The sequence below is a fragment of the Gopherus flavomarginatus genome, chromosome 3 (genome assembly GCF_025201925.1).
Source record: "Gopherus flavomarginatus isolate rGopFla2 chromosome 3, rGopFla2.mat.asm, whole genome shotgun sequence".
In the NCBI taxonomy this organism is placed as follows: domain Eukaryota; kingdom Metazoa; phylum Chordata; order Testudines; family Testudinidae; genus Gopherus; species Gopherus flavomarginatus.
Window position 1 is genome coordinate 150,919,068 of NC_066619.1, and position 288,358 is coordinate 151,207,425.

The window sequence follows — 288,358 nt, forward strand, 5'->3', positions numbered from 1 at the left end:
GAAGTCCTCTTGTTCTAAACCACAGTGTACCACCTCCTCCATTTTGAGTTTTACTCCTCCATGTTTGACCTCAGGTTGCCCTTGTTGGGAGGGGCTGCTCCTACTCCTGCAGTTGCTGGGCAGATTTAACCTTTGGACAGGAAACTTGACTGTTGCTAGGCAGACTTAGCCTTGAATGGAAACTGTGTGAGCGACAGATCATGTTATAATGTGTATCAGTTTTGGTTCCAGTATAAATAGTTAGGTAAGCTATTTGTTTGCTGGCTTGATTTGAGTCCTGTGTGGCTCTAGGCGTCTTATTTGAGCTCAAATAAAGTTTGGTTACTTCTCCACCCTGATGTGTTTAAGTGGTTGCAAAGCACACCGGGCAACGGACCGAACCGTTACCACCCTCGGGCACTCTGTGCCGGCAACAACCTCACCCACCTTGTCTCTCTCGCTGTGTATAGGAGAGGTGCTACTTATCAGTAACTACTTCAGGGGTTCTGGGCCTGCCATTAAAATCCTGTTGGTTTCCCTCCCTAGGCAAGGTGAGCCTACCCCCTGGGAATAGGGAGGCACATGGGGTTAGGCGGGGCCCCAGAACTGAAAGGTCATATAATTATATCTGGGCTATTATGATTTCCTGTGACATCATCATCATCCTTACCTTCTCTGCCTACAATGCCATTGCTCTGCTGCTAGTGTAACTCATGCTTTATCCTACAGCCATCTATTCCCCACCTCCCGCAAAGAAAGGGTGAGAAGCAGTCGGGAAGGGGACAGACTTCTGTGCATACCCTCTGTGTCTTTGCATAAATGAAGAGAGCAGCGCAGGGTAACTCAGTTACAGGGAACCAGAAACATCCAGAAGGGTATGGTAGGCACTGGGCATGCTCAGTACTTGTTTCGGAAGATGTACAGAAAATCACCACTATGGGCAAGCTGTTTTGCATGCCTTACATAGGCAGAGCCTGAGAGCTGAGCCAATCAGAGCTTGGCAGAGGTTATACATTTGGGAGTTGGTGGACTCCACAGGGGAACAGGGGTGCAGGCCTCAGAGGAATCAGCTGCCGGGTGGGGCTTTCAGTGCCTATACCATTTTGGCAGAGGTGAAAGTAAGCCGGTCCAGTCCAGTATGGCATACCGGCAAGAGCCAGTACGCTGTGCTAGACCACACCGCTTCCACGGCGGGGATTGAAAGGGCTCTGCCTGCGGGCAGCCCAGAGCCCTTTGAATCCCGGCTGCGGCTGAGATTTAAAGGGCTCAGAGCTCCCAGCGGCTGTGGGCAGCCCAGAGACCTTAGAACCCGGCTACAGCTCTGGTGGCCGGGCTGGAGCCAGGATTTAAAGGGCTTGGGGCTCCCCTCAGTGGCAGGAGCTCTGGGCCCTTTAAATCCCTGCCCCAGCCCGCAGAGCTCCAGGTTCCCCTCCGGCTGCCGGAGCCCCAGGCCCTTTAATTTGCCCCTGAGCCCGGGGTGGGATCCCAGCCACCTCTTCAGCTGGGAGCCCCTTGTTGATTTTAAGGCCCTGGGGCTCCCAGCCACAGCTGGTGCCCCAGGGCCTTTAAATCTTGAGAAGCCACGCCTCTTCCAAATGAGGCCATGCCCCCTCAGGACTCTGGCAGTACCTATAAGTCCTGTAAGTTACTTTCACCCCTGCATTTTGGATACAGTATGTCTAAGTCCAGCAGTCACCAGTTAAGGAATCCTCCACTACAATCATCTGTGTTCCTGAGTGGTGAATCTTACAGAGCTAGAGAGGCAGCCCGCTGACCAGTTCTATGGAATGGAGGGGAAGAAATGAAAGCTGTTATCAGGACCGCTACAGGGAGAGTGAGGCCTCTGTGGAGAGGAAGAGGGTAGCGGGTTACTTGCAGCGTGGTAGGAAAAGGAGAGAAAGAGACAGGAAGATTCAGGATATATCTAAATAATGTTTCAACTTTTCCTGGAAAGAACACACACACAGTCTTCCAGAGCCCATGCCGCGTTATCTCCCCTCCCCTGCCTCACCTCCATGTAACCCTTCCTCTGCCCCCACTTTGCTTCTATGCAGAACCACCCGCTTGCCTCGATGTCTCCGTTCAGCTCTGCCTGCTCCCACCATCTCCTCTCCTTGTGGCCTTGCAGCCTCATAGCCCCACTCACTTCCACCACTTGGCCTTGCCTCCACATGGCTCTGCCTGCTCCCACCACCTCACCTTGCTACCTTGTGGCCTCACCTCTATAAGACCTCTTCTCCATCGAGCCTTGCCCGCTCCCACCACCTCACCTCCTTGGGACCTTAATCCTCATGGCTCCATCCACTTCTGCCACTTCACCTGACCTTGCCTCTACAGAGTCCCAACCGCTCCTGCCACCTCACCTTGCCTCTTTATGACCTCACTTCCTCCTGGCCCTATCCATACCCACCACCTCACCTTGCCTCCATGTAACCTTGTCTCCATCTGGCCCCACCCACTATTGCTAGCTCACCTCACCGCCACACAATCTCTCCTCCATGTGACTGCTCCCACTCCTGCTACCTTGCTTCCATGTTCTGCAAACTATGAAGTACTCTGACTGGAGAGGGAGCCACTCTATGACTGAAGAAATGGAACAGGAGCCGTACCCGGTGCACTCCAACCCCTCACTCACACTGGGGAAAGAGCAGGTACTTTGACAACATAGAATTCTTCTCCACATGACCCTGCCCATTTGTTATGTTTGTTTTGTGCAATGCTTTGCTCCCTGTGGAGTACCTCTGTGTCTAAATGGGTTAAAATAGGTTTATGAATCTCTGCTTTTCTGCACCTTCTGGGTTTTTTCTCTCATACGGAAATGACAGTTACTTACCTATAACTGGAGTTCTTTGAGGTGGACTCTGCATCTTCACACTCATGGGATTTGCGTTGACTGGAGCAGCAGGACAGTAGAACCTTCTGGTAACTGTGCCCATTTGGGCACCCACCTGACCTCTCTTTCTCCCTTGCCCTAGCACTCGAGCGTACTCTGAGGGCACGAGTAAAAAGGGGGCATGGTGCCCATTGCCTCCTCAGTTCCTTGCAGTACTAAACCATAATACCAACATACTGAAACTCAGACTCCACAAGAGCATAGAAGGCAGGTGGGAAGTATGGATATGCAGAGTCCATCTCAAAGAACTCCAATTACAAGTAACCATCATTTCTTCTTTGAGTGTCCTCAGCATATTCCCACTCTTGGGTTAGTCTGGCAAGCAGTACAATGCAATGGATGGATGTGGAGTGCTAACTAAATAGCACTGCTCTGCCAGAATGACCATCAGACTTAGATGCTAGATCCAGGGCATGTTTTGTGAGAGTGTGAACTGAGCTCCACGTAGCAGCTTTGCTGTTTCAATAAGAGGAATATGTTTAGCAAGCACCATAGATGCAGCCACCACCCTCGTTAGAATAAGCTCTAAGCAAGCTGGCGGGGGCGTGGAGGGGAGGGAGGAGAGAAACTCCTCTATAACATTCGTCAGTGCACTAACACATCTAGACAGGGACTGAGATGAAATGGGTTTACCCTGGGTGTTAGCCACCTCGGAAATAAATAACTTAGAAGACCTAAGCCTTTAGTTCTAGCCAGGTTATAGGCTAGTGCTCTCCTTGGATTTAAGAAATGTAACCTGGCCTCCTCTTTCCATGACAGAGGCTTTGGAAAGAATACTGACAACTTAATAGCACGATTTACATGAAACTCTGAAACTACATTAGGAAGAAATTTAGTGTGTGTTCCAAGAACTACCTTAGCTTTATGAAAAGTGGTGTGTGTCTGCCATCAGTGTATGTGTCTCACAATGCAGAAGTAATTGCTGCTATAAAAGCCATCTTCACAGAGAGATGATACCAATAACATCTCACAAGAGGTTCAAATGGGTGAGAAATGAGTTGAGTAAAAACTAAATTCAAATTCCATAACAGGACAGGGTCCTGTACTGAGGGACACAGGTTGAATAGGTCTTTTAAAATGTTTTTCACCAATGTATGTGAAAAAATAGATTTTCTACTATCTTCAGTAATGATTTGCTGCTATGTGTACCTTAACAGGCAGCAGAGACAACCCCATTAATTTAAGTGTAACAAATATCCTAAAATAAGTTGTACAGGAGTTGAAATTGGGTCAATACCTTTATCAGTCACCCCTAAAACAAATCTTTTCCACTTGCACTCAACTTCTCCTAGTGGGTAGCTTTCTGGCATTCATTGAAACTCATTGCCTCCTCAACCAAGTATGATCTTTCTAACTGGCAAAGGTCTGTGGCCAGAGCTACCAGCTGCAATATTTGGAGAGGTGGGTGAAAGATCTCCCCCCCACACCTGCTGGGACAGTAAATCTGTCAGTAACTGGGGCATCTTGTAATGGCCATTGGAAAAATGGAGTAACTCAGTGTACCATGTTGCCTTGGCTGTGCTGGAGCAATGAGACTCACCTTGGCTGAATCCTGTCCTGTAAGACATACCAGCACTTACCCTACAATGACATTTTGTACATTTGTCCCTTTGAAATTTATCATCCCCAGCCTCTACCCTGAAAATCTCATTGGGGAGCCCACACATGGGCAATCCTCCATGGGAGCTAAAAGAGAAGGTTGGGAAAGGAACAACACCACGGTTTTATTATAGATGACATTATTAAATACGATAGCGCCTGTGCTAAGAGAGATTAAACATGAGTAAAGTTAAGGAAAACCAATTACAAAGGAACAAAAAAGAAGTGATGTTGCTGATTGTGCTGTTAACAGAGAGGTATCACGTATGCTGGCAGCAGCATACATTTTACTGGCCGCCTAGGGAGGTATAGCAAAGCTTATGTAAAACTATAATTGAACCAAAGGCAAAAAGGAAACATAAGGCCTGTGACTACATGGACCACACGTGCACTAATTACAACTCTTCTCACACAGCACAGTCATACTGAAGGCTGAACATCTACTACGTGGGTTGAATCAGTTGTTTTCTGCAAGAGCTAGTAGTGCGCATTAGTCATTTGCAAAGCTATCCAATTTCAGTGATGATCTCTTCTAGCCCTTTAAATAAACCAGATTTTGTCTAGTGCTGTGGGAATCCACACTCCCTAGTGCAGCACACTGGCTTCCCAAGGATAGTCCAATATAGAAATGAAATAATTTCTTCTTTGATGAGGTGGCAGGTAACACTGACACCTCTGGAAACGCCTTACCTTAATTTCAACGCTTTCAAATGATGGCAGACAGGAACTTCCTTATATGTGGCCTTTTGATCGGATTTGCATATCTTGTCCTTTGCATCCTCAGCATAGCCCCTCCAAAGCCATCAAATCGAGCCTTTAGATACAGGACTCAGAGTCTGTGTACAGCTCCATCCCAGCTGCCCTAGACTATCCTAACTGTGTCAGCTGGGGGGCAAAATAATGGTATGGAGGGTGTGAGGGAGTGTCAAGAGAGTTTACTAAGGACATTGGAAGCAGAGTTAAGCCAGTGCTGCGCATTTCAAACTTTGAAGAGGAATGTGTATCGGGAGTAGCTGGGAGAAAGGGAGAACCTGGGATATGGTATAGCCAGAGCCTGGATAATGGGAAAAACATCTTAACTTCCCCTGAGAGAGTCTCCGCAGAGCAGCCTCCGGCACAAAGCCACTCGTACTTCATAGCACTCAGAATTGGAGCCGCGAGGGTCACACAAACATGGACATCTCTTCTGGATAGGAACGGGCTTCCATCAGGGCCGGCTCCAGGCACCAGCCGAGCAACTCGTGCTTGGGGCAGCAGATTCTAAGGGGCAGCTTCCCTCCAATCCCTTTTTTTTTTTTTTTTTGCTTCGCCACTTCAGCCGCCCAGCCCGTTGTCTTCTTTTTTTTTTTTTTGGTTTGCCGCTCCGGCTGCGCTGTAGGGGAGGGCCCTGCTGGAAGCGGGCTGTGCACTCTGTCTGCAAGAGTCACGGTGGGAGGGGCCATGTGGTGAGTGGCCCCCTGAAGGAAGCCCTGGCCACCTCCTCTTCTCTCGCTCCCCCCCTGCTCCCTCTCCCCCTGCTAGCTGGGGTGCGCACTCCGCTGCCCAGGGCAACATCTGCAGCGCAGGGAGTCCCCCTGCACCCTGGCTCCAGCCGCCCCGCAGGTTTGTTTTTTTTTGCTTGGGGCAGCAAAAAGCCAGAGCCGGCCCTGGCTTCCATGATCTAGGTAAGGCCCCCACGCAGCTCCAGGGTTCACAGCACTCTCTCACACTGCCTTTAGCCTGGGGGGAGGCTAGCAGGCTGGGAGACTTGCTCCAGCCGGATCACAGAATAGCAATTCCTTGTCAAGAGAACTGTAAATGGCTCCTTACATCAGATGAAGGATGCAACTAGCTCTTTCTGAAACAAGTGCCATGCTCCTGTGGTGAGGCTCAAAGCTGGTCTCTCCCCAGCAGAAGTTGGTCCAATAAAAGATATTACCTCAGCCATCTTGTCTCACAAAATTAGCATGGCACACATTACATGGATTAAATGATGGCTAACTGAGAGTTCTAAAATGTAAATGAAGAATCATAATTGGAGAATCGTCAATGGAAAATCATATATATTTCTAGTAGGGTCTCCCAGGGATGTGTTCTTGCCCCTATGCTATTTAACATTTTTAATCAATGATCTGGAAGAAAAAAAATAATCACCAATTACATTTACAGATGACACATACATTGGGGGAAGTGATAAATAATGAAGAGGGCAGGTCACTGATACAGAGGGATCTGGTTTGCTTGGTCAGCAGGATGCAAGCAAGCAATAAGCATCTTAATACAGCTAAATGTAAACATATACAAAGAATGTGAGGGTAATTAATAATCGAAACAATTCACCAAGGGGGGTTGGATTCTCCGTCACTGGCAATATTTAAATTGAGCGGACTTTTTTTAAGATATGTTCTAATTCAAAAAACTATTTCCAGGAAGTTCTCCAGCCTGTGTTATATAGACAAGATGACTGCAGACAAATCATGAATTGCAAAGGGGACTTTTAAATTTCTCAATATTAGTAATCTCAGGTTAAAAAAAAATAAATGGAAGGATGAATCTTTACCCAAGAGTGTCCCTTTAAGACTAGGCACAAAATTCCCCAAACACACAGCTGGGCAAAAAGGACACTAGAAAGTTAAGGGATCCATAATACAGCCAGGCAGACTTGTATTCCCCACTTCTCTCTGCTTGAAGGGAGATTCAAGGGCTTTAACAGAATAGCTAGAATATTCCATCTATTTAGTTTTCAAATAGGAGGTCTGAGCTGCTGCAAATACATGTCCTCAGAGTGGTTTTTTTACATTAAAATAAAATGTGGCAGTTTTATTGTAACTTACAAGATTACAGCCAAGGTTGCTGGGGTTTAAAGGGGGATCAAGAAATACCTGGAGAGCAATTTGAACTTAAGAAAAGTTTTACTCTGAGTTTTCCTTTGTGTTGTTCCCTGCAGTTTGTTAGTGATTGGAACTAGCCAGTCTGGATGAATGCAGTGTCTCTATGTTGCCCCAGGTCAATAGGAAGCCTGCCTCATTGAATAAGAGAAATGTTAAATTTTCATGGTTAGGAAGTTTCTAGCCGACTGGTCGCAAAGAAAAAAGCTTCAAGTTTGAACAGATGTGTCATCTTAGAGAGACTGCAGCCAGATCTGCTCCAGTGCCTCTTAGCTCTTTGTTTTGCCAAGCAACAGCAGCAGAATTTAACAACATCTTAGTCACTTTCACTGCTGATAGAGCAGGAGGTCTTGGGGAGCTGTCAGTGTCATGCTGCTGAGAACTGCTGGGCATAAGAAGGTATGGAGATAGGGGTGTTTATTAGTAATAACCCTAAGTAAATATGATTCATGGTGAAGTGGCCTGAGTAAGTAGAAGCTGGAGAAAGGTAACGCAGTGGAGATCTGTTCTCCTCCCTCTCCCGAAGCACAAGGAGATTGGTGGAGACATAGAATAGCGCAGACCCACCCCTTTCACAGCAGCTTGGAGACTTTGGAGAAGTGAGAAGGAATAAAACTTCCTCCTCCTTCCAGCATCTAAAAGGCGATGGAGCTTCAGCTATGTCAGGCATCTATTAACCAGAGGCTGATATGAAAGCTGGAGCGCCCACACAAGCTAAAGGGGCAGTGACCATGAATCACTACATTCAGCATCAGCAAACACGGGACCATCCTAACCAGTAATATAGGGACTTGGAGCTTCAAAAAGGGCTAATTTCCCAAACCTATGAAAAATTGCAATAAAAATTGATTAGAAGAAAAAAATTTAGACAGAAAAAATGTGAATAATTGGGCATTTTTTAAAAAAAGAATTTATTAGATGGTCAAAAAGCCACAATTCCACAATCAAGAAGGTGGTTAACATTGGGTAAACGGCCAGCTAGATTCAGTGGTGAAGTGAAGGCAGAAATTAAGTAATACGTAACAAATGTAAAAGAGGAGAAATAGATAATAATTGATATAAATTAGAAGTTATGATGTGTAGAAAGGCATCAGGGAAAAAGCCATGGCTGGCAGGGCTAAGGACAAGACTTTTTAAAATATATTAGGAAAAAAAAGAAGTCCTAGCAATGGTATAGGCCAATTACTTGATAGAGATGATACAATCATTAATATTGATGCAGAAAAGGTGGAAGCATTCACTAAATACTTCTGTTGTTCTGTATTTGGAAAGAAGCAGGATGATGTACGTGTGTGATGATGATAAAATACTTTCCAGTCCATCAGTAATTAAGGAGAATGTTACCCATCATCTTCTAGGGATAAGCACTTTTAAATCAGCAGGATTGGATAACTTACACCCAAGTGTCCTAAAAGAGTTGGCTGAGGAGATCTCTGGACCACTAACATTGATTTTTAATAATTATTGGAACATTGGGGAAATTCCAGAAGACTGGAAGAGTGCTAATGTTATGCAAATATTCAAAAAAGACAACTGGGATGACCTGGGTTATTATAGGCCAGTTAACCAGACATCAGTCCTGGGCAAAATAATGGAAAAGCTGATACACGATTCAACTGATAAAAGAATTAAAAGATAGGAATATAATCAATGCCAGTTGGTTAACACTGTTTGACAACACTCATTTTCCATAAAACTAACCTGTTTTCTTTCTTTGATGAGATTACAAGTTTGGTTGATAAAGATTATATAGCTGCAATATCCTTCGATTTTTAAGTGTTTGAATTAGTACCACACAACATTTTGATTAAAAAATTAGCACCATACAATATCAATGGGGAACGTGTTAAAGGGTACAAGAACTGGCTAACAGAGATCTCAGAAAGTACTTGTCACTGGGGAAATCATCCTTGGGGATGCTTTTAGTGGGGTTCCACACGGATTGGTATGAGGCCTGATACTATTCAATATTGCTATAAATGATCTGAAAGTGACTATAAAATCATTGCTGATAAAATAGGTGGATGACTCCAATAGATGGTAAATAAAGGTGAGAGCATGGCAGTTGTGCAAAGCAATCCAGATCACTTGGTGAACTGGGCACACTCAAAGAAAAGGCATTTTTATATAGCCAAATGCAGGGTCATACAGCTAGCTAAGAACAAAGAATTCAGACCATACCGACAGAAAGTGGGAGGTCTATCCGGGAAAGCATTTGTGGGTCATGGTGGCCAAGCAACTCAACACCAGCTCCCAATGTGATGCTGTGGCGAAAAGGGCAAATGCAATCTGTCAGTGTATAAACAGGGGAGTAGAAGAGTAAGGAGGTTATTTTACCTTCGGGTATGGTACTGGTGAGCGACACTGGAGTACTGTATACAGTCCTGGTGGCCACATTTTTAAAAAGGATATTGAAAAACTGGAGAGGGTACAGAGCAGAACCATAAAAATAGTTTGAGTACAGAGACAGACTTATCAAAAAGAACAGTGAGCGGTGACTCGATTATACTGTGAGTGACTTCAAGGGGAGAAAATACCAGGTATTTAAAGACATAACGAAAACCAGTGGCTGCAAGCTGAAGCCAGACACATTCAAATGAGAAATAAGGCACACATTTTTAATGGTGAGGATGATAAACCATTAGAACAAACTCCCAAAGGAAGTGGTGGATTCTCTCTCTTGGTGGATTCTCTCTCTCTCTCAGATCCAGACTGAAAGCCTTTCTGAAAGATATGCTTTAACCAAACACAAGTTATTGGTCTCAATACAGTGGTAATTAGCTGAAATGTAATTGCCTGTGATACGCAGGAGGACCAGACTAGATGACCTAATGGCTCCTTCTGGTCTTAAAGTCTTAATGTTAAAAATCCGGTATGAGCAACTGACAGTAGCAGTGGGATGGGCTTCTCTCCAGGACACTGCCCAGAGTTTCACTTATAGGGACCCCATCTGTAAATGATGTGCACTTGTAATCATACTATTCAGCCACTAAATGTCTGTGTGAATGCTATACAGAGCTCTTGACACGGTGTGGTCCCTGATAAACAAAGATGACAAAGCTGGAATACAAGTTATGTGGAAACCTGTTTGTGTCTGTAGTTATACCCATTTAACTCCACAAAGGATATGGTTAACAGTTGTGTATGACATTGAAAGCAATGTTAAAATTCAGGACAAGAGCTTTCTTGGAGACCAGTCCAAGACTGTGGATTGAACTCTTCCAGGAACTTAGGACCCATCACGAACCTCCCCATCTTCTACTCCAAATGCCAGGCATGTTTCTTTTACCTGCCTTCTCTGACATTTAAAAAAAAAAAACAAAACAAAACAAACACTCCCTGCACATGCTTTTCCCCCTAGGGAGAAACATGTGATAGATATTAGACATGTCGCTTAACGCATGACTGGAAGGCTCTCTGATATCGCAGCGATGAGCACAGGATAAGAGCCTACACAGAATAGATCTCTCTAAGGTCTCATAGGGCTTGTCTACATCAGAAAGTTGCAGCGCTGGTGAGGGAGTTACAGCGCTGCAACTTTGAAGGTGTACACATCTGCAGGGCATCACCAGCGCTGCAACTCCCTGTTTGCAGCGCTGGCCGTACTCCCGTTTTGTCTCGGGTGTAGAGGATCCAGCGCTGGTAATCCAATGTAGACACCTACCAGCGCTTTTCTTGACCTCCGTGGAAGGAGGAAGCCTCTGGTAATCAAGCTGGTCTCCTTTCCCGGTTTGCTCTCTCGTTCCCGGAACCCCGAGCAAGCAGGTCTCCTTCCCTGCGGTTTGCTGGGTGGCTCCGGGAACGCGAGAGCAAACCGGGAAAGGAGACCAGCTTCGCCGCGGTTTGCTGGGTGGCTCCGGGAACGCGAGAGCAAACCGGGAAAGGAGACCAGCTTCGCCGCGGTTTGCTCTCGCGCTCCCCGAACAAGCAGGTCTCCTTCCCTGCGGTTTGCTGCGTGGTTCCGGGAACGCGAGAGCAAACCGCGGCGAAGCTGGTCTCCTTTCCCGGTTTGCTCTCGCGTTCCCGGAACCCCGAGCAAGCAGGTCTCCTTCCCTGAGGTTTGCTGGGTGGTTCCGGGAACGCGAGAGCAAACCGGGGAAGGAGACCAGCTTCGCCGCGGTTTGCTCTCGCGTTCCGCGAACCACCCTGCAAACCGCAGGGAAGGAGACCTGCTTGCTCGGGGGTTCGGCGAACGCGAGAGCAAACCGGGGAAGGAGACCAGCTTCGCCGCGGTTTGCTCTCGCGTTCCCGGAACCACCCAGCAAACCGCAGGGAAGGAGACCTGCTTGTTCGGGGAGCGCGAGAGCAAACCGCGGCGAAGCTGGTCTCCTTTCCCGGGTTTGCTTTCGCGTTCCCCGAACCACCTAGCAAACCGCAGGGAAGGAGACCTGCTTGTTCGGGGGTTCGGGGAACGAGAGAGCAAACCGGGAAAGGAGACCAGCTTCGCCGCGGTTTGCTCTCGCGTTCCCCGAACCTCCCTTGAAGCCGCCCAACAGCGCTGCAGTGTGGCCACATCTAACACCACTTGCAGCGCTGGTTGCTGTAAGTGTGGCCACTCTGCAGCGCTGGCCCTATACAGCTGTACTAATACAGCTGTAACAACCAGCGCTGCAAAATTTTAGATGTAGACATGGCCATACTGTGCTCATCACTGCAATATCGCACACAACTGTTATCCATAGAATGCAGGATAAGTCAAACGTGCTGGTAACTGATGAACTACAGTCAGTTTGTAACAAGTCACAACTGCAGCAGCATCTTCCATGCCTACCTCTGTCCATTACGTGTCTGCTAAATTTTACAACCCTTGTTCATGAGCAAACACACATGTATAGACAAAGATCATAACTAAAAACACCAGCACATGGCCTGGTTCTCAAGAGATGCTGACACTGAAGCCCACAGGGGCTACAGTTGCTCAGGCCCTTGGAAGATCAGCCCCCAGGACTTAGCACTTGCCCGCTGTGGATGTCAGAGTGCTTTACAAAACTGAGTAGTCATTTCCTGTTTCTATTTCGTGGATGGAAAAAGTGAGGCAAAGAGAGGTTAGTTTGTCCAAGGTCAGGGAGCAAGTCCCCGGCAGAGCCTAGAAACTAAGATATGATGAGGAGCAAGCGCAGATGACTTCAAGAAGATAACCTGGTTAGGCTAAGGTGAGAGGAGAATTGCTGGAAAGGGTCCATTCACATTAAAATGGAGAGAGAAACTAAATGTTAGGAAGGAAAGGAACAAATTGAACATACACACACACTCAAAGGAGAAGGGCTTGCAAAACATTGGAATGCCAAAGCCACAAACATAGCAGATTAAACAGGAGGAGATGGAGTAATTGTTCCCCAGAAGAGAGAGGTGCAGTGCACTGTTTTATTTTCACCATATATACCCATTACACTTTCTGCTGAAGTGGAGGCATCATACATTGACTACTGTGAGACTGGTAACGTCCTGAGCGGCCAGAATCTTGGTTTGATTTTAAGTCTGCCGGGACATTGGTTCAATCTGGTAGAGAGCTGAAATCTGCCGTCCTCACACAGGCAGAACTTCTGCTGAAGTTCAAGGAAATGATAGGAATCGTCAAACCTTCCTAAATGGGCTAGCCATGGACAAAGCACTACATCAGTCCTGCGCAAGCAGCAACAATGCAGCCTCCTGAGAAACCACTACTCAGGATGGGGAAAAGGAAGGGATGTGGACCCTGGGCACGCAGGATACACACAGGCAGAGGAGGGTACAATAATTCAGGGGATCACAGGCTATTTAAAGAGAAAAGGAGGGGAGAATCATGGAGAGGATTCACACACATGGTTAAATGAATGAAGAAATCAAAAAGAGGAGAAGGAAAGCAGAATAAATCATAGTACATTTGATATGGCTCTTTCAGAGTTGTGGTCTTGTTAGAGGTTAGTTGACCAGCCTTGTGACCAGCCATGGTCCTTGCATCATTCTGTGGTGGTCATCTGCCCTCAACAAACCAAGGAATGATGTGTGTGGCCGAGGACATTCAGACATGGTTAGTCCCCATCCAAAGTATCCTGCCAGCCTGTGTGTGCTCCAAAGTGGATCAAACTGGTTCCTGGTCAGTAAACCAGGCTCCTGGCCTAGGACAGACAGGGTCTGAAAACAAAGTATTTGCATAAGGGAAAATTAAACAAGGTCAATATTAGATAAAATTTTGTAACATTTGGCCATGTGTGTTAGCATCAGGAATGGGTACGCACCACCACCAACCTCTCGGTCCCCAAAATGTTTACCTTTAAAAGAAAGCCACATTCTCCAGGGGATGCCAGGGTTCACTAAATCATTTGGACCCTAACAATTACCCCAGGCTGCACTGCTTTCAATGGTGGATTTTTCCTCAGTGATTGATTGTAAAACTCCTCTGTGTGGGGGTTACTATAGAAAAAACAATTGTACTCTATTTGCATTTTAGAGAGGATTTTGCAAAATCTTTCCCTGGCAGTGTCCATGGTTTTTTGTTGATGTTGTTCTCGGTGAGCTCATTACCATAAATATTTTAACCCCTAAGGCAAAAAAACCCCCTAAGATTTGAATTTGTTTAACCTGAAGAACTTTCTTAGTAACTACATCAGCTCTTAACTCATTAACATATTGTGCAACATCACTTACCATGTAGATAAGTTCAAAGTGTAGATGAGTTCAAAGATGAAAGCTACTGAAAAAACAGTAGAAGAGGAAAACTAGCAAAATATATATCAAAAATGCAAAACATGTTAAGTCTGAAAGTCTGGTATTCTTCCGTCTTCTTTGGCAGAGTGTGTCCTTGGCCTTTTCATGGAAAGAAACCAAGTTAGATGATTGAAAGACACATCCCAAGGAATCTCCCCTGAAACACACCCATATCAAATTAGATTCTAAAGTAAAACCAAACAGACTGTTAAGACTACACAAGTAAGCAAATTTATTTTAAGACAGAACAAATATTGTGGCAAACAATATATAAATTCAATTGATAACAGGGGTAAATATCAGACTTTGTTTTCAAATAGATATAAAATATATTCAGATTTTTTCTCCGAAAAAGCAGCTTTTTCCCCCCCTTTACTTTAAACAGGCCAAATAACTCATCAGAATATTGGCTCCTCCGCTGGCAGGGAGTTTTGAAAGCCCTATGGGTAATCTGGAGATTTCCCTGCAGCTCCTACTAATTTTACAGTAGCGTAAAATGCACGTGACCAACAAAGCACTGCAGAAAAAATGCTATGGAAATGCTTTGTTTTCTTAGTGTACGTTTGGTCCATTTTGTATGTTCTATCAAAGGCAAATCTAGATCGAGGTCGCCTACTTACCATTTTCTTTCCTGGCTTCTTGCCCTAGAAGCTCAGAAGGAAAAATCTATTATCACTGCAGACACTGCCTTTATTTTGACAGAAAAGGAGGCACACAATGGGGACTTTCTAGTGGTCAAAACTGGAACAAACCTAGCTACATGGGTGCTCAGATAGGCACCAATGAGCACTAATTTCACAAGCTAGACAGATGCATCTAATTCTTATTTGTAGAAAATGCGTTCACAAAAAACAAGGACTATTCAGCTCTAAAAAATAAATTCTCTTGTGATCTGCAGTTCAGTTATGATGGAGCTGCCTCTGGTACAGAACTTGCATACTAACAATCCATGAAACGGAGGAACTAATTTTCAAGAGCTGAGGAAATTCATTTGACTCTATATACTATGCTCAAGCAATGGTCTCCAGTGTGAATATCTAGAGCCAGCAGAAATCTACCTAGCCTTTCTGTTACTGCACTTTTCCATTATACTATGGACAGTGTTAGGGGTCAAAGCTGGGACTAACTTAGCTACACAGGTGCTCACATACTACAAGGGATGAGCACTGATTTCTAATATGTCTTGGTAAATCCTCCATGTTGCCCGTATTCAACCTTCACAATGCAAGGTCCCTGTACTGGGAATACCATGCTTGAAAGCTGAAGAGTGGAGCAAGCTGTCAGCACTGCTGCTGCCCGTGGCCAGAGGAGCCCCTGTTGCGTGATGCAGAGTACTTTCTTCCTTTCAGGGCTGAGTGGGCAGCCTCTGTAGAATTCTCATCCTCTACTGGCACAAGGAATGAAACATCTAGAAATGGCAGAGAGAGATGCATTACGGTCTGGTCACCTGGCTATCTTGTAGCTGTTGTAAGGACCTACCTGGCATGGATATTTTCATATAAATGAATCTGGACTGAAAATCAGCAGAGGGTCAAAGAGTTTTAAACACCTGAGGAGTAATCTAGATTCTTGGTCTTGCTATAACTATGTAGGAGCATGGCAAAACTATCTCCAAGTGGAAACACAAGAGTGTGTTTTATAGAAACAGAGCTGCTTTCTGGAAAAACAATCCTGAACCCAAAGAAAGCACACATAGAAAACAGTAGATTGTCAATGGTACTTTGAAACAAATTCAAGTTTATCATTGTGTGTGTTTATTTCATACAAACAGATGAGAGAGACTTTAAACTTCAAGCTTTGTTCAGCATGTGTGCAGTTAGCATCCACAAAAGCACCATTTGATATGGAAGAATTAGCACCACGTAATTTTAGGACCTAACTGGCAACATGCATCATTAAAAAACTTGGAACATGGACATTTGTGTGGTACATGGTACAGTCTATTATAAACAATACAAGGCAATTTATGATTTTTCATACAGTACAATACAGTCACTGATCAATGAACCCTTTTAGTACAGTACATGACAAGTAACACCTCGCACCCTGTTAACACTAGAATAGGCTGTAGATTTAAACATGTTGTGAGAGTTGCTTAGTTTACCTTCTTCCTACCTTCAAAATTCAGGGTCCGATATTTACATGGTCTCAGAAAGCGTGCCCAGATTTGTTGGTCTCTGTCTCAATATGGGCAAATACCAAACGTGTATTTTGTAAATGTCAGGATACACAAATTAAATGTTAGAACCACAAAATAACCCAATAAAACAGCCACCCCACTTAGCTTTAGCCTTCCTGAAATCTAGGTCTTGCAGTAGTCCGCTGACATGGAAGGCGAGGGAGTGCCCCCAATGTGCATTCGAGTGGATCCGTGGATACACTGCTAAGAGTGCTATGGAGTGAGGCAGCTTGGGATGGTGGGAATCCTGCCTCAGTCTGAACGTGAGGTCATGATGTGGGTTTCAACATTCTGATGTTACCCAGTGTAGGATGAATATGACTGCCCTACTCTGCAGCTGGGAGCCAGTCTTAAGGCCAGATCTCCAGGGCCAAGGGCTGTACTGGGAAGTAATGAGCCCCCTATTCTTGAGGTTCAAACACATGAATTACCCTGCTTCCATCACTGCCCTCTACATCACCTACTAACCTGCAGGAATCTTGGACAACTGGGACTTAAAGAGTCAGGGCCTCTACAATCACTGTCTCCTCGCTGGCCAATAGGTCTCACTCAGCCATGCTCTTACATTGCTCCTCCTCCGCTTCACCTGTCCTCCTCCCCACCTCTTCTCATTCCCTCCCCCACTCCCCAGCTGTGCTCTCTCCTCTACTGCTCCCACTGGCACTACTGTTTACTCTTGTCCCCTTTTCCCTCTCACTCCCATAGCATGCCTCCACTCCCTCCTTTGCTGCCATCTCCTGGTGATATCTGCCCTGCCTCTGCCCCTGCCCCCCCCTTACCTGGAGGTGCTCTTACCCCAAACATGGCTTTGGTTGCCACCTTGACACCCCCAACCCCAGCTTACAAATTCATCTCTTGATTGACAAACCGTCACCCTCCATCCAGCCCCATATCTCAGCCCATCTATGACCGTTCTGCAACGTCTAGTCGTCCTTTCAGGCCCAGCGTGCCTCAAGCTGGGTCCTTGATCTTTCCCTCCAGTCCCTTCCCATTTCCCTGCATCACCCTAGAGATCACCACCTACCTACTCATGCAGGCCCATAACCAGGGGTCTGACCCAGCCTTCTCTCCAGACTTGCACCTGCAGAGTGCAAGCTACATCCTACTGCATCTTCCTACAGAGCATGTCAGAGATCAGACCCTCAACCTCGGGCCGTGACTCCCTCTGCCTCGCACCCTTCAGATACATCAAGAATGCTGCTGCCCCAACTCATCACTCAGACCACATCAACTCCCTCCACCTGACATCTGCTTCCTTACTCTCCTCGGTGCAGTGATGTTGACAGAGCCTGGCCAGCCAGGGTGAGCTGTGTCTGCCTCTCTCACATCTGTACCTCCCTATTCCTGACACTCTCATGTTGATTTTGTCAACAATAAAACACTAAAACAAAGTATGTAACTGACACAGCTGTGCCAATTCTTCACCAGATTCATTCCCTTGTGTGGTCTATCTACTCTGGACAGCCCCCAGCGCAAAACATGGGCCTTTGGGCACTGCCAGCTTATAATGGTCACTACTGCTGCTACTAACAATAAAGGGAGGGGGAGAAAGAGACAGAAAAGCTGGTTTAAATGGATTAGTGACCACTGCAGGATTAATGAAAAGTGAATTGGATATGGGTCACTTTAGTTTCTATTTTATTGTAGCATTTGTATAGAGGATTCTGATAACCATGAGAATTGGGATAAAGTCTTACTCAGGAAATGTAATCATTGCTTAAGTGGACATGCCCATCTGATCAGGTACACTTGGGGATAAAAGAGGTTAAAGGCAAATTCACATTACTCCTCTAAAGCTAGCTGTTTGACTACTGAGACAGTGGAATGTACCCCCGTTCCCACACACCAACTTAGCTGGCACTGAAATGTCTTTCTAGAAACGGATCATGTAAAGAGATCCTGAACTTTTAGTTACATTTAGGCCAATTCTGGAATCCTGCAAGATACTGTACAACACACACATAGAAAGGGTTAACAGGTTCTCTTCTTGATGCACAACATATCATCATACATGGGGATACACATCAAGAAAAGTAAACTCCTGAAGCCAGTCCCACACCAACACCACTTCATACCTCTGACATAGTGAGAACAGGGTCCAATGGGAAAAGTGCTAAATTACAGTACATTTGCATTGTTATATGTCAACTATTGAACAGCAAAACAGATTGGTTGAAAACAGAATCAGTATCGTACAGTAAGTTCACATTTAATTCTTCACCATTTCTACACTTAACACATGCATTTTATTTCTATTATTTTTATTCCAGTAGGACCAAGATCCTTCAGAACAATGATCTAACATTAAACAAAAATATTAAGAAAAATATTAAGCATCACATATGTTTCAGAAAAATCTGTTAATTAGCATTACAATGTACTCAGATTTACATTTAAGATTTTTCATGCCATGACTTTAACACCCCTTTTGGTTAATAATATTCTACTGAAAAAAGAGTACTGTTGGGGAATATATATCTATAGTTTTAAATGACTACCTGCTATATACAGGTTTCTGATAAACTTGACTCATTTCAGTGTCATCCTATTAAAGTATATAGCTGTGAAATTACTTCAATATATATTTTAAAAGAATGCTAAATACTTATAGTGACCTTGCATGTTGTTAAAAAAGGAAGTCAGTGATAAATTACATTAAAACACTGCTTGTGTGCCATTACAATTTATTCTTTAACTATCTAAAAACAAAATACTTAAGAACTTTATCCCTTTTGAAATAATCTTCTGGTGAAAAAAGGTGCTTTGCTATAAATGACACTTGGGCTTGTCATGTGTGCCATGTAGTAAAGAACTTGGTTTACGTTCAATGTCTTGAAGGAGGAGACGTCAAGTAAAGGGAGGCAGCAATCCTATTTTGGAGATATGGGGTGCATGGAGCAGCTTATCCTGAGCTGACTGAGTAAAGGGCATACTACAGCCTGTTTAGCTCACTGAGAACTTTCAATTTTCAAAAGCACCTAAGTGACTTAGCAATAGGATGTAGGCTTTGAGTCATGGAAGTGCTTTTTGAAAATGTTACTCTCTAACTAGCTATGGTTCTTACTGCTAAGACATGCCAACACTTTCAACTGTTACGGATTTAAACCTGGACTTGCAGAGTGAATTAGGCTATGAAAAAAACCTGTTCTTTATTTTAGCACCACAACTAAAAATATAGAACATAAAGCCTAATCCTGTTTGGCCACTAATATTGAATGGTTTTTGATCACTTCAATACTTAGTCAAGATACCAAAACAATATACAGTTCTATTCCAACAGAAAGCTCTAATCAGAGCCGAGAGGAAGAAATCATAAAAATCTATGGTTTATTAGGAAGAATATCTTAATTGCTGCAGCAAAATAAATGTAATTGATATATCTACTTTTTCATTTTAATACATCGTATTCAGACGAGCAGATTTTATCATGCTTATACTCTTCCAAGTTTATTTCTGCTGTGTCAACTAATTAATAGTGATATATGAAACCCAATTTACATGTCAAACTTTAGAATGAACATGCAATTTACTACAGTAAGCATGGGGCCTTATCTAGCATATTTCACATGAGAAGAACTCTCACTAGGAGTATTGCCAAAATAAGAATTGATTGGACCCATAACTAGTAAACTGGGAAAAATATATGTCCTGTAGTGATATTTAGATACCCACAGCATAAATGCCTTCACAACCAGGTAATTTCTTCTTCACTAGACGAGAATCTGAAGGCTTTTAAAAGAAGCTAAACATCATCAAGGACTGGACAGGGTACAGCATGTGCTGTTAAATATGTACATCCTACATCTGAAGGGTCTCACTTTGTTTTCAGAATCATATAGAATTAGCATTATGTTTAGTATATAGAGACGAAATATCAAATTCAACGAAGTGTCTTTCCAATCAGTCTCTTCCAGGATAGTCTCAAAATCTTCATATTTGGATACCATACAAATTTAACAAGAACAATTGTGTACATCTAAGTGGCTTCCTGCCGCAATGTACTTCACATTCCTAATGCCACTCCTAAAATTCAACAAACCCAACAGTCATTCTGCCCAGTATGCCACCCACCTAGTATTCTGTAGTTCCTTCTTTTGAAAAAGATCTTATTTTGTTTAAGCCCACAATAAGTGTAAGTTGAATTTCCAATAGAGGCACACAAACGGCTTTTATTGCAATGGCTTAAGCACAGTCTGCACTGACAATGATGTCTAGTGAACCTTAGGAATAGTTTTTAATTTGCTTTCCTATCTATCCTTGGTGGACACAAAGGTAAAAAACTCTGGTACCAAAAGCAAGAGTATGTAGCCATATATTTAATTATATTTCTTATTTCACAGCCAGTGGTCTGTGCAACACAAAATATAAAATACAGGGTCTTGCGCTGTTCTTCTCCCCCATAAGGTTTCTCCTGTATCTTTGGTGTTTTTAAAAGGTATGCACTCAATTACCTCAAAAAATTTAGGACAACCACATTTGCCTGGACATCAATGATTCAGTTTGTAACATTACACAGAAGTTGCATTACATACGTTTGGACTGTTTTGTTTCATTAATTCATAGAATTTCTAACATACAATTTACTGAAGTAAAGCGCCAGACAGTGGTCCTGTTCACTTAAAATTTTTTTTGATTGCCACCACATATTTAAAAAACATACAGCCTGTGATAGGCTACTCAAAGTAGGAAAAACAAATAGCTTGAAACTCAGTGCTAATAGTACTTATAAAAGTGCAGTGCTCCATATAGTCAGAAGCAAAATGACGATTAATACTTAAAGTGCTAGCTTTAAAGTTGGTTTGGTTCAGCATCCAAAACCTGGTTAGAACATGTATGGTAGTTAGGGACTAAATAAAAAAAAAAAAGGAGTAGAGAACGCTGAAATTGCGCATGCCACACCAAAAGTGCTCCAAATTACATCATCATTAGAGACGCACAAAGCCACTGTTCAGCTAATGAACATATACAAGCAAGCATCTGACATCTTCTAGTTTACAATAAAGAACACTTCATAAACTTCATTAGCACAAACCAATTCAGAAAGAAATTATCACAACTTACAAAAACAGTCTTCCAAAACACTTACAAATCTTCGCTACCACGATACTCAAAGTCAAGTGAAAGCTTTCCTGGAAAGCCTGCCAAATGTCAGCAGCAAGCTTCACAAATGCTTTGACATGCAGTTCGCAGAGGAGTCACATTAGAGACTGTCTCCTTTTTCACATTATCTTACAGTTAGCCTATGTATTTTCAGCTTTCTGAACAGGCATTAAACTTACTTTGTCTCTTGCCCACTGTAGCAGTGAAGAGACAATTAATGAAATAACAAGTTTATGAATGCAATCTTAATGAAATTCTTAGCATTAGCTCTTCATTTCTACAAAGGAAAGCATATCCCATATGTTTTTTGATAAGCAGATATTTTCTTTAAGCTTCTAGCACTTCATACTATATAGCTGTGAGAAAATGAGGACTTAACATGAAGACAGTGTGAAAAACACCAACATCTAAAACAACTGACACCCCCTTGTAATCGCATGGATGATCTCTAGGAGTACTGCATTTTACACATATTTTGGAGGTGGGTTGAAAAAAATACAGCATCCAACCAGGAAATCACTTTATCAGATAGTCTGCAAATAAATGGTGTGTGAACATCACTGTGCACCAAAGTGTATTTCATTTCAGTTCTTAATGCTTTCGTTTTTGTTCCCTGTAATCACTTCTGTCAAAGTAAAAGGTCTAAAACCATCTGAGGCAAGAATCTAAACATTAATAGTCAAGACTGGAGAGAAACAAGTGTATGATACCAGTTAACGGCTAGAATACCAGCCATTTAAATACATAAAAGAACCGCCACTCTTGTGTGGTCTGAGAAAATAATCTGGAGGAGGAGAGGGGGGTATGAAAACACACAGTAGACTGGTATCATCACATCTTACTTAGGGTGACCACATGTCCCAATTTTATATGGAGAGTCCCGATATTTGCGCTTTTTTTTTTAAATTAAAATATGGCTCCTATTACCTCCAAACCCATCCCAATTTTTCACACTTACTATCTGGTCACCCTATTCTTACTAGTACAGATAAATATAAATGTCTTTTTTCTTACAGTTTGGCAACGCTCACGTAACTTGTCATGCCAATTAAGACTCAATGAATTGAACTGTAACATAACCCACTTATTCCTGTACATGGGTTTCAAACAATAGTATTGGCCTGCTGTATTTTAAAATAGAAAAAAATACAAATTGAAACTACATGTAGATATAAGAGTTTATTTAATAGACACGGGGCTTAGAAAACTCTCTCCTCTAAGCCAAATGTAATTCAGTGCCTCGCCTCTGACTTCAAACTGTCAGTAGCTCCCGAGGTCCTTGGAGGCTTTGCCAGGCTATGCAGCCACAAGCTACTGACCAGGGATCAGCCTAACACTCTTCTGTGGCAATGGCCTCAGAATGCTGGAACTACAGCTGCCTGTGACCTTCCCTTCTCAGGGGAAAGTCTGTGACACTACCATACCTGACTGTCCCATAGACAGAGCGTTTGGGCTCTGGGGAATTCTTTGGCTTGAGAAAGAGATACAACATGCATGTGAAGGGTAAACATGCAGGGAGCCAGAGAAGAAAAAGTCTTAAAGATGTGTCCATGGCTGACTGCTCCCTTCTGGAGCCCAATCAGAAAGCAGGCCAAGGACTCTGCCAAAAGCCAAAACACAATTAGGGAGAAGCAAGAGCCCTCCATACAGCGTGCTGAGCCCACCACCTTCCTTCACACTCAGAAGAGGAACCCTTGCTGGCCCCAATGACCATCCCAGGGCCAACAAGAACTTTTTATTTAATTAAAGCTATTTGCAGAGAGGCTCCCCCATGCGCCTTCGTTCTTGGAGTCAGGCAGCTGGCACAGCCCCAGTGTTTTGTAACTCTATGAGCTGCAAAACCCCAGCAGGCAGAAGAAATGGCTGGATTAACAAAAGCTGCTGCACTGAGCTTGTTTACTTAAACTCTGCCGGAGAAGCTCTGCTCTGGAATGTATGGGTTTCCTTTTTGCCCACTGGTACTTATGGCCTCCTTGACTTGATATTGTTTGTATTACATTACACTTAGGAACCCCAATGGAGGTGCCCCACCGGAGAGGCGGCATGCTGAGAGGGAATGGAAGGCAGTGCCTGTCCCAGACAGCATACAGCATTATGGACAATACAGTCCAAAAAGCTACAGATATTTTCTTTCTGGAACTGGCTCATAAAATTCTTAAACAAAAAAACACACCAAAGTCAGAGTTCCTTTCTTCTCATAGCTCTAAGGTAGTGGTTTACACATGGGGGTCTTCAGACTCTCTCTAAGATTCCCAAAGGGGTTCACACTTCCATTCAAAAATTTTTTAGGAGTCTGCAAAGGAAAAAAGGTTGAAAACCACTGCTCTAAGGAAAAGCTCCCTCCCTCTTTCAGGGTTGCTTTACCAAATACAGTCTGCTCAGCAGACACAATACATAGGGTTATTTTCAGGAGCTCAATGTGCATGAAAAAGATGTTTCTCCTTACAGTTTAGGTTTTCAAAGAAGCCTAAGGGAGGTGGGCCCTGAACTCCTAGTGAATTTCAGTTGGTGTGAACGCAAATCACCACTGACTTATGTAAAGTATTCTGTGCAGCAAGCATCACTCATAACTGTAACAAATGTTTAAACGATGCATCAAACCACTGCAATCCAGGCTTACATGTTCCACACTGAAATCTTTCTACAAAGTTCTTTATAAAAACATATTTGCAGCTGTGCCATAAAATCAGCTTCAGTGATTTGCATTTTCTTCTACCATTCTCCCTTCTTAAAAAGAAAATGTCTTTTTTGCCATGGTTAAAAATGCTAAACGTCTTACAAAGACATTACTCTGTGGTGGCACATCTGTGCCGTAGCTTGTAGTTTTCTGCAACTAATTACAGGCCTGACAATGAAACTGTGGAGTGTGACAAAGTTCCTTCTCTACCTTGGTGGGTCCTGCGCTTATTGGCGGATTTGCTCACCTCAGTGATCTTCCCCTCTGGAGGAACCCACAGTCTGGGTCAACTCCTCCTGTGTCTGATCAGGAGTTGCGAGGTTTGGGGGGAACCCGGGCCCACCCTCTACTCTGAGTTCCAGCCCAGGGCCCTGTGGGTCGCAGCTGTCTATAGTGCCTCCTGTAACAGCTGCATGACAGCTACGATTCCCTGGGCTACTTCCCCATGGCCTCCTCCAAACACCTTCTTTATCCTCACCACAGGACCTTCCTCCTGGTGTCTGATAATGCTTGATTGTCTGATAATTCCTCAATTCTCCAATAACACACCCTCTCAGTCTCAACTCCTTGTGTCTCTTGCTCCCAGCTCCTCACACACGCTTCTTCTCCTTTGGCTCCTCCCTGCCTGACTGGAGTGAGCTCCTTTTTAAACCCAGGTGCCCTGATTAGCCTGCCTTGATTGGCTGCAGGCAATCTCCACTGCCTTCTAGAAAGATCTTAATTGGCCCCAGGTGCCTTGATTAACCTGGAGCAACTGCCATGTGGTTACCGCAGTACTAGGGATTTGTTTAGCCTGGGGCTAACATACCTGTTCCTCAGTACGTTACTGTAGCCATCTGGCCTTGCCCCATCGCAGGAGCTAGAGAAGGTCACTCATCCACAGCAGTCAGGATCACTTGGTAAGCCAGATGCAATCAAATGATGTGTTTTAATGCAACCAAACATGGTTGTCACATACTCAGGAACAAAGGCAGCAAGTCACACTTACAGGATGGGGGACTGTATTCTGGAAAGAACTTAAAAGTTACAGAGGGCAACCAACTGAACATGAGATCCCAACAGGACTAAGAGGGCTCATGCAACTCTTGGATGTATAGACAAGATAATACCTAACTGGAGTTGGGAAGTGTTATTACCTATGTATACAGCATTAGTAAGCCCATAACTGGGCTACTGCGTCCAGTCCGGGCATCCAGACTTCAAAAGAAGATGAATAAATCAGAGAGGATTCTAATCAAAGATACAAAAATACTGTGACCTGGAAAATCTGCACTGCAGTGAGAGACTAAAGGGATTTAATCTATTTAGGTTACCAAAGAGAAAGTTAAGAGGAAACAATCTGTAGGTTAAGGCTTCCTAATATCAAACAGCCTTTTTTCTGTGTAAATACTTGGACTATGATTGAGGTATAACAAGATCCACCATCTGGAAGCTGAAGTTAGGAAAAATGCAAATTGGAAACAAAATGCAACTTCACAGTAAGGATAAACTATTGGACAGTGGAGGACTTGGATCCTCATCTTTTGTACTCCTAGAATTTATTTTTTAAAAACCATCACAGCTGTACTGAGCTTAGTCTAAAAGAGAAAAATAAAGCATCTCTTTTATATCTGTAAACTGCCTTTGCTCTTCAGTTGGAATTGGCCTTGTAGTAGGAAAATAGTTCCTTTCCTCACTGCATTTGACCCACAAAGTATAGCAGTTCTTCAATTATAATCCAGGGGTCTGATTTTTCAAAAATTTTGCCATCCTCTTGCCTTCACTGAGTTGTGTGCATGCTCAATGCCTTTCAAAATCAAAGATAAATATTTAGTGTCTAATAAAACCACATGCCATTCAGGGAATACATTCACTCTTAACTGTACCATACATTTACACACACACACCCCAAATATGTGAAGATGTCCATGCGACAGATTAATCTTTCTTTATGGCTGTGCAATTTATCACCTCAGACTGCCTCTCCTACTTTACTCATTAATCATTTCTCTGAGGAACCATTCTAACATATCAACCCCTTGGGCAGCCTCAGACAGCAACCACTTAAAATAAAAGTCAGCCTGCCATAGAAATATTTCCTTCTCTCCCCCCACCCCCCCAATACTTGTGCCTGCTCAAGACTCAGGGGAATGATAAATTTTCTACACTTAAAATGCTACTTTAAATGGTGTTGAAGCCTTCGAGAGCTGGAAGCAAGTGCTACCCTCCCGCCCAACCAATTGGGAAGCTGGAATCTCCTATTTCCGGGGTGAAAAACCTCCCATTTCAAGAACTGCAGGGCTGGGAGATGGTAGACTTTAAACCCATGACATTTTAAGGTGTAGATGAGCTATTTAGTGTAGTCTGTAGAAGTTTTATGGTTCCATCTGAGCCCTACACTTTTAGACATGAGGAAATTATGCCACCCAGCATTTGGAGGTTGAACAATATAAAACCAACCCTGATTTAATTTTTTAATATTAATTAAAACATTTCCAAAATAGTTGTATGCATTGTGGCATATGAAATACATGGTGATGTAGTATAAAGGTTCTAACTGGCACTCATTTAAGTTGATCTGCATAATTGATTTGTTGCTTTACCACTAAGGTCATCCCCAGTCCAGGATGTTTCAGTGGTGAGGAAAGTGATTCCTACATAAAGCATATTGTAGAGTGTACAGAGATTTGAGATCCTTATGCATGAAGGACATAATAAAAATGTAAGATATAAGATTATGAGTGATTATGGGGTCATTTTAATTACATGCAATTTACTGCAATGAAAAAATGTTTCTTGCAGTGTAAGGGTGTCATGTGAAGAGGTAATTATCCATCCTTTCTAGTCCTAGCAGGTTTCTGTTTGAAGAAGTTTATTTACAAAATGTACATCTCTGTGCCTTGATGCAGTCATTACAGCCATTGAACTTGGGCCCAATCCTGCAAACCTTCACCATGGATTTCATTAGCAATTCTACAGGCAGAGGGCCTGCGGGATTGAGCCCTTAATCCATCTTCTGAATGGCAATGCCTTGTGATCCTGAATGGACTATACTCTAGGGTATACTTTTTCTCTGAACTTTTGAACGGCTTCAACTTCAAGTATGGTAAATCAAATGTTTGATTCAACTGATGCTAGTGGTCAAATGCAACATTTAGTATTGCTACAATGTATCATTTTGACATTCAGAAGTTCAGTTGAGAATAAAAAAATAAAAATGTGCATAAGAAAATCATGTTTAGATATTCTTAATAAGCAAGTGCCAGCTATGCATAAAAATAAGTAAAATTCTTAAGTTGGCTTGTAATTTTTTCACTTTTATTTGCAGCAAAGTTTAAATACTACATGACAAATGTAGCATTTTGTAGCTATACAAATATAACTGTCATGAAGGCCAAAAAAATGCCCATTTTTATACATGGTTCAGAAAATCAGTAATGGATGAAAAATGAATCTTTTCAGTAGTTCTGCAGAAAATAGCAGAAGGCACTCAAAGCACTGAAAACAATGTCTTTCCATTCAGCCCTGGACTGTCTGTGAAGCAGTGGAAGAGGCAAAAACAGCACACAAGCTTCTGCCATGATGATATCCAATATTCATCTTCATATCTTGCACACCCAGGAATGTTGGTGCAGTTATTAATAACTCATCTACAAAGTTGATGGAACGGTCCTATTTCAGTTAATGCCTCCTTGACTTTGTAAACACACAAGTCTTGGTCAAAGACCAAGGACCAACCTAGTGTCCTGGAGTACAGCTGTCCCAGTGAAGGACAGATTCAATCACTGGAATCCACGTATCATTATTGCTATGTGGCTCTGTGGACACTACCAAACATCAGCTCACTACTGCTGTATGGTCTGAGGCAATGGTGACTCCAAGTCACAGCAATCATCTAAGCACACTTGAAGTGCATTTTCTCCCAAGTTCAGAGCCTTTGTTCTCACTATTTCTGATACAGGAAGTATTTTATGCCTGCTAAGTGCCTCTCACCTCAGTCAGAGCAGTTTCAGGCTGAAAAATATATTCACAGGTCTTTTCTATAGATAGACATTTGTTGCTAGATATTTAGATTTGCCTCCAATGTTAGGAGACACATTCCTGAGGTGCTTGATGGCAGCTAAATGATATCAGTGCTTTGTACTTACAGTGACTTCCACCTGATGATATGAAAGCATTTTATGATTATTAATTAAGCTACAATGATGTGGGGGAATACATAAAGGTTATACAGAGATCATTTTACCTACTGCCAAAATGCTGCAACTTCTAGGATGGAGTGCAGCAGCTGCTTAACAGCACATGACAGCGCTACACAGAAGTATAGTGCAGATGCAATTTTATGTAATTGAAATTGCAGGGGGAATTAATTAGGCAAAATATAAATCACTTGAAATTCAGAAAGGAAACAGGGGCTAATCTCTGACAATGGTAAGTCATCAGGAGGCAGAACCTTCAGAAGCACAGCCCTCCGACACAATGTTGACATGAATGGCTCTCACCAATGATTATAACATTGGTTGAGGACTGACTCAGAGATAAGTGACAACTATTTAATCACAACCACTTCTTGTACCTTGTAGATAGTTCTCAGAGGTCTCCCACCAAATGATTAATGTTGGCCAAAATATTCTTCATGTGTGAAATCTGAAAGGAAGCGTGGTGCTGTGGGTAAGGCAGTTCTGCTTCCTTTGTCACCATGGGCAAGTAATCTCCATGTACCTCAGTTCCCATCTGTAAAATGGGGCTGATCCTTCCTTTTCCCCATACCCTTTGTCTGTCTTGTCCATTTAGGCTGTAAACTCTTCAGGGCAGGGACTCTCTCACAATGTGTGTGTACAGTACCTACCACAATGGGACCCTGATGTCACTTGAGACCTCTAGGTGGTACTATAATATAAATAGCCGCACAAAATGGTCTGGCTATGGGACATTTTGCCTGGCAAATCAAAGTCTTCTTAGTGGTGCATTAAGTCCTGTCACTCTTATATTGACCAACTGGCATTATGAACCAAAATATTTAACTGCTCTAATTTGATGAAGAAGTTTTAAAAATTCATACCACATCTACTCATAAGGTGTTACATACAATGCTGGTAAGATGCTCCAGACTGCCATGTCTTGCACAATATGCTAGTCCTCCTTCGTGAAAGTCTAGGAGACCATCTGCATGAAATCAGTGATAACACAGTGGCAAGAAGTTTAATGTATAAAAACAAGGGAGTAGCAAGCAGGAATAGGGACATGATTTTGACCTTGTATATGGCATTGGTGAGACCGATGCTGGAGTACTGCATTGGAGTTCTAGTGGCCACATGTTAAAATGTTGAAAAAGTGGAGAAGGTGCAGAAAGGAGCCACAAAAATGATTTGAAGGATGAAAACAAGGACAGGGAACTCCATTTGTTAAAGCTTATCAGAAGGAAGTCTGAGGGGAGACTTGATCAAGAACCAATGGGTGAAAGATAGACATATTCAAAGCAGAAATAAGGCACAAGTTTTCTTTACCACTAACCATTAGAACAAGCTACCAAGGAAAGTGATGGACTCCATGTCTTTATGTTTTCAGATCAAAGCTGGATGCCTTTTTGAAGATCTGCTTTAGTGAAATAAGTTATTGGGATCAATACAGGGTAACTTGGTGAAATTCTCTGGCCTGCGATATACATATCAGACTAGATGATCTAATGCTCTTTTCTGGCCTTAAAAAGCTATGAAACTATGGTACAAGTATACTACTACTGAGCCTGTATATTGTGGTGCACATTGTCAAAGCGCTATACAAACATTACTAAAAATGTGATTTGTTGAACACAGAATCTTGTCTGGAAATTTCACTGTGTGCTAGCATAATCCCTGTGCTAGCAGCAAAAGGCTGAGTGTGCAGAATTTGCAAAGTAACAGTCTCACATTAACCAGGTCTTAAAATATAGGATTATCTCCATGATGAACTAGGTTAAGTAAGGTTTGCCAAGGAATCAAACAAAGAGTCAACAATAAGGAAATCTATCACAGATTATTATTAGGGTTGGAAGGGACCTCAGGAGATCATCTCGTCCAACCCCCTGCTCAAAGCAGGACCAATCCCCAAATTGCCCCCTCAAGGATTGAACTCATAACAAGCCCCGTCCTTGGAATTTACTGAAGACTACAAACATATGACACACTGGATGAGATAGTCATATAGGATATGTAACCATATTCTATTGTGGAGGATATTATGATGTTTATATGCAAGACTTACACCTTAAACTGTCATTTTCAGATTAGAAACCAACCTCTGCAATAGCTTCCGCCAGGCTCATCATTGAAGCCTTAGTATATCATGTTCACTAGGGCCCCATTTCCTCCCATTTCTTTATTTACACAGACTTTACAGACACATTGGGGGTTCCCTTGAGCTCAGAGCCCCAGTACAACTGTCCTCCTTTCTTTCCCTTGTCAGCAGAGCCAGGTCTAGGCACCAGCAAACCAAGCACGTGCTTGGGGTGGCACAATTTCAGGCGCAAAATTCTTGTGTGCCCAGAGGAGGGTTTTTTTTTTTGTTTGTTTGTTTGTTTCAAAAGTTGCGCTCCTGGAGGTGTGTTTGTTGTTTTTTTTTTGCTTGGGGCAGCAAAAAACCTAGAGCCGGCCCTGCTTGTCGGCCATGGCTTCACCTCAGATGTTTGCTGAGTGATTGATACATAATGTCAACAGAGGTAATGGTGAAGTAAAGCCTATCAAGAAGCCATGAAGAACGCAAGACTGTGGAGATGCTGAGACAAAAATGCAGAAGAACGGCTGTCTCCTTTCCATAATCTCTGAGGATACGCAGAGCTGGCATCTTTTATAGAGCCATGCATTCTGCATTCTGGCAACTCATATAGAATGGCAGAAGCAAAATGTTGTTATTTGACAAACCCTGTTCCTACCAGAGTGGCTTTTCCTGGAACTCCACTGAACAGAACCTATTAAATTCTAAGGATATCTGTTCAGATCATCCCTGTCAACAATCTCCAGAGAATTTAAGGACTTGGGAGAAAATATGCAGTTGCCACCAATACATCTTAAACATAACAGTTTCTGTTGACTGCAGAATGAATTTCACTTAAGCCATAGTAACTGTAGTCATCATTATGGATTATTACTGACGTAATCAAGAATCCTTGATTTTCCTCTCATACACTGTAGTTAGAACTTGCAAATAAGCAGGTGGATTTTCAGCTGTCAGCTAGATAGCTTTCCCCACTCAATGGGGGGGCTAGGCTGCAAAATCTAAACATTAAAAAAAAGTGTAGCCCCTTGGTTGAGAAGAACTCCTTGACATGAAATGATGCAGCACCACGTTTCTGAGTTATGGAAGCTAATGGGTGCAGTGCTTGTGCCGCTGCCCACTGCTGTCTCAACCAGTAGCGGTATGAAAACAACAAGACATTGAAGAGTTTCACAGGAATCATCTATGGGAAAGCAACAAAATCAGCCACTAAAGGTACTCGGGGAATGACAGGAAACACTCAGAAGGCTGGGGGAGAGGAGGAGTGGAGAATCTCTCCTTGCAGCAGCTGGGGGCCAGGATAAGGGTAGAGGAGTGAAGCCATCAACTGCAGCATCCAAAATGGTTGGGGAGGGACAGAAGCCCAGCAAGGATGAACTGCCTTTGTCAAAAGGCTCGAGGAGGTTAGAGAGAGAGAGAGACTCTTCTCTTGTCCAATATATAAAGGAGAGTGGGATAGGAGCTTCAAGTTTATCAGACACCTCTGAGCTGAAGGTGGATATGAAAGAAACAGCCCAAAAGAAGAGCACGGGGTAGCATGCTAGGAATCTTAGCACTCTCCCTGTTCCCAGCAGTTAGAAGCAAAGGTTAGGCTTCCTAGTTGGAATACCACCCTTGGACCTCATTGCTTTCCCTCCCTAAAATCTTTATTGCCTCCTTACTCCTCCTTGAGAAATACTCCAAAGAAACCAAAATAAAGGAATAAAAGCTGTAATTGGAAACACATTTTACGTGAGCTCTGAACAGAAAGTGGGATGCCATCTCTTCAACCTTTGGAAGCCTTGATACCACAAACTGGCTTTAAAAGAATGTCACCTGAATATTTAAAATGTAAGGAATCAATTGAATTTATGATAAGTGACTTAAAAGCTACTGGGAATTTTTATTAAGAATGAAGGCCATAAATTAATGTCAGTTCTAGACTATATTTACACTCCACTAGCAATTTCTCTACAAGTTCTGAATCAAGTGAACACTAAATGTATAAACTCATCAGGTAACCTATCCAAAAGGCTGCACTACAGTACTGAAACCACTGAGACAAACACAACAGAAAGACGTCCCAACAGCCACTGCCAGTCACAAATCAACAACTTGAGACGCACACTTCTAAGGGAGAAACAAAGGTGTACTTCTGAAGAAGAAACATTCCAAAAGTCAGCTCTTTTGACTGGAAGACAACAGGTCACAATGTTGCCACGTTGTGGGTGAGAAGTGACTCTGCAAACAAACAATTTTTCCAAGCAAGACTCTAGAATAGCTGACTTTGGAGGTACATGTCTCAGAACACTGACTTAGGCGTAGCAAAGACACCAAATCGAGCAAGTGAAACCCCAGCCAGGACTTGGGAGAATTCATTAGGCATACCAAGAGGACCAATGGTTTGTTCACCCATAAATAACTTTTTTTAGCCCTAACAAAAATGCACGCTGGGCCTACCTGAGAAAGGAAAGATTGGTACTGTGACAAAGGACTGATTTTCAAAGAACAGTAACTTCTCTTCAAAGTGTTTATTTCTAAGTCAGGTTTATGCATTACAGAAAAGTCTAACTGGAACAATGAACCACTCAAATGAAATATGAGTTTCATATTATACACACACACAAAACTCATTAGTAGCTATAGAAATGAGCTACTACCATCAGCATGGTGATTGGAACAAAGAAGATAAGTGCATTGGAACAAAGAAGATAAGTGCGTTAGAAAAAAAAAAACTATTTTTCCTTTTCTTTCTTGTTTCTCCTTTATCTCCTGCAAAGGAATTGTTTTTATTTTGTTAAGTGTTTCTAAAATTTCATGTTTCCTTTTTCATGTTGGAATAGGTCAGGAATTTTCATTTAGCTAGTCAAGACATTTTTAATACAATTACGGTCACTGTACTAACAACATGATTCAAAACAAGAGAAAACTGTTTAAAAAGAAACTTGTTGCACCAAGTTAACATTTTTATGGGCACAGTATTTAAAGAGAACAATTTAGTTAAATGTCTTGGTTTGTTACAGGGACAATTACTCAGTAATTTTACTTTACTGCAATGAATTTCCTTTAAAAACAAAGGCACCCTTTTGGGGGGGTTAAGGCCTCTTTTTAAAATATTTAGTTATATTATTGTAGCTTTTTTTGATGGACTGAAAACAAATTATTTTAAACAGGTCTATTTTGTTAACAAGTATTCATTGAAACAAGGTTCCTTTGTGTGCCTTAATTTTTAGTAGGTGAATCCCACTTTGTCTGAATAAATTCAAAAATGGAAAATCTGTGACCTTTCGTACAAAATGAATAAACTGACGTGTCTGATCTGCAAACAGGTGAACAGTTCACTGGAACTTGGAGAGAAGCCCATTTTTAACAAGTAATGCATTAGGAGATTAGAAGATAAAAGGAGAACAGCTCATTGAACATGATTGGCAAGCAAAGGAATCCAAGAGCTGCACAATCAGATGTCAGACTGCTGAAGCTAATAGCAGAGACTGACTGCTGAAGCTAATAGGGGTGTGCTAACCTTTTCAATGTAATTGAGACGGTCTTCTATGTAATGTCTGAACTGGTGAAAGTTTCAGAAACACATTCTGCTCCTCAGGCACAATGGAGCTGTCAGGGTGAAGCTCATCTGTGTAGGAGACAGAGCTTTCTTGGGGCCATTCCAAGACTTTGGAATAAAATTCCCCAGCAGGTACCACAAACCTCACCACCTCCACTACTAGTGTAAGGTGCACTTCTTCATCCTACCTTCTCTGATATAAATATCCAGGTTACTATGTGTACATTGAAAATACAAAACATTATACTGCACATACAGCCGGGGACAGGACGAGAGAAAGAACAATCCTCATATGACAGATGCAGTCGCATGCTTAAATGCACATCTGAAAGGCACTCAAATATTATGGTGATGATGGCAATATCAAATAGAAGGAAATTTTATCTAATTTTATCTGCATTACGTTATCACATTACCTTGCTTTTTACACACACTGGATGAAAATTTGACTGAGGAGAATCCAATCAACTTTTCAACCCAGTTAGATTTTCTGGGAGGTTGAATTACAACCCCACCAAAAAATCAAAAACAAAACAAAAATCACCCCCACAGTTCAAATAAAAAAAATTCCTCATCTCATTGGATGAGCACTTGATTGTAAGGAGCCTTAGATGCAAGTTATTTGCGATTAAATTGTATGAAGCTCTGCACAGAAAAGACTATCTCCAAAGAGGTCATTAAAGGCAGTGTTTCCCCAAAAGTAGTTACAAAGGTGTGCTTGGCATAACTACCCCCAGGCTACCATCCTGTCAACTACTGGCTAACCTGGGTTACACATGAAACATGCTGCAAAATGAAACACACACACTTTTTGAACAAGCAGTATAACACAGTATATCACTTGAGACCCAGCAAGAGTTGCCTAAAGCAGTTTTTTGGAAGAAGCGGAGACTCAACTGTAAAGTTGGAAAGCTAATGGGTGATATCCTGGCCACAACGAAGCTTATGTCAAAACTCCACAACTTCTGTGGAAGCCAGGATTTCACCCAATGAGTTCAATGTAAATTGCTTCCAATTGTCAATCAGATCAGCCAGTAGTATGGTCACTTTTTGAAAATCCTGAATTAGTTACAATAATATTCTTAAAGAAAAGTCATTGTTTGCTGGTCTATCAGAAAAGAACATTTTTTTTCCCCTATCAAAAACCTTGGTTTAATGTCAGATGCCTTTTTAAGGCTCCTGACACTCAAGATATCACATTCCTAACTGAAAGCAGCTCAAAGACAGATGAGTATGCTCGAGGGAACAACAACCATAAAAAAAATGCACAGGTCAATCTACAGCAAGCAGAGAAAATTGTTAGATGCGAGTTATTTGATGAAATTGTATAAAGCTCTGCACAGAAGAGTATCTCCAAAGAGGTCATTAAAGGTAGTGTTTCCCCAAAAGTAGTTAAAAAGAGTTGGTCTGCTTAGCATAACCACTCCCATGCCACCATGTTTTCCAATCAACTACTGGCTATATTCTGTGGTACATGTGAACCAAGCTGCAAAATGAAACTATAGAAAGATAGATCATGAACATGCAGTGTGCACACCTAATACACCTACATAAAAATTGAACCTAAAATTGTGAGTATTTAGGGTCCAAGACCCTAACATTTCCCCTTTGTTTTAAAGCAAGGCTTTTATTAAGTTGGGATTTCTATGGGTTTATTTGTATGCTGTTTCTATAGTGTAAGATCCAACCAGCAGAACGTGGAAATTCTGCAAGGTCAGTAGAGCTGTTGAATTAGCCAATGTTGTCTGCTTGGGAATTTTTTTCTCTTAAGACCAGCAGCTGTGAAACTAGAGTAGTTGCAAGCGGGGGGCCTCAGAAGTGAATGCTTCAGTTTTAACTTTTATACTAGCTTTGCATTTTTTTTAACTATTTTTGAAAAAATTTAAATATATTTTTGCAAGATGGTACTAAAAAACGATCTTGGTGGATCTCATGACCAAGAACAGCTGATGTGAATGGACTCTGTCTGTCCGTATCTTAGAATGGGTTTGGCTCCTACACCCATTGAAATCAATGGCAAAGCTCCCCATGATCTTAATGGTGCAGATTCAAGGGCAGAGTTTGCGGCTCTGCCGAGTAACTGATTGGCCATACATTGGCAGCTCTACTGACCTTGCAGAATTTCCAAGCCAACAGTTAACTGAAATGGGGAGATTCTTCACTTCAAAAAACTGATCTAACCAAAAACCAATGGATGATGCCAGTAACATGAGAGGGGAAGTACCCATTACAAGTTGCCAATGAATTCCTGAAGAGTAGGTATGTGGGGAGAAGCTAACCAGGACACCATCTTAAAAAATGATGGAAAAAAGTGCAACTGGGTTGCTTCTAGATTACGGGCAATGTGATGCCACCACTCCTGACAAGAAAGGCTGTGATTTCTTCATCCCCGGGCCTGGCCACCAAAGGGAGTACTCCAACATCTTGGGACTTCTAAGATTTAACACCTACAAGCAAGCAGTTTCTAGCCAGCAAGCATGTCTGTCAACATTAACCAGCTATGACAAGAAAACAACAGGCTAATCTTTTCAACAGCAGTATTAGCTTCTTCCAAACCTGCATGAAAACTCCAGAGTTGCAACCACCATCTTGCCCAAGTATGAAACTTCTTTGCCCTTCAGATTACTAAATAGTTTACTCCTCAGTTTAAATAATCTAGAAGGTTTTGGCATACATGAGGAGGTCTATACTAAAAAAAAAAATCCTCACACAAATCTTTACATTCTCCCTAGAAATTGCACTGACACAAACATTTACCCTTTACATGCTGGAGAAATTCTGTGATGTCTTGAACATACAGTTTATCCAACCACATTATTTCTGCAGTCAGATCATTGCCAGGTCCGTCATTAGTGGGATTTGGAAAGGCTGATTTACAAGAAGAAATTTTTTTTCACCAAACAAAATACTCCTGATTAAACACAAGACTTTCACTATCTGCGGAGGAGAGCATACAGATAATATGGCAATGTAACCTGAACTCACAAATGCTGGCACAATCTGAATGAGCTTCGAACAGTTAAAAATGGGGTAAATTGAAAATTTTTTGACACCCATAAGACAGCACGGTAAAGTCAATACTTCATCTCTGAAAATCATAGGGAGGAGCAACAGTTAGGAAGACTCCAGCCTTTTTTGTGCATTATAATAAAGGGAGCTAGACCCATATAATTAGTTTGCCTAACACCTTCCATTATAAGAGATTCTCATAACCTTTTCTGAGAGGTTCTCGTACCTCCATTGTTTGCAGCAGGTCTTTAAAATTCAGCCAGGGAATACCCTTAGGCTAGTGAAGTGCCTTTTCTTTGTCCTATTAAGTTATGTTAAAAAGCACTATTTGCTGGCTGTGGTTTGTATCCCTCAGAAAAAAATTGGCAGTTAAAAGAACATTAAAATTGAACAGTCAAGTGCTCAAAATGTAGGAAATACCAGAATTAAGGTTGCCTGTGCAACCTAAATTCAGCCCTCTTGTGCATATTCAGGTGAATGCAGTCTTTAATTCATAATATCAGACTATTTTTCCCCCCCAAAGAAGCTCTTCCTCATTCAGTGCACAGCATGTTTGGGAATGAGGCAGCTACTGTTTTTATAGTCATCATTCCACGTATGACACCACACCTATTTTATTGCACACACTCTAATCCTGCAATGAATCTTGGAGTTTTCCCTGTCACTCATCGCAGTAGTATCTGAGTGCTTTGCAAACATTAATGAATATATCTTCACAACACCTCTGTGAAGTAGTAAGAGATTTTTCCCCTCATTTTACAAATGGGTAACTGAGGCACAGACAGAATAAAGCCAAAATTGTCAGGTGTTCATTACTTTTAAGTATCCAACTTGAGACACTTATGTTTCAGAAGATGAAACAATGTTATAGCACAGAATACAGGTCCCATTGACCTCAGTTGTAACTGTGCTCAGCACTTCCACAAATCAGGCCCCAGGTGTTTCTCAGTGGGCACCCTGAGAATGGTGAACACAGTTAATGAACACCTGTGAAAAGTTTAGCGTAAGTGACTCACAGAGAATTGCACAGGAACTCTCTGGCAGAGGCAGGGATAGACACCAATTCTAGTCCAGCATTCAGCTGGACTACCCTTTTTCTTCTTGAAATCCTCTGCCTCACCCACTACACATCTTCCAATTTCTGCAACAAATGAGCCAGGGGTCCAACAGACAACATTCTCCTTCACTGCAAAACCCTGATTCATTCCCTGTCCACCGTCCATCTTGTGCACTGAATGAAGCAAGGTCCTACTGAAACAAATGACCATGTAGACGCATAGACTCTAGGACTGGAAGGGACCTCGAGAGGTCATCGAGTCCAGTCCCCTGCCCTCATGGCAGGACCAAATACTGTCTAGACCATCCCTAATAGACATTTATCTAACCTACTCTTAAATATCTCCAGAGATGGAGATTCCACAACTTCCCTAGGCAATCTATTCCAGTGTTTAACTACCCTGACAGTTAGGAACTTTTTCCTAATGTCCAATCTAAATCTCCCTTGCTGCAGTTTAAGCCCATTGCTTCTTGTTCTATCATTGGAGGCTAAGGTGAACAAGTTTTCTCCCTCCTCCAGATGACACCCTTTTAGATACCTGAAAACTGCTATCATGTCCCCTCTCAGTCTTCTCTTTTCCAAACTAAACAAACCCAATTCCTTCAGCCTTCCTTCATAGGTCATGTTCTCAAGACCTTTAATCATTCTCGTTGCTCTTCTCTGGACCCTCTCCAATTTCTCCACATCTTTCTTGAAATGCGGTGCCCAGAACTGGACACAATACTCCAGGTGAGGCCTAACCAGTGCAGAGTAAAGTGGAAGAATGACTTCTCGTGTCTTGTTTACAACACACCTGTTAATGCATCCCAGAATCACGTTTGCTTTTTTTGCAACAATATCACACTGTTGACTCATATTAAGCTTGTGGTCTACTATGACCCCTAGATCTCTTTCAGCCATACTCCTTCCTAGACAGTCTCTTCCCATTCTGTATGTGTGAAACTGATTGTTCCTTCCTAAGTGGAGCACTTTGCATTTATCTTTATTGAACTTCATCCTGTTTACCTCAGACCATTTCTCCAATTTGTCCAGATCATTTTGAATTTTGACCCTGTCCTCCAAAGCAGTTGCAATCCCTCCCAGTTTGGTATCGTCCGCAAACTTAATAAGTGTACTTTCTATGCCAACATCTAAATCATTGATGAAGATATTGAACAGAACCGGTCCCAAAACAGACCCCTGCGGAACCCCACTTGTTATACCTTTCCAGCAGGATTGGGAGCCATTAATAACTACTCTCTGAGTATGGTTATCCAGCCAGTTACGCACCCACCTTATAGTAGCCCCATCTAAATTGTACTTTCCTAGCTTATCTATAAGAATATCATGTGAGACTGTATCAAATGCTTTACTAAAGTCTAGGTATATCACATCCACCGCTTCTCCCTTATCCACAAGCCTCGTTATCCTATCAAAGAAAGCTATCAGATTAGTTTGACACGATTTGTTCTTTACAAATCCATGCTGGCTATTCCCTATCACCTTACCATCTTCCAGGTGTTTGCAGATGATTTCTTTGATTACCTGCTCCATTATCTTCCCTGGCACAGAAGTTAAACTAACTGGTCTGTAGTTTCCTGGGTTGTTTTTATTTCCCTTTTTATAGATGGGCACTATATTTGCCCCCTTCCAGTCTTCTGGAATCTCCCTCGTCTCCCAAGATTTCCCAAAGATAATAGCTAGAGGCTCAGATACCTCTTCTATTAACTCCTTGAGTATTCTAGGATGCATTTCATCAGGCCCTGGTGACTTGCAGGCATCTAACATTTCTAAGTGATTTTTTACTTGCTCTTTCCTTATTTTCTCTTCTAAACCTACCCTCTTCCCATAAGCATTCACTATACTAGACATTCCTTCAGACTTCTCAGTGAAGACCGAAACAAAGAAGTCATTAAGCATCTCTGCCATTTCCAAGTCTCCCGTTACTGTTTCCCCCTCCTCATTGAGCAGTGGGCCCACCCTGTCCTTAGTCTTCCTCTTGCTTCTAATGTAATTAAAGACTATCAAAATGTACACACACAAGGCTGCCAACTAGCATGTGCAACCTTAATTCTGCCATTTCTTAACTTTTGAGTACTTGACTTTGCAATCCTAACATTCTCGTACTGTAAATCTTTTAAAAAATGGAATTGCCTATATTTAAAAAAAAACAAACCCAAAATTCCATCTTTTGGAACCTTATGACTCCCCAACTTGGGTCAGCAACAGGGCTGGGACTTTTAAATCCATCACACAGACCTCCACCACTTGGGCTAATGGAGTAACTGGTAGCAGTAGTAGGCTGTTATCCTCTATGCGGACTACAGCGTTTGAGGGGAATGAGACACACACTTCGCAATGGGTTACATAACTGTTTAGTGATAGAAGAATGCTGGGTTCAAATTCCAACTTCGAGAAAGAGTGTGGTCTATTGGTAACTAATCCTTCTGCTCCTATCCCTCCCATTCTCCTGCAGGCCGCTTCTGTTCCTGTCCCCCTCTGCTCCTCTTCAACAGAATGTGTTAAGAATGTAATTTGACAAGTATTTGTATGGATTTAAGGTTGACCCCAAACACTGAGTGCATATATTGCTGGATATTTTAATCAATCAGTTAATAGAAATCATGTTGTGTCACCATTCTGAGTGTAAATACTTTTTTTGCATTAACAATTAAATGTTTTCATAGTAAAGAAAAGCTTGCTATTTGCAATATGTACCGAACATACCTGATTTAATAAAAAAAAAAATCTACTTGCTAGAATTTTTAGCATACTATTGAATATCGACATATTGTTAACATCCTGCCCTCTCAATCTCTCTCACACACTCTTCCTCCCCTCCACCTCCCAGTATGTTTGTGTATTTTTATAAATATTATATAGGTGTGTGTGTGGAAAGCTTCAAGGTCAGAAGTCTTAGAGTAACTGATATGCACTTCTCTTCCTCTCTTGGCTGAATCTATCCATTTTAAAGTTCTCTTGTTTGTGATCCATATGGTGCATAGATTGAAATTCACATACTTATGCCATGAAACATCCCTCTGCCCACTGGGTGAATTTCACCCAGTGATTAAGAAGCCAGTTTAATTGGTAGTATTCAAATTAACAACCCAAATCCACGAGCTGCATGATTTTCTGAGTTTAATATTAAATACAGGTAATGTAGGAGAGGTTTGATACATTTTTAAATCAGATGTATTTGCAAAAGTTTAAAGGGGCATCTTTCTAGGTTGGTTTCACCTCCCAGTTTCCATCAAAAAGAAGCCTGTCAAACAGGAAAAAGAAATAAAAATGTGTATCATAGAACGGACAAGAAAGGGCTGAAAAGATAAGAAATAAACTTACTGTAAAAAAGTCTTGATTCCAACAAATAAAAAAAACATGACAGGCTTTGGTCATATACTTAAAATTATTAAACAGTGCTTGGTATAACTATTTAATTGTATTAACCCACCGAAATGCTGTGTTTACATCAAACTGTTCTCAATGCTTCAAACTGATGTTTTGACATTCCTAGAAAATCAGCTATTATTGAAGCTGAGACTTTTTTTTTTTAAGCATTTTTTAAAACGCTGATTTAATTTAGAACCTCTTATGAGCTCAGCCAGGCACATTCTCTTACATGGAGAAACTATGATACCATAAACATGATGCATAGCACAAAATAAGAAAATGCTTTCAATGTTACTTGACTCCATGGCTAAATGTTTGCCCCAGCTGAGTACTGATGACCTTTCTTATGCCCATTAGACAGACAGTATTTGAACTGCAAATTGTTGCTTCTGGGTAAAATCCTGGCCTCATTGATATCAGTGACAAAAACTCCTGTTGACTTCACTAGGGCCAGGATGTCTTCTTTGTTATTCATTCAGCTGGCTATTTTATTCTACTCCAGAAGCTCCACCATTTCAATAAGTGGAACTCTATCAAAAACATACCCTTTCAGCTACATTATATTTAACAGTTTTTCTAGTTTACCAAAAATATCACTTGTTATGTGTTCAAGTTACCGCATCAGATGGAACTTCAGGATAACAAACACTGGAACTCCAGCAGGGTTGTAAACCCTCCAGGATTGTCCTGGAGTCTTCTTATGTCATGTGATGAAACCTCCAGGAATACGTCCAGCTAAGATTGGCAACCCTAAACTCCAGTGATAAAAGTTTGCTAGGTCTTGGTATTTTTAAAATACTACTCTCCTGTATATGTATAAGTACAGGTGGTACAGAGACCTCAGGTGTGGTAAGGTTTTCATGAAAAGCACTTGGTTATAGTGAGAGCCGTTAATCCCATAACATTTAATAGGCTGTCACCAACATTTAGAGCTTCCACAGATTTGTATTTATTTATTTGTTTAAAAACAGCTGGGCTAAAAGCCTGTTTTTAATATTTCAAAATACCTGATCCCAGGAATGTCCTGTCTCCTAACATGCATGCTTTTATTCTGTGACCCTACAAATTCTGCCATAAACAAAGTCAGAAACTAAGATTTAATAGTGCTAATAGACTCCTAACATAATAATGAACTGCAAGCAGTTGCCATGTAAAGAGAAATCTTTACAAGAATTGTAGTCAGATGTAGGTTTTGGTTCTCTAAACAAACAAAAAAATCTGATGAATAAATCTTATGCTACTGTCCGATAATTATACTTGCTTACTTTTCGTTTTTTGTAGCAGTACACTAAAATGTTAATGACTCCAGATGAAGGCAAAAGGACAATAAGAGTACCTTAGACAGTATCAATAATGTAAAATATCTATATCCATTACTGATTGAGAATACACAGTACAACTATAACTGCAGATTAAGGTCTCCAAACTCAAATACAACTTTTGATACAGTAGTACCCAACTGCTCATAAAGATGGTATTCACAAATTGGCCCAATCCTGTTCCCACTGAAGTCACTAGAAAAATTCCCATCTGCCTCAATAGGATCAGGATATGAGACAAAACTTAAAGGCAAAAGAGCTACTATCAAAAATAATTATTTTATGGGCCCTATTCTGTAATCCTTAGTCATGTGACTACTAGCATTGGGATGTCAGCTTCAGCAAAAGTTGCAGGACTAGGACTTCATTTGTATTTAAAATTGTGACTATGCCTGTCCATGTATTTGACATGTACACTATTACAAATACATGCACACATATACTTGATCCATAAATACTTTGCTCTAATTCTAGGATTTCTGTTGATAGCATGTGTATATAAGAAAATACTTCAACTTGTTTGTGGCTGGCATTTTATATGTAGTGTACTTTTTCATTTCTCACCTAACTAAAGAAAACTGTTCCAGATCTGAATTATTAAAAAAGCATATAGGAAAGACAAGGTGATTTTTAAAAGCCATGACACAGAAGGATTAAGATATTTTCACCTTAGAGGAAATAGCATAGAAAATAAAATGCAAGATGTATAGTTTTTTTAGGACTTATTTTGTAGATTTCATATATATTGTATTTACAAGAAACATATGTACTGTTGCAATGGGACTATAGCCTGCTTACTAACTCATTTTCCACACTGTGAAGACACTGTACAGTGAAAAACAAACAACAAAATAAATGCATTTCCATTGCACAAAATTACTACACTTTTGGTTAAAAGGGTTGTTAGTCAAGCAAGTAACAGTTCTCCTAATTCTCCTCCCCACAGAATTTAAGTAATTTTAATAAGCCACTGAAGAAAAAGGATGCAGCCATTTGACTAAAATACATTTAGCAGAAAAAGAACATTAAAATTGTTTTTGGTAATTTTGTTTGAGCCTTTACACAAATAAACCTGTTTTAAACTCTTCTAGCAGCATATTTGGGATTTTACATTTATCCTAACTAAAGATTTGGGGATTTAAAGACAGATTTGAAACACTATGGCAGCTAACAGTAAACCAGCAAACAGAGCTGCCAGTAAAGCCTAAGACTATTTATTTCACGAGACACCTTGAAATAAGGTTTTATTTTTTTCTCATATTTTTCCTTCAGCTCTACTGAGAGTCATATACCATCCCCTTCTCCACCAAACTTCAAATAAATAATACATCAAAACATTTAAATGCAGTAATCTTAAAAGGGATGCAATAAATAATATATGTAACGGCTCTCAGTGAAATAACACATTTAACCAAACTGTGTTCCAGGCAGAAACTGATTTGTAAGTCCCATTTTTAAACTGTGAACTTCAGATAAATATATTATTTCACTTTGAGCTACTGTGGATTTACAATATACACGTACTGGATTTATACATATTAAATACACATATGAAGCACTTATGATAAAGAGCAGATTGCTAATATATTGAAGCACAGTTTCTTTCTGGATAAAGTACACACATCGTTGATATTTATATTAAACGTGTATTTCAAGTTTTGTTACATTAAAATAGATTCCCCACTCTCAGGTGCAGGAGTAAATGTTGCTGCTTCTGAAAGTCCCTAATCAAGAATTTCTTTTAAGTTTGCTATGTTCTCTGTATTTCATGAAATTTGACAGTCTACTTGGTCACAGGTGGTGAGATGTCCTACACAGTGCCATGGTGGTGAACTTTACCATTCTAGTGCGGGTAATGTTCCAACTCTTCCATAGCACCATTACAACCAACAACATACTATATCTGTACTTTAACAAGAAAGGAAGTTTACACGCTATGGCTGGATTCAATACAAACTGGCTAGTTTCAATACCACAGAAGCGCACCCAATCCCCCCCACTACTCCACATCAACATTTCTGGGATTATGAGGGCTTCTGTGACAGCGAAGTGTCACAGAAAGCTAAGTGAGATGGAATTACTGAACTCAGCTCTATAAAGATTATGAGTACAAAACATAGCTATACATTCATTACAAAATATCTGGAGCCTGATCTTCAACCCACAACTTCAAATAAAGTTAATTGGAGTTGAGGGTGCTATGCTACCTCGGGGCGGGGGAGGGGGAGGGAATCAGACTTGTGGTTTTGAAAGGACTTTTAATAGTGCCTGCCTTCTCTACCATACCATTGTAACTGGATCAAGTGATTACAACAGAGCTCTGACAGACGTGCATGCAGGAGGCCACCTCTTACAGATTTAGGCTATATATTACTGAAACACATCCTACCAAACTAATAGCAGAAATGTGCTTCTATTATTTACAAAATAAAGTGCATTATTATTTAATTATAGAACTGACAGACTTTCTGCCTGGACCACACAGCTTTAAAACAGAGGTGAGGGCTTTAATGTAAAATTCTCTCATGAGAACCTATTAATTCAAGAGATTCAGACTGATGCTTTTCACCCTGTCCTCTTAGAATTGTTTTTGGCCATGCTCTTTAGTGCAAACAAGCTTGTGTTTTTCTCAAGTTTAAGGGTCAGGCAGTTTTAGGGCTTAAAGAATGACAATCTATTTAGAATGCACTGGGAATTCAATATTCCTTTGTGTTATAATGGCCCTTCTGCACATAAGCAGCATAATACTGCTGCTCTCTAAAGCTGGGAACACACTGCCAAAAATAATGAGGAACCCGTTTCCAAATGTAACCAATGTAGGTTTGCATTTCTATATTTTGAGTTTGTTAATGTTATGCTTGGATCATAGTATTTGCAATCAGTGCGTTACATTTCTATGGAAAACCAGTAGTCAGTGCTTTAACTGGTGATAGCCGGCTCAAGTGTCGTCCCGGATACTCAGGTGCGTATCACCCTGTGAGAGTAAGTGCATTAGCTGGTTTTACAAAATACAGGCAACACTTACTTGTGTATCAGAGCTGAGAATTGAGCTTGTACAGCAGCCAGATACTGACTTCCTGGGGTAATAGTTACAATACATCAATGCATTTCTGAAGGCCAATTAATAAATACAGGAAACCTAATTATGAAGCAGTGATGTAAACTGATACCGGTCTACATCTTCACTGGAGCACTTTCAATAGCTAAGACATAGGCTAGCTCTAATTCTCCAAAATGGCAACTTGATAACAATAACAATGCCACTTTGCACCTGTTTGTTTTTTAAACCTGTAAAGGAAATGTATTTTTTTAAAATTACTAAATTACTTGCACAATTAAAATATTTTTCTCCATTAAGAGCAAAAGAACACACGGAATGCAAGATTATCTGCATTGCACATATTACGGAGGAACAATTCCAGTGAATGAGCTTTTTATATCAAGTGATGCAAACATTATTTTAGACTGGAAGATGCTGAGTGTAGAGGGGAAAACCCACGTGGAGATGGAGTGCAAAGGGAGAAGGGAGCAGAAAAAGTTCTTACATTCATAGTTCCAGATTGCTGGAAGTTTTGACAAGTTCATCACTACTTTAGACACTGTCATGGGCAGCGGCAATCAGTGAGATGGTAATTTAGGCATTGATGAATCATTCACTAATATTCTGCTATCAAGCCAACAACAGTATAAATCGTTATTTTAGTATGATTTGTGACTTCTTAAAACATCTTTTTTTTTTTTAGTACTTCACTATCCAATAGGAACCATTAGTCCTAGGACTAAGGTTATAACCATCAATTGCTTGGTCGTGGCCCAAATGGCCCATCAGCAATTCAAGTGACCAAATAAGAAAATTTTGCTTTGGATTAGAAAATATCTGAAACAGCAATCTATACATTGGTGATTAGTTTATGGTATTTTTTTTTTACCACTAGGCCAACTGGTTGTTAGCTCTAAGGAAATCACCTAAAACAGTGAAATTAACTTCTTTACATCTATTCTTTTCTGTCACAGGCATAACAGGTTCCTAATAGTTCTTTGGCGACTTTGGTGCAAGCTTTTTTGTAGTTTGATCATTTTTAGCATCCAAACTAAAGGCCAGATTATTCACTTAAACTCCACATACAGTCCTTCCTGATATTACTAATGGTATATCAGATCAAAACATGATAAGGTGTTTGAATTTAGTGTGGCCTTCAAGTGTGCAGGCAGATTAAAATTAAGACTGGAGACAATTTTGGGGGGCAGATAAGTGTGTTAGCAGATTAAAATTTACTGTTCGGATTAAAAGATAGCTGGCCCTATGCACACTTAGCTACTTCATTAAAAAACATGATTTGGGTGGTGATAAATTTCTGTAGATATACAGTAGCAGTTTAAAAAATATACATAAAAAGGTAGGCAAAATGGAGTCTCTAAGCAAGGGATTTATAGCCCAATCCAACTCCCATTGATTTCAGTGAGAGATGAATTGGCCCCTAAATGCTGAAAAATTTCTTCATAAAAATAAATCTGTTTTTGCTTTGAGATCCAAAAGCATTTAGATTATTCTATGTCCCCTTTCTATCTCAACCCTCCTGAACAGATAATGCTACACATTTCCCCTCCAGGCAGAGTATTTGGATTTCAAGGCAGCAATCTGGGGGAAGATGCAGCTCCATAGTCTTCAAGGGGACTTCACGCAGGCCTAACAGTCTGCCCACGTGATTCAAATTGCAGGATCATGGCCACAGCTTTAACATGGTGGGGAAGGAGTGATGGAGGTGGGGGCATAGATATAATCTTGGAATACTGAAACCTATAAAAAGAATAAATTTGTAATGGAAATGCTGACACAGCTTTAGCCATAGCATTGTAAATGTGCTACCAATAAGTATGAAATTAGAGAAGCATTTTTATACCAATTAAGTCATGCACCAAACTCTCCCAAAGATTTTTCCTCAAAGCAGAAGGACAAAATCAGAAGCTATCCTCATACTTTTAATATCATACCCGTGTTACTCATAAAATTGGGAGAAAACCCTGGACACCCACTTGTAACAATCATTCAGCCACCAAAATGCCCACTTCCCAGCTCCTTGTTAGAGCCCCCCAAACCACCAATAATATAAAAATAGTTTTTGAAATTTTGAGAGTACATTAAAAAAATCCTCAACCTTACATGATGTAATATGTAGATGAAGAATGGATTATTTTCATTAATTTGGGATAACCCATCACAATTCAAACACAGATTTACTTTTCTGTGGCACTCAAATTTTTTGGTTACCACAGAACTATTAAGCTAAGAAATTAATATTCCACTCTTTGACAATCCTTTATAAAGGCTTGACCTGCTATCGAGAGTTTATCCATAAAGAACATTGCTTAAAATTCAGCAACTAGTGAACACTGATTTATAATTTCTACCTTTCCTCGTATAAGTAGATAAAATGCATACAAAGTCAATTTCTGTGGTAAATGACCTGTAGTTAAGCGTTTCAGATTTTAACTCAGCATGGACAATATTTAGTTCTGGAAAACCCATCATAAACAGAAACCAATACTTTTCAGCATAAGGTACGTCTGGCTTTTTTGTATCATGTTCTCGTGCAACACAAGCCTTACCTAGACTATTTAAAGGTCAGAATGTCAGATTTTTGTGCTGATATGCATACTTTCATAGCCTTCAACACTTGAAACAGCTGATTCATTTAGATTTGGGAGGCTGATATTCCAATAGGAATTAGAGAGATGTGTTGGGTGTCATTTAACATAACCAGACTTCAGAAGTATTATATACTGGAGTTATTACTAACAACAGGAAAAGGACTTGCAAAAAAATGAGGGGCAACTTCTTCAGACTACTAAATATTCAAACTACCTTCAGTCAATTTATGGTTTTCTGTTTTGCCTGACAACCAGTTCAAATGCACTCTATTCCAGACCCTCTTGCTCTTCACCACTGTCACCTGTGACATCCATTCTTTTCTCTTTATGGCTGTTGTAAATTCTCCTCATTTCTTCTTCATACTTGATAAAGTTTTCCCCAAACCTTGTCCACGCTTTATACGGGACAGTGATGGTGTTACGGTAAGGTGGTCTCACCTCACTTACCTTCAAAAAAATGCCATACCTGTTAGATCCCACATCAAAGTAGAACCGCTTGTTATCCACCCTGAAGGAAGTCCCCTCTGGAAGCTCAAGGGGTTCATCACCCCCACCTCGTCGTTCTTCTATATCTCCCTCCCCATATTCTTCAATTAGCTGGACCAAAGCATCCCTGAATTCAATCATCCCTTGGGCTGGAAGGACAATAGTCTGTTCCTGTCCCAAATTGTGGCCAAAATAACCTATCATGCCCGGTCCTCTAATCATGGTTTGTCTAATCCTTAAGAAACGCCCACGTTGATTCTCCTTCAGGTCGAGATAATACTTCCTGTTGTCTCTTTCTATATATTCAGTTTTCAGGACACTGTGAGGATGCTCTTCTGATTCAACAGATGCTGGAGGCGAAAGCAGATGATGCTGTTGCCGCCTTCTCAAATCTTGCTCTTTACCATTACTGTGTTCATGTCTATGACTATGGCTGCCTTTGAGGCCCAAATGGGCATAGTGCTCTATGAAATCTCCCAGATAATCCTTCAGCTCAGCAGCCACAGACAAGGAGAGAGTCAGTTTGCTTTTCCTGATATTTTCCTGCCTGCCTCTTCCTATCCAGACCTCCGCTATCTTCAGGAAGCGGCCTCTGGAACTCTGCTTCACATCCAGATAAAATCGCTTTTTTTGGATGTCCACCCTTTTGGAGGCTAGCTCCTGGATCTCCATGCAGCCCCCCTGAGAGGAGGCAGGATAGTGATACTGCTGTTGAGACTGGGAGTAAATGCTCCTGTGGAGGCTGGAGCCCCCCCCACTCCTTTCTCCTCCTCCTCTCCCCCTCTCCATCTTTACCCGTCAGCTGGAAATAACAAATATATAAACAGACACAGACCTTAATATCAATGTCAGGAACCTGCGCTACTTCTCAACAAATCTCTGCTCAGTGTTACTTTCCCCACAAAGATGCTTGCACCCCAGTCTCCTACTATGACACTCAGCAACATGGGAAGAGATCCCAATCTCCGTGACTGCTTCTATCCTTCCACGTTGCGTGTAACCTTCAAACTTCCTCCAATAACCATCCCGTCACAGCCCCCATCACTACTACCCTCCCACCAACAGCCACCTCACAACCCCCCTTCCCTGATAATCATCTCTATAGCCCCATTCTGTCACACTCTCCCCAATAACTGTCTACCCATAGTGCCACTAATCTCCACCATTATAGCCTCCAGGACTGAGGGATTCCCCAGGAGACTGGGTGTCACCAGCATAGCACCATTCTACTGCCAAACAGTCCTGTGTAATTCCCCCCAGCCCTACCACTCTACTACCCTCTAGTTTGTCCCTAGATGCAGCCTCCAGTAAACCCCCATCAAGCCCCCCTTTCTCTCAGTGATGGGGGCCCCAACCACCCAACAGCCATGGTACGGCAGACCAGCCCCCCAGTGACCCCTTTCCCCCAGGCTGCAGCACCCCATTGAACCCCCACTCCCTGTGACTCCTTCCCCAAAGCCATAGTGCTCCACTGAACCCCCACTCTCCATGACCCTCTCCCCCACCCCGTAGCCCCCCACTGAACCCCCACTCTCCATGACCCTCTCCCCCACCCCGTAGCCCCCCACTCTCCATGACCCTCTCCCCCACCCCGTAGCCCCCCACTGAACCCCCACTGCCCGTGACCCTCTCCCCCACCCCATAGCCCCCCACTGAACCCCCACTGCTCATGACCCTCTCCCCCACCCCGCAGCCCCCCACTGAACCTCCATTCCCCGTGACCTCCTCCCTCAATCCGCAGCCCCCCACTGAACCCCCACTCCTCATGACCCCCTCCCTCAATCCGCAGCCCCCCACTGAACCCCCACTCCTCGTGACCCCCTCCCCCATCCCGCAGCCCCCCAATGAACCTCCATTCCCCGTGACCTCCTCCCCCACCCCGCAGCCCCCCACTGAACACCCACTGGCCGTGACCCCCTCCCCCACTGAGCCCGCACTGGCCGTGCCCCCAGCCCCCGTTGCTAGGCGAAGGGGACACTTACTCCATTGCTGCAATTGCCCTTCACCAACCGCCGCCTCCGGCCGCCGCTCCCGGCCGCCGCGCACAGTCCCGCCTGGAACCGGGAAGGAGCATCCCCCGCAGGCCCCGCGGCCGACTCCACTCCGCCGAAAAACACGGCGGCAGAACACAGCGCCACAGGCTTGGGGGATGGAGCTGGCGCCGCTCTCCCAGGTACCGAGCCGACCCTTAAACTACAACCCCCAGCATGCACCGCGATAGGGCCTCACCGGACATGCGCGTACCCTCGGGTAACCTTCCAGCCCCGGCGGAGGGAGGTGACGTCTTACGGGCGACGGGCTGATGACGTTGCGTTGACGCCGCCGGCGCGCGGAGGGTCTGAGCGAGTCGGGGGAGCGTAGGACGCGGTGCAGCAGGTCAGGGGACCCCCAAGGCGGAGAATGCCGGGCGCCGGCCTCCCCTCTCCCCGCGGGCGGGCGGTCCCCGGGGTCCTAGCGCGGGGCGGCCTGCACCCGGCCGCTGCCCGAGCCCGTCCGGGGCCTCGCGGCTGCTGCAGCTGGGTCCGTCCGCGGGAGCTGCCGCCTCGTGCCCGTGCTGGTCCCCGGCTGCGCGGCGGCCGCGGGCGAGTCTCCCGGCCGGGAAGACAGACTCGCGCCGGGCGAGCGCGCGTGCAGCAAACAGCCGGGCGGCCGCGCTGGCTCTGAAGCCGAGGGCGAGGGGGTGTCGGGTGGGCTTTGGAGCCGGAACACCCACGTGGCTGTTTTTAGTGGGCCTAGCGGGGGGCCTGCTAGTCACAGTCCGTCTCCCTGCGCTGGGCCACTCGCCCTAGCCGCAGCGTAGCCCTCCCCGGAGAGGCGTTGGGCAGCAGCTTCTGGTTCACTGCTCTGGCTGCCCTTACCCCGGCCTCTTCCCCCGCAGGTCTGCGCTGAGCTCTTCAGCCCTCACTTCTGCACAGGTTGTCTTCCCACTGCTTCTCACTCAAGAACACGCCGAGGACTTCTGGCCACGGGAATCCCGGTTGGGGGGTCCTTTTCTAGTATTGCCTAGTGAACCTCAGGAGCTTTGTTGGGACAAGGCCGGGCATCCCTATTTGGGAGCAGGGATGCTGAGCGGTAAGAGGGTCATGTCCTGCTAGTAGGCATACGTGTGTGCAGGACACGTGTGCACACACAAATAAAGCTAAATGAAGTGAAATAAATTTTTTGGTTAGAGAATTCCAGCTTCCAGACTCAACTTATGCGGCACATCTGAGTTGGAGCGACTTCTACCAATGGAGGGTCTCAATATACAATACGTGACTCGCAGGGCTTTGGAGTGGAGCCCGGAGCTGGAGCACAGAGCAACTCTGGAGCGGTGGAGCTGCAGGTTTTTGCCTGGAGTGGAGCTGGAGCACAGCTCCAAAGCCCTTGTGACTGGGAAAGGGACTGTTACATACTCTTCGATTTCCTTAGAGTGATGTGCACTTGCTTTGCACTAGCGACTATTTTTGATGGGGCTGTATCTAGAATATGTCACTCTTTCTCCACCCTTGATGTGAATAACAAGCAAATTATGGCAGGTGGATTTAAAAAAATCATGCTTTCTGCCCATCAGTGCGTGTTCAGAGGTGTTATGGTATTTGGGTCTGGAGGTGAGGGACAGAATCAGCCTTTCTGTTGAGACTCAAGGTAGAGGTATGAGGGGGGAACATTGTGTATGAAAGGGGGTTCTGAAGTGTAGCCCTATTAGTCCCAGGATATTAGAGAGAAGATGGGTGAAGTTAGGTAATATCTCTTACTGGACTAACTTGTTTCTGTGCTATTTCCTGGCTGACCATTTTGATAAGTTTTGGTCCATTTTTATAGCAGTTATAGTGAAGGGAGAAAAATCATTTTTTTAGGTGACTTCTGAGAACATTGATTCAAAGTGAAACGCATTAAAAACCATTCCTGGCAGAAGTTCATTACAGTATATATGTCAACACAGGTGCTAATATAATAGCTGTGAATACTGTATAGCTAGAAATTAAATGCCACAAGCATTGGTAGTCTACAGATGCTTGTCTATAGTCAGTCTTTGCACAAATTTAACTAAAGTGGTGGTGGTGGTGGTGGGGTACTTAAACCAGTGCAGTCCCCTAGAGTGTAGTGTTTCAGAAACATATTGTACTGATGTAAACTCTGTGGAGAGTCTCCTGATGGATTGATTCTTCCTCTTCATTTGTGTTGGGGAACCCTTTTTGTGCTGCATTATGCTCATGCCCATAACTCTTATGCATATGCATGAAGGTTCTGAATCCTTTTTCTTTATTGGGATTTCTGCACCCCATAAAATGTGGGGTACCTTGCTTTTCATAAGCTAGCCTCTTAATTCCCATTATTTTTATGAGCATTTATGACAACAAGTCCCCACGGCAACATGCGGTTGCTGCAGTATTTTCCATGATGTTACAATCAGGGGCCATGCAGTATAGATGGGTACATTATGGCACATTTTCCTGAATATCACCCATTGGCACATTGTTTACAGTAATCTTGTAACTTCACCGGTACAGGAGTATGTCAACCGTTCTTTAGGTCTAAAGCCTAATACAGGGGTTCTCAAACGGGGGGTCGCAAGATTATTAGCTGAGGGGTTGCGAGCTGTCAGCCTCAACACTGAAGCCTGCTTCATCTCCAGCATTTATAATAGTGTTAAATATATAAAAAAATGCTGTGTGAAAGGAGTCACCGCTACAAAAGTTTGAGAACCATTGGCCTAATATGACTAAGCCACAGTTTTACAGGCCTCAGCCTTACTTTGTTTATATACCTAATATATAGTCATCGCTCATAAATAATTGTCAGCATTATATCCCTATAATACTATTGTATTTATTCCTATACTTGTATCTACCTCTGTTTGTCACACTTGATTACATACGAATTAACCACAACAGAAATAATTATATGAAATAATTGGCCACAGAGAACTGCGAAGAAATAAATGTTAGCGAAATGCCATCCTTTTTTCTCTCAAGGATGGTTTTGTTATGAACAAACTTCTGCATCTACATTAAAAAGGTAGGGTCACATTTCCGGAGAAATTATAACAAGCCTTAATGAGATCAGACAGAAGATATTTTGAGTCATGCTTTATTTCTTTATATTGTTTGAGAAGATTTTTTTTTTTTGATTGGAAGCAGCACAACTTACTAGCAATAATATAACAATAGCATTGGCTGAAAGAGGCAAATTTTCTACACATCATAGGCTTAAGCTGAATTGTAGGCTATATTAATTGCTTTTCATATTGATAATTACTGCTTGTTGCTTTCATCATGATCACAGAAGAGATTTGGACAAAAGAAGTACCAGAGTTGCCTGTTAAAATAAAGAAAATGGTAATTACTAATACTGGTAGTTGGACCAAAAGTTGAATGATTCTGATTAAGTGGGCCTCTGCCTAAATCTTTTACTTACCCAACTTTATACTTATTTCCAACTAGAATAATTTTTGATTGCTGGCATTAAATCAATTGGCAGTTTAGGATGCTAGAGGCAGCTGTGTTTTACTTTTTTTTTTTTAACGCAGTGGAATACTGCAAAGATCAGTTTCTCTTTCTGCATCAAAATAGTGAGCATTGTAAAATGAAGCAGTAATAGTGTTTTAACTAAAAAGACAAATTTGTTATTTGTAAAAGCACCTTGATGCAATAAGATTAATGTAAAAGGTCTCTTCTCCCAGGGATTTATGTACATATCTAGTACTTTTAGTGCTTGAGGACGAGGCTACAGTTTTGTCACGGATGTCATAGTGGTCATGGAAACTGAGTTTGAATAAAGTCTATGAGATGCCCCCAAACCAAGTGGCAGTGTGACCTAGTTCACTCAGGTTTGGCATGTATGCCCCTTCATTTCTGGCTAACTTTCTGTGCATCAACATTATGTGCTAGGGTGTAACACCAATCAAACTTGCCCGTCTGTCCCTGGGACAGGAGCCACTGCTACAGAGTGAGCTTGGAGTGGGCTCACTTTCCAATCCCCTCTTCTTCTTTCCATGATCTGTCATTGTTTATCTAAACTTCTGCTGTGAAATGTTTAAAGATTGGCATGACCATCATAGCCCTACTTGTGTGAACTAGACTTAGGGGAGAATAAGACCCTTGGTGTGATGAACTGCAGTGCACTAGGGTATTATCACACATTCATACTATTCTACCTCTTTATTAGTGGTCTAGATCTAGAAGAGGAACCAAAAGGTCATTAATGAAATTTGCAGAAGATATAAAACTGGATGGTGGGCTGGCGGGACTGACTTATGAAGGAGGCTCTTTGTTGCTTTAAAACCTCATGTCATGGACCGGGGACTTATTGTGCTAGGTGCTGTACAAACACACCAAAAGATGGTCCCTGCTGCAAAGTTCAGGACGAGGCAACAGGGGAATGCAGACAAACAGACTAGGGAGCATAAAGAAACAAGGATTGGTTAGCATGCTAGGCAGTGGGCTCACCACACTTGCTGCCCAGTGGTTGTCAAGAGTTTTGTAGGTATTGCAACAAAGGGGAGAATTAAGAAGAGATGTGAAAGAGGACAATGAGATGGCTTTGAGGGTATTTATGGGGCGCTCATCCCATGTGTACAGCATAGTGAGAGAGAGCCTGGAGGTGCTTGTTTAACATGTAACAAGCGGGTGATGAAGACAGCCTTCATTGGCAGGACAGAGGCAGGAGCTGAGATCTTGATAGCATGTGAGAGAGGATAGGCAGTGTGGGATAAACTCTGAAAGGCCTTGGAAGTGAAAACATTGTATTAGATGAAATGGAGAACAGGGAGCCAGTGGAGGGATGCAGAGAGAAGGGAACATAGCTCCTACAAACTTTTTCAGGTAAACACCAAGGTAGGAGATGAATTATGTAGGGTGGTGTGAATGTCATAACTGGAAAAGGAATGTGTTGGCTGACTCTTCAGAAAAATGTGGACACAGATCTAATAGGCTGCAGAATGATTTCTCAGTAGAAGTGTTGGAATTGGCATTTATTGAATCTGTATATTTTTTAATAAAGCATGGCAGACAAACAGGAAGCTTCCCATTTCTCCCCCCACTCCTTTTTTTAAATGCTGGTTGCAATACACAGTGATCCCTTCCAACCACAGCACGCTTGAGAAAGCGTGGTTATGTAACCCAGATTTCACCAAATGGGGGGCGGATTACTTGTTGAATTGTTATTGGCTTAAAGGTTAGCATCCAAAACTTCCTTCCATTTCCCCAGGTGATGCGATATCACTCTTCTGAGGGTAACAGAGACAGAAAGAGAGCAAATGCTGTAAGCGTCTGGGTACAGAGCTGGCCCTTACGCTGCAATTCTCTGTACTGCAATGATGCCAGCAGAGTTAATCTGGAGTGGCTCGGACAGTGTCCTACTGTGGTGGACAAAATAAGACAGCCGTTCCCAGAAACCTTCTGCAAAGTATTGTGAAGAACCTCCATGAAAGCTTCCTAGAGATCTCCATGGAGGATTCCAAGGCCATCCCTGTGCACGTAAATAGTTTTATCTGAGAGCACCCTCTGCGTAGCTGAAGTGGCCACTGATACCTACTACACCTACTTTTTTTGTTCAGATTAAACATAAAAAACAACAGCGTGTAATCCTACAGTTTGATTGGAAATGTGTACTCACCAGAGCTGCCTTCATGGCATCACAGTCCACCAGCAATTGGTCTTGTAAAGGGGTGGGTTCCAGGACAAAAAACAGTTCTTGGCTGTCAAGGAGAATGGATCCTCCTCTTGCCTGCCTCGCATACTCCTCGTCATCAACAATATCCTTCTTGTTGCTTGAGGCCACCTGGAGCTCCTGGGAAGTAGCCATAGAGAGTTTTGGGATAGTGGTGGCATTACCATAATCGCATGCAACTCCTCATAAAAGCAGCATGTCTGTGGAACATCTATTCGTCTCCCTTGTCTTACGGTACGCTTGCCCAAGCACCTTTATCTTCACGCAGCACTGCTGCATGTCCCTCATGCAGCCCTTTTACTCCCATGATTTTGGCATAGATGTCAGTGTTTCCTCTGCTGGATTGGAGCTCTGCCTGCACAGACTCTTCTCCCCACACACCAATAAGATCCATCACCTCCTCTGTACTCCATGCTGGAGCGCGTTTGTGGCCTTGAGTCTCTCTGATCAGCTGTGCTGACGAGCTCTCCACGCTGATCAAACAGGAAATGAAAATTCAAAAGTTTCCAGGGCTTGAACAGGGGAGCGGCTGTTTCCTGTGTACCTGGCTGATGTGCAGTGGAGTTGAAAGTGCTCTCCAGAGCAGTTACGACAGAGCACTGTGTGACACTTCCTGGAGGCCAATTCATTCAAATTACACAACGCAGTGTTTACGCTATCCCCATGTCGAATCAAGCCCTACGCCTCTCGCTGAGATGGAGTACAGAAGTCGACTTTACAGGCCACTTAGGTCGGCGGAAGGGACTTGATAGTGTAGACAGACAGATTATTAAATCGATCTAATGTGGCTTATGTTGACCTAACTGTAGTGTAGACCAGGCCTAGGTGTGAGAAGATGAGACCTAATTCTACAATCTTGAAGAACCTGGTAACCAGAAACAACAAATTCAATTCACTAACCACAGATAATACTTCCATTGTTTGTTTAAGTAGTTTTAAATGCAAAGCATGTTTTGATAAACATTTACTTATGTATCCAGCACATTAAAGTAATTTTATTTAACTAATTAAAAAAAGTAAGACTTTTTGTGTTTTTAATTGAATTTCCATCCAAATAGAGCGTGACAAAAAATAATGAATAAAAAAATTGTTTACTAAATAAGAAATGCATAATTCACCATTTTCTAAAAATTAAGGATCTGAATAAATATAAATTGTTATATAATTGCTTAAATAAATATATATAGATTTAGTGCATCCTCCTGATTAGCAAAAAGAATGCCCAAATTTAGCTGTAAAGGCCAATTTAATTGCAAACCAACATGTTTACCAACCAATGAGAATCAGCCTTTCTTTAGAAAAATAAAAACTACAAAAGCAAACTAAGATTAAAATAAATTATTTAACTCAGTTTTCTGCTTGCTGATTAAATCATGATTACATTGCTTTGATTTAAATCAATCCACCCTGCCACACAGAGAACATCTAATTGAATTAAAGTCTGTATAAAACCATTTCAGTGTAGTGAGGGTACCAGGACTAGCAAGGATTGAGGACCACTTGACAGGAACCACAGTGGCTTCTGTGGCATATCTTGGGTACATCCCAGTAGGGAAAAATCTGTAGTGCTGCAACTTGAAGGCCAGTATGTACTTTTCACCAGGCACGACTCCATGTGCTTAGCATGGCACTCCAGTGCTCAATTTGGGAGAGCAGTGCTGCAGTTTGTATTTTTGCTAAGAGCTCCTCAATACTGCTCACTAATCTCCCACAAGTGGGACTGTACAGAGGCTCAAAGAAAGAGAGGTTATCCACTAATCACCTGTTCTTTCACACTCAATGACCACCTTTCCCTTCACCTCAGAGTCCTGTGTAACATCAGGACACTGGTTTGGGAGAAAGGACAGGAAGTTAAGGAGATGAAGTCTCTTATAGCCTTAGTTGTTGAACGTTTGATGCCATGAGATGGCACTTGCACATGTGTGCTCTCCCCTCCTCCCCCCCACCCTGGTGGGTGCGGCCTTCCAGAAGGTGCTGTGTGCTTGCCACCGGTGGACAACTCCCGTAACTGTCGATGCAGACAGGAGACTAAAACATTAGGCACCAATAAGTAACTTCTCTTTATCTCCTGTCACTTCCTCATTTACCTAGTCTATGTTATCTTCTCTCTCTTTGCCCAGGCTCTCCCTCCTTCCTGTTGTTAATCTTCTTTCATCTTAATACTGGCCTACCAGTCCTCTGCCACTCACAGTCATGTTGCCCTCTCTGGTGGCTGAGTGGAGGGGAAGCTGCTGAGGATCTTGTGGGCTGAGCTGTGTGCATTTGTTGTGTTGCCCCTGATCTTTGCTACAGAACTCAAGAGAAAGCTGTTAGTATCTGTTAGTAAATATTATCCCTATTCTTTTTTTCTGTTTGATTAATTTATATATTAACTATTCTTTAGAATCTTTATCTTCAACAGAGAGTGTGTCTGAATTCTAAGGCACAGAACCCTGGCTCTTGACCGATAGAGAACCCTGTGCAGGAATGTTCTCTATTATACCGTATTTTAAAAACAATGAGGAATCCTTGAGGCACCTTAAAAACTAACACACTTATTTGGGCATAAGCTTTCGCGGGATAGGTGTGTATTGTAGTTTTAAGAACAAATAGAGCCAGAAGGGTACCCAGAAGTCACCTACTACAGGACAGGCCCAACAAAGAAAGTAACGGAACTCCACTAGCCATTATCTACAGCCCCCAACTAACACCTCTACAGTGCCTCATCAGGGGTCTACAACCTATCCTGAAGGACTATCCCTCACTCTTTCAGATCTTGGGGGACAGGCCACTCCTTGCTTACAGACAGCCCCCCAACCTGAAGCAAATACTCACCAGCAACCACATGCCAGATAAACTAACTCAGGAACCAATCCCTGTAACAAACCATGTTGCCAACTCTGCCCGCATATCTATTCAAGGGACACCATCATAGGACCCAACCACATCAGTCATACCATCAAGGGCCCGTTCACCTGCACATCTACCAATGTGATATATGCCATCACGTGCCAGCAATGGCCTTCTGCCATGTATATTGGCCAAACTGGACAGTCTGCACAAAAGAATAAATGGACACAAATCTGACATCAAGAATTGTAACATTCAAAAACCAGTAGGAGAACACTTGAATCTCTCTGGACACTCAATAACAGACTTAAAAGTCACCATTCTTCAACAACAAAAAAAAAAATCAGAAACGGACTTCAACGAGAAACTGCAGAACTGGGATTAATTTGCAAACTTGACACCATCAAATTAGGCCTGAATAAAGACTGAGTGGCTGGGTCACTACAAAAAATAATTTCCCTTCTGTTGATACTCACACCTTCTTGTCAACTGTTTAGAATTGGTCACATTCACGCTAACTGAATTGGCCTCTTCAGCACTGACCCCCAACTTGGTAAGGCAACTTCCATCTTTTCATGTGCTGTATATACCTGCTTACTTGTATTTTCCAGTTCATGCATCTGATGAAGTGGGTTATATCCCACAAAAGCTTATGCCCAAATAACCACTGATATAGGGCATATACATAATGGTTACAGAAGCATATATAGACTTGGGAAACTAATAAGGGATGATTGTTACAGTAGATGTTTTCTGTTGGGGAGTCAATAGGGAAGATTGATTATGGGGTAAGAAGGACCCATTGAGAGAGATTATCTTGACGAATTGTTAGTCTTCTCAGCTGTGAATAATCAGGCCTTCACACATAAACCAGGTAAACTGAGAATGCATAGAAATGACATCAGAACATATGTTCCTGGGGAATATTCTTGCAAAAAAGGTTTCTTTGTCTACAACCCTATATAATGATATTGGTAAAGGAACTTCACTGGAGGAATGAGGGCTGTGCTTCCCTCCAGATACACTGAGACAGAGCCATCTCTTGGTAGGGTAGTAATGTATCTGTTTCTGTATTCTGTGTAGTGCTGGACTAACCTCTGATTCATAATCTTATATTAAATAATTCCAATTTAGCCCATAGTTTGAAAATCTTGAGTCATTAACTCAGACATGCAACAGAGCAATGAGTTGAACTGGAACTGCTGGAGACAGCACAATGGGCAGTGTAATCGTACCGAGAGCTGGTAAGACCAGCATTGTGTGTTGCTGCTCCATTGGTTCCTCTCCAACACAACTTGGTGGGGTGGGAACATTCAGGACTAATCCCCATAGCAGAGGCAACCTGCTCTCATCAGAACAACGTTCCTACTCTCTGCTGCAGAGGGAGTTTCAAACCATGAATTGTGTGAACAGCATGTAACTCTTTCTGAGTAAGAAGGCTAGCTAAAGAACAGAACTGTTCATCGCTAGATTAAGTGTTAAACAAAATCCCTAGGATTTCTTGGTATATTAGCACCACAGCTGTTAATGGCTGAATTACTTTAGTGGAAAAATACACAAGTCATTTAATCCTAAATTAGTTGGTGCTGTCATAATTTGTAAAAGACTTTACTGAACTTTCTCTCTGGAGGATATTCTGAGATTTTCTTCTTTCATGTGTTTTTTATACATTCGTGTGTACATGTAGCAGATGATGAAACTCTGATGAAGAACTCTTGCATTTACCTAGTTACGTACATTTCCTTCCCTGTGGACAGATTACTTGAGCCTAAAGTGATCAGCTAAAATGAGGACCCTGGGGGACTCAGAATGATAAAACAGCAATAATAGCTCTCATTCCTATACCGACTGTACACTTACTGCCTTTTTTCCCCCCTTAAATTTTACAGAACAAAAATAACAGAAATGCAGGAGAATTAATCATATAGAATTGAAAATGATTTCGCCACATCATAAACTTCCTCAGTGGATGTCTGCACAGAGTAAAGACGATGTGGGTGACAAAAAGGTAGGATCTGATGTGAAAATCCAGTTGTGCTACCTTACATAGATGGTTTGGACTAACGTTAAATTTTGTTGCATTTTCAGCTTGTACCGTTGTTCCAGTATTCATTGTTAATGTATTTATAGCTTGTCTGTAGATTAATTGTATATATGTGGTACATTTTTGATTGATGATCCATTTTGCCGTACAGAATTTTTCATTTGACAGAACAACAATCTTAATATAAATTTCACCATGTAATAAGTTAGTACCTGTTAATAAATAGTAATACTTTTAGTTCTTTCTTTCTGTATATTTGATTCATTTATACATATTAACTATTCTTTAGAATCTGTATCCACAACAAAGGGTATATCTGAATTCTAAGGTCCAGACACTGGTCCTTGACTAGTAAGTTACCCTATTTCGGAATGTATTCATTATGCTGTATTTAATAACTTCAAGGCACTTTCATGTCTCTCAAACTCCAGATATTCTTGGAAACCAGCTCCTTAACATATATAATGTTGACATAAGCATATATAGACTTGGGAAACTAATAAGAGATTATTGTCATAGCATATGTTTTCTGTTGGGGGAATCAATATGGAAGACTGATTGTGGGGTAAGAAAGACCCATTGAGAGATATTAACTTGAATAATTGTTAGTTCTCTCAGCGGTAAATAATCATGTCTTAACACGAGAGAATATATAGAAATGACATCACAACATATGTTTCTGGAGAATATTCTTGGAAACTGGGTTTCCTTTTTGGAACTCCTATATAATGATAGTGATATGAAAACTTGGCGGGCGGGGGGGAGGGATTGAAAACTGCACGTCCCTTCCAGATGCAGGTAAGATACATATACAGCTCTTAGTCTGACAACAAAGGGTAGTAATGTATTTACTTCTGTATTCTGTATAGTGCTGCATTTATCTCTGATTAACTTGTTATTTCAACAATATCGAGTCGTTAACACAAACATGCAACAAATAGAATCCGCTCTGTCTGTCTATCAGTGACTAAACAACAACATGGTATGAGGATTAAATTAATAGCAGTCAAGACATGAGTGTTACTGTGTATAAAACACTGGGTAGTACATTACTGTAGCTGATCATCTGAGTTTGCTATACTTCAGTGCTATGGAGTAACAGCAATTGCTCCACAGTTAAAGTTGCAGCTGAGCCTTCTTTATAATCATGATTATGACCTCCTTTTAAAAACCAGAAAAACTGCTGCTATTATAGCAAATTTTATTTGTCAATTGTTGGAGGCTCCAGCATGGCACTGGGGAGCACAGGCCATTGGCTGCACAGAGGTGGGAGATCATGCTACAGCACCCACCGGGACATGGACTCAACCGTGAGGCTGTACCCAACCCTGACACAGCCAAGGACTGGACGTGTCCCAGAAACATCCCAGGGCTCTGCCCCTCTGTGCCAGGTGCACCAGGCGGGGACAGGCAGGCTCAGCAAGGCCAAGTGTGGAGGGGCTTAGTTTGGGGGGATCCAGGTGCGGATTGAGAGGGTTCTGTGTGGGGCAGTCTGGATGCGGGTGGCTCAGTGGGGGATCTGGATGCACAGGAGATTGTTGGGGCGATCTGGGTGCAACGCTAATGGGACTCTGCAGGGAGGGTCCAGGTGAAGGTGGTTGAAACTCAGCGAGGGGGAGGTCAGGTGTGTAGGGGGGATAGAGCTTGGTAGGGGGTATGGGTGTGGGGGCCTCAGGAGAGGCCCAGATCCTGGGGCAGTGGGGCTCAGTGGGGTGGGGATCCAGGTGCGGCTGGTTGAGGCTCAGTGGGCTGGGGATCTGGGTGTGGGTGGCTTGGTGGGGTGGTCCAGGTGCTGTGGGAGTGGGGCTCATCATGGCGATTCTGAGTGTGCGGGGCAAGACTCAGCAGGAGAGCCTAGGTATGAGGAGGTCTGGATAACGGGGCATGGGTGGATGGAGGAGCAGCTCCCTGTACAGCGATCGCTCCCCCTGCAGCTGAGTAGAGATGGGTGCGGGGAGTGGAGGGGGAAAGAGTTTGCAGAGCTTCTTGCAGCTGGGGGAGAAATCTGAGGGTGGGTCTGACCTGGTCTCAGATGCTGTGCACGGAAAAGGAACCAGCCAGGAATAGCAGCTGAGTTGGCGCAGGGTAGGAACCACCAGCCGGGTCTTCCCCGGTCCCTCTTCCTGCCTCACAGTGATTTACCTCTCTGCCGGCTGCCCTGGGCCCACAAAACATACCGCGGGTGGGGTAGGGGGTTTGCATGACCGCTCTTGTGGCTTCCTTTTGCTTCCCGTCAGAAAGTAATTTTTCTGCAGGGAAGCAAAGAAATCTGTAGGGGACATAAATTCTGCACATGCGCAGTGGTGCAGAATTCCCCCAGGAGTAGTACATGGAGCTGCTTACAGAGAAGACTACATGCATCAATAGTTTCTGGTGCACAGGAACCCTTATATTCCAGGAGATGTGCACAAAAAACAAACAAAAACCCATACTTCTCTGTTATGAGCAGAAGTTGCACGTTACAAGACAGCAGTTGAATATAAGTGGCACCTAGTTATGTACAAATTTTTTTGCTTATGATCAATAACTATCAACAAAGATCTGAAATGCAGTTCCCCTCACCCCCAAAGGCTGCAGCTGATCTTGTCAGGATATACCTCTCAATCAAGAGATGGAAGCACTGCCATGGACAAATGTCAGCCAGAGCCAAATTATAAATCCTTTCTATTTAAAAAAGAAAAAAAAGAACCAACCCCCCCCCCCAATAAAATAAAATAAAATAAAATAACCAAAACTGAAAAGAGAATTCAAAGGATATAAAAACTGAAATTTCACACCAAAAGGCTACTGCCTACATTTACAGAGAACAATTTGATTTCCACTTTAGAATGTAACCGTAACTGTGGAGATGATATTATGTCCATGATATGCAATGTGGCCAGATTGTGTTGCCTTGAAGGTGCTATGGATTATTTTTCTCCTGTGGGTCTGACTCAAGGTTGTTTCCAAAGCTAGGTGTTTCTTACTGTAGCGTGTTAGGCTGGCTGCCAAATAACTGATGGCTTGTCTTTGGTACAAAATTGTATGTTCTGTACAGAGTAGAATTAGCTAATGTGATGCTGCCAAGGACAAGCCATGTTCAGCATTGTGTCAGGTGTTGAAGGATAAACCCTGATCTACACTGACCGCATAGTCACAGCCAGCATTGTTTGATTACTCTAATTTTTAGTCCCGTCCTAGTGCTGTTAATGTGTAGCAAAGACAAGGCCTGAGCCATGTCTTAGACATAATAAGTTGCTTTATAAGAAGGAACAAAATAAACATTTTAACCAAGTAAAGATGAGAGGAAATATCAACTACAATTGATATTACACTTAATATTTAAAAGGGAATTTTTAATCTTCAGGGCACCTGACTAATAATTTAAATAAGACTCTTCTGCAGCCCAATGTTTCACATGCTCCTGGGTGTTTGGGCTGCGCTCCTCTCTGCAGCGTTGTGGAGGTAGATCAGCCTTTAGGTGCCGCATGCTCTAGTCACGCCCTCTCTGCTGCTGCTTGCTGCCAGACTCTGCCTTTGCAGCAGCAAACGGTGGCAGTTTCTGTTTCTCCCACCCTTATTCTTCTGTGTTCGCTTGTTTTGCCCATTTTTTGTGAAGTGGGGAGCGGTGTTCTCCCTCTTCAGTGATCCTCTTCCTCCCTGGGTTGATTATCCCTCAGGTTTAATCCTCCTTCAATCTCCACTGCAGCGTCTCCCTACCTGCTCTTCTCCCCCTGGGAGAAGCCAGGAAAGCACTGGGTCAAATCCAAGCGATGCTCTATATGTGATGCAGCCTTTCCAGGCTCAGCAGATGGGGAGTTGTGCCCAGACTGCACCCAGCCTTCTGTCTCAAATTCTCTTGAGGAAGTGAATTAGGGATGATAAGGGCAAGCACGTTCACAAGAGCCCCCCCACCTCAGGATCTGTACCATACAAGAGCCAAAGGCCTCTATTGCTGAGACATCAGAGGTGGATGCTGCAGTAGCATCCCTCACGGGGGATATGATTATTCCCTTAGGAGTGGAGTTCTCCCCGAGGGATCCCATAGATGGAAAGATGGAACCCACTCTCCAGAAGGACTTTGACGTCTCCTCTGCCACCCTCCAAGCATCTTTGGCAGTTCCCTGTTTGGCTGGAGCATCTCTTTCCTGGACTGAAGATCTCAAAGGCCTTAAGTCCAGAGATCACCTTGACTTTGGTTCCATTTTAAAGAGCATCTCACTAATAACAGCATTTGTAGCTGATGCCTCAGTGGATGCGATCAGGCTGTCAGTCCAAGCCATGGCTTCTAGCTGAATAGCCAGGCACCACCTATGGCTCTGACCCTGGAAGGTGACTACTGACTCTGAGCAAGTCCTATGCTCGGCCAAGTTTACAGTTTCCCTCCTTTTTGGAGAAAAAGTTGGCTATGTTGGTGGCTGACAATGTGGCAAAATCCACACAGTCTCTCCCTTCCCCATTAACTGTCTTCAGGAGAGACTGTGGACCAGCCTTCAGACAGAGATACTCCTTTTGCTCCTCATCTTTGCAGAGATACCGGCAAAGGGACACAGATTCTTCCAGAAAAAACAGTGGAATCTGGCCCTGGGGTTTGGAAATGTTGAGGGAGCAGCTTGCACCTGCCAATCCAGTGCAAATCCCAGAAATCCTTGAATTCCAACCGTTCTGGGCTTCTCCCAGAAAGGCATAGACAGCCCAGTACAGTTGCCTGTTAGTGTCTGCTCTTAGTAGCATGCTATTCACAACATGCTTAGGTTTCCTCATGGCTGACAAACCACGGGTAGCCAGATTCCTTGGAGCAGTCTGGTTAGCCAGTCCAGCAGTCAGGCTGCTCTTCCCGAAATGGGATTTACTGCTAGTTTTGGGGGCCCTGACAAGCCATCTGCTTGAATTGTTGACTCCAGTGTTCTTATTTGTCCATTAAGACCTGTTTTAGTAGCTGCTGCATCCGGCAGGCGAGTGTGGGAGCTGGCAGCCTTATCTATGCGGCAGCCTTGACTGCATGTTCCATGAGGTCAAGGTGGGGTTCAGGACACCAGAATCTATTTTTACTAAGGTAAATTCCTACTTCTTTCATTCTCAAGAGGTTGTGCTTCCTTTGTTCTGTTCAAAACCACAGCAGCAAACAGAGAAGACATGGCATACTTGATGTTTTTAAGGCTCCTCTGACATCTATCTCAAATGTAAACAGTCCTCAAGAACATTGGGCTCTCTCTTATTGTCCTTCCACTCAAAATGGCAGGGACTTAGAGCTTCCAAGTCCTCCGTTGCTAGGTGGATTAGACTACAAATCATTGGAGGTTCCTAGCTCAGAAGAGATCAAGGTGCGCTCCACGAGAACTGTAGCAACCTCACAGCCGCAATGAGAAAATGCGTCCCCTTTGGAATTTGAAAAGCAGACACTTTGTCTGCAGCTAACATCTTTATTAATCACTATAAAATGGACTTTCTTCTGCAGAGGTCTCCTTTGGCAGAAAGGTGCTGTGGGTGGTGGCCCAGAAATAATATAGGGCTTTTGGGGGGTACATCTTTTCTACCAAACTCTTGTTTTACACCCCTCTTTATGTCTAATCACTGCTTTCTGCTTCCCAGACATCCAGAATTGTGGGAGATGCTGCTTGCAGAAAGGAAATTATTGATAGGAAATTTTCTGTTCATTTTAATGAACTGTACAAATTATTTCATATGTCCATGTATTGCACCACAAAAACTATATTAAAATAACATTATTAAGGTTGCAAGTCAAATATTCCAAAGCTAGAAATGCCAGAATTTAGGTTGCCTATGTGACATTAATTTGCTCCTCTGTATTCACGTTCACAAGTGACTTTATCTGCTAAGCCCTAACAAGTCTTAGCTGAACATGTGCAATTTGTATAGGTTTATAACTTGGCCAAAATAGGGCTCATTTTTACAGGTATGGTAAAAGGCACATCCCTGACTCAAAATGACACATTTCAGGTCCGTGCTGCAAAGCGTGGAGATGCTATGGCATTTTGAAGAAAAGGTTGCCGGAAATTTTTAACCTGGACAAAACATATTTTTCCCTAGTCTTGTTCTCAGAAATGATGAACTCTTTTGGCTGAAGTTTTACAAAAACAAGTCAGTAAAAGGCTGATACCTGTCATGGCAAATTTCAGCCCAAATGGTTAAAGCTTGGCAAATTTGTAAGCAAGTGAAGACAGGGTCTTTAATAAAGGGTGGTGCTATGAGCTGTCTATTTTAAAGTTTGTAACTGTTCTGCTAAATAGTTTTACAGTAACAAACCAAACCCAAAATTGTTTTGGTAGCCATGACTACGGCTTTAAGAAAGTTGTATTGCTAATGAATGTGTTTGCAGTGTGGCTAAATATGCTAAAGAATGTGTTTGCAATGTGGCTAAATATGCCCTATAACAGATCCTCTTCTAAATGTTGTTAAACAGAAGTCTCTTGTTCAGAGGAGTGTTCTGGAAAATGACCTGCCTATCTTAGAGTTCCATGGCTCTGTTGTTTACAGCTACGATGCCAGCGACTGCTCCTTTCTGTCAGAAGATATCAGGTAAAAGCTTGCATGTTTCCTTGGTGTGTGTGTCTATCGCTACCTCAGAAGGGTTTGTGTTTTTCACGTGCACACATATACCTGTTGTGCAATTTTCATACACAGAGTGGGTCAGCTACTCAGCCATAGAAAATGTCTGTAGATAATAGAGGTCTTCTTTTTAGTGTAAGTTACAGAATTCTGTCTGGTTTTATGTATTGTTTACAAGCACCAAGTGAAGTTACAGTTTCTTAGGACTAAAAATTATCCATAAATGCTACTGAATGACATCTGCAGTGAGTGGAAATTTAGAAATAAACTTTTAACTTTAGCTGACTGGATGTAGTTCTGCATTTGTACCCTTTTTGTGAGACTTCATGTCGGGAGACAGCATTCTTTAAAGTGCAAATCCTGTACTCTACAAGTGTGTAACTTTTCACATTGTGACTAACTCCATGGATTTCAATAATTTCAGTAGGACCACAGTGTGTAAAGTATGTGTTTGAATCTCTGCAGGATCGGGGCCTAAAGATATATTATCAATTCATTATGCAAGTAGTTGGTTTCTGGATTTGGATAGCGCATACAATGTTTTTGGGGACAAACTTAGCATAAGATCATCAATAAATCGAGAAAAAATAGTTATGAGCAAGAACTTCCAAAAATATATCTAAGGAAAGAGTGTCCAGTTTCTGTTTTTCTCTCCCTTGGGGTGAATTTAATTGAGGTACAGCAAGCCAAAGAATGGGTGTCTGTACTGCATAAGACCTGTAGTTAAGGGTGTACGTTGTTTGGAAGGTGTCAGGTGAGCCCTTTGCAGTAGGGTGAATTTCACCATCAGTGTGGAGGTTGTTTGACTACAATTCTACTAACAGCCCTGTGAACAGGGAGTGAGAGAAGAAATTTTTTAGTCGTTCATTCTAAAGTAAGATATACTGTTGTCATATGTTATAGATGAGGCGTAGGCAACCTATGGCTCATGTGCCGAAGGTGGCACACAAACTGATTTTCAGTGGCGCTCACACTGCATTTTAATTTAAATTAAGCTGCTTAAACATTTTAAAAACCTTATTTACTTTACAGACAACAATAGTTTAGTTATATTATTATAGACTTATAGAAAGAGACCTTCTAAAAATGTTAAAATGTATTACCGGCACGTGAAACCTTAAATTAGAGTAAGTAAATGAAGACTCAGCTCACCGCTTCTGAAAGGTTGCCGACCCCTGTTATATGTGATATATGTGTAGTAGAATTACTAGAAGGGAATTAATTAACCTATCTTCTCTTCAGAATAAACCTATCTGGTGGAGATGTGATAGGATTTGACATTGAATGGCCGCCATCATATACTAAAGGGAAAGTAGGGAAAGTCGCCCTAATCCAAATATGTGTATCGGAGAAAAAATGCTACTTGTTTCACATTTCCTCAATGTCAGGTCAGTATCATTCTTTCCGTGCTCTGGTTCATATTTGCCTCTCTGTGTCAGGTTATTTGATCTGTGCTTTTGCTTCCAGAAGCAGATAGTACTTACTGTTTCAGCTGATGGAGAAAACCCACCCCCACTATAGTGCACATATCCAACTATCCAATTCTGTATGGATATGTTAGTCTCTGTCAGCTCACATAGGTCGTTTATATCATGAAAGTGCCACTGTTACTACAAAATTAATTTAATTTAAAAATCCTTATCGGTGTTGTTAACATTGTACATTACGGCTGAATCAATTTTAAGAGCTAGATCTTTTTTAAAAGAGTTTAGTATCAGAAGATCCCATGTGAGCACCTAAATGAAGTGGCCAGATTTTCTAAAGTGCTCAGTATCCAGCAGCTTCCACTGTTCCCAAACAAGGAGGAAGGGGAGTTTCCTTTTCATTTACTCTGCTAATGTTTTCATTTCTCTTTGAAGACGACTGTCATAGCTTATTTACACAGCCACTTTCTTGTGCTCCTGAGGAAGTTTTCCTGAATTCAAATGCTATCTTTACTAAAATAGGGCAAATGTTTAATATTTTCTCTATAATATATTTGTCCCCCCCCCCACAGAAATGCAACTGTAGGCCTGTATTTTGCTGACAACGCCCCTTATTACCTTGGCTCAACTGGCTAAAAACCTGATGAGTGGTCAGGATGCCATTGGTTCTTAAAATCTATGTGTTGTCCTGTGTTCCTATAGGGGAGGTATCAAGTATCTGCTGTGCAGACTAGTTCTAGCTTGCTTGATGTATTTGTTGCAAACCTGGTGTGTACAGTGTCTGTAGAATTTAAGCTTTTGTGGTTGTAAATGAAACCATGTAAATGAACAGAGAGTAAACTGGTGCAGTGTTGTTGTCATATCCCTGCAGACGTTCTGAAGCTGTGAGAAAAGGGCCATTATTCTCATTGGGGTGTTCACGCTAATGTTTAATAGTGACACTTCAAATTTCTGTATTTAATTGCTTATTTTAGCAAATAAGGTGGGGAGAGATGTTGAAGGGTAGGAAATTCAGATGGAAGTAAGGTACAAAGATGTGAAAGAGGGAGAGAAATGATGAAAGGAGGATAGAGGAAGAAGAGAAACAAAGGCTGACATGCTGGTGATCCTAAAGGCAGAAATTTTCCCACTGAGTGATGATAAATGTGATGACATTGAACATAGGTTGCTGATAAATAAAAGTTGAGTTACTAGTTGAAGGGGTGTATGTTACCTCTTGGATCTTTTTGCCAACCTTCCACTCATATCAGTAGAAGATACCCTGTGAACTGAGGGGAGAATAGAGTCCTAAATATAAACCCTCGTCCATGAACAATAATCCAACATAACCTTTGGAGTCTGTTCAGAATGGGGACCATACAAGTACCAAGATTGTATCATAAAATGTAGGCATACACACATGGTGAAATGTTGAGTCTGTAAATACTTATCAAGCTAGTGCAAAGCTCAAGTTTGGACAGTAGAAACTGAGCAAGTTTCTAGGTGTGAATCTATTTGGGTGCAGATTTATAAGGGGTTTAGGGCTTTAAATATTATGGTCAGAATAGTCAAATGTGGGATCGTGAAGTCAGGCCTTAGATCATAATTAGGTTCCTAAGGTGCTGAGAGAGGCGGGGGGTGGGCGCTGACGTCGGGCGAGCGGAGGGGCGATGGAGGAGCAAAAAGAGAACCGGCTGCAGGGAGCTCACACTGAGGCAGTGGTGCGTGCGGAGTGGCCCACTCCCCCGCCCACACCCCAGGCAAGCAGCGTTGTAGACTTGATGGCGAAGAAAATAATGCATAACATTGCACTTCCAGTTCAAGTGACTACGGTGACCCAGTTTACAAAGAAATTGCTGTGACCAACGGTTATATTAATAGAATGAGTAGAGATGAGCTCAGCACTAAACTTGCAGAATTCAAACTTGAAACCAGGGGAGTGAAAGATGTACCGAAAAAGAGATTGAAGAACTACTATAAGAAGCAGAAGCTGATGCAGAAGGAGCCCACCAATGGAGACAGTTACTATGTTTACATCTGTGTTATTGACTTTGGAGCAACCGGTGAAGAGGACAATCAGCCTGAATTTATACATGAAATTATTGAATTTCCTATTGTTTCATGAAATGCTCGTATCCTAGAAATAGAGGATACCTTTCAACAGTATGTGAAACCAGAGCTTAATCCCCAGCTTTCAAACTTCTGCATCATTCTGACAGGAATCACTCACGTCTTGGGATATGAGTAAATTTCTGAATATCCAGTGCCGTATTAGCTGTATCAAATATCCCTCTTCTGCTAAAAAGTGGATCAACATTTGCAAATCCTATGGAAACTTCTACAAAGTTTGAATTGATTGCAGATTCTCTGGGGAAAATTCAGTCTAAAGTTGGAATAAGTAAAGTCTTGCACACATTTTTATGTACATTATTTTTTGTACTCTGCAGGGTCAAGCTGTAAAACATTCCAGTTTGTATAATTTCAGTAGCATTTATTTAGATCGCAAGGCCTTAACAAAGTGCTAATTTTGAGCACCCACAGTCTGAGTTCTTGAAAATCAGACCACTGCTTAGGTGCTTAAATAAAGATTTAAGACTTTAAAAAAAATGGGGGAAGGGATAGCTCAGAGGTTTGAGCATTGGCCTGCTAAACCCAGGGTTGTGAGTTCAATCCTTGAGGGGACCCCTTAGGGATCTGGGGCAAAATCAGTACTTGATCTTGCTAGTGAAGGCAGGAGGCTGGATTCAATGACCTTTCAAGATCCCTTCCAGTTCTAGGAGATAGATATATCTCCATTAAAAGAAAAAAAAATGTCCAGAATACAAAGCACCCACAAATCTGGTGGAGAATAGGCCACTTCTGTTTAAATACCTAAAGCCTGATTCAGGTGCTGAACTGTAGTAAACCAAACTTGAAAATTTTAGTCTGTGCCCTTTACCTATAACCTTCAAAAATATTCTATGACTCAATATTGTTATGAGATCCACTTGATGGAAATTCAGGTTTTTAGACCACCAAAGCTTGAACTCTGTATGCTGTGTGCGAACTCTGATAGAAAGAACTAGCTCATGTTTTTGAAACCATACTGAGGAATACAGATATTACTGTTTTTCTTTTGCATGTGTTACTCTGTGTCAAAAGTGCAAAAGAATGCTCTGTGACACTGAATGATTTCAAAATTAAATGAGAGTCTGAGTTACACATTTTTGGCCTTTCAGAGTTTATCTAAGTTCTCCGTTTACTCCAGGCTTCCTTTGTTGGCCTACCACCCAAGCTCGTCTGGTCCTAACCCAGCGTACATCTTGGACTTGGTACTACAATGCAAAAGCTCTTCATGGGAATAATTTTGTGGGTGGGTGATGGTCTCTCCTTCCAAAAGATGTTGTGTCTATATTTGGAGTGGTCTTTGCACATGATGAATTGTATTGTGAGAGGAGGCAACCACAGCTCCCATTGCTTTCAGTAATTGTTACTGGCACTTATAGCAAAGGACCTTGTCCAAGAGGCACATATTCTTGTGTCTGGGCAAATGCCGTAGGAAGGAATATAATTGCTCACAACTCAGTTATATTTAGATTGTCAGTGGCAAATGCATCTCATATTTTTCTCTTGCTTGGATCACTGGGAGCTGTTGGTGTACAGTACTTCTAAAAATCCTACCTCATTTGTTTAGAGCAGGGGTCCCCAACGCTGTGCCCGTGGGCATCATGGCACCTGCAGGGGCATCTAAATGCGCCCGCGTCGTGGCCAGTGGTCGAACATCCACCAAACGACACCTCTTGATGACACCGCTTGCCGCCGACAAGCGGTGTCATCGAGAGGTGTTGCTGCCGAAATGCCGCAGAAAATCGGTGGCATGTAGTGGATGCTCCACCGCCACCACAGTCCTTCGTCTGACACCTGCCAGACGAAAAGATTGGGGACTACTGGTTTAGAGTTTGCTGTCCCCACTGGGCAACCACTGCAAGACCTACTCCTGGTTTCAGATTTCTCCTAAATATCACGTTTTTCCCAGAATACGCTGATGGCGGCAGCGCTTCTGCTTGGCTTGGATTTTGATTAAGTTGTTTTTAGTATGCTATTCCAACCCACCTGAGTTTCCAGGGAAATCTGCTTTCCTAACTGTTTTTTTCCAAGGGCTTTGAACAGTACTTTTACATTAGTAGAGTACCGAAATTTATTCTCCTAATGGGTCCCTGTGTGTCTGTGCCTGTGTTTTAAGTTAATAAAAAACTGCATACAGTGTAATAATTTATGACTAAATATGTGAAAATATTGAAATAACACATTCAATTTTAGTGATCATTCAGCTATATGGATCAGAAATTATTTTCCAAAAGCATTTTCCTGTTTTTTGCTGATTGCCATTCATGCTGATGAATGAGGCATTTAGAAGTAAATATTGGATTGGAAGTCATTTTTTGATCTGTTGTTTCCATAAGGAAAAAAAAAAGTTTGCATAATTTCAGTGTTGCTTGCCTCCAGATAAAATTATACTACAACCAGTTGGAGTTCCAGCTAGCACAAAATATAAACTAACTGGCCTGCCTTGGCATTAAAGTGCCATACTAGAAATCACATGCATTTGTTTGATGGCTAAGTTGACTGCTTTATAGATACAGATGTAGTGACCATTTGGCTATTACTATAAAAAAGGTAGATTGCCCAAATTTATCCTTGATAGGATTCTACCTATTTCTGTATGAAATTAAAATCTGGCAGTTTTTGCCATGCAGTTGATTATATTTGGATTTAATCTGTTTTAGGTTTTCCCAAGGGACTCAAAAGATTGCTTGAAGATGAAGCCGTTAAAAAGGTTGGAGTAGGTATTGAAGGAGATCAGTGGAAGCTGATGAGCGACTTCGAAGTCAAACTGAAGAGCTTTGTAGAACTGGCTGATGTCGCCAATGAAAAAGTAAAAATTCAGTTTCATGGGGGAGGGGTGTCTTATACTAAATAAAGGGAGGCTTTTGTTTTCATAGAAATGCAAATGTGGCACCAGTCACACACTGTAGATCTGTTATTAGGGATAAATATTACCAGGTGACACTTCCTAAAGTGTTTGAATTTGGAAGGAACTCAAGTAAGAGCTACAGTATTAAATGCCTGTATTTGCATTGCACAGTATATTTGATTTTCCCACAGATCTTTTTTTCTCCTCAGCTCAGTTTCTGGCCATTTTGTTCCATTTGAAACACCATTTTTTTTAAATCAAATTTTATTCCCTTTTATGTTTACTAACAGGAATTGCCAGACTGGATCAGACTCAAGGTCCATCTAGTCCATTGTCCTGTATGCAACAGTGGCCAGTACTAGATGCATCAGAAGAAGGTGCAAGAAACTCTGCAATTGGCAGTTATGGGATAACCTGCCCCAGGGAAAAATTCCTTCTATCCCCAGCAGTTATGGGCTGGCTTATGCCATGAAGCATGACCTTCCAAAACTGTAGCTATTTTTGTTATCCATGTAAATGTTTCATCCTTTGTGTATCCCACTAAGCTGTTTGTCTCAGTGATCTCTTGTGGAAGAGAATGCAATAGTCCAATTACTCATTGTGTGAAAAAGTCTCTCCTTTTATTGGTTTTGAATTTACCATCTTTCAGTTTCAATTCCTTTCAATTTCCTTAGTCCTTGAATTATGAGAGAGGGTGAAGAGAAATTTCTGAGCTGCAATCTCTATGATATTCATTATTTTGTAAACTTGTATCATGTCCCCTCTCTAAGGTGTGAAGAGTTTCAATCTTTTCAATATCAATTAATAAATGAGGTTTTTCCCTGCCCTATCACCTCATTTCAGGTGAGGACAAATGTTTGATTCTTGTAATGAGACAATATTTTTCCATAGTATTCTGCATGCCATTCCTTATGAGCCCTAACACCTATTTTATTTTTCTGACTGCTGTTGCACATTGACCAGAGGTTTTCGTTGTGCTGTCTACGATGATGCCTAGGTCATTGTCCAGAGTTGATGAAGTTAATTATTTAGACTCAGTTAAGTGTGTGAGGAACTCAGATTATTCCTTATCAAGACTGAATTTCATCTGGGCGGGTTCCCCACAGTTGCCTTGCATTTATCCCATTGCTTAGATCATTATCCTTTTCCTGACTCAGTTGCCTCAGAGTCAGAGTTGATTGCTTTTCTCTGGGGCACCAGGCAGGGCTGCTGTCATCCCGGTTAACGTCGTTTCGTTGCTGATCAATTAGGGAACATGCTTGTTTAAAGTTGTGCAATGCTCCCTTCTAACGCCGTTTGGCAGCTGCCTGCTTTGTCCACTGCTTGCAGGAAGAGCAGCCTGTTGCAGCTTGCTGGTCGGGGCTTGGAACCAGGGCGGGCTGGCGGCCCCCCATCAGTCCCCACTCCCCTAAGTTCCCTGTGCAGCAGCCGCCCAGCAGGCTATCAATTGCCGGCAGTTCAACTGTCCCTCTTCCCACTGCCATGTGCTGCTCCTGCCCTCTGCCTTGGAGCTGCTTCCAGGAGCCTCCTGCTTGCTGTGCAGGGGGGCTAGGGAGGGGCTAATATGAGGGTGTTCCCCTCCCCCCTGCTCCTGCCCCCTGCTTACCTCTTCTCCATATAGCGCAGGGTGTGGACTTGACAGGGCTCAGGACGGAGGGGGCTTGCTGTCCGCAGCAGCTGTCTCAACTTGCTGATCTACCAAAAAAGGCACCGTACTTAGAGTGGTGTCAGCATACCTAAAGGGGCAATTCACATATCTCTCTCTGTCTTTCCTCGACACACAGGGTTTGTGTCTCTGTTTGCCATGCTGTCTCCCCTCCCTCCATTCGTGCTGCCTTGTAGAGAGTGAGGCTACATTAACAACAACGTGTTAACCCTTGAGGGCTCAGCTGAATGCTAGTTCATTATTTAGCAGTAAGGCATTCCCTGGGAAATATCCATATCCTTCCCTCTTCCACCCTCTGACTCCAGCACCTCAACCAAGCTTCACAATCATCATTGCTGTGTACAATATTAAATTATTTGTTTAAAACTTACATAGTGTGTGTGTGTGTGTGTGTGTGTGTGTATATATATGTGTGTGTGTGTGTATATATATACACACACACACACACACACACACACATATATACATACATCGTTTCGCTTAGTCGCATTTTTCAGGAACATAACTACAATGTTAAGCGGGGAGTTACTGTATTCATTTAGCTTCTCCACAACAGCCTGGCCTGCCTTGAGTGCTCCTTTAGCACGCTGATCCAACCACTGGTTGTTTGGAAAGTGTTCTGGTTCTTATGTACTTAACATTTTATATTTTTTTTGTTAGTTTTTCTGTCATTTGCGAGTTGCTCTTCAAATTCTTTTTTGGCCTGCCTGATTATGCTTTTACCCTGGACTTGCCACAGTATTTTCCGCAGTAGGTTTGACTTCCAATTTTTAAAGGATGCTTTTTGTCTCTGACCACCTCTTTTACTCTGTGTAACCATGGTGGCGCTTTTTTGGCCTCTTTTTGTGCATGTGTGGGTTTCTTTATTTTCTTTTATTTGGGGTACACACGTAGTTGGAGCCTCTGTTATGATATTTTTTAAAAAGTTCTGTGCAGCCTGCAGGCATATCACTCTTGTGGCTGTTCCTTTTAATTTCAATATAACTAGTTTCCTTGTCTTTGTTTAGTTCCTTTTTTTAAAGTTAAATGCTGCTTGTGGTGAGTTTCTTTGATATTTTCTCCCTGACAATGATGTTAAATTTTATTACGTTATGGTAGCTATTATGGAGCAATTCAACTATATTTACCTCTTGGACTAGATCCCATATGCCACTTAGAACTAAATGAAGACTTGCCTCCCCCTTTATGGGTTCCAGGACTAGCTGCTCCAAGAAGCTGTCATTAATGGAGATGATGTATTCCCAGTCAGCAGGGGATAGTTGAAATCCCCTGGTGATAATTGCATTTTTTGTTTTTGTAGCCTCTCCAATTTCCGTGAGCATTTCACAATGACAGTCGTGATTCTGGTCAGGTGGTAGATAGTACATTCCTACTGCTATCCTCTTACTGTTCATGCATGGAATTTCTATTCGTTGAGATTCCATGCTGTTGTTGCTTGATTCATATAAGATTTTTACTATTTTTCACTCTTTCTTTCACGTATAGTGCACCTCTCTCACCAGTGTGACCTGCTCTCATCACTGTATATTTTGTATCGTAATATTACCAAGTCTCGCTGATTACCATCATTCCCACCAAGTATCTGTGATGCCTATTACATCAATATCCTCATTTAATTCCAGGCACTCAAGTTCACCCATCTTAGTATTTGTAGACTTTTAGCATTTGTCTACAAGCACTTATGAAATTTGCTAATATTTAGTTGTCTATCTTCTTGTGCTGTAATTGAATGGCAGTCTTTTCTGTTCAAGTGTTTGTTTTTTATTTTCAGTTATCTGTATTTTATCAACTTCTCTTCTCTTTACTAGGATATAGAGTAGCATATTCAATAAATCCTCCCTTAAGGTATGTGTCGCATCGTGTGCTCCTTCACACCTGTCAGCTTTCCCCCAGCCTTTGTTTAAAAAGTCATTTATGACCTTTTAAATTCTACATGCCAGCAATCGGGTTCTGTTTTGGTTTAGGTGGAGCCCATCCTTCCCATACAGGCACCTCCTTTCCCCAAAAGTTTCCTCGTTCGAGATAAATCAAAATCCATCCTCCCAACATCATTGTCTCATCCATGCACAAACCCAACTGTCTGTATTTCTAATAATGAATACCCCATTGCTATTACTTATCTCTTCCTAATAACAGGGATTCCCTCCCCCAGAGAGGCATCCTCAGGATGAGAGGATACCATGAGATCAGCTGGTAGGAGGGTCCCAGCTATGGGATCACTTCCCTCTGCTTCAGCTTGATGTTCTTTCCTTGAGACTTTCATCCCTCTCAATAGCACACAGGGTGTCAGGCTGTGGAGTGGGACCTCTATTGTTGATAAAGATTTATTTAGATTGTTGAAAGGCCTTTGATAGTGTCTCACATGAGCCACTAATGTAGTCATTGGGGAAGAGGCAAAGAAGTCTCCTGGCTGGTTTTTGATCCAGACACAACACAAAGAATAGGAATAAATGGCCAGTTTTCTTCATGATGAAAGGTTGACAGTGGCATGACTCTAGGTTCCATACTGGGTCCAGTGTTTAATTTTGTAGGTGGTGCAGGTAGTGTACCTATAGCTAACATTCCCCCAACACTTTTTTCCTCCAAGATTTCACTTGGAATCTTGGGCTGCAATTTTCTATGCTGAGCATTTGCCTAAGGTTGCGTTATTTTGGAAAGTTTTAGCTAGAATGGGTCAACTGTTCCTGAGAATGAGGTTTTGGGAAAATGCATTAATTTATCCAAGTTAAAGTTCTTACAGCTGCTTCATTGAGCAAAGGCTTCAGAGCAAAGGCTCAAAATTTGACAGGGGACTTGCCCAGGTGTCAGGAATGTACCTTTTATTGTTCCTCTGAAATACACCCTAATTTGACCAAGTTGTGAGCTTTTTGGAAAATCTCAGTTTGCACATGCTCGGTGGAGTCTTCTTAGCATTTACAAAAACACACAAGGAGTCCGGTGGCACCTTAAAGACTAACTGATTTATTTGGGCATAAGTTTTCGTGGGTAAAAAAAAAAACCCACTTCTTTAGATTCATGGAGTGAAAATTACAGATGCAGGCATAAATATATGTATCAGTATATGTATATTTATGCCTGCATCTGTAATTTTCACTCCATGCAACTGAAGAAGTGGGTTTTTTACCCACGAATGCCCAAATAAATCTGTTAGTCTTTAAGGTGTCACCAGTCTCTTGTTGTTTTTGTGGATACAGGTTAACACGGCTACCCCTCTGATTCTTAGAGTTTAGAAGCTTATGTTTTCCAAAAATTCTGTTCACTGACATGCTCTGGTCACTGGCAGCTCCAAAATGTGACTGGACTGTACATGCACCGTCCCCACAGAGTGACTGAGCATGTGCCATCTGAGGGCTGAACAGGACTTTCTCTGCAGTTATTCTTCCTTGCAGATGAAAATTGCTGTGGTGCCAGGCACAGAAACTGAAAGCAAGGAGCCTGTTTCTCCTGTGCTGTCAGTGCTTCCTCAGTTGATGCCTCGAGAGTACTGAGGAGAAGGCGCAAGCTGCTTGACTGGCAGAGAATTAAGGAACAAGGGTGAGGAGGTAGGGGAAAACATGCAGGGTGGAGGCAGCAGCATATGGGGATGTGATATAGCAGGAGAGAGGGGAGATTAAACCAGACAGGGTCTTGTGGAAAATACAGGATTGGGCTCATGTAATTACAGACTGTATCATAATGCATACACACAAGGGGATGAACTAGGGTTCCAATGGAAACCTTAATACTGGCATTTCCTAACTTGAGTGCTTGGCTTTGTACCCTTAATGGCATTTTAATGTGGTTTTTTGGATGCACTCTTTATTTCCAGTCTGGGAAGGGGAAGTGATTACTGAAGTAGCACAATTTGCAGATAACACAGTTATTTGTTAGTGATGAGCAGCGTGGAACTTCAGAGAGACCTCACCAAACTGGGTGAAAAGGCAACACAATGTGAAATAAAAGGCAATGTGGATAAATGCAAAGTAGTGCACGATGGAGGGTAACATTTAGAACTCTGTGAAATATACTGGTAGTTTAACTGTATCAACTCAGGAAAGGAAAATGGGTGTCATAGCAGATGTTTCATTGAAGGTATCTGCTCAGTAGACAATAGAGTTGTTGAGGCCAGCAGTTTATTAAGTCCAAAAAAGGGATTGGACAGTTTTATATGGATAACAAGAATATGCAGTATTATAGGAGTTAATACTAATAAAAACAGTGTTGGAAAGGGATTTTAAATATGCTTCAGTGCTTAAGCCAATCTCTAACCATTCGAGACCAAGAAATGAGACCTGACATGGGGAGCAGATTATCTCCCATCTGCCCACTATGGGGTTTCCTTCATCTTTCTCTGAAGCATGTGGTGCTGGCTTCTATTGGAGCTGGAACGCTGGGCTAGGTGAGCTGTGTGTCTGCTCCTCTCTGGCAGTTCCTAAGTTTTCCTCCCTGTCGTTCTGAATAACCATCCTCTCTTGGAGCAGGGTCCATGAAGGTGTGGGTGAGTTCTTCCTTGTTTATGTTCCCTGTGTGACTGTCAGATAGCATAATGCATAGTGTTTAAATTCCCAAAAGTACTACAACTGATGCAGTTCCCATTTTCAAGTCTGAGCATTGACCACTACATCTGCCCTTTTCTCTGTCCCACCAGCATAAAACTTTACTGCTCTGACCTCTTTCCAGAGCCCCAATGTAGATGTTAGTAATTATTGTTTAAACCTTCAGATATCAAATCCAGATGTGCACATACGTTTGTATTGTTGCATTGGGAACTACCTATGCACTAGACAGCTTGGCTCAGGGAGCAATCTGGAGCAGAGGATTCTATATCTGGGATAAGAATGAATTATTTTGGTCTCTACTGGTCTAATGTCATATTGCTAGAATACAGATGTAGAGAACATAACTTCTGACCACACTTACTTCTCCTAGTGATAGGCATGGCATACAGAAATAAAAAAATCTTAGAGAAGTTTTAATACTTAGTAGAAGGCTGTGCCTTTGAACCTGGTTTGAGAGAACCATGCCACATTAAACTCAGGGAAACTACCATTTAGTAGAACCAGAAACCATGTGCTGGGAGGCTGAAACAATGACCGGTAAATGGGAACAGCATCATCTCAGGAAAGCACCATAAAAGCTTTTTAAGATGACGGTGAAGTGGAAAGGTTACAGTCAGTGCTTTAAAATGACCTGTATTGAGCACTTGTGTGGTGTATTTCTCCCTTTTTTGCTATGCTGTGGACACTCACTTCTCATTACATATACTGATGGTGCACTGATGCAGCAATCTAGTTGGCAAGAAGGGAGCACTGTGCAGGAACACTGTGTCAGGGCACCAATGCTGTAGTTTTTCAGTTGTAACACTGCAGTTGGCTCTGATGGGAGCAGAATCAAGCTGTACATCTGAAGGTCAGTCATTTTGTTGAGGAATGAGTTAATTATGATCTATTCAGAGTCTCCACTTGTGGTGTTGAATCAGTTTTGTTACCTTGTTCTGAGAATTATTTTTAATTTGTACTTAATAAATATTTTATTTTTAGCTGAAGTGTAAGGAGATGTGGAGTCTAAATGGCCTGGTAAAACATCTATTCAACAAGCAGCTTCTGAAGGACAAGTGTGTCCGCTGTAGTAACTGGGAGGAATTTCCACTCAGCGAGGAGCAGAAGTTGTATGCAGCCACTGATGCTTATGTGGGTACAAATAGAGAGCTCCATTCCATGTTTTAACTATTTCATTCCCCTTAATACATTATTTGCTGACCTTTTTAATGTCTTGCTGCAGTGGAACTCACCAATCATGTAATTCAGATTCCTCGCAACCAAATTTAGTATTAAATCTTTGCCCCGCAAAACACACTATAAAGCTTCATAATGTTGGTGACTGAGCTGTGGGCAGTCTGGCCGAGAGTTTGGAGCAAGAGTCCAGCCTACCAGTAAGAGCTGAATCCAGACAGTGTGGGTACGGGAGAGAAGCCAAGGGTTGTAGCTGAAGGGTGAACCGCTGTCAGTCAGAAGGCAGAGCCAAGGGTCTGAGCTGTTAGTCAGAAGGCAGGAAGAATCTGGGAGCAGGAGCAGGTGCAGGCAATGGCTGGAGCAGGGTTAGAGACAGTGAAGGCAGGTAAGTGCAGCTGTGGGTTAGAAATGTGTTAAGCAGTTCCTGAGCTTAAGTATCAGCCTGTTGACTCCTTCAGCCAATCAAGTGGTGCAGTTGACTCCTTCAACCGATCAGGGCCAGCTGCACTCATTAGGTTTCCAGAACAGTGGTTCTGCTGAAGGTTGGCCCCTGACATGTGTAGGCTACTGTCCAACATTTTCAGTTCTTGATTGCATTTTAACCCGTGTATTTACTGGAGGCTGTTCTCCAAGGTATTCTCTCCAAGTGGGTCTGATTTGTGAATACTTCTATAAAATTGTACAGTTTAGAAGTATAAACCCATAAAATTTAAAAAGTTCGGATTAAATTTGCCTAAACAGCAGCATTGCCTTAAAGACTTGCTGCATCTTCAATAATAACCAGTTCTGTGGATCAGAATAGGAATGGCAAAGAAAAATATCAAACTTGTCAAGTTCTATTGACCAGAAATGATACCATCCCAATATAAATGTTTATCATTTGGCACACTAAGGACACAGTCTGTTAGCAGGAAAAGCTATCCCTCTGAGAAATAGCAAGAGCCCATTCAGTCAGGCATAATATCCAATTGAATAAATGTTCTGTTAGTTTTGGAAACAGTGCTTTATTATTCATTAGAAAAGGGGATGGGGGACAAATGGAGGAGTGGAAAGGTCTTACTTCACTGAACCGTTGCATATGGGAATGAAGTAATTACAATATCTAGGGCTTTACATCAACAGATCTCAAAGTGCTTTGCAAAGGAGATTAATATCATGTCAGTTTTATAGAATGTCTCTGCCCACGACTTCTGCCAGCTACCCCAGGGAGTCCCCTCACATCTCAGCGCCTCATCTCTCCACTATACCAATGCTTTCTCCTTCTTCTCCCTAGGAAATTGATGAAACCAACCAAACCCGGGAGCCTGACTCTCCCTCTCCCCCAAACCCTGCCCTCCTCCCCTTTGGCCCATACAGGCTTCTTACTCCATCAGGCCGGGGTAGGTGGGGAAAGTTGCCCACTTGGAGTACTTGTTCTCAGTAGCATCAAATTCATATACATCATAATACTTCCATCTCAGACGATGACCTGGCCACAGTGGTCTGTGGTTCAGCATTTCCAGGCTAGACAATTGCAATTCTCTCTCCCTGGGTTTAGGCAAAATGTGGAAAGAAGTTACAGCTGGTGCTTGATGCAGTAGCCTGTCTCCTTACTGAGATGAGCTGAAGAAGCATATTGTTTTATACAACATTTAGGTATAATCTTGAACAAGGAAAAGCCTTTTCAACAGCAGCTCCAAAACTGAGAGTCCAAGCCTCACTCTGTGAAGTTGCTTATTGACCAAAGTACAGTTCTCATTCTCAGTAAATGTTGCTTTTTCTAATATACCTGGAGATGAGCCGTGAACCATAGATTTATATATATCTTTGAGTTCACTTATGAGACTTATCAGGAGGTTACCAGGAACAGTCGTTGTTGTAGTTATGTTTAGTTTTTTTTTTTAGCACTGTAGATATCCATGAGGCTCTTTATTAAATGAAAATAGAGGACATGGTCTGCCCACATTTTATGTGCCATGGAACACCGAGACAAATGATACTAATCTATTAGCCATGCCATAAAACAGTGGCTCTCAACCTTTCCAGACCATTGAACCCCTTTCAGAAGTCTGCTTTGTCTTGAGTACCCCAAGTTTCACCTCACTTAAAAATTGTTTGCTTACAATATCAGACATAAAAATACGAAAGTGTATGACTTTCTAATTTTTACCATACAATTATAAAATAAATCTGTTTTGAATATAAATACTGTACTTACATGTGAATGTATATTGTATAGAGCAGGTTAAACAAGCTTTTTATGTAGCCTGTTGTAAAACTAGGCAAATATCTAGATGAGTTGAGTACCCCTGGAAGACTTCTGTGTCAATTTAGCTGGTAGTGTAGACGTGGCCCATGTGTTGATCCGACTGGGCCCATGGGTGTGGAGCAAAGGCATTTTGGGTGCATTGTTTAGCAAGAGTTTAACTCAGCATTTGCTTTCTTTCTAACTTTTAAAAAAATAAATGAACACACCTCTAATGTCTTGAGGTAATGTTCACTAAAATCATTGATATGTTCTTGCACCCTTAACTTTACCTTAAGAAAGTGTTAGGCTAAATTGTATTTTGTATTAAGTTCTCTAACTTAATGTTGCATTACTAACATTTTTTGGAACAAAAATCCTTCACTTAGTGTTAAATTGAATTTCCATCTTGGATTGGAGAAGAAATTTGTAGCCTGTTCAGTTTGTTTTAGGCTTTTCCAACTGTGGAAGAAAAAAAATATAATATGTGATCTGTATGGAATCTGAAGCATTAAATTTGTTTTGCTTTTCTTCACAGGCAGGCCTCCTCATTTACCAAAAACTTGAAAATATGAGTAACTGTGGTCAGAGGCTCTGCAGTATAAAAAACGGTAAATTGCAAATTAAAAGCATAAAGAATGTGTGGTTTTTTTTCTAATTGGACATTGAACTGTTTGGGGTTTACAGACAGCTTGCTGTGAGAGTATTCTGTTTGGGTTCTTTGTTCACCTGTATCACCTGGGTATCTGAGTGTTTTCCGTAAAGGGCAGTAAGTGATATGGGAGCACAGTCACATCATTCTGTGGTGTGTGGCCAAGTTATATGAGGGGGCTGGTAAGGGATCTCACTCTTACTTAATTTTGTTATTCCACGCGGTAACAGGGTCAGATGCTTGAATAAACTATTTATTGGCCACCTTGTGAATTACACCATGTTCAGTGCCATCTCATGCATTTGTGAGAGAGATGGAAATACCATAGTGTCTTCTGCTTCACATCCTGCCATGGAGTGAGATCTGCCAGAGCTGGTCTTTTTTTCCTCATAGCTCAGGGGATGTAAATATCCCATGGAATACTAGCAAACTGTAAACTTTGGCTTTGTCCTGGGGGCACACAGTGGTGGATTTTATTTTTTGGTATATAGGTTATTAGATTTAATGGAAAATGTCACAGCTGATTTCTCTGAGTTTTCTTCATTTCTGCTGAGCTAGAGATCTTGTCCAGATTTTCTAAAGAGCGTGTTACCCGGTAGTTCCTATTTAGGTACCTAAATATATGCCCAGATTTTCAGAAGAGCTTATCTCCCATTTTCACATCAGAAATAATGAATTAAGCTAAAAATCTTAGTGTTGCTTTTGACCAGGGAAAGCCCTCTGAAAAAGGTTTTATTCTCTTTCTATGCAGGCTGTACCATTATTTTCCCTGTGATGACCATGCAGCAGCAAGGCTGCCTTCTTGATCACAAGGCTTAATTTTTGTGACCTCTTTTAGCCATGTCTCTATGTTTGCAGCTTATGCATGATTCAGCTGCACGTTTGCTCATTTACTTGTTATGAGCTTTAACAAATGAAACACCTTTTAGTTCATGATACTAAAGTCAGTGGAACTACTCATGTTTAAAGTTGCATAAGTCTTTGTAGGATCAGGGCCTAAGAACATTTAAGCTAAATGTGTGGGCTGCTCACTTTGTAGCGCAGCAGCATGTAAATGTGCTGAGACTTGTTTAAATGAAGCAAGTTTCCTGTCCCAAAGAGCCTTATGTCCAGATTCTTAAAAAATAGGAGCTTAAAGCTAGACTCCTAATTCCATGTGGAGGAACATACATTAGTGGCTTGACATCTCGAAAGTGCTGTAACACAGTGTCTCCCATTGTCTCAGAGTGAAGAGTCTGTGAGTGAGGGGGGTGAAACAAGCAACCGATCAGCACAGGGCAGAGAAAGTCTAGCGTCAAGACTGTATGATGACTATGTTGGTATCTGCTTGTCCCTTTGGTAATACTTGGGAGGCTGCTTCTGTGTCTGTTCCTGCTGAATTTCTTCGGCTCTTTGGCCTGGCTCCACATGGCTCAGGGGAGGGAGTGTTGCGTGAGTCCTGGTGCCCCTAGGAAGAGGTGGGGTAACCTCTGTGCAGTTCTGGGTCTGGATGGTGCTGGTAGGGACGGTTTGTCCCTGCTGGGTCCCATTTTCCCCTTCCCCCTCACTGTGCAGCATCTTGTCAGGTTGCTTCTGAAAATGGGAACTAGACAAAGCTGTTAACTTTAACTATAATTATAATTAACTATAGCAACCTCTGTTTCTTTTGAGTCAGTAATGATCTAGAAGCTTATATGCATATGAATAGAAGAGAGAGGTGAGTTATATGTAAAGAAACTTCATTGACACTGAGTTTTTCAGATGGGGAGATGTTGGCAAATGAAGTCAAGAAGCAACTGTCCTCATTAGCTGAAGAAATGGTGGAGCTGGCTAATGGTCTTCCCAGCACTTTTGGACAACTTAAAAATATGCAGAGGTTAGATGTTGTTCAGATCTGCTTCCTCTTTGTCTTTGACATCCCTGTCAGTGGTATGTTCTTACATCCGTATTAATGGTATCGAATCCAGTGCACCCTATCGATATAGTTACAGATCCATGTGTAAATTGTGGTGGGTGAGGGCCTCCTGTGGTCCCCACCAGACCACAATATGGGCTGCTAAGAGTCTTTTCCTGGTTTAAGGCATACAAGGGATTCTCCAAACAAAATAAACAAACAAAAAAGATCCTTTCCCTCTTCCTGGCTTGGGAGAGGGTTTGGCTTACCTGCAGGCTCTGGTGTCCTTAATCTGAGTTAGGGTCTGCCTCCAGCTCCTCCTTTTGGTAATCCTCACTTTATACCTGGTCTATATAGTCTCAGGGATGGTAGAGTCTGTGACTGTCTCAGTTGCCAGCTATATCCAAGGCATAGCAGTCTTCCCCTCGTCACCACCCTTCCTGTGGCAGGCTTTCTCTTTTTAAGCTGGCAGAGCAAGCCTTGCGGTCTGTTTTGTTAGTGCTGGCTGACCCCGTGAGAGCTTGTGGGGGCATCCCTCACAATGTGTATGCCCGCCCTTTAAAGAAACTTTAGTCCATGAGAAAACTTCACTTTTCTACTCACAGATACAAAGATGCAAATTTCCCTTGTGTAATAGCAGAGGATTGGTGGTTTGGCACTGCCAGCCGTGTTCTGTAGGACCCTTATAATCTGAAGGGAAGCTTGTGAGCCCTGGAACTGTGACAAAACCTACCTTAAGCAATTGCTCAAGTGACCAATGAGTTTAGGATACTTAATGCAACTAGCCTTCTAATCAAGGTGGGATGTACCTCTACTCAGTGGATTTGGGAATTCTTTGCATCTCAGGATAGGTTGTTGCCTAGGAAAGATGGTCTCACACAAGTTTTAGTCTATGTAGCTGATTACTAGTTGCAGGTTGCTTCTTACCGTTCATTATTTAAATATGATTGTTAATAGCTTGATAGAAATTGTTCCATATAGACCTGATTGGAAAAAGATGTAGGGCAGAATGTCATCTGCGCATTGATACTCTATCACAGGGACGTCCGGCCTCTTCAGCTTGAGGGCCCAACATGATATTTGAGAGAGTCGAGAGGCCATAATCAGTCAGTTCTCTTATAAACCCAGTACAAAAAACTGACGATGACGACTGCTACTACTAACTACCTAATAATTTGCATCCGAAAGTTTCTTTACCCCATCAACTTCTTGATTTCCAGCTGAGTCTGAGATGATCCCACAGTACACCAGCATGGCTAAAATAGTCTTCATGATTGATACTTTGTATTTGTGAGCTGAAAATATTTGTTCATAGATGTGTAGGCACTTCCAAAGTGACAGATCATCTTCGAGTGCTGGTTCCTGTGGGTATTCTGTTGTGGATATGGGTGTGCTTCAGGTGCCTGAGACTGGAGAATTCTTGCAAGCAGTGTCCGTTGGTTCATATCTGATCCCTGTCCTCCTCATGCTCCACACCGAGGATAAAAGGGATGGGCAGAGTGACTGTCTTTCCTGTTACTTCTCACCACTGCATGGCCTGAGTTGGAACCTCTGGTGCCCAGACCTTATATATTTAAGCAGCGTAACTGCATGATGAAAACTGTTTTCCCTCCAGGAATAGAGATATTGTATATTGATTTTTGGTTGAGGAAAATTTTGTTTTGTATGTAAAGAGTTTTTTCAGCCAGAACAACAAAGCTGCATCTATGAAGTTCTGAGGAAATAGAGAGGATTATTTTGCTAGAATTATGTTAGAATTATCATTAAGGGCAAGAACTGCATTTAAAAAGCCACTGGTAAGATATATACAATGACATTTATTTACAGCTTTATTTCATTCTCCTTTTTTTCCCCAATAGAGCTGTAAAAATATTAAGTGGAGTATCTGAAAGTATAGGTGCCTTAAGAAACATGTTGCTTGGTGAACCCAACTCTCAAGCAGAGCTGGAGAAAAGCTGTGTTGCGGCTCCAATGAAATCTGAAGTTCTCTCTACTGTTGTTGAAGAAGAAAAGGCCGAAACAGCTGAATTTCCTACAAGACTTCAAGATGATTTAAATGATGACATTGGTGATGATATGTTACTGAATGTCAATGAGAGAGACCTGGCTGGTAGTGAAATGGAATTTAGTAAGTCTGAGCAGAAAGATGGAACTGCAGACAGAGGATCTAAGGACAATACAGAGAGAGACTGCATAATGTCACTGGACATTACTGAATATGAACTTCAGATGTTGGAACTTAAGGCCAAGGAAGAAATTCTAAATGAAGCTGCTTTGCCTGAGGTAATGGATTAAAATCCATACAAATGATGAACATCACCAGGAAAAGTGATCTTACTGTTAATTTACCAAGGGATTTTAAAGAGTTGACTCACAGAGTGACAGTTCATGTGTGAGAGAGGAAGGGATATTGAATTGCTTTCCTGAAGCTGAATTTAAAGCTTTAGTCTGGCCAATATCCAGGAAACCTGTCGATCTCTGAGCCTCTCTTTAGCACCGCTACCACTTAGGTCCTTGTTACTTCGCTACAGACATGAACTCTAGATTCACTCTTTCTACTGTGAATAGTATGTTTACAATATGAATTTTAGGGGGTACCGTGCCAAGTTCTGTCCTTGGACACACTTCCACAGTTCCAGTTGTAGTCACTGGAGATGTGCAGGTGTTTCACAGGGTACAATTTGGACTACAGAGTTCATAAATTGCAGCCCTTTTAGAGACTTCTCTTTTGTGGTGCTAGATTCCTTTTAGTTTCTATAATTGATTTTACTTTATTTTTTTTTCATTTGCGTGGTTTGTCTGTATTCATGTTAAACGGAGTCTTTAAACTTCTATGGAAATTTGCTGTGTTCGCTGGAAATTTTTCCAAACACGTTTTACTATGAGAAGGATCCAGGCTACATAGTTTAGCAAAGAGTTATCTGCAACTAACACTTGAATGACATATAAATGATGTGTCTAGTAGAGGAATGGAGGGGTGGTGGACTTTCAGTGAAATAAAGGCTTATTTTGAAATATTCCTTTAGGAACCATATTCCAGAGAGAATGAACAAAATCTTGGTTGTGTCATTGAAAGTGATGAAGAACTGGAAATGGAGATGCTTAAAGTAGGTGCCATAATGTTTGTTTACCTCACTGAGGTAGTTGCTAGTCATTTTGGTTGGGGTAAGAGAGAGGAGAAAGAGACTCTTTATTACAGTGTGGGGATTTTTCCAGCATATTCTAAATATTTTTGACAAAAATCAGAAATCATTCCGTCATATTAATTCTCTCCCCCTCACTCTGGCCCCAGTCCTGCAAAGCACTGAAGCACAGGCTTCAAATTAAGCCCATGAACCATCCCATTGAACTACTCACATAATGAAAGTTAAACAGCACTTTGCTGATAAGAACATAAGATTGGCCATACTGGATCAGACCAAAGGTCCATCTAGCCCAGTATCCGTCTTCTGACAGAGGCCAGTGCTGGATGCTTCAGAGGGAGTGGCCAAAACACGGCAACTATCTAGTGATCCATCCCCTGTCATCCAGTCCCAGCTTCTGGCAGTCAGAGGTTTAGAGACCCTCAAAGCATGGGGTTGCATCCCTGAGCATCTTGGCTAATATCCATTGATGGACCTATCGTCCTTTCACAATCTATCCCGACTCTGTTCTTTCTGTGATGTACATGTGGCAGAGTGAGCTTCATTTACATTCTAGTCTGTGAAATGCTGGCTGATGAGTGAGTGAGTGAGTAGGAAGGGATATTTTAGTAGTAGAGTACTGCAAAAATACTCAAGCTTTTCTTATATTGTCCCATTGAACATCACATTACATTAGGAACTGCATCCTTTCTCCATCTATTTTTCAAGTCATTAGAAATGAACAAGACTGTTTTTCCAGAAAACCTCAGTTCCCACCTCTCCCAATCAAATTCACAAAACAGAATCCCAAAGGACAAGAGAGAATTGGAAATGAAAGCTGTTGCCCAGCAGTTTAATCACATGTCCTGAAAGAAGCTATTTAACATGATGTTTTTAAAATTTGGAAAGACAGCCTCCGAGGAAGAATTGGAGAGAGTGTCATGTAATTGGCAAATGAGACTAACCATTTCTTCAAGTGATGATCCCTCTTTGTATTCCAATCGTCGCTGAGTATGTCAGTGGAGGGGATGGAGGGCAGGTGTTGGAATACAAATAGGGACCATATCTTGAAGAATCTCCAGTTACAGGTAAGTAACCGCATCTTATAAAAGGTAACATTTAGTGGGATTTAAATTAATAAAACAATCACATTTGAACGTATGTTGCCCTCTAATAATGGCAGTTTCTCACATGATTGATCTTTGTGCCTTATGCTGAAGAAGCTGAGCCAAGCCATAATTAGAGTAGAATTCACATGCTCTTGAGCAATATTGGTTCAAACAAAATAGCAGGTTTTGTTCATTATTATTTCCCCTTTGTGCAATAGAGGTTAACTTTCTACTTCTAATTTTCAGTCTATAGAAGATGTAGATAATTCTAAAGTCAGGCAAACTGACTCTATCTCCATTGAAACCAAGAGAATTGATGGCACAGAATTACACCTGGCTCCAGATGATGATGAAGATGAAGGCATTGAGGAGGAGGAAGAGGAGAGTTGGGGTAAATACTGAATTACACGATGAAGTATGAGTAAAAGTTGACAATAACTCTGTACTGTGTGTAGAAGCAGACTCGGAAGGTAGCGTAAAGCCCTGTGTTCAGTTTACTGTTCTTGGAGACACCAAGCAAATGTTGAGGTTCTGAAGTAGTGCTCACTGATATTAATGAGACCAAAAGATAACTTGGAGTCAAATTTTGTCCTTGGCTAAGTGTATGTGACTCCTTCTAAACTAAAACTGGAAACATATTCAGAACAAGGTAGATGGGTTGGGGAATCGTTTGTCCCAAACTGATGCCCTCTGCACAGCCTGTCTTCCTCTCATCACATCCACCTTACAGCTCCCTGAAGACTCCATCTGTGGACCCTGGCTGGTCTGTCTCCTCCTTGTTGATTTTGACCCAATGGTTGGGAACTGGTTATGTGGAGACAGGGCACATGGGGAGTGCTGCCGAAGTGAGTCCTGGCCTGCCCAACCCTTGCTCCCTGAAATCTTTCCTTCTGCTAGGCAGTCTCCAGATTAACTACCTGACTCCACCCCAGCCATTTCCAAGTAGTTATATTTAACTGACATGTTGCAAATAGAAATTAGCAAGAATATGCTAAGGTTATTGGTTCCTAGTATTTCATAGGGTTATATAGATTGAGAGAAGTAATCTTACCAACTTGGCATGAAGAAAGAGATTCATGGTTTTATTCCTAACAGTGTTTTGCAAGTTTGCTAGACTTTCAAGTTAGTGCTGTGTGAATCCAGGGTCCAGGAAATGAATAGCAATGAGCTTCCTAATCTCTTTCAGTCCATGGCTTTTCACTTCTAATAAAGCTAAATATGCATGCATTGTTTTTCCTTCAGATCCTTTGTTGCCTGTACCTAGTGAAATAGAAGTCACGTGCTTAAAGACATATTTTGGGCATTCTAGTTTTAAACCGTAAGTGCGTTATCAATTATCATATAATGTATGTGTCCAGTTCCTATCTTTTGTTTAATTTAGAATGATTTTCTGTTGTTGCTTATGATAAGCACCAACAGTAAACTTAGTGTTGTAGAAGATGCACAAAAAAGGCACAACCCCTGCCTTGAGGAGCTGTCAAAGTATATCTCATAGTGAGTTACTTGCATCAAAGTGCTTATAGAGTAGACATCCATGTTTCTTGTCACTTATCTTAGCAGGCCTGGGTAATTAAGGTGTTACACTAAAATAACAAAGGCACTGTAGATACCTCAAAATATTTCAGACAGCAAAAAATTTAAATTACTAACTCTTGTCACAGTAAACTTCATAACTGAGGTGGTTGGCTTTTTTTGTATTTGTCTGTTAGACATGAAGTATGGAAGAACAGAGTGTGGTAATGCACAAAGGGCAGTGATAAACAGATAGCTCTACAAACAGTGCTAGGATACAGAGAATAGATTGCTAAGGCCTCGGAACTGATATGCAGTATTGGTTTATATACATCATATAACAAATTGCCTAGAATATTATGTAGTAATTTAACCATCTGTGTGTAGCAACTGCTTGGTAACCTAGGAACAATAATGTGCAAATTTCCATGTTGCTGTAGCTGTGTTGGGCTCAGGTTATTAGATATGGGTGAGGTAACATCTTCTGTTAGACCAATAAAATACATTCCCTCATCCACCTTGTCTCTCCAGTAATGTGTTTGACTTCTGTGCACTGCAACACATCTAAAATTTATCAGTGTTAGATCATTATATGGTTTTATTTTCAATATAAATAGGATAAAATATTGCTTAAAATGCCATATGGCTTGGAATGCTCATGGAGTAAATTTTATGAAAAACTTGTTTTGGGGAAAAACCAACTTGGTAAATTTTGAGACACAATAAGGCACATTTGGATTTTTCTCAATTTTATTTACATTGATACTCTATCTTTAGTGGCACACAAAAAGTACCAAAGCTGTATTTGGCAGCAGTATAGCATTTCTTTGCCTTTTTTTGTGAAAATAATCGATAAACCTATTTGAAGATCAGCTTTTAATAACATACTAGGCATCTACTGCATTTGTAGTGTTCCATTAATCATAGAATCATAAAAGATTAGAGTTGGAAGGGACCTCAGGAGGTCATTTAGTCCAACCCCCTGCTCAAAGCAGGAGCAACCCAACCTAATGATTGAGGCAAATCCTGCTTTCCTTACTCTTACACGTAGTCCCAGTCTGACTTCAGTAGGAGGAAAAACAACCACAGTTTGTCTGTAAGTGTGTGCGGAGAGGGAGCACACCTAGAATACTAAGGTGGTTTCAACTGTGGTTTTATTGAACTGACAGTTTTACTTAAATTCTGATGTTACACATGTGGATGCCAGATATGTTGTATAGTAGTGGAAGATACAGTTCCTTTATAGGCAAATAAAAATTAATATGTATTTAATTTCAAGGGTCCAGTGGAAAGTGATCTCTTCTGTGTTACAAGACAGAAGAGATAATCTCGTTGTCATGGCAACTGGTAAGTACACACCTTATGTTCAAAGGAACATATGTAAGCTTCTTTTATGACTGCTTTGTAGGGAACATGGTCTAAAAATTGTCTTGCATGGATCGATTGAGTGTTAGGAAGTACAATAATGGGGAAAGTGAGACATGAAATGAGGCTTTGAGGAGGAATTAGAGTTTCAGGTATTTAATACTTCTGTTGTTAGAGGTATGTTTTCTTTTTAAGGATATGGGAAGAGCTTGTGCTTCCAGTTTCCACCTATTTACACAGGCGGTACAGGAATAGTCATCTCTCCTCTTATTTCTTTGATGGAGGACCAAGTGCTGCAGCTTGAGTAAGTAATATAACTATAGCAAGCAGGTGCCATGTTCCTACAGAAACCCACAGATGCTGCATCTATCATTTGTTGGTGTGAACGGCTGCATCTTTGACATTCACTGTTAGGCCCATCTCATCTGACCCCCCCCTGCATATCACAGGCCAGAAAACCTCACCCAGTGATTCCAACATCCAGCCCAATGACTTCTAGTTGAGCTAGAGCAGATCTTTGAGGAGACATCCAATTGTGATTTAAAGATGTCAAGTGATGGAGGATCCAGCACATCCTTCTTGCCTTCGCTCTCACCATTTCACCCTTGGGAATAAAGAGCAGTGTGGCTGCACCCATCTCTGTTCCCCCCTGCCCCCTGTGGCAGTCAGAACTCACCAGAGTCTTCCCTGCTAGTAAATAATTAGAGAATGTCATGTTAATAATTCATCATTAACATTAAAGATTAGGTTATAGTTAATTAGTTTAACAGTAGTTCTACTCATTTGGCAGCTCCTGCTCCCCTTTTTTTGTCCAATGAGTCTTTTTTTCCTCAGATGTTCCCACCTTCCCGCCCTTATGGTGGATACTAAGCACTTGGGGTTCAAACTCTGCCCTTCTGGTCATGGGCTGATTCCCTGGACTGATGGCCACTGCAGATGCCATTTGTGCTTGAGGGGATCTCATGGGACCCTCTTGCTATTCAGTCTTCAGCTCCTGTTTTACCAGAAAGTCAAGGGAATCTCTCTTAAAATGGCACCTGCTAGAACAGTGCACGAGGGATACCTCAGACCCTGAGCCAGAAGTTGTTGGAAGCTGAAGCTGGACAAATTCAGGCTTCAGTTAAAGCACAGTTTTTTAACCAGGAGGGTAATTAACCACTGGGGCAACTTACATAGGGTGTGGTGGCTTCTCCATCGCTTGAAGTCTTTCAATCAAGATGCAATGTCTTTCTAAAAGTTTTGTAGTCCAGGTTTAAGAATCACTGGGTGAAATTTTCTGGCCCGTGCTATAGGGGAGGTCAGACTCAATGATCACAATAGTCCATTGTGCCTTTAAAGTCTATTAATATTAATGTTGAATTTTCTGGATTTATATTGCTTGTTTTTTGTATAACTGCAAAACATGTGCCATTATTTCTCCTAAATTACTGAGATGTACTCAAGGAGAATTACGCTGGCTCAGTCTCTTCCACCCTGTGCAAACCAGACACGGAAAAAGCCTTTCCCAAAGATGGAATTTTTGTGTTAAGGACTTTCTTTATATTTGCTGTTTTCTGCTGCAAACCATGGTATTATGTAGATGAGGGGCTATGATGCAGTTGAGTTGCTGGACAAAGTAATCTTGCTGCCCACAAGCACCTGGGGACAAATACTGGCCAGATTATGTGTATCTAACTTGTTATCTAGATGTTTATACTGCTCCCATCAATGTAATCTGAGTGTCTGTTTATTCACCTCCTGCCCACTGGCTCATTAATTTTGGACGCTGAAGATCTTTGATCTCTGCAGCCTAAGACACCCACTAATTCAGCTGTCAGTTTGGATGAGGTCCATGTCCCGGGGCTGGAACAAATGGATAATTTAAAAAGCAATAAATCACCAGGCTCAGGTGATGTCCATCCAAGAGTTCTGAAAGAGCTTGAGTATGAAGGGGCAAAAATACTGAATTGCTTATTAAAAACAGCTACTTTACTGGATGGGAGCAAATTTTGTACCTGTATATTTTTTAAGGATCTGGAGGTGATTCAAGTAATTATAGACCAATAAGCCTTGTATCTGCATCTGGTATATTGGCTGATACAATAATTAAATAGAATAGTAAAACGCCTGGAAGATCATGGTATGATAGAGTCTAACCAGCATGGTTTCTGCAAAGGAAAGTTAAGTCTCATTAATCCATTAGAATTCTCTGAATAGGTCTGTAAAGTAGAGTTAAATGAGAGTTGGTTGACATGTATTTAGGCTTTCAAATAGCCTTTGATAAGGTCCCTCACAAGAGGCTAGTCATGGGGTGGGAGGCAAAACACAGTCATCGATCCTAAACTGGCTAAGAGACAAGAAACACATTCACATTAATGAACCCTATCTTGCTTGTGCTTTCTTCATACAGAATGTCAGGCATTGCAGCTTGCTTGCTTGGATCAGCTCAGTCAAGAAATGTGATAGGGGACATCAGAGCGTAAGTTCATTACTTTTTAATCTCTTGACTCACAGGTTCTGAATACAGATATTTAAATTGCTGGAAAGAATTTAAAAGAATTTTCCTAAATTATCTTAAGTTGTGCTCATATTAATGAGCCATGAAATAAGTATGAATTTTTCTTCAAGTGTTGATTTGTGATGTGGGCCTTTTGGCCAGCAGAGTCTGTTGGGCCCTTTACCCCTAATGGGAGGGCATGTGGGAATGTGACCACAACTCTTACTGCCTGTGGCAGGGAGTCGGAAGGCAATGGTATTTCCCCTGCTCCCTGTGCTCTTTTTTCTGTCAGACTTTGCCTCTAGCTCTTAGTGGTTAGGATAGATCATTACTCAGTTAGTGTTTGATAGTTTTCTCTGCTTTATTGGCAGACTTTAGTTTCCTTTATTGCTGGCTGTCCCTGTGGCTCTGATCACATTTTTCCACCTCATGGCTGAGGCAAAGGCCTCAGGGTTTAAACCTGACCCTTCGTGTGATGAATTAGTGACTATTAGGGATGGACTCACAAGGTGAAGGCCCTGCCTCAATAGAAACTCGGGTTGCCGATCCCTCTCTGCCAGGACCTGATGTACTACAGTAGCTGCCTGAAGCGCATCTTGTGAAGTGGTCTGATGGGTAGTGTTGGATTCTGAGCAGCAGCTCTGCCCTAGATGTGGGTTGTCTGTCTGAGCCTGTGCTGAGACAAAATCCCTTCGTGCCTGGTGAGCAGGGAATTCTACCCTGTGGTCCTGAGTCTCTGGTACTAAAAGCAGGGAAGCTCATGGGAGTTGCTTTCAGTCCCCAAGACTGACCACTTCATCAACCACTTCAGCTCTGCTGAAGCCAGCTCTCTTGCTGTCATGGTAGGCCTGAGTGCCATTCAGAAGGAGGATAGTGGGATTGGCCCTCCCCCTTGGAACCAGGGTGGGAGAAAAAGAGGAACTGTCAGCCCCGAGGCTCCCCTGACATAGACAGTCTGAGTCTGACTGCTCTGCGTCAGCTCGTGCTGCTGCGTCAGCCTGGCTGCCCCATCTGGGAGCTGTCCACCCCAAGGGTGGCACTGACTTTCTCAGGGTAAAGACATTTCAGGGTTTCTGTGCCAAAGAAACATTGCTCATCTTCACCTGAGTGTGATGTTACCCCACAACCCTGCAATCCTCTCCAGACATGCATCAGCCTTGGGTCTGTGCTTGGCATGGTGAGCCCTCCCTGTCACAACCTCAGCGGGTGCCATGCCATGACCAGGTCACCACACAGAAGGCCCTGGTCTCCCGCTCTGATAAGATACATGAACCTATGGGCTCTCAATGAGCAGGAGAACCTGGGAGAACAAGAACAATTAATCTGGCCTTTAAGGCATCTCTCCTCGAGCTGAAGGAGCTTGATCTCCAAGTCCTGGCAGACAACGCCACAGCAGCTCTGGCAGTTGCGACTCCCTGTGGCAGGGAAGGGATTGCTCAGCCCTGGCACCCTGGGATGGCGCACATATAGTCCAGTCAGCATATAGGAACCGGGTGAGGATACAGTGTGCTCAGTGAGGTCATAGAATATCGGGGTTGGAAGGGACCTCAGGAGGTCATCTAGTCCACCCCCTGCTCAAAGCAGGACCAGTCCCCAACTAAATCATCCCAGCCAGGGCTTTGTCAAGCTGGGTCTTAAAAACCTCTAAGAAAGGAGATTCCACCACCTCCTTAGGTAACCCATTCCAGTGCTTCACCACCCCTTCTAGTGAGAGAGTGTTTCCTAATATCCAACCTAAACTTCCACCTCTGCAACTTGAGACCATTACTCCTTGTTCTGTCATCTGCCACCACTGAGGACAGCGTAGCTCCATCCTCCTTGGAACCCCCCTTCAGGTAGTTGAAAGCAGCTATCAAACCCCCCCTTACTCTTTTCTTCTGCAGACTAAATAATCCCAGTCCCCTCAACCTCTCTTTATAAGTCATGTGCTCCAATCCCCTAATTATTTTTGTTGCCCTCCATTGGACTTTTTCTAATTTTTCCACATCCTTTTTGTAGTGTGGGGCCCAAAACTGGACATAGTACTCCAAATGAGGCCTCACCAATGCTTAATAGAGGGGAATGATCACATCCCTCTACCTGCTGGCAATGCTCCTATTTATACAGCCCAAAATGCCATTAGCCTTCTTGGCAACAAGGGCACACTGTTGACTCATATCCAGATTCTCGTCCACTATAGCCCATAGGTCCTTTTCTGCAGAACTGCTGCCTAGCCACTTGGTTCCTAGTCTGTAGCATTGCATGGGATTCTGCACTTGTCCTTGTTGAACCTCTGTATCCTATCCCTACCCTCCAGCGTATCTACCACTTCTCCCAGTTTAGTGTCATCTGCGAACTTGCTGAGAGTGCAGTTCATGTCATCCTCCAGATCATTAATGAAGATATTGAACAAAACTGGCCCTAACACCAACCCGTAAGGCATTCCGCTTGATATCGGCTACTAACTAGACATGGAGCCATTGATCACTACCCGTTGAGACTGATGATCTAACCAGTTTTCTATCCACCTTATAGTCCATTCATCCAGCCCATACTTCTTTAAGTTGCTGGCAAGAATACTATGGGAGACTGTATCAAAAGCTTTGCTAAAGTTAACGAATAACACGTCCATTGCTTTCCTCTCATCCATAGACCGAGTTATCTCATCATAGAAGGCAATTAGGTTAGTCGGGTATGACTTGCCCTTGGTGAATCCATGCTGACTGTTCCTGATCACTTTTCTCTCCTCTAAGTGCTTCAAAATTGATTCCTTGAGGACCTGCTCCATGATTTTTCCAGGGACTGAGGTGAGGCTGACTGGCCTGTAGTTCCCCGAATCCTCCTCCTCCCCTTTTTTAAAGGTGGACACTACATTAGCCTTTTTCCAGTCATCTGGGACCTCCCCCAATTGCCATGAGTTTTCAAAGATAATGGCCAATGGCTCTGCAGTCACATCCGCCAACTCATTTAGCACCCTCGGATGCAGCGCATCCAGCCCCATGGACTTGTGCTCATCAAGCTTTTCTAAATAGTCCTGAACCACTTCTTTCTCCACAGAGGGCTAGTCACCTCCTCCCCATACTGTGCTGCCCAGTGCAGCAGTCTGGGAGCTGACCTTGTTTGTGAACACAGAGGCAAAAAAATCATTGAGTGCATTAACGTTTTCCACATCCTCTGTCACTAGTTGGCCTCCCCCATTAGTAAGGGGCCCACACTTTCCCCGACCACCTTCTTGTTGCTAACATACCTGTAGAAACCCTTCTTGTTACTCTTAACATCCCTTGCTAGCTGCAACTCCAAGTGTGATTTGGCCTTCCTGATTTCACTCCTGCATGCCTGAGCAATATTTTTGTACTCCTCCTTGGTCGTTTGTCCAGTCTTCCACTTCTTGTAAGCTTCTTTTTTGTGTTTAAGATAGCAAAGATTTCACTGTTAAGCCAAGTTGGTCACCTGCCATATTTACTATTCTTCCTACACATCGGGATGGTTTGTTCCTGCAACCTCAGTAAGGCTTCTTTAAAATACAGCCAGCTCTCCTAGACTCCTTTCCCCCTCATGTTATTCTCCCAGGGGATCCTGCCCATCAGCTCCCTGAGGGAGTCAAAGTCTGCTTTTCTGAAGTCCAGGGTCCGTATTCTGCTGCTCTCCTTTCTTCCTTGTGTCAGGATCCTGAACTCGACCATCTCATGGTCACTGCCTCTCAGGTTCCCATCCACTTTTGCTTCCCCTACTAATTCTTCCCTGTTTGTGAGCAGCAGGTCAAGAAGAGCTCTGCCTCTAGTTGGTTCCTCCAGTACTTGCACCAGGAAATTGTCCCCTACACTTACCAAAAACTTCCTGCTTTGTCTGTGCACTGCTGTGTTGTTCTCCCAGCAGATATGGGGGTGATTGAAGTCCCCCATGAGAACCAGGGTCTGTGAGCTAGCAAATTCTGTTAGTTGCCTGAAGAAAGCCTTGTCCACCTCATCCCCCTGGTCTGGTGGTCTATAGCAGACTCCCACCACAACATCACTCTTGTTGCTCTCACTTCTAAACTTAATCCAGAGACTCTCAGGTTTTTCTGCAGTTTCATACAGGAACTTTGAGCAGTCCTACTGGTCTCTTACATACAATGCAACTGCCCCACCTTTTCTGCCCTGTCTCTCCTTCCTGAACAGTTTATATCCATCCATGACAGTACTCCAGTCATGTGAGTTATCCCACCAGATCTCTGTTGTTCCAATCACATCATAATTCCTTGACTGTGCCAGGACTTATAGTTTTCCCTGCTTGTTTCCCAGGCTTCTTGCATTTGTGTATAGGCACTTAAGATAACTTGCTGATCGTCCTGCTTTCTCAGTGTGAGGCAGGAGTCCTCCCGTCAAAGTTCAGACCCTTTGGAGAGTAATGCTGCCAGTTTCTCACCTCTGAGTGGCAGAGGTTTCTTCTGAGTTTATACATTGCTTCCTGCTCAGCCTATGACTGACTTTTCCTTTGTCTTTCCATCTATTTCCCTTTCAGTATTACTGTTCTGTTTTATTTAATATTTGAGCTTATCTTCTTTTCCCCTTTGGAGCGAAGTTTGGATATCTCTTTCTACCTCGTTAACTCAGCCACAGGTTATTGGGCTGAATATGGGAATCTCTGAGTGAGATCCTCTGGCCTGGGATATGCAGGAGATCAGACTAGATAGTCATATTAGCCCCTTTTGGCCTTAAAATCTAAGAAATTCCTTTCCTCTTTCTCTTCCTGCCTTCTGTCTTTTGTTTCCATTCTCTCTACCCTCTCTCTGCATCATTCATTTCCTCTCATGTTCCCCGTTCACAACCTGTCTGTATTGTCCCCACCTTCATCTTATCTGATGCACTCTTTCATTTCAGTTGGATGAATTGTTTGGAATCTCTTTCATCTGCTGCATATGACAATGTATTTTCCCAATTTTGTAGGGGCCACTATAGAGTTGTGTATATAACTCCAGAGTTCTGCTCGGGGAACGTATCGCTACTTCAGGAACTTGACCAAACCATTGGTATGTTGTGGTAGGTTAATTTTGGGAGCTGTGGGGAATTTACTCCTCAGGGAATTCTGTGCCACAGCACAATCTGCACAGAATTACTGTTCCCTGCAGAATTTGAGATTTCCATCAAAATTCCTGTTGATGAAAATCACAAATTTCAGCCCCGCACATAGCAAGGCTCCCACTGTCAGCCCTGTGCATGGCGGGGCTCCCGTTGACAGCCCAAGCCTCACCAGGTGTGGGATTGACAGCAGGAGCCCTAGCCGCCCCGGGGCTGACAGGCCTAGCCACACTTGGCCTGCATGGGGCTGACAGCCGGAGCAGTATTTTGCAGAATTTTAAAACATTGTGAGTAGAATTTTTTTAATTTTTTGGTGCAGAATCCCTCTAAGGGTAGGAATTGGATTATGTTGCATTTATTCAAAGGTCCTACCAGTGATATGTTTTTTAGTATTTTTTTCTCTGAATTTGTTTAATATACCCTGTTTTGAGAATTTTTCAGCACTGTTTCTCAACACTAACAGCAAGTTCAGAGTCCATTATAGCAATCCCCACTGATTGGAGTCAGCAGACTCTGTTACAATAACATTAAGATAATTACTATATATAGATACAGATACAGTGGAGTTGCATCATAGGCACGTTTAACTTATGTGATTTTAACTATATGCACTCGGCAAAACAAAAAAGAGAAAAATAACAATTTAAATGCTATACCTGTAGTGTGGGCAATTCCACCCGCCATTCCACTCAATGAGCTTTTGACTATATGCGATTTTCACCTTACACGCTGACTTCAGAACCTAACCCCTCGTAAGATGCGACTCCCCTGTTTAGAGAGGGCACATAATGTTCATTCTGCATGAAATACCAGCTACTAAGAACAGGGGTAATAGAGGGATCAGCGTAGGCTCTTCAGAACATGCACTCAGCATTCTCAGAAGTATCTCCAAAAATTAAAAATAATAAGCATAGATTAACATTCTAATTTTTCAGAATATTACACTTGATAAATGCATGCAGGAACAAGTATTGTGGCTAATAAACTATTTTTCTCAGTAAACACACTAATGCGGCTAATGCTCCAAGTGACCATCAGGGCAACTCAAAATAATTCAAACTTCAAACAATTTTTGTGATTTCACCAATTTAATGCCCAGTGCTATGAGATGCAACGAGCTTCTTGAAAGCCATTGGAGTCAGCAGGATTTGAGTGTGCTTGGTACCTGCAGGACACAGCCCTTAAATTGCAGTCTTTTATATAACAGGCTGATAAAAGCACTGGTTGCAGAGATAGTGATAGTTCAGACCGTAATATGTGATGCATGTGTTAGTATGAAGAGTTGCTTTAGAAGTTCCTCTCCCATCAGATTTACCTATACTCACATGACCTCTTAAGAGGATTGGAGAAATCCTGGGACTCTCAGGCCTTATTTCACAACCAAGGAAACAAAATTGATTGTAGCAAAGGAGAGAGAAAGCATGCTTTGCTGTGTAGAAGTGGGGAGAGGATGTGACACACATCTTAGGAGCAGTGGGCTTGAAGGCCAGGGACATAGTGAAGGGAAAAATGGAGCAGAGGGGGAAGATCTGCGAAATCTCTCATGGCTTCATATGAAAAGAGGTCAATGTGAAAATGGATTTCCACTGGTCATTATGCTAGAAGCCATTTTAGAAACCCACTCAAACTAATTGTACCTTTCTCTGGAATTATCAGGGCTCCTATCTGCATAGTATCCAAGGGCTGATCAGACTTCACTGTAAAGTTTAACTTCAGTAAATGAGGTTTTTATTTTCTAGAACATTTTGTATCCTTTCCTAACTCAGTGTAATATTATATAATTTGTGTGTTCATTTTTTGTGTGTGTCTTTTTTTTCCAATCCCAGGTATCACTCTGATAGCGGTCGATGAGGCTCATTGTATTTCAGAATGGGGGCATGACTTCAGAAATTCATTTAGGACTTTGGGTTCGTTAAAGAAAATGCTCCCTTCGGTGAGGCTCCAGGCTATAGCTCATTTGTAAATAAGATAAAAAAGGATGTTGTAAATTATGTTTTAAAAGTAAATTTTGCTAGTAGGGTTATGATTTTTTTCCCTGACACTGCTATTCTTTAGACATGCTTGAAGCACTGAGAAATTTGAATAAATCCAGAATGCACACCAGATATATTGTGTGCCTTGAAATACTCCTGTGCCACGTAAACTAGGGTGGCTACTTTTCAAGCCTTCACAGTGCTGAAATGTGCTTTCAGATATATGCACCTGCATGTCCTATTTCGGTTCAAAGGAGATGGAAGTGTTTGTGTGCATCTGATGGAAGAACTTGATTTAAAATGTATTCTCATGTATATTAATGCAGTGACTGGCTGTCAATATGCAGACCCTTAGTGTTCTTTTTGTAACCTTTTCGGAAAAGGACACATTTTAGTCATAGGGAAAATATTGGTCTGTATAGGTGTATACATGGGCTCCCAGCATTCAAGCAGGATTAGTTTTTTTTTCACTCAGATGCTAGACTTAAAATATCATATTCGTTATGGCACCATACTTTCAAATTTGTGTATCCTGGAGTTCTGGTGCTTTTGAAAATTAGGCCATTTATTTAGGTGATAAAACACAGACTAAGCACCAAAATTTTTCAAAAATAGGAGTGTCAATTTAGGTGCCTAAATATGGATTCAGGAGCCTGTGGCTGGGATTTTGAAAAGCACCCCATTGACTTAGAAGCACAGATCTCATTGATTTGTGGTCACGTGGGCATCTTTGAAAATCCTAACCGTAGGTAGCTGAAATATGGACATAGGGGCCTAACTTTTGGCACCTATTTCTGAAGATCCTGTCCTAAGGTACCTAACTTTAGGCACCCATATTTGAAAATTTGTGTAATCCTGTTGAAGAAACTGTAACGTAAAGATGATTGTCCAAATCCAGTTTGAAAAAATATGTTTAAATATCGTTTCTGTTTTCCCCCATGTAGACAGGTGAATGTCCGTTTGCCTTTATGGAAGGATCGCTAAAATGTATTTCCTTGTGACAATAAAAAGCTCTGGGAAGTATAATGTTGTCTCTATTCTTCAGAAGCATTAAATTTTCCAGGGACTGTAAGCAGAACAGAATATCTAGTCTCATCCCATTTTTTTTCTTTAACTTTGAATCACAATAATAAAATAAAAAAATATAAAAAACGCAGGAATTATGGGTCTCAGTTTTTCTTTCTTTCCTTCCATCATTTCTCTCTGCTTTTCATTTCAGGTTCCTGTTGTTGCTTTAACTGCAACAGCGAGCCCTTCAGTTAGAGAAGATATAGTGCACTGTCTAAACCTAAAGAACCCTCAGGTCACATGTACTAGTTTTGACCGACCTAACCTATACTTAGAAGTTGGACGAAAAACTGGACGGATCTTTCAGGATTTAAAACAGTTCCTTATTAAAAAGGAAAGGTGAGGCCTTACTAGCTTGCTTGTTCTATCAGCTGCTGCTGTTGTATCTCAGATATTATCAAAGGTGTGCCAGACTGGGGGTCAAAAACAAGAATAAAAAAGTGGACTTGGACTGGACTGGGACCAGGAGACTAGGTTCTCTTCCTGGTTCTGCTGCTGAACTGCTGGGTGATCATGGGCAAATCATTTCATGTCTCCGTCTTTCTTCCTCTCCTGCCATTTGTGTTGTCCATTTAATAAGTTCTACAGGGCATGGATAGTCTCTTGCTATGTTCGTACAGTGTCCAGTGCAATGCAAATGCTAATATTTAGCTGTACAGTGGATTACATTCTAAACTATATTATGTGAAAAATAAGAGTAGAATTATGCACAAATTCAAATTCAGAGTGATGATTTTGATTTTTAGCATTACATTTTCATTTGCTTGGCTGCAAATGAAAAAACCCAAATGTGTTTCCTTACAGGTAGGCTGGCACAGACCGTCTCTTCCCTTTTTTTTTTCTTTTTTCTTTTTTCTTGACTTACAGGTACACAAACACCAAAATGAAAGCATGATATGTATGTAGGGTGGGCGGGAGAAGGTTGAGCTTCGATGGCAGTCTCTGCAGTTGCTGATGGGTCACTACTGTTGTGTTGTGGTTCCATTCATATGGGCAACATATGGCTATTTGTGTCTGCTATTTCTGTTTGTTTATTGTACTTTTCTTTTCAGGGGAGGGTTCGGTTTTGTTTACAAGGGCAGGATGGCTGGAAAGTAGGGAAACAAAATGTGAGAGCTGTTGATCAGAGAAGATGTGGGGTGAAGGGTGGCAGCCTGAGTGGGTTGGAATGAGAGTATGCAGGGGGGGAACGAGAATGATGCCAGGCTGGGCGGGTTGGAGCAAGGGGTTGTGTGTATAGCTGGGGGTTGCGGGCAGGAGGGTGCCAGGCTGGGCAGGTTGGAGCGAGGGGTTGTGTGTATAGCTGGGGGTTGCGGGCAGGAGGGTGTCAGCCTGGGCGGGTTGGAGTGAGGAGGTGTATGTGTAGAAGGAGATTGGGGGTGGGGAGCATGCCTGGTGTAGAGAAGGAGAGTGAATTGAGGGATGTGGGCCACAGGCTGCTTGCCAGGGAGAAAAGATTTCCACAAGTTTTTCTCTGTTTTTAAAAAAGCTTGGCACCCTCAATCACAGCAAGTGTATCTGAAAATAGTAGTAGGTCACAGAGTGGTAGCCGTGTTAGTCTATATCAGCAAAAACAACGAGGAGTCCTTATGGCACCTTAGAGACTAACAAATGTATTTGGGCAAAAGCTTTTGTAGGCTAAAACACACTTCATTAGATGCATGGAGTAGAAAATACAGTAGGGTATAAATACACAGCATATGAAAAGATGAGAGTAGCACTGACATCCCCCCGCACACACACACTTGGTAAGGCCACTCCATCTTTTCATACGCTGTATATTTATACCTTACTGTATTTTCCACTCCATGCATCTAATGAAGTGGGTTTTAGCCCATGAATGCCTTATGCCCAAATAAATTTGTTAGTCTCTAAGGTGCCACAAGGACTCCTCATTGTTTGTTTTTGCTGAAACTAGTCCTGTGATTCACACAAGAAGTGCATTAGTCAGAACATCACCCAGGAGAGTTATAATGAGGCAGCAATATATGATGATGGTAAACCTTTAAAATCTTTCAGGTAACAAATACTATAGAAATGGAAGAGATGTTATCTTTTTTTGAATCTGACAAGATTTTTACCCTGGCTAAGAATCCAGGAAGAGATCCTTAGCTGGTGTTAACTGTCATAGCTGCATGGAAGGCTATGGAGTGATGACAATTTAAATCAGCTAGATATATGCCCCCTAGAGAGAACATATTAAAAATAAATGAGAAGAATAATGCAGATTTTGAAGCTGCTGATGCCCAGGATAACGAAGACTTGCTGCAAAATCTACAGCCTGACAGCCCTTAGTCTGTTGAGTCAGATGTTGAACGTGTGGTTCGCAAGTGACCGCCTTAGCATTTACAGCATGTTGATTTATTGTTTATTATTTTCCTTAGCTTTACATACGAGTTTGAAGGACCCACTATCGTGTATTGCCCTTCAAGGAAGACCACTGAACAAGTAGCTGCTGAGCTGATGAAATTAAACTTGTCCTGTGGCACATACCATGCTGGCATGGGAATCAAAGCAAGGAAAGATGTTCATCACAGGTTCATGAGAGATGAAATTCAGGTATAAATTCGTACTACAGGATGATGTTCTGTAGGAAATGGGTTAGTTATTCCGTTGACGTGTACAGAGTGAGAGAATTTTGAAATATCAGTCTCTTTCAAATTTACTTTGTACCTTTGACATTATGGGCAAGAAACTATTCTTTGGCTTCCACAGTCTGTCTGCCGTGACATAATTTCTGACCGTCTTATTAATCTCATTTGCTCTATAAAGATCTTAAACATACACTTCATCCTCAAATACTTCAGTCTTTCCTGGCTGTACAGTCTACAGTGTATAATTAGGAGTGACTTTTCTCACTGCTGACGTGCAGTCATTCTGTCACATAGATCACAGTAATGCCGCAGGAAATGAAGAGTACCCCATATCATCATTTTATAACATTCTACTTTTGAGCTGCTTGATGGGTAAATGTTGTATTTTTAAATGGCCCCATACTAAGCTCCTCTGTGTACGCTTGGCCTCATTCACATATATTCTTTCTCTTGTCTTTCTAGGAAAAAGGCAAAGCAGGAAATGCATTTCTATCCATTATCTTATTTTGAAAATAATAATATATCTTCAGGTTTTGACTAATCCCTAACTGGAATATTATTTCACTTAAATGCCATGTATTTCTGCAAGAATAAGATCTCCATGTTGTCATGGGAAATCATTAGGAGGCTGTAGAAAATTTCTCATGAACTGTTCTGGGTTAATGAATGGAACTTCTGTGATTTATTGCGTTTGTATGCCGTTGTGACAGTTGAGCCTACAACTTTACCCAAAATGAGCTCAATTGTAAAAAGTATGTAAAAGTTCATAAGATGTTACTAAAACCTAGAAAAACAGATGTTGATGGAGAAAAAAGTGTAAAAGGGAGACACAGTAACTGAATTGGTCTAAACAAAAAGGCATACTGATATGATTCAAAAACTGTCTTGAAATTATGCTTCTTAAGAGATGTGGAGCTGAGAGTTAATGAGTCCAAATTGATGTGTCAAATATTAGGCCTAATTGGTAGATAAAATAATGAAGGTAAGGGCTATTCCACCCATTACTCCCTTTATGAGTCCTTAAAAGAAAGGGATTTTGTCGAGAAAGTATGAAAAATCAAAAGAAAAACAGACAGAAGCTACTGGAACAAGCTTCGCCATCATGGCTGCCACCCCCCTTGTTTCCTGGGACCCTGGGCCTTCCTCATTCTGATCCTGATGAGAATGGGCCAGAGAGGGAGGGAACCAGATAACGTCCCCACACCATCAGCTCCTGCTGAAACCCAAATACTGGCTTGGATGGCAGTTATTACCATCTTTCATACCATCTAAGACTGTCGAGGAAGGGCTGGAGGTTCCTTCTAATATTAGATTTTTTGTAACAGCGACATCATCAGCCCATCTGAACTAATGTCTCTTTTTTTCCCCCCAAAGTACAGTTATTGCTACCTTTGATCGTATCGAAGAGACTGTCAAACAGTGTGGGGAGGAGGGTGTTTTCCTTCTAAAAACTGTCTACAACTGAATGGAAAGGGAACAAGAGATGTTAACATGAAAACCTTATTTAATACTTTATATTTCAAATGCTTTAACTGTTTTTCCTTTTCTGTCTCTTTCATAAAAGGTTTAAAAGATTTTTTTTTTATAGTTTATTTGCCATGGTGCCAAGCAAGCTGAGATCTTTGCATTCCAAGTCATGGACCTTGTTTAACACTGTTTAATGTTAGACAGTAACTGGTTTATATTAACACCCTTAGTCCGTATATCACATCTAAATTAGTACAACAATGATCAGAAATCTGTGATAAACAATCAATTTGCTTTCACTACGCTTACCAAATCACTGCTGTATCGCATGTGCACAAAGAAATAGGTATAGCTTGCTGCTTTTAAAGATTGACCTCTAGTATTTCGACCTCTTTGTCCTGATGATTCTCTTTCGCTCTTAGAGGAAAATATAAAGTTGTAGGTCATTTTTATTAGGTCTCTGATCTGAAAGAGCTTTGCAAACATGTATTTGTTACTCCTGGGGGAATTTTGTGCCACTGCGCGTGTGCAGAATTCATGTCCCCCGCAGATTTCTTTGCTTCCCCACAGAAAAATGACTTTCTGACAGGGAAGCAAAGGGGAGCTGCAAGAGCAGTCACACACTGCTCCCTAGCAGTGCAGGTACATTTTTTCAGGCACCTGGAGCAGCTGGCGGAGAGGTAAATCACTGCGGGGTTGAGGACACCCCAGCCAGTGGCTCCTACCCTGAGCCGAGATCAGCTGCTAGACCTGGCTGGGCTGGAGGCAGGAGAGGACGGGACTTCCTCTTCCCCTGCAACAAGTGGCTGGGGCTATGTCAGACCCACCCCCAGAAACCTCCCTCAGCTTCAGGAAGCTCAACATCTTCCCCTGCTTCCTCCCGCCATCGCTTCTCAGATGGGGGAGGGGTCACTGCATGGGGAGCTGCTCCCCCATACACCCAACCCGCATGCATCCAAACCTCTCATACTCAGACACCCCCGCCAGACCTCACCCAGTACATCCAGAACTATCCTAGTCCTCCAACCCCAAACCTCACCCCCATTGAACCTGAGCCCCTGCATCAGGAGCCCCCACCCTTGCACCACAACCACCCCAACTGAGCTCCCTGCACTGAAACCCCCACCCTGATGCCCACCCCCTAAGCACCCATATCCAGACCCCCCATGCCACTAACTGCCAACTAGCTGCACCCAGATGCCCACCCCTTCAGTGAGACCCCCAGACCTCTCCGCTGAGCCCCAGCCACCTTCACCTGGAAGCCCTGGCAGAGTCCCATTACCCCTGCATCTGGAACTCCCCCAGTGAGCCTGTGTGCATCCAGATCCCCCCCAATGAGCAGCCTGCACCCAGATTGTCCCACACAAAATCCTTTCACCCCACACCTGGATCCCCTTACACTGAGCCCCTCCACACTTGTATCCTGCCTGGTTGAGCTGCTTGCCCCATACCTGGCACAGAGGGGCAGGGCCCCAGGGTGTTTCTGGGACAGGCCTAGGCCTTGTGCTAGGTTGGAGTCAGGTGCAGCCTCATTGCTGAATCCATGTCCTGGGAGTAGGGGATAGGGAGGCTGCAAGGTGATCTCCTACCTTCATGCAGCCAGTGGCCTGTGCTTCCCACTGCCATGCTGGAGCCTCTGCATTTATTTATTGACAAATAAAACTTAAAGAATTTTAGAATACTGTGTACAGACTTTTTTAATTTTTTTGGCATAGAATGTCCTCAGGAGTAAAAATGTGTGTATCTGTTTTATATAGGGATAATCTCAATCACCAGAAGTTACAGGGACTTGTTCTATTGGTGGTTGAACCCAGTGTTCCGAACTACTCATCCCCTGCTCTAAGCATTCTAAGTCTTCTATCTCATTATGACTGTGATTAATGAAGTGCTTATGCTGCTATCAATACATGACTCCTTACTGACAGCGGTATAGATGCCGACTGTGATTTGAAGCTACTAAACTTTAGGCTGAATTTGAATCAGTGGCACAGAAGTCATTACACACTGTTTTGGCATTAATAGAGGTTTAGACATATTTTTACAGCTAAGTTAAACATGTATGTTATGATTATTTCCAGTGCATTGTGGCTACGGTGGCCTTTGGAATGGGCATCAATAAAGCAGACATCCGGAGAGTTATTCATTATGGTGCCCCTAAGGAAATGGAATCCTACTACCAAGAGATTGGAAGGGCTGGCCGTGATGGTCTTCCTGCTTCTTGTTACGTATTTTGGACTGCAGCTGATATGACTTTTAACAGGTATAGTATTGGGAACAGCCTGGAGTCATAGGAACCTTGTTCATTCTGTAGCCAAAATTTACTATCATGAATGAGCAGGAGCGGGTGGGTTTAAAATGTTTGCTGGTAGCGAAGATAGTCTGTTGTTTTGATATATGGTGCCTTCACTTAATATATGTGAAAACATTCGTAATGCACTGATATGTTTCAGAAACACAGTGTGCGTCCAAGAGTCCTCTGTTTGGTCCCATCCAGCGTCCCTGAAAGGGTCCATGATGTGAAGGAAGGTAGCGGTCAGGATGCTAAGTACAGGGCCTGTTGTTATTTTGGAAAACACATACTTAAAAGCAACATGAATTAAGTCTTTCCCTAAAACTGACCTGTTCAGGCTTGGACTTCTAGATAGTCAGTGCACTATCCTTGCAGTCCCTTAGTCTAGTTCCCACTGATGATAACATGTCAGTGTTTCTCTTACAAAGACACTCACAGAAAGGAAGATGACAGAAAGGACTCTCTCATGTCCATCTCCATCCGCCTCCCCCTTCCCCTTGCAGGGATCTTGAAGGTTTAGTGTGTTGTGCTGTAGGGAAAGACTTTTTGTGGAGCACTGTCCAACTACAAATTGAGAACCACTGCTGTGTATGAAATAAGTTGACTGTGGTAGGTACTGTGAGTTTGCTGTCACTATTAGTTCAAAAAGAAACTTGTGGACAAGTGTTTAAGCTTATTTGTTTTTTGTTTTAACGGCAGATATCTGTTAAATGAGATAAGTAATGAAGGATTCCGACTATACAAATTAAAGATGGCGGCAAAGATAGAGAAGTACCTTAACTCAAACAGCTGCAGGAGAAAGTGAGTATTATATTTTACTGCACATTTTCTGTAAGTCCATAGTTCGCAATTAGTATTGTCCATTACAGTTCAGTAACAACTGAAGATGTAGCTGCAGAACTTAAATGCTTTGCAAAAATGCAATTTCAGTTTAAAAAGTGATATTTACTATCTTTTGCATAATTAAATACCAGCATTAGGAACTTCTGATTTACTTTTTAAAAACAAACGTCCTTGTCTCTGGTGAAATCAAGTGCAAATAATTGGTTCCCAGATGAATCAATTAATGATGATGATTTCAACTCATTGTTTTTTTTGCAATGAATTTAACGTGTAAATTCTTGTTCTTTTATTTAATTCTCAATATTCCCGTGGGTAGAATCATCTTGTCTCATTTTGAAGACAAACAACTCCGGAAGGCCTCCTCTGGCATCATGGGAACAGAAAAATGCTGTGATAATTGCCGGTCCAGGTAAACGTTCCTCCCTAAAGACTACAGTGTTTAGAATATCTATCTTCCCTATAACATACAAGACAAATGCAAATAAATACACCATTAATTTCTCCTAATAAAATATTCTGGTTTTTTGTGCATTTATGTTTGTGAGTATTCTGATTAATACAAAAAGCCTCCTGAAATCTGCTTTTGTGTTTGAACAGCAGTGTCTGTTGTTGTAGGCTTATCATCTCGGTACTGGAGTGTGACAGGAGGCAATGCGTATGCACCACACCAAATCCCAGATTGTAGTAAAGCCTGTAACGAAAAATCACTGTTGCTATTAAAATGTTTTCATTTTTTTTAAATGACTTATTGTAATACTCCCGAAGAAAGTAAAATAAATGTTACGTTTCACCTCTTTTTAACCTTTGGTATCTGCCTCACAGAATTAATTCTGAAGAAAGTTTAAAAGCTGCATGTGCCAGCAAATTTTTTTTATATTGCTTGATTGTCGTAGATTTCATGGCCACGAGTGACCATTGTGGTCATCTAGTCCAACCTGCTGTATAACACAGGCCATAGAACTTCTACAAAATGATTCCTAGAACAGGTCTTTTAGGAGACCATTCAAATCTTGATTTAAAATAGTCAGTGATGGAGAATCTACCATGACCTTCGGTAAGTTTTCAGTGGTTAATTACGCTCACTGTCAAAAATATATGCCCAATTTCCAGTCTGAATTTGTCTAGCTTCAATTTTCAGTCATTGGATCAGGTTATACCAGGGGTTCTCAAACTGGGGGTCCTGACCCCTCAGGAAGTCGCAAGGTGGTTTCATGGGGGTCCCGAGCTGTCAGCTCCATGGGGCTATCAGCCTCAAGTCACCATTAAATTAAATTCCACCTCCTCCCGGCCTGGTTTTTAATTCATAAGTGGGGGGCACACTCACAGGCTTGCTGTGCAAAAAGGGCCACCAATAAAAAAAGTTTGAAAACCACTGTGTTATACCTTTCTCTGCTGGATTGAAGAGCCCAGTGTTAAATATTGGTCCCCCGTGTAGGTACTTATAGACTGTGATCAAGTCACCCCTTAACCTTCTCTTTGGTAAGCTAAATAGACTGAACTCCTGGATTCTGTCACTCTAAGGCAGGTTTTCTAATCCTTTAATCATTCTCCTGGTTCTTCTCTGAATCCTTTTCAATTTATCATCATCCTTCCTGAATTGTGGGCCCCAGAACTAGACACAGGATTCCATCTGTGGTCACACCAGTTCCAAATAGAGTGGTAAAATAACCTGTCTGCTCCTACGCAAGATTAACCTGCTTATGCATCACAGAATTGCATTAGCTCTTTTGGCCACAGCATCACACAGGGAGCTCATGTTCAGCTGATTATCCACCACAACCCTCAAATCGTTTTCAGAGTCACTGCTTCCCAGGATAGAGTCCTCCATTCTGCTAGTATGGCCTATATTCTTTGATCCTAGATGTATGCACTGACATTTAGCCGTATTAAAACTCATATTGTTTGCTTGTGCCCAGGATACAAAACAATCTTAAGTCACTGTGTATCAGTGACTTGTCTTGATTATTTACCACTCCCCCAACTTTTTTGTCATCTTTATCAGTGATGATTTTATGTTTTCTTCCAGGTCACTGATAAAAATGTTAAATTAGCATAGGGCCAACAACTGATCCCTGTTGGACTTCACTGGAAACACACCTGCCCAATGACTATTCCCTGTTTGTTTACATTTTGAGATCTATCAGTTAGCCAGTTGTTAATCTATTTAATGTGGCATGTTAATTTTATATCTTTCAAGTTTTTACTCAAAATGTCATGCAGAGCCAGGTCACACGCCTTACAGTAGTCTAAGTATATTATATCAACACTGTTACCTTTATCAACCAAACTTGTAATCTCATAAAAAAAAAGACATTAAATTAGTTTGGCAGGATCTATTTTGCATAAATCCATGTAACTAATGCAAATCAACATTACCCTCCTTTAACTCTTTATTAATCGAGTCCTTTATCAGTCACTCCATTATCTTTCCTGGGATTGATGTCAGACCAACTTGCCTATAATTACCCAGCTCATCCCACTTACCCTTTTAAAAAAAAGTGGCACAACATTAGGTTTCTTTCAGTCTCCTGGAACTTCCCCAGTGCGCTGAGACTTATTGAAAATCAACATTAATGGTCCAGCAAGCTCCTCAGCCAGCTTTCTTAAAATGCTTGCATGCGAGTTATCTGGACCTGGTGATTAAAAATGTCTAATTTCTTCCTGAGACATTAGTAGAGTGAAAAGAGTAGTGTAATCACCATATGATTAGACTAATCATCAGTTTTTTTTCACCAAATACAGAACAGAAATATTTTTTAACACTTCCGTCTTTTCTGCATTACTCATAATTCTATCATTTCCATCTTGCAGAGGACCTATACCATTCTCAGGATTCTTTTTTTTCCAAATATATTTTTAAAAATTATTCTAATTGTCCTTAACACTGCTTTACATACATTTCTCCTTATGGCTTTTTACTTCCCTTATCAATTTTCTACAATTCCTAATTTCTGATTTATATTCATTACTGTCAACTTCCCCTTTCATCCATTTGCTATAAACCAGGTTGTTTTTTTAAACCAACACAGTCTTCTTCCTTGACTGTGGCTTTTTAGACATCTAGTAAGGTGTTCTTAACTCTGCTGTTTGGGATTTAGTCTCCTATTGCTACTCGACACATGCATGTAACAAATATCAACATTAATGGGACATATGTTCAAGGGGAGATAAGACCACTACGTGTTTGAATAACATCTGTAGAAGTAGAAATGTCGTTCATTCTTGAACTTGTAGTAGACTGTGTGTCTGTATTCCCTGGCAGTGTAAGAATTCTGGTATAAGGCATGTAGATCAGTGGTTTTCAAACTGCAGGTCGCGACCCAGTACTGAGTTGCAGAATGTAAGGCACTGGGTCATGAAGGCTCTGGTCAGCACCGCCGACTGGGCTGTTAAAAGTCCTGTCAGTGGTGCTTCCTGGCTAAAGCAGGCTAGCTTCTGACGTCGCGCTGTGGTTCTGACATCGCGCTGTGCCCCAGAAGTGGCCAGCAGCAGGTCCGGCTCCTAGGTGGGAGTGGGAGCACGGGGCTCTGCACGCTGCCCTTGCCCTGAGCACCATCTCCGCACTCCCATTGGCTGGGAACTGACCCATGGGAGCTGTGGGGGGCAGTGCCTGCAGGCGAGAGCCATGTGGAGCTGCTTGCGCACCTCCGCCTAGGAGCCAGACCTGCTGCTTGCCACTTCCAGGGCACAGAGCAATCCGCGGTGCCAGGACAGGCAGGAATCCTGCCTTAGCACCCTGTGCTGTGCCGCTGACCTGGAGCTAGCTGAGGTAAGCCTGCACCCCAACCTCCTGCCCCAGCCCTGAGCCCCCCCAAAAAAACCCCAGAGCCTCTTCCTGTACCCCAGGACCCTAATCCCTGGCCCCAGCCCAGAGCCTGCACCCCCAGCCGAAAGCCCTGACCCCCTCATGTACCCCAATCCCGTGTCCCAGCCCAGAGCCCCCTCCCACACTCTAAACCCCTCATTCCCGGCCCCACCCCGCAGCCCTCACTCCCACACCCCAAACATCTCATCCCCAGCTCCGTTGCGTTGCAGGCATCAACAATTTTCTTCAGCTGGGTTGCCAGAAAAAAAGTTTGAAAACCACCAATCTGGATGTACTATGCTGCTCTCAGAAGAAAGTAATCAGTGCAGCCATGCTTCCTGTCTGTTTGCAAATTATGGGATAATCCCTTAGCTGCACTGTAGTTATGATTAGAGCAGAATTTTATTTTAGAGATGATTTTTCATTGTGCCCTACATGCAAAGTCACGTTGGCTTTAAAATTTCAATGCCAGTAACAGATCTTGGCTTAAGTTTTTGTTAATTTTGAGGTTGTTTGAGAGATAGAGCCCTCCCCACTCCCACCAAATGACCTGCTTTTAATTTTTTCTGTTTTTTTTTTCCCCCATGTACCTGAAGAGAACTGTGGCTGCAATCCACATAAAACTTGTTTCTCAGGACTTCCCTAACCCCATGGTAGTTAAATGCAAAAAGTAGCTTAAAAGCAACTTGAAAGCTGTTGGGTAACATACTAGAATACTCAAGATGTTAAGGGTTAAGAGTTGTTCACACAGTGCTAACTCTGCTACAAGTCTTCAGGCACAAGTTAGTGTTGCCAACGCAGTTTTACCTCATGGAATTTTGATTTTTGTATCTTGAACACTAGATTTTTGCATTTAAATGTATATTTAATTGCATAATTAAATGTAAAAGCTTTAATTCAAGCGTAAGCTTTATATTTTTAACTATAGTTTAATCAATAACACCCCTTATTTCTGAGTGTTTAGCACTTGGCAGTTACTCTTTGTTTTCTTGTGCATATTAGAACTCATTGCTGCACTATTAACAGTGACTCAGAAGAGAGTTTGCAGGACTTCGGTCACCAAGCATTCCAGCTGATGTCTGCAGTGAAGGCCTTAGACGAGAAGTTTGGAACTAGAGTTCCGGTTTTGTTTCTCCGAGGATCTGTAAGTGTGGTTAAAATTCCTTGTGTATTTTCGGGGTGGAGGGAGAGCATTCCTGTGATAACACCCCCCTTCCTGCTCCCAGAAACAATACACACATTTCACTTAATAGTACCTCTCTCCCTAACCCCAGGAAAGGCCAGTCTTACGATGTAGTGCACCTTCCTCTAGAGAGAGGCTGAACAGACTAATTCAGCAGCACTGGTGTGTTAGCCCTGGAGCTGCTCTTTATTATTATGATGGGCTATTTGTATAGCAGCAGTGTCTATAGACCAGGGCCCTTACTGTGTACAAAGAATTAGTTGATGGTCTCTGTCCAAAAGAAGTCACAATTTTAGGCTCCTTTTTCTAAAAGTTAAACATTCAACATTCCCAGCCCTTCCTGGCCTAAGAGCTTGCATCCAAACTAAGATCCTGTACTTAGCAGTGTATTGAGCTGCCTCTAAACCTCTAGACTGTCTCTTTTTGGGTTGTTTGTAGTTAACTTTTGAACAGGTGGAAGTAACCTCTAATACTGGAGGGGTTATCAAAACTTTTCCACTACCTGCGAACCTTTTACCTGCAATTTAATCTCTTGTATTGTTTATAGCAACTGAAATAGTTTTCTAATGGGAGGAGGTATTCCCCTCTCCATGCAGGTGTGTAACTTTAACACTAAAAGGGGCTGTTTGTTCAAAGTGAAGGGAGAATACATCATTCTGTTCTCTAAATTAGCCTGTTGACTGATGATTGAGTAGAGCTGAAGATTATGCTTGTGTTAATGAGCACTTTTGTCTTGCTAACTTAATCTGATGGGTAGGGTTGAAGCAAAGCGCATTGAATGATTTATACAGATCTTTACATGTAAAGGCTTTTTAAACATTATGGGGAAAAGAATCACTGAAGAATGAAATAGGAAGACAGTCACAAAACAAACATTTTGAAAAAGAGTGCGTTCTTAGCTTGGAAGAAAATTACTTATTTAAATTCTTGATTAATTTTTTCCCCTTTATTAGGAATAACTCATGTTAAAAACTTGGCACTGATATATTTAATAAAATATCTGGATCACAGTTTATATGCCTCTGAGGTATTTTTGTTTTTTGTTTTGTTTTGTTTTTTTAACGTTAGAAGGCTTTATAATGTGAAAGTTGCAGGGTGCCTCAAACGGCAGTGTAAATGGTAATGAAAATTATCTCCAGCTGTAAACTTCAGCTCAACTCTGTCTATAATGTTTCTTTTTTTTGTAAAAGGTGTTCATAAGACTTTGAAAGTTGTGTAATAAGGCAAAATATCCTAGAAAATCCTAGGAAATAACCCATCCATATCACTATAAGGTATCTAAATACTTGAAAAAGTTTGTGTGAAGTTCATGAAGAATTGTGTTGTCTTGGATTTTATTTAACCTAGCAGTGTCTTTTCATAACAAATAGGTACAGGTGGGCTCCTAGACAGACTTCAGGTGGGTCACAAGAGAGATCAGATTTCACCTATTATTTGAAAACTGAGTTAGCATATGGTACTGAACAAGTCCTCCTGGGAAGCTTCAAATTAAGAAGTTGCCTTGACTGAAATTTTATACCACCACTGCTAGAAAAATATGCAAATTTAGAACATGACCACATTAATAAACTGAAATAACATGGGTACTTTTTTCTTGTGAGATACTCTAGGCTCCAAAATCTTTTTGTGAATACTTTTTCGTCATAATTCTAATATTTAATAATATCTAAGATGTTAGTCATTGTTTCAGCCAGTTACAGTTGAAATACTGTTAGTTCTATTTATATGGCAGTATCTTGTAAAACTAGATGAAAAATTCATTGTATTACACATTTTTATGTATTTTAAATGCAAGTATTGTTTTCAGTGAGCACGTCTTGAAAGTAAGTATTGCACATTACATATCCTTACAATATATATTTTAGAGAATAATTTATATGGTATAGTACCTGTAAATAAAAGACCATTCTTTTTAAAGTTCAAAAATCCATAAATGAAAAAGTTTAAATGAAGGCATTACAGAAACAAAATCAGGAACATAAATATCTGCTTCATTCCAGTTTTGCAAACAAATTTTGAATCTGCAGATCAGCAGCCAAATTTCCAGTATATTTTATACATATGAATTGTATCAAATATAAGAGATAAAGAACTAGCAAGAATCAGCAAGAAAAAAAGAATTGACTGAAGGTATCTCAGTGTGACAATATGAAGGACTGGCAAGAAGTAGTATAAGGCACATGTTTCAGTGATCTCAGCAGGATCACACAAATGTGGTGCTCTGTGCAGTTACTCAATTCACAATTTACCTTTTCCCCAGAAATTGTTCAAGGTCCTTTTCAGTCCTAAGTTTCTCTGATTCTGTGACTTCTGGTGTCTGGTGTTTGAGTTCCACTGGAACTCCACTCCTCAATCGGCACATGTGCCTTTAAGCAAGGCCGCTTTCATCTGTTTTGTGGCTAATCTCAGATTAGGACAGGTGAGTTCTCCATTTTTGACAGAGTGCTTAATGGAGCAAGCTGCTCCTGGAATACAGTCTCTCTCACAGATAGGCAAATCAGGAATGTGTCTCATGTTGTTTGATAGTCCTGTGATTTTATGTATCAATGCATTTACAGAATTTTTTTTGTTTGCTTAACTTTTATAAAAATGTTCCCCGTTTTCCTTCAGGGCACATATATAACCATTTAAAAACTGAAATAACCAATAGACCAAACGTCTACCCTCAGAAGAACTACTCTGTCTCTACTGAGACTGTTCTGCTTCCAGTGTCTCAGCATTCAAATCTGGGGACAGCACAAATATCTGAACTATCTGAAGATGCTCCAGTACTTCTGTTAGTCTTTAAGGTGCCGCAGGACTCTGTCACTTTTGTCTGAAGATGTTGCACTGGGGGAGAGAGTCTGTGAGGTAGCTGAAACACATACCCTAGAGGGCTTTTGTAGATAAAAGTCAGCACCTTGCATTGTACCCAGAAGCAAATAGGTAGGTGGACAGTACAGTTTGCAGAGCGCAGGTGAGATCTGCTGCATATGGCAGGGATCACTAAATAAGCAGGTATGTGCATGCAGTCTGCCATGGCTGAAGGTAGTCAAGATGCACGTAGGCTCGTTGAAGTAGTTCTGTTTGGATGTCAAAGGCATGAATGACCGTGGAGCAGACATATCCCGGAGGAGGTGCCTTTTTCCTTTTCTGTCTCTAGTGCAGGAACTGGCACATGTCACCCACAGAGTCCTTAATCTGTGATACTCCCCTTTGTTAATTCTGCCCTCCACGCAACTAGCCCTTGACTCAGTCTCCTGGACAGTGGAATGATGCTACTCCCTAGACACCTGGTACGCCATCATCTTACATGATAAATATGTGAATCCTGCTACTGGAGACTGCCTGCATGTCTTGATACATTGAGAATGCTGCTGCATGGATCGTTTTCCTAGCCCATCACTTTGATCAAGTCACTTCCCTCTTTGAATCCCTCCACTGGCTCTCCCATCTCTACACATCGAACATCTTCATTTTCCCGGCCCTTCGCACCCTATTGTCTCGACCTATTATCTCATATCCACTATCAGGATGTTGACAAAGTTTTCAAACAAGCCCCTTCATGCTTTCTCCCATGCTGCCCATCAATTTGGAAAGAGCTACCTCGTTATCCACCTTCAAACCCTCCTTAAACCTCTCCTCTGCTGGGCTGCCTACAAACCCTGCCTCCTCCATCCCCAGTTTGGCTGCTGGCTTGTTGAGGCCACAGCCACTGGGTCTAGTGCCCCAAGTGTGTGCATGTAGCATCTCCCCTGCACCATTCTTGGTCCAGAATGGTGCTGGGAGAAGGGTGGCCCCTGCTGGGCCTCATTTTACTCTGTCCCCCCCAGTGCAACAGTCTCTGTTTTGGCTGCTTCTGCCCTACCAGCTGGAGTCTGTGACTCTTCTCTGCAGTCCACCCAAGAGGAGGAGGGAAGAGGGATGCAACCTGAGTCCTTGTGCTTTCAGAATTGGGGATCTTCTCTGTACTGGGTTCAGGAGATGCTAGTGGGAGTGGTGGCCCTGGATCCTATCAGACAGGCAAATTGTGGCCACAGTCCTTAGGCAGTCTTGGCAGAAGGCCCCGAAGTGGAATGAATAGGCACAGAGGAAAGTACCCTGTCACTACTCCAAGTGACAGCAGTGAGGTGCATTGGCGTGGCCCTTGCTGTAACAACGAACAAAGAGAAGGATTCAGATTCAATAGTTTCAAATTCAGCCATTTTTAATGAGTATTAAATGACCCTGCCAAACATATTCTCATCTTTGGACGGGTTCTCCCATAGTTCTGGCATTTTCAGTCTTCTTCAGCTTTCAGTTCCTCGTTTTGGTAATGATGGTTTATATTGGTACAGGACTGCATGGCTATTTCTGTGCTTCGGTAGTTATGGTGGAGCAGTTTTTCTAGGAATTGAGGAGTCTGACCAAAATGTTGAATGATTTCAGAATTCCCAGCGTCTCCCAGACAAGTACCGAACTCACGCTCTCTTTGGTAGTGGAAAGGACTGGCCAGAGAATTGGTGGAAGGCTTTGGGCCGACAGCTCATCACTGAAGGTTTCCTTAAAGAAGTTTCTGGTCAAAGCAGATTTGCAACTCTGTGTGAGCTTACTAAGAAGGTAATCTTGTTGTAAAACCTTTCTGTCAGAGGTTTCTTTTGGGAACGTAAAATTGAGTGACTTGGTCTGTATCCCACAGGGTAGAGACTGGCTCTGTAAAGCTAGGAATGAGTTGTGTCGGACGCTTCTGCTACAGCCCAGTGAAGAACTATATCTAAGGAAACCTCACACCCAAAGGTAACTACACTCATATATATTATGCATGTGTCACTTTTATGCTGGGAGAATAAATATGTGAATCCTGCTACTGGAGACTGCCTGCGCCAAGGAGGAGGTTTCTGCACTAAGGTTTTTTGTTTTTGTTTGTTTGGGGGGAGGAGGGGGTGTGTCTCTTGGGCACAGTCTTGCTTGCATAAGAGGGACTATACTCCTGAGAATCACTGGTATCAATGGTTCCCTCCTCCTTGGGGACTACCCCAGTTTCCATATTACCTGTCACACTGGCCTTACTGGGGCTATGGGATCCATATATGTGACATCACAAATCTCTGTGATCTCACTGGGAGTGTAGACAGCCCTCTCCATGCAGAGAACATCATGAACCTCTTCAAGAACTATTGGAGGAAGAGGAGGAACCTGAACATGTGGAACCACCAGCTCCAACAGGATTGTCATCTTCCTCCCCAGACAAGGAATTTCAAAATCTTCTGAGGAGGGTCACGCACATACTTCCTTCTGGAGGAAGTGCAGGACACCCCTCATAAACGATTGGATGTTCTCCGGAGAGCTGGTCCCCCGTTAGGCAGCACTTCCCATTAATGATGCCATCTAAGGGTTAGTCCACAGTTGAAGCGCTATAGTGGAGCTGCACTGTTGTAGCGTGTCTGGTGAACATGCTCAACGCCGACGGGTGAGAGCTGTCTCGTCGGCATAATAAAACCACCTCCTTGAGAGGTGTTCACTATCTTGGTGAAAGAAGCTCTCCTGCCAGCCGAGTGCTGTCCACATTGGGACTTAGGTCGGTGTAACTTATGTCGCTCGGGGGTGTCTTATTCACTCCCCTGAATGACATAAGTTATACTGACATAAGCTGTAGTGTAGACCAGTGGTCTCCAAAGTGGCTCAAAGTGCGCAAGAGGATCCTTGGGGGTGTGCGGAAGGAGGAGCACCTTTTTGGTCTTTGTTTTTCTTTGCTTAGGCAAAAATGGTAGAGCTGGCATGGCAGAAGGTGTGTGCTCAAAAATTTTTTACTGATGGGATGAGTGATCAAAAAAGTTTGGAGCCACTGGTGTAGACAAGCCCTTACAACCAGCCAAGACAGTCTGGCCACTTGTGCTCGTGCTCCAGAAACAGCAGAAAAGTAGTACTTTGTGTCATCTAAGGAGGCGCCCTTAGCTTCATGTTCCTTAGTCCACCTATCAATAAAGGTTGCCTTTCTTGTTGCCATCATCTCAGCTAGAGGAGTAGGTGAAGTGGTGGCCCTTATGGCCGATCCACTGTACACAATCTTCTTCCGTAGGTGTTTCCCTGAGATTACACCCAAAATTCACCCCCGGAGTAGTCTTGGAATTCCATCTAAATCAGACCATTCACTTACTGATCTTTCCAAAGCTGTATGCCACCAGTGAGGATAGAAAACTTCACACTGTGGATGCTCATTAGGCCTTTGCATTCTACCTGCTAAGGACTAAATCCTTTAAACTTTCCCAAGACTGTATCCTTCACAGAGCATGTGAGGGTGAAACGATCTCTCCTCAGAGACTTCTGGGCTGCATCCTGATGTGTTATGAGTTAATGGCTACCTCTCCCCAACAAGATGTGGGGGCCCACTCAACCAGGACCAAAGCTACATTGGTAGCTTCACTTAAGGATGTCCCTCTCCTGGAGATCTGTAAAGCTGAAAGTTGGGGTTCTGCTCATTACCCTCAGTGCAAGCTTCTATAGCTGATGCCTCCTTCAGCAGAGTAATCCTCCAGTTGATGTTACAGCAGGGTTCCTCACACTGTTCTCAGTGAATCCTGCTTGTGAGTCACCCAGAGTGGAATGCACATAGGGACCATCACTTGATGAAAGAGGGTAATTTACCTCATATAGTAACAGGTTCTTCAAGGTGTGTGGTCCCTATCTGTTCCACTACACACCCTCCTTCCCCTCTGCTGCAGAGCCTTCTGCAAGGGCTATTTGCAGTAGAAAGGTAACTGGAGAGGTGTTCAGCCCATGCCACCATCTATGTCTCCGTTTGGAGCACGAGGAGAAGCGCGCAAATGTGGACCAATGGATGCAGCTAGCAAAAAATCTTTGGTGGGCCACAAATTGCAAAGAACTCCAGTAACCTTTCTTTGCTCTTTGTATTCTGAAACCATCCTCTCTCAAGGTGTATTTTGAAATGTCAGCCTTCATGAAAGAGTGATTTTTTTTGTATATGTTTTGAATACATTTGAATTCGTTTTCTTACAGCAATAGACATATAACTTCAGTTGCAGGACAACGTTCACCAGATACGAGGTTAATAAAGCTGACACCAGAGAAACAGGTCTGTATTTGAGAAATATATTACTCATCAGCCACTTCATTATTCTTTTTAGTGACGGGCAAGTGAGCTAATAGATCAGTATATCTAGCTATAAAGTCTTCTCCACATATTTGAAAGCTTAAGATGCACAGTAAAGCAGTACAGAATGTAGGATTTACAAATCGTTTGTATGATAGTTGTGTGGTGAACAAATAATTGGTACACTGAACACATTAATGTGTGAAGGTGAAGTGTAGTATTAACACCCAAATATGCACTACCTACTTCACAAAAGACATGGAAAATCACAATCCCTTCCTCGGGATTTTGTAATCCTAAATGTTTACAGATGACGTGGAATGAGGGAATGAGAAACAGCTGTAACACTGTGTATAGTGCAATCTCAGCCATAACTCTGGATTAAGTTATTTATCTGGGATTAAATTAAACATAAACTAAATATAAAGACCACCACTACAGTTTCTAAGGGGTTTTGGAAAATGGGGTGAAACTCCAATGCCTGCATTAGTGCAAGGGGCTGAGAGGGAACGTTACTTCTAAATTTCTTAGATTTTCTCAGTTTTTCTCAACATGAATATATTTTACCATAGTGACTTGTTTATATAAAGTGTGTGTTCATTGATTCTGTAAATTAAGAACATAAGAACGGCCATAGTAGGTCAGACCAAAGGTCCATCTAGCCCAGTATTCTGTCTACCGACAGTGGCCAATGCCAGGTGCCCCAGAGGGAGTGAATCTAAGAGGTAATGATCAAGTGATCTCTCTCCTGCCATCCTTCTCCAATTGGCGGTCTTTTTAAAAATTGTTATTTTATTACAATTTTCTCTTATACTGTGACTAAGGTTAGAAACTTTTAAAATCTCTTTTCTAATGAGAATCAATATACTGTAACACACAGCTGCTTTTTACTCATGTCTGGTGTATCTTTGTAATAATGTACTAGAGGGACACCAGATACCAAGAGGAAAGAATTTTTTGTTATGCGACAGACTGTAGTGTGTTTTGAAAAAAATTGATCCCTTTCTTCACTGAATATCTTTTAAACAGATTGGTATAAAATTCTAAATGAATATTTTACTGTTAATATTTGTATTGGGAAAAATGTGGATACTGTCTTTGATTTTCTGACTTGGTATTTTTTTTTATTTTTAAAACAGACATATTTGCAGGAAATGTTTACTTATCAAGGAGCAAGTAAAATTTCTGCAAGAGGCAGTGTCTCAAATGAAAGGTACAATTGACTAAATTATTTCTGCTCATATCTCTTTCTCTACTTATTCGTTCTTTCCTGTGTTGTGAAGGTGGTTCTGTAGAGCAACTATCAGAGAAGAAAGTAAGTCTGTGTTTGGTGTAAACTTAACTTTTCGTTTCAATGTCTTAAATCATTAGTGTGAAAGTAAGTGCTCTACGGGTGCCAGACTTCATTTAACCTTTAAGAAACATTGTATAATCTGTCCCTCTGAAAGTCTAGTAAAACAGCATTACGAATGCAAATAATTTTGATAGGTGAATTAGGGTGAACACTTTTAATTTTGCCTCACTTGACGTGCTAAAATGTCACAAAATGTAAATTAGGTTATGTGCTGAAGTAGGTAGGGTTACAGTGTGTTAAATGGCTCTTTAAAGCATCCCACATTAGTTTCAAAAAAGTGACTGTAAAATACTTCTATTGTTGATTACCTGAACTGAACCAGTAACTGAACATTTATAGCATGCAAAAAATTTAACAGGCATTGTTTTCTGCTCAAGTCCATGAGCCTTTTTAAATGCACAGTTAAATAAGTCTGTTTTGGGTTTGATTTTAGGGGCATGTTAGGGGGTCTAAAATTAAGATACTTTTTCATTTGTTGATATTTTAAATCCAAATGCAAGAACAATAAACATAACAAACATTAATTAAAAACCAGGCTATAAATAACTTTTATTTATTCCAGATTGCTCTGCTGGTCACTCGGTTTTTGCTTAGTTTCTATTTTTTGATAACTTGGAAATGTGATACATTTTTTGGATGGGTCAGGATAATATAAAATGCGAGAATCATTTGTTTCTGCACTCCTCACAACGGCATGGCTGTAATGGCCTAGCCGCGCTGTTGTAAGGTATGCAGCGTAGACATGGTGTAAATGGAGAAATGTAGCAGCATAGCTATAGTGGTCTAATTATATTGCTGTAGTTATACCAGGGTAACTCCCAGTGTGGACCCTGTGTCTGTGCAGATGTGTTTTAATGCAAATGGCAACTAAACTGGCTGAGACCACAGGTCTGGTTGACTCATATACACTAGGACTCCCAAACCTACCAATCTCAGCAGAGCAGAGCTGGTGCAAAATGAATTGATACATTGATCTAACAGGAATATCAATATCACTTTTTTTTTTTTTAATTTAGTAGTGACTTGGTGCCATCACCAATCAAACTGAAGTCCCCAGAACCTGTTGTTTCATCCAGAGAGAAGGAACTGCACGTAAGTCTATTAAACAGAAAGGGTATCTGCTTGTGTAAGAAATGCATTTAAATTGTGCTTGGGTACATCTAACACAATCCTAGAGACCATTCCTTGTCCCTCCAAAGTGTCAACCAGAGAAACTGTTATTAAACTGGATTTTTCAGCTGTTATACTAAACTTTAGGAAGGTGCCTAGAACTGGAGTCCTTGATGATAATTAAACACTATGTGTGGATATGGTTTAGATCAGTGGTCCCCAACCTTTTCGTCTGGCAGGTGCTAGACGAAGGACCGTGGTGGCGGTCGAGCATCCACCGAAATGCCGCTGAATTTCGGCAGCATTTCGGCAGATGTTCGACTGCCAGCAGGGATGCAGGCGCATTCGCCTGCGGGTACCGCGTTGGGGACCCCGCTTTAGATTCTGATTGCTTATCTGTTTTATTTTGGGTCTTTAGTTTGCTTTCTCATGTAGAAGTTTTCTTCCCATACTTCAATCACGTTTAAGTCCTTGACTTAAAGTGTTCTTTAAAGTAATGCCTTACATGTATTCATACTTTGGCTTTGTTCTTTACAGACTGTTCTATATGGCAAGCTGCTGGCAGCCAGACAGAAGCTAGCCAGTGAGAAGGATATTCCTCCGGCTGTGTTGGCAACTAATAAAATACTGGTGGACATGGCCAAGATAAGGTAAAGTCTTCAGCTTGAAAACTACACATAAGTCCAAAGATGTTCTGAAGTCTTATCCTCATTCCTTCGAGCCACGTTAGTAACAGAAAATGATGATCATAGAATATCAGGGTTGGAAGGGACCTCAGGAGGATGCATTACTTCTCATGTGCCATAAATTTTAGGTGTTGTACATGAACATATTGAGGAATTCTGTTTTTCCACGTTTCCAGTTCAGTAACTTTCTGCATCAGCCGAAATATTAATCTGACTGAATTTTGAAGAAAAACTTTAATGGGTTCTCATTTTGGTAGACTGTTACTATGGCCACGTCCAGACTAGAAATTAAAATCGATTTTAGATACGCAACTTCAGCTACGTGAATAACGTAGCTGAAGTCGAATTTCTAAAATCGAGGTACTCACCAGTCTGGACGGCGCTGCATCGATGTCCGCGGCTCTCCGTGTCGATTCCGGAACTCCGTTCGGATTGATGGAGTTCCGGAATCGATGTAAGCGCGCTCGGGGATCGATACACCGCGTCCAGACTAGACGCGATATATCGATCCCCGAGCAATCGATTTTAACCCGCCGATGCCGCGGGTTAGTCTGGACGAGGGCTATCAAGAGGTGCAGGAAGAACTCCTCAAACTGAACGCTTCTGCTGTGTGTGTCTGAATTTTGTGATCACATAAGTTCTGAAAATGTATTTGTAAAGTTTATTAGCATTTTTATTAGCACCAAGGATATTGTAGCTACTTCCATTCAACATGTGTATGGAGCTATGTGAACTCAGGTGTTATGCAGATAGAACAGCACTGCAGTTATTGCTTATGTTGGTTTAGCTGTACTGGTGAAATTTCTCTGCATGTATGAATTACTCTGTTACAATACTTGTTTCTGAAGTATCTTGTCATGCAACCTTTACCATCGCCAGTGATGTTGTGATATCTGCCTTCGTAGTCCATTCATCAGCTTCTCCCACGAGCAAATTCATGCTTTCTTCCAAGTCACTACTTATGCATGAAGCCTCTCCCTGAACTTAGCTGTAGAGTAGCTTCCTTCTTCACAACCCACTTCACCAAGCTGCATATGGTAAATTGCCAAGTGGTAAAGACTAGGCAGGTGGTCAGCAGGGGCCTGGGCATCAGATATGCCCCTTGCTTGTAGCTTTGGGAAAAAAAGTAAAACCTGCAAATTTTGCTTGTATCCAGCCTTTGTAACCATGCCTTTCCGGCTGGCTGGAGAGGGGATGGGGTGCAGGGCAAGCAGCAGTGTACCCTGCTCAACCCTTCCTTCCCTGCACCCTCTGCTTGTTCGTTTTATTAGCTTGTTGCATTTGTCTTCATTTGGATTGTATGATCTTCAGGACAGAGACTGTCTCTTACCCCGTCACCTGACCAGGGACTCTGTGCACTTCTGTACTACAAATGAATAATCAGGGTGTTACAGTAAAAGTCTCCAGAAAGATAAAGAGAGAAGAAATGAGCTTCCTTACATGATTCCCCACTATAAAAGCAAGTATTGGAAGACAACCCAGCATATAACAACTGCAAATGGGTCTGCAGTGTGTTGCCTAACGCAAAGTCATAGGTACCCTGCCTGTGTCCCTAAATAGGACTGACAGCATGAGGTGGAGAAGTTCTTTCACGGGGTCGAGATCCATGTTGATGGCGCCAGCTGCTGGGAGCGTGCAGACACAAAATGGCTCAGCTGGATATGTTTGTAGGCAAAAACCATCAAAACACTTCTGCTCAATTCCTGCGGGATAGACGGACAAGTTCTCCCATAATGCACTATGATCCAATCCATAGAGTGGCCATAGCTGGTGAGGGCACGAGGAACCCAGGTTATGATGGTATTCACCTACAGAAGCTGAAGTTGTGATTGGGTCTGCATAGTGTAGTATGGATGTGCCAGCACAAGTGTGAGGCTTGGGTTTTCTGTGCAGTATGGACATTCAAGTGCAGGCTTGGAAACACTGAGTCTGCAGATGCAGGTCACACAGACAGGTTTATTATGCTGTGTAAACAAACACACAAGAGTTTAAAGCCAGAAGGGACTTCCAGATCATCTGGTCAGAACTCCTGTATATCACAAGCCACCAATTTCACCTACCACCCTCTCACCAAACCCAACAATCAAAAATTATACTAAAGATTTACAGTCCATAGGAGACAAGGCTGTAATGTGTCACTGGGAGAGAACAGGAGGGACCGAGGTGCACAAGTGCCTGAGGTCCCTGCATGGCAGGGAAACGATAGATGAGATTTACCCAGATGACCTGGGCAAGTGACTCTCATACCCACACACTGCAGAGGAAGGTGAAAACTCCCCAAGGTCCCTGCCAGTCTGACCTGGAGAAGAGTCTTCCCTGACCCCACACATGGTGATCAGTTGGACGCTGAGTATGTGAGCAAGAACCAGCCAGCCGAGCCCTGAGAGACTGAATGCTTGGTGCCACCACAGAGCCCTGGTCTTCCCTGTCCAGTGTCCTGCCTCCAGCCGTGGCCATCTCTGACGCTTCATAGGAATAAAATCAGAAAACCCAAAATACATTGTGGAGGGAATCCCTTTTTGACTCCTGCAAGTGGTCGAAGCCCAGTTTATAGCAAGTTTTCCATGACAGAACATAAAAAAAAATACATTATTTTGCAACTAAGAACTAATGTATGTGCCAAAAAATATTAAGCACTAGCAAAAAGCTACACACTTCCTCCACAGACCTTTTTATAAGAACTTAGAAAAATAACATGACTAAAATGCAGACAGTGCTGTGATGGCAGAGTAATCACCTGTCAGTGTAATCTGTGGTTAAAGTGGGGATTGTCATTCCTGTTCTGTCCTATACTCCATGTTCCAAAACATAAACCAGCAAAGCCCGGTAACTCTCCATTCTGTTCTTGTTCTTTGTGAAATAGGCCTACGACAGTTGAAAATGTGAAGAGAATTGATGGCGTATCTGAAGCAAAATCTGCCATGTTGGTTCCTCTCCTGGATGATATCAAGGAGTTTTGCCATGAAAATAATCTGGAGGTAAGATTTTTCCCTCAGCAAGGTCTTCTGCTTCTTCCTTATTTATGATCTACCTCACCTTGGGATTTACAAGTCCCATTTTTCAGGCTTTCTGGCATGGTCCCGGTCCTTCCTCCAGTTATAGGACAGGACTCTTCTTGTAGCCTGTGAACAGTCCTCCTGAATCACCTCAAGTTGCTGATATTGAGCAAAGCTCTCCTCTCACTCCTCCTCAGGGCTGATTGTGCTTCCCCTGCAGCAAGAAACTGCTGGGCCTGGGTAGTGGCATCCAGCTCGTTTGGTTGGCAGTGTGGAGGGTGACGAGTAGACCAGAGAAAGTGTGCTTCTAAACAGGTTTCTTAAGAAGTTTTCAAAATACAAATCAACTCCTCTCCTTTCATTTCTTCATGCCCTTGTTTTTCCCTTCATGTTCTCCTGTTTCCCATGTTCTTTCTCCCATCTCTTATTAAGGAGTCTTCCTTTCTCTTAGCCAATCTATCTGTGGTGAAGTAGGTGCCCTCCTGAGATACGACTGTCTCATGTAGATCATAGCTAAGCATCCAGTAGGTTACTCAAGGGGCTATCTTCATCACTCCTTGAGTAACTGACAAATGGCTACTGGGATTAGTGGGTAAACTTGATCTTCCACACCCTGGGCTTGGCATGTCATGACTACAAGCTTCTCTGTGGCCAGGGGCGCTGGAACAATGTGTACAGTGGGGGTGCTGAGAGCCATTGAACCAAACTGTAAACCCTGTGTATGGGGGAAACCATATCAATCCAGGGGGTGTCACAGCACCTCTTGTTCCAGCATCTATGCCTGTAGCTGTTCATTTCTTCACATATGCAGTGGAAATCATTTTGATCCAGAAGTTCCAGGTTACACAGTGCATAATGATACTGGATAGGTTCTATATAAATACCTGTGGAACAGATTAACGGCCGTGGCTGGCCTGGAGAACAAGCAAAACCCTGGGGTGTTGAGACCCTCATCCCTAAGGTGGGGGGGACTCTCATCTAAATCCCATGTAGGCCTCAGCAATTCAAGGCATGGCTTGATCTCTCTATCTGATGAAGGGACTAGAAAGTAAACATTTGGCCTAATCCCCCATCCTCCTCCTGGCAGCTGTGGAACAATAATACCTGCTGTAAGATGAGCTCCACAACAAGGTTTCTTTTGCTGGTAACAAAGAAAGGAACCTCACTGTTACTTCCCCAAGAAGGAAGGCCAGATGGCAGCAGTGGAGAGGTTAGAAATTAGTCTGTGCTTGGGTACACCAATGTTGTAGTTCCTAGCCAGCCAGTTCTGGGAATGAAATCTTCAGAATATGGCATCAATGCACACATCTTGTTACACCTAGAGGAGGCCTGATTATTCACCAGTTCCCCAAGCTTGCTTTCCATTCTTTCAGAAATCATATATAAACTCACTAAAATAGTGTGTGGCAAGCATCTAGTTTTTCCTAAAATAGCTAGTAACTATGCAGCCTGTTTTTTAGGATTCATGGTGAATTGCAGACTGAGCTCTTTTGTCATCAATGCTCTTCTTCAGAGTGGCTTGGTTTATATAAAATCAGCGTTCCAGCTCTTGACTTTCAATGGTTCATATTTGAAAACAAGCAAAATGGGTTTTGTTAGCCATTGGTTGTTTTTTTATTTTTTTTAAATGGTATTGATTTGTGGTGCTAAACGTGGATCAAAGCCTGCAGTTATTCACTCAGGCAAAACTTCCAGTAAAGGCAGACTGCAGGATGTGGTCCTAAACATAGTGGCTGGCAAATCTGTAGTGGAAAGTAATGGATATTTTTAATTATAGGGAGGACTGCAGAAGTCCTGGGGCTGTGCTGTTCGCATCTGATCTTAAATGTAGGTGGTTCCCCTCCACACACACACAGACACAGACACAAACACCATCACTGAACTGCTGTCAGTGTCCCTTTTGAGTCCTAGGTCCTAGCTTGTGCTGGTGTACATGCTGTCTTTCTTCACTCAGGTTTCCTTGCTGAGCTGATTTAATTCCTGTCTGGTTTGGTGCTTCAGCCACTGAGGCGATTGTCCTCAGTGTCTTGAATATCTTTTTCAAAAAATAACTGGTCTGGATGGGTCCATTATCTCATTGCTGCCATGACAACCATGGGACTGTTTCAGATGTTTCTGACTCAGCACACAAAGTTGGCTACATCTCAGATTTGATATTTGGGTTGGGGTTGAAGACTGAGACATATGGAATTGGCCTTTGTCATGGTCAGACTATTGCCTGGCCTGGTTTGAGGGCAAGACTCACCTTTGCTTCCCATTTTATTGGTCCATCCTGGGAGACGGTGGACCTGACTGTTCTGAAGGATACTTTGGCCAGTGGACCCACTCTTTCAATACTCTCAATGAACCTTATGATTCCCTTCTTCTGGCCTAGTAGACAGAGTGCTGGACTTAGATTTGAGAGGTCAGAGGTCTGTTCCCAGCTCTGTTGCTGATCTGCTGTGACTTTGGACAAGTCATTTCACTGCTCCATGCCTCAGTTTTGTGAACTGTAAAATGGGGATAATGATACTGACGTCCTTTGTGAAGTGCTTTGGGGATCTAATGGTGAAAAGTGCTAGATATTATTCTGTCCATTACTATCCATATGGTGGCACCTTGTCCCAGTGTGCTTTCTTCACTGATCATTGTGGCAACAGACAAAGCACAGGGGAGCTTCTGTGCTGCCAGTGGCAGAAATCACATTCTGAGTTTTTGCACTCTTATGCTACCCTAGAGGTGAAAGGATTCTTCTTCTCCACTGTAGCGTCTGTAGAGTCCCAACCAGAAGATACGTCCAGGCAGGAAGAGTGCCTGCTGAATTGTCTGTGGTTGGTTAGAGATGAGTTTTTCTCACGGTCATGAGGAGTTTTCTCTCTGCTTCACAGATCAGGTTGCTGGGATGCAGGCTGTGTTCGCCCCTTCTATGAGGCAGAACCGTGTGTGTGTGGCATGAGGTTGGGAGAAGGAGTCTTGTCAAGTTTTTAAAAAAAGTCTTAACTTAGAACACACAAAAACATGTATTTATTTAAAAATAAAAGATTATACTGTAATACAGAGTGTATTACAGTACATAGGAGTATCAAACTCTTTTAACAGTGCAGTGGCGGGAGGGATAGCTCAGTGGTTTGAGCAGTGGCCTGCTAAACGCAAGGTTGTGAGTTCAATCCTTGAGGGGGTGATTTAGGCATCTGGAGCAAAAATCTGTCTGGGGATTGGTCCTGCTTTGAGCAGGGGGTTGGACTAGATGACCTCCTGAGGTCCCTTCCAACCCTGCTATTCTATGATTATAATTCAGAAACTCACAAGCCAATCTGGTGTGTGTCAGTCCAGACACCAGTTATTTTGGGACCCCCTCAGGTATGTTACACAGACTATCCCATAGCTTGCTTCAGCACACCTGTGTGTGCGTGTGCATATGAATTATAAGCACCCATCTTGGGACTGTCCTACTGTTTATGTGTGGAACACAGTCTGACTGTACAGTTTAGTTTGCTCAAAGTCTAGCTCTTCCATTTCCAATTCCAGAGCAGATGACCAGACAGGATGATTTCTTGGGTATTATTCCTGTTAACTGTTGTTTGTCGCCTTACAGACAGACACGTTCCCTACTTGCGGATCTAGGGAAAAGCAGCCGGCAGCCCTCCAGAAGAGAGGTGGGTGCAGCCCCCTTCCACAGTCACAGCTCATAACATACATGCTTTTCCATGAGAAGAACCAGTCTTTGGTAAGTTATTTCCCATTGGTGGGGATGTGGCCATGCTGGTTGTCTAAAATAGGGGGTGGGAATATTGTGTGTATGGAGATTGCAAACTTGTTAAAACATAAGACTTGAGGGCCAGACTGAGTTAGTTGCTGCTGTTCTCTTAAATTCTACCTACACTGCCAGTGAGCCCCGGGCTGGTGAATACCATGTCCTTGTTCTGGATATAAAAAATCAAACCGTTTGCATTGTACCTCCATATAAGAGTCGAATGGCCTGGAAAAAGCCCCACAGGAAAATTCAGTGCAAAATTGAAAGGCTAAATATCAGTGCAACTTTCTGATTAAGACTTCCAAAGCTGTGACTGTTTCTGCACCCGGATCTCAGCCATGTTATTCACATTGCTAAGACAGGCACTTGGGAGTTGGTAGTGCACAAAATACTCCATTTGCACAGTTCTAGGAACCGTGATTTGGAATGACCTTTTGTGCATTTAAGGGCAAATCTGCCCTTGCAGCAGAGAGAGGTCCCCAGGCATCAACCCAAGTATAGTTCTTCTATCCAGGAGAGAAGATTTGGAGATCTGCTCAGCAGGTAGGCACATCTCTGTAGTGCATACAAGGGGTGGGCAGATGGCGCAAGGACAGAGAGAAGTTAAGAGTTTAAATGGAGAAGATTAATTATTTGGGCAGTGGATAGGAATGTTGGCCCAGATTCAGCCCTTTCACGACTGGTTTTGGAACACTTCGTACACTTAAAAACAATGGGTTTGTTTCTCTTGATTAAAATGCACCTATCAGCAATAGCAGCAGTCTATACTCATGTAAAGGTTAAAGCCACCTTCTCATACAGTCTAGTGAAAAACTTTTTAAAAAGTTTATTGAATCTGTATCCCCCAGTTCGTGACCCAGTCCCTCCATGGAATTTGAATGTAGTAGTAATATAACCTATATCTTCCGTGTTTGAGCCTCTACGGCAGGGGTCAACAGCCTTTCAGAAGTGGTGTGCTGGGTCTTTATTTATTCACTTTAATTTAAGGTTTCGCGTGCAGGTCATACATTTTAAAGTTTTTAGAAGATCTATTTCTATAAGTCTATAATATATAACTAAACTTTTGTTGTATGTAAAGTAAATAAGGTTTTTTAAATGTTAAGAAACTTCATTTAAAATTAAATTGAAATGCAGAGCCCCCGGGCCAGTAGCCAGGCCCAGGCAGTGTGAGTGCCGCTGAAAATCAGATTGTGTGCCGCCTTTGGCACGTGTGCCATAGGTTGCCTACCCTGCTCTACGGGATTGTTTGCTGTTTCATCTTTCTATAAAAACAGCTTTTCATAACAGCAGTTTCTTCCGCTAGAAGAATTAGTGAGTTCTATGCATTCATGGCAGACCACCCTCCCCAGAGTACTTTTCATAAAGATAAAGTGATCTTAGACCACATCCTAAATTCCTTCCAAAGGCAGTCTCGGAGTTCCGTATCAATCAGAGGAGAACTTTACCTGCATTTTTTTCCTAAACCTAATTGGCATAAAAGGGAGTCTAGATTACATTGCTTACAAGAGCGCTCTTAGTTTATATTACCTGGTACTTCTAAGGGTCAGGCCATTTCAGCACAGTCCCTATCCAGATGGATTAGCCTTTGTATTGAGGAATGTTACCAAAAAAGCTTCCCTTGCTCCTTCTGGTCCTCTTAGAACCCATTCTACTAGAAGGACAGGTACATCTGTAGCAGTCTCCAAACATATTCCTCATATTGAAATATGCAGGGCTGCTCCATGCAGTTCAAGTCACACTTTTACAAGACATTATGCATTGGATCTGGCATCCAGCTCTGAAGCACAGTTTGGCGGAGTGGTGCTTCAGTCATTATTTAATTAAAACTCCGCTCCCTTCTTCCTTATTTACAGTACTGCTTGGCTAACTATCCCAAGAGTGGGAATGTGCAGAGGACACTCAAAGTAGTAGTGAAGGTTGGGTGTTTGTAATCGGAATTCTTTGAGGTGTACTCTGCATATTCACACTCCCCACCTGCATTCCTCGCTCCTGCGGTGTCCTAATGTCACTGTTACTTGGTATATTCCACTGTAGTAGTTGGAAGGAACTGAGAGGGCAGTAGCGCCAAGCCCTCCTTTTATAGCCGCATCCACAGAACGCGCCCCAATGCTGGGGGTGAGGGAGGGATGTGTGCTGACATGCACTGCTGGTAGAAGGTGGCACCGTCCTGGCTGCTCCCAGTCAGTGCATCACAGGAGTGAACATGCAAGAGTCTGTCTCAAAGAACTCCACTTACAAATAGCCAACCTTCATTTCTTAATCATAACGTGACCTTAACATGGGGCTTGCATTGAACTCCTTATTAATTTGTTGTATAGGCGGAGAGCCATAACACACAGGGAGAAATAGGCATGTTGCTTTGTGCCTGTCGAAGGAGTGTTCCATAATCCATTGCTTTTATATCTTTTTTGTTAAGCTTTTCACTTTTTATCACTCGTTGATCAGTTAGTATGATGCTGAAATAGCTTCAAATTTCTCTTGTCCCTCCCAAGAGTGTCTGAGTGAACCTTGTCAGATAGTCGCTAAATTAAAATGCCCAAGGACTAATTAACGAGAAGCAATAGAACAATTAGTGCTAGGTAATTTGATGCCCAGGGCCTGCCTTGTGCAGGAGGTCAGACTAGATGATCAGATTGGTCCCTTCTGACCTATGAGTCTATGAGTCTATGATTATTGCATTTCCCCTGTGTGTATTGTCTGGTGGAAAGTCAATAAAAGAAACATAAAGCCTAATTCTTTCAGGGAAAATAATTAATTTTAAATCTATCCTGTAAAATCAAAGAGGTTGCCCTAAGATTGGGGTAATGGAGTCCACCTGAAAGAACTTGAAACACTTTGTTTGTTATCATTTCTATTCTGGTGGTGCCAACAATGACATTAGGACTCAGCGAGGGTTGCTGCGTTTACTGATCTCTTGCAGTTAAGGTGTAGATAATTGGCTGCTTTATTGAGGGACGTTTTGGGCTTTAACAAACCGAACGTTACAAGTGAGCTGAGCTATTATACAGTTACAGCTACTAGATTGTCATTAAACTGTCTCTCCATCACCAGTGAAGTCCTGTAGCCCCAGAAATAGCTATAGAAGGCCCCATATGTGGTGAAAATATGATTCCCTTTGCATGGTGCAGACTGCCATGCTCAGGGATTGATCTGTTTCTTCCAGGTAGCAGAGCGGAGCTTGGTGGTGGCTGTCTCTGTAGCAGTGTAGGGGCGATTGTAAGCAGACCAGAGGTAGAGCACAAACCATGGAGATGCAGTGGCCCAGCATAGCATGTAGGTCCTGGCCACAGCTCATTGTCTCTTTTTGCTCCAGCCCCATGACAGTTTAGTAGCGAGTCTGGAGCAGTCCTGTGGCCACTGCTAAAGGATGGAGCTCTGGGTTCTGTCCATTAGACATTTGAATGCGGAGCAGAATCCTTTCTACGCATGGGATTTCAGGGTCACATTGAGAAGTTGCTCTCCAAGCCAGAAATAATCTTTTGAAATGAAACCTCTTCACAGATTGGATTCAGTGTCTGAAAAAGATCAGAAAAATGTGCCTTGTGATGTGGTTTGGAGTTCTTGTTGTGTGGTCTCCTGTTCTTGCGGTTGGTTTGTGAAGCAGCAGCAGCACCATGCATTATCATTTATTATTTGTATTACCATGGTGCCTCGGAGCCCCAGTCACAGACCAGGACTCCACTGTGTTAGGGGCTGTACAAACAGAACAAAAAGACAATCCCTGCCCTAAAGAGCCTCTCAGAGCAATCTAAGCATAAAAGAAGAAACAACAGATGAATACAGACAGGCAGGGAGAGTACAGGAAAACATCAAGACATTACAGGCAGTGGTCGCAGCACACCAGCAGCCTAACCACTATCATGTTTTTTGTAGGCATCACAGCAAAGGAGACTTTTGAGGGCAGGTCTACACTACAAATGTACATCAGCGCAGCAGCACAGATGCAGCTTTGCTGCTGTAGCATGTCTGGTGAAGACGCTATAAGCTAACGGGAGAGAGCTTTCCCATCGGCTTCATAACTCCACCTCTGCGAGAGGCGGGAGCTATGTCAGCAGGAGAAGCTGTCTCAATGATATAGCGCTGCCTACTCGGGGAGTTAAGGACGGTATAACTATGTTGCTTAGTGGTATGGATTTTTCACATCCCTGAGTGACAGTTATAGTGAAGTAAGTGTGCAGTTTAGACCAAGCCTAAGGAAGGTTTTGAAGCAGGATAAGGAGTTGGTTTTGCAGATGTTTATGGGGAGCTCCTCCCAGGCATGCGGGGCCGCGTGGGAGAAAGCACCAAGGTGCTAGTTTGAACATTTAGCAAGTGGGTGATAAAGGATGGAGCCATGGGCCAACTGGAGGTAGGAGCCAACCTTTTGATACTGAATGAAAGATGAAAGGTAAGTGGGAATAGGCTGTGAAAGGCATTGAAAGTGAAGAGTAGAAGGTTATGTTTGAAATAATAGAGAAAGTGAGGAGTCAGTGCTGGGATTCAAAGAGGGCTTTGGTTCTTTTGTTGTTAGATCTCATATACTTTTACCACTTCAGATCTCTTCTCTCATTGTTTCCCCAGAAGAGTATAAGTGAAAGCAGGTCTCTGCCTCTCTCTGTGGTCGGCTCTCATTTATCCCAAGCCATGAAAGCTGGCTACCCAGTCGACTTAGAGCGAGCGGGTCTGACTCCTGAAGTTCAGAAGGTTATTACTGATATCATCCAAAACCCTCCCATCAACTCAGGTGAGAAGCACAGCTCTAGACTGAAGGTCTCAATGACAGTCATTGGGATATGGATAAAGCAAACAAGAAACCTGTGTATCCTGTTTGTTCCTTTGGTGAGAATTCATCACTCTGAGGACCCATTCCTGAGCCAAACTGAGCATGGCAGGGCAAAGAGCATTCCCCCTCAGGTGTGAAGCCAATGGGAGATAAGGGTGAATGGAAAGCTACAGCCTCAAGCCATGAAAGAGAGGAGGAGGGAAGTTTTCTTTAAGAACTTCTGAGTTGAGTGCATACACAAGATTGGTGTCTCAACAATATGTAAAAAGATCCAGACATTTTTTAACTGTGTCCATATTTAGGTACCTAACTTCAGCCTCTGAGTTTGAAAATATTGGCCCCAGTGAATAGTTATACTTAGGCACCAGCAGCATGCCAAGTGAATCCTTGAAAATATCTTGAATTTCCTCTGATTGCAAACCTGGGTCATTTAAGATACTGGGTGACAAAGAGAACCAGACAAGTAAACTAATAAATAGGTTGTTACCTGCATTTTAAAACTTATCAGAATTCTGATAAATGTTAGATGGGCACCTGATTTAGTGATTTAAGCTCACAGTCGGTAGCCCCAAAGCAGGGTTTCGATTTCCAGCTTTTCCACTGATCTACTGTTTGGCCTTGGCTGAGTCATGTCATCTCTGAGATTGTTTTCCCATCAGAAGGAAGCAGCTTTCATCCCTCCATATTGCAGGCGAGGTAATGGAGATGTTACATTTGTCACTTCTAGCAGAGCTAGAGATAGAACCCAGATCATCAATATTTGCCATATTAGAGATGATCTTCATTCTGTTTAAAAGGACACCAATTACAGTTGTAACCCCCACACCTCCTGGGTGTGAGGTTCTGTCCCATCTAGTGGCACCGAGACCACTTAGAGAGAGAGAGAAATTAGTCTGCTACCAGCCAGTTGGCTTTTTGCTCATGTGGTAGAGGCTCGTGCACTAAGCTCCAGAGGTTCGATCCTGCTTGACGACGACCAGGGTCTGTCGGCGTTATAAGTGGGGGCTTGTCTGGGATTTCAGTGGGGAAGTCTCTGAAGCTCGGGATGCGCTTCCTCAGCTAGGTGAAATATGTAACCCCCATACCTCCTGGGTGTGGGGTTCTGTCCCATCTAGTGCCACCGAGATCACTTAGAGAGAGAGAGAGAGCTAAAAATGAGTCTGCTCTACAGCCTTAGCTAAGAGCCAGTTGGCTTTTAACTCATGCTGTAAAGGCTCATGCACTAAGCTCCGGAGGTCCCTGGTTCAATCCCACCTGCCAACGACCGGGGTCTGTCGGCATTACACAGTAAAAATTAAGGAAGAATGCTCTGGGTCTTCTCTTCTTTCCACACCCCCAACCTATCGGGGCCATTAATGAGTCACTGAAATTCGCAAGAGGAACGCTTAGGAGGTGCTTAGAATGAGCAGAGGAGTTTCTGGGAGTCTGAATGCTCATTCTCACCAGCTCAGCAATTCCCTGCTGTAGAGCTGGGCTCCATTATTTTTGGACTTTTTACGCTAAGCTGACCTATAGGTAGGTCAGTGATCATATGCCACTTTCTAGGGCTTGTGGGCCCAGAAGCAATTCAGATTGTACCTGTTAATCAGCACTGTCAAGATAAGTTTCTTATCTGTACAACAGATAGCCCCATCAAATCTGAATGACTTCCACAGGGTGGAGTGTTTAACTCTGTGCATTTAATTCAGCTGGGACAGTGACACCTGGCTGCTACGTTTATAGTCCGTTGCTCCTTTGTTTCCATGTGCTAACTCAATGCGTGGTGTTTGGACTGCCGCACTCTGTTCAACAAGTTCTGCAACAAATCTACTTCCACTTAACTACAAAAATCAGGAGAACACTTGTTAAGCTTTTCTGTAAGGTTTTGGATGTAAACTATTTTTGTCCCTTTTAAGTAAAATGAAGAATATTGTCAGTATTTCCCAGGGATGATTCATCTGTGTTCTGTGCATCACTTTATTTCTAGATAGCAGAATGTGAGCAGTTGTTAAATGATAAACACTTTTCAGACTAGAAAGAAGATGCAACCTTTAACAGTGAGGGCAATCAGTGGATGGAGCAATGGGCCAAGGGGTGTGGTGGATACTCCATCGCTTGGAGTCTTTAAATTAGGATGGCATATTTTTAATAAAAGATCTGCTCTACAGGGGGCCAGACTAGATGATCACAGTGGTCCCTTCTGACCTTAAACTCTGTGAATTTATGAAATTGTTCATGAAAGGTACCAGCGCCACCTTATGGTGTGTAATGATTAGAGGGGCAAGGGAGAGTTGGGGGAGGAGATTGAGATGGGGAGGTGGCCATGACATTAGGGTATGTGATCGACAGTGACATCAATGACCACTGTTCTGGATAAAAATGAAGAAATAATAGACATTTGTGGCTAGCATTTATTGTTAAAGTTGATACTGTGATTGGACATGGTCCTTTTTGAATATGTTTTGTTTAAATAAAACAACGAAAATGCCACACCACCTTTTTAAGCACCAACTTATAGATACACATTCTTAGGCTGTGAGGAGGAGATACTGGAGACATATTTTTTCTTTATTTTTTTATGAAAGTGTCCTTTTAGCTTTTGGTCAGTTTTAGTTTCTCTGAAATGTCCAGACCCCTTTACGCTCCTGCTTTTCCATGAGCCCAGAAACCCTTTTAGGAGCAGTTAGAGGGCTATCCAGACACCTTCAACTCACTTTCAATGGCATAAACTCAACTGGGTGCTCGGAGAACTCCAGTTTCAGTTGGACAGAAAGCCAGGGTTGCACTGACCAGTGCTGCTGAAAAACAGCTGGATCAGCGGGAGAGAGGAGTTCGAAATGATTTGTCTACCATGAGCCCCTGGCTCCATCTACTACCAATCATAGGTGGACAGACTCCTACAGTGCTCCTCTTCGCTAAGAAAGTGAATTGTCGATGCAGTCTTAAAATAAGAGGAAAGCTGTAGAAGAGCCTAGCTGCCTTTAAAGTACAGCAACTGGTTGGAGTAGGGGAAGGAAAGTTGGGGAGAAGAGTGCTAATGGCTTGTTGGACCAGATTTTACTGCAGTGGGATTGCACGGCTGTAAGTGAGGTCAGGATTGCTGATTGGGCTAATGTTTTCCTTTCTGATGAAGTTCACGCTGTGAACTGTATTTTATTGTATTGTTTAACCCATTCCATGCTGTAAAATATGCTGCGCTTTAATGAGGGGAAAATTCACTGGCTGTTGATGTTGAACCTTCCTTCCCCAAAGCTCAACGGAGTGCTCCTGGAGCTCTGATTTGGAGAAGCACTTCAGGAACTTGGGGAATTTATTAAAATATATATAATTTTTTCCTTCCAAGATGTAACCAGAATGACAGCGATTAGAGCACTGGTCCCTGCGAATATTGAGCTGTACCTGATCCGAATGGCAATTGCACTGCTGGAGAAAGGATGTGGAAATGGGCAGCTGGGCCAAGCGTGTGACTCAGGCAAGAAAAGCCTCTCAGCTGAGTGTGAAGGGCTGCCGGCCAGCATGGGGCCAGCCCAGAAGAGCAAGGAAGGAACGTCGCGGATGGAAACAGAGGTTAGTAAACCAAGTTGTAAACCAGTCTGCTTCTGCAAAAAGAACATCTATTTCATAGAGACATCGTAATGTTTGATTTCAGGTGCTTTTTATAATGCCTTTAAGTGGTGTTCTGATTAACTTCTTATACATCAGGTACCAATGGAAGTAGCTACATTTTTATCACAATTCAAGTTTTCAACCTGTTGTTAATCACTGAAATCAGCTTTGTATAGGAGAAACCTCTAAAAATAGCATGTTTAAGATTCCAGACACACCACAGAATATAAGTGTATTCCTAAAAAACACATACAGCTCTGGGCAACATTGGAAGTGCCTGTAAGTTTGTGCCACCTGATAGCTGTTTATTTGCTCTGTGATTTGGTCTGGTCTTGAAAGTATGGGTGTCTAAGGTACATAGATCTTAACTGACATTGGATGGCAACCAAATTGGCAGTTTCTGAGCGGCAAATGGAGCCTGGCCTCCCCCATCATCTCTGGGAGTGATCCCTCATGTGTTAATTTCAAGGCACGTTGGGCCAGATGATGTCCCCAAGACTCACAGGTGGAGGGGGGGGGGACCCTTCTTGGCTGACACCTTTTTCCTCAGTGGAAAGGGGAGAACTGCAGCACAGTCCCTCCCTTCTTCAGATATCGTGCAGAGCTGTCGGTGGGGCTAAGGACCTGTGGGTGGGGAGAGGTTGGACTGGGTTTAGGGTTGTCCATCATCCTCTTCTTTCCATGCAAGCCCTGCAAGGGAACTGGCCAAAAAGAAGGTAGCTTAAGGCTTGTACTGCAGACTCTCCCACTGTGAGTTCTGGTCTACACTGACTGGTATGTGATGTTCAGCATAGGGGCAGGTAACAGAATTGCTGGTAAAAAGAACAGGAGTACTTGTGGCACCTTAGAGACTAACAAATTTATTTGAGCATAAGCTTTCGTGGGCTAAAACCCACTTCATCGGATGCATAGAATGGAACACACAGACAGGAGATATTTATACAGGCAGAGAACATGAAAAGGTGGGAGTAGCCATACCAGCTGTAAGAGGCCAATCAATTGAGATGAGCTATCATCAGCAGGAGAGAGGAAAAAAACTTTTGTGGTGTGGAGTAGGCCTAAGCCTGCGCTAACTTTGCCCTGCGCCCCTCCATTCTCTGCAGCATGTGTTCCATGGAAAGCTGCATGGGGGAGCTCCTTGCCACACAGCTCCATTCAGGTGGTGGTACAGATGATTCTCAGAGGTCAGGAATCCCATGCATGTGGTCTGTGCGTGGTGCAGATCCCCTGGTGTCCACAAGCCTGGGGAGGAGAGCTCCCTGCTTGTTCTACAGCAGGGGTAAGCTTGTTCTCCCTCCCCCATTCCCTATCTCCTCCGGAAAGGTATGTGGGAGTTGTGCAGGAGGAATATCCTGGAACTTTTCCTGCTCTCAGCCAGGTTGCTCCTGTGTTTTCCATGAGAAGGGCTGTTCTGAGCTTCAAGTGGAGAGGGGGAAGCTTTTGCTATCCCATGTGCTTTCCTGTCCTGTGGGTAAATGATATGAATGCTCAGAAGTCTCTCTTCTTGCACTGTTCAGACACTACCTACTCCTCTGTGGAATTATGAAAACCTTGTTCAGACTTCCTGTGGCACCTCGGCCAAGTCACTCAGGCTCTCTGTGCCTCAGTTCCCCATCGTACAGTAGGGATAATGCCCTGCCTCACAGGGGGGTTGTGTGGGTAAACACATTAAAGATTGTGAAGTGCTCAGAGATGGAGCCGTATGAATGCCTAAGATAGATAGATTGAAGACTGTGCCAGGCATTTAGGAGCAAGGTGGACTTCTGGACAGTGTGCCCCCCTGGGCAGCAGATTTCAAAAGCGCTACCTGACAGGTCACTCATAAGAACGGCCATACTGGGTCAGACCAAGGGTCCTTCTAGCCCAGTATCCAGTCCTCTGACAGTGGCCAATGCCAGGTGCTTCAGAGGGAATGAACAGAACAGGGAATCATCAAGTAATCCATCCCCTGTCGCCCATTCCCATCTTCTGGCAAACAGAGGTTAGGGACATCATCCCTGCCCATCCTGGCTAATAGCCATTGATGGACTGATCCTCCTTGAACTTATCTAATTATTTTTTTGAACTCTGTTACAGTCTTGGCCTTCACAACATCCTCTGGCAAAGAGTTCCACAGGTTGACTGTGTGATGTGTGAAGAAATACTTCCTTTTCTTTGTTTTAAACCTGATGCTTATTTATTTTATTTGGTGATCCCTAGTTCCTGTGCTATGAGAAGGCATAAATAACTCTTCCTGATTTACTTTCTCCCCACCAATCATGATTTTATAGACCTCGATCATTTCCCCTCTTAGTCATCTCTTTTCCAAGCTGAACAGTCCAGGTTCTTCTTCGAGTGATTGCTCATATCCATTCCAGTTAGGTGTGTGCGCGCCGCGTGCACGTTCGTCGGAGAAACTTTTACCCTAACAACCCAGGCGGGTCGGCTGGGCGCCCCCTGGAGTGGCTCCGCTATGGCGCCCAATATATATCCCAGCCGACCCGGCCACCCTTCAGTTCCTTCTTACCGCCCGTGTCGGTCGTTGGAACTGTGGAGCGCGGCTTCGCTGACCTCCACACTCCCTAGCAGCTCTTTTCGCTATCGTTGTTATATAGTAGTTATAGTTAATTGTTGTGTGTATATGTGTATATATATATATATATATGTATATATATATATATAATTATTTAGTCAGTTAGTTAGTTAGTGTTAATAGTGTAGTTATTAGTTATAGTTTGAGGGGATCGGGGACCCCCCCCACCTTCCCCGCACCGGGAGCCGGAGCTCATGCCCGGCTCATCGGGTTTCAAGCAGTGCTCGGCTTGTCACAAGCCTATGCCAGTTGGAGACCCCTATGACTCCTGCTTGAAGTGCCTCGGGGAGTCGCACTTATCGGCTAAGTGCTCAATCTGCAAGTCTTTCAAGCCGAGAACCAAGAAGGAGTGAGACATTAGATTAAGACAGCTCCTTATGGAAGCGGCCCTGATACCTCCACCCTCGGCACCGAGCACAAGTCAGCCGGTAAGCAAGGGCACCGCCACGGCACCGAGTGCTGCCACCAAGGACTCACGGCACCGGCCTCCGCCGGCGCCAAAACCGGCTCCGAGCTGCTCCCTCTCCCTGAGGTTGAAGACGGCGAAGGCGCAGATCATCCCGCCAGCAGCTGCCTCGCAGTCAGAGCCTGCGCCAAAGACGGACCACCCGGCACCGATACCTGCCGCGGCACCGTCTAAGCCGGTACCGTTGACTCCGACCCCACGAGGGCCGTCGAGTCCGGCACCTGGCGGCTCCCCGGTGCCCACCGCGGTAGAGCCTGCTTCGCCATCTACCCCGGAGACGTTTGCCGCAGTGAGGGATCTGATCACGATCACCGATGCGCCACCGCCCTTACCCCCGGCACTGCCGGTGCGGGTACTACACTCAATGGGCAAACCGGCCCTGACCAGACCAGTTCCAGTCAGCGTAGCAGACCGGCACCGCTCCAGATCGCGGTCCCGCGGACGCTCTGCATCGAGGCGTCGCTCATACTCTCGACGGCGATCTCGATCTCAGCACCGGTCAGACTCCCGGCACCGATCACCTCGGCACCGTTCAGGCTTCCGGCACCGATCGCCCCGGTACTGCTCACGCTCCCGGCACCGGTCAGGCTCCCGGCACCGGTCAATGTCTCGAGCGTCAACCTGGTACTCGCGGTACCGCTCCAGCTCACGGCACTGCGGTGGGTGCCGCACCGCCAGGAGCAGATCGAGACAGAGAGACTCGAGATCTCGGTCGACCTCCCAGCACCGAGCCGGTCGCAGGTCCCGGTCTCGCTCTCGGCATCGTCACCAATACCGACACCGGTCACCACAACCCAGAGGTGTAAGGTCTGTCAGAACCTCGGCTCCAACTTTCGCTGCTCCACCGTGACCGTCCAGAGGCACGTCGGCATCCTCTCAGGCGGGTAGCTACTATGAACGGGACCAGGATCCCGAGGTACCGCTGGGAGTGTTCCAGGACCCCTGCCCGCAGGACGTGGGTTCCCAACAGTGGGGTTTTTGGACACCCTGGGCATATCATCAGACCCAGGGTGGCCCCGTGCCCCAGACCCGTTCTGCTACCTCAGAACATCGGGTACCAGAGGCCACTGTTTCCCGTCCCCCCGTGGTTGAGTCGGATAAACAGCCGCCACCAGACTCCCTGGGTCAACTGGAACAGGAACCAGTCCAGGAGCAGGAGCCCGCACAGGATGCCCTCATCCCCGGAGTATCCTCCTCCTCCTCCTCGCCAGATGAGGCCGTGGCTGGGTCTTCAGCATCAGGGCCCCCACTGATAGACCTCAGGGCCCACCAGGACCTCCTCCGTAGAGTGGCCCTTAACATCAACCTACCTGTGGAGGAGGTCCCAGAGGTTGAGGACCCGGTAGTGAGCATCCTCTCTGCGGATGCACCTACCCGAGTAGCCCTCCCATTCATCAAGACTATCCAGTCCACCGCCGATAACCTTTGGCAGTCGCCAGCCTCCATTCCGCCGACAGCTAAGGGAGTGGAAAGGAAGTACATGGTACCCTCTCAGGGGTACGAGTACCTATACGTCCACCCTCCTTCCTCCTCCCTAGTTGTCCAGTCTGTCAACAACAGGGAACGGCATGGCCAGCAGGCACCGGCCCCCAAAGCCAAGGAAGCTAGGCGAATGGACCTCATGGGTTGCAAGGTGTACTCAGCTGGGGCCTTGCAACTCCGTGTGGCCAACCAACAGGCCCTATTGGACCGTTATAACTATAATATATGGGCGGAGGTGGGTTAGTTCTCTGAGCTTCTACCCCAGGACTCACGCCAGGAATTTAATGCGTTCCTGGAGGAGGGTAAGAAGGTGGCCAGGACCTCTCTACAGGCCTCCCTCGACGCGGCCGACTCAGCAGCCAGAACCTTGGCCTCGGGAATCACCATGAGGCGCATTTCCTGGCTTCAGGCCTCCACCCTACCCCTGGAACTACAATATACCGTCCAGGACTTACCTTTTGACGGGAAGGGTTTATTCTTGGACAAAATGGACTCCAAATTGCAAAACCTGAAGGACAATCGAGTCATCATACGCTCGCTGGGGATGCATACACCTTCCACCCAGCGTAAACCCTTCAGGCCCCAAACACGATGCCCATACTTCCCACCCCGCCAGAGGCCAGACTTCAGTAGACGGCGTGGCCGGGGGGGCCGCAGATGCCAATCCGGCTCCCAGGGAGGCCAAAACCAGGGGACCTCCAAGGCACCACCGGGCTCCAAGTCCGGCTTTTGAAGGTGCGCCTGGGGACGGCGTACCAGCCCCAAGACAGGATCCTTCCCCTACCTTCTTCAACCGCCTCTCCCACTTCCTCCTGGCGTGGTCCCAGTTGACTTCAGACCGTTGGGTGCTACGCACGGTGAAGCAAGGATACCACCTACAATTTGCTTCCTCACCCCCTTCCTGCCCCCTTCCCAGTCCCTCTTCAGGGACCCCTCTCACGAGCAAACCCTCCTGCAGGAGGTTCGTTCTCTCCTCGCAGCAGGAGCTATAGAGGAGGTACCTCTAGACGAGAGAGGAAAGGGGTTCTACTCCCGATATTTTCTGATCCCCAAGTCCAAGGGAGGTCTCAGACCCATCCTAGACCTGCGGGGCCTCAACAAATGGATGCTCAAGTTGAAGTTCTGCATGATCTCCCTGGGAACCATTATCCCATCCTTGGATCCTGGAGTCTGGTATGCTGCCCTCGACATGAAGGACGCGTACTTCCATATTGCCATCTTTCCACCACACAGGAAGTACCTTCGCTTCACGGTCAGACATCAGCACTTCCAATTCGCAGTTCTACCCTTCGGCCTCTCCACGGCCCCGAGGGTGTTTACCAAATGCATGGCCGTTGTGGCCGCCCACCTCCGTTGGTGGAAAATCCACGTGTTTCCGTACCTCGACGACTGGCTCTTAAAGGGGTCCTCCTAGTCGCAGGTGCGGCAACATGTCGAGGTGGTTACGGACCTCTTCTCCCAGCTAGGCCTGCTTCTCAATGCCGAGAAATCCACCCTGGTTCCCACACAGAGGTTGGACTTCATAGGCGCGACCCTGGACTCTACTCAAGCCAAGGCTTACTTACCTCAGCCCCGCTTCCAGACTATCGTCTTGCTCATACGGAGCTTGCAGTCCTCCACAATCACCTCAGCTCGCACTTGCCTCACACTGCTGGGGCATATGGCCGCATGTACTTAGGTGACGAAGTATGCCAGGCTCCGAATGAGGCCCTTCCAAACATGGCTTCATTCAGTATTCCGCCCGGGCAGGGACCACCTAGATGTGTTGGTGACAGTCCCCTCCGACCCTCTCCGCTCCCTCGACTGGTGGCTGACCCCATCTCTAGTATGCGCGGGGATGCTGTTCCATCCACAGCCACCGTCGATGACTCTAACAACCGATGCATCATCCCTGGGGTGGGGGGCCCACTTAGGGCACCTACATACCCAGGGCCTCTGGTCGTCCCAAGAGCTGTCACTCCACATAAATGTCCGGGAGTTGAGGGCAGTCCGCCTCACCTGCCAGGCGTTTCAACAACGTCTGCATGGCCGTTGTGTTTCCATACTCAGGGACAACACAACGGCCATGTACTACATCAACAAACAGGGGGGAACCCATTCGTCTCCCCTATGTCAGGAAGCCATTCGACTCTGGGACTTCTGCATAGCCCAGTCAATAGATCTGGTGGCATCCTTCTTCCCAGGGGTCAGGAACACACTGGCGGACAGACTCAGCCGATCCTTCCTATGCCACGAATGGTCGATCAGACCGGATGTCATCCATTCCATCTTCCAGAGGTGGGGATTTCCCCGCATAGACCTCTTCGCGACCAAGTCCAACAGGAAGCGCCAGGAGTTTTGCTCCTTTCAAGGTCTCTCTCCCAGGTCAATCACGGACGCATTCCTCCTGCCATGGACCCACCACCTATTGTATGCCTTCCCTCCGTTCCCTCTGGTGCACAAAGTCCTGTTGAAACTACGCAGGGACAAAGCGCATCTAATCCTGATCGCACCTGCGTGGCCCAGACAGCACTGGTTCACCGCCTTGCTGGACCTGTCTGTGGACCCCCCAATCCCCCTCCCTCTCCACCCAGACCTGATCACGCAGGATCACGGCAGGCTCCGTCACCTGGACCTACGAGCCCTACACCTCACGGCATGGCTCCTGCATGGCTGAACATGGCGGAGCTCAGCTGCTCCACACCGGTCCAGCATATCCTCCTTAACAGCAGGAAGCCTTCCACTCGCTCAACGTACAAGGCCAAGTGGAAGCGCTTCTCTTGCTGGTGTGCTACTCAGAGTATGAACCCTACGCAGGCCCCCATTCCCACGGTCCTAGACTACCTCTGGTACCTTAAGCAGCAGGGCCTGGCGACATCCTCCTTAAAGGTGCACTTAGCGGCCATATCCGCCTTTCGACCAGGAGAGGGGGGCCGCTCCGTATTCTCCCACCCCCTAGTCGCTAGATTTGTTAAAGGCCTGGAGCGTCTCTACCCCCCCCCGTACGCTGCCCTGCTCCTACCTGGGACCTTAATTTGGTCCTAAACAGGCTCACGCTCCCACCATTTGAGCCACTGGCGACTTGCTCGCTCACGTACCTGTCATGGAAGACGGCCTTCTTGGTGGCCATTACATCGGCCAGGCGGGTCTCCGAGCTGAGAGCTCTCACAGTGGACCCTCCCTACACCGTCTTCCATAAGGACAAAGTACACCTGCGACCCCACCCGGCGTTCCTCCCTAAGGTTGTGTCTGCCTTCCATACCAACCAGGACATCTTCCTCCCGGTCTTCTTCCCGAAGCCACACTCTTCTCGGAGGGACCAGCAGCTACACTCCTTAGATGTACGCAGAGCGCTCGCTTTCTACATTGAGTGAACAAAGCCGTTCCAGAAGTCTCCTCAACTGTTTGTGGCAGTCGCAGAACGGATGAGGGGTCTACCAATCTCCTCTCAGAAGATTTCCTCCTGGGTGACTGCATGCATTCGCGCATGCTACGATCTAGCTCGTGTCCCCGCTGGCCACCTCACGGCACATTCCACGAGAGCTCAGGCGTCGTCGGCAGCCTTCCTGGCGTATGTGCCCATCCAGGAGATATGCCGTGCAGCGACCTGGTCATCGGTCCACACATTCACCGCACACTATGCACTAGTCCGACAATCAAGAGATGATGCGGCCTTTGGCGTAGCAGTTCTAAGTACCGCCACATCTCACTCCGACCCCACCGCCTAGGTAAGGCTTGGGAATCACCTAACTGGAATGGATATGAGCAATCACTCGAAGAAGAAAAGACGGTTACTCAGCTTTGTAACTGTTGTTCTTCGAGATGTGTTGCTCATATCCATTCCAAACCCACCCTCCTTCCCCACTGTCGGAGTAGCCGGCAAGAAGGAACTGAAGGGTGGCCGGGTCGGCTGGGATATATATTGGGCGCCATAGCGGCGCCACTCCAGGAGGTGCCCAGCCGACCCGCCTGGGTTGCTAGGGTAAAAGTTTCTCCGACGAACGTGCACGGGGCACGCACACACCTAACTGGAATGGATATGAGCAACACATCTCGAAGAACAACAGTTACAAAGGTGAGTAACCGTCTTTTTTATTAATCTCTCTTCATACAGAAGCTGTTCCATATCCCTAATCATTTTTGTTGCCCTTTTCTGTACCTTTTCCAATTCCAATATACCTTTTTTGAGATGGGAAGACCAGCTCTGCACGCAGTATTCAAGATGTGGGCTTACCATGAATTTATATGGAGGCAACATATTTTCTGTCTTATCATCTATCACTTTCCTAATGATCCCCAACATTCCAGCTCCTGAAGGGAATGTATCATTGTGAGATTGCAGCTGAAGGGCTGTTTATATCTACATGGGTACGAATGTCTATGCTGTCACTGTGGCATTAGAATTACACGAGCAGGGGAGTTGTGTTGCTCTGAAAACAGAATAACTATGCTAGTAAAAGTGGAGGCTTTCGTCAGAGATAAAATAAGGCCAAATGTTTTCCAGGTTGTGCTGAAAAAAGATGAATTTTGGTCCAGTCATCATTAACTTAAATAATTTTGTATCATCTGCTAACTTTGCCACCTTCCTGCTCTCACCTTTTCTAAATAATAAATATATTAAAGAACATGGGATCCAATATGGAGCCTTCAGGTTCCCACTCTTAACCTTTTGCTGATGAACCTTCACCATTTATTCCTACTTTTCATTTCTTGTCTCTTAGCCAGTTTTTGATCCATGACAGTACTTTGCCTGTCACCCCATAACTACTGCAGAGTTTCTTTAATTGTCTCTTGCTGGGGATTTCATCTTAACACCCCTAAGCTCTCAATCCATTTTACTGGCTTTGCCAGGGTTCTGTCTGTTTCCAGAAGTGTATCCTTTTGTCTCTGTTACCCTCTGGAGTCTTGCCACTTAGCTGTGCTGGTTTCCTGCTTTCCTTCCTCTTTCCCTTGTGAGGCTGCCCTTGTTTTCTGAAGTTGCTTCCAGGCCAGATGTGTAGACTTCATTTATGCAGAAATGTACTTCTGGTTGTAGCTGATACAGCAGATCCGGTGATGGGAAATTATTGGCATGATGAATTTTAACAGTCACAATAAATTAACCATAGTATTTTTTAACAAGATGAGAGAACTGAGCTCCAGTTCATTTATGACTTAGGGCCAAGTTCAGTGCCTTTGGAAGAGATGCTAGTTCTAGTAACCCAGTGTCCCGCTAGTACCAATCTCACATGTGTTATTGCTTTTAAAGGGGAATTCAGTGAAGCCAACCACACACACATATAAGTTTGTGTCCAGGGAAGGAGCGAAACAAGATCATCAACATACAGATTCTTTATCTTGGGTAAATCTGTGTCTTTATATTATAATACGTGATAGTTTTGCTGGTAGTGAGTGAGATGGGTAATCACAGAATCATAGGATATCAGGGTTGGAAGGGACCTCAGGAGGTCATCTAGTCCAACCCCCTGCTCAAAGCAGGACCAATTCCCAACACCCTATCTATTCCAACACTCTATTTTTGATGTTCATATCTTTCTGAACAACTTTATTTTGGGCTGAAATTTCCCAGCACTTAAATAATAGGGTGATAGGTACTGTACAAAAACTTTAGTGGATAGAAACATCTCAGTCCAGCTCTATATATTAACTAACCCCTTTGCTGGAAAGAACACCTCTGAGCAATACGCAGTTTTGAGTCACCACCAAATATTTAAAGGCTCCAGAATTGCGGTGGGATACAGTGCCTCATGCTTCTCAGGCCTACCAACAAGGCTGTTGAAATATACTTTTCAGCACCTTGTGTTTGAAATAACAGTGCTCCATTTCCTGATGTTCTGAGTGGTCTAATTAAGTAGAAGGCACTATATATCCTCTCTTACTATAATGTAAGCGTATTTTCAAAATAAAGAACTTTTCCATGTATGCAATATTAATTGTTTGGATTTTGAATCTTAATATTGTAAGTGGAAAGTTTTTTTTAACCGACCGTGTTTTATTCTTCTAAAATGGGAAGCTTGTAAAGAGCAGCAAGATGGACGACAAACAACCCTCAAATGCAGAACGGGATGTACCAAGCCATCAAACCTCCCTTCGTTTAGCCTCCTGGAATCAGCCTCCCCTGGATCCTGTTGAAGAGGAACTGTTCAGCGACTCCCAATCAAAGGTAGCGCTCTGATCCATAATTTTAGGTCTGGTCTACACTGGGGGGGACGGCTATTGATCTAAGTTACACAACTTCAGCTACATGAATAACGTAGCTGAAGTTGATATACTTTGATCGACTTACCGTGGTGTCTTCACCGCGGTGAGTCGACTGCTGCCGCTCCCCTATCGACTCTGCCTGCACCTCTCGCCGAGGTGGAGTACAGGAGTACACGGGAGAGTGCTCGGGGGTCGATTTATCGCGTCTAGACTAGTCGTGATAAATCGCCCCCCGCTGAATCGTTCGCTGCCCGCCGATCCGGCCTGTAGTGTAGACATAACCTTAGTTATGCCTTGCAGGGTCCTAGAGCTTGGGCCCGAGCCCAGAAGTCTAGACAGCAATGAAACAGCGCTGCAGCCTGAGCCCCGTGAGCTGAGTCGGCTGGCATGGGCCAGCTGCGGGTTTGTCTTTGCTATGTAGACATACCCATACAACTTACTATTTTTTTCCCCTGTGAGGTAATTATGCTTTGTAATCAAGCTTGTCTCTCTCAAACTAGACAGATTAAGCTCTTCAAGTCTCTCACGGTAAGTGATTTACTCCAAATCATTTTTGTGGCTCCCTTCTACACTTTCTCCAATTTTTCAACATCCTTTTAAAAATATGAACACCAAGATTGCACAAAGTATCCAGTTTCAGTCTCATTAATACCATTTACAGAGGTCAAAATCCCCTCCCTACTCCTCCTCACTGCTCCCCTTGTTTATGCATCCAAGGATTACGTTAGCTCTTTTGCTGTAATGTTGCACTGGGAGTGCCTATTCAGAAGATAAGGCAAGTTCCCTATATAAGATCTTACATGTTAGCAAAAAATCTACTGTGAGGCTAACAAACCAAACAGACTCGTAAGCTGTCACTTACTATCTTTAGTACCTTCTCACCATTTAGGAATATTGGTTGCGTACTTAATTCAGTTTCTTTATACATTAAAATACTTGATCCTTTTTGTAAGAATATGCTGTTTAAACTCGGATCTATAGTAATTAATGTTGTTTCTTTTATAATGTGGTAAGACCTAAAGGCTTCAGCCAGGTTGGGTCCAATTGTGCTAGGTGCTGTACAAATATATAATAGTTCCTGCCCCAAAGAGTTTACATTCTAAAAACAGTGCACCAAGTTTTGTCAGCCACTGATTATTTACAATTATTGTGAAAGCAGAATTTAGTGAAAGTCCAGTCACTTCAGTGGTACCGATTTCACTGAGTAGGAAGCTTACCCGCCCATCCCCCCTTCACTAGCCTTGCTAGTGTCTTGTTTGTATAGAACTTCTTACAATACTTGGTGTTAACCTCCACAGAAATGTAAATAGGGAAGTGTTGGTGCATTGTGGCATCTTTGGTTAGCAGAACGTCTTAGTCTTCCTTTATTTTTAACCATCAGGAGTCTCCCTCTCTGCCCTAAAGATGCCAGACTCCATCAATTTATATACAGTAATACTCTGCCACAATCTAGCATCTCATAAAAGATCTTATAAGACCCTGATCTTATAAAGTAGGGAGCATACTGGGTTTCCAGTCTTGGCTCGTAGCTTGATAGGGAAGCATGCAGATCCCAATCCACCTAAGGTCTTTTTGCTTTTCTTCATGTGTATCATCCTTTTCTTTTTGTCCTCGCCTTTGTGGTGCCTCTAAGAACATGCTAGTGGTGCTGCTTTGGGTATGGCTGTTTCAGTTCCAGCCGGTCTCATTAGCAAAGGAATAGCTGTTAGTCCTGCCAATCAGAAATCATTTTACTCTGCAAGCAGGAAGACAGCCCAACCCAATCTGGATCCAACATTGAATCACTTAGCAGTCTGGAGTTCGGATCACAGTTCCCACTCCCTGCCCAAAATAAGGGTTTGGATGAGGTTCTTTAGAATCCAGAGTTAACTACAGTGAATGTATTTTCTTGGTTTTATCGAGTCCCACTCACACTGGAGACTTTCTGTCCTTAACCAAGCCACACTTAGAGTTCTGAAGTGTCTCACCCCATCTTGCCTAATCTCTCTCTCTCGTTCTTATACTGTGTCCATCTTCATGGTACAGCGTCAGCACCTTGAGATGGAGTGTGATCTGGAGCAGTATTTCTCAGCAACTGTTCCGTAGACGGGTGCTGGTCCCTGAGAGCTCCCTAATGCTGTTTAATAAGCCAGCAAGCTGGTCCTTGGTGCCAAAAATGTTGAGAAACACTGGTCTAGAGGAGTGAACACAGGATTAAGAGTGAAGAGCTCCTCTCTTCTTATCCACATTCCTCCAGCGAGTCTGTTCCCACTAGGAAAAAGGTACTTTTTAAAATCGGGTAACTCACGTTCGTTGATGTGCCTGCAAATGCTACGTGCAACCTGCTGTAGACACAGTTTAACACCTGGACAGTGGTGGGCTACCCTAGGTTACATGGCTTTAATTCTGTTTCTCCATCGGTAAATGGGGATATAGCCTGACTAGCTGATGGTCAGTGAGGTTTGTGCAGTGCTTTGGACATACAGAGTAATTTAAGTGTTGAAGCACTGTGCATGGCAGGGGGTGTGGCAGCTTTAGAGCTGATGTAGTCAGTGGGTGGAGAATGGCCCATCTTTTCTATTCCTATCCCACACGTTTGGGAGAAGGCTTCAAAATCCCACAGAGGGTGGCTAGAGTCCCAGCTCGCTCCCCCCGGGGAGTCGCTGGGGTTCACGTTCAGGAAGCTGAGAGCCAGGTGTGTGAGTGAGGATGGTTTGTGGAGAAGGTCACTGCCTAGATCTCTGTGGGGCACTGAGGTAGAATTGAGTAGTGGGCCCCTGCCCTGACTAGTATGGGGCTGAGAGGATGCATCCTTCCTTGGACCTGTGGGAAGTTGGGTGTTGGGTTCTTGTCCAGCTTCCTGAGGGATGCTGAGGAGGTTGTGGAGGGAGAAGCTCTCTGGGTGAGCTACTTGAGGTCTTGGGGAGAGGATTCCCTGTCCGGGCACTCTGGCTGGGGTAGGGGAGTCCCTGCCTAAGTTGCTTGGGGGAGGGAGGGTTGAAGGGAAAGGAATTCCTTGCCCAGGCTGTTGGGGGCAGGGGAATTTGGGAAGTGGGCTCTGCCCATCCCATGTGGGGTGAGGGAGAACCTCCCCCTTACAATCTGAAGGTGACTCTGCCTGACTTGTGGAAATTTTATGCCATAATGGTGGAATGTTTGCTTAAATGTCCAGCTTTCACACGATGAAACCTGGGCTTTCCCACTTCGCCATAGCAGGGTAGATGGGGGATGGAGAGAGGTGGTTCCTGTAATAATTGGGCTGTAGCTATTTCAGGGCTTTGAAGAAGAGAGAGAGCCTGAAACGTACCCAGAATTTTATTAGCAGCCAGTGCATGGTGAGGAGCAGTCAAGAGCCAGGCCCCTGCATGCTGCATCCAGGCACCAAGCCTGGTTTACCTCACATTCTGATTACTTCGGTCATTCCTAACCTGCAGAAACCATTGTTTCCTTCTCAAGCTTATACACCTCAACAACCAAAACTTACCCAGCTTCTCGTTGTTCTAATTGGACAGGGTCAAACTGGTGGGGAGTGGGAGCGGGGGATGGGTGGCAACACACAAAATAAGGCCTGCCCGTGAATCACCAAAATGAGATGTGCTCACTGTCTTTTGTGCAACTTTTGACCCCTCTCTTGGGCTTGGTTACTCTTTTTGGTGGGGCGTATACATGCTTATGGCTCTGCTGGTCTCCATGGGTTTGAGAGGGGGAATGTACATGGTGGTCTCCCATGACACCAAAAGGAGCTGTCACTCACAGTAAATGGCACAGATCTGTAACCCTCCCTCCCCTCCCCATGTCATGACAAAAGAGAAATACTGAATGTCAGCATTTAAATCATCACCCCCGGCCCTCTGCCTTATCCCCTCACTGAGCTGAGTCGGGCAGGAGGATTGTTCCAAGCTCTCTGATGACTCTCATAGATGTTGCTGCCTCGGTTACACGAATTCGTATTTTTGGGTTTTCTTTGCAATCATAACAGCTAGAGACTGCCCTCCCCCCACCCCTTTTTTTTAAACAAAAGCTGAGATTCTGAAGAACAGCCTAACAGCTTCAGTGAGGTGCTGGTATGCGATACTGGCATGTGCCAGCCCATTCCGAGTCCTGGCTCCCGTTGTTGCTCTGGTGGTGGACTGTACTTCATGTTCACTGGAGTTGTTTTAAAAACGTGCACCTTTTCCTCATAAGGAGTGTTTTAAATCTTACAGTAAGGTAACATATATTTACATTTCTCCAGATGAGCATGATTTTTATTGTTCAGTTGAGGAGCGGAATAGTCCATATGATTACTGTGTAACGTGTATGATATGTAAGGCTATGTTTTAGTCACAGGTATTTTTAGTAACAGTCATGGACAGGTCACAAACCATAAACAAAAATTCACGGCCCGTGACCTGTCCATGACTTTTACTAAAAGTACTTGCTGTGACTAAAACTTGGGAGAGGGGCCGCGGGTGCTCTGGGGCGGAGGGTGTGGCCCAGAACCCCCGCTAGTGCTGCGGGGGGGCTGCAGCTGCCGCCTGGGACCCCTGCTGGGCAGTGGGGAGGATTGGCGGGGCTGGCAGGAGCTTCCTACCTGGCTCCATGTCCCTGCAGCTCCTAGGTGGCAGGGGTCAGGGCAGGGAGGGCTCTGCTGCTTCTGCCACAAGTGCCGGCTGCCACAGCTCCTGTTGGCTGGAAACCGCAGCCAATGGGAGCTGTGGAGGTGGGCCCTATGGGGGTGGCTGGAGACCCCTCCACCACCTAGGAGCTGCAGGGTGGCCATGCCAGTGGGAGCTGGGGAACCCCTCAGCCTTAGGTAAGCGCCCCCTGGACTCCGCAACCCCTGAGCCCCCTCCCCACACCCAAACTGCTGCTGCTGGCCCAGGGACTGCCTGGCTCGGGCAGCCCCTGAGCCAGCACCAGCCGCTGCAGAGGTCACGAAAAGTCATGGAATCCGTGACTTCCATGGCCGACTCACAGCCTTAAGTATATGTTATACTTATCTCCTTCCAGACTCAGCCTGCAAAAAGGAAGTTACCAGGATGGTTTGGAACTTCAAAGGGAACAGATTCTTCCATTACTACTGGGAAGAAATCCAAAGTGGGAGCAAAAAAAGGTCTTTTTGGTTGAACTTGGAAATATCAACAACTTTCTTTTTTAAAGAAGCTCAGAGAGAGCATATAATATAAGCATTCTGGCTCTACTGGCATTCAGAATGGAGTTGCAAGCACTACATTACAGATGGTTTATTTTTAGTTTCCAGGACAACTAGCATTCTGAAGGACATGTTCATTTGTTCACAGTTGAAACCATTACTGAGCTTGGGCTGGAACAACTTGTCAGTGTGTGGGGAGCAGCCACATAAAGCAGCAAGATCTTGAATTCAAGTACATAAAGAACTGACCCAAGGGTTAAATTAGGTCTTATTAATATTGTTTATAGAGGCTGTTTTCTACTTTCACTATTAGGATCAAACTTTCCAAGATTTTTACTGTCAGTTTATTATATTAGTACAGCAGTTCTCAAACTTCAGCAATCTGAGGACCCCCATTTTGATTTAAAATTTTGGGGACCTCTCAAGCCTCTCCACTCAGCCCTAGGCCCTGCCCTGTCTCCACTCCTTCCCCTAAGACCTCACCCCTGCCCCACTCCTTCCTGCCTCCCACTCACTCCATCCCCCCTCTATGTCTCACTCTCCCCTGCCCTCACTCACTTTCACCAGGCTGGGGCGGGGGGGTGCAGGAGGGGGTGTGGGCTTTGTCAGGGAGTTGGATGTGGGGTCTGGGCTGGGGCAGGGGTCAAGAAGGGGATGAGGGTGCAGGCTCTGGCCTGTGGTGCTTACCTCGGGCGGCTCCCAAAAGTGACCAGCGCATTTCTCTGGCAGTGTCACCTAGATGTGGGGGCGGGCAGGGGTCTCTGCATGCTGCCTGTGCCCCAGGTGCCACCCTGTAGCTCCCATTGGCTGCAGTTCCTGGCCAATGGGAGCTGCGGAGTTGGCATTCCCCTTCCCCCCCTCCCAGGGCTGCCAGATATGCTAGCCACATCTGGGACCAGCATGGAGCCAGGGAGCCTGCCTTAACCCTGCTGTACCTCTGGAGGGGGAGGAGTTGATCAGTGGTGCCCGCAGACCCCCTGCAGTTCTCTCAGGGATCCCCAGGGGTCTGTGGACCCCAGTTTGAGAAATGCTGTATTAGTAGATTCCATTTATTACCATCTAAATGGAAATTTGGGCAACTTCTGTGAAGTTCTTTCCAGACCATCTCAGCTACTTATTGTTGTGCATTTACTTTCTCCATGAACACCTTCATAACCTTATTCTCATCAGTTGGCATTGAGTTTATTATGCAGGTGCTAAGTTTTTACAGTGTCTTCTTTTTTTTTTTTTAAGGATGGTAGTAGGCATGGAAGAATGTGGAATATGGGGGATGCTGCAGATGGTTCAGTGCCACCATATTAATAAGTGTTATCTTGCTGCTAATACATATTATGCCAGCTCAGCATTCTGCATCTACTAATGTTAGATCTAGTTTGATCTGATAATACTGTGCGGTATATCTGATGTGAGATATACTGTATGGAATTCACTATATTACTGTTGAATTTTGAAAAAATTATATATATGGAAAAATGTGATATACTTTTAAAATTGCCATTATGTACTTTGTACTTTGATGTGTTTTTTATAATAAAATGCTGCATAACGGTACTTACAATGCATATAGTTTATTGTTGATTTATTTCTGTAATTCTGTTCATTTACCTTTTTTGAGAAATCAGACTTGTTTGTAATTCCAAGCATCAGTTATATGAGATGAAATTTCAATTGTTAAAATGTATGGATAGCATGGGTTGGATTTTTTTGAATTAGGGATCAATAAAAGTTAAAAATTCTGATTTGAAATGTAATGTCAAAATCAGCCTGCATACACCTGCAGCAGTAAGTTAGCTACCCACCAGAGATAGTATAAGATACAGGAAAATGTTTCATAGCATTGGGCAAAGCAAAACCTCACCCAAAGGAACAATACAGTACCATGCTGTTCTGGGGAAGGAGTGTGTCAGCCTAATAAACCAAAATCATGTTATCTGGTAAAGGCCTCTCATAGTAAAATAAACAAAGAGCAGCAACCTTTCCTGCATCTGTGCTTCCTGGCACACCAGTTCCTCTTCACTCCAGCAGACAAGTGTGGAAAAATTGTGATAACTAATTCTAATTACAATAGTTAAGAGAGAGTATGAGCCACTCCCACAAGGTCAACCTTCATCCTCCTTAGTCTGTGTGCTCTAGTTTAACACTGCGTGTGACTCAAGGAACTTCCACAGCTAATGTCTCCCATAGTTACTCCTGAGGGCATTCTGCACCAAAAAATTAAAAATTCTGCACATTTTTAAATTCTGAAAGTTTTATTTGTTAATAATTAAATGCAGAGGCTCCAGCATGGCAGTGAGGGATCACAGGCTACTGGCTGCACGGAGGTGGCAGATGACACTGCAGCGCCCCTGCCCCCCAGGACAGGGACTTGGTGATGACATTGCACGCAACCCTAACACAGTGCAAGAGTCAGGCTTGCTCCAGGAACACCCCTGGTCCCTGCCCCTCCACACCAGTTGCATCAGGTGTGGGCAGGCAGGCTTAGCCCAGCAGCATCCATGTGTGGAGGAGCTTAGTTTGGGGGGGGGGGATCCAGGTGTGGGGTTGGAGAGTTCTGTGGGGGGCAATCTGGATGCACAGGGGTTTATTTGGAAGTCCAGATTTAGAAGGGGGTCTGGGTGTGGGGGGAAGGAGCTCAGCAGGGGGGTAAAGCTGCTGTGGGAGTGGGGGTTGGGTGGGGGTCCAGAGGCAGCTAGTTGAGGCTCAGTGGGGTGGGGATGCAATGGGCCTGCTTAATGGTTGAGTCCCAGCTGCTGCTGCTGCCACTGAGGGGATGCCACATGCCAGGCTCCTGCTTCCTGTCTCCCCACTTGCCTCTTTGCCTTCCCATGCGGGGTGCCCAGCACACACACAAGGGGATAACAACCAGCATGAGGACCCAGGAGCTGACATCCAGCCGCCGTCAGTGAGCCAGAATGGCATCCTCACCGCTCTCCACCACCCTGCATCTCTGCTCACAGAAATGGCGGGGGGCCTGTGGCATGTGACTCCATATGCCTCTACTGGGGGGGGGGGGCAGTGCCCCTCTGCTCTTCCAACTGTACCCGTGAACATCCCCCCCCCGTGATTTACTCTCTGCTGGCTGCTCTGGCCCCTGCACTGCTGGGCCGGGGGCATGGCCGCTTTGGTGGCTTCCCTGTCATTTTCTGTGGGGAAGCGAAGGGAGCTGCGGGGGCAGGAATTCTGCGTGTGCCCCGCGGGACAGCCCCGCCCCCGCAGTCACACGGAGGCTGTTCCCCTTCTGGAAGCAGTTTCACTCCGCGCGCGGCTGGTGAAATCGAAGCGTAGAACTCACACCAGCCCTGTGAGAGCGCGGGACTCACACCCCCCCCCCCGGAGCCGGGCACCAACTGACTCTGGGGGCCGCCTCAGGAAGCACCGGGGCGGAGAGCCCAGGCAGCGCCCACTGGCACCTACCGCTCCTCGGCTGCCTAGGGAGCGGCGGCGGGGTTCCGGGTCCGCCCCTGTGCAGCCCCGCGCTCCTGCGTTGCTATCGTAACCGAGTCTCGCACTTCCGGCGGCAAAGGGCCCGCACGTCAGCGCGCGGCGCGGGTTCGCCGACGGCCGCGCGGGGCATGACGGGAGGAGCGGCTGGCGCCGCTGGGCCAATAGGAGAGCGGCAGCCGCGGCTGGCGCCTGCTGCGTCGCTTCCTGCTCCCCGGTGCCCGCCCGTCCCGCGCGTCGGGCGGCCTCGCTCGCGGGTGAGTTCTCGTGCGCGAGCCGGGCGGTTGGAGCGGGGCGGCCAGGGAGCGCGAGGACTCACCCCTCCCCCACCGAGCTGCACGGGCCAGGGGGGGCCCTGTCTGTCCCCCCCCCACCGAGCTGCACGGGCCGGGGGGGCCCTGTCTGTCCTCCCCCCCCACCGAGCTGCACGGGCCGGGGGGGGCCCTGTCTGTCCTCCCCCCACCGAGCTGCACGGGCCGGGGGGGCCCTGTCTGTCCTCCCCCCCCACCGAGCTGCACGGGCCGGGGGGGCCCTGTCTGTTCCCCCCCCCCCACCGAGCTGCACGGGCCGGGGGGGGCCCTGTCTGTCCTCCCTCCCCCCCCACCGAGCTGCACGGGCCGGGGGGGGCCCTGTCTGTCCTCCCTCCCCCCCCACCGAGCTGCACGGGCCGGGGGGGGCCCTGTCTGTCCTCCCTCCCCCCCCCACCGAGCTGCACGGGCCGGGGGGGGCCCTGTCTGTCCTCCCTCCCCCCCCCACCGAGCTGCACGGGCCGGGGGGGGCCCTGTCTGTCCTCCCTCCCCCCCCACCGAGCTGCACGGGCCGGGGGGGGCCCTGTCTGTCCTCCCTCCCCCCCCACCGAGCTGCACGGGCCGGGGGGGGCCCTGTCTGTCCTCCCTCCCCCCCCCACCGAGCTGCACGGGCCGGGGGGGGCCCTGTCTGTCCTCCCTCCCCCCCCCACCGAGCTGCACGGGCCGGGGGGGCCCTGTCTGTCCTCCCTCCCCCCCCCACCGAGCTGCACGGGCCGGGGGGGCCCTGTCTGTCCTCCCTCCCCCCCCCCACCGAGCTGCACGGGCCGGGGGGGGCCCTGTCTGTCCTCCCTCCCCCCCCCACCGAGCTGCACGGGCCGGGGGGGGCCCTGTTTGTCCTCCCTCCCCCCCACCGAGCTGCACGGGCCGGGGGGGGCCCTGTTTGTCCTCCCTCCCCCCCACCGAGCTGCACGGGCCGGGGGGTCCCTGTCTGTCCTCCCTCCCTCCCTCCCCCCCACCGAGCTGCACGGGCCGGGGGGGGCCTGTCTGTCCTTCCTCCCCCCCACCGAGCTGCACGGGCCGCGGGGGGGCCTTGTCTGTCCTCCCACCCCCTCGTGCTCCACGGGCCGGGGGCGGGCCCTGTCTGTTCTCCCTCCCCACCCCACCAAGCTGCACGGGCCGTGGGGGGGGGGGGGGCTGTCTGTCCTCCCTCCCCCCACCCCCGAGTTGCCCTGGCCGGGGGGGGCCCTGTCTGTCCTCCCTCCCCCCACCCCCGAGTTGCACGGGCTGGGGGGGGGGGGCCTGTGTGTCCTCCCTCCCCCCACCCCCGAGCTGCACGGGCCGGGGGGCGGCACTGTCTCTTCTCCCCTTGCCCCAGCTGCACGGGCCGGGGGGGGGAGGTGTTGTCTGTCCTCTCCCCATCGAGCTGCATGGGCTGATGGGGCCCTGTCTGTCCTTCCCCCCGCAAGCTGCACAGGCCTCCTCCCCCATCCCCCCCCGAGCTGCATGGGAGGGTGGGGAGGGGGTTGTCTGTCCTTTTCCCTCCTAGAGCTGCATGGACTGGGGCAGATTTCCACCACCCACCTCCCGCCGTGGGCTGGGAGGATTCCTCCAACCCCTCCCCCCAACTGCACGGGTTGGGGGGGCTCTCCCTCTTCCATTCTCCCCCCAGACCAGCGAGAGGGGATCCCCTGCCATCTCTCTCTCTCCTCACACACACAGCTGCATGGCCCACAGTGGATCTCTCCTGTCCCCTCTCTCTTACATAGAAGTGAGTAGGCCAGCAAAGACCTTCCCCGTCCCCACAGCTGTATGTTCCCAAGGGGACCCCTTCCTTCCCCCCTACTCACAGACATCAGGCGTGGGTCTTGCTGTTGTGCATAAACAGTCCCAGCATAGTTGCAAAGGAGTGGATGGGGCCCACGGGAAAGCTCTCTGCGAACCTGTTGCTGTAGCCATGTCTCTACTGCTCTAACTGCAGAAGACAGTAGGGTTCATGGGTTTGCTACTTGTTGCCAAGCGTCACCCAAACCAGACCTGCTGTAGTCATTTTTATAATGGGAGTGCTGAGAGCCATTGATCTAAACTGCAAACCCTGTCTGTAATGGAAACCACTTCAAACCACCTATGACTCAAACATCACCTTAGTGGACAATCGTGTGTGGTTCCTACCGAGGCCCTCACCCAGTCCTTGGCCTTCTTACTGTCGTGGTGGCTGGGATTTTAAACGTTTCTTGTTCCTTGTCCTACATGAGACACCCCCACATGCTCCAGGGGGACCTGACAGATGGACTAGATGCTTACGCCTTGTCGATGCACAAAGTAAACCAAACTCTGAAAAATAAAGCTAAGAAAACTAATCTTCTCTTTCTGTTAATTGAGTGTTTGTAACAATAATAGAACATAAAAATTCAGACAAGTGATTAAACTGACGGTGTCCTTTGTAAATATCCATGAGCACTGGAAAGTATGAAGCACAGAGTGAAGGGAGTCCCCACCTGTATTCAGTGCTTTTATCCCTATCCCTCCTGTGTAGCCTCTAATGTAAGGTCAGGGAACTTATGTGATGATATTGCATCTCATTCACATCTTGAGCCCTGTGGGGGTCTTGGTGATTTAGACTGCAACTGGGATATCTAGTAACATTTTCCATCTATACATTTCAAGGCAGTCGTGGAAACCCTCCCCATCTCCATACAGACACACACAGCTAGATGGGCATAGGATGGGAGGCGCACACATACACCCACCACAGTCTGCGTCCACAAGCAATCCAAGCAGCTCATAGATAGTAAGTTGCTAATATAGTTGTAAAATATCCTGTGCTTGTTGTAAAGGTCCTGTAATGGGGCCGTTGCATGGACTGTAACTGTCTTTGGTTGTAAACTATTTTCTCGTTAAGCGAAGGCAAACTGAAAAACATTCTGTGAGTGTGTACGTTGAGGTGGCCAACGTGTGGCTCTGGAGCCACATGTGGCTCTTCAGAAGTTAATATGCGGCTCCTTGGGCTGCTCACTGCTCAACCCCTGGCTCTGCCACAGGCCCTTTCCCCACTCCACCCCTTCCCGCCCCCTCCCCTGAGCTTGCTGTGCCCTTGCTGCATGCCAGGAAACAGCTGATCAGGAGGTGCAGGGAGGGAGCGGGAGGTGCTGATTGGCAGGGCTGCCGGTGAGTGAGAGGTGCTGGGTGCAGGAAGCTGACATATTACTGTGGCTCTTTGGCAATGTACAGTGGTAAATTTCTCAGGCTCAGGTTGGCCTCGGCTGGTGTAAGTGGTACATGCATAGTGAGTGGATGCTGCTTCCTAAAGTCAGTGAGACTTAGGCTTTAGAGCCTATTTTACTTATTGCTATTTATTATTTGTATTCCCGTAGTGCTTAGGAGCCTTAGTCATGGACCAGGAGCCCATTGTGCTAGATGCTGTACAAACTGAATTAAAAATAGTCCGTGCCCCAAAGACCATACTTAGGAGCGGAGCAAATTTAAATTACCCACTTTAATAACGATTTAAATCAGCAAGCAGGAAACCTTGATGTAAATCATCAGTTTTAATTCTTTTCCATTTGTAGTTTTTAGTTATTTTCCTGAAGAAAAGTAGATTTTTCCCTTTACACTAAATTTGGTGAAAAGAATAGAAGTACTTGCGACACCTTAGAGACTAACAAATTTATTTGAGCGTAAGCTGTAGCCCACGAAAGCTTATGCTCAAATAAATTTGTTAGTATCTGAGGTGTCACAAGTCCTACTGTTCTTTTTGCGGATACACACAACTCATTTGGATTCAGAAGTATGCAATCAGGCAGCAGGAGAGAACAAAAAAAATAAAGAGCAAATACAGTACGGTACTGTGTTAAAGAGAAATTGCTAATACATGAAGGGAAAGCAGCATTTTTCTTCTGCATTGTAAAGATTCAAAGCTATATTAAGTCATTGTTCAGTTGTAAACTTCTGAAAGAGCTATGTTTTGTTCAGAGTTAAACATTTCAGAGTTACAAAGAACCTCTCCATTCCTGAGGTGTTTGTAACTCTTGAGGTTCTACTGTACATCTGTTTCCCGCCCCCATACAGAACAGAAATATTTATTGAACATGTCTGTCTTTGCATTAGTATTGATAATTCTATCATTTTCATGGTCACCATAATAGAGGCTCAAATTAAATGTATACCCCAAATTAACAAAACATACTAAGGGGACCAAAAGCTTGCCACTATAGCTAAACAGCAAAGGACAAGAAATAGAGGCAAAAAGACATGCTTTAAAAACTCGAATTCAAATCCTCATGAGGACAATAAAAAGGAGCATAAACTTTGGCCAGTCAAGTGTAAAAGTGTAATTAGGCAGGCCAAAAAAAGAATACGAAGAGCAACTAGCAAAGGTCTCAAAAACTAACAGCCAAAATTTAAGTACATCAGAAGCAGAAAACCTGCCAAACAGTCAGAGGTTGTGAAGGAGAGTCCCACACCTCAGCTGTTCTTTTTAGGTGACAGATCTGAGGAACAGTCCCAGGCTGAGGGGTCAGTAGAGGAAGTTTTGGAACAAATTGATAAACAGTAAAAAGTCACCAGAACCAGATGGTATTAGCTGAACAGTTCTGAAAGAACTCATATAGGACATAGCAGATTTACTAACTGTAATATGTAACCTGTCATTTAAATCAGCCTCTGTACCAGATGGAATTCACCCAAGAATTCTGAAAGAACTCAGATATGAAACTGCAGAACTAACAATTGTGGTATGTAACCTATCACTTAAATCAGCCTCTGAACTAGATGACTGGGAGATAGCTAATGTGATGCTGATTTTTGAAAAAGTCTCCAGAGGTGGTCCTGGCAATTAAAGGCAGGGATGCTGGAATAATCTGTATAGTGGGGATGCTGAGAGCCATTGAACCAAACTGTAAACCCTGTATATAATAGAAACCGCTTCAAGCCAGAGGTTGCAGCAGCAATCCTGGTTCCAGCAGCTATGATTACAGATCAGTAAGACCAACTTCAATACCTGGCAATTTGGTTGAAACTATAGCAAAGAACAGTATTATCGGAAACATAGATAAACATATATGTGGTAGAAGATTCAAAATGACTTTTGTAAAGGGAAATCAAGGCTTGCTAATCTATTAGAATTCTTTGAGGGGATCAACAAACATGGACAAGGGGTCTCCAGTGGTTATAGTGTACTTGGACTTTTAGAACGCCTTTGCCAAGGGCCCTCACCAAAGGCTCTTAAGCAAAGTAAGAAGTAATGGGAAAAGAGGGAAGGTTCTCTCTTGAATCAGTAACTGGTTAAAAGACAGGAAACAAACGGTAGAAATAAATTGTCAGTTCTCACAGTGGAGAGAGGTAAATAGTGATGTTCATCTGGGATCTGTACAGGGAGCAGTGCTGTCCAACAGATGCATACGTTATCTGGAAAAAGGGGTAAACTGTAAGGAGGCAAAATCTGCATACAATATTAAATAACTCAGGCCAGTTAAGTCCAAAGTAGACTGCAAGGAGTTACAAAGAGTACTCAGAAAACTGGGTGAGCGGGTAACGAAATGGCAGATGAAATTCAGTGTTGAAAAATGCAAAATTCTGCATATTTTAAAACATAATCCCACCTATACGTACAAAAGGACGGGATCTAAATTAGCTATCACCACTCAAGAAGGAGATCTTGGAGTTACTAGCAGCAAAGAATCTTGTGGCACCTTATAGACTAACAGACATTTTGGAGCATGAGCTCCCACGAAAGCTCATGCTCCAAAACGTCTGTTAGTCTATAAGGTGCCACAAGACTCTTTGCTGCTTTTACAGATCTAGACTAACACGGCTACCCCTCTGATACTTGGAGTTATTGTGCATAGTTGTCTGAAGACATCTGCTCAATATGCAGCGGCAGTCAAAAAAGCTAACAATGTTAGGAAACATTAGGAAAGAGAATCAGACCGTAAATATAATGCCACTATAAATCCATGGTGCACCCACACCTTGAATGTTAGTTGCATGCAGTTCTGGTTGTCATATCTCAGAATTGGAAAAGTTACAAAGAAGGGCAGTAAAAATTATTAAGGGTATGGAACAGCTTCCATATGAGGAGAGATTAACCAGACTGGGACTTTTCAGCTTGGAAAAGATGAGTAAGGGAAGGGGGATGTCACAGAGATCTGTCAAATCATGAATGGTGTGGAGAAAGTGAATAAGGAAGTGTTATTTACTCTTTCTAGTAGCACAAAAATCAGGGATCACTTGATGAAATTAGGTTTAAAACAAACATATGGAAATACTACTTCACGCAGTCCATCCGTGGAACTCCTTGCCAGGAGATGCTGTGAGGGCCAAAAGTATAATTCCAAAAAGAATTAGATAAGTTCATGGAGGATAGGTCCATCAAGGGCTATTAGCGAAGATGATCTGGGATCTAACACCATGCTCAGGGTGTCCCTAGGCTGTGATTGTGAGAAAATAGGAGTGGATGACAGGGGATGGATCGCTCAATAATTGCCGTATTCTGTTCATTTCCTCTGAAGTACCTGGCATTGGCGACTATCAGAAAGCAGGATACTGGGTTAGGTGGACCATTGGTCTGACCCACTATGGCTGTTCTTATGTTATGTTCCTCTAGTAATGGACCAATAGCATAGTTAGGATTCTTTTGTTCCTAATATTTAAAAAAAAAAAAAAATCTTCTCCTTAACTCAGCTGGCCATAGATTTCTTCTTGTGTTCCTCCGCTTCCCTTATCAATTTTCTGCATTTCCTAATTTCTGATTTATATTCATTACTATCCCTTTTATTGTTTTGTTTGGTATAGCTGTCTTATCTCCCATCTAAACCTGATCAGTTTTTTAACAAATATGGCCACCGTCCTTAATTGTGCAATTTTGGCTTTTGGGGCAGCTAGTCAGGTGTTTGTAAACAATTCCCAATTATCATTCAGAGTTTTCTTTTTAAATTCTTCCTCCCAGCTGATTTGTTTCAGGTGTTCCAGAATGAAACAAAAAGATTGAAACACCCTGCTGCCAGAAGTCCTGTAGGATTAGCAATAAGAGGTTCAGTTTGCAGTGAATTAGTTTAGTTGTTCATTATTTGTTTTGTGATAGCACTTAGGAACCCCAGTTTTCCCAAAGTTAGGAGAAGGCAGTAGTGCAAAAATCAGGGGAAGAGTTATAGTGGAAAATTAGCCTCAGAGGTCACTTGGGAGAGACTAGTATCCTTATCTAAGCATCCATTGTTATGACTGAGATTATTGAAACAGCAGGATTGTGAAAATATCTAATTAACTTTTCACCACATATGCTTGTCATATGGATTTCCTTGAGTCTGAGTTGTGAAAATAGACTTGTCACTTTCACTTTTGTTTGTAGTCAGTCTTGTTTTTTCTCCTGCAGTGACACAGTAATACACTGTATGTGAATTGTAAACAGACCCGAATAAAATTTGTTTCATTTGAATTATAAAGATCACAAAAATGTCTTTATTAATATTGTATTTAGAAAAAAAGCTTTGTTTTTTGCAAAGCCTGAAATTCAAGGTCAAACTAATAGACGTTATCTGTTTTTGTCTTGTTTTCTTCGTATTTGTAGACACAGTTACTAAGAATGACCTCAGAAAATCATGCACTGATGGTTTAACTTTTCAATTCTTGTTTTGGAGAATAACGTCTTGGTACATTTGAAATTGTATTTTAAAAGTGCCCCTTTTCCCGTATATTACCTCTCAAAAAGAGGCATTTGTAAATTCCATAAATAAGGGAATTTATAATAAAATACTAAAATTCTGTTCACCTCATTGACCTCCTTGGTTTTGATTTTCCCTATTCCTTTTTCTCATGACAGAATTATGGATCCAAGCCTGCTAAAGGAACGAGAGCTATTCAAAAAACGAGCGCTCTCCACTCCTGCTGTAGAAAAGCGTGCAGCACCCTCGTCTGAGTCTACATCTTCCAAAAAGAAAAAAGCCAAACTAGAGCAGGGTGGATCATCAGGCTCAAAACAAAACACAGGTTAGTGCAAGTTCCTCTGACTGTTTCTTTCCATCTGTCCACATACCCTATTGGGTTGGTCTTTCAGTAAACTGCCTGTGTGGCCAGAGCCGTTCTCCAAAGATCTGATCCTCTAGGATTCTTATGCTTGGGTCTTAGCTCCTGAGTGTGAGAGTGCAGGAACTTCTACAACTCTTAAAGAATTTTGACTCTAGAGGATGGAGGTAGAGTGTGGGTCAGGCCCTGTACTGTAAATGACATGCCACCCTCTGGATGTTGTAAATGGTGGCCTCTGAACTTTGCATCCAGTTTATACTTGACCCTGCTTTATGAAGAAGCTCCTGGTGTGCTATGGTTGTGCATCACTCCTGCTCTTTTTACTGCATGCTTTCCAGTGTTTTCAGCTTTCCACTCTGTCTTTCCTTTTATTGAGTCTACTATATTGGTGCCTATCACTGTACCATCTCAGGTCTCATCTACACTTAAAACTGAGATCGACATAGCTACTGCTCTCCTGAGCGCCATAGCTATGCTGATATAAACCCTCAGTGTAGCTGTGGGTATGTCAGCGGAAGAACGCTTATGTTGACCTCACTCCGTCGCTCAGGGAGGTAGAGATAATACAGCAATGGGGAAACCGCTTCCATCAGTGTAGTGTGCATCTACACCATGGGGTTACAGCTGCATAGCTGTGCTGCTGTCATTCCCATACTAGAGACAAGCCTTGAGTGTCTCCCAAGAGTAAAGTCAGCAACAAAGTGATCTCTCTCTCCCTTCCTTGCCAATGGGTTAGCTAAGATTTTTTTTTTTAATAAAAAGGTGTAAGCTTGGAGAAAGAACTGGGTTTTATATTTTGCTTTGTGTGCAATGTGGTTAGGGTCATTCTTGTGTTGTCTAGCGGTAAGTCTTGATCTATCAGCCTGGGGAGGTTCTGTAACCTGTGGTCACAAGTTGCTCTGTATTGGCCAATAGTTTCACTGGAATCGGAAAGAGAGAGAGATGGTGTCTCAGTAGCTATGGCCAGTTCCATGCAGAGTTTGGCAGAGCACGTCAGATGTCTTTAAACTGACTTCCATGTTCAGTGAAGAGCCAACAGAGAGCAGTGAATAGAAGTGATGTGGTCCTGGTGACCTGTATGGCTGAGCCCAGGGACAGCTGTATTGTACATTCAACTCGATAGGTTGCCGAAGGCCTTTGCCCCAGTGCTCCAATGCAGTTCTGCAGCATATTATTGATTATTTTGGTGCTCTAGCATTCTGGTGTGCCTCTCCGCTGCTAATTTTTCCTTCTGAGTGCATTTTTGTCTATCAGCTTCTGCCTCGGTCCTTCTCACTGATTTTCCGTTTTTTCTTGATGCACCCTATCTTTGTTGCCGAAAAGTTGTTTGAAAAAAGAGACTGTTCAGTGATTTCAAGACCTGACTGTCTGGCAGAACTATGTCAGTGACAGATGACAGTATGCTCCATCTGCCTAGATATTGACCACAATAAGCAGAGTATCAGAGTTGGCTGTAGATGTCATCCTGTGCCTGGAAGAAAAATGCAGTGTGCCTCTGAACCCTTCTTCAGACACCTCCGGGGGACTCTTGTGCCCTGAGAATGTTGCTGTTGGCCAGAAAGCTGTGTCTTTGACATTGCCACCCCAGCGCTCTTTCACTGATGACTTGGGCACCGTCAGTGTTGATGCTTGCAATGAAGCTGTAAAATGCTCCAGATTCCCAAAGGATTAGCAGTTACACCCACTGGGGGAAGGGGCACACACCTTACCATCGCCACAACTACCCTACACCACACACCAGGTCCTTAACTTTTCCCCAGTAGGGCTGCCAGCCTTCCATCATCCCCTTTACCCCAGCCTACCCTCTCTTAGCATAACCAGCTACTATACCAAACGTCCACAAGTACTAATGTTGGATAAATATAATCTGGGAAAGGAGTGTGTGTGCAAAACAGGAAAGAGTTTAAGTTGTGGTCTGTAGTGTAGGGTGGTATTGTTAACAGTAAAGTGTATGCCTGTGGGTGGGGGGGAAGAAAGGTTGTGTACTGTTGAAGGGCATAATTTTTCATTTCCTTGCTTCTGTGGATTTGAGCCATGTATTTTGTGTGTGTAAGAACCCTAACTGCTTATCCATATTTTGGGTATTTAGGTCAAAGCAACTCAATGGAAAGGTATTTCATCTTTGATATCAGTGTCAGACCCAGCCAGTATCAGAAGTGTTCAGTACTGCTACTGTGTGTCCTAAAAGGAATGAATTTGGTCTGATTTTAGTTCTGAGTGAACAGTTGTTTTGGACGTCTTTTTATCCACTCAAGCTCAATGTGGCTAAAACAGAGCTCTTAATTACCCCCCTCCCCAGGTCCTCCTCACTACCTCCTTTCTCAATCACTGGAGACAACACCACCGTCGTGCCTGTCACTCAAGCCTGTAACCTGGGGGTCATCTTTGACTTAGACCTCTTTCTAGGCCCTTATGTCCTACCACAGTCTGGGTGTAGGGCTCCATAGTCCAAAGGTCCTCTGCCTCTTGTCTGCAGCGGAGTCAAAAAAATGAACAGAATGTTGGAAATCATTCAGAAAGGGATAGATAATAAGACAGAAAGTATCATATTGCCTCTATATAAATCCATGGTATGCCCACATCTTAAATACTGCGTGCAGATGTGATCGCCCCATCTCAAAAAAGATATACTGGACTTGGAAAAGGTTCAGAAAAGGGCAACAAAAATGATTAAGGGTAAGGAACGGCCGCCATTTGAGGAGAGATTAATAAGACTGGGACTTTTCATCTTGAAAAGGAGATGACTGAGGCGGGATATGATAAGAGGTCTATAAAATCATGACTAGTGTGGAGAAAGTAAATAAGGAGTGTTATTTACTCCTTCTCATAACAAAATAACTGGAGGCCACTGAATGAAATTAATAGGCAGCAGGTTTAAAACAAACTGAAGGAAGTACTTTTTAACACACTGCACAGTCAATCTGTGGAACTGCTTGCCAGAGGATGTTGTGAAGGCTGAGTCTATAATAGAGTTCAGAAAAGAACTAGATACATTCAGGGGGATAGGTCCATCAATGACCATCAGCCAGGATGGGCAGGGATGGTGTCCCTGGCCTCTTGTTTTCCAGAAGCTGGGAATGGGCGACAGGGGATGGATCACTTGATGTTTACCTGTTCTGTTCATTCTTTTGGGGCACCTGGCATTGACCACTGTCGGAAGACAAGCTCCTGGGCTAGATGGACCTTTGGTCTGACCCAGTATGGCCGTTCTTATGTGTCCTTGGCCGCTGACAATCCGCACAGCTCCTCGGGGTATTCATCTGAGAGCAGTCCTGGAAGTTCCTTGGGATACTTGTCCATCTCCTCCAACTGCAGGATGTGGCTCCACTTGGGGGCTAATCCGGGATCCTGGAAGAGATGTCTGCTTCCTCCCGTGTTCCAGTCCCAACTGAGCTCTGGGGCTCTGCTTTTATATTTCCTGTCCCACCCTGGGACTTCCAGTACGGGGAGTGGGGAGGTTTTAGGTCTACCCACTGGAGGAATGTAGTGGTCCCTTGCTCTCTAGTTCGGGGGGAGGCTGCTTCACCTCACTACACCCCACCTTCATGGAGTTACCCTGTGCTTGGTCTTCCTCTTGCTTCTAATGTATTTGTATAATGTTTTCTTATTACACTTTATGTCTCTAGCTCATTTAATCTCGTTTTGTGCCTTGATCTTTCTGATTTTGTCCCTACATACTTGTGTTATATTGTTTATATTCGTCCTTTGTAATTTGACCTAGTTTCCACTTTTTTAGGTCTCTTTTTTGAGTTTCAGATCATTAAAGATCTCCAGGTTGTCAGTATGGTTTCTTGCCATACTTTCCATCTTTTCTACGCAGTGGGATAGTTGGTTCTTGTGCCCTTAATAATGTCTGTGAAATACTGCCAACTCTCTTGAACTGATCTTACTAACTCCCTGAGTTTGCTAAAGTCTGCCTCCTGCTGTTCCTCATCCTACCATTCCTTAGAATCATGAACTCTATCATGACATGATCACTTTTACCCAAGATAGTCCCTGGATCTGTCAATAATATGTATTTCATGGCAAGGAAAGATTGAAAAGAGAGACTAAAATAGTCAAAAATAGTCAGCTGGGGCCTGGTCTGTACTACAGAGTTAGGTTGACATAAGGCAGCTTACACTGACCTAACTCTGTAAGCGTCTACACTAAAATGTAGCTCCCACCGATGTAACTCGCCCACTACACTGACTTAATAACTCCACCTATGTGAGAGGAATAGTGCTTAGGTCAATGCAGTTAAGTCAATGCATTGTCACTGTTGATACTGGGTTGCTTACATTGACTGTTCCTGCCTTTCAAAAGCCATCCCATGATGCCCTACCCTGATAGTTAAATCGGTGTGAGCGCTCCTGGTGAGGATGCACACTGCTGACAAAAGGAAGGTGGTGTGGACACGCAAAAGAGGTTTAATTACTTTGGTGGCTGCATATCAATGTAGCTTAAGTCAACTTAATTTTGTAATGTAGGCTTGCCCTAATATAGAAACTCGATACATCCAGCATGAAAGTGTGTTCTAACCCCTGTAGCCAAGAACAGTGGATCTGTAACTCAAGAGGCAATCCCCTTGACTGGTAGAAGTGTGGGAGGGAGGTGGAGCTCAGTAATGATCTGTGAAATTATGGACTTGGAGACAGGAAAATGTGGGAGGGAATCTCATGGGTGATATTTTCTTGTATAGGGAATAAAAAGATGATATTTTTGCCTCCAGACAGTACTCTTGATTAAACACTCCTTTGTAGAAATATTGAGGTGACCTCACTCTGATGTGATAACAGCCTCTAACATCTAGGGATTGACAAGCAGTTTGGGTGAGGGATAGGGTGGGACTTCTCTGAACTGCAGGGAGAAGCTGTCAGGTCCTTCCAGGAAGTGGAAGTGGTTAGAGCGGTACTTGCTTTCTGGGAATAAACATTTTTCTTTTTTAATCTAATAAGAGAGCCTACCTCACAGGGCTTTGCAAAATATTCAGATGCAATGTGTAATGAAAACCATTTATTTTGTTTTACTGACATTTTTTCCTTTTAATAAACTTGTTTTTAAGAAGACTATTATTGTTTGGGTAAATTTTGTGCAGACTTCCCCCAAAAGGAGAGGCGCTGATAGGTAAGGAGTTTCTGGAATCCAACCCACCTCTCCTGATTTTGGGCACACATGGACAGAAGTATCCTTTCACATTAAGGTGTATTGCATGGGGCTGTGGCAGGCAAACATATGGGAGAAGCCTATAGACCAAGGAGGAGACATGAGGTGGCAGGGGTGAGGGTGACAATCAGATTGATCTGTATTTCTCCAATTAAGCAACATTGTGAATTGTTCAGATGAACAAATATTTACTCTAGTAATCAAATATAGATGACAAAAGTTCATTTAAAAACAAAAAACTTTCTTCCCACATAACATTCTAACAGGTGGGCCACATAAAGATTTTGCTAGCCATTCAAGTTCACATCCAGAAGTGAAATAATTGTTGCTAATAATGATTGTTAAGACCCAAAAAGCACATGACTTGCTCATAAGATGCAAGAGGCTTCATTTTGTTTGTTGGTTCTTCTGTGAGTTCTAGTGATCAATCATTATTACACCACTTCTGTTTCTCTCTTTCTAAAGCTGCCCATCATGGTTCTAACTGGGTTGGATTCATTCTCTAGGTCTTTCATGGTTTTATTTTTCACACAGCAGCAACAGTCAAGCAACTCGTAAAGGAAAGCCAACGCCACCAGAGAAACGACAGTAAAGATAAATATAACCAGAATAATAAAACAGGCAGTGTTCCAGTTATCATGGAAAGGGTAAATCTTTTGCACTTGAAAACCAAGGTATTGGAAAAGGGACGTAGTCTCGTTCCAGTGACTGTTGTTGAAGGTTGCCATGCTTGGAGAGTCCTTTTATTGTGCTCACTGCAGCAGAGCTATAGGCTAAAACAAACAGAGAAACAAAGGTGATGTTTTTAGCTTCTAAAATGTCAGTTTTTTTCTTTTACCAACTAAGTTGGAACTCAAATTATTTTCCCTATTTGGAAGAGTTTACTTTCAGAATGACAGCTAATTTCCTGTGGCAAGCAGTGAATATTTTTTGAACTGGGAAGCTTTGGACATGTATATACTCTTTGAAGTGAAGCTGCATTAATCTGTTTCTCTATTTTATTTTAACTAAAAAAATATATTGGATCAGAATGCACAGCTTGACTGTGTGATGACTGTTTGAAATATATTTTATTGCAAGACTAATACACCGCAGCATGTTTCAATAAAGTTAAGGAGCATCTCTCTCTTATTCCAGAGCTAATGCAAAGAAGCAATCTTACAGAGATTATTTCCATCTGCATGGGATGATTTTAGAAACATGTTCTATTTGTTACTCTTAAATGTTCTAGTTTTTTAATGGTTTGAAAACCCGCTCTGTGCGTGTGACGTTTCTAGCAAAACGAGGGGCCCATGTGCTGTTACTAATGTGTGCAATCTAGTGACTGGAATGATTAACATGTGGTATTCTTCTATGTTCTTCCATTTGTAAGGGTTTTTCTCTTCCAGTTGTATGAGAGAGAATTTGTGATTTTAAGCAGAGTACAGTTCCATTCATCAGAATGGTCTGGAGGCCATCTGATTCCTTTGGGTAACTGTGCGTTTGGATAAATGGAAGTGCTATGTTAAGCTGCAGGATTTCTGGGTAGGATGAGGAAAGGAGGGAGGCAGAGAGGAGGGTCGAAGAGAGAAAGAGCCTTGTGAATGCTGCTTTAGTAGGGTGACTAGATACTCCATTTTTAAAGGGACAGTCCCTTTTTTTGGGACTTTCTTATATAAGCACCTATTACTCCCCACCCTCTGTCCTGTTTTAAACCTATGCTTTAATGCTTACCAGCACCGTCAGCATTAGGGGAGGGAGCTGGCCGTTCCCCTTGGTATTTGTATTGGCGTCTGCAGAGCCCAGGGCTGTCAGCGTTGGGAAGCATTCAAGCAACACCTCTCCAGTCTTCTTTCCTTCCCCTTTTCTCTCCCTTACCCTCCCCTTTGCCTCCCTTCGTTTCCCTCCCTCCTTTCCTCATCCTATTTGGAAATCCTTCCACATCACAGTTCCCGCAGCCTTCATGTTAGTTAATCGGTTGGTATGTAACCGACATAGGGCTACGTGGGGGACACAGTGTTGTTTTGGATAACTAGGCTGTCTGGGTCATTTGAATTTGGTTAAGTGGAATTACAGTACATTTAGAAATTGTAACTGTCTTGGAGAATGAGTTTCCAAAAACAAGGTTGAACTTTCAGCTGCTCTCCAGGTTTATAATACAATGTCCTCACCTCCTCTGTATGCACTAGTATTGCTCTTTCGATTAACATGCAAGCTTCCTGACACATTAAGGGCCAAATTTTCATAGTGTTCAGCACGCAGCAGCTGAGTGGCACTGTGACCCCGTATGTTAGGTTGCTATGCCTGGAATGGGAGCTAGGCCAGGCACTGCAGGAGTGTAGCTGCTCCCACCAGGTGGGTGTGTGGCTGGCTCACTCTCCAGCCCGTCACCAATGACCCATCCCCTCCCTCTCACCCAGCTGCAAAACCTGGCTCTGCCACTTCTTGGCGCTGATCTAACTGTTTCCTTGCTTTAAGGAGGCAGCAGGATTTAGATACGTGAACTTCTGGAACTGAGCCTAGAACAACATTGTATTGAAGGACTGGCTGCTGACTGAACTAAAATGGGAAAGGGAGCCCCCTGAGGCTTGGTGTTTTCTTAAATTGGGGGTTGGGAGGAAGGGTTACCTCTTCCAGTACCACTGAGGATAGAATGAGAGAGGGCTCAGTTGAGAGAGATGATGAAAAGAGGAAGGGAGAGATTAAAGCACAATTTTTTCTCTGCTCTCATCCCTCACCTTAGAATACAAAAAACAAATGTACTTGTTAGAATACTATGAATTCAGTCATATCTGCAGAGGAGCAGGCGAAGGGCTGCTTTGGATATCTTTAAGATGGATTGAAATATATATTTTTAAATACCAAAAAAATTATTTAGGAACTTCAGTTATTAACATGATATACTACCCTTACAGTCCAACAAATGTTTGTAAAAGTGAGTTGAAGAGTTCTGGTTCTGCTCATGCATGAGTTAATTGTATCAATCACTTCTAGAGAAGGGAGGAATGTGCATTTTTCCTTTTTTAAAAAGAGCATTTATTTCTTTTAACTCTGAATTTCCTGACTTATGAACAGTTTTAAACATCAGTCATAGTATAGTATCTTAGTTTTTGCATAGTATAGAGGACCTGGAGTGAATCCATAGTTAAGAGCTTGTCTACACAGGGACATCCAGGAAAATTAATCTGAATTAACTAAAGGTGTGAATTTGAAATGGATTAGTTAAACTGCATTAAACCCCCCCAGCGAACACCCTCATTCAAAATTAAAGTGGCTTTAATTCTCTTTAAACTAGTACGCACAATGGCACCACATTAAAATCTCAGACAACCTTCATTCTAGTATTTTCTCTCGAGAGCATGACTGTGCAGCCTTAGTATTTTCTTTTGTATGTAAATTAATATGTAAATTTTGCTACACAAACTTGGTACAGGAAGACTGAAGGTTAGGTAAGAAAGGCTAGAAGTCTTTTGCATGTTATGCAGGTGGGGTATGATGTAGCATTAATTAAAATCAGAATTATATAGCTAATTAAGGAAAGATGCTCAGTTTGATTGTAAAAAATGTATGTTTTGGACTGCGTATAACTACACTGAACATGAGGCAACTTTGTTCACTTAAAAGTTGAAATTCTTTACAAAAATCTTAAGATAAAGTGATTTTTGTTTTGTAGATAAGTTAAGAAATAAAGGCATAGCCTATTAAGAAGTCTACCTGGTTACCTTTTATTTAACTTTACTTAATCAAAATGCTACATGACCAGAAAATACTAATTGTAAAGAAAACATTGATATTTTGTTTACAAAATTGGAAACCAAAATATATGGATAATTGAAAGGAAAAATGATAAAGCCCAAATTTCATATTGCTACCTATTTTAAACAGTTTGTCTATGAATTTACCAGTAATAAAATTGGGCCATTATTAATATAAAACAGGAAACAGCCAGTATGTAGGGGATAGAGCCGGTAGCAGGTATAGTATTGGCACTCTTACTTCCGTGCTGCTGCTGGTGGTGGAACTGCCTTCAGATCTGGGTGGCCAGAGAGTAGCGGCTGCTGGCCAGGTCCCAGCTCCGAAGGCAGCACCGCCAGCAGCAGCAGTGCAGAAGTAAGGGTGGTAATACCATGCTTGCTGCAGGCCTCAACCCTCTACTCTTTCTTTCCTTATTTTTTCTGTCCCATTTTTCCAGGGCACCCCTCCCAAGCTTTGTGCCCTGGGCAGCTGCCCCACTTGCCCCGTCCTGGTTACAGCCCTGTAGTTGCACCAAATTGTCTGGTTATCAAAAAATAAATAAAATAAAATAAAATCACAGGCATATCATAATAGTTGAGTGTTTATATTGTTCCAGCAAATTTTTCTTAAACAAATAGGTCTGTTGTGGCTTTTCCAAATTACTGCAATTAATAAAGGTCCATTATTACTTTTTCACAATTTTCCATGTCTTGTCCACAACTCAGCCGCTATTATTTGAAGATCATCCCACGATTTGGGTAGTGGCTTAGCTATAATTAATTTTTAAACTCTAGTAACATGAGTTGTAAGACAATATTTTTAACCCCTTTGATATCTGAGAGCTAGTGATTTAGTTATGATATGGTAACTGTTTTGAAGATAGTGCTTAGCACTTCTTAAATCAGGATGGGCAAACTTTTTGGCTTGAGGGCCACATTTGGGTACGGAAATTGTATGGTGGGCCATGAATGCTCACGGAATTGGGGGGTTGGGTTGTGGGAGGGGGTGAGGGCTCCAACTGGGGAGGGCGGGTTCTGGGGTGGGACCAGAAATGAATTCAGGATGCGGGAAGGGGCTCTGGGCTGGGGCAGGGGTATGGGTGGAGGGGGTGAGGGCTCTGGGGTGCAGGAGGGTGGAACTGAGGGGTTTGGAGGGCGGGAGGGGGATCAGGGCTGGGGCAAGGGGGTTGAAGTGTGGGAGAGGGTCCCACTTACCTCAAGCAGCTCCCGGAAGCAGTGGCATGTCCCTCCTCTGGCTCCTATGTGGAGGCATTGACAGGAGGCTCTGCACGCTGCCCTACCTGCAGGTGCTGCCCCTGCAGCTCCCATTGGCCTTGTTTGCTGGCCAATGGGGCAGTGCTTGTGGCGGTGGCAGCGTGTGGCACCCCCTGGCTGCCCCTATGCATAGGAGCCAGAGGAGGGACATGCTGCTGCTTCCAGGAGCCGCGCAGAGCAAGCCCCCAACCCCACTCCCTGGCAGGAGCTTGAGGGCTGGATTAAAACGTCTGAAGGGCCGGATTTGGCCCCCAGGCTGTAGTTTGCCCAACCCTGTCTTAAATAGTGCCTAGGAAAATTAACTATCTCCATTGAAGAGAGAATTTCAGATAATTCTACTTTATAAACATATTTGGGGCAGGGGTCCGGTTACTCAGCTGTAGGCTGATTTTGATAATGTTCTAGAGGTGTTGGCTCTCCCCTAGTGACTGTAATCCCCCAGACGTGATTAAAGCCAAGACAGCTGTTTAGTCATCTACCAACACTGTTGTAATCATGAAATACAAGACTAAAAACTTCATTGCTAATCCATCAAAATTAACTGCAGCACTGATAAGGTGAGAAAGGACACATCTTTGAAAATTGTCATAGAAACTCGGGTTCGACACAGTTGCATTTTAATTCTAATTGCAGTAGGAATATTTAAAATTTACAGTGAGCCAATTTGATTAGTATGCGTTGCAGGTATTGTGCGTGAATGAAATCTAGTAGCAGTTAAATATTTAATTTAGTTCTATAATGTCTATAATAGGTTTTAATCTAAAAATCATTCTTTAGATGCTGTGATAATGTAAGCTTACTTGAAATTGTATTCAGAGGAGCAGTGGCAAAATGACTCATTTTAATGCAGTGCTGAGGAAGTCTCAAATAAGAAACAACTGGATAAACATCTTCGTGTAATGGTCTCTAGAAATCTCTCATGGATTCTAACCTGTCTGTGTGCATTGTGCAGATGGATTAACACTCTGATATTTACCCCAGTAATATGTTAAGTGATAAGATTGATTTTCGTGCTAGTCTAACAAACCAATTCTTTAGAACACATTTGTAGCCTAGCTAGGCAGTATACAGTCTTATTCTTAAGCAATTTAATGATTGCTTTATTGTTTATATTTGAAAAATACACCCTCTAACATTCTGGTTTTTGTTACAGAACTAGCTTTTTTTTTTTTTTTTTAATAAAAAGATGATTTTTAGCATCTATTTAAAAACAGTCAGAATCAACTAAATGGAACGTGAGGCTGCAAGAAATGAGTTACTGGCTAGTAAACATCAAATTCATTTTGTTTACTGCGCATTGGCTTGGATGTGTTGGGTTTCTTGTAAGATGGAGTGGTCATCAATTTTCCATTAATGCACAGATGGTAAAAGTGCATGTCTGATAGTAGCAGATTAAGGACTGTAGGAGAGTAAAATCCTGCTTAACACAAAGAAAATTTGTGCTGGCTTTTATAGGAGAAAGGCTTTATATAGAGTTCTTTTCTAAGCTAAAGATATATTTTCTTTCAATAATCAATATAAACATAAGACAATTTTAAAAAATGGTACAGACCTACCTCTTGTCTGAAAGGATGCTGAAAGAGCTCTGGTCTGCTCTGTTTTTCTTTTTTTTTTTTTTTCTTTTTTTCTTTTTTTAGTGCAGCCTATGGCACAGCTAAAATGGAGCTTTGCTACTATTGGCCAGAACATAATGCTGCTGACAACTTCCTTTATGCTCATTTGCATCAAACCCCACTACCCCAGGAGTAAATCATTCATAAATTTAAATGGTATTGTATAGGATGATAAACCCGCCCTCCCCACCCCGTATCTTTTTCTTTTACCGTGTGAGCTTATTAATGGTGAGGTATATTAGTGATACAGTGGTTGTTAACACGCTTTAGCTTTGAGGTGGCAGACAGTGAGTCAGAGCATGACATTTGAAATGTTAATATCTGCAGATTTCTGTTTCTGTTCAGTATTATATTTACTTAGGATAAACTGTAAATGTGCCACAATCTGGTAGATTAAACAGGTTAGTAGGAAACAATATTGCTGCCTTTGACTTAATTCTTGGACAGAACCGTTACATAATGTGTTTTCTTAACCATAAATTTTCTGTTGTGGAGGTAGAGGTGCTCTCTAATTTTTGTTTTACTGATCTCTTAGGTCTGTAACCATTAAGATTTTTTTCTTTAGTAAATTTCCTTCATCGAGAGTATTTTTTTAAAAAAAAATTATTGATACAAAATAAAAGCGGCTTGCTTTTGTTACTTTGTTTTCCAACGTCTCAACTGAAGTTTCTGGAGAGGGCCTGTTCTGTTATCCCTGGATTTATACTGTGTAAGGTCTGTGATATAAATAATAATATATAAACCAGTTATTCAGTTTAATCGTGTGTGTTACGTTTTCTATTACTTCAGCTTCCTCCTTTGGTCCATGTCTTTCTGCTTACTCTTCAGGGAAGTCATAATCTTGGAGTTATGACATGATAATCTGATTATGAATTTTTGACATGGCGTTCATTTTTATGGTGTTATGCTTTTGCTAAACCTTAGCAAAGCCCCTGATTTCAATGTAAGTCTCTACAATAATTAGCAAATGGGTCAAGGAAAGTATATATGAAAAACAAAAAAAGTAAATACTTTTTTTTAAATCTGACAATTTTGAATGTTTATTTCCCAATCTTTTTAGAAAGTAACTTGCAAATAAAATTAGTACATAACTGGCAGTGCACCAAATGCTTCCTGCCTCTTCAGAAATGCCAAGATGGATAGCGTGGGTGTATTAGCAGACTGAGTTAATCTACAGTTCCCTTTAAAGAAGCAAGGGCATGCTAAATTTAAACACAGTGAATATAACACATTTTGTCTGAGTCTACCACTTATGTGATAACCCACTTTCTGAGTCTACTCCCAATTTACTGTGAATGTTTGGTCCTTAGCAAAAGTCTCAAATAAATTTCCTAGAATACAATAGTGTATTAGACTAGATCCGCAGAATATGTTGTTGCTAGTTGTACTCTGTTGTGGTACCTTAAGGAGGGGGTAAAAAAAAAAAATCTAACTAAGACTTTCAAAATAATAGTTGATTTTGAATGCCTTAAATTTTGGATACCCAACTGGAAACATTGATTTTCAGTGTCTGGATGCTGAGGACCGGGTTCAGATTGACTTTAGTAAGAAAATAAGCGTCCATTTTCTGCTTTTATAGTGCTTATGGGCAAATGTGTTTTGCAGAGTGTTGATGTGTGCTATGGCTTATAAAAAAGTATCCACCAACAATAGAATTCCCAGTTGGAAACCAAATCTTCAGAAATGGCATTAGAGACACATAGGCATTGTTTGTGCTAGTAATTTTCCTAACTGCCATTCCTGTGCTTCATTTGTGCAATCATCAGTCAAAGCATTGGTGGAGACAGGGCAACAGCATTTTAACAGTGTGTTGTCTAACCCTGTTTGGAGCACTTAAAGTCCTATTTCTGAGTTTGGGAAGGGCTTTGCTGGAGTGAATTAAGGCCTGTTATATAGCAATAGGTTATATAACAGATAGAGCTGAGGTGACTGTCCCTTTCTGAAGTGCCCTGTGTTTAGAGAATCTAAATATCAGTTTATTAATTTATATTTTGTCAAGCAAAGATTGTGTTAAAAATCACTTAAGGCTGCTTCAGTGCATATACCAGCAACCAACCATAAGAGAGACTGGAAATTTCTATTTAAGTTCTCATATACCTGGTGCAACCTATAAGTTTGCCTTTTCTATATTCTCATCCACATCACAGAAGACTTTTCCTTCCACGCAAAATGTGCAGCATTTAACTCCAGCCATGTGAAGTGGTTAGAAATGGTTATTGACTAGTTATTTAAAATATTAAAATGGTGTTGTGTTAACTTGGAGTTTTATATCAAGATTAGATGGCTTTCTAAGAGATGTGCTATAGTTCAATCTGTTAATATTCAGGAATCACTGGGTGAAATTCTCTGTAGATTAGGGTTCTCAGATTATTTTTTATAATGAGGCACATGATTTACAATAGAGAGACCCATTCAAAATTGTGAGGACAACGTTTTTTCTTTTTCATCATCACATTTTGCTACTTCTCCGTGGTAACTGCAGCAACTGTTTACAAAAATAATAAGAAAGTATTTAATGTATTTTAACTGCCTTTTGGTTAAATTTAGTAGCTGGAAACGAAGAGCCAGTGTCATGTGGCCAGCCAGCTCTCTGTGAAAATTGTTCAGTTTGGACCTTCTGCTATAGATATTTTTAATTTCTGTTTTTCTGACTGACATTTGCTCATATGTTAAATGAGACATTCATTTGCATAAGACAAGAAGACTGAGTACTTTCAGAAACTAGTGAATATATATATTAATGTACAAGCTTAATGTAATGTTCACAAACTATCGTGCATGCTACAGTAACTGCTGAGAGAGATGTTTACCTGTGTGACAAACACTGGTACCTTGGGTCAGCCACATTCATGTGACTATTTAACAGCAATTGCTAGAGATATATTCCTTCTCAGACCTTTTGATTGCAAGTCCTATGTGACTAATTTTGTAACTGATAATGTGGCCGATATGGTTAAGAGGAAAGTTTTGCAAGAACTGTCCTATACTTAGATTGTAAGCTCCTTAGGGCAGAGACAGTTCTTTTATTTTGTGTTTTGTTCTGACATTATTAAGTCCAGCCCCCTATACTATGGCAGGAGCAAATAAACCTGGACATGAGTTTCTCAAACCATGGGTCAGGATCCAAACCTGGATTGCCAGAATGTTTCAAAGGGTCACCTGGCATCTCCTGCCGGCGGGGCTCGCCTCACTGCTCCAGGCATTGCAACCTGTAGGGTCCCAGCGCCACTCAGGATGGGCCCAGCTGTCATGGTGATGGAAATCTGAGCAGCACTGCAATCCCATGAGCAAGTCACAACTCCACTATCACAAATTTGGTCCAGTTGAGGGGCAGGACTTGATAACGGGGGGCTGAGGTTGCAATGCCCAGAGCAGAGAGCTGAGCCTAGCCAACCCCACAGTACAGGAACTGCAGGACCCAACCTCCCCTGGGGGCAGCAGCTGACTGACCAAAACCACCCCAGAGCCCCCACCCCCAGACTATTTACTGGTTTGCGACAGGCCATAAACATTTACAGACAGGTCCCGATCCCAGAAAGGTTGAGAACCACTGACTTAGACCATCCCTGACAGGTGTTTGCACAGCTTGTTTTTAAAAACTTCCACTGCCAGGGGATTCCACAATCTCCCTTGGAAGCCTATTCCAGAGCTTAATTACCCCTGTAGGTAGAAAGTTTTTCCTAATATCTAACCTAAATCTCCTTTGCTGCAGATTAAGTCCATTACTGTTTCTCCTACCTTCAGTGGACACAGAGAACAATTGATCACCTTCCTCTTTTATAGCAGCCCTTATCATATTTGAAGACTGTTATCAGGTTCGCCGTTGGTCATCTTTTCTCAAGACTAAACATGCCTAGTTTTTTTAACCTTTCCACATAGGTCAGATTTTCTAAACCTTTATCATTTTTGTTGCTCTCCTCTATATTTTCTCCAGTTTATCCTTTTCTAAAGTGTGGTGCCCAGAACTGGATGCATTACTCCAGTTGAGGCCTCACCCGGGCCAACTAGAGCGGGACAATTACCTTCCATGTCTGATCTGTGACAATCCTGTTAGTGCACTCAAGAATGATTTCGCAACTGCATCACATTGTTGACTCATATTCAAATTGTGTTCCACTATGTCCTCCAGATCCTTTTCAGCCTTAATACCATCTAGCTAGTTATTCCCCATTTTTTCGGTGTGCATTTGATTTTTCCTTCTTACGTGAAGTACTTTGCACTGGTCGTTATTGAGTTTCATCTCGTTGAATTCAGACCAATTCTCCAATTTGTCAGAGTAGTGTTGAATTCTAAACCTGTCCTCCAAAGTACTAGCAAACTCTCTCAGCTCAGTACCATCCACAAATTTTATAAGCATACTCTCCACTCCAGTAGCGGAGTCATTAATCATATTATCTCTGTGATTAATTTTTTTCATAACAGCCACTTAGCAGCTGCTACATATAAACAGGAAATTGCTCATATGAACATTTTTTCAGATTGTTCAGAAGTTTGCCTCACAGTGCCCCAGGTGAATGGAAATGTGAAAAGTATAGACAGTATATGGGCTCTAGATTGTCAGAAGATAACAAATATCAGTCTGAAGAGGCATGCTGAGGGATTGTTTCATGTATAGAAACCAGTAGCAATGGCATTTGATTCTGATACAGTTGGTGGACTTTGCTACTGCAATTGATTTTGGGTTGAAGCAGCTCAGATTAGAAGCCACATCGGAATAGAGAAGGGCATTTTAATTGGTATTGTATTGCTCCCAATTTTAAATTAAATTTTCTACTCCTGGTTCACAGTGTCACGGCATATAGGCACCATTCAGTCATGTAGGTGGGTGGGAACCTTGAGCTTGCCTGGAGATGACATTCAGTGAATACAACTATAGTTGTTTAAAAGCTGGTGTCAACAAAAAGTCAAATGTGAGATATTAAGCCTAGGAATTAAAATGTACTTCTTTGGTATTGATTTTTGCTTACCTCCTCTTTAAAGCATAAATTTTAACATTTCTGCACTTACAGAATTACATAGAGACCATATTTTCATTCACAAAGAGCCGACTGAAATTGCCCAGGTCTTGATTTCTGAACTATGTATACTTTTTATTTATGGTTGTAGTACCAAAAAGAAATGCATAATTGAAGCTGGGTTGAGTGCAAAACTAAAAATCTGTTTCTGAGAATATGTTCTTTTGCGTCTTTTGCAGACCACAGCAATGGGTCATTTAACTTGAAAGCCCTTTCAGGAGGCTCTGGCTACAAGTTTGGAGTCCTTGCTAAGATAGTGAATTATATGAAGGTATAGTCATTTTATTTCAAGTATAATTTTTCTGAAATGTTTATACATATTTATCCACTTGTCATCTGACACATTTATATAAGCTGACCTTCCATTGTAGCAGTAATATTAAGAACTTTTATCAGACACACAGAACTACTTGTTTAATGCCAAAAACGTCATTAATATAAAAATTGTCATTGTAAGATTCCCCAGTGTTTGTATCCCAGTAACTCCAGCTCAGGTTTGCTCAGTTTAAAAGTAAGAAGATGGTTGAGAGTCTGCTGACGTAAACCAGAGATGAGAACTGATCAACGATTCAGGAACCATTTATCAAAATCTCTTTCAGGGCTAATTTCTTTCATATGTTTAGGAATGTCAACTATCCTTGAATTTATAATTTGACTCATTTCCTGTCATCAGCTTTTATTTTAAGTGCTGTCTTTCATCATAACAGACGTTATAGATTCATTTTCTTAGTAGGTTTCCAGAGCAAACTGTTGAAGATTCCAGTCCTTGAATTAATATTTATTAAAATACTGTGCATCGTGACTTTTTTCGTTTAAATTAGAACAGCTAATTCTGGGCGGTGGGGATTGCCATAACATGTTATCAGTCTTAATAAATTGCTGTAGAGTTCATACTTTCATTAAGTACCTGCAGAACTCTAATAGATGGTATTTATTTTATCAGACGCGGCACCAGCGTGGTGATACACATCCATTAACTCTAGAAGAAATTTTGGATGAAACGCAACACTTAGATATTGGACTCAGGCAGAAACAATGGTTAATGAGTGAGGTAAAGAAAACAAATTTTCAGACTGTAACTAATGACCAGTAATAATAAAACTCAACTCATATACATTTGCTTAATGATTAAACTCTGTAATATAACTGTTCTGCTAAAAATGCTGTGCCCTCTTCACTTGTATTCTTTCTCAAGAATAACCCAGTGCTGTAGTGATACTAGCTCTGAAACTGAAATGGTTCTAAAATTGTGAAAGACTGTAGAAGGAGTCACGTGAAGAGCATTTACAAATCTTGGTATAAAGTTAATTAATTCATTACTGATGCAATACAATGAGCCAATACTTGTCAAAGAATCTTAATGTATACGTTAAATGTAAAACTACTCCAGCATTTGAAGATCTTATATTAACCAAAGAAAAACAGTTGGTCTAAAATAATATCTCTAGATTCACAGCTATTTAAGAGCTTTAGAATTTTCATAATATTTTGGTGAGCTAAGGATGGAGTGGTAGCAGAAGATTTGGGGTGGGGTGTTAGGAGGTTCTGTTTTGTATATACTTTTCCCTTTTATGGAAATACAGTATTTAACCACGTTGCCCCCTTCCTCCTCCTCATAACACACTGTTAACCAGATGAGAAAGAATGTCTTTGTGGTCCTTCAGTCTGCTTTAGCAAAGTAAAATTCCATAAAACGCAATGGTTGGAGTCTGGTGTATTTAGATGTTATCTGCTTTTCTTCTGCTGCTTCATTTATGAGTGAAACGTTACTTACATTTTTGTGTAATACCAACTAACATAGACATATAGCAAGAAAACAATCAGTATATGTAGTAGTTAGATTAAAAAGACAAGATATAGTAAAGGTAGTGTGGCTATAATAAAAGTATCTTGCAACATTCCACTGGCACTAATACCCCTACTAAATCCCAGATATGTGTACCTGTAGGGTAAAATCCTGGCCCCAATTAAGTCAATGGCAGCTTTGTCGAGGATTTCACCATTAGAGCATTATCACATAGATGCTAAACTAAGAAGAAAACACTTCGTTAAATTATTATTGCATTTGTAAGTGATAATAAAGTGTGAACAAAGGCTCAACAGCATGGTAGTCTAGTAGGCTATTAACAGGCACATTATGGCAGTTCACTTTAAAGCTTTGGTGGCTTACGTAATCTCTTGAGAATTTGGTAGGCTACCAAAGTTAGTTAACTTTTTTATGATGACTGTGTGTTCTCCCTCCTTTCTTCTTTCTGTGTCTCTTCTCTTTCTCCTTTCAGGGTCAGGCTGGCAGCTGCAGAAGAAACTAAGTAGGGTTGCTCTCTCTTTTAGAAGAACTTTCATTGTGGTTCTGGCTGTGAAACAGGAACGTATCTTTATCATTTCAATTGTCCATGCAATCCTGTTCAGTTTCACTCTGAATTTGCCATCATGGGTAAAGTTCTTCTGTGCAGGAGGTCTGCTCTTCTCAATTTCTTCTGCATCTGCTGGTGCCGGTTGACACCAGGGGAAGACTGACTACAGATTTGTTCATCCCAGGGTAATGTCTTTCACATTTGTAACCTCAATATGAGATCAGTGCGATATGTTGGGTAAATAGTTTGTTTGCATTTTATGTCCAGAAGAATTCATATTTTTGTATCCCCTGGTATTTTTATTTCTCTAATCTCCTTCCAAAAAGGAGCTGTGCAGCTTTTTCTAAAACAGCTGCCACAAGTGCCTTTATGGATCTCCCAGCCTAAGGTGCATTGTATAAATAATGCTTAACCCTCCTCTGTAAAGTAACAAGTACCATCATGATGAATTCTGCCTCTACTGGTTCTAAGATCCTGAATCCCAAGTCCACTTCCTAATCGAGCCTGTTAATTGTCAGCTACAATATGTTGCTGGTGTGCCGTCATTGACAGATGACAAGTTTGTTTAGTCAAATATACATATACATTCATGTTTTTTCTTAAGTTTAAAACTTATGTCCCTGTTACAGGCTCTAGTCAGCAATCCCAAAATAGAAGTTATAGATGGGAAATATGCTTTCAAACCTAAGTACAATTTGAAAGATAAAAAGGCTCTGCTCAGACTCTTGGACAAGCATGACCAGCGAGGACTGGGAGGAATCCTTCTGGAAGATATTGAGGAAGGACTACCCAATGCACAGAAAGCCATAAAGGTAAGTAACACTTGTGACTCACAGTTCAATCTATTTGCCTTATCAAAGAGTAGGCTGGGGGTGACTTTTTCACAATGTATAAGTACTTACGTGGGGAACAGAAAGGTGGTAATAGCGATCTCTTCAATCTAGCAGCCAAGGATATACCAAGATCTATTGGCTGGAAGTTGAATCTAGACACATTTAGACTAGAAATAAGGGGCAAATGTTTAACCGCATGAGTAATTAACCTTTGGAACAATTTACAAAGATTTGTTTTTCTCCATCACTGGAAATTTTAAAATCAAGTCAGGATTTTTTCTAAAAGATCTGCTCTAGGTCATGCAGGAATTAATTCAGGGAAGCCATATGGGCCTGTGTTATACAGGAGGTCAAACTTCACAGTGGTCCCTTCTGGTCTTAAAAATGTCTGAATCAGCGATCTTTTCACATACTGTAATTGTACTTCAAGATACTGCAATGACTTATCTCCGTTCTCAGGTAAACTGTCATAGCAGTAACAGCTTCACTTTCACAAAAGCAGGCTTGGCTCAGTGAAGTGCAAAGCCTATGTTAATCACTGCAAAAATAAAAACTGCGTTAAAGTACTAAGTTACAGAAAAGTGAACTTGAGTATTACAAAGGCACTTATGCGTTAAATTTAAATATTTAAAAATCCCTTCTCCCTTCACTCATAGGAGAAACATTGAATCTTGAACTCAGGAAATTGTAGATAAATGATTTCTCATGTGCTTAAATATTGATATGTGATCTTAATCTTTTTTTTTAAAAAATAAGGATTCTTGAAGATCTTTTTTAAGAACTAGCAGTCTCGGGAAGAATCCTGGACTATGGTAGTGTTGCTCATGATTCATAATTCTAAATTATTATGTGTTTGTTTAGAAAACGTAATAAAAAATTGTAAAAAAAAAAATATCAAATCAAGATGGTAAATTAATGGAGAAATGATGCCACAGCCTTGACTGTCTATTGTAGGGTTGCCAACCCTCCAGGAATGGCCTTGAGTCTCCCAGAATCAGCATCCATCTCCCGGTGACTATTGAAAGCAATCCAGGAGATTTTAATAGGATATTTTAAGAAAATGACATTGTTATGTTGCGGGGGAAATCTCCTGGAATAGCTTCAGTCAGAGTTGGCAACCCTAGTATTGCCATGTAGCCTGATCCTGGTCAATAGGAATTGAGTACTCAATTCAGATCAGCTTTTTTAAGGCTCAGGCCCCTGATTAGTTACTAAGGCCTTGTCTACAAACAAACTTGCACCCATTTACCTTAGTGTTTTTTTAAATTGGTTCAGCTGAACCAGTGCAAATTTGTGTGTGTAGACACTCCTATTTTAGTTTAATATTTGTTTATTTTCATTTAGCTTAATCTGGTTCCTTAATCCAGTATTATGCATTGTTCTCTATTAGCTGGTCCATAGAAAGTAACAGTTTGATGCCAGCTATTGTAGTTAATCCTTTAGTTCTAGTGCTAGAAGTCAATGCTGAAGTAAACAGAATAGATTTTTTGTTCCTTTTAAAAACATACATAGGAAATGTACATACAAAACCTTATGTTAAAGAAATGTTTAGGCTGCAAAACTCAAAATGCCAAAATGAAGGTGGCCTGTGCAACCTCACTGCTTCCCGTGTGCATATGGATTATGAGAGAGTCTTTAATTACATGATTGCGTACTGTTTTTTCCCCAGGACCTTCCTTCATTCTTTGCAAAGGATGGGCCTAACCTAAGCATGAATCAGGGTTGTGTAGTGGATAAGCAGTTGTTCGTATGACCCCTACCTTGTTTGTGGATAGAAGTTGGAAGAGGTGTAGTGACTAAGGCAGAGGGTTGCAGGAAGAGAAAGGATAGCGAGTGTCCGCCTGGAGAACTGGACTCATCTCTGACTCTGCCACAGAATTCCTGTGGCCTAGTGGGCAAATCACTTAGGCCAAACACTTCACACATGACCACTAATTGTATGTTCCTAATTTTCTAGGTGTCTTGCTTGAGACACCTGGGTCCTTATTTTCTGAAGTGCTGAGCACTCTCAACAGATGGCAGCTGAAATCAGTGGGAACTGTGGATATTCAGCACCTCTGGCATCAGAGCAGTGTGGTCTGGAGGAGTGACCATAATACTGGGAGTCAAGAGAGTTTTGCCACTGATTCACTGTGTGGCCTTGGGCAAACCGCCTCTCTGTTTCAGTTTCCTTGTGTGTAAAATGAGATAGTGCTGCTTTACCTCCTACCACCTAAGAGTGCTGTGATGACTGATTAGTTAATGTCTGAACGTGCTTAAGCAGAGAAATAGAAAATTATCTCCTCTCCAAAAGTCCTCCATTTTACTAAGTTCCTCCTGCAACATTTTCTAATGCTCTCTGGGAAGTGGAGGACCAAGTTGAACTCCACTCCCCGTCTCCCTGTCTTTCAAATTGTTAAACCTTGTCAACCGAAGAATTGAAATCAGTGAACAATTCAAAATAAAATTCAGACCCTTTAAAACTACGTATTGATATGCCATCTCATTAATTACATATAAATACTGCCTGTATTCTAAAGATCAAGTCTTTTGGGGGTCTGTTCAGTCTTCCAGAGCGAATTCTCACTTCTGAACAGTTTCCTGCAGGGCATCACTTCTGACAAAGTGCTTGCCGGCTCAGGAGTGTCTTTGTTACATCAGAACACACTGAAGATGAAAGCCCTTGTGTCACAGCTGCTGTTTGTTGAAGAACTTTTTCCTTTCTTCAGTTTCCCACGGAAATTGCCACAAACATCCGTGTAGTGTAGAATCTGATTAAATTATTGCAGGCTGTGTCCTTGGAGTGCTTATATTATTATTATTATTATTATTTTATTTTATTTTATTATTTGAATTGCACTCACTGCTGCTCTAGAGTCAATTTTAAATGAAAGGTTTCACCCATCCAGATTCATCCTAGGTGTTATCTGTTCTACTGAGCATCTTTCCCTCACCAGTGTGAACTTATTATTAACTGACTGTTCTCTTCTCTTCTCTTGCTTTCACTATTCTTAGTGACCTGCATAATATTGCAAAATGTCCAGTTTTGTGGCATCCCTTTACTGCATCCTTTACTGGACTTTTTTCCAGCTGTGAATTGGTGTGTTACCACATCTTTCACAACTTTTCTGTGGTTTGCTATTTATAAACGTTCTTTGGTCTCCTACTCTCTAGTTGTGCACTGTTCTTACATTATGCACTTAATCCCATTGCTCCTTTCAATTTGTTCAGCTCATCTTCACTTTGTCAGAGTTGTCAGACGTGGTGTCCATTTTGCTGCTACCAGCTAAGTCTCATTGCTGCTTCCCTATAGTTTCTTGCATTCTCACTTCGTTACAGCTTTCACTATTGCGAGATCGGGTAGTATATGACAATACTCCAAAAAGAACCTTTTTAAAAAAAAAAAAATTAAGGTACATATCCGGCTGTGACATTACCCAGGGTACAGTCTGGACTGTTGAACAGCTGTGTCCCCTCAATTCTTGAACCTGGGTGCCTCTTAAACTGCTTTTCTGTGAGAGCAACACTCCTGGTCTGCCTACACAGCCTCCAGTATGTAAATCACTCCCAGCCACCCATGAATTACACTATGGACAACAACAGCAAACTCCCAGACTTCCCCCCAGAAAGGTGTCTCTTGTTCTGCCGCGCACCCTCATGGACAATATCAGCTCATGTAAAGTCTGTCATTTCATTAATAGAAAATGATGTGCACTAATCTGATCTCAGATGGAGTTTCCCAAACCCACACTGGTTTAGATAAAACAATACAACAAATCTGTTAATTACAGAAAGATAGATTTTAAGTGATTACAAGTAATGAGGCCTAAAAGTCAGAGTTGGTCACAAGAAAATAAAAGATAAAACGCAATTAATATATAATTTAACAAGCTAAATAAATTCAAAGCAAAAGTTTCTTTCACCACATGCTATCGCAGTCTTACTGGCTGGATTTCTTTCATCCAGGACCCCTCCCCCAGTTCAGAGTTAATTTCCTTGTCCTTCAGGTGTTGTTGATGCCAGGGGCAGAGGGAAAGGGAGGGGTATTTTGAGGCATCTGTTCCCCTTTTCTTGTTGTTCTCTTTTTCTTTGAAAATCCTCTCCAGCTGAGGTTCAGGAAACAGAAGGTCTGTGGGGAAGGGAACCTCGAGCTCTTTCTCTGCCAAAATGTTTCTTTCTTTCTCGCACCCTTTTTCCTGCCAAAGCCTGTCCACTTAACCAGGTGATAATCCATTTGATTTTGTTGACACCTGGCTGAGGCATCGGTTTGCCTTTTGTCTCTGAGGAACTGGTTTGTGGCTGCGTTTCTAAACTTGGAACATATCTCAGTAGTGTTATACAGTAGAATCTTAAAACTTTATGTACAATGTTTTCACACATATTTTCCAGGACAGGAATGATCAGCAAATTATGAGCTTTCAAGTGATACCTCACAAGGCATACGTAGTACAAAATCCATCATAATCTTGTAAAAAGGGTGAACATGGGGATACAGACTGTCACACCTATACACGCCCACATCCATATATCATTCGAAAGCTGATGTTGTTATGTACATGTAGATGAGCTATGATGTGGACCTGGAAAGTGGTGCAGTAAGTCTGTAGGTGAGGTGAAATAATGGTACCCAAAATGAGACAGTATCATTTTTTCATAGTTCCAGAAACACTGCAACAGGACTATGAAGACTTCAATAACTCAGACATAGGTTAGGGGTTTGTTATAGAAGTGGATGGGTAGGGTTCTGTGGCCTGCTTTGTGCAGGGGGTCGGACTAGATGATCACATTGGTCCCTTCTGACCCTAGAATCTATGAGTCTATGAATTTTCACTGTTTAAGCTAATTTCAACACCTTTATATTAGAGAGTCAGAGTGCGTCGGGGAGTATCTTTTTTTATTGGATCAACTTCTGCTGGTGAGAGAGACAAGCTTTTGAGCTTACACAGAGCTCTTCTTTTGTGTGGCTCGAAAGCTTCTCTCTCTCATCAGCTGAAGTTGGTTCAATAAAAGATATTACCTCACCCACCTTGTCTCTCTAATATCCTGGGACTGACATGCTACAGCTACACTGCATACAACACCTTAATATAGTGTTTATTGGTCAAAGCTACCAAATGACAAAGTATTAAAAACATTTTATTGGTTTTGTTCATGCAAGTATTGTTTTAGAAATGATGAAGCTATTTAGCATGTGGGAAAAATGGCTAATATCAGCGTTTTGCAGTATACTAACATGAAATGTTTTCATGTCACGTATTTTTAAATGTCAAAGTGTTTCACAAGTGATTATAATAGTTTTCTGTATTTTCAATTGAAATTTGCTGACCAGATGAGTCTCACTGAAGGTTGTGCACCAGCAGCAGTGGATTGCATGCCCATAGTTTGTACTACATAATGGGTTGATATAAATGTACATGAATTCCTAATGTAATGCTTCTCCATTCATAAGTTTGTATACATACAATGTAGTATTTCGTCTGCCTCGAGGAAGGTTTTATTTTGTAATTGCCTATGCATGCAGTACTAGCCTTTTGAAATGTTCTAGAAACTAGATTTTTAATTCAGTGACACTTATGCACAGGTCAATATTAGTATTAGAGATGACAGTACACAGCTTCATATTATGAATATGCAAAAGTTATGAGAGAAAAGTGGCTTAATAAAAAATAGTGAAGACAAAGACAACAAACAAATTTTACCTCTGCACTGAAGACAGGTGAAGAGCATGTTACAGCTGTTATCAACCATGTCATCAGCAATGTGACAAAACCCATTTGACCCTGAATCAGATCCAGAAGTGCTTATCAACGTATCTACTGGACTGCATGTAACATCAGATGTTCAGGAGTCTACTGAAAATAGCAGATGTTGGTGAAAAACAAATGAAGAGATTTGCTGGAGGTATTTTTGATTCTGATGGTTCAGGTAGCTTCTTCAGCCTTGTCAAGAAATTGGCATCAAAATATTTGTTGACATAGCCAAGAAGACCAAAATTATGTCTGGCAATGGGGAGGGACAATCACAGCAGCTATCAGTCCAGAAATTGTGTTCCGCGGAACTCTGTACTTAGTAAGATGCAGAGGTGATGTTTCAGTGGTAACAGTTCTTAGTCACCCAGTTGAACCTGTGCCTGGGTCCTTCTTGCATGTTGATGGAACAATGAGAGGAACAGACAGAGCTGAATCATCTTGAAATTCAAGTTGAAAAAATCCATGAGCTAAGAGCATGCAACAAAGAAAGCACAGTATGCCTCAGAGATGCCATGACTGTTAAACAATTGATGACTGGAGACAAATTTCACATGTGATGAGTTATCTGCGGAGTACTTGAGGCAGATCCTGAAAAGATTTGACAAAGCTAATTCCGTAATCAGTCTTCCACAGATGTGACAACAGTACACTGTGAAAACTGCAGAAACCCGTATGAGACATGTGGTGGTAATGCTGTGGAATGATGCTAATGCTGCCATGTTCATGTTGCTAGTGTTACTGTTCTTGGAGCTCCGATGTCAGCTGCACTAGCAGACCTCCATGTTCTTCATAAGAAAGGGCACAGGCTCCGTTCGGTGGCGAAAGCGCTCAGCCAGGTGTATTGTCAACAAGGCACAGTACCAGCACCCCATAGGAGCTACAGATACACTAAAGTGTGCGCCCTTGACAGTGGTATTAGTTCATTCAGGACACCAGGGTTCTGTCCACTAGACCAGCACAAAGATGCCCCTCCTATGACTTCTCCTTTTATATACTGGTCCGAACAAGTTATGTGTTACATTCCATATGCTTTTCATTATTATCCTGTACCTTGTACCTGCTAGTTGGAACAAAACCTCCACTTCCATTATCCTGTCAGTCCCTCCTTATCTTACAGGGAATCTGTGTACCTCGTACCTTCTCCCAGGAATGTGTTTACACAATTGCTTGCAAACTCTGGGTGTTCCTGTACCATCCTCTTAGGTCAGGAATGTGCTTACTTGGTGTTAACTAATACCTGGTGCGTTGCTATTTTGCCAAGGCCAGGCCAATTCTGGTTCACAGTCTTTGGTTCATACTGTTAGTTATACCTGCGGCTCCAGCAAGGCTTACAGCATGTTCTGAGGTTGGAAGCAAAAAATACCAGATGTTTGGTGGATGCCTTGAACCTCCATGGAAAAAAATTCTAAACGTGGCATCCAACAAGCAGTCACTTGTAAATTTCCTGTTTGAAGATATGGTTCAAAATGCACCTGAGAGTGTGGGAGCACTTCCAGTGCACATTTTGTTCTTGCTGGAGGCTTTTCCAGTGGTGAAGTAGCAAAGTCCATCACCGGTAGAGGTGTTGAAGAACCTTTGTACAGTATAGCACTCAAGAAGCTGCAGACACAAGGATGCTTCTGCATGCTCTATGTGCCAGGTGACTTCTTTTGGGTCTCTTGGTGTCAGACAAACCTGCATCTTGGAAGAGATTAGACTAGATGACCCTGACAGTCCCTTCTAACCCTATGATTCTATACACCATAGTAATTGATCAGCTGATGCAAGTGTTTTAGTCCTTGTTGTTAACTACTTTCTAAAAATGGAACACACAGATAACATGGATTGAAACAAGTGCCATTATCAGCATAGCTGACAAGTGTCATTTTATACCTGTGCATGCAATTTGTGATACACTCATGGTTCCTTCAACATACTTCCTGATGTATGTACGTTAACAGAATGTAACTTTGTGTCATTCCTGTCGGGGGGGGAGGAATCTGTTGTTGCCAAAGCAGAGGGATCTTACGACTTCAGAAATCTTGCCAAATTGGCAGAGAGTGATTGACAAGCCACAATCTCTGCATCAAGTAAGTTGGTAGCCGTGTTGTATGACCAGAGCTAGAAAGAAAAGGAGACTCGCAGAGACCTGAATTGCTTGCACCTCGGTTCTAGCAATCAAAAAGGACAGGTCAGTGGCCAAGCTCCCAGCACGTGAGGACAGTTTGAAGGGCCAGTCAAAAGATTCAAATCTTTGTTTGCTGTCTTTGCACATAGGTAAACTAGACATTGGATCACCATTGCAACATGAATGGAAAAATATGGATGATAATCTACTTCCTGTATTCTTCAAGGGCCCAGTGGCCTCTGAGATTCTTACAAGACCTTATTTGTGCCTCTGTCAGTACGGATTGCTGCACAATCAGCTGTCAGTAGTTAAAACAATTTTCCCTTCACAGTAGTCTGTGAGCTGAACCCTAACAAAATAGGGTACCGTTTGCGTGGGCAAAATCTCTTCCTGCATTTTGAATAGTTCTGTGTCAACAGATGATAAAAAGTTATGGTGGGCCTTCCTGCAGAGTAGCTTAGTAGTACAGTAGAATAAGACGGTTACTTACCTTTGTAACTGTTGTTCTTCGAGATGTGTTGCTCATATCCATTCCAGTTAGGTGTGTGCGCCGCGCGTGCACATTCGTCGGAAAACTTTTACCCTAGCAACTCGGTGGGCCGGCAGGTCGCCCCCTAGAGTGGCGCCATCATGGCGCTTGATATATATCCCTGCCGGCCCACCCGCTCCTCAGTTCCTTCTTGCCGGCTACTCCGACAGTGGGGAAGGAGGGCGGGTGTGGAATGGATATGAGCAACACATCTCGAAGAACAACAGTTACAAAGGTAAGTAACCGTCTTTTCTTCTTCGAGTGATTGCTCATATCCATTCCAGTTAGGTGAATCCCAAGCCTTATGTAGGCGGTGGGGTCGGAGTGAAATGTGGCAGAATGAAAACTGCTGAGCCAGAGGCTACAGCATCCCCTGACTGTTGAACCAGGGCATACTGCGAAGCAAAGGTATGGACCGAGGACCAATGGAGCTGCGCGACAGATCTCGTGGGTAGGAACACGAGCCAGCAAGGCGGCAGATGAAGCCTGAGCCCTGGTAAACTGCACGATGATGTGGCTTGGGGAAAATATGAGCCAAATCATAACAAGTTCGGAAGTCTGCCATCACCCGAGATGTGATCCTCTGAGAGGAAAACAAGCAAGCCCTCCCTTTGGCCCGCTACCGTGACAGAGCTGGGGCACCTTACGAAATGGTTCTGGCAGCGCAATATAAATGCGAGCACTCCACAGATGTCCAAGGAGTGCAATGGTTGTGCCCATTGCGTTGAGCTGTGGGTAACATGAAAGGCCGAAACCACCTTAGGGAGGAAAGCCGGGTGCGGTCATAACTGCACCTTGTCTTTGTGAAACCTAGTGTACGGCGGAACCCTCGTAAGAGCTCTGAGCTCGGAGACCCGTCTGGCCGATGTAACAGCTACGAGGAAAGTTTGTCGTCCAAGACGGGTATATCAGAGGGCCAGTCGTGAACGGCTCGACTGGGGGAGACATAAGTCTGATTAAAACTAGGTTGAGGTCCCAGGTTGGGGCTGGCGGCGCACCCGAGGGTGCAAGCTCTCCAAGCCCTTGAGGGATCTCGAACCCATAGAGCATGAGAACACGGAACGTCCACCTTAGCCTGGCTGGAAGGTAGAGATGGTTGCTGAGTGTATCCTCAGCGATGATACTGCCAGGACCTGCCGCTGAAGGCCAGAGGTAGGCCAAATAGAGGGGGTCGAGACCTCAGCAGGAGCAAGATCGAGCGTATTGCAGCTGTAGAAGAAATGCTTCCACCTGGCCCGGTACGTTGACCAGGTGGAAGGCTTCCTGTCACCCCGGCTCAGTTACGCAGCGGCCCCACCGCGAGGCGAAGAGGCTGCAGGTCCGAGTGACGAAGCCTGTTGTTGCCCTGAGTGATGAGGTCTGGGTGGGGTGGCAGGGTAATTGGGTCTGTTATTGACAGGCCGAGCAACGTGGTATATCAGTGCTGCCTGGACCACTCTGGAGTGATCATGATGATGCGCGCTCTGCCCCTGCGGAGTTTGAGCAGGACCTAATGAACCAGTGGGAACAGTGGGAAGGCATAATGGAGTTGGCCTTTCCACGGCATCAGGAATGCGCCCAAGACCGATCCTGAGGAGAGACCTTGGAAGGAGCAGAACATCTGGCATTTTCTGCTCTCTCGGTGAGCGAACAGGTCTATGTGAGGAAACATCTCCGCTTCTGGACAGCAGAACGCCTCACATGGGGCAGAGTGATCACTCGTAAGACAGGAAAGACCTGCTGAGTCCAAGCGCCAAGACGTTCCGAACGCCTGGGAGAAGGGACGTCACCAGCTCCATCGAGTAGGCCATGCAAAAGTCCCGGAAATGGATGGCCTCCTGACAAAAAAGTGGGGGGGGAGGACCATGTCCCTCCCTGGATACTTATGAAGCACATGGCCGCTGTGTTGGCTGTAAACACCGAGATACAACGGCCTCGCAGCTGCCGCTGGAACCCCTGGTACGCCAGGCGGACTACTCTCATTTTTGGGGCATTGAAGTGGAATGCCAGCTCCCGAGAAGACCAAAGGCCTTAAGCTCGGAGGTGACCGTGAGCACTTGAGCAGAGAGATGATGCGTCCGTCGTCAGGGGCAGTGAGGGCTGGGGCGGAGGAAACCGCCTCCCTGCCCACACCAGGGAGGGAGTTAGCCACCACTCTAGGGAGCCTAAGGTGCTCGAGGGAACGGTGACTACCATGACCATTGGCTCCCTGTCCGGGTGGTACGCCGAGGTGAGTCGGACTTGGAAAGGACGGAGGCGGAGCTTGGCATGTTTGGTTACCAACTTGCGGGCAACCATGGACCCAGGAGACTGAGACAAGTACGAGCCGAGGTCGTTGGGAAAGCCTGCAGACCTCAGATGATTGTTGCCATCGCCTAAAACCGCAGTTGTGATAAGCAGGCTCCGGCTAGGTAGGAGACCAAGATAGCTCCTAGGAAGTCCAACCTCTGCGTGGGAACCAGAGTGGATTGCTCTATAGTGATCATCAGGCCTCGACCTGTGAATAAGACCGTGACGATGCCCACGCGCTGAGTGGTTTGTGTCTCAGAGTCTCCTCGGATAAGCGAATCGTCCAGATACGGAAAAACGCATATCCGACATCAGCGAAGGTAGGCGGCGACTATGGCCGTAAACCAGAAGTACTGACAGTCAGCTAGAAGGCGGAGGTATCTCCTGTGCGGAGGGAAGATGGCGTAGCGAAAGTACGCGTCCTTCATATCCAGGGCGGCATAGTAGCCCCCAGGAGGCAAGGATGGAATAATGGTTCCCAGGGATACCGTGCAGAACTTCAACCTTATCCTAAACCGGTTGAGTCCGTGCAGGACTAGGAAGGTCTGAGACCTGCGTTCGAGTGGGGAACTAGGGCATAACGGGAGTAAAACCCCTTGCCCCTTTCGTCCATCGGCGTCTGCACCTCTTGTACGAGGAATTGCTCGTGAGAGGGGTCCCTGAACGGGGACAGGGCTGGAATAAATTAGAGGTGGTATCTATGCTCCACCGTGCGCAGGATCTAGCGATCTGAAATTAACTAGGGCCACGCCAGGAGAAAGCGGGATTGGGATCCCGGTCTGTGACTGGTACACCGCCCTCAGGCGCACCTTGGAAGGTTCGTCTGCGACCGCCTTGGCCTCGCCGTTTGCCAAAGTCCTGTCTCTGGCTAGGCACAGAGTATGGCGGGTGGGGGCAGAAAGGCCTGCGTTTGGTCGCTGGCAAATGCATGCTGAGAGAGCGCATTAGGACCCTATCGTCCATTAGGCTTGGCAGCCTGGGGCTGTCTTTTCCGCGAAAGGCCTTTACCACAAAGGGTAAATCCTGAATGGCATACTGCAGCTCCGGCCGGAGGTTTAAAACCTGGAGCCATGAGATGCACCTCATGGCGACACCAAAGGCCAGAGTCCTGGCTGCAGAGTCTGCTGCATCGAACGAGGCCTGGAGGGATGCTCTGGGTACCTTTTTCTTTTCCCCCGTCCTCCAAGACGGCAGCGAACTCTTGGCCGGTTTCGGGGCTGGCGCCCGCTGGCCATCATATCAGAATCGTGGTCCTGAGCATAAGATCTGCGCATGTGGGATGACACGCATGCGTGTCCGGATGGCCATGGAGGTACTAAAAGAAGGCACAGGCAGAGTCTCTGACTCTATCGGACCTTGCCCAACTCGGCACCGGGAGCCGGCACCGGGATGCGTACCGGTACCTGGAACGAGATCCAGACCCGCAACCAGAATGGTGCCTGGAGGTCGACCGAGATCTCGAGGCTCGGGGAGAGGCTACAGGAGTCAAGGTACCTGTCGCGGTGCCGGGAGTCGGAACGGTGCCGATAGCGGGTCGGCGAATGGGATACCGACCGGTGCAGCGAGTGCGACTAGTACCGATGAGGAAAACAGCACCGGGACTGCAAGTGGTGTCGGGCGTGCCGACAGGATCTGGAGTGTCTGCGGGACCGTGATCATGAACGGTGCCGCTCTGCTGTGCTGACAGAGGATGGTCACATGAAGAGACTGTATTACCCGCACCGGCGGTGCCGGGGTCAGGCAGCATCGACTCTGTCATGGCAATGAGATCCCTCGCCGTTGGTAATGCCTCCAGCATGGAGGGAACAGCAGGCTCAACCACAGTGCATACTGGGGAGCTGTCAGGCACCGGATTCGAAGGCCCTCATGGGACCGGGATCAACGGTACCGAGGTCGTCAGAGCTTCGGTGGGCGTCGGTGCCGGGCGATCCGAGTTAGATGAGCTGTGTGGCTGCGGTGCCGTCGGCACGGAAGCAGCAAGAGCAATAAGCTCAACCACGGCGCGCGCCGGGGAGCCGTCAGGCACCGGATTCCACGGCCCTTGTGGGACTGGAACCGACGGTGCCGACGTTGTCGGTGCCTCAGAGGTGTCGGTGCCGGGCAATCCGACTTAGACGAGCTGGCTGCGGCGCCGTTGGCGCGGAAGCAGCAGGAGCAGTAGCTCAACCACGGCGCGTGCCGGGGAGCCGTCAGGCACCGGATTCTACGGCCTTTATGGGACCGGGATCGACGGTGCCGACGTCGTCGGTGTCGCAGCAAGTGTCGGTGCGGGGCGATCCGACTGAGACGAGCTCTCTGGCTGCGGTGCCGTTGGCACGGAAGCAGCAGGAGCAATAGCTCAACCACGGCGCGTGCCGGGGAGCCGTCAGGCACCGGATTCTACGGCCCTTGTGGGACCGGGATCGACGGTGCCGACGTTGTCGGTGCCGCAGCAGGTGCTGGTGCCAGGCGATCCGACTAGACGAGCTCTCTGGCTGCGGTGCCGTTGGCACGGAAGCAGCAGGAGCAGAAGCTCAACCACGGCGCGTGCCGGGGAGCCGTCAGGCACCGGATTCTACGGCCCTTGTGGGACCGGGATCGACGGTGCCGACGTCGTCGGTGCCGCAGCAGGTGTTGGTGCCAGGCGATCCGACTTAGACGAGCTCTCTGGCTGCGGTGCCGATGGCACGGAAGCAGCAGGAGCAGTAGCTCAACCACGGCGCGTGCCGGGGAGCCGTCAGGCACCGGATTCTACGGCCCTTGTGGGACCGGGATCGACGGTGCCGACGTCGTTGGTGCCTCAGCAGGTGTCGGTGCCGGGCGATCCGACTTAGACGAGCTCTCTGGCTGCGGTGCAGTCGGCACGGAAGCAGCAGGAGCAGTAAGCTCTACCACGGCGCGTGCCGGGGAGCTGTTAGGCACCGGATTCAATGGCCCTGAGGGACTGGAATCGACGGTGCCGATGTCATCGGTGCCTCTGCAGGTGTCGGTGCCGGGCCATCCGACTTAGGCGAGCTCTCTGGCTGCGATGCAGGTGGCACGGAAGCAGCAGGAGCAGGGGGCTCTACCACGGCGTGTGCCGGGGAGCCGTCAGGCACCAGCAGGAATTGTAGGCTCTCTCAACCTCGGAGGAAGGGAGCGGTGCCGAGTTGACTTCGGTGCCAGCGACGGCCGGTGCCGAAAGGCCTTGGCAGTACCGGCGGAGTCCGGTGCCGAGGAGGCGCTTCTGCCAGCCGCTTGATCATCGCTCGGCGCCCAAGGTGGAGGGGTAAGTGAAAGTCCCGCTCCTTTTTGTTCTCGGCTTAAAAGCCTTGCAAATGGGGTACTTAGCTGTCAAGTGATTCCCTGAGGCACTTCAAACAGGAGTCGTGTGGATCTCCCTTCGGCATCGGCTTCTGGCAGGCCGAGTCCATTTTAAAACCCGGTGAGCCGTGCATGGGCTCCGGCACCGGGTTCATGGAAGGGGCTACTTCCTGAACCCCGCTAACAATTATCAATCTAACTATGTTAGCAGAGAAAAAACGTATAACTATACAAATATATATATAAAGGAATTATAACTGTATAACTATATACGAGAACTACGAGTAGCTAGGGAAGTGGAGGTCAGCTAAGCCGCGCTCCACTGTTCCAACGACCGACACGGGCGGTAAGAAGGAACTGAGGAGCGGGTGGGCCGGCAGGGATATATATCAAGCGCCATGATGGCGCCACTCTAGGGGGCGACCTGCCGGCCCACCGAGTTGCTAGGGTAAAAGTTTTCCGACGAATGTGCACGCGCGGCGCACACACCTAACTGGAATGGATATGAGCAATCACTCGAAGAAGAACTCAGAGTTACAAACACCAGAGTTACAAACTGATCAGTCAACCACACACTTCATTTGAAACAGGAAGTATTGAACCAGGCAGCAGCAGAGACCCCCTCAAAAAGCGTTGTGTTAAACGTAAACTACTAAAAAAAGGGGGGGGTGTTAAAAATTATTTTTTTGACAAAATAAGGAAACTATTTCTGTGCTTGTTTCATTTAAATTAAGATGGTTAAAAGCAGCATTTTTCTTCTGCATAGTAAAGCTTCAAAGCTGCATTAAGTCAATATTCTGTTGTAAACTTTTAAAGGACCAACCAAAACATCTTGTTCAGAGTTACAGACATTTCAGAGTTACAAACATGCCCATAGTGTTCGTAACTCTGGGGTTCTGCAATAGAATTAAGCCTGAGTTTTTTTACTAGCAGTCAACTTTTGAAAAAATTCTTAATATGAAGATTTTTTAATATAATAACTTGAATAAAACATAATTCAAGTGACTTTCATTTAACACATTGTTCATTAGTAAGCAGAAAGGAGCATTGTGATATCAGAAGGACATCTATTTCAAATCTAAATCTACAGAATAATATATAATTAAACCATTCCAGTCATCTAAATACTACATAATATAATAGAAATGGCTTTTCCAGGTTTTTTGAAGCTTTTTCAATGCTACTAATTTTGTGTGTTCTGCCAAAACTACATTGACAAGTGACATATCAAGCCTACAATAATATAAAATGGATAAATCACTAATAATACAGTATTCAGCATTTTACCAGAATGTCTGACACACCCTGGCACCCCAGTATTCACCATTATCATGTAATTATGTTGTGTTTTGTTCAAAGTCGGCCTTGTGAGGTATCATTCTAAAAGTCTTGATCTGCTAGACATTAATATCTCATTGGATTGTACGTGCTATCATTGTATGTGAACTTGTGAAGTTTGGCTATGTATCTGTTATTGAAACATGTTGTGAGGTTGAAAATACCCACAAGCAGCCTGCCAGGTATGACAGTAAACAGGCCAAACAATGTTAATGGCTGATTGAGGACGTGCAGACAAGCACAAGGATTACCCCAGCAACTGTGTGCAATAGAAAACTTTGAGAGGTAGCACTACACAGTGGGAACTGTTTGATCCAGGTCACAGCAAAAGAGTTTTCCAGCGAGTGGGAAGAAGATAAAAAAGGGGGACAATGACATCATGATGGTACCTCACTCTCCCTACAACAACACACCTGGAAACACCTGAGGGGCAAGGACTGAACTGTGGGAAGTGATGGTCCCAGGCTGGAGGGATTTTTAGCCTTTGTATGAAAACCTGGGAAAGCCAAAGTTTCTTGTGCCTTAAGAATCTGCCAGCCTGTTTATCGCTCAGGGTGAGAATTTTCTAATTCGTATCCTACCTATCCAGTATGTTAAGCTCAGTTCGCTTTTTTATTTATTTACAAAGGTAATCGGCTTTGATCTGTTTACTGTCACTTACAATCACTGAAAATCTGTCCTTTTGTAGTTAACAAATTTGCTTGTGTTTTGTCTAAATACAGTGTGTGGAAATTATAACTTGGGGCGGAAAGTTGTTTCATATCTCTCTCTGGATTGAGAGAGGGGTGAGTTTTATGAGCTTTCGCTGTACGGTTCCCTGTGCAGCACAAGACGGTATAATTTTGGGTTTACACTCCAGAGGAGGCGTACGTGACTTAGCAACTGGAGGTGTCTTAGTTGAGCCTTCCCATGCAGAGCTGATCTCAGCATCTGTGAAGCTCAGCTGGGTGTGTCCCTACCTGTGCGTATGCTGGTGAAAGAGCAGGCTTGGAGAGCTTGGCAGCTTATCGCAGCACCACAGTGAGAGAGGGAGCCCAGGCTGGTGGGTCAGACGGACTCAGTGGTACCCTAGTTCCAAGTGGCACCCTGGGGGGAACCCGTCACAATGTCATTTCCACTTATATCGTCATCTTCATCCTTTGAACTGTCCTACACGTTGGCATATCCTCCTCACCCTCATTCATGGTCTCACATGTTTGCATCCCATATACCAGTGAGCATTTGACAGGTTGAAGAGCAATGAGGATATGGGAAAATATTGTTGAGCTTCCCTATATGGCTTCTTTGTATGTGGCAAAAATCCATCCTGGCAAATGCTCTCAAAATCCCATTCTTCTCATGGCTATAATTAAATGGAACCATTTGATTCAATCAGAGAACTTTTGTAGTGTCAGATAGGGAATATGGAATTGTACCAAGTGAAACACACTAAGGCAATGAAAAAAGTCAGTGCTTTGGAGATGCTTAATAAAATCCATGAAGTCATGTATTGTTAGTTTGGGCATAAGCCATTTTTGTCTGGCAGAGAATAGATTAGCAAATAAATTTGCATTAGCGTTTGAAGTGCATTAGGATGGTAGTTGTCAAATTCATCGAAGGGGCAACAGTCTTTGGAGCAGAAGGCAAGGATGTAATTTATACACCCTAGCTGAGAGATAGACAATGTGGTATTTTCCACTGTATGGAAGAGGAGTAATGGCTCTACCTGGCCTGCCTCCTTGCTGCCAGCCACAGTTTTCCAAAGTGATGCACAAATCCAAAGCTGTCTCACCTTGGGATTAGTTTGGGGAAGGTCACTCTGTTGAGATGGGGAATGGTTTGAAGGTCACCATCCCTTGCAGAACCATGGGTGAAAAGTTGCGATATTCTTTCCTTCTCAGGACTGAATCTTTTAAAAGTTCCTACGTTTGTTTTTAATTTCTGGGAATGAGATAGTTAGTTACATTGTCTTATACAGTTTCTTAGTACTTTATCTGATGTATTATTTTTATCAAAATAGACACCCATGTAAGCACACCAAGCTTGTACTCAGTTCTACTCTGTAATTGAGTTCTGTTAGAGTTTTAATATCGGCCATAAGACACGAATCTGCTTAATCTTAAGCTCTAGATCTTATAGAGACCAATAAAATCATATTGGTATCGCAGTCTCCTTTTTCTGCCAGGTACCCATGATGCTCGGCTTACTCCTGAGGAATGTACTCATCATTCAATACCCTGGCACATTTTGATAGAGTGGTACAGAATCATATTTTGAAGCCAATCTAATGCCACAATAATCCTTCAAAACTTATATTTCACTGCAAAGTAAGAGTTCATCTTACGAGACATAATGTTAAAGGTTTTTCCCTGCTCCCTAGCTAACTTACACAGCAGAAAATTGGACTATGTTCATTTTATAAATGGAAATACCAGAAATACACACTCGTAGTTTGACTTCTTTTTTTCATTTTGTATTTGAGGCTTTAGGGGACCAGATCACCTTTATTACTCGTCCTGATAAGAAAAAAATCCTTTTCTACAATGACAAGAGCTGTCAGTTTACAGTAGATGAAGGTAGGTGTGTTCTTTATAACTTTTCTACTTGTAATTGATCTGCATGTATATTTCATTTGTTTTTTTTAAGCACCTGTACATAAGTAATTTTTAGGTATTATGGTCTCTTAAAACACCTCAATTAATCAAAATGCGAAATAAATCCCCGTCTATCTCAAATTGCATGTTTTGTTAAATCAGTTGACCTAATAGATGATGAGGTGGGCTCACAGCCTTGGATAGCAAATCTCAGGTTTCAGGAGGGTCACATCCATCCTTCTTTCCTTACAGCCAGATGAGAGGAGGGTCCCAGAGCTTTTCTGTGGACACACAGGATCACTGTATGGAAGAGGTCGAATACTTAGAATATAAGCTCTTTGGGATAGGGACTGTCTTTTTGTTTTGGGCTTGTACAGCACCTTGCACAATGGGGTTCAGGTCCAGGACTGGGGCTCATATGCATTACAGTAATGCAAATAAATAATAATAATACTATACTAGTGAACTCTTATATGAAAATAGTAACTTACTCTGTAATCCTCAGCAAAAATCTTGTGGATGGCTTCTGCTCCTTTTTCACCACCTGATAGGCACAAATGGAACAGAACTGGGCAGAGTATGAGCCCCAAAGTATGGATCTTGTTAGGAGAGTGGAATGGGGAACCACGGCCTAGGGACATGGGTATGAGCAGAGGGAGCGGGGAAAACAGGAAGGAGAGGGCAGAGTCAAGAGTTGTGCAATGGGGGGATAGGAGCTGGGCATGAAGAGCAGAGGGCGGGGGACAGAATAAAGAAAGAGGGACGGGGTGGGGGACTCCGGGATCAGAAGGGACAGTAACTGCTAGAGCACAGTCCTCTCCAGAATACAGAACTGAACCCAGGATTCCTGAGGATTCCTATGCTGTCTGGCAAATAGCTGTGAAAACCAGTGGCTAAGTGTGTCTCCATTCTGTACACTGAATGAGGCAGCGTCCTGTGTGATCATGTAATTACAGACTGTATCCTAAGGTGTTCATACAAAGTTTGGGTGCAGGGGGGGTGAGGCTTTGCAGAGGCGTACTTTCAGATGATGTACTTGCCATAACGAAGTAGAGCTCTGTGCAAGCTCGATAGCTTGTGTGTCTCTCCAACAGAAATTCACCCACCTTGTCTCTCTAATATCCTGGGACCATCACAGCTGCAACAACAGTGCGTGCAGCAATTACCAAAATAGCATTTGTTCTACTCTTGGCAACTTCAGGTCTCTTCTGGTACAGCAGGAGAAACGGTTACATGTCAGATTTGCATCAGATGATGAAGATTAATTAAATTATGTTGAAAATTTATCTTCAGAGGAGCTATGCATGTAGTACAATAGTGACTAAGATAGCATCTTAAGTTAGAAGAAATGAAAACAGTTTTACACTGAACTTTGAATTTAATTTATTCACAGGACCATTAAAGCAATAAATAAAAGTTAAATATGTTGAGTAAATGTATAGTGAGCCATTCATTGATATTTTAAGAGAATGCAGCAAGCGAAAATGCATATTATAGATTGATTCCTTGCAGGGTACATTTACACTTTCAGCAATAGCTTTATTCTGGGAAGAGATTTAAGAAGTTGCATCACCTAAGACATAAGAAAATTGTAGCTCTCTCCAAATTTTGGTGAGTGAGTCTGAGATTTAAGTTCCATGTTTTCCTTTTTTTATCTTTAAATTTTCGACCCAAACTATGCCTGGTAGGCAAAGATATAGGCCTTTCAGCCTTGTCTACCACAGGGAATTCTTTTCCCACCATTGCTAGCACTGTTCAGCTCCACCATTAGTTGCAATGTTGGAAACCTTAGAGCAGATGGTTCACTAATTGAAAATGAGCACCGTGTCATCTAATCCTCTTCAAAAGATGTCGTCTGTGTGACCCAGTGCTGAAAACCCCAGCAGCCCATTTACACTAGGGACCCCAACGTAGAAACCCAAACCCTCTGCCCCAGCCCTGAACCCCTCATCCCTGGCCCCACCCCAGAGCCTGCTCCTCCAGCCAGACCCTTCACCCCCCTGCACCCAAACCCTCCACCCCAGCCCAGAGCCCTCACCTCTCCAACCCTCTGCCCCAGCCCTGAGCCCCTCATCCCTGGCCTCACCCCAGAGCCCACACCCCTAGCCAGAGCCCTCCACCCCAGCCCTTAGCCCCTCAACCCAGCCCCACCGCAGAGCCCGCACCCCCAGCCAGAGCCCACACACCCTCCGCCCCGCACTCCAGCCCTCTGCCCCAGCCCTGAGCCCCTCATCCCCTGGCCCCACCCCAAAGCCCACACTCCCAGCCGGATCCCTCACCCCCTCGCACCCCAGCCCTCTGCCCTAGCCCTGAGCTCCCTTCCAGACTTTGAACCCCTCGGCCCCACCGCCACCACCTGAATTTCGTTATGTGACAGGGTCATGTCACATCACCTCCATATTGGTGCACATAACAAAATTCATTCCACACGAGTGGAAAAAATCAGAGGGAACACTGCAGGACAGTCAATACGGAGTGATTTGGATGGCTTAGTAAGCTGGGCCCATTCAAACTAAATGCATTTTAATGCAGAGTTATACATCTAGGATCAAGGAATTCAAGCCTTACCTATGGAATAGGAGACAGTATCCTAGAAAGCAGTGACTCTGAAAATGATTATAGTGGATAAGCAACTCAACATGAGTTCAGAGTGCCATGCTGTGGCAAAAAGGGCTAATGTGATCCTTGGACATATAAGCAGAAGGGACCATGAGTAGGAGGAGAGAGTTGATTTAACCTCTGTATAAGGCGTTGATGAGACCAATATTGCTTACGTTGTCCACATTTAAAAGGGGTGTTGAAAAGTTGGCAAGGGTGCAGAGAAGAAAGAAAAAATGATTCAAGGGCTGGAGAAAATGCCTCATAGTGAGATACTTGAAAAATTCAGTCTGTTTGGTTTATCAAGCTTGAGAGGTGACTTAATTACAGTGAAGTGACCTTCCCTGGGAGAAAATATCGAGTACTAAATAGCTCTTTAATCTAGCAGAGAGAGACAAAGCAAGAACCGATAGCTAGAAATTCAAGCCGGACAAATTCAAATTGGACACAAGGCACAAATTTTAACAGTGATTAGCCATTAGAACAAGCCACCCCAGTGGGTCTCTTGATTTTTTTGCAATCAAGACTCAGTGGCTTTCTAGAAGATGTGCGTTAGCCAAACACAAGTTACTGGGCTCAGTACAGGAGTAACAGTGAAACTTTCTGCCCTGGCCTGTATTATACAGGTGGTCAGACTAGATAATCTATTGATTAAGGCTAAGCTTTTGTCACAGATATTTTTAGTAAAAGTCATAGACAGGTCACAGGCAATAAAGAAAAATTCATGGAAGCCATGACCTGCCCGTGATTTTTATTAAAAATATCTGTAACAAAATGAGGATCTGCAGGTCCCCACATGGCCTGCAGTGGGGCAGCTGTGCACGTGGTAGGAGCTCTGAGGGCCCCCACTGCGGGTTTGGATGTTGGAGCTCGAAGATCCCCCACCATCCATGGTTGGGAGCTGCAGGGGACCCCGCCGCCCGCAGGAGCTGGGGGCTGCGGGGTACTCCTGCCACCCGCAGCTCTGGGGGTCCCCCTGTCGCCTGTGACGGTCAGGAGCAGTGGGGTACTCCCATCTGCTGCAGGCTGAAGGCATGGAGGTCACTGGAAGTCATGGATTCTGTGACTTCCGCAACCCCTGAGACTAAATTGTAGCCTTACTAACGATCCCTTCTGGCCTTAAATTCTGTGAATCTCATTCTTGTACTCATGGGTGTAGAGGGCTTGAGGGCTAGAATTTGTGAAATTAGAGAAAAGACTTGGGAGTGACTCCCTCCACCCACTCAGGCCTATACCCTATCCATGTGTACAGAACTATGCCTGTATTAAGCTGAGCCTGTTGCTCCTTGCCTAAGAAGGGAGTGAGGGAAACGAGGCTTGGTTTCAGGGAGAATTGATTGGAATGGATACAGTTCCCCTGGAAGAATTCTCCTTTTCTCCATCTGGCGAGCTGGAAATACTGTTAAACCTGTGCTGGATGTGGCCGTGGTGCTGCTGAAAAGAAAACCTTCTAATCTTTTACTTATGCTCTAAATACCTTGAACACTTCTTTCCACCACAGAGAAGTTCCAGACATTTGGTACGTTGGGCTAGAGCAAAGGCATGGCCACGCTTCACAGTGATATATAGCATAGGTCACCATTTTAAAAAATGTATGGGCTGAGCAGTTTTCTGGAAAAGCAACTTTTTACTAAGATCAGTTATTCCCTTTTTTAGGTCACTTGACCCTCCCAACGGGTGGTGATAATGTTTCCTGAGAAAAGCTGTTTAACTGGTAGGGGGAAGATAGTTTTAAACTAACTGAGATCCTGTGATGATGTCTGACAATTAGTTGTTAAAAATATATGATTGATGGACCAGTACTGAAATTATGATTATATAAAGTTGTAGTACAAAGTTTGATCCACAGGTGGCAGCATAACCCCATATTTTCATTCATACGAAAAGGGCCTGTCTGTCCTGCCCTCCACTCTACGCTGGCTGGGAGGGAGGCTGAACAGTATCTGATCTATGGCTTTTATGATCCATATATGCAATATAATTTTTTTTAAATCACCAAACTGACATTTTAATTCAAGTAGAGCTTATTAGCCAATCATGCTATGATGCTGTGAAACCTGAAAAAGAGAGTGCTTCTTACTGGGGCAATCTCTTGGCCTGAGACTGCCCCAAAATATCCTCAAGTGTATTGACTACAATTCTTCTCCGTGTTAGGAAAGCCACATCTGTTAAAGGATCAACAAAAATTGTTTGCATACGTGGTGGTTTAAGACAGGTTTCGCTCTGCTTACCATCATATTCCAGCTACTTATCTACATGTAAGTAGCTTTGATGTTATAAACAAAAAACCAAACCGAACCCTGAAATGCTGGCATACTCAGCCTGAGCTAGCTGGTGGTTAACTTTTTGAATAGTTCATTGTTGAATAGTTTATCCTGGAATGTGGACTCAGCGCTCCTGGATGCACCGTTGTACAGAAGGATGTTCTACAATTTTGAATCGACATTGTGTTCTCAATGGCTTGTTAGAGACCGTCCGTAGAAATGAAGGATTTCAAATACGTTTTGAACAAGCTTTTCTACATCACTTTCCCTGGTGGTTTGGATAAACTAGTGAATTATTGCAGTTTTGGGATGGTGCAGAATTCTTACCTAAATTACTCTCTCTACTGTACCACCCTGGGGCAATTTGTATTATGGAATGACCTTCATAAAAGGGGGAATGTGATTAGCCAGGGAAGGTTGAGACGGCACATGTTCCTTTTTAATTTCCTGGGTAATTAATCAATTCTTTCTAAAATATAGAAAAAAAGGTTTCTAAAAGTAATGCCACATTTCAGGCACTGCAGGCAGCTAAGCTAAGTATTTGCGTTTTTGCGGAGGGTGTTAAAGCACTTCTCCTTTGATCTCAGGTCTCAATGGACTGGATGAATGCTGAAATGCTAGTATAGTCATACACTTATTAAAGAAATTGAATACATTTAAGAAATTGCTGCCCCTGTATAACATCCTTTCACATTTGAGTGTAGTGTTAGTGGTATTGATTTTAGTACTTTGGGGGATTTTCTTCTTAAATAGTTGTGAAGAGGTTTCTATCAACACTGAAAGTGCTGATATGTTTCAAAATGCAAATGCATGTGAGATTGGTAGGGCCCTTCATTTTTGTTTTTACTATTGAAAACCTCTGAAAAATTTCCAGATTTTAAAAAACCTAGTTATTCAGGTATTGCCAATTTTAACCTGAATTTTACAAGAACCAGAACACCTGAGATCTGGCTCTGCTCTCACAGTTTCCAGTTGTTAGCTGGTAGCTGCTACAGCTGCGAAGTTGGGGAGCAAGATGGTTCTATACCAGTAAAACAGCTTGGCTTGCTTTTTTCAGGTCTGGTTGCGTTTAGTTTAATTTCTGGCAGTGCATTGATTCCTTGTTCCCTGACTAGACGATGAATATATTTCTTGTATCCATTTGGTGAGACCCTAAATCCAGATTGTTAGCGTATATGGGCCTAGAGAAGGATGATAGCTGTGTACTCATTCTCTGCTTTACTCATATAAGTTCAGAACTAAACAAACCCATTAGTGTCTGCTATTTGCAGTAGAATGCATGCTTGTGAACGCTGACTGTCCTAAATAGTTCCAAGATAATTCTGAGATGCTTTGGTGCAAATGTCCATCTGCAAACAAACACGAAAAAATGCAGCCTGATGAAAATATCCAGTTCAAACAATAGCTCTGTATGCAATTTGCTTTCTAAAACAATGTTGTTTTAAAAGGAGTTGCAGGATATTACATAACCAGTCTGCAAAAGCAGATTCATTTATTCATTATCTTTTTGCATGCAATGTCCATTTTTGTTTTATGGTTGACTTCTAATTGATTTTATATTCTTGTTGGTCATCTGCTTTACAAAGATGGGGATGAAGTTATAACCAGGGTATAAAAAAATAGAGACATGAAATATCATGGTTAGAAATGAACCATAGGTACCAACTTTTTGTTTTGATTTTTGGAACATTAGAAGTTGTCTATTTTCCAGTGTTAATTTTTTACTTTGTTCTTGAAAAGATTAACTGTTCCTCCTCTTCCTGGCACCCTTATACCTCAGAATCCATCTTTGGGCACAACCGTTAGTAGGCTGTGTACTTGTACTCTTGTTTATGCAACGTGAGCTCTAATAAGGAGACAACTGATTTGTATTCATTATAAAGCACTGTAGAAATAATATTACATTTTCATGTAAACGTTTTAGTATTTTGACTATAGACTGTGTGGGTGTGTATCACATAAATGATAAAAGCAGTTGATCCACATGTATGCAGCCATGTACTGAATAGCCTCGAAAAGCAATATAGCATACACAACCAAGCTCTCCGTGTATTTAACTGGAATTTATTCTATATACTTATTACATGCATTTCTTAACTGCCTATCACCTTAGAATATGGACATCATTGAAATAAGTGCTTTGAGGAAATTGTTTATCACAAATTATAGAGTAGTACTTTGCTTTCCCGTTCACATCATTCAGCGCCACTTTCCTGATGATACCAGGTTCTGGTACCCACCAGCCAAGGTACCAGTTGTCAGGCGAACAGGAAATATCCGGAGACTCATCTTACCTCATGTTCTAAAAGAGGTAGGATTCTCAACCATAATAGGCTTGTATTGAGAATTCTGATGAATTCCAGAAATGAGTGCCCATTACTGACATCATCCGATCCTCACTGGTTAAGTTATGGGGATTAGGAGATCATGTTTTCTGAGGAACTGTCCCCACACTGAGGTGTCAATAGAGGGGGTTTTGGAACAAATAGATAGATTAAGCAGTAATAAGTCAGGGCCAGATGGTGTTCACCCAAGAGTTCTGAAGGAACTCAAATATAAAATTACAGAACTAATAAGTGTGGTATGTAACTTATCGCTTAAATCCGCTTCTGTACCAGATGACTGGAGGATAGCTAATGTGACTCCCAATTGTTTAAAAATGCTCCAGAGGTGATCTTTGCAATTACAGGTTGCTAAGTCTAACTTCAGTACCAGGCGAATTAATTGAAACTAATTAGTTTCAACAGAGTTGTCAGACATATAGATGAACAAGATTTGTTGCGGGAGAGTTAACATGGCTTTTGTAAAGGGAAATCATGTCTCACCAATCTATTACAATTCTTTGAGGGGGATCAACAAACGTGAAGAAGGGTAATCCAGCAGATATAGCATACTTGGACTGTCAGAAAGCCTTTGCCAAGGGCCCTCAACAAAGGCTTTTAAGCAAAATAAGCAGTCATGGGATAAGGGGGAAGGTCCTCAATAACCAGCTAAAAGATACGAAACAAAGGGTAGGAGTAAAGGGTCAGTTTTCAGAATGGAGAGGGGTAAATAGTGGTGTCCCCTAGGAGTCTGTAGTGGGAGCAGTGTCGAGCAGTGGAAGAGTCTCATAGACATATGACCCTTTCCAGGAGATGGACCTAGACTATGGAAGTGATTCTTGCAAAAAATAAGTGACATTGGATCTCGCCTACAGTCTGGGAAAGAAAGGAGAGATTTCAATTTTAATTAATTGGGGGGATGGGGGATGCAGGTACCTCTTGTGAAGACTGTAATAAGTACAGTCATCAGCTTCAGCCTCCAGTATGACAGTAATTGCTGCTTTGAAAAAAAATACATGGAAGAAATGAGTGAAATTTTACTTTTTCGAGTTAAAGCCAGTCCATTTGTGGTGGGGTTCTTCATCCCACTGACAAAAAGGAGGATTGCTTTAAAATTAAGCTGATTATGCTACCAGCCCAGTCGTCACGGGTGACATGATCAGAAACAGTTATTTTGTATTGTTAAAACTCCATATCTTTGTTTTGTGGAAAGCTTAAAGTAGTTCCTTTTTTATTGGTGGGGAAAAGAAAGAAAACTGATCCTGAGCAGCATGTGATGTAGTCTTTTAACAGAAATGTTCATGTTTCAGTAACTGAATTTATAAAGTGCTATAAGCCTTTTTTTCCCAAAGCAACTGTGTTCTGGAGTTAAACAAAGTAAGTGCTAATGGAGCCAGTGTGTCTGAAGCAGGTAATGTCAGTGGGTGTTTACCAGCGTCAGGGCTTTAAACCATACTGCGTAAAAAAACTTCTTGAGGACATATGAGCTGCAGTTGTTTTGACAACTGTATATTAAATGTATGTGGGTATTCAGAAAATCTAGTCTTACAGCATTGTGTGCCTTGTGTTTTATTTATGGTTTGTTAGTAAAACCTGCTGACAGCGTATATCTAACTTAATGCCCATGGAATGAAGGGAGGTGGGATTGTACCAGTCGCTTCGTGGATAAGGCATTCCAGAGAATCCATGAAACTTGAAGTGATGCACAGTGTTTTCAGTGTGGATGACAGCTGCTGCAATTAAGACTTTGCTCCTCTGTTCTTTTTTTCCTGCTTCCACGGTTCTTAGGTAGCTTTTCTCTCTTTAACACAGGAAGGACTTTAGAAATCCATTAACTGTATGGCATTGTTTATATTATAGTGGTAATATCATCCAGCAGATTGATGCAGTAAATGTCTCAAATCTTCAATAAATTAGAGTAAGAGGCTGACAAGTCTCTTGTGATAATGGCAGCCGAATCTCAGAAAATTAAGCTGCTGTCTCTGGCTGGAGTTAATGGGTCATGAGGATATTTTGAACTGAGGTTTGTAAAGCACATTGAAGATCTAAAGAGCAGCATATGTGCCACACAAAAGGCTAAAATCATTATTGAGTTAATATTAAAATGTTGTGTTGCCTGCAGAGTGCTCCCCACTAGCCAGGCTCTGGGGTGTAGTCAGCACAGAAGTCAGTTTCAACTGACCTTAATAATTTAACATCTTTTCTCTCAGAAATCCAGCTGGCATTTTCAGAGTGGCTAGCTGTGTGCTCATTCTGTGATAGTGTGGTTTGCAATCAGACTTCTGGTATCTGTGTTGTCATAGAATGATATGGAGGAGTGTTGGGCAGTTGATGTTTGCATATTCATATTGTCCATGAATGGAATGGTTTTTTACCTATGCATCATTCGCCAGACTATGGAATGAGTGTTTTGTTTGGCATTTTAGAATTTCAGAAGCTGTGGAGGAGCATTCCTGTGGATTCTATGGATGAGGAGAAAATAGAAGAGTATCTGAAACGACAGGGTATTTCTTCCATGCAGGAAGCTGGACCAAAGAAAATAGTAAGAGTTATAAATCACAAACCTTTCAAATGGGTCTTTTCCTAAGCTCCCACGATATTCGTTCCAATGGAAAAGAATCAGTGAAATGGAATGGCGCATATTCACTCTTGGTTATGTGGGGCTGGACCTAAAGATTTCCACTATAGCACTATGACCTCTTGCAGCTTTTATGAGTTCATGTTTAGATTCGTGTAATCCAAAAGGCATCAAGGAGGAGGGGGAACAGTCAAAAGCCACTGCAGCTTTGCTTTTTCTAAAAACTGTACTGTCCAGTTGTGGGTTGATGAAATCGGTTACAATGGTGGGGAGAAGGTTTTTTCCCAGCTAGCCAACTTGAGTATTGATACAAAGCATGTCGTCAACCCCACCACAAAGGCTGGGGATTAGATATCAGTGTTTTTGTGTGGAGATCAGAACATAGCTATGAACTCTCCTTAAAGGCCCCATTGATCGTAAAATAGACTTTTGATATTAATTCATATATAGTGTATTACAGCTCTGCTGTCCTACCTCAGACTCTCAGCCTTTCCGTGGAATGATTTTTAATGTGGTAGTGAAGAAAGAATTTGTCCCTGGTTTTTCTTCATCTCCACACTCGATATTTTGGTGCCTGTCACCACATAGCTGTTGCCACAGGTTCATACTAGTCCCCTGGGGTGTTAAATATAAACTTGTTGGGAATAATCAGTATTGCCACTGACCACACATTGTGTTGATGTATAGAGCATATGTAATATTTTCTGTGCAGTGTACAGTATATTTTGCATAGACATATTGACTCTGCTACGGTGCTCAAAACAGAGGGGAATATTCCGTACACCCAGTACTCACTGCAAATATTTAAAACAAGTAACATTTTGTACAAGTTGAGAGAGAAAGTGCAGTCACTTATTTCTAGAAATAATCTGCTGCTTTCCCCACCGGAGCACTGTTTTACTGCAACATTTCAGACTTCAGTGAATAATGTTGGATTCTGTAAGAATGTCAGATCCTTGTACACCTGGGTGGCAGCCTTGTGAGTACTGTTCCCTTCTCCTTTTAGGCTCCTATTCAGAGGAGGAAGAAACCTGCTTCTCAGAAGAAACGGCGGTTTAAGACTCACAATGACCATTTGGCTGGAGTACTGAAGGATTACTCAGATGTTGTTCCTGGCAAGCAGTGAAGTTTGGTTCTGGAACAAACATGCTTTTTTATACAGGCTCTTCGTTGCTGGAGTTCAATGTTTGCTTGAAGACTGACTGTATATAGTAATGTGATGTGTCCCCATCCCTGCAACCGTCAAGCTGAAACAGTTCTGTTTAAGAGCAAGTACAAATTACCAAATGTAGAGTTTTATTTTAATTTAATTAGCTAACGAGAACTGTGACTTTGTAAGAGGTCTGGAAGGACAGCCTCTTGCCACTAGCGGGTAAAAGACGCGGAGCATGTTAACCTAGAGCTCCTGGTAATGCTTCACTGTGCTTCTCAATGATTTAAAGGGGATTTTTCTCATATTGCTTTAGAGTTTGCAGGTTTGCAGGTAGAGGTGAATACAGTATTTATTTGATTTGTTCCAAGAGAACATACATCATTGCAGGAGCATTTGTTTAAAGAGGCAAGTGCATTCACAGTGTGTATATTTCTTCTTTGCTTTGCCATTGAGCTTTAATGAAAGTTGATGTGGTCTGAGGCTTTGGCATGGAAATACACCAGCAGAATTCCCATCAGGCTGCGTGCTGGAAATGGGGCTGCAGCCTCACAATGCTAACCAGAAATTGCCCTCGGGATACAGCTGATGACATTGTGGTGGAGGCACATGCATTGCAGAATTCTGTGTTATGGGTTAAAAGGGTCAGACGAGAAATACAATGACAATGTATTACTAAAAGGGACAGGTGTTTTTTAAAAATAAATCCTATAAAGCTGGCGTCAGTACATTTCTTCTGCAGAGACAAGTCGAGTTAAGGGATAACCAACATCTGTTGTGACGTCACATTTTCCTTCACAAGCTGAAGGATAGGAGTTTTTTGAATTAAAAAAATCCGAAGTATTGGTTCAGTTTTCATTGTTCTGGGCTAATGCCTTTTATTATTATTCTTGGATAAAAATAACACCCTAAATGTAAATATGCACAAGATTCTATAGGTATGTTTACACTCCTGTGAAACTTACCAGTGGGATATAGACAGTTTGGCTAACTTATAATGAATGGGAGGGCATTTAACACTAGTCTGTGTGTTTTTTATGGAATCACAAGTGAGGAGCAGATGCCTTGCACCTTAGGGGGTAGCAGTCACTCTTCTCAAAGTTAAACAGTAAGGATGACAGACAGGGTGGACTAATTGAAATCAAAACAGTTTAAATCACTGAGCTAAATCAGCAAGCAGTAAACCTTCATTTAACTCATCAGTTTTAATTGTGTTTTGCATTTATATTTTTTTAGTTATTTTCCTAAAGAAAGGTTGATTCTTCTTGGTTGGTAACCAATAAATCATATTATTTGTAACTAAACATAGCCTTTACACAAATGTGGTGCTGCTTCTTGCTAACCCAGAAGTTACTATACACATTTATTAAAGTAATTATATAGCTTAACTTACATTTATTCAGATTCTCAATTTTTACATTTTTGATGCTTAGAAAAAGGTGAGTGATACATTCCTTATTTACTAGATGATTATTAATTTTTACTTGTGATTTGTGTCACATTCTATTTGGATGGAAATTCAGATTAAATAAAATGCACAAGAGCATTTTATAAATTTTTAATTAAATAAAACTACTTTTAAAGTGCTGGATACATGGAAAAAAGGTTATCAAAGTTTATAAAAACATGTTTTGTATTTAAAACTAGCTGATTTATTAAACAAAAGGAGTATTATCTGTAGTTGATTAACTGAACTGATTGTTCCTGGTTACCAGGTCCTTCAAGGTTTTAGAACTAGTAGATCTCATCCTCTTGCACCCAGTTCTTATTTATATATTAGAAGAGGAAAACAAGCTTTTCTAACTCCCAATTGGACAGTGACTTCCACCAGTTCAATGGTTTAACTTTCCTTAAAACTTGGCAGCAAACATGTACCGCTTAACATTAGGTTTTGTATTTATTTTAAATTATTGTAATATAAGTAGTTTAGGTTTTAACATGTCATATCATCAAATTTAATTTTAAATAGGTTTATTTAGAAAAATAGAATTTCAATCTGGGGTGTTCTTACTTTTAAAAATCATTAATTTTTATTCCCTCCCCCCCCCCCCGATGACAGTAGTATTCTGCTGCCAGTAATTATTTGTTTGTGTGTAGAGGCATATTTATAGTGTATGAGGTAATATTTATGATTCCACTGCAAACATACTTTTAAAAATCATGCTGCCATTTTAAACACTGCACAACACATACAGAATTGCACACGTCAGTCCTATCCAGTTTAGGCAGTTGCTGAATGGTAGTAAGTGTCTTTCTTTTTCTTTTTTATGAGTCTGTTGCTCCATCAGTCTTCAAGGACTGCTTAGTTTTTCCACCTGTTTCAAGTCTCACAGGCAGCATAAGAGGTTCCTCTCATGTCAGCGGTTACTCTGGCAACTTGAGGGCTCCAATTCTGCTTATAAAAATTGGTACCAGTGGGAGACCTTGCATTGTCACCATGTGTCACTGCTGGGGGTCATCAGAGCCTGACAACTTGACATTCCCAGTGCTGGAAGTGCGAGAAACAGTTCTTCTCCCCTCAAGACATTGTAGAAAGCTGCACAGGAGCTGAGCGATGTGGCCATACCCCCTGTGGGCCAGCGATGCAGGAGAGAGGACCAGGGTGAGATGCTGAGCTACACATAGCAGTGATTTCCACCCCCCCTTGTCCCTTTTCCCACTCCCCTCCTGTCCCCTCTCATTCCATCCCCCCATTCCCCTTACTCTCCCTCCTCTATTTCCCCAGTCTCTTTCCCCTTGTTGCTCCATCCACCCACGTATTCCCCTCTGCACTTCTGCAGTCCTTTTTGCCATCCTAAACTTTCTGTTAACTCAACCACAAGTGCATGGGAAAGGAGTGTGGCATTTCAATAGAAGAATCACTTGCTGAATTAGATTGTTGTGTTCTTTGGCTCAGAAATGTGCAATTTATGGGAGCAGTTAGATTTCGCCCCTGTCAGTTAATATAGGGCGGGGAGGGGGGCATGGGACCCTGGGAAAATAATCCCCACAACATGTGTCTCATTCAGGGCACCAAGCTATAGGGACAGTCCCCAAGGCCAGTGGGGAGGTGCCAATGCTCCAGATCAGCCTGATTGAGAGGACAGGGAGGCCAATGAGGGAGTCCAGGGTCCTGGTCCTCTGTGTGAGCTGGAGCTGCCTGGGCAGAGCTAGGCTGGGAGCAGAGCCGGAGGAGCAGCCCAGGGAGGGCTGGAGGCAGAGGAGCTGGAGCTGGGTGTAGTGAGCAGCTGGGGAGAGCGAGGGGGACCTGGGGCAGAGGGCCCTGTGCAGGGAGATGCCCCCAGGCAAGAGACCCTGCAGGCCAGACTTGGGGGTCATGACCCCAATGGGAGACGGGGGGGCAATGCTGGGAAGAAGGGTCCTGCCACCTAGAGCCTGAGGGCGTGTGGCCACTGCCAGAGCAAGTGTCTGACCCGCAGCGTCCCTGCAGCACAGCCAGGGCCTGGGCAGGGGGCGAACAGACTGAACTTCCCTTGTGCCCCAGAGACGCTGGCTGCAGTGCCCCCAGAGCGGGGTTACGTCTCTCCGCTAAGCTTGCCATTCTTCCTTCTTTTCTTGGTTTCTGTTTAATAAATCGTATTTGCTTTGAACTGTATGTCAGGGGTCAGGGAAGCGTCCAGTGTGAAGAGAGCACCCTGGAGTGGGCACACCCTAGCCCCTGTCCTAAGTGACCACAGCAAGGTTGGGGGTTGAGCCCCCCAGGAATCCTGGGCCCAGCCCTGTCAGGGTTATGAAGACTCTGCCGCACGGGAGGGAGGAAGTGGAGCCCTCGAGGTTAGGCAGGGCTCTGGGTAAAGGGAGTGGGAGCGAGGACTCAGATCCCTTCACTAGCCAGTTCCACTGGGGGAATGTATAAGTCAGGAGAGTTCCTCACAATAACAGGACCATTCCCCTGCTTACAGCTCTTAGAAAATATAATTTAAATAGGAGGTATTGGTGGAGCTCCTGGTCTGGATCATGATTTTCCCCTACCACGACCTTTGGAATTTATGGCCCACCACCACAGCCCAGCTGTGACACAACTGTTCTTCGGCATCTAAAATCCGGGGTCGGTGTTAGGATATAGCAAGCAGGGCAGTTGCCCAGGGCCCCACGCCACAGGGCACCACAAAACTAACTTGCTCGGACTTCAGTTCAGCCCCTGGTGGTGGGGCTCAGGGCCCCAGGTTGCAGTCCCATGCAGTAGGGCTTCGGCTTTCCACTCTGGGCCGTAGCGAGTCTGATGCCAGCCATGCTCCTCCTGAACCCTGCTCCGCACCTCTGTTTGAGAATGACTGCATCAGAGCAAAGGACAGAGTTACCATCACCTCTTCTGTAAGGTCACACCTCACAATTCTTAGAACAGCCTGAATCTCAGTTTTATTTTCTGGAATGTAAAGAACTTCAACCCTCCCAACAGGTCTACTCGTTACTAAAGAGAGCAAAGGCAGAGGGCCTGCTTTTGCAGGAGACACTCTGAGGAGGGTTGCCAGGGGAGCAGCGGGGGCAAAAAACCTACCTGGCTTCAAGACTGAGCTTGATAAGTTTATGGAGGGGATGGTATGGTGACACAGCCTACAATGGCCTGTAGCTGATCTGTGACTTCTATCAGCAAATAGCTCCAATGGCTGGTGATGGGACACTAGATGGGGAGGGCTCTGAGTTACTACAGCGCATAGGCGCTGACTCCATGGGTGTTCTGGGGCTGGAGCATCCATGGGGGAAAAACAGTGCATGCTGAGCACCCACCGGCAGCGCCCCATCAGCTGTAGCGGGCCCTGCAGATCAGCACCCCGTTCTTCCCTCCCCTCGCCTCCCGCCTGCCACAATCAGTTGTTTTGCAGCATGCGGGAGGCTGGGAGGGATGGCGGAGGAGTGAGGATGCAGGGTGGTGCGCTATGGGGTGGGGGCAGAACTGGGCGTGAAGAGGTGGAGGTGGGGTGGGAACAGGAAGGGGTGGAGTGGGGGAGAGCCTATGGTGGAGCTGGGGGTCGAGCACCCCCCAGCAATTTGGAAAGTCGGCACCTGTGGTACAGAGAATTCTTTCCCATAGACCTGGTGGGTCTTGCCCACATGCTCAGGGTCTAACTGATCACCATATTTGGGGTCTGGAAGGAATTTCCCCCCAGGTCAGATTGGCCGAGACCCTGGAAATTTTTTGCCTTCCTCTGCAGCATGGAGCCCAGGTCACTTCTCAGGTTTAAACTAGAGTAAATGGTGGATTCTCTGTAACTTGAAGTCTTTAAATCATATGATTTGAGGACTTCAGTAACTCACCCAGAGGTTAGGAGTCACGTGTGGGTGGGTGAGGGTCTGTGGCCTGCGATGTGCAGGAGGTCAGACTAGATGATCATGATGGTCCCTTCTGAGGCTGCTAAATTAGAATGTGACTGGATAGGAAAAATGATGCCTTGCTGCTTCTCATCCAAATCCAGAGGGTAGCTGTACTTATTCATAAAGTGCTGGCAATAACAGTCTCTGCGTCAATTTCAGATGATTAGGGCAGATTTTTAATCCTTAAAGTCACTACAAACATATCTTCACTAATCATCATCAGTATGTTTGGGCCTAACCTCAATTATCCTGAAACCTTTCATAGGCTTTGTGATAGTGTACCCCATAAGGCTTTATGGGGTGGGGGTGCTTATAAATGTATGTATGATATAACTGGAATAGAGTTTTGCTACATATGCCATGTAACATATCTATGTAAAGGTTATGTTCATCCTAGTTGCATGCAGGCACCATTTGTGTGTTCAGAGTTATGAACATTGGTTGTAAAATGCTTGATTTCTAAGTAGCCTTACGTGGAACATTTGGTCACTTCTTGGGAAAGGAACGTACTCAATCAAGAAGCATTTAACAGACAAAAGAGCTTGGAAGACTCCAATCCACATAAGAAGTCTACCTGAGGACATTCAAGGTAGCATGTGGGTAATGGCTGCTGCCTGCAAGTCCTGAGTCATGCATGGGCATGTGACTTGCCCATGTGATTCCAAATCTCCATTTTGTGACTGGATTCTACACAGAGTGAGGAGGGGGTCTCCACCCACAAGAGAGAGTCTGTTTAAACCCCTGGGAGATCCCTCCATTTGGTCATCAGCTGGCTAAAGAAGGAGCCTCCCCAACCCTCCCCCCCCCACCAGGATACCTAAAGGAAACTGAAACAAAGGACAGTAACAACAGGGGGTGAGAGTGATTGCTGGACCAGGCTAAGAGGAGATTAGCCTGTAAAAGGGAACATTCTGGATCTGGTGAGGATCTTATCTGTATTCAGTTTGATTAGACATAGATTTGCGCATTTTATTTTATTTTGCTTGGTGACTTACCTTGTTCTGTCTGTTAGTACTTGGAACCACTTAAATCCTACTTTCTGTATTTAATAAAATCACTTTTTACTTATTAGTTAACTCAGAGTATGTATTAATACCTGGGGGAGCAAACAGCTGTGCATATCTCTCTATCAGTGTTATAGAAGACAAACAATTTATGAGTTTACCCTGCATAAGCTTTATACAGTGTAAAACGGATTTATTTGCATTTAGACCCCATTGGGAGTTGGGCATCTGAGTGCTAAAGACAAACACACTTCTGTGAGCTGTTTTCAGGTAAACCTGCAGCTTTGGGGCAAGTAATTCAGACCCTGGGTCTTTGTTGGAGCAGGCGGGAGTATCTGGCTCAACTAGACAGGGTGCTGGAGTCCTGACCTGGCAGGGAAAACAGGAGCGAGGTAGTCTTGGCACATCAGTTGGCAGCTCCCAGGGGGGATCTGTGATCCAACCCGTCACAGGCTTTTTACTAAATTATATGAACCCATAACCCTGTAGTGATTGTTGGAGATATTAATGAAGTGTTTGATACTTTTGTGGACAGAGCTCACCCTCATGGCCATAAGCCAGTCAAACATGGAATGGCCCTGGAATTGCATGTTAAAGACTTGGGACTATATGTGTGGTGGCTCACACATCCAATGGGGAGGGACTGTTTATACTTTTCTCTGGTACATGGTCCTATTCTTGTGTAGATTTCTTCTTGACCTGAACAGTCTTGGTAAATTCTGTTGTTGGTTCCTCCACTGATATAACTGCCATCTCTGATCATGCTCTGATAACACTTTGAGTAGCTGCATACCCAGGTATGAAACAGCCATGTAGATGGAGATTTAATCCTTTGCTTTTTATAGATCCTCATTTAAAAAACGTATTGAAACAGAAATTGCCCTTTTCCTATAGACCAGTGGTTTTCAACCTTTTTTTTCATTTGCAGACCCCTAAAAAATTCTGAACCGAGATGTGGACCCTTTGGAAATCTTAGAGGTAGTCTGCAGAGCTCCCTAGAGGTCCATGGACCACAGGTTGAAAACCAGTGCTCTTTGGTAACAACAACCTTTTGTGGCCCCTTAGACATAGTCCACAGGCCCCCAGGAGTTCGCTGGACCAGAGGTCGAAAACCACTGATATGAACAAATGATCCTTCAACATCGTCTAACAGGTTGTTGCAGGAGATGCTCAGGGCTTATTTGAGAGGTAGACTTATTAGTTTTGCATCTGCCAAGAGGGGGCAACATGGAGAAAATATGATGGCCTTTGGGGGAAAAAATCAAGGGAGTTTGATTCGTCCTTTTTCTAATGCTAAAGCAATATGACCTGAGACCCTCGGTGGAGTGGCAGTATTTAGAATGAAAATATTTGTTAACATCAATTTAGTTTGGATGCCCTAGGACTGCCAGAGGCCCAGAGCTACTGGGAACCTTGGAAATGCTTCATAAACTCCCCAGGCCCATGTCCACTGTGTACTGTAAAAAAGAAGTCCATTGGCATGGAGTGCTTTGTGAAGGCAAGGGAAGGAGAATTATTGCAGCCCTTGAAAGTGTGCCTGTGGCAGAGAATATTACATAATATTAGAAACGCCTCTGTGGATCTCAGGCTACGCAGGATACACTGAAAGATTTGATTCAGTGTATTGGATGCCTCAGAGGTTGCCCGAGATAAAGGTCTTGTTCTCTGATGTTTGTTGGTGCTGTAACAAAGGAAAAGGAACCCTGATGCATATGCCATGGGACTGTCCAATAGTCAGGCCATTGTGGACACAAGAATTGAGATAATGCTCAGTTTCAGCAGTGAAACCTCGGCCTAAAATTATATCCTGGGTTACTTACCTGCTGAACTGGGGTTAACTCTGCCACAAAGTTGTTGGCTCTCGAGGGCTGCAATTGTCACCATGTGCATGCAGGATTTTACAAAAACGGACGGGTGGGCTTCTGTCCAGGATAGCGCAGTGGTTAGCAGCCAAAGAGAGAATATGCTTATCACCATAGACCAGGGGTCCCCAATGCGGTGCCCACCGAGGCGTCTAAGTGCGCCCGCATACTGGCTGGCGGACAAGCATCCACTGAAATGCCGCCGACAAACTGCATCATCCAGAAGCATCGCCATTGAAATGCTGTTGATTTTTAGTGGTATTTCAGCGGCGACACCTCTGAATAACACCGCTTGTCTGCGGCATTTCAGCGGTGATGCCTATTAACATTGCTGCTTGTTGGCGGAATTTTGGCAGATGCTCATCCACCACCATGGTCCTCCATGGCTTGCCGGACGAAAAAGGTTGAGGACCACTGCCATAGACAGTAATTATATGAATTCAAATAAATTTGGGTCCAATTTCTAGATTCATTTGGATAAAAATGTTGAGATGAGGCAAAGAATGGCAGTCCTCCATTTTATCAAACCCCTCCTCTTCTCCCCTTCCCTCCCCACCCCTGGGTCCTCTCCTTCCCTCTTCTGCCTATTCATGTATGTCTTCTACTTTGACCCAAGCCCCTGCTGTAACATGTTATGTTTTCATAGTATTGCCTGGTCTTTCAGCTGTGATGAGCTGTAAAATTGTGCAATTGCACAGTTCTGTTAAAGCGGGCGGTACTTGGAACCACATACAAGCTGCAAGTCATTTCTTCTTTTGGACTTTTTATTATCTGTTCCTTTATGAAAAGCAATGAAAAGAACAAACCAAACAAAACTGGGAAAACCCTTCTGGTTTATTAACTTAAGTGTGCAGGAAGCATCGTAAGTTACAAAACTAGCTTTGTTTCTGTTCTTAAATGATAGGGATGTTGCCGATAGTAAAATCAGAATAATCTTGGCTGCTTACAAAGGCGCAAGTGCTATAAAGTCATTTCTCCTAATCAGTCAGAATAGAAGACTGGGAAAGCAGGACCGGGTCTAACTTTTTTGCCGCCCTAAGTGAAAAAGAAGAGCTCTGCCCTGCCGTACTCCCCCCCAGCGCCACGCTGCCGAACCCCCTGAGCGCCATGCTGCCTGAAGCCCCGCCCCCAGTGCCCTGCTGCCCAAAGCCCTGCCCCCTGAGCACCAGCCCCCCCTCCGAGCGCCATGCTGCCCTGCACCAAGCCCCCACCCCCTCTCCGAGCGCTGCGCTACCCCAAGCCCCCGCCCCCCTCCGAGCGCCGAACCAGTCCCCACTCCCCCAGTGCTGCACCAAGCCCCACCCCCCGAGTGCCGCGCTGCTGAAACAAAAAAGAAAACCCCTCCACCACTGCCCCAACGAATCAAAAAAAACCCCAAACCAACACCCAAGCGCCTTCCTGCCCCAAGGTGCTGCCCCAAGCATGTGCTTGGTCGGCTGGTGCCTGGAGCCGGCCCTGCAGCTTTTTGGTGCTGGTAGAAGGCGATTGTTGACAATGCCAAGCTGCAGTGTGGTTCTTGTCTTCGGGGCAGACTCTGGTCTATCTGAAGTTAGGTTGGACTAGATCAGAGGTGCGATCTGCCTCTTACCCCCTGGAGTGAGTGGAGTTCCTGGGGCCTTCTTTCTGGCAAAGACCTCATCTGTGCAACAGCAGCAATGGTCTGTATTTTACAATGTGTTTTAGATATAACTAATCTGAGGAGGAGCGCGCATGTGCTATGCGTGTGTGTGTGTAATAAAATGAGGCCTGTTTTCTGTAGGGCAGCAAATAATTCAGAGATTAATAGATTCCAAAGCCAGAAGGGACCATTGTGATCATATCGTCTAACCTCCTGTTTAAAACAGGCCAGAGAACTTCACTGAATCAATTTCTGTTCAAACTAGAGGAGAACGTTCAGAAAAACATCCAATCTTGATTTAAAAATGATCTGTGATGGAGAATCCACTTTGTTCAAATGGTTAATGGTTAAAAAATTATGCCTGATTTCCAGTCTGAATTTGTCATGCTTCAACATTCATCCCTTGACCTGGGTTGTAAGAACGGAAGAATGGCCACACTGAGTGACACCAATAGTCGTTCTAACCCGGTATCCTGGAGAGTGGACAGTGCCAGATGGTTCAGGGGAATGAACAGAATAGGGCAGCTATGGAATGATCCATCCCCTGTCGTTCAGTCCCAGCTTCTAGCACTCAGGTTTAGGGGGGCACAGAGCATGAGTTTGCATCCCTCACCATCTTGGCTAATAGCCATTGAAGGATCTATCCTCCATGAACTTCTCTAATCTTTTCAACCCCTGTTATAGTTTTAATTTAATCTGGTGCCCCTTAGTTCAGGTGTCATCTAAGGGGCTAATAACATTTTCCTATTTACTTTCTCCACACCAGCCATGATTTTCTAGATATCTATCATAATCCTCCCTTAGTCATCTCTTTTTTTAAACCGAGCAGCCCCAATCTTTTTAATCTCTCCATGTACAGAAGCTGTTTTCTTGCCCTTCTCTGCACCTTTTCTCATTCTAATGGATATTTTATGAGATGGGACAACCAGAACTACACACATTATTCAAGGTGTGGGAATATCATGGATTTATATAGTGCAGTGGTTCTCAAATGTTAGCACGTCGAGGACCCCCATTTTGATTTAAAAAATTTCACAGACCCCCCAAGGTCCCTGCTCAGCCCCAGGCAGGTGGAGCAGAGCAAGACCCCGCACCCCAACCCCGCTCCCTGGCAGGAGCGTCAGGCAGGTGAGTGAAGGGGGACAGCGCTGGGCAAGAACAGATCTGGGGCTAAGGGGTGGATCTGGATGCTAAGTGAGTTGGCCACGGCCCACCCAGGCCCACCTGTGGCTATCCCCTGCCCCACCTCTTCCCACCCCCAATCCACCCCTGCCCCTCCTCTTCCCCACCTCTTTCCACCCCCTCTCCTGGGCACGTCCCATCCCCGCTCCTTCCTCTCCCTCCCAGCGCCTCCTGCACACTGATGAACAGCTGTTCTCTTCTGAGTGCTTGTTCATGTCCGTTCCAGTCAGGTGGGTGCACACTGCATGCACAGACATCGGAAAGGTTCCCTTAGTAGCTCCCATCAGGTCGGCTGGGAAACTCCCTGGAGTGGCGCCTCAGGCTCTGGGGCACCTCAACACTGGTCCCCCACATCATCGACTTGGCACTGGTCCCCTGTGCAGGACCCTTCAGCTCCACCGTGGTGGTCATGGTCAAGCTCCATCTCATTGGACTCGGACGATGATTGCTTCTATTCCCATCACAGCCAACACAGATCTGACAGGCAATGGAGGGAGGCACCAGTGGCATGGCACCCCCGGGGCAGCCTCCAGAACAATGGCCCTTTTGGACCCCCTGGGCTTACCATCAGGCCCAGGGCTCCTTTTCCAGCAGCTCCCGCTTGGTGGCTTCTGAGCACTGACCACCCCAGCCAACCAAGGACTGGCCCACACCCTGGGGATCCAAGGCAACTTTGGCACAAGCCGCACCACTGGCCCAGGCCGCCACAGACGTGTCTCCAAGGCAAGACCTATTGCAAGGCCAGGCTACCGCCACCATGGCTACGGTCGCCACAGAGGCCCCAGACACTGACCAGGAGGAGGTCAGGGAGCCGGAGGGCCAGGAGGACCCCGTACTGCCTCTGGCCTCCTCATCTTTATCCCTGGATGAGGCGGTGGCAGGATCTTCGACCTCGGGCCCTCCAGTTGATCACAGGGCCCACCTCCAGAGGATTGCCCACAAAGTGAGGTTACAGGCAGAGGAAGTGGTTGAATCTGAGGACCTGATCAACATCCTCATGCCAGAAGGACCATCACCAGGGAGCTTTGCCACTAATAAAAACAATCCAGAGCAATATTAAGACTGTGGTAGACTCTTGCCTCAATTCCGCCTACTGCCAGGGGTGAGTAGCGCAAGTACTTTGCCCCCTCTAAGGGGTACGAGTATCTGTTCTCTCACCTGCAACCATGCTCTCTGGTATTGTCGGCGGTTACTGAGAAAGAGAGATGGGGCAACAGGGGCCAGCCCCTAAATCCAAAGAGTCCTTTGCGGCAGGAAGGTTTACGCAACTGGTGGCCTGCAGCTGAGGATAGCTAACCAGCAAGCTGTCCTCAGTAGATATAACTTCAACTTGTGGGATTCTGTGCTGAAGTTTAAGGAGCTGATTCCACCAGACTTGAGAGCTGAGTTCTCAGCTATAGTTGATGAAGGGAAGGCAGGGGTGCAATCCACTTTGCAGGCTTCGTTGGATTCAGGGGACTTGGTCACCCACACTCTTTCCTCAGCAGTAGCCATGAGGAAGAGCTCATGGCTACAGGCGTCTGGGTTGCCCCTGGAGGTGCATAAAACCCCGCAGGACCTACCGTTTGAAGGCACAGGGTTATTTTTGGAGCAGACAGACTCCAAGCTGCACAGCTTAAAGGACTCCTGAGTGAGTATGAGACTGTTGTCCATGCACACTCCAGCAAGCCAACAAAAACATTTCAAGCCCCAACTGCAACAGCAGCACTCATATCCTTCTCGGCAGAGGCAGGATTTTTATAGGCATAGGGGCAAGAACGGCAGGTGCAAGCCTTCCCATCCCCCGCCCAGACAGGACCAGAGCCCAACCAAGCCATCGTTGGGCTCAAAACAGGCCTTTTGAAGGTGTGCCCAAGGACAGCACAAAAAGGGGTCCTTCCCTTTTGTTTCATGAATTGTATATCCCACTTCTACCATGCTTGGTCCCAAATAACATTGGACTGCTGGGTTCTTTGCACAGTAGAAGTGGGATATGCTCCCCAATTCTGATCCTCCCCATCCTCCCACCCCGCTTCCCCATCCCTCTTCAGGGATCCTTCTCATGAGCAACTCCTTATCCAGGAGGTGCAGGCACTGCTCACCATAGGAGTGGTGGAGGAGGTTTCTCAGGAACTAAGGGGCAAGGGAGTCTATTCCTGCTACTTCCTAATCCACAAGGCAAAGCGGGTCTCAGACCTATTCCAGACCTTCAAGGACTCAACCAGGTCATGGTGAAGTTGGAGTTCTGCATGGTCTCACTGAGCACGATTATCCCTGGATCTAGGAGACTGGTAAACCACCCTCGCCATGAAAGACGTGTATGTCCACATAGCCATTTGACCTGCACACAGACAATTCCTATCGTTTGTGGTCGACCACAAATATTATCAGTTTACGGTGCTCCCACTCGGTCTATCAATGGTCCCCTGAGTGTTCACCTGTCAGTTGTAGCAGCCTTCCTCCGAAGGAGGCAGGTGCAGGCAGGGCCGGCTCCAGGCACCAGCAAAGGAAGCAGGTGCTTGGGGAGGCCACTGAAAAGGAGTGGCACGTCTGGGTCCTTGACGGCAATTTGGCGGCGGGTCCCTCAGTCCCTCTCGGAGGAAAGGACCTGCTGCCGAAGAATGAAGCAGTGTGGTACACCTGCCGCCGAAGTGACGCCAATGGTGGCTTTATCTTCTTTTTTTTTTTTTTTTTCTGCTTCGCTGCTTGGGGCAGCAAAAAAGCTGGAGCCGGCCCTGGGTGCAGGTATACACCTACCTCGGCAACTGGCTGCTCAGGGGACCCACCGGGAGCAGGTGGAATCTCAGGTCCATTTAGTCACATCCACTTTTGGGAGGCTGGGCCTCCTCCTCAACATGAACAAGTCAACCTTGTCTCCGAGCAGAGAACAGAGTTCATCTGCGTGGTGCTGGACTCTGTACAGGCAAGAGCGTTTCTACCGCAGACACGATTCCAAGCCATGTCAAATGTTTAAGGCCTCAGGTGGTACCCGACCACCACTGCAAGGGGATGTCTGAGTCTCCTTGGCCACACGGCAGCCTGCTCTTGTGTGGTCCAGCGTGCCAGACTGAAGCTCAGACGTCTGCGAGTGTGGCTCGCATTGGTCTGCCACCCGGGTCGCAGCAGCCTGGACTCAGTAGAGACAGCACCAGAGCACATACTCGATTCCCTCCAATGGTGTCTCAACCCTCGGACAGTGTGTGAAGGAGTCCCCTTCCACAGCCCTCCTTGTCCCTGATAACGGACGCATCGGCTCTGGGTTGGGGTGCGCATTTGGGAGATCTCCAAATGCAGGGCCTATGATCACAGGATGAGCTCTCTCTCCATATCAAGATCAAGGAGCAGTATGCCTAGCAGGCCAAACTTTTCGGGCCTGGCTGCCATCCTATCTCCCAGGAGTTGGGAATGCTAGCGGACCACCTCAGCCAATGGTTCCATAATTACGAGTGGTCCATTCGCCCGGATGTCAATTACTCCATCTTCCAAAGGTGGGAGGTTTCCCCAGATTGATCTGTTCGCCACCTGGAGCAGCAGAAAGTGCCCAGTGTTCTGCTCCTTCCAGAACCATAGCCCTGGCTCAATCATGGGTGTTTGTTACCCTGGGGGGGCTGCCTGTTGTGCGCCTTTCCCCTGGTCCCTCAAGTGCACAAGGCACTTCTCAGGGTCCGCAGGGACAGAACGGACGTAATTCTAGTGGGCCCAGCGTGGCCTTGACAACACTGGTACACCACACTCCTGGAACTGCCAGCGGTGCCCTGATCGCGTAACCACTCCGCCCCGACCTGATCACTCAGAACCGCAGTCACCTTCACCACCCAGACCTACAGTCCCTCCATCTCATGGCCTGGAAGCTTCATGGTTAAACCCCATGGAGCTTCTGTGCTTGGGACCAGTAAGAAAGGTCCTACTTGGCAGCAGGAAACCATCTACCAGGGCCACTTATCTAGCTAAGTGGAAAAGGTTCATTTGCTGGTGTGCCCAGTGTCACACACCTCCACTCCAGGTGCCTATACTGCTCATCCTAGACTACCTTCTGCACCCGAAACAACAAGGACTGGCAGCATTATCCATCAAAGTATATCTCGCTGCTCTTTCAACCTTCCACTCAGGAGCATCTGGACACTCTGTATTCAAAAATCTCATGGTAGGACATTTCCTCAAGGTCTGGAACGGCTACATCCTCAGATGAGACAGCCTGTTCCTGCGTGGGACCTTAACCTCGTCCTCTGCAGACTAATGGGGCCCCCATCTGAACCACTGGCAACTTTCTCACTCCTCTGCTTGTTGTGGAAGGTGGCCTTCTTGGTCGCCATCACATTAGCTAGGAGGGTGTTGGAGTTAAAGGCCCTGACTGCCAATCCACCCTACATGGTCTTCCACAAGGATAAGGTGCAACTCAGGCCTCACCCAGCCTTTCTTCCCAAGGTAGTGTCACTCTTTCATACTAGCCAGGACAATAACCTCATGCCAGTAGTCGAGAGCAGAGGCTGCACTCATTGGATGTTCGGTGGGCGCTAGCATTCTGCATTGAATGCACAAAGTCATTCGGGCAGTTGAACCAGCTGTTTGTGGTGGTAGCAGACCAGATGAAAGGGCTCCTGGTCTCATCTCAAAGAATATCTTCCTGGATCACAGCAAACATCCGCACATGTTATGAGCTGGCTAAGGTCCCAGCCCCCGCACTTACGGCACATTCCACGAGGGCACAGGCCTCTTCAGTGGTGTTCCTGGCCCAGGTCTCGATACAAGAAATTTGCAGGGCAGCAACTTGGTCTTTGGTGCATACGTTCACCTCTCATTATCCTATCACCCAGCACGCCAGAGATGATGCAGCATTTGGCAGGATGATGCTCCAATCAGCAATTCCTTAACTCTGACCCCACCTCCAGGGTGGAGCTTGGGAGTCACCTGATTTGGAATTGACATGAACAAGCACTTGAAGAAGAAAAAACAATTACTCGTAACTGTTGTTCTTCAAGATGTGTTGTTCATGTCCATTCCAGTACCCACCACCTTCCCCTCTGTCAGAGTAGCTGAGAAGAAGGACCTGAGGCAGCGCGGGGTCAGTAGGACCCAATACCCAGCACCATGAAGGCGCCACTCCAGGGGGCTCCACAGCCAACCCGACGGGAGCTATTAAGGGAAAACTTTCCGATGACTGTGCATGTGGCGCGCACGCACCTGATTCGAATGGGCATGAACAACACATCTAGAAGAACAACAGTTATGAAAAGGTGAGTAACCGTTTTTTCCATGGTGTGCAGGAAGCACTGGGAGGAGGGGGGCAGAGTTGTTCCACGGTGTGAAGGAGGCACTAGGAGGGAGGGGGGAGTTGATCAGCAGGGCCGATGGCCCCGGACATGGCTTGCGGAGTCCCTGGAGTACCCTCATGGACCCCAGTTTGAGAAACGCGGATATAGTGGCATTATATTTTCTGTCTTATTACCAAGCCCTTTCCTAATGATTCCTAACATGATTCGATTTTTTGACGGCCACTGCACGTTGGGCAGATGTTTTCAGAGAACTAGCCAAGATGACTCCAAGATCTCTTTCCTGAGCGGTAACAGCTAATTTGGGTCCCATCGTTTTATATGTATAGCTGGGATTATGTTTTCCAGTGTGCAGTACATTGCAGTTATCTACATTGCATTTAATTTGGCATTTTGTTGCCTGGTCACCTAGTTTTGTGAGATCCCTTTGTAGCTCTTCGCAATCTGCTTTGGATTTGACTAGTTTTGTGTCATCTACAAATTTTACCACCTTATTGTTTACCCCTTTTCCCAGAGCATTTATGAATATGTTGAACAGCACAGATTCTTAGGGATCCCACTATTTACTTCTCTCCATTGTGAAAATTGGCCACATTCCTACCCCTTTCTTCCCCCCTATCATTTAACCAGTTACTGATCCCTGAGAAGATCTTCCCTCTTATCCCATGGCTGCCTATTTTGCTTAAGAGCCTTTGGTGAGGGACCTTGTCAAAGGCTTTCTGAAAGTCCAAGTACACTATATTCACCGGATCACCCTTGTCCTCATACTTGTTGACCCTCTCAAAGAATTCTAATAAATTGTTGAGACACGATTTCCCTTTACAAAAGTTATGTCAACTCCTCCCCAACATATTGTGTTTATCTATGTGGCTGATAATTCTGTTCTTTACTATAGTTTTATCTGCTTTGCCTGGTACTGAACTTAGGGTTACCAGACTGTAATTGCCAGGATCACCTCTGAGCCTTTTTAAAATTGTCAAAACATTAGCTACCCACTAGTTATGTGGTACTGAGGCTGGTTTAAGAGAGAAATTACATACTGCCGTTCAACTTTTCTCTGCTAGATTGAAGAGCCCATTATGTTTTCCCCCATGTAATTACTTATAGACTGTAATCAGTCGCCCCTTAACTTCTCTTTGTTAAGCAAAACAGATTGAGCTCTCTGGTTCCGTCTGCACTGCAATAAAAGACCCACAAGTGCATTGGCTACTTCCCACAAAGTTACCGCGATTGAAGAATTCTTCCATCTCCCCCCTGGTTGTTACTGATTGGGAGGGCAGGGGACAGCAGGATTTTGCATGGTTGAATAACAACACTGACATAAGGCAGTTTGTAGAGCATCTGATCATTCCAGGCTCTTCGAGAAAGGAGAAGAGAGAGGCAAGCTAGCCTGGACCAAGGATACCCACTTGGTGGCGGTAAGCTTGCTGCTGTCACTTCCTGTATGTGCAGGCCGGCACAGGGGACTGCTGGGCTCTTGATACTTTCTCATGAGGAGGGATTGGAAGCCAAGGATGCTTAGAGGAAGTAATAGCCATGATACCTGAGTATTTCCTGCTTTGTGGCTCATATTCAGGTTGCTGCTAATGTTCCAGCCTGGAATTCAGGAATGTGCTGTTGCCTGGAGACTATTAGCAGCAGCAGCAGCAGCCATGTCTTGGGGAAGGGCAGCGGCAGTGGGGATGAAAATGGTTAGAGTTTACCAGGTAACTTTGTGTAACTAGGGCCTGTGCCACTGCCTGTCTTTGCCAAAGGACCCAAGCCTGCTGTCATTGAATATCAGGGTTGGAAGCAACCTCAGGAGGTATCTAGTCCAACCCGCTGCTCAGAGCAGGACCAATCCCTGGACAGATTTTTGCCCCTGATCCCTAAATGGCCCCCTGAAGGGCTGAACTCACAACCCTGGGTTTAGGAGGCCAATACTCAAACCACTGAGCTATCCCTTCCCCCTGCTAAGTCTGTTCTGCTAGACCAGGCCCAGGGGCACCCAGGCCCTGCACTGGGAAGGAGCTGAGTGCCCAACCCTGAAAATCTCCCCACCAATACTTAGGCTCTGTCTACACAACTGCTCAGACCTGCCGGCAACCAGTTAGTGATGTGGTAGGCTCTAGTCATGGCTTGTGTCCACACGCAACATGTTTAATCACAGTGAGAGGAATTAATGACACTGAAATCTACATCACTTGGCGTCTGTCCATCCAGACTGGGCATCTCTTTCTAAATGATCTGCTCCAGCTCAACCAGAAGTGACGGTCTCACTGCAGGAATCACTGTCTGGGATTCTCTAGCTTTTGCTATGCAGGAGATCAAATTAGATGGGCATAGTGGTCATTTGTAGCCCTAAAGCCTATAAAGCTAGAGGAGATATGATTGCTCTCTATAAATACATCAGAGGGGTGAATACCAGAGAGGGAGAGGAATTATTTAAGCTCAGTACCAATGTGGGCACAAGAACAAATGGATATAAACTGGCCATCAGGAAGTTTAGACTTGAAATTAGACGAAGGTTTCTAACCATCAGAGGAGTGAAGTTCTGGAACAGCCTTCCAAGGGGAGTAGTGGGGGCAAAAGAAATATCTGGCTTCAAAACTAAGCTTGATAAGTTTATGCAGGGGATGGTATGATGGGATAGCCTAATTTTGGCAATTAATTGATCTTTGGCTATTAGCAATAAATATGTCCAATGGTCTGTGATTGGACGTTAGATGGGGTGGGATCTGAGTTACTACAGAGAATGCTTTCCTGGGTGCTGGCTGGTGAGTCTTGCCCACATGCTTAGGGTTTAGCTGATCGCCATATTTGGGATTGGGAAGGAATTTTCCTCCGGGGCAGATTGGCAGAGGCCCTGGGGGTTTTTCGCCTTCCTCTGCAGCGTGGGGCAAGGGTCATTTGCTGGAGGATTCTCTGCACCTTGAAGTCTTTAAATCATGATTTGAGGACTTCAGTAGCACAGACATAGGTTAGGGGTTTGATACAGGAGTGAGTGGGTGAGATTCTGTGGCCTACGTTGTGCAGGAGGTCGGACTAGATGCTTATAATGGTCCCTTCTGACCTTAAAGTCTATGACAGAGGTCGGCAACTTTTTGGAAGTGGTGCACGAGTCTTCATTTATTCACTTTAATGCCAGTAATACATTTTAACATTTTTAGAAGGTCTCTTTCTATAAGTCTATAATATATGACTAAACTATTGTTTTATGTAAAGTAAATAAGGTTTTTTAAATGTTTAAGAATTTTCATTTAAAATTAAATTAAAATGCAGAGCCCCCCGGATCGCTGGCCAGGACCTGGGCAGTGTGAGTGCTGCTGAAAATCAGCTTGCATGCCGCCTTCGGCATCCGTGCCATAGGTTGCCTACCCCTGGTCTATGATTCTATGAAACTTATATTCTGCCCTAGCCACTGGTTTGGCCCATGGTTTTCTCACTTTTGATAAGACTCGTAACCGTGACTATCTAACTGCTGTCTTTTTCCGTTCAGCTCTCTGGGTGAGCAGGCCATCCTTGTTCTGTGCTGTGCACATAACTAGCAGGCACTCTGCTCGCAATATCGGAGCAGACACTGATCCACATACTTGAAGCACGTCCAGAAGAATGGTTGGCACATGGGTGAGTTCTGAAAGAGACAGGCTGTATGGACACCCCTCATTGCTGGGATGAGGTGGAAGGAGCATCACAAACTCAGTACCGAAAAGGAAGAGGCTGCCCCTTAGCTAAACCTAAACCTCACTAAACCGGGCAGCACTTGGGGTGGAATTTTTACGTAAGTGGAATTCTAGTCTTAGAAGTTTCTTTGTGAAAATAGCCCTAGCAGACCCAGCTAACATTTCTGTAGCTGGAACGTTCGTATTTTTTTGATAGTCAAGCCAGAATAGCATCCCTCTCACACTCCACTGACTCTGTTGGCGTAGCAGTGAACCAGGGCTGCCCAGAGGAGGGGGCAAGTGAGGCAATTTGCCCCGGGCTCTGCAGGGGCCCCCACGAGAATGGCTGAGGCTCCCTCCCCGGCCCTGGTCCAACCCCGGCTCCTCCCCTCTCACGGAGCCTCAGCGCATCCAGGAGTGTCCCTGAACAGCGGTGAGCATGGGTCTGGCGGGGCCTGAGCTCCGCCCTGCTCAGAGCTGCGCGGTAAGGGGACGAGGCTGCAAGCTCCAGTGGGGCCTGAGTTCCCTCCACTCTGCTTGGAGGTTGCAGCCCCACCCCCTTACCACGCGGCTCTGAGCAGGGAGGAGCTCGGGCACTGCCAGACCCACTCTGCACCGCTGTACAGGGACGCTCCTGGATGAGCTGAGGCTCCAGGAGAGGGGGGAGCTAGGGGTAAGGGGCCCGGGGGGGGGATTGGATAAGGGGCAGGGAGTCCTGGGGACAAGGAGGGGGCAGAGGTTGGGGAGGCAGTCAGAGAATGGGGGAGGTTGGATCATGGGTGATCCGGGGGTCTGTCAGGACTCAGTGGCAGGGTGGGGTGGATAGGGGTTGGGGCAGTCAAGGGGACAGGGAGCAGGGGTGCGATCCTGGGGTGGTGGTGGGGGGTCTCAGAGGGACAGTGAGGGGACAAGGAGCAGGATGGGTTGGGGACTCTGAGGGGAGTGCACAATTGGGGGGCAGGAAGTGGGTGGGGAGTCAGATACGGGGCAGGGCCAGGCTGTTTGGGAGGCACAGCCTTCCCTACCCTAAAACTCATTCAGCAGTTTGAGGCTTGCAGAAGAGCCAAACTGTTAGCCTTTCCATTAGGGCTACCATCCCTTCCACTTCTCAAATGCCAAATTATAGTCTATATTTAATTTCAGTGCCGTAGGGAGATTCATGTCAGGGAAGGGTAGCTTCATTTAAAATTAGCCACTGGGGGGAGGGATCACATAAGAAGAGCAATATCCTACACTACCTACCTCCTTCCCAACCCTAGCAAGGGAGACCCTCCTCCCCTGCATTCCCTGAGGCTTCAGAGGGGTTAATTCAGTGGTTCTCAAACTTTTGTACTGGTGACCCCTTTTACACAGCAAACCTCTGAGTGTGACCCCCCCCTTATAAATTAAAAACAGTTTTTTATATATTTAACACTATTATAAATGCTGGAGGCAAAGCGGGTTTGAGGTGGAGGCAGACACCTCGTGACCTCTGAGGGGGTGCGACCCCCCAGTTTGAGAACCCCTGGGTTAATTTAATTTTAGCACCCTGTGTCCATTCACATGCATGTGCTATTTTGAACATTTCAGTTTTCACAACATAGACTCATCCCAGATTCTGGAAACAAGCTCAAATGCTCAGTTCGTGGAGTATGTACATAGTCTATACTAAAAACAAACCCACAGTAACCCTCTCCAGTTTGTGAGGGACCCCATAGAGCCAGTCTCTAGGAAACAGATAAATGCATGGAGGTTAAGTTCATTAATGACTATTAGCCAGGATGGGTAAGGAATGGTGTCCCTAGCCTCTGTTTGTCAGAGGGTGGAGATGGATGGCAGGAGAGAGCTCACTTGATCATTACCTGTTAGGTTCACTCTCTCTTGGGCACTTAGCATTGGCCATTGTTGGTAGACAGGATACTGGGCTGGATGGACCTTTGGTTTGACCCAGTATGGCTGTTCTTATGTTCTAACCTAAATGAACCCAAAGTTATGGAGACAGATATAAGTCAAGGAAGCCAGCAGAGTATCAGAACCCTGGAAAAATCTCTGACTGGATGGGCTCAGGCGTTTGGTCACAAGCTGAGGTAGTTCAAAAGTTTTGGTTTTTTTTTAAGCAGAATTTTTTTATTGTTTCTTTAAACAATCAAACACAGCAAGCAGCAAATATTTGGACACATTTCTGAAACCACAAAGCATATTCAGGTTTTGGAAGACTAATTTCAGCTTTTCAATTAAAAAACCACAACAAATTTTGAAGGAAAGCAGACATTGTCCGTGATTTTTTTTCTGCTTTTTAAAAACCCCTAGTTTTCTACCCAAAAAAAGTTTTGATGGAAAATATTTGTCCAATCCTTTTAATGAGCTTTAGTGCCTTTTAGCACTAGCTGATGCTGAGAACCAGTGATACCTTGTAAAGAAGTTTTCTCAAAACTGGGTTTGTGCTGAGATGCAGAAGGTTTATTTTTCCCAGGGCCGCCTGTGGGGGGGGGGGAGAAAGTGGGGCAATTTGCCCTGGGTCCCGCAGGGGCCCCCACAAGAATATAGTATTGTATAGTATTGCAATTTTTTTTATGGAAGGGGCCCCTGAAATTGCTTTGCCCCAGGCCCCCTGAATCCTCTGGGGAGCCCTGTTGGTTGCCTGACAACAATGATGAGTTATCGAAAATGGTTCGCCATGTTTAACAATCACGTACAGTGCTTGTATCTTGTAATTCGTTTTCTGATATCGGGGCCTTGTAATATTCATTCTAGAGCTAGTATGCCAATGTAGTGCCCATCAGAGCTTCTTGCAGGACTGGGACCCCAGCCTCAGTCACATGTGAGGTTCCCAGATGCGCATGGATTCGTCATCCTGCCATAAGCAAATCAGCACCCTAGGCTGTGGTATAAGTTATAATAATCATTGTTTTATTTTTTAAAAATTACAATAGAAAAGTACCTTTAAACATATTTTAAAAAAGCAGAGTAGACAATGTGGATGTTTCTTTCCTCTATTACCCAAAACGAATACAGAACATCAGTTTTCTAAAGAAGTAGTCTATTGGTTAGAATACGTATACACATCTGTTTAGATTTATTTAAACATTTGTCTTAGAATTTAATTTGTTCTCAAGTTATCCTTGTCACTTTGTTTAAACAAAAGTAGAATTTGTTTTTCTGTCTTATGCTTTCAACTATCATTGTGGTCTTGGGACTGAAGAATTCTCAACATCTGCATTTCCACAAAGAACAATTGTGTTGTCGTCATAAAAACACTGACATCACTACGTGTTCAGCACAATGTGAACAAAACTACAGGGAAACCTGTGAGCACACTTTCACCACACTTGTCAACAATCAGGTCCTTCTTGAACCAATCAGTGCAGGCTGCGCACAGCATTCCGTACGGGTGAGTGGGCGGAGAGAGAGTCGTCTTTGGGGGGTCAGGAGTTGTCAATCCTTTTACAAGAAAACAAAGACTCATTTCTATATTCTATTCCTATGCAGAGTGAAAAGCAATAGGGGAAAAGGAATGTACTGGGGAAATAAGCTTCTTGTTCCTGGTACAGTATTCTCCGTAAACATTACAAATATTGCTTCAGGACAACAACTGGAGTAAAGCACAGGGTTTAGCAGAAAACGCCAAAGCCTCCCTTTTTGGCTTCACTTTTGCATTGAAAATACCAGCATATTACATAGCAAGGAGCTGGACAGGCATAAACTATTCATTAAGGCCCTAATTCAACAAAGCACGTAACTGTAAGCCTGTGTTGAACTCCCATTAACTTCAACTAGACTTAAGCATGTTCTTGAGTGTGTTGCTGAACTGGGGTCAACTTTTTCTCATTACAGCCGTTTACGTTGCCAGTAAAAATTTCAAGCCATTACCGGAACCAGCCCTTCCTGTCCCTGGACAGATACCAAGTGACCCAGCAAATGTAACTGTCCCTGAAGTAAGCATAGGGAGAGCGCTCATTAGTAAGTCTCCACTTGCTCCATGCATGGCTTTTCCCTGCACAGCTCTCTGCTACACTAAAGCCTTACACTGCAAAAGGTAACTGTAGCCCTAAGGTAGAAAAATTGTTTTCTGATTGTCCTGCCTGATAGAATATGGTACACTGGGGAATAAAACCCTAATACTGTAAATATACCCAGAGCTGTAGTTCTGCCCAGGCTAAGCACAATGCCTATAAACCTAACAATACAATTATTTAATTCTGAACAAGATTTAAAAACATGTCTTGAATGCATGCAGCTTACAAAAAAAGAAAAAAAGAGAGAGGATCTTAATTGCACGCATTCAAAAGTCGAGCACAAAACTTGTGATCTAACCCGGTGTAAGATTGTTATATGCACAATGTTTGGTATAAAAATACTCGCTCTCCTTTTGCTTTGATAGTTTGCTTTTTTGTTTGAAAATACGTTTCAAACTCTACAGCAATGACTGTCCAACCATGCTTTCACAAGTAACACTCTTCCTTACAACAATACAGTGTAAAAAAGGAAAACTTCTTTAGTTTGTATGCTTTTTTTCTTCTACGAGAGCAGATGTGTGATAGAGGCTGTGGCAAAGTCTTGAAGGAATCAAAACTTGTGTGAGGTTTTTCAAGCCTGCAACAATGGAGAGGAACATGTGTTAGGACGGCATTTGAGATCTTGGAATGGGGGAGATTAAAAGTAATTGGATTTGAAGGATGCTTTAGATGCATTTGCATGCAGTAGGATGTGTCTGGAGAGGGGTCAAACACTAATGAATGAGCTCTCTGGGCACCTGCAACAGGGAGAGTTTATTTTTAAATAAGACATGGGTGTATGTGTGTATGTATGTACAGTGGATAGAAGGCTGCTGGAGAGGGAAATTATTACCACATACTAGACATAGAGATTTTAAGGCCAGAAGGGACCATCAGAACAATATAGTGGCCACATGGGGTCAGACCAATGGTCCACCTAGCCCAGTATCCTGTCTTCCGATAGTGGCCAGATGCTTCCAAGGGAATGAACAGAACAGGGCATTTACTGAGTGATCCATCCCCTGCCATCCAGAGCATGGGGTTGTGCCTCACACCATCTTATGGACTGATCCTCCATGAATTTGTCATTCTTTTTTTAACCCAGTTATACTTTTGGCTTTCACAACATCCCTTGGCAATGAGTTCCACAGGTTGGCTGTGCATTGTGTGAAGAAATACTTCCTTTTGTTTGTTTTAAACTAGCTGTCTATTAAATTCTTTGGCTGGCCTCTGGTTCTTGTCCCTTTCCTAATGGTTCCTCACATTATGTTTGCTTTTTTGACTGCTGCTGCAAATTGAGCTGATGTTTTCAGAGAACTATCCACAGTGACTCCAAGATCTCTTTCTTGAGTGGTAACAGCTAGTTTAGACCCCATCATTCTCTATGTATAGCTGGGATTATACTTTCCAATGTGCATTGCATTGCAGTTATCCACATTGCATTTCATCTGCCATTTTGTTGCCCAGTCACCCAGTTTTGTGAGATGCTTTTGTAATTGTTCGCAGTCTGCCTTGGACTTAAATATCTTGAGTTGTTTTATGTCATCTGCAAATTTTGACACCTCATTGTTTACCCCTTTTTCCAGATTATTTATGGGTATGTTGAACAGCACAGGTCCCTGTACAGATCTTTGGGGATCCCACTATTTACCCCTCTCCACAGTGAGAACTGACCATTTCTTCCTACCCTTTTTTCCCTGTCTTTTAACCAGTTACTGATCCATGATAGGACCTTCCCTCTTATCCCATGACTCCTTATTTTGCTTAAGAGCCTTTGGTGAGGGACATTAGCAAAGGCTTTCTGAAAGTCCAAGTTCAATATATCCACTGGATCCCCCTTGTCCACATGCTTGTTGATCCCCTCAAAAAATTCTAATAGATTGGTGAGGCATGATTTCCCTTTACAAAACCTATATTGACTCTTCCAAACAAATCATGTTCATCTATGTGTTTGATAAGTCTGTTCTTTACTATAATTTCAACCAATTCGCCAGGTACTGAAGTTAGGTTTACGCGATTATTATTGCCAGGATCTTCTCTGGAGCCTTTTTTAAAAACTGGTGTTATGTTAGCTCCTTTCCAGTCATCTGGTACAGAGGCAGATTTCAGCGAGAGGTTACATACCACAGTAGGAGTTCTGCAATCTCAGATTTGAGTTCCTTCAGAACTCTTGGGTGAATGCCATCTGGTGCTGGGCACTTATTACTGTTAAATGTATCGATTTATTCCCAAACCTCCTTTACTGACACCTCAGTCTGGGACAGTTTCTTAGATTTGTCACCTAAACAGAATGGCTCAGGTGTGGGAATCTCTGTCACACCCTCTGCAGAATTCATTTAGCTTCTTCGCAATGGACTTGTCTTCCTTGACTGCTTCTTTAGCACCTTGATTGTCCGGTGGTCCCCACAGATTGTTTGGCAGGTTTTCTGCTTCTTGTGGGCTTTAAAAAAATTGCTGATAGTTTTTGTGTCTTTTGCTAGGTGTGCTTCAAATTCTTTTTTGCCCTGCCTAATTATACTTTTACACCTGACTTAACAGAGTTTATGTTCCTTGCTATTTTTCTCTATTTTCTAGCTTTTCTATTTTCCAGGGTGCTTTTTTGCCTCTAACTGCTTCTTTTAGTCTATTGTTTAGCCATGGTGGCATTTTTTTGGTCCTCTCACTGTTTTTTTATTTGGGGTCTACATTTAGCATGTGCCATTATTATGGTATTTTTAAAAAGTTTCCATGCAGCTTGCAGGCATTTCACTCTTGTGACTGTTCCTTTTAATTTCCATTTAACTCGCTTCCTCATTTTCACGTAGTTCCCCTTTTTGAAGTTAAATGCTGCTGTAGTGGGCTTCTTTGGTACTTTCTCTCCCACAAGGATGTTAAACTTAATTACATTATGGTTACTAATAACATGCAGTTCTGCCATATTCACCTCTTGGATCAGATCCTGTGTGCTACTTAGGACTAAATCAAGACCTGCCTCTCCTCCCCTTTTGGGTTTCAGGACTAGCTGCTCCAAGACACGGTCATTACTGGTGTCTAGACATTTTATTTGTGCATTCCGTCCTGCAGTGACACGTACCCACTCAATATGGGGATCGTTGAAATCACTCAGTGTTACTGAGTTTTCTATTTTTTTAGCCTCTCTAATCTCCCTGATCATTTCAGATTCCATCACCATCCTGTTCAGGTAGTTGGTAGTATATTCCTGCTGCTGTACTCTTCTTATTCAAACATGGAATTTCTATCCATAGAGATTCCTTGGTACAGTTTAATCCATTTAAGATATTTACTATATTTGACACTCTTTCCCAACTCCCGCACCATACACATCGCTGTGTATTTTGTAGCCTGGTATTACTGTGTCCCGTTGATTATCCTCATTCCACCATGTTCTTGTGATGCCTATTATAATAATAGTCTCATTTAGTACCAGGCAGTCAAGTTCACTCATCTTACTCTATAGACTTCTAGCATGTATAAAATGTGTCACTATTTAGTTGTCATGTGATGTCATTGAAAAGGATTCTTTTTCAAATGACTGCTTCTCTTCCATGGCTTCTGAGACTTTATCAACTTCTATCCTCTCTGCTTCACTAGGCTATAGAGAATCACTGATAATAGATCCTCCCCCAAGGGATCTTTCTTTCTGAACCTTGTGCTGCTCTCCACCTAGAATCATAGATCATAGATTATTAGGGTTGGAAGGGATGTCAGGAGATCATCTAGTCCAACCCCCTGCTCAAAGCAGGACCAATCCCCAAATGGCCCCCTCAAGGATTGAGCTCACAACCCTGGGTTTAGCAGCCAATGCTCAAGCCACTGAACTATCCCTCCCCCCCCCTCCTGGCTTCCCCCCAGGCCCTAGTTTAAAAAGTCACGTGTGACCTTTTGAATTTTGCATGCCAGCAGTCTGGTTCTAATTCGGTTTAGGTGGCGCTCATCTTTCCTGTACAGCTGCAAAGTGCTGTCCAGCTCTGCACCCAGCATATGGGCTAGTGAATGGATTCTTCTCTATGTGCCCCTGCTACTACATCTGTGTCATCTGCCACATAGACACAGGAGCATGGTGAAGTGCCAGTCCCAGGATTCACTGCGCTGGACACTGCATCCTCACTGCAGGTCTGAGACCATAATTCTCTCACGTTATGACTGTAAGCACCGCTGCAGCTTGGCGGGTGAAGAAGCTGATCCCGCTCCTTTGCTGCCAGGAAGGTTTCATCCCCAAAGCAGTGTGTGGTTAGACCAGGGGTCGGCAACCTTTCAGAAGTGCTGAGCCGAGTCTTCATTCATTCACTGTAATTTAAGGTTTCGCGTGCCAGTAATACATTTTAACCTTTTTAGAAGGTCTCTTTCCATAAGTCTATAATCTATAACTAAACTATTGTTGTATGTAAAGTAAATTAGGTTTTTAAAATGTTTAAGAAGCTTCATTTAAAATTAAATAAAATGCAGAGCTCCCCTGGACCAGTGGCCAGGACCCAGCTAGTGTGAGTGCCACTGAAAATCAGCTCGTGTGCCGCCTTTGGCATCCGTGCCATAGGTTGCCTACTCATGGGTTAGACTATTGCCTCTAACTTACCAGCACACTGTAGTTTTGAAGGAGGGCATGAGAAACCAGTAGCCACCTTCAAAGGCTCCATTAATACCCACAAGACTGATTGTAGCCACCATCACACACCTGATACCTGTGACAGAAAAAAGACAGGCACAGTCAGAAACTCCAGAGGAACCGTGTGTGTTTCTGAATTGACACTGAGGTCTAGAAATTCAAGAGGAGGAGCACCATATAACAAAGAACTTGTTGCCATTCATGTCCAAGCTGTCAACCATGGAGGTGATAACATGTTTCAGAGGAGCAAAGGGCTGGATGCACAGCCCCAGGAAAGGGTGAAGCTGCTGGAAGCAACCTCATGCCTTCATGGGTGACCTGGGAGACGGCTGTGATAGCAATGTCAGGAGTTTGGCTCATATCCTACTGAAGAGGTTTGTGGGGGACAGGCTGTGCGTGAAAGTAGCTAGAACTGCCATTCTCTTTGTTGTTTGTGCAGTTACAGCTGAATTAATTTTACGCTTCATAAACGCACTGTCCAGTTCCTAACTCTCCACTGGACTTCCTCAACTGGTGGATTAAACACAGCAAACATCTGCACTGGGCTTGCCAATCCCAACACCCTGACCCCAGGAGCAAATGGTCACTTATTAGATGTTCAACATACTAGACCGGTAACTGAAACGAGTCGCTGGGCAGAACATATCAAACACAGCAGCGAGCCCGGCGGCCACAGATCCCTGCCCAGAATTGTCGCGGTCCCAGGACCTTACTACAGTGACATGCAAAGCTCAGGCAGCCTCTCCCCAGAAATAGGCAGTGACCATGCACTTGAGGTGCAAATCAGGAGGCACCTGGCACAGTCTGAACCAGGGAGGAGCGACTGTGACCCTGTGTGCCTGGGACACAGAGATGCATCCTGCTCCCATGTTCCCACTAGGAAGGACTGGGCAGTCTGAACATTTACTGCTATCACTCACTCTGAATTGTAAGTGTCGCCTCTGTACCTAGGGCATCTGCAGCCTTCCCCTTTTCTGCCAGCCCTAATAAATACCCTCTGCCGTAGCCATGTGAGTGGTTAGTGCGATCCACCAGGGCAGGTGCCTACAAGGCCTAGCTGCCGAAGCACCTACCATGCTTGCTGTGAGTCACAGTACACCCAGCATCCTACTGGCACTGTTGGGGTTTGGTGTGCCTGGCCCTGAGCAGCCCAATAGTGACAGCACGATTGAGCCCTTAATGAATTAGACTGTGCTGCAGGGGGAACATTTCCCCGCCTCTCAGACTTTCAGGGATTCTTACAGGGACAAAAAGTCTGCAAAAGAGCTGGGAATAGAACTTTGCTCTCCCCACCAGAACTCTGCTAGAGACAGAACCCCGTCCTTCCGAGACCCTCGCAGGGGGAGCCCTTTCCCTGCCCGAGCTCCATCACCAGTCTGTTTTGGAGAGAAATGTGGGGGCCTCATTTAAAATGACACGATGCGCTAATCGCCCACGTGCTGAGGGCTCCTTACAGCGAGGCGCAGGGGCTGTTCTCTTCTGGGCCAGGCTGTGTTGCTGCAGCAGCCAGAGTACCACGGGGGGAACTAATAATACACCATTCCCAAATACGGCATTGTGTACGTTTCCACTGGTGATGTTGGAGCAATCTGTATTTTGGAAAAAAAAAAGCTGCTTCCCAAACGTTCAAAACAGATTCTTCATGCATCGCTTTCTAATACACAGGCATGAAAATAGCCACTGGACATAATGTCCTCTTCTAAAAAGACAGTACCAAGATGTGGAGACTTAAATGCAACAGCCATAAATTAAGGTATCAGCTAAGAGGCACGGTCCGTTTCCAAGTGTGGCTATTTCCAGCAATGCCGGTTTTGATCTGTTCTGGGGTCTCCAGCTTGCTGTGAGGGCCTGGGAAGAGTCAAGCTAACGATGTGGAGGGGTGGAGTCATGCGTGGGATTGGTGACTTGGAGTGGGGAGCGCTCCCTCAAACAGTAAGCAACCCCCCTTTCTGCAGTCTGTTCTGCAGTCTGTCCAGCTGGTGAGCTTTCATTTCTCACTGGTGGGAATTTTTCTTGTCGTCATCTTATAAGGTGGTGTTAGTGGGGGTGGGAATCTGACCTGGTTACTACTAGCGAGTGGGTGGGACTGGGACAGAGGAGCAGGCTCCTCCCCCTTTGCACTTGTTTCTGTGGGGTGGGCTGGGAGAGTTTTTTGGAAGGGGTAGCTGGACGATGGGGAGGGGTAGGCGGGTTTGGAGCAGTTTGGTTAAAAAGCACTTTGCAAGATGCACCATTGGGATTTTGGCTGTCCGTCCGTCTGTCACCCCTATGGCTGGTTGGCTTGTAAGCGCTTCAGGGCACAGACTGCTTCTTAGTCCGTGTTGTGCAGGGCCCAGCACGGTGGGAGGGGCGCGATGCTGCGTTGTGGGCACACTGGGGTTGAGTCAGGCGGGAACTCATGACACATTGTATTGTAACTGCCTTGGATTGCTCCATGCGTACCATGCTGGGAGTGGAATGAAATCTACATTCTCTCTTTCCCCAGGGCCTGGGGAATTAGCACTCAGGAATGAAAGGCCACCCTGAAATGGTACCGATGGCTCTGAATACTGAACTGGATGGGCACGAGCACTCTGAGTGGAGGTGGCTTGTTGCCCATCGTAACAGGGCCACCTGCTCCTTTAATAGCCCAAAGGGAGAGGGCAAGGGAGACCTGGCTCTGCCCTCGCGTGAAGCCCAGCAGAGAGATGCTGGGAAGCAGCTGACACAGCTGCTCAGCACCTCATGATTGGCACACACGCTCAGCAGGCCAATATAAAGGGGGAAAGTCAGGAGAGAGGAGCTGGTAACCACTGCAGGCAGACCAACCAAACCTGTGAAGCAACCCTGCAGGGTCAGAGCGGGCCACAGCTGGTAGCTGTCAGAAGACCCCAGTCTGAACCCCCTAACCAGACTGTTGTTTATGTTGCTTTTTGTACACTTGTCTGTCTTGTTTGTGAAGACAACAAACAGAGCCCTGAAGATATAGACAGAGAATGAACTTGGGCATGTCTGATTGTCTGTTTCCAGCTGGTGAGTAGAGCCACCAGGGTACACATAATGGAGAATGCGTGCATAGCTTTCCATGGCCTGGGGAGAAGCCTGGGTCTTGCTGCTTTGGTGACATGGAAAGGAGAGCAGCGGCCGCAACAGGGCCTGACAACTACACTTGCAGCAGCAGCAGCAAACGTCATTCCAGCAGAAGCATCAAGAGGATCATTAGCAATTCATGCTCAAAATAGTGGCTTGGGACCCCCACATTCTACAGGTTGGTGCAGGTTGCCAGCGTGAGAAGAGGAGCCCTCACTAAGATGGGACCAGAGGATGACCTGGAGTCATTCCGAGAGACCTTTGAGCAGGTGGCTGAGGCCTGTTGACCCCAGTATTGAGTTTTGTATTGACTTCCACAAAGTACATGCAGTTGCTAAATTTGATGCATAGCATATGCTTAGGATTGATGAGATGCTAGATGAACTGGGGCAGGCCCCAAACCTAACAATGCTGGCCCTTACTAGGGGTTATTGGCAAAGCCCCTTCATAGAATCATAGGGTTGGAAGGGACCTTAGAAGGTCATCTAATCCAACCCCCTGCTCAAAGCCGGACCAATCCCCAGATAGATTTTTACCCCGGTTCCCTAAATGGCCCCCCCAAGGACTGAGCTCACAACCCTGAGTTTAGCAGGCCAATGCTCAAACCCCTGAGCTATCCCTTCACCCCAGAGCTGACTGCACATGCCACATCTAATGGCCTCTACCAATTCCGAACCCTGCTGTTTGGTCTCCATGGGGGCCCAGTGACATTTCCAAGATGTATAGATAAGCTATTCCTACCTCGTTGGGTAATAATAATTGGAGATATACCGAACGAGGTAGGAATAGCTTATCTATACGTCTTGGAAATGTCACTGGGCCCCCATGGAGGCCAAACAGCAGGGTTCGGAATTGGTAGAGGCCATTAGGTGTGGCATGTGAGCTCAATCCTTGAGTGGGCTACTTAGGGATGTGGGGCAAAAATTGGTCCTGCTAGAGAAGGCAGGGGTCTGGACTCGATGACCTTTCAAGGTCCCTTCCAGTTCTCGGAGATTGGTATATCTCCAATTATTATTACCCATCTCCTAGAACTGGAAGGGACCTTGAAAGGTCATCGAGTCCAGCCCCCTGCCTTCACTAGCAGGACCAATTTTTGCCCCACATCCCTAAGTAGCCCCCTCAAGGATTGAACTCACTACCCTGGGTTTAGCAGGCCAATGCGCAAACCACTGAGCTATCCCTCTCCCTTCACTTTTATGCTGCGGCCTATCTGGATGATGTAGTGATTTATACAAGTAGCTGGGCAGAACATCTCCAGCAGGTCAGAGCGGTTCTCTAGTCTGGGTCTCATTGCCAACCCCATGAAATGTTGGATTAGATGTGCAGAGACACAATACCTGAGATATCCTGGGGAAATGGGAGAATCAAGCTGCTGGTAGACAAGGTAGAGGCTCTTGTAGACCTGCCACTAAGCGACAAGTAAAATCTTTTCTGAGTCTAGCTGGATACTATTGGCAATTTATACCTTGGTTCTTCACGATCACAGTCACTTTAACAAACGTTCTGCACAAGGCACCACAGAAGGTGCCCTGGGTTCCTGCACGCGCAGATGCATTTGGGGATTTTCAAGTGAATCCTTTGCAGCACACCAGTGCCATGTAGCCCAGACTTTACTAGGCACTTCATCCTGCAGACGGATCGCTCTGAATGGGGGTAGGGGCTGTCCTTGAGGATGGGAAACACCTCATGTGACATCTGAGGAGAAAGTTCCTGCCCTGGGAACAAAACTGTGCAGTGATTTGAAAAGGAGTGCCTGGTGATAAAGTGGACTGTTGAGGCCCTGAGGTACTATCTGCTTGGAGCAAACTTCATCCTCATCACTGACCATGCCATGTGCAAGACAAACCCCCAGATAGAAACAAGGGTACCTACCCCTGTAACTGTGTGCATTTACAGTTCACTGCAGGTCCAGAGCCATACATGTAAATGCAGACTTTTGTTCATGGGAAGGAGGCAGGTTGGTGGACAAAGAATGTATCCGTGTACCACTCTTGGAGGTTGGGGGGAGGGCAGGGCATGTAATAGCACAACCTGCCCCTTCAAGTCCTGGGGACCGGGGGAACAGGGAGCAGCTGACCATGCCCCAGACAGAAGCCCAGCAGGCAGGTGCAGAGAATCAGCACTGCATAATTAGCTCGTGCCCTCAGCTGGACAATATAAAGGTGGGGAACCAGGAGAGAGGAGATGGTAACCAGAGTAAGAGGCTGCAGGCAAGTGGACAGATCTTGAGGTGCTCCCCTTTGTGGAGCCAGAGGACTAGTCTGAACCCCTAGCCAAACTGTTGTTTGTGTTGCTTTTTGCACACTTTCCTTTCTTGTTTGGAAAGACAATACACAGAGCCCTGAAGAAAAGGACAGAAATCTAACCTCGGCATGGCTGCTGGTCTCTTTCCAGCTGGTGGGGAGGAACACCAGCACGCACACATACATACGGGAGGCTGAGCAAAGAGGGGTCCAGCTGAACAGGTTTGATAAGACCACGTGATCAGGATCTGAGAGCTTGTTGCCAGAGCACCTGAGTGTCCTATAAAGAACAGAAATGTGGGGGCCAGCCAGGCCCTGAATGAGTCTTTTGCAAGAAGAGAAGCAACGTTAAGGAGGGACGTGACAGCCTCTGAGCTGTAAGGACCTCCGTGGGGAACAAATATTTAACAACGGGCTCTTCAGTCTAGCAGAGAAAGGGATAACATGATCCAATGGCTGGAAGTTGCAGCTAGACCAATTCTGACTGGAAACAAGTGTGTAAATGTGAGTAATTAGTCACTGGAACAATTTACCAGGGATCGTGGTGGATTCTCCATTAGTGACTATTTTAAAATCAGGATGGGATGTTTTTCTGAACGATCTGCTCTAGGAGTTACTGTGGGAAGGTTCTCTGGCCTGTGTTACGCAGGAGGTCGGACTAGATGATCACAATGGTCCTTTCCGGTCTCGGAAGCTATAAATCCCCAGGGATGCAGGCTTTCTCTCCGCCAGACTGTGGTCAGTGCTTCCGGACTAGCTCATAGATGTAGCAGCTCACTTCAGCAACGTCCGTCTGAGGCACGTCGATATTTTTAGTTCAGGGCACATGTGTTTTCTCTAGTCATGTTGGCTTTCTATAGAATCACTGACTGTAAGGTCAGAGTGGCCCATTGTGCTCATCTAGTCTGACCTGCACAGCACAGGCCAGTCTGTCACCCAGTGACTCCCGCTTCAAGCCCACAACCTGTGGCTGACTGAGAGTGGAACAATCCAGCATATCTTTTAGTAAGTATCAGTTGCCGTGGTTAATAATAATACTGGTAAAATTCTGCATCAGATTTCCAATTTGATGCTTGCTGACTGCACCTTCAGCCATTGGTTGTGCCTGTGAGGCACTGGGCTCTCTCGGAGACGGTGCACTGGGCCCCAGGGTCTGTAGGAAGCGCCGGGCTCTCTCAGAGACGGTGCGCCGGGCTGGCCCCGGGGTCTGTAGGAAGCGCCAGGCTCTCTCGGAGACAGTGCGCCAGGCCGGCCCCGGGGTCTGTAGGAAGCGCCGGGCTCTCTTGGAGACGGTGCGCCGTGCCGGGCCCCGGGATCTGTAGGAAGTGCCAGGCTTTCTTGGAGATGGTGCGCTGCGCCAGGCCCTGGGGTCTGTAGGAAGCACCGGGCTCTCTTGGAGACGGTGCGCCGCGCCGGGCTCTCTCGGAGACTGTGTGCCGCGCTGGGCCCCGGGGTCTGTAGGAAGTGCCGGGCTCTCTCGGAGACGGTGCGCCACGCCGGGCCCCGGGGTCTGTAGGAAGCGCCGGGCTCTCTTGGAGACGGTGCGCCGGGCCGGGCCCCGGGGTCTGTAGGAAGCGCCGGGCTGGCCCCAGGGTCTGTAGGAAGCGCCTGGCTCTCTCAGAGACGGTGCGCCAGGCCGGGCCCCGGGGTCTGTAGGAAGCGCCGGGCTGGCTCCAGGGTCTGTAGGAAGCGCCGGGCTCTCTTGGAGACGGTGCGCCGGGCCGGGCCCCGGGGTCTGTAGGAAGCGCCGGGCTGGCCCCGGGGTCTGTAGGAAGCGCCGGGCTGGCCCCAGGGTCTGTAGGAAGCGCCGGGCTCTCTTGGAGACGGTGCGCCGGGCCAGCCCCGGGGTCTGTAGGAAGCGCTGGGCTCTCTCGGAGACAGTGCCCCGCGCCGGGCCCCAGGGTCTGTAGGAAGCGCCGGGCTCTCTCGGAGACGGTGCGCCGGGCCGGCCCCGGGGTCTGTAGGAAGCGCCAGGCTCTCTCAGAGACGGTGTGCCGGGCCGGCCCCGGGGTCTGTAGGAAGCGCCAGGCTCTCTCAGAGACGGTGCGCCGGGCCGGGCCCCGGGGTCTGTAGGAAGCGCCGGGCTCTCTTGGAGACGGTGCGCCGGGCCGGGCCCCGGGGTCTGTAGGAAGCGCCGGGCTGGCCCCAGGGTCTGTAGCAAGCGCCGAGCTCTCTTGGAGACGGTGCGCCGGGCCGGGCCCCGGGGTCTGGAACTTGCAAAGGGAATCAAAACCAATAGTAAAAGGTTCTACAGCCACATAAATAAGAAGAAAACAAAGAAAGAAGAAGTGGGGCCGCTATACACTGAGGATGGAATGGAGGTTAAGGATAACCTAGGCATGGCCCAACATCTAAACAAGTACTTTGCCTCAGTTTTTAATAAGACTAGTGAGGAACCTTGCGATGATGGAGGGATGATAAACGGGAATGTGGATATGGAAGTGGATATTACTGCAACTGAGGTAGAGGCCGTACTTGAACACCTCGATGGGACGAAGTCGGAGGGCCCGGACAATCTCCACCCGAGGATATTAAAGGAACTGGCGCGTGAAATTGCGAGCCCGTTAGCGAGAATTTTTAAGCAATCGATAAACTCGGGGGTTGTGCCGTATGACTGGAGGATTGCTAATGTAGTTCCTATTTTTAAGAAAGGGAATAAGAGTGATCCGGGTAATTATAGGCCTGTTAGCTTGACGTCTGTAGTATGTAAGGTCTTGGAAAAAATTTTAAGGGAGAAAGTAGTTAAGGACATAGAGGTCAATGGTAATTGTGACGAATTGCAACACGGATTTACTAAAGGTAGATCGTGCCAAACCAATCTGATCTCCTTCTTTGAGAAGGTGACGGATTACTTAGATAAAGGAAATGCGGTAGATATAATTTACCTAGATTTCAGTAAGGCGTTCGACACGGTTCCGCACACGGAGCTGTTAGTTAAATTGGAAAAGCTGGGAGTGAATATGAAAGTTGTAAGGTGGATAAGGAACTGGTTAAAGGGGAGACTCCAGAGGGTCGTATTGAAAGGTGAACTGTCGGACTGGAAGGAGGTCACCAGTGGAGTCCCTCAAGGATCGGTTTTGGGACCGATCTTATTTAACCTTTTTATTACTGACCTTGGCACAAAGAGCGGGAATGTGCTAATAAAGTTTGCGGATGACACGAAGCTGGGGGGTATTGCTAACACGGAGAAGGACAGGGATACTATTCAGGAAGATCTGAACCACCTTGTAAACTGGAGTAATAGAAATAGGATGAAATACAATAGTGAAAAGTGCAAGGTCATGCATTTAGGAATTAATAATAAGAATTTTGGATATACGTTGGGGGCGCATCAGTTGGAAGCGACGGAGGAAGAGAAGGACCTTGGGGTACTGGTTGATAGCAGGATGACTATGAGTCGCCAATGTGATACGGCTGTTAAAAAAGCAAATGCGATTTTGGGATGCATCAGGCGGGGTATTTCCTGCAAGGATAAGGATGTGTTAGTACCGTTGTATACGGCGTTGGTGAGACCCCATCTGGAATACTGTGTGCAGTTCTGGTGTCCCATGTTCAAGAAGGATGAATTCAAACTGGAACAGGTTCAGAGACAGGCTACGAGGATGATCCGAGGAATGGAAAAACTGCCTTATGAAAGGAGACTCAAAGAGATTGGCTTGTTTAGCCTGGCCAAAAGAAGGCTGAGGGGGGATATGCTCGCCCTATATAAATATATCAAGGGGGTTAACGTTAGGGAGGGAGAGGAATTATTTAAGTTTAGTACTAATGTAGCCACGAGGACGAATGGGTATAAACTGGATATTAGGAAGTTTAGACTTGAAATTAGACGAAGGTTTCTGACCATTAGGGGAGTGAAGTTCTGGAATAGCCTTCCGAGGGAAGTAGTAGGGGCAAAAGACTTTCCTGGCTTTAAGACAAAGCTTGATAAGTATATGGAGGGGATGTTATGATAGGATCGTTAATTTGGGCAATTGATCTTGAATTACCACCAGACAGGTCTGCTCAATGGTCTGCGGGGAGATGTTGCATGCGATGGGTACTGAGTTGCTGTGGAGAATTCCTTCTTGGGTGCTAGCTGGTGACTCTTGCCCACATGCTCAGGGTTTAGCTGATCGCCATATTTGGGGTCGGGAAGGAATTTTCCTCCAGGGCGGATTGGCAGGTGCCCTGGAGGTTTTTCGCCTTCCCCTGCAGCGCGGGGCACGGGTCGCTTGCTGGTGGTGTCTCTGCAGCTTGAGGTCTTCAAACCATTTTTGAGGATTTCAATAACTCGGTCCTGGGATAGGTGTTGTTATAAAATTGGATGGGTGGGGTTCTGTGGCCTGCCTTGTGCAGGAGGTCAGACTAGATGATCAGATTGGTCCCTTCTGACCTATGAGTCTATGAGTCTGTAGGAAGCGCCGGGCTGGCCCCAGGGTCTGTAGGAAGCGCCGGGCTCTCTTGGAGACGGTGCGCCGGGCCAGCCCCGGGGTCTGTAGGAAGCGCTGGGCTCTCTGAGACAGTGCCCCGCGCCGGGCCCCAGGGTCTGTAGGAAGCGCCGGGCTCTCTCGGAGACGGTGCGCCGGGCCAGCCCCGGGGTCTGTAGGAAGCGCCAGGCTCTCTCAGAGACGGTGTGCTGGGCCGGCCCCGTGGTCTGTACGAAGCGCCTGGCTCTCTTGGAGGTGCTGAGGTCTTTCCAAGGTGGAATGCCTGGCTGGTGCTAGGGTCTCTCTGAAGCAGTGCACTTTGGTGGCCCTTAGGTCTTTCTTAAGTGCAAGGGTCTCTCTAAGCCACTACAATCTCTCTGAGGCAGCATGCCCGGCTGGCACTCAGGTCTCCCCAAGACACTGGAGTGTCTCTGGGGTGGCATGCTATTTGGTGCTGGGGTCTTGCTGAGGCAGTGGGGTATCTCTGAGATGGCACACCTAGCTAGGGCTGGGGCACCGTGCCAGCGTGTAGGTCGGTCTTAGGTGCCAGAGTCTCTTTGAGGTGCCACACCTGGCTGGCACTCAGGTCTCTCTGAGGCACTGGGGTCTCTCTGAGGTGGCACACCTGGCTGGCACTCAGGTCTCTCTGAGGCACTGGGGTCTCTCAGAGGTAGCACACCTGGCTGGCACTCAGGTCTCTGTGAGGCACTGAGGTCTCTCTGAGGAGGCACACCTGGCTGGCACTGGGGTCTCTCAGAGGTGTCACAACTGGCTGGCACTCAGGTCTCTCTGAGGCACTGGGGTCTCTCTGAAAAGGCACACGTGGCTGGCACTCAGGTCTCTCTGAGGCACTGGGATCTCTCAGAGGTGGCACACCTGGCTGAAACTGGGGTCTCTTCTATTTATTTATCTTAGGGTGTTTCCCAGTGTGGAGGGACAGACTTGTGCTAACTCTGCTGGAGGCAGAGCACTAAAAATAGCAGCATGGCTGTGGCATCACGAGCAGCAGTCTGGGTTAATCACCCTAGCACAATCCCACCCGACCCGTGGGCACATACTCGAGGTGGCTGGCCCGAGCTGTGACCTGTCACTCTTAATACACTGGCTTAAGCAGAGCTCACTCATGTTGGTCTCCCCGGGCTGGAACAAATACTCCCAGCTGCCATGTAAACATACCCTTAGGTTTAAAAATTAAAGCCAAGATCTTCTAAAGTGACTCGTGATTCTGGGGTCCAGTCTGTGATAGCTTGTGGTGTTTGTTTTTCAGGTGCCCGGGCACAAGTTTCCAGCACTGCTGGTCAGACCCAGCCTTGGAGATCAGGCCCTTCTGAGGGGTCTCAAGTTGGGCACTGAAAGGCACTAGCTGTTTGCAAAAATCTTGCCCACAATGGCTCTAGCCCATCTGTGTCAGGATGTCTTCCCATTGCTGCTGCTCCCATAAGCCTCAGAGCAGAGGTCTGCTCATGCCTAATTTCTGAGCCTGACCTGAACCCAGTCCAGACCCAAGCCCCAGCCTGAGAGGCTTGAATCATTTTCTGACCCAACACTTCCCCCTGAAACTGAGTGAGTGCCAGCACCGCCTCCTGCCCGGGCGGTTGGCATGGTGGTGACTGCAGCTGTGTGCCCTGCTCCTGACAGCCGCTGCCCCCTGCTGACTGTGTGTCGAGGAGTGAGTGGTGCTGGGACATGTTGGCACACTCGCTGCACAGCAGAGCGAGGCAAGCAGCCATCGTCACACCAACCCCCAGGCAGGATGAGGAGCCAATCTGCCCGGAGCCCGAGAGAGTCCAGTTGTTTTCCCACCTGCCCCAATGCAGGCCCAGGTCCTCCTGTCGGGTTTAGGTCAAGCTGCAAGCTTGAGCACCCCGTGGTAGGCACTGGCCTGCTTGCCCAGATCAGCATGGGAGAGCAGGGCCTCAGAAGAGGCTCGGAGCCCAGTGATGGGGCAGGAGGTGCTTGTCGCTAGTGAAGCACTGTGGCTGAGCAGAGGATGGAGGGATCTAGCCCTCGCAGCCTGGCCCCTTTGCTGGGCACTAAGCTCTCACTGAGGACATGTGCTCAGCTGGACGTTACATCCAACATCACAGCTAGTCAGATGCGGCAGCGTTTGCTGAGCTCCCTCAAGAACTGTAACCTCTGGGTTTTATTTGGGACAGTTACCTGAACTTTATATTTAAAATGCACAGCTAGTGGGGAGTGTGAGGGAAAGGGGGAAGCTGTCTGGCCATAGTCCGTATCACCGGGAGGGACAGTCCGCCCAGACTCCAGGAGCTAGCAGTGGGGGGTGACCTCGACATGCGTATGGTGGGAAGACTGTTGAACCCTTTTATCTGAGCTGCATGTCAAGCATCACAAGGAGCTTAGACTGATGTGCTGTGAAAGTGGGTGACGCCTGGGAACAGTTGGGTAGATGCATTAGAGCTTAGCACTGCTACTGGCCTAGTGGTTTTACTTTTTGTTTTAATTTCCACAGTTTATTTATCCACAAATGGCTGCAATATTTACAGACTGTATCTTCTCTAACTCCTCTTCCAGGACGGATTGCATCAAAAGAGTACATTTGTGTAATAAAATAAACTCCCCCCATGCTGTGGTAATCTGTGCTCAGTAACCACATGTGTTTTCCATTTATGGACCCTGACATGATCTGCTGCCAAGGGAGTTTTCATTAACTTTTAATAAGACATTTTTGTTGTGTTTGGACATGCGTATTGTAGAGAGTAAGGAAGGATCTATGCATTTCAGGGAGAATGGAGTCTCCTTGCTTTCTGTGCAAGCTGTATTCTGTATGCCAGAAAGGGACCATTGTGATTGTCTAGCCTGACCTCCTGTCCAACACAGGCCAGAGAATCTCACATAGCGATCTCTGCATCCAGCCTATAACTTCGTTTAAGCCAGAGCATATATTTTACAAAGAGAGTCCAGAGAGACAGATGTCAAGTGCTGGAGAATCCACCCCGTCCCTTGGTCGTTTGTTACAGCAGTTAATCACCATCCCATTTGCCCCTTATTTCCAGTCCGAACTGTCAAGCTTCAGCTGCCAGCTGTTGGATCTCGTTTTGCCTTGGTCTGTAGGTCAGAGTCCTCTCCTATCAGAAAGCTCCTCCCTATCCAGGTACTTGCAGGCTGTGAGAGTCACTTCTCAACCTTCTCTTGAATAAACTAAAAGTCTGAGCTGCTTTAGTATTTCTCTGAAGGCAGGTTTTTCCAGAGTGCAGATCATTCTGAACCCTCTCCAATTTCTCAGCATCCTTTTTGCAGTGAGAGACATCGGCGTGGGACACAGTAACCAGTAATTGTCTCACTAAGGTCCTAAGCAGAGGTGATCCCACCTCTCTGCGTATGCACACAAGGATCTTCAGACGTGTGGCATATGTTGTCTACAGGTGACTTGAGGCCAGGCTTCTGGAAGATTTACTGAATAGTTCGGTGCCATGCTGAATGAGTTGGGTTACAGCTTTGACTACCCCTGCACAACATTCAGTGGCAGTGTGACCGAGCCATTCTTTCAGCTGAGAAAACACCAGCTTATTAGGATTGTCTCTCTCTAAATGAAGTATATCCTCTGGTTTCTTAGCAGGGATGGTTCTGAGAGGGATGCAGACTGCAGGCACTTTCAAGGCCAGTAAGATGCAGTATAGTTGAGATGGTAATCAGCTGGACAAGGAGAATGCACCGAGGCTTGGCGCAGTCACTGGGAGGGCATCAGTGAGACCACAGCATGTCCTACCAGAAGGCGACAGGACACCCCCCCGTGATGAAGCTGGTAAAAAGCAGTTTCCTCGTGCCATTTACTCCCTATGCACACTAGTGAGTAGCTAGAAGCTCCACTGGCACTGACAGACCTGCTGTCTGGGGCTGGGCCTGCGTGGTAGCCTGGGTATTTCAGATAGGCTGTCCTTGGCTTTGCACTGCCAGAGGTGCCATCAGCCAGTGATGGGGCCACTATCGGGGAGAATCTCCCCTGCATACAACTGCATGAGGGACCACCCACAAATGTCAGCAATAGACATGGGCAGCAGCATGTGGGGCACCCCTCAGCGTGCCAGGGCCTGCCGTGGGCACAAGGTCCCCACAACAAGAGAGACAACTCAGGCCAGAAGTGCCAAGCACTGCAAGACCTCTCTGTGACCTCAGCTGTGGACTCCTGCCGTGCTGAGGTAGGTAGTTCCCAACAAGGAATGTGAAGAGGGGACCCCAGCTTTGTGCGGCACTTAGGGAACGTGGTGCCTACAATGAGCCACGTCTTGTGAATGCGGAATGCCTGGGGATGAGCGCACAAGCCGGAGCCGTTCCACTGAACCACCCAGACACCACGTCATGTTCTCCAGCCTTCCCTGGAAGCCCTTGCTAGATCACCTCCAGGCCACACTCAGCGGAGCTGATAGCCAGTGTGAGACATGCAATAACGTCACATCTCTATGGGTGGATCTGTGAAGGCGCATGCCGACTGGTCCCAGTACAGCCCGGCCACAGCACCAAACCCACCAAGCTGTCACTTGCCAGCATGGCACTGTGGGGCACAGGGCCGAGGAGACAAGCAGTGGTGTCCGGGCATGACCTTGAATCCATGACCTCCCCCCAGCACAAACACGCTGCTGTGGCCAGAGTTGTGGGTAGTGTCTGCAATCCTCTCCCCTCCCTTGCTCCAGGGGGCCCCAGTACAGCTGGGCCTGGAGCAGCTTGTGCCAGTAGGGTGCCAGGCTCCAGCTCTGCGGGTACAGCCTGTGTTCTGAGCCCTTGGGCTGCAGGGAGAGCAAGGAATGGTGAGGGGATAAGACTAGAAAGAGAAAACAAGGTGCAGAGAGGGGAGAGGGTGGAGAGAAAACAAAGGAGAGGAAAGCGCATGGCCAGGCCAGACAGAGGGAGACCCAGGGTAAGTCTGCCCGGGGATGACAGAGGGGTTCTAGGCATGGGGCACAAGGGCTGTGGGATCAGGGTACTCAGCCACCCAGCCAGGCTGGGAATGACGGGGCTAGGAGCTGCCCGTTGGGGTTAGTTAGTTCAGCTGTAATCGTCTAGGGCCCTGTTCTCCAGGGAGTGTGACAGAAACACAAAGCAATAGTGAAGGAAAATGTTCGCCATCTCTGCCGGACGGAGGCTAAGCCAGTCACTCCAGCAGCAGAGCCCGCTAGCGCTCTGTTCAGCTAAACATGCACCCGAAGGAGAGGGATTCACAGTCAACGTTTAGCAATAACTCAAGCTTCCCTTGAGCATGCGTGAGTGCTCTGAATGAGCTGCTCTAGGGCACCCACGGGGAGGAGCCCCTGAGTGAAGGATACAGCCTAAGCCACGCAGATCGGACTAGACCTGCAGCCTCCTTCTGGCCTCCCACTCGACAGACCTAGGGCATTTTCTCCCTGTCTGTCCCTTTGACGTGGTTCAGCTTAGTGGGCTCCACGAGTCCTGCAGAGCCTAACCCTCAACCTTTTGCCTTCACACACGCACACATCTTGTCTTTCCATGTGTAGCACCCTCCCTTGCAGCCAGCGGTATTTCCTCCTGGCTCTGCTCCTGAGGGGCAGCCTCGTACTGAACGAATGGCATCACAGCCACTCCAACAGCACTGTCCAGTGACTTCCTTCAAGTGCCAGTTTCGGTGCCCCAGGCTCTGTCACCCAACCCTAATGCCAGCCGCGGGCACTGAATCACTTTATCAGATGGTGACAGCAAGGGAGAGGAACGTAGGAACTCTGTGACGCAGCAGGGAGCAGGGCGGATTGACCTGAGAATGTCGTCTAGTTTTACTGGAACTGTCTGCATGGGGGATGGGAGAGCCGGGGGGAGACTTTACCTGAGCCGGGAGGGGGATAGGGCCAGGTGACACCTTTGGCCGGGAAACTGGACAAAGGCCGGGAGAGGAGCCTGGGGGAGGGGGGAATGAGATGCTGCAGCAGAGTTTCAGTTTTGGGCTGGCTGGGGAATCGGAGGGAACCCCAAGCTGGGGTCTAAGATCCCTACCCCCCAAAAGGACCTGTTTATGCCTACAAGCTCTGGTTTGGACTGTGTTCCTGTCATCTAATAAACCTTCTGTTCTACTGTCTGGCTAAGAATCATAGTGAATCACAGGAAGCTGGGGGTGCAGGGCCTTGTCTCCCCCAGACTCTCTAACACTCTCCCTATGGGGCCAAGCTTTAGGGGAGAAGCTGCTACAACACCCTCCATGTGAACTGTCCACGTAGTGGAGTGATGAGATAGTACAATCAGCCATGGCCTAGAAAGGGTCTGGGGACGCCTCATGAGATACCGACATTCCTCCCATGCCTATAGACTCGGAGCAGAGCCAGGGGCAGCGACGTGAATTCTGCTATGGCAGGACACCCCTTCCTCGCCTGCCCGCAGTGACTGTTAGAAGGAGCCATTGCCGCCAGCTGGTGCCGGGAAAGTGAAGCCCACACAGAGCCGTACACTTACACAGTATTCAGCAGAACTGACGGGACTTCCAGCCCTGAGAAGCAGCCTCTGAGGGAGGGAGCCAGCGCATCTGAAAAGACAAGAGAGGCAGGCGTGAAACATGAGCTAGAAGGCATCACATGCCTTCAGCTCCTACACAAACCATATCCTGGGCCTCTGCGAAGAGGGGACAAGAGCTGGTCCCTGTTCTGGGCTCACTCGAAGTGCCAGACAGGCCTAGCCCCAAACCCCTGCTTTAAACACCATCCCCTTCCTCTGTTCTGGGTGGTTCAGAGCTGCAGACCCAACGTTATGTCACCCGTCCATTGCCACTTGCAATCCTGTGGCGGTTCACAACGGATTCAATGGAGGGGGCAAGGACAGCACTCCCGCTGATAGGGGCCCTCTGCCAGAGCCCTCCCCCCCCCGGGGCTGGATTTGGGGCAGAGCTGTGCCTGTGCTCAAGCTGTGCCCCCGACGTTAGAGCTGTAGCTTAGAACAGTGGTTCTCAACCTTTTCCTTTCTGAGCCCCCTTCCCCACCCCAACATGCTGTAAAAACGCCACGGCCCACCTGTGCCACAACAACTGGTTTTTCTGCCTATAAAAGCCAGGGCCGGCATCAGGGGGTGGCAAACAGGGCAACTGCCCAGTACCCCACACCATAGGGGGCCCTGTGAAGCTAATTTGCTCAGGCTTCAGCTCCAGCCCTGGGTGGTGGGACTTGGAAGCCCTACACGGTGGGGCTTCGGCTTTCTGCCCTGGGCCCCAGCAGGTCTAATGGCAGCCCTGATTGGCGGACCCCCTGAAATCTGCTTGCAGCCCTCCAGTGGGCCCCAGATCCCTAGTTGAGAACCACTGGCTTAGAGTTCATCTTCTTGCTCACTATCCTCGTCCTGCTGCCATGTGGTCCTTCCTGCAGAGACGGTATTGCCTGAGGGCAGCTCTGACCCAAACACCAAACTAAGGGAATCCAAACCCAAGTCAGGGATTGGGGGTGGGGGTGTAGTTTAGTGTCCCATGCACCCTTTCCTTTAAACATGTCCCTCTCCCTGCCATGCTGGCAGACGAAAGGAGAACAGTAGTGCCTGTGCCGGCTCTACATCAGAGGACCCCTTTGCACTGGCTGATCCTGGCGCCAGTCACACCAACCCTAGGTATGAATGCTCAAATTGAGCATAGCAGGAGGATCCTGCGTGGCTTTGCAGAGATGCTGCACCAGGCTGTCTGAAAATGCTGTTCTGATCTGACAAGGGACTCTGAAAATATGCTCCATTTACAAACAAAGAGGCGGCTCCTCTAAGATCCAGCTCTGCAATCTCAACCTAAGTTCAGACCCAGTTTTTCTCATGCATTATCAGTAGCAGTCTACGTTTTGCAGGCCAAAGCTGCACTTGCGAACCCCATGGCGCTGGGCAGCTTTGCAGAGCAGTAACTCGCTGGAGCTCCATCAGCAGCGCTGCACAAAGAGGCATGGACTCGCTCGTTCGCTCTTGGCTGTTAGTTGTGCAGGGCAAATGGAGCTAAAAGCAGTGAACGCTTTTTTCAGTGACTGCAGCTAGCAGCTGGGACCCTGGCTCTGCAGAGCGGGCACATCTGCTGAGAAAGGAGGAGGTGCCATTTTTATACAGCACAGCACTGCATTCTAGCACATACGCACAACAGCAAGCTTGAGGAACTGTTGTTAAGCAAGAGAAGTCACTAAGATACTAGCATATCCTCCACTGCTGACAGGATGGCTTCGCCCTCCTTCGCTGCACCAGTAGATGGGTTCAGGACAGCAAAATGCCTGCGCTCTGAGGGGATATAGCTTCTTTCCAGCGGCACATGTAGCACCCAACACTATTAAAGCTATAGATGCAGAAGGAGGGAACACCCTGCCAACTCTGCTCTGGAGAAGGCACTTTGTCACGGTTGGCCTGAAAAGTTTTCCTCTCGCAAATATGGTGTGGAGTCCTACGTGAAATGCAAGGACTGCATTAGGGCCTGATTTTGTCAAGTGACTCCCCTTGACATGTGAAGAGCTCCTCTGATGTCACTGGGCCTGCTATTGTATAAGGTGCTAATCAGCATGAGGGTGGCAGAAGCAGGCCTTGAAATCCTTTTCTTCTGTCCTGCACATGCTTCACTGTGTACCAGCTCTCTCTGTTCAGGCCAGGATGCACGGACCATATCCAACCACAACCATCAGAGTGAAATTGGGCAATTTTCGCTTGGCTGCTGAGCGGCCTGTCCAGCTATATGGAAACGTATCATTTCCCGCTGATGCCTTTTGTGCAGGCAGCACAAGTGCGTGAATGAGAGCAAGGCAGAAAGGAAAGACAAGAAAACAGCCCACTCATATGGCCAATGGGGACAGGGGCTCAGGAGGGGAACAGCTGGGCATGACTGGTGGGGGAAGGGGAGAGAACGGGGGGGAGTCAAAGCAAGAGACAAAATTCAAGCCCCCTTCCACATGTTGCACAATTTACCTCTATTCAAATATCTTAGCATGAAGGCAGATTTTTTTATACATCTTCACCCTCAGATTATGAAGCTTGAAACTAACAGCAGTTCTCTTGGCTCTGGGTTTCATTCCAGGTTAATCAGGTTAGTTTGGCCCTTTGACATGCAAAACTTGGAAGATTCTCATTGTATGAGTTTGAAGTTGGGTGAAACCTGATGATTTTGACTAAGTTTTGGGTTCATTTGAAGCCAGAAATTCATTGCGAAATGCAGGGGCTCAAACACATGTGAATTGAAGTACGTGCGGGTTGCTTCATGGAGACTCTTGTTCTGTGCATCCATTATAATGTCATCAACTTATTTCATTAATAATCAGTGAGGATGCTGTTAATGAGTCCTGAAATTTCAGACCTGAAAGCACAACTATGCACAAATAATTTGTACATGCAAATAGGCAGTTAGATGTCTAACTTATCATTTGGATATGCAATTGCAGTTATTACATGGACAAATTACATGCCACAATTTTGCGCACTCATTTTTAAATATACCCTTTGATATTTCATTGTTCAGGTACTGCTGTTGGCGCTCCCTGGGGGGGGCCTATCAGATTTCGGTTTGATCTCAGGCTAACTGGCCTGTAGTTAGCTTTCTAAAATCCTGGCACAACATTAGCTATTTTCCAGTCCTCTGGAACTTTCCCAGTGTTCCAAGTTTTGTTAAAAATGAATAGCAACGTTTCGGAGATCGCCTCAGCCAATATCTTTTAAACTGGTCTATTGGATGCAAGCTACCTGGTCCCGCTGACTTCAAAATATTTAACTCTAGCAGTTACTGTTTGTAGTTGCTTTTGCTTATGGAAAAAGGCCCACAAGACAGTATCTGTGTGTAGCAGGGGGTGAGGCTCACAAGGCAGCATCTGCATGTTACAGGTGGACAAAGGCCGTCGGGGCGGTGTCCATGTGTCGTGGGCGGGCAGAGGCCGGCGGGGTGGCGTCAGTGTGGCGGACGGACAGAGGCTGGCAGGGCGGCGTCGGTGTGGCTGGCGGACAGAGGCCGGCGGGGCGGCGTCGGTGTGGCTGGCGGACAGAGGCTGGCGGGGCGGCGTCGGTGTGGCTGGCGGACAGAGGCCCGTGGGCGGCGTTGGTGTGGCGGGCGGATTGCTCTCTAGACAGTAGGCTGCTAACTGTGGATCAGAGAGGTTTTGAAGCCCTTGATCTGAGGGACTAGCCAGGCATGTGGCACACTGTGCAGACTAGTGTAGAGTCTGTCCCTGGTGCTGGACATGTGAGAAGGAGAAAGAGCTCTTTTGCCGATGGTGGTTCTGCCAGGCTGGACTTATAATTTGGGGGGCCTGGATGCCATTGTGCTGATATGGGAACCAAATGAGCAGGACGTCCAGGTAGCAGGAGCTGTGAATGCCCTGGTGCCCAAAGCAGGAAATGAGCATCACTGCAGGCTGGAAGAACCTGGTCAGCAATACCCTTGGCTATTTGAAGTCTGACCCAGTCTGGACCCAAGGCATTGGGATCAACCACACCTTAACCCCATGGCCACAGTCCAGGTGGATCCAGACTGCTGGTGTGGAGAAAGGGAGGAGGAGAACTGGTGTCAAACTCAAGAGCCTGCAGCCTAAATCACCCCACTGAGAGCAGAGTGGCTGAAAGACGCTGCTTGGTGTGGCAGACACAGTGCCTAGGCCCAGGCCTGTATGGGTGGAACCTGGAGGGCACCAAGAATTTTACCAGTGGCTGCTTCTGTGCCATGAACGTGTCTGGGAGCCCTAGCAGCCAGCCCCCAGGCCAGAGGGCTCTGTGGAGGAGAACAGCCCTGAATACAAGCACTGAAGACTTCTACTTGCTTAGTAAAACCATGTGAACAGAGACGACAGAGACAATTGCTAAAGCTTAGGTCTGTGTATGTGCTGTGCCTAGCACAGCGGGCTCATTCCTGCCGGGGTATCCACCAGTCGCTCCAGCACAGACACAATATTGCCTAAGTCAAATTCCTATAAATCATGACCTGTCCCACACATCATGAGATTTAAAAAACATCAGCAAGCCATACTACTTAGTCCATCTTTTGACTTTTTCTTGTGGGTGGGTGGTTTTTTTTCAAGTTGAAAAGTGAGCCTTTAATGTACTTCTCTTCCGGGCAGCTCAAAGGGAGACTCCACCCACCCCTAAAATGGGGGAATTGCCAGCCATTTCCTATTACTGTCTTGACTCCTCGCCCTCAGACCCAGCAGCACCCCTCCCTGACTCCCTCCCTCCCTTCCCTCCCCCTGCCTCGGCACCTGCTCTCTGCTCTAGGGTCATAAATGTAGGCAGGGCTCAGTAGCAGGGCAGGTCAGTGTCCTCTCGCAGAGCTCTGCCAGCCCTGAAAAACATGGGATCAGAGGTGCTTCTCTTGTCACAGCACCAGCTCCTCTTGCAGGTGCTGAAATCCTGTGACAGAATCTTACAGTCCCTTTGCAAGTTGGCAGTCCTTCTCGTGGCTGCTACCCATCCCCACCACTCCCCCTAGGCTGTGGGCACTGCCATTGGATCCCCTCCATCTCCCACTCCATCACTATCCTCTGCTTCTCCCTGTAACCCCATCCCCTGAAGCCCCTAAATCAAGCTCCTGATCCCCCTTGTGCCCGGCCCAGCCCTCTGAAACATGCAGTGACAGCCACACTGCCTGTGGGCCTGGCTTCAATCTCATTGGAAACAATGGAAGGTGGCAGACCGCTGTCTGAAGGGCAACCTCCCTTCCTCATGCAGACAGACTGTAGGGAAACGGTGCCCAGCATGTTGGCTTCAACCCCATTCACTGACGTGGCAGCTGGTGGCCATTTGGAATCAGGGCCAATTCCTGTGTTGGCACCTTTCATCCTGTATTCATGAGGAAAGTGCAAACAACCCAAAAGCACGAGAGCCGTGATAAAGCTGTGAGAGTTGGCCCCACGGCGGACAAAACTAGTAGCTAATAATACTCAGCTCAAACAGCAGCTGTACGACTGAGCGGCACTAGGGCACTGATCCAGCCAAAATGCTCACAGGCCCCATTTCAAGGCCTAGTGAGCAAAGGAAGTTCCTCCCACCCACGCACGCTCCTGACTCCAGGACCTGCCCTATAGGCTCCTGCCTACTCTTCTTTCACTTCTTCCCCGCTGGGATTTAAAGAAAATTATTGCCATTTCCCATCTTTACCTGGAGCGAGGGCCAGGCACTGGGTCCATGAATGCACTTACTTTAGGCTGCACAGCACTGCCCCTGGCGCCAGCCTCCCCAGTTTCCTCTCACAGGGATTTTTGTACCCCTGTAGAAATCCTGGCGCCATTCACCAACCGGGTCTGTAAATTTGGCCATAATGGTCCCCTAGCTGCCAGGAGCATGGTGAGGGTCATTCAGGACCACCTGGGAGCTATACGGATACCTGGTGAAGGCACCCTGCTTGGCTGGCTCGGCTGAGGGGCACAGTAGGGGAACGTGTGCTGCTGCTGTCCGTGTTCTGTGTGCTCTGTAGATCGGCAGCGTCAGTTTCTGGGGCTCTGCAGAGGCCACCTTTCCCTATGAAAGTGCTATCAGCCTGGCCTTGCCAGGCGGACGGTGTTGTTTGGAAGGTATGTTAAATGTAGGCTGAAAGGAGTTGCCAGTATCCCTTTAACTACAGCTTGTTGTTAATCAGGTGGGCGCTGACGCTGGTGGAGACCATGGAGACCCACCTCCATGTGCTTGCTCTGGCCCAAGTGGGAACATATCACAGAGCTAGTGATGTAGGCAGCTATCTTGCTGAATTAGCCTTCAGTGCAGGCACGCTCCCAGGGCCAAATGCAGCCACGATGTTACTGGCCTGAGTGGAGCAGCCTGTGGGGTTGCCATGCTGTTCATACAGGGGCCGATACAGTGCCAATACACCATGGTTCTGTACATCCTTCTTCCCTCCCATCCATTCCCGGGAGGGATAGCTCAGTGGTTTGAGCAGTGGCCTGCTAAACGCAAGGTTGTGAGTTCAATCCTTGAGGGGGTGATTTAGGCATCTGGAGCAAAAATCTGTCTGGGGATTGGTCCTGCTTTGAGCAGGGGGTTGGACTAGATGACCTCCTGAGGTCCCTTCCAACCCTGCTATTCTATGATTAAAGTAGGGGCGGGTTACCTGCTTTGAGACTCCCAGCTCTAAGCAGATTTCGAGATGTATGTGACAGGCCCTCACTCCTTGCCCAGCCATACCCACACGCCCATTGCCCCGGCGCCCAGGACATTGTGGAGCTGGGGGTACTTCCTCCTTGGGTTATTCAGAACAAAGCTGGATCTGGAACCAGCTGGGTGCTACGTGAACACAGTGAGGGGAGGTCAAGTGCCTATTTGCCTGACCCCTGTTAAACAGCACTGGCGCTGTCCTAGGGCCATAGCCTATGACAGACAGATCCCTTTTTCAGTCATTTATTACTCTGAACATGACAACCATTCCTGTGTTTTCCCCTGTCTAGTTCCACGTGTGTCCGTTTCCCTCTGGGCACGGCCTTATTACAGAACATGCTGGAGCGTCCTTCCAAGTCATTACTTGGGTACCCAGCCCAAGCACCCAGGAGTCGGCAGCAGGTAGAGCTTGCATCTGAGAGGGGGAATCGGCTGTTTCTGTATCTACTGTTTGAGGGTAATGTCATTGCTTCTCTTATTTGCCTGGCCGCGCACTGCACAGAACTGCCATTGGGCAGCACACCACCAAAGCCCCTGCTACTCACCACCCCCAGAGGGGTGAGGTAATGGCTGTCTTTGAATCAGCAGAGGAAATGGGAGTTTGTTCATCTTGGTAGAAAATTCTGGGCTGAATTTCCAGCAGGATAAAAGGAGGTGGAGTTGTTTTAACTTCCCACTAGGCTTAACAGACTCTGAATGTCTTCCCCCACCATGCTGAAATAGCCCCATTTTGTAACAGAAATGTTTGTGAGGGGGGAAATAAAAGGAAACACCTACCCCTTACTTGTGGTTTGCTGCCTCTGAGTCCATGAAGTCACTAGTCAAATAGCAGCACTGGCGTTGCCTTCCTGGGATAGGTGATAAGGGGAGGGGGGCATTGCTATCACAGTGGGTGGGGGCAGAGCCAGGACAGCACATGACAGAAGGGGGGGAAGGGTACATGTGTGTAACTGCTGTCAGTGTCAGGGTGCAGCAGGTGGAGATTGGTGCATCCTGTGGGTTGGATAAAGGTGCCCGGGGGACCCAAAATGATTAAGAGCTGGTGTTTTCCAGAGAGGAAGAAAGGAAAGAATGAAGAGGGGGAGGCAGAAGACAGTCTGATTCCCACTCTGTGCCCGGGACTGGCAGCTCACCCTGCTCCTGGAGCTGTGCTTTACCCTGATTCCCGACCACACCTCTGCACACACACTCCCACGCGCTCACCACGCTCACTTTGTTACCTGTCTGCTGTAACACATCATGCTAACGGGTCAGCCGGCTCTGCTTGAGACTGGCCTAGTCCAGCTCTGGGCAACCAGGAGCTAGATCACATGAGCCACCATGGAAACAGAAGATAATGCCATTCCCCTCCGCTGTGGACACTTACAACACATCCTCTCATCCCTGAAAGCCAGGGACCTTCAGCACCACAAACCAGGGCCTCTGGTGCGTGAGCTAAAGAAGAACTTGGTTAGCAGGGAGAGTGCTGGGGGCTCTGAAATAATCCCTGGGTATAGCAACTACAGAGAATGGTTTCTCGCCCTAGGCTTGTGTGCTGATGGGGGAGTAGCTGTGTAGTTCCTATCACAGCTAGAACCCAGCTGTTCTCACAGTGGGACCTGCTGGTGCTGTATTGCCTTTAAACGCACTGCAGTGTCATTGTTTCTCTCTGACCTTGGCAGGCAAGATGTTCTGAGAGATGCATCACAGACCTCTTAGCCCCTGGAGAGGGGGGGGTTAAGCAACCTATGCATGTCCTGCGTGTGTGTTGCTCTGGGGACTGGAGAGGCACGTGGCATCACTCAGACCGCCCTGGGGGGGCCTGGTGAAATGTGGCAGTCTCCCCAGGCTGTGCTGTGGGCTGCAGCACTGCCAGGAGGCTACATAATTCTGTGGCCCTGCTCCTGGCACACCTCTTCTGCTCTCAGCATGCCCACTACACCAGGGCTTGTATGGGGTTCCCTGCAGTGGGGGAATCCTCTTCCCCTCTGCCCCCAGAAGCAGGGCTGCTAGGGACCCTTTATGCCACTCTGGCCCTTTCAACCAGTGTAAGAGTGTGGCCAGGACCTGTGGTACAGGAAATGACTCCATCCACGGCTCTCGTAGCATGACAATCTCTTGCTTCGTACAATACAAAGGAGGGAATTGCTGTCTGAGAGCATGGGCCGCGTTTGGCCCTCAGATGTGTACTGCTCATCTCCTGAACTCACCAGGGACTGAAATCTATCACTTCACTTCTATTCCTGTTTGCCTGAACTTTGCCATGGGCCAAGCCATGCTCATTAGCTGAGCTACCTTCCTCCATCGGCAGTCAGTGACTTCATACACAGGAACATTCTTACCCCACATATGTGAATTTAGTGAAAACTGTCCCACTCTTCCTCTACGATCATCTCTCTTGAGGGCTCACAGCTGGCTTTTATGGTACTAACCTATACCTCAGCTGGTAGCCACTAGGAAATTGTGTGGCTACCTGTGTTTTTAAAATCTCTTGACCATTATCCCTATCAGTCTGCAATTGTGTTTTCATTATGTCGAATAGAAACTTATCTCTAGTATCTCTTCATATACCAGCTGAAGTTCTGGCACTTTCCCTTCTATAATAATGATTGCTTATATTACTGTAAGGGCCTTTCATCACTAAGAATTCCAAGCATTTGCACAAATTGAAATGCAACCACAGCGGGGCTGGCACATGGAAGATTTTTAACGGCACGTGGCAATTCTATACACCAGTTAAAGATAGAAAGAGGCAAAGGATTTCACACCTAAATTACACTCTGCAGAGAATTTTAAGTAGGGGGAATGCCTAATTACTCAAATTAAAATGTGCCCAAGGACAGCTGATAGTGGAGCAAGGGCCATGAGATCAAATGAGAAGAAATGACCGTGAGTTTCACGTCTTGATGGAAAGACAAAGCCTCCAGCCACGACATCCCCTCCAGCAGGAGGCTGGCTCACAACTGACAGAAGCAGTGTCTGCATTCAGTCGCCAGTGCCATGACCTGCAGCACGTAGGCGAGCGTAGTCAGGCTCCTGCTCCAGCAATGACTTGGCCTAGCCATGCTTATCCGGGGAGCGCTCACTCAATTACAATCCAGAACAGTTGTGCAGAGACCATGCTGACTTTAACTCTGTACATTCATCGGTGCAAAATCTAATCCTGTGTCTGTTTGCTTCCATTACCAGAACTCTGCAATAATAAAAGCTGTGAGCAAAATCATCAGATTTAGAGTGGCTGATAAAGTAGCAATAAAGCTCCCTCAGACACACTGTTTACTCAAGTTAGATGTGACTAAGATGCACATTAAACGATTCTGTATCTTGCATTTGCAATCTTTTTAGAGACGGGAGGATCATATTGCTATGTGCATTTCCTTGTAATTCACCAACCCAGTAAGCTTTCTGCTCTTTTCTGTGTCTCAGACCCATTGCTATTTCACAAGACAACTATGTATCTGCAGTAATATTGATCAGCTTTCTTCCCGTAAATACTAGTATCTGAAAATCTGGACTTTTGCCCAAATCTGAAGATGGTTTTTGAAGCAAAGGAGTTTGCCCAACCCCAATTTCAAGTAATGTTGGATTCAGCTCTCCTCCACAAAAGGTTCGTTTCCATCTCTGTTACATGGCTCCAGAGATTAACTTCTTAGCATTGTCGCCTAGTCAGAGCAGGGCAGGGTCGCCGGGGGGGGGGGCAAGTGGGGCAATTTGCTCCAGGCCCTGGACCCCGCAGGGGCCCCCACGAGAGTTTTTCGGGGCCGCTGGAGCAGGGTCCTTCACTTGCTCCAGGCGCCCTGGAAAACTCTCGTGGGGCTTGGGCCCCCGGAGCTTCTTCCACTCCGGGTCATCATTGGCAATTTGGCGGCGGGGGGTCCTTCTGCTCCGGAACCCGCTGCTGAAGTGCCACATCTTCGGTGGTGGGGGCCCCCCGCTGCCTTAGATCCCAGGCCCCCTGAATCCTCTGGGTAACCCTGGAGCAGGGGGCTGCAAGCCAGGGCTTTACTGTGTGCTGTAGAAATGCTGTGCTGTGAGCCACTGGCCATGTCACTCCCTCACTGTGACACATCTTCCCAGGCTGTAAAAGGGGTAGAATACTAATCTGCCTCATCGGGGTTAATTAATTAATGTTTAGAAAGTGCTTTCAGATCCCCAGATAACGTACTACGAAGTTCTCAACTGTTCTCCCAATTAGCTTTAATTAGAAAGTTGAATAAGGTAATTAAAAGCTGGCTGAATATTCCTGAGATAGCTTTACCGATTAGCTAGATTCCACTGGCGAGCTCTGCTTCAGGACTGGATTCTGATCATTCAGGCGCTGCACACTGTGACCTGTTACTTGTAAATAAATGGACGGCTCCTGCTCTAATTGACCTCTACAGGGGTTTTGCCTCAGTGAAACTGATGGGATTGCACCAAAAGTCTTTAAAGGTACGGTGGAACTTATCTAGAAAACCCTTGTCTATTTGCAGCCACCTCCAGTGCATTGCTGAATAAAAACGGGCAGACGATGAGCAAACCCCAGCTCCTCTAGCTGCACAAGCTGAAAGAGAAGAAACAAAAGCCACTGGGGAGAAGTTAAGTCCACTTTCATTGTGGAAACACAATGATGTTATAAAATAACCCAAAGCTCCAGCCCCCACTGGACCAGCATTTGCAGTATGGGGCAGATGTGGCTGGGGGCCGTGGGCAACCATTCTCAGTGTAGGTCAGGCATCGCCTGGTGCTCTGGGCAAACACATTCTGAATGCGGTCCGGAAGCAGCCAGGTGTTCCAGGCAAATATGTTCTCAGTGTGGGTCAGATATGACCTGGTGCCCTTGGCAAATGGGTTCTCAGTGGGTCAGAGGTGGCCATTCATGCAGGAAAACTCCTCTCTGGAAAATCTGGAAATCTTGTACCTTCTGGCTAACTCCTTTCCCCCCAAAGTAGGGCTAACGATTTAAGTATTTTGTGCAGAGCTCTCTGGAGTCTCAGCTTGTCTCTGGTGTGCTGCCTTTAAAGCCTGATTTGGTCACTAGGGGTGAGCTGTTGGATTACATGAGCCATGGATTGCTATTTCCCCATTTTACCAAACCACCAGCCATCTTGGGCTGACCGGCAGCCTCCTCTAGGAGAGGCCCACCCACACTGGAGTTTCAGGGCACAGACGTATTAGCATAGCTGGCCTCAGGGAATCCCCAGCCGGTACGTGGCAAAAGCCAGTGCTGTTAGCCCTCGTTTTCATAATTACAAAGTTCATGCACATCTTTTATGTGCATTAAAAATAAGTAATAATCCACTCCCCTGGAAAAGTCATTGGCACGTATTACTCTAGAAATACGGCCTACGTCTAGCTCATAGCAAATAATCTGAGCGCTAACCGGCTCACTAACAATTTAATTTTCAGTTTGTTTGCTCACCACTAGATCCCAACACTGCCAGCGCAGAATAGGGACCAGTATGAGTTACAGAAGCACAAAAAATCATCTGCAACTACCTGTCTCTAGGCTGCTTCAGTCTCATAACTTACGTGACCTGGTTTCATTTACAGTTGTGCAAATGCCATCACCTGTGGGGCTGAGCCCTTGAATGCATATAAGGCCAGCAGGGACCATTGTGATCATCTGGTCAGACCCCCAGCATAGCACAAGCCCTATGATCCCATCCAGGGATTCCTACATCCAGCCCAGCTAGCGTGTGATTAAACTAGAGTGGCTCTGTTTTAAAGATACAGCCAATGTTCATTCCAATGAACGGTGAATCCACCACATGCCGGTGCTTAATTTTCCTGCATTCACCGAACGATGCAGACTCCCATTTCTACCTGACCCACCCAATGCTCCCTCCCATAACAAGCCTGGTCTCTCACCGGGGTTGGAAACCAGTACATGTGGCTCCCTGCCCTGGCCAGGCTCAGAGAGGGGAAGCGTGAGGCCAGGTCTCAGACCTGGCCAGCCACATGACTTTTATACCCACAGTGTAACCATTGGGTGCAATCCTGCCATGTGTACGCCCAGTGAGCAGTGCCTTACTCCGCTAGCATGTCCATAGAACTGAGAGGGGCTGTGCCCAGAGTCGGGATTGCTCCGTGTGAGCACGGGTGGCAGAACTGGGTAACTAGCGCTGTGATTTCGCTTCAATGTGTCAGGGAAGCTCTGAGCTGGGTTCTGGTCCAAGCCCAAGTGGACTATGTAGCCCAGTTGCAAGGACTGTGTCTGCACCTCTTCTGGTTTGCTCTGGTTTTGGTGAACCCCAGCAGACTGATTACCCACAGGAGCCATTGGCCAGCTAGACCATCTGGTGGCCAGCTGAGCACATACATCCAAGGGACACCCCCCACCAGCCAAATCACATGTCACCACCATGGCCCTTCCTCTGCACTAGTCCTTGGCTCAATCCTCCCCCAGGTGACTCAAACTCACTCTTCTCACCCCATGTCATGCTGCACAGTGGGGACAAGAGGGGGAACAGGGAAGGTTGTTGCTTGGGCGAGGAGGTTGACAAGAAGGCATGGCCTGCCTGCCTTCTTTCTGCCCTCTGCCCTGGCATAGACAACCTTCCTTGGGCCCATTTCTCCTAGCAACAGGGCTGCCTGTGAATGAGTTCCTCCCACCAGCGCTAACTAGGCATTGCTTTCAGGAACGCCTTCAAGCAGACTGAGATGTTCGAGAGTCGCCGGCCATGCCGAGCCGTTCAGGAGCAGCCAGGCGTGCTCAACATGCTGGCAGGCCAAGTCCACAGTGAGTGCTCGTCATCCATATTTAATTATTCCTTTTGTTCGTTAATTTTTAACTACAGTACTCCTGCTATCAAGGGCCATTAGGGGGTCCCAACTTCAGGGTTCAACCAGCAGAAAAGTGCTTGTGACAGAGCGTACATTACTTGGTGTTTCTGCTTTCCACTTTGCTGGGCTGCGTTAGCCAGCAGACTGCTCCACCACTGGTTGTGAATAAAACATGGCCCTTCATTTGGAGTTCATTTTCCTTTTCATCCCTGTCACAGTCACTTTGCCTCACGCTGAAGTTCACGAGCTCACTCGAGTTCCTGCGTTTCCATGAACTATCTGAATTTCTGTAGGGAAGGTCCCTGCATTACTAGCTGCAAGTGCTAGTTGCAGCGGGTCTCTTTAGTGGTAGGCCTGGTGCTGGCAAGCCAGCTGCATGGACATACGTTGCCAAGGGGAAGGAAATCCAGCGTCAAGTGTTTCCGCCCCTCCAGGGCCAGGGTCTGCCAAATTACTGAGTCAGCAAGTGGTTGGGCAGCCCCAAGTGGCAGCTTGTGCTTATGCTCAGCGCTGGCCTTTGCCCCTGGATCCTGGCCTGTTGGTCCAGTCCAGGCCCCTCTCTTGAGACTCTACAGGCTAAGTTTAGGCCGGCCTTTCCAAAAGCAGGCCCTACCCACACTGGCAAACACTGGGAGCTGCTGGGTGTTGAGGGTCTTTTGAAAAACTGGCCTATAATCAACTCATGTATTTAGAGCCTCCTTCCCCAGATGCCACACGTTAAGCACTGACCCCTGGGCAGGGGAAAGCAGGAAAGGCCTTGGGTTTTATACTGAGCCTGCCGCACTGCTGCCCTATGTGATCACCTGGCATGGCTATTTGTCCATCAGTCCGGTCCTTTAAAGAACCTTTACAGACCAGAACAGAAATGCATGATCCTATTGGTCCCTTCAGGCCCTAAAATCTCTGAATCTAGCAGTGAGTTTTGTTCTCACTGTCTGGTGGCTTTTCATCCTGGACTGACATGTACCCCCCACTCAACACTTTCAGTCACAGACAGATCCGCAGCAGCAACTTGACCGGGAATTCTCCCACATTTACCCTTGAACTAGGTCACCCTTTCTACATTTTCAGCCACCCTCGCTAGTCGGTAACCCTTGGGCTCAGCACCAGGGGAAATGCATTCTGCATAAATATTGGGAGGAGGATAATTACCCACAGACTGGGGAGCAGATACAGTCAGGAGTGGATTTACTAGGCATTGCAGAAAGTAGTTCGAGAAGTGCTCCTCCCTCACATGCGTTGCTGACCGGGTACAGGGAACGGCCCTTCCCGGAAGGGGCTGTGATATCACAGTTGAGTGTGACAGCTCTAAAGGTGAGAGGCTGGCTCTAAAATGGCCATTCTCATTGTGCTCGTGCACTTTCCAAAGATGGCCTAGTCTGTGTCCAACTCCGGTGTCACCTGCCGATGGAGACGGAGGAACAAAAGACTCTGCAGGGACCAGAGCTAGCTATGAAATCTCAAAATCGAACTCACCTAGCTCAGAGGATCAACTTGCAGGTTGGCTTGGTAGTGGGGCACCTCAGTGGCCACAGCTTGCAGGCATGTAACACCCGCCCTTTGGTTTGTGTAGGCATTTCCTGGTGCTGCTACCTGTCTCTGACGGTCATCCTGGGAGGAGGTGCTCATGGGATCATATGGATGAACAGCTCTTCTTTGGCTGTGGTGCTGTCTCAAGTGCTCTGCTCTCTGGGTTGTATTGGGACATGGGGTGGAGGAGAAGGGCATCACTAGCAGCAGTAAGAATTGCCTCTCTCCTGTTGCTTATCTCAGTGTGAACGCTCCTGGGCTGCTGTCCATTATGCCCCTTAGGAACCTACACTGCTCCATACCATGTTGGAACAGGGTTTCTGTCTGTCCCTCTAGGGAATTCCCACTGCTTGACTATCTCTTGGGCTACAGATTGCTCATAGTGTCATGGAAATCACTAGCATCTACTCCAGCTTAGCTAGTCAGATACTCCGTGCATGACTACATGTATTTGTATGTAAGATCAGAAGAGCATCACAGTATGTGGATTATTAATGCAGGAAAAGTCCTTCCAGACAAGCCAGGCATACTGAGACACATGCAGTCGCTACCAAGGAGTGATAAAACGGGTCTCGGATGGAAGCAGCTCCCTAGCTTTAGTAACATCGTGCTGCAGACTCGGCCCCTCAGGGAGGTGGAAACTTGATTTGCTTGGTGGTGGTTGCCACTTACATGTAGCTGTCATCACCAGAGGTGGCTCCAGCTTTTTTGCCGCCCCAAGCACTGAAGGCAGGCTGCCTTCAGTGGCTTGCCTGTGGGAGGTCCCTGATCCTGCAGATTCGGTGGCTTGCCTGTGGGTACCCATCCCGAATTTGGTGTACCTGTCCCGAATTGCCGCCGAATCCGCAGGACTGGTGGACCTCCCACAGGCGTGCCACCGAAGGCTGCCTGACTGCTGCCCTCACAGGGACTAGCAGGGCGCCCCCTGCGGCTTGCTGCCCCAGGCACACGCTTGGAGCGCTGGTGCCTGGAGCTGCTGCTGGTCATCACCTATGGTCAGTTCACAACAGGGATTCACCTGGCCCCTTGCCTGCAGGAGTCAGCGTCGGAAGGTTTCAAGGACTAAGACTACAGTCACTAAGGTTTCTGGTAAATAATTTTTCAGGACATGATCAAAAGTGAGTTCTTTTGTTCTCTCTTCCATCGTATAATTTAAGAAGCTGGAACCCAACTTCCTCAACCCATCGTGCCCAGGAACGTTATTCAACCCTTGCCTGCACCATGCACAGACTCTCGCCTTTCATTCGGCTGGGATCACCTGAACCCAGAATGTTTCTGGGGCTGTTGCAAATCCTCGTCTCCTTGTTCACATTGCCCTCCTTAGAGCAGAGCTGGGTAGCAGCTGCAAAAATGTACCCCAAGCAGACCCTGGGCACCCCAGACCTAAGCAGGGGGAGAATGACCCATCCTCCCCCACTTTTGTCCGCAGCCTACCAGACCTGCCAGGGATGTGACAGGCTAAGGAGCCTGAACTCCTCCTCTCAGCAGCAGCGGTGGCTACTGACCTGAAAACATCAGTGGGTGAGGTGGAGGGAGCACTATTAATCAGGTATCGTTCACCAGCGAACACCATCGCAGTAACCGCCTGCAGCTACAGCACATGGGTCTGTCCACGCAGTGACAGCTGCCCCTGTAGCTCAGCAGTAGATCACCTGCCTTGAATGGGGAGCCCTGACATCTGGGCTACAGCACCAAAAGCCTGACCTTACAGATGGCCAACTCCGAACACACCCGGCCACACAAACACACACCACACCAATGGCCTTCCAGATAATTAGCCGCAAGTGCCAGTTTGGGCTGCACAGTACCCATATACAGAGGCACATGTGTACAGGGTTCTTCAATACCCGGTAGATTCTAGAACTGCCTCCTGTGGCCTTGGTGTGAATGAAAGTGAAAGGATTAAGGAGGAGAGAGGTGTCCGGGATACATCAGGCAGTGTGTGCTTCACCTCGGGAAGCCTGTCCCCACTCGTCCCCTGAGGAGGTGTCAGCTTGATTGGGGTGAGATCATTAATCTTCTGGAGGAGTGTCTGTTAGCTGGACAGGGTTAGTTGGACAGGGTGCGCTGGGGGACCAGCTCCGAAAGGACTGGTGGGAGAGTGAGCGAAGTTGTGGCTGGTTGGTATAATTTACCTGGGCATGCAATGAAGCGGGATAGGTGAAAGCAGGAGGAGGTAGAGCAGGTGCTAACTCCGCTGGGTACAGAGGGTACGGCGCCCACACTTCAGGGCTACTGGGATAAAGTGCAGGCACTGTGAGCTCATCTGCAAGAAAAGAATAAGGAGAGTTCATGGTTACAAAACAGCAATGTTCAAAACAACCGACCGAGAGAGCTCGCTTCACACCAATCAGCTCCTCCGGCAACTGTTACCTAAGCTCAGAGGGAAAAGCCAAAAGACCAGGGGGGAAGCACTGCTCTGGAGGAGGGTCTCAGAGCCCCAGTGATCAGAGCAGGACCGTGTGCTAATGTGACAGGTAGCGGTGGGAGAGTGGGTGACTGGGATGACAGCTGGCAGAAGAGACTCCCCTCGGACGGACTTGTACTGCGCGGGGACCAGGGTTCCTGCAATGGGGACTATTTACCTGCCAGAACACGTAGCCCTTCCAAAACTGACGGGAGGTGTTTCGCTGTCACGGTGTCGCTCCGAGTACTAACCAAGGGGGAGCATTTCCCCTGGGTGGCGGCTGTTAGCCATAGTTACAGGCTGAGCCACCGACCTGGTTTGCTGGGCCAGGCAGGACACGGCACTGTTTGGTGATGCAAGGCAGCAAACAGTAAACAGACATACAGACTGAGTGTTGACTCTGCCTGGGGTGTGTGTGACAAAGGCAATAGAGGGATTGGGATGCACCACAGGCCAGATCGTTGCTTTGCCGGTGCAAGGAGAAAGGGCCTGGGTCGTGCCCCCCTGCTCAGAGGCTGGGACCACTGCACCCTCTGCCACAGGCTGGGACACCACTTTGGCCTGCCCTCGGGTGTCTCCACACTGGCCTTGCCCCTTCCTGCCCCAGGACATCCCCCCACTCCACTTTGGGGCTCCTGTGGACGTGGCACAGAACTGGTTCTGTGCATGGTGCGCAGGCCCCTTAAGCCAGGAGCATTCCTGCCCGCTGGGCCCTTTGTGCCAGCCTGTCAGGGGAAAAGGCTGACGGAGCAACTCAAACCATTACAAACACGGGTGTTTGCAGAGGGGCCCAGCATGAGTTCTGCTGGCCAGTGGGAAAGGGAAGCTGATGGTGTCGTCGGTTTGGGAGTTGGGAACATCAGCATGGCTGTGGCAACTGAGTGCCCAAACTACGTCCTGATTGTCTGGTCAGAGCCATTTACCGGCTGCCCAAGGTGCGCAGCTGGGGCCCAATCACCAAGAGAAATCCTCTGCCCATTATGCCATATGGGAAAAAAGGAGAGGCGCAGAAGAAGGCAGATGAGACACAAGGAGGAGGATGGCTGGGGGGAAATGGCAGCTAGTGGCCATCTGGCCATCTCCCTGTCTCTTTCTAGTATCATCAATCAATGGGGTCTCTACAGGGAACGCTCTCCGTGGGAAGTGTCTATTGGGCACATGTTAGAACAAAGGGCAGCAGAGCAGACCCAGATGGTTGGTAGTGCCACCGTGGCAGAGTTACAAAGGGATCTCACTAAACTAGGGGACTGGGCAACAGAATGGCAGATGAAATTCAGTGTTGATAAAGGCAAAGTAATGTGGATTGGAAAAAAATAATCCCACTGAACATGCAAGATGATGGGGTCCAAATTAGCTGTTACCGCTCAAGAAAGAGCTCTTGGAGTCATCGTGGATAGTTCTCTGAAAACAACTGTTCCATGTGCAGTGACAGTCAAATGTTAGGCGCCATTAGCAAAGGGATTCATAATAAAACAGAAAATGCAATAAAGTGACTGAATAAACCCATGGTACGCCCACGCCTCAAACACTATGTACAGTTCTGGTCACCCTGTCTCAAAAAAGGTGTATTAGAATACGAACAGGTACCGAGAAGAGCAACAAAAATGATTAAGGGTATGGAACAGCTTCCACATGAGAGATTAAAAAGATTGTGACTCTTCAGTTTAGAAAAGAGACAACCAAGGGGATGTATGGTAGAGGTTTATAAAATCATGACTGTTGTGGAGAAATAACGAGTGTTATTTACTCCTGCTCATAACAGAAAAACCAGGAGTCATCCGATGAACTTAACAGGCAGCAGGTTTAAAACAAACATAAGGAATGCACAGTCACACAACGCACAGTCAACCTGTGGAACTCATTGCCAGGGGATGTTGTGAAGGCCAAAACTATAACAAGGTTCAAAAAAGAATTAGATAAGTTCGTGGAGGATAGATCCATTAATGGCTGTTAGCCAGGATGGGCATAGACGCAACCCCATTCTCTGGATGGCCCTAAACCGCTGACTGCCTGAAGATGGGACTAGACAACAGGAGACAGATCACTTGGTAAGTGCCTGCATCAGTTCCATTTCCTCTGGGGCATCTGGCACTGGCCAGTCAGAAGACAGGATACTGGGCTAGATGGACCATTCGTCTGACCCAGTATGGCCGTTCTTATGTTCCTGTGAGAACCCCACGGGTCTGGGTAGGGCATTTCAGTGTTTGTGGTCCCAGATTGGATTGCATTTATTCCTAAAAACACATTCATTTTTTTCCATATTTTTCCTTATGGCAGGCCAGAGTTAAGGTTCTTCAGGTGCCCTTACTGTGCATTTCTTATCTTAACAAGTTCGGATTTCTTTTAAGTGTACTCTTAACTGTGAATTTCCTGGGTTTATAACACTTGGTTTGGGGGGTAATTATAGAATCCCTGTAATTTTTTTACCCTTAAATTACTGATACATAATTTCAATATAACTCCATTTTTAAGGATGGTTTTTTGGTGTGAATTTCCTTAGTTTGGTAAAAATTATTTAAAATGTCATATGTGAATACTTACACAAGAGACCCAAAGACCATGCTGCCGTGTGATATTTCTAATTATCTGAAGCTACATAGACACCCTTAAACCATAGTTTAAATGTTAACTTCTAACAGATTCACCAGTACACCACGCCAGCACAAGGAAGCTGGAGTGCACCAATCACTTAGGCTGAGTTTATAGCTGCTTTGCATCACTGAAGCAGGCAAGGCACACTGGTGAATCCAGCCCTGATTTGCCACTGACCTATTGTTTCAAGGGCTATGTCAGTGAGATGGCACCATGTGAAGTGGGGCAGGGACAATCCAATGCCTGAGTCCAATTGTCTGTGCTTTAAAGGCTCCTGCTTTGCTTGTGTCTCAGCGCACGGGGGAGCCGAGGCAGCAGCGCTATGAGAAACCTTTCAGGTGCTGACATCTGGGCCAGCAGGTAGCCACAGAAAAGCACTTGGGCCAAATAATCTACCAGTGAAGATTCTGGACGTACGTCCAGCCTCTATCCTATCCCTGAGTTGTTACAGACAACCCGATGCTGAATGCACATTAGCTGCAGAGGAAGAATGGTGACGGGTTGAGTCACCTATGATGTCAAAATGGCCTCAAGTAAAAGTTACCTGAGCTATAGGGCCTGGCTGTAGCTTGTATAATAATGGCAATTAGAGACAACTACCACTGATGGCTTCGCTCCATTTCTTCCAATAGAGCCCATGTGCAGGATCATCATTAACTTTCCCTATAGAGAGAGTTTGAAGAGTATATGTGCTAGTCTGTTGTTAGGATCACTTGGGACAAAGAAAAGTCTGACAGATACTACATTTCTTTAAGGGCCCAGTTTTTAATTAATTTTAACTCACATTGGAGTCTCCTTAGCTGCGTGAGTCTCGCCAGCCTTAGACCCTCCCAGACATGGGGGCCTTGACTTTCCCTGGCCACAGGGACCTTGCCAGCCTAAGAACCTCCCCAGCCACGGGAGTCTTACCAACCCTAGGCCTTCCCCAGCCACAGAGGCCTTGCCAGCCTCAGACCTTCCCCAGCCATGGGGGCCTCGCCTCCCCCTCCCCGACCTTCCCCAGCCATGTGGGTCTCACCAGCTCAAGACTCTTCCCAGCCGCATGAACCTTGCCAGCCCTACCCCCTCCTCAGTTGCAAGGGCCTCGCCAGCCCTAGGGAGGTGATAGCTCAGTGCTCGCAGGGTATTTCAGCTGAGATGTGGCGTGGGGAGAGCCTGGCTCCCAAGTCCTCATTGTCCAGTGTGTGCTGGCCTGGCCTGGCAGCTTCCATCCCATTTTATGCTCTGCAGGAAGCAGGATCTCTCCAAGGAGTCGCAGGAGCTGGTTTTCTTCTCGATCCCAGTCCCAGACCATTTCCAACAGAGGCTCTCTTGGGAGAGACGTCCTAGGGAACTGGTGGCATGCGGTATTCAGACACAGCAGGGACTGTCAGGGAGGGAGGGTCAGATCCTCAGCTGGTGTAAATCGGACAGATCATTTGACATCAGTGGAGCTATGCTGATTTATGCCCGCTGAGGAGCATACCAGGAAGGCTCAGTACAAGCCCCTTTAAGGTTGTTCTGGCCTATTGCACATCTGACAAGAACACTGGCCTTGCAAAACTGCTGCAATTGCTAGATAATTCCCTTGGTTTAGAACCTGCCTCTTTTAATTTACTGTTTTCCTTGGGTTAGTTGTGAGCCTTCAGTTTTCTGATCTGTGTAGACACCCAGGAACTCCACAGCTGTGAATGATTTAACAGCATCATAAATTACTTGTGGGGTAACAACCATGGAAAAAGGTGCTTACCCCAAAAGATAAATAACAGTAGGGAAGCTGATACCAAGTTTAAATTGTGGGATTTATTACTCCCAGGCTTGCATTACTTACCCATTCTGAACTTTACTGGAGGTTTATTTACAGCTAATGCTTAGGACCTGATTCATTCATGAGGTTTTTTTTCCATAAAAAGAAGCATATTCAATTTTTGTGCCAGTGACGGATGATCAGAAACAGCCAGGGAGCGCGGGCCCACTCAGAACATGGTGCTGTTCACTTACTACTAAATGCTCCCTGGTCAGAAACCACAATATTTTTTCAACATAAAATAAAAGCTTGAAAAAATGACTTTGCTGTTAGCTGCTTTTTTGTGGTGCCAGTGCAGTGTAACCTGCAGGAACTGATGCGCTGCCGTCCCAGGAGTAACATGGGATGCTGCCCATACGTTGCCTGTTTCCTGGATGGACGGAGCACTTTCCTCTCCACAACTGTCAGTGTGGCACTTTTCATGGACACTAAGGGCAGAGGTTCAAGTGCTTAGCACCCACACTGGGACCAGGTTTTCCAAAGAGCTCACTACCCAGAAGCTCCACTGTGATAGATACGGCCAAATTCTCATATGACTTCTGCATGTTGGGAGCCCACCTCTTGGCCAATCTGGCCCTGACTGTGGGTGCAGAATATTTCTGAAAATCTGGTCCTAAGTGCAACTAAAGACTTGACTGTCTCATCGTTTGCGTGTGCTCCCCATCTGTCTGTAGCCACCTGCTGTGTCTGGTCTTATACTTTGATTGTAAACTCCTTGGGGCAGGGTCTGCGTTTGTACAGCCCCTAGCCTGGTCTGCACCTGAAGCTTCTAGGCACTACCGCAAGACCACTAAATAAGATGTGAGATGACTGTATCATAGTGTCTACCTACAAGGAGGCAGAGTGGACATTGTGCTGGCAGCCTTAATGTTGGCATTTCCAGAGTCTCAAGTGTTTTTTTGCTAGCCTTGCGTAGGCTGCTCTACTGAACATTTTATACGCGCACACATGTACACACACACATAGACTGAATTACATCTAACGATACTGATGGAGTGTTCTGAGACAGAGAGAGAAGAACATCTCGTCTACATGGGCTGAGTCAGAAACAACAAATCTGAAACATCAAAGTCAGAAAGCGAGAAATTTCAGTCTCATTTTTTTAAATTAAAAAAAGAAAACAGAAAAAAGGACAAACAAAAGTGTCTGAGTTCAGGGAGATGCACAGTGAGCTGCCTGCTTCCCTGCATTTACCACCAGCACAGCCGGAATAGGATGATGTTACAAACCCATCACTTTTGGAAGCTCTCCCATTCAGCCAATGCTGATTTTCTGGATGACAATACTCCCCTTAGTAGCACCTTCCCCTTGTACACCCAAAGCAGCCCCTGCACTCAGAAGAGAGCGTGCACAGAGTCATAGAATACCAGGGTTGGAAGGGACCTCAGGAGATCATCTAGTTCAACCTCTTGCTCAAAGCAGGGCTAATCCCCAATTAAATCATCCAACAGATTATATTCCTAACTGGCCCCTTCAAAGACTGAACTCACAACCCTGAGTTTAGCAGGCCAATGTTCAAACCACTGAGCTATCCCCCCCATACTGTGCTTCATGAAAGCAGCTAAACCTGGTCAGCCAATCAGCTCCCTCATTTTGGCTAGACTTTCATAGCAGCCGCCTGTTTCCATGCACAGCTTTGTTTGCATGCTACCTGTGGCCCGCGTCCTTGGGTATCAGCCTGGCAGTGAGGTCAGTGCAGCCCTCCCGAGCTGGGTGCTGCAGGCAAAGCTGCAGGAGCTGGTAACGGCTTTGGTTAGGCTTCATTTCTGGGTGAACCAAACATCCCTTTGAAAGACAAGCTGAGGAAAATCCTGAAGGTCCTTGTCAGACTGATTGGCTTGACAATAGCCTTTTAGCAACCAACAAGGTTTGAAAACACTGTAAAGAGACCCCCCACCCTTTGTTCAAAGCCTTCCAGCTTTCCCCACGCTGCCCCCCTGCTCTCCAACTCATCCCTCCCACCAGCTTGTGCAATCTGAACAGTGGTACGAACAAGCAGCTGGTCCATCCTCATTCCTCCACTAGAAATCATTGATACCCTGTGACCTTCAGGATCACAATTGCCAAACCTTGCACAGCTCCCTGTCTGATACTGTATGCAAATTAGTTGTTGAGTTAATTTGCATATTACACTAAACTTCAGCTTAACATTGTTTTGAAGATGTGGATTTATTGTTGGTGAAAGGTATTGCTTTGCCAGCTCGGGTCACTGCAGGTCTCTGTTCAACTAGAGGGCTGCCCTGCCAACCTGCCCCACTCTGATCTGTTGGGGTCAAAGGGGCCATTCATCCCCCATGGCCCAGGCAGTTCTTGGCCTTTCTCATGAGCCTTCCTATGCTGAGCGCTGCGTTTGTGATGTGAGAGCTGGAACTGGGGCCCACCAAACTCAGCTCATCTGGGGGCCACCAGCCACCCATCAGCTAGGCATGACTTTTAATTACTGCTGAGCTGGGCTGGTTTCAGACTGGTGAGCCACAGGTGGAGAGTGTATTATTTGAGTAATTCGGTATGAAGGGTGGGCAGGAAATAAGGGAAGGGACCACTGACTGAATGGTACAGATAAAAAGTGAGTGCCTTCCATCCTGTGCATCGAATGAGGCAGGGGAAAACAGTGTGTGCTAATGTAATTACAGACAGTACCATAATGCATAAGTACCCAGGAGCCGGGCTGAGGTTGCCTGGGCTGCCTTGGTTCTGGCTTTTCCTAGTTCTGGAGTATCAACTTTGCAACCTTACTGGTCTTTTTTGGATGCAACATATAGACACTGAACAAGCAGACGGCTCCTGCTGCTTGGGTTCCATCACACCACATGATAACTGCTATGAAGATGACATTGACAAGTGGAGAGCTACTGCCAGCAAGATGTTTGCAGGCCTGAATAAAAACAGTTTGAATCATACATCAGAGTACATGACAGCTAAACCCAGATTAAACACAATGCTCATTGCACCCCCATTACCTTACAGTTGTGAAACATTGATACTGACAAAGCATGTGGAGCAAAAGCTGCAGACAACTGAACAGCGCCATGTGCTAATGTTGACAAGTTTAGATAGACTAAGAAAGGACAACACCTCAGAAGCCTGAAAGTGCCATGTGTGACTACAGTCACCAAAAGATCCCAACTGCAATTTTTTGCCCATGTTGCTAGAATGACCCTCTACCAATTGCCTAAATGAGGGCTTGTCTACATCACAAAGTTGCAGCGCTGGTGAGGGGGTTACAGCGCTGCAACTTAGGAGGTGTACACATCTGCAGGGCATCACCAGCGCTGCAACTCCCTGTTTGCAGCGCTGGCCGTACTCCCGTTTTGTCTCGGGTGTAGAGGATCCAGCGCTGGTGATCCAGCGCTGGTAATCAAGTGTAGACACTTACCAGCGCTTTTCTTGACCTCCGTGGAATAAGCAGGTATCCCAGCATACCTGAGGAAGCCTCTGGTAATCAAGCTGGTCTCCTTCCCCGGTTTGCTCTCGCGTTCCCCGAACCCCCGAGCAAGCAGGTCTCCTTCCCTGCGGTTTGCAGGGTGGTTCGAGGAACGCGAGAGCAAACCGCGGCGAAGCTGATCTCCTTCCCCGGTTTGCTCTCGTGTTCCCCAAACCCCCGAGCAAGCAGGTCTCCTTCCCTGCGGTTTGCAGGGGGGTTCGGGGAACGCGAGAGCAAACCGCGGCGAAGCTGGTCTCCTTCCCCGGTTTGCTCTCGCGTTCCCCGAACCCCCGAGCAAGCAGGTCTCCTTCCCTGCGGTTTGCAGGGGGGTTCGGGGAACGCGAGAGCAAACCACGGCGAAGCTGGTCTCCTTCCCAAGTTTGCTCTCGCGTTCCCCGAACCCCCGTGCAAGCAGGTCTCCTTCCCTGCGGTTTGCTCTTGCATTCCCCGAACCCCGAGCAAGCAGGTCTCCTTCCCTGCGGTTTGCAGGGGGGTTCGGGGAACGCGAGAGCAAACCGCGGCGAAGCTGGTCTCCTTCCCCGGTTTGCTCTCGCGTTCCCCGAACCCCCCTTGAAGCCGCCCAACAGCGCTGCAGTGTGGCCACATCTAACACCACTTGCAGCGCTGGTTGCTGTAAGTGTGGCCACTCTGCAGTGCTGGCCCTATACAGCTGTACTAATACAGCTGTAACAACCAGCGCTGCAAAATTGTAGATGTAGACATACCCTTACTCTCTATGGAAGAATGGATGGAGCATGAGGCTGCAAGTATCCACAGAGACAGTGGGATAACAGTATATAAAACCACCCAGGCAAGTCCCCAAGAGGTGCAAAAGGTGGTTCACAGCAGATTTGGATGAAATCTGCTCATAATCTCAACCCTACCCAAACCTGGCCTGGAGGCTGTTATCTTCTACGTGTGGACTGCCCCTGGAGAAAGGCACCATGTGGTCTAAGAGTTAGAGAAATCCACCTTTCCGAGAGACGGGAGCTACGTTGGTGGGTGAAGCTCTTCCATCGATATAGTGCTATCTACCTGGGGGGTTAGGTCGGTGTAGTAGGTTGCTCAGGGCTGTGGATTTTTCATACCTCTGAGTGACGTAGTTATATCAATGTAAGTCTGTAGTGTGGACCTGGCCTTAGTTAAT

At 45.0% G+C, this 288,358-nt stretch overlaps 5 protein-coding genes and 1 pseudogene across 18 annotated transcripts in view; 3 read left to right on the forward strand and 3 right to left on the reverse strand.

The window, feature by feature from the left end:
* Positions 1-26,960: 26,960 nt before the first annotated feature.
* Positions 26,961-50,820, reverse strand: PURG (purine rich element binding protein G). Of its 2 annotated transcripts, XM_050945056.1 has the most exons (3): positions 50,628-50,820; positions 48,626-49,447; positions 26,961-27,610 (listed from the first exon to the last, which is right to left on the reverse strand). In XM_050945056.1, the coding sequence occupies exons 2-3, from the start codon at positions 49,432-49,434 to the stop codon at positions 27,607-27,609; spliced, it is 813 nt and encodes a 270-aa protein (XP_050801013.1). In that variant the 5' UTR covers positions 49,435-49,447; positions 50,628-50,820; the 3' UTR covers positions 26,961-27,606. The 2 variants fall into 2 exon arrangements, with proteins under 2 accessions (XP_050801013.1, XP_050801012.1); XM_050945055.1 differs by lacking the exon at positions 26,961-27,610 and having other exon boundaries at positions 44,733-49,447.
* A 104-nt stretch (positions 50,821-50,924) lies between these two features.
* WRN (WRN RecQ like helicase) lies at positions 50,925-158,616 on the forward strand. 7 transcript variants are annotated; one of them, XM_050944971.1, is made up of 39 exons: positions 50,931-51,021; positions 51,524-51,970; positions 55,837-56,532; positions 58,419-58,606; positions 61,017-61,135; positions 67,575-67,690; positions 68,963-69,108; positions 73,890-74,038; positions 81,263-81,412; positions 84,217-84,289; positions 86,071-86,185; positions 88,063-88,486; positions 89,230-89,310; positions 90,681-90,825; positions 91,677-91,752; positions 93,226-93,293; positions 93,507-93,615; positions 95,701-95,769; positions 100,692-100,774; positions 102,650-102,756; positions 104,016-104,203; positions 106,249-106,423; positions 110,004-110,185; positions 110,915-111,016; positions 111,375-111,467; positions 115,866-116,007; positions 120,454-120,624; positions 120,704-120,801; positions 123,022-123,097; positions 124,255-124,328; positions 125,486-125,561; positions 126,117-126,229; positions 129,129-129,243; positions 132,836-132,967; positions 137,555-137,717; positions 141,079-141,302; positions 151,089-151,181; positions 151,854-152,003; positions 157,013-158,616. In XM_050944971.1, exons 5-39 carry the CDS (start codon positions 61,064-61,066, stop codon positions 157,127-157,129), a joined length of 4,467 nt encoding a protein of 1,488 aa, XP_050800928.1. In that variant the 5' UTR covers positions 50,931-51,021; positions 51,524-51,970; positions 55,837-56,532; positions 58,419-58,606; positions 61,017-61,063; the 3' UTR covers positions 157,130-158,616. The 7 variants fall into 7 exon arrangements, with proteins under 7 accessions (XP_050800929.1, XP_050800928.1, XP_050800926.1 ...); XM_050944969.1 differs by lacking the exon at positions 51,524-51,970 and having other exon boundaries at positions 50,934-51,021; XM_050944973.1 differs by lacking the exon at positions 50,931-51,021 and having other exon boundaries at positions 51,330-51,717.
* Positions 70,794-71,474, forward strand: LOC127047910 (3'-5' exoribonuclease 1-like; annotated as a pseudogene).
* Positions 158,617-160,756: 2,140 nt separating the features above from the next.
* Positions 160,757-218,264, forward strand: GTF2E2 (general transcription factor IIE subunit 2). Its single transcript, XM_050945061.1, has 8 exons — positions 160,757-160,852; positions 168,657-168,823; positions 185,800-185,891; positions 186,564-186,671; positions 188,604-188,786; positions 206,522-206,615; positions 216,243-216,358; positions 217,401-218,264. The coding sequence occupies exons 2-8, from the start codon at positions 168,661-168,663 to the stop codon at positions 217,518-217,520; spliced, it is 876 nt and encodes a 291-aa protein (XP_050801018.1). The 5' UTR covers positions 160,757-160,852; positions 168,657-168,660; the 3' UTR covers positions 217,521-218,264.
* Positions 173,922-180,655, reverse strand: SMIM18 (small integral membrane protein 18). 2 transcript variants are annotated; one of them, XM_050945092.1, is made up of 2 exons: positions 180,549-180,655; positions 173,922-174,777 (listed from the first exon to the last, which is right to left on the reverse strand). In XM_050945092.1, the coding sequence occupies exon 2, from the start codon at positions 174,730-174,732 to the stop codon at positions 174,439-174,441; it is 294 nt and encodes a 97-aa protein (XP_050801049.1). In that variant the 5' UTR covers positions 174,733-174,777; positions 180,549-180,655; the 3' UTR covers positions 173,922-174,438. The 2 variants fall into 2 exon arrangements, with proteins under 2 accessions (XP_050801049.1, XP_050801050.1); XM_050945093.1 differs by having other exon boundaries at positions 180,545-180,655.
* Positions 218,265-245,967: 27,703 nt separating the features above from the next.
* RBPMS (RNA binding protein, mRNA processing factor) overlaps positions 245,968-288,358 on the reverse strand; it is a 124,763-nt gene continuing 82,372 nt past the window's right edge. The window contains exons 6-8 of one of the 6 annotated variants that reach the window (XM_050945071.1): positions 279,138-279,268; positions 262,123-262,192; positions 245,968-246,066 (exon numbers count right to left, since the gene is read on the reverse strand). In XM_050945071.1, coding sequence (XP_050801028.1) covers positions 262,130-262,192; positions 279,138-279,268 — 194 coding nt within the window. In that variant the 3' untranslated portion in view covers positions 245,968-246,066; positions 262,123-262,129. Of the gene's footprint in view, positions 246,067-259,348; positions 259,435-262,122; positions 262,193-269,505; positions 269,577-272,145; positions 273,251-276,948; positions 277,162-278,699; positions 279,269-288,358 lie in introns of those variants that run through there. The other 5 variants (XM_050945072.1, XM_050945073.1, XM_050945068.1 and 2 more) reach the window with 5 other exon arrangements.

Bases quoted from the DNA above. Each gene is read 5' to 3' on its own strand.
- SMIM18 (XM_050945092.1), bottom strand. From the start codon at position 174,732: ATGGCAACCTTCAACAACAGTCACTGGAACGAGACTACGTCCCTTTTC.
- WRN (XM_050944972.1), top strand. From the start codon at position 61,064: ATGATTTCGCCACATCATAAACTTCCTCAGTGGATGTCTGCACAGAGT. The intron at 120,802-123,021 runs GTAACTACACTC...GTTTTCTTACAG, and splicing joins AGGAAACCTCACACCCAAAG to CAATAGACATATAACTTCAG. The intron at 129,244-132,835 runs GTAAGATTTTTC...GTCGCCTTACAG, and splicing joins GCCATGAAAATAATCTGGAG to ACAGACACGTTCCCTACTTG.
- PURG (XM_050945055.1), bottom strand. From the start codon at position 49,434: ATGGAGAGGGGGAGAGGAGGAGGAGAAAGGAGTGGGGGGGGCTCCAGC.
- GTF2E2 (XM_050945061.1), top strand. From the start codon at position 168,661: ATGGATCCAAGCCTGCTAAAGGAACGAGAGCTATTCAAAAAACGAGCG. The intron at 206,616-216,242 runs GTAGGTGTGTTC...TTGGCATTTTAG, and splicing joins TCAGTTTACAGTAGATGAAG to AATTTCAGAAGCTGTGGAGG. The intron at 216,359-217,400 runs GTAAGAGTTATA...TTCTCCTTTTAG, and splicing joins AAGCTGGACCAAAGAAAATA to GCTCCTATTCAGAGGAGGAA.